This window comes from Micromys minutus (assembly GCF_963924665.1).
Source record: "Micromys minutus genome assembly, chromosome: 19".
Classification (NCBI taxonomy): domain Eukaryota; kingdom Metazoa; phylum Chordata; class Mammalia; order Rodentia; family Muridae; genus Micromys; species Micromys minutus.
Genome location: NC_137954.1, coordinates 9,883,506 through 10,171,863, shown reverse-complemented (window position 1 = coordinate 10,171,863; position 288,358 = coordinate 9,883,506). Strand labels below are relative to the sequence as shown.

The 288,358-nt window shown below is 43.2% G+C and overlaps 3 protein-coding genes across 8 annotated transcripts; 1 reads left to right on the top strand and 2 right to left on the bottom strand.

The window, feature by feature from the left end:
- Nucleotides 1-300: 300 nt before the first annotated feature.
- Nucleotides 301-19,130, bottom strand: SGO2 (shugoshin 2). Its single transcript, XM_080932706.1, has 8 exons — nucleotides 19,001-19,130; nucleotides 16,975-17,150; nucleotides 16,063-16,140; nucleotides 14,402-14,487; nucleotides 8,056-8,288; nucleotides 4,294-6,846; nucleotides 2,456-2,613; nucleotides 301-426 (listed from the first exon to the last, which is right to left on the bottom strand). Exons 1-8 carry the CDS (start codon nucleotides 19,122-19,124, stop codon nucleotides 415-417), a joined length of 3,420 nt encoding a protein of 1,139 aa, XP_080788832.1. The 5' UTR covers nucleotides 19,125-19,130; the 3' UTR covers nucleotides 301-414.
- Nucleotides 19,131-43,643: 24,513 nt separating this feature from the next.
- On the top strand, nucleotides 43,644-58,049 carry KCTD18 (potassium channel tetramerization domain containing 18). Its single transcript, XM_080932806.1, has 7 exons — nucleotides 43,644-43,780; nucleotides 46,217-46,443; nucleotides 48,974-49,185; nucleotides 50,998-51,191; nucleotides 52,352-52,446; nucleotides 54,499-54,601; nucleotides 56,594-58,049. Exons 2-7 carry the CDS (start codon nucleotides 46,287-46,289, stop codon nucleotides 57,084-57,086), a joined length of 1,254 nt encoding a protein of 417 aa, XP_080788932.1. The 5' UTR covers nucleotides 43,644-43,780; nucleotides 46,217-46,286; the 3' UTR covers nucleotides 57,087-58,049.
- A 7,883-nt stretch (nucleotides 58,050-65,932) lies between these two features.
- Nucleotides 65,933-232,807, bottom strand: SPATS2L (spermatogenesis associated serine rich 2 like). 6 transcript variants are annotated; one of them, XM_080932681.1, is made up of 14 exons: nucleotides 232,777-232,807; nucleotides 204,523-204,573; nucleotides 172,794-172,878; nucleotides 151,612-151,672; nucleotides 128,225-128,333; nucleotides 125,096-125,145; nucleotides 121,766-122,012; nucleotides 107,902-108,108; nucleotides 106,534-106,669; nucleotides 85,207-85,265; nucleotides 74,475-74,584; nucleotides 72,130-72,232; nucleotides 69,405-69,625; nucleotides 65,933-66,750 (listed from the first exon to the last, which is right to left on the bottom strand). In XM_080932681.1, the coding sequence occupies exons 3-14, from the start codon at nucleotides 172,829-172,831 to the stop codon at nucleotides 66,355-66,357; spliced, it is 1,737 nt and encodes a 578-aa protein (XP_080788807.1). In that variant the 5' UTR covers nucleotides 172,832-172,878; nucleotides 204,523-204,573; nucleotides 232,777-232,807; the 3' UTR covers nucleotides 65,933-66,354. The 6 variants fall into 6 exon arrangements, with proteins under 6 accessions (XP_080788807.1, XP_080788806.1, XP_080788808.1 ...); XM_080932680.1 differs by lacking the exon at nucleotides 232,777-232,807 and adding an exon at nucleotides 232,222-232,386; XM_080932682.1 differs by lacking the exon at nucleotides 232,777-232,807 and adding an exon at nucleotides 232,222-232,386 and having other exon boundaries at nucleotides 65,933-66,747.
- Between the last annotated feature and the right edge of the window lie 55,551 nt (nucleotides 232,808-288,358).

Sequence of the window (288,358 nt, the reverse complement as noted above, 5' to 3'; positions counted from 1 at the left end):
TTCAAGTCCTCCATGAGCTTCATGTAACCAAACGACTCAGAAGCAAAGACAAGATAGCCTGACATACAAGCTAAACACTGCAAAACCCTCCATTGCTACATTTTACTTGGTTATAAGAATTCAATAGAGTAAGCTACATGACAACCAATGTTTCTTTTAAAAAGTTTATTATTTAAGATATAGCAATTTTATGCACATACTCCTCAGTGTAAGGATAGAGAAAGCAATAATACATGAAAGGCCAAAAAAAAAAAAAAAAAAAAAAAAAGTAACAGAACAGAACAGAAACACTTCTTCATGTACAAACTCAAACAAGCAGATGCTGCTTTGTTTCATGTTCTACTTATGCTTCTGTGCTGACTTGTGCTTTGAGAACGCAGAACAACTAGAATCTGGATCTACTTCACCTCGACCTCATCTTCTCATCTTGCTGCAAAGAAAAGAAAAAGCAAGATTAGAAACAATAATTCCAAGCTAATATTTTCCCATGAAAGAGAATTTCTAGTAATCAGTTCCCGAACACAGCTTTGTCAAGTGGGTGAGGCATGAGAATCCAAGCCTGCTCTACTGTTCTCAGCACCCGTGACTATTTCTAGTGCTTGGCTTATTTATCTACAGTAGGCCTCTTTATCTCAGTGAAATCACACTGTGGGTGCTTTACTGGGAGTCACTGTTTTCAGTCACATCTTAGGCAGCTTCAAGCCTCTCCTTGGCTGAGCCATAGGCACTCACTTCATACTCTGGCTGCTGCAGCAGCAGTTTCTGCTGGAACCTCAGCACTTGCACGTGGGCAGAGGGATGGTGTGTCCTGTGAGCTATTTACTCCTTTCCCTCAGGACTGCACCTGTGGGATGTGCATGAGCCGGAGATACAGGCATTCTCCAGAAAATATTTACTTTGCTTCTTACAAGAAAAGGAAAACTACAATTTGAGAGTTCCTCTCAGACTGAAGGAAGCTGAGCTTCAGACTCTTAGACAAGCCAAACTTCAAAGACTCTGAGATCAGACCAGCTGCCTGGAAGGAGCAAAAACCAGCTGAGTTATCTGGAAGAGCTTTAAACCAACTGAGGATCTGGAAAGGACACTCTCCAGCCTGTTAGGAAAAGATAAAATTTCACACTGCAGAAACCCAACAGATTTCAACAGTACCTAAGAGACCAAGGTTAGCCCTATCATGGTAAAGAAACAGACTAAGATAGTAAGTCCTTGATATGATGCTAGGACATCTTTTATGTGGAATTCATTAAAAATGCATAATTACAATATGACTTTGGAAAGAAAGTGGGGGAAAAAAAAAATCCCCAAATCTCAATTTGTGGATATTCTACAAAATAAGTGACCAGTAATCTTCAGGATGCCGTGAGAGAAAAAGGAATAGGAAATGACCCAGATGTGATGAGGTTAAAGAGAAGCAAAAGCTGAACATAGCATAGGCTCCAATTAGTGCTCCAAAGCAGACAACGCCCAGGAGTGGATACAGCTGGCCAGTTAGAAGAAACCCATGTAAACAGTCATTGGAGTGATTTTATGACAATTAAGAAAATTTGAATATATTATTCATTAAAGGACAATAAGAATTTACTGATAGCTTTGTGAACTAGAGCCTCATGCATGCAGGGCAAACTACACCTTGAGCTATAATCCCAGTCCTGCCTAATCCTAATGTGGCAAACTGTTAAGAAATGTGTGTGTGAGTAGAGGCCAAATGTCAATGTCAAAATGTCTTCCTCAACTGATTCTCTTTGAGATAGGCTCTCTCACTGAATGGAACTTTCCGATCTGGCTAGACTGGCTGACCATCAAGCTCCAGGGATCCAGCTGTCTCTCCCTTCCCAGTGGTGGGTTTACAGGAACTTGCTGCTGTGCCTGACGTTTACATGATTTTTGGGTCTGCACTCAGGGCCTCATGCTTGTTCAAGTGCTTTACTGATGAAGCTATCTCTCCAACACCAGAAAGATGCTGTTCTTTAAAGGTCCATATAGGAGTATTTTATGAATGAAATCCCTCAGAAGTACAACAGCTGATATAGCACAAGGCAGATAACTACAGAACCCGAGGAACGGGTAAACTGGAAGAGCCTACAAGTCTTTCTTCACTACTCTATCTGCAGTTAAAAAAAAACATGTTGTTACTCTCTGGGACCAAAGGAAATAGCAGCACAGCGTTAAATGTGATAGTTATAAAAACAGTGGTTGGTAAACTATAGTCAACAATTAAAAAATTATAGCTACCAATTAAAGTTTTTAAAATGGCAGTAGTATGACAGAAATTAAATAAAACTAAATTAATTTAAAAATAGAGGAAAAAGGCAGAAGAAAAAAGGCTCATGTTGACCTCATCTCTACCAAGTTCATACTGTGTGACGGATTCATATGAGTCAGTGATATTCAGGAGTGTTCAAATACTAACCCAGGCAAAACGTTCCTCAAAAGCACATTACCAATACCGCAACACTTGCCTTCGAAGGCTTGGCTCTGTCAGGTTGAGAGGGGTGCACTGTCTCTTCCTTCTCACTGGATGTGAAGACTGACCTTCTGACTCATTCTCAGGGTTAGTAGTGTTACTCGAAACAGAACTGGTATCCATCAAGACCAGGGACGTTCTGCTGCTACCTAAAAAGAATATTTTCACAAATATTTGTATAAGCATATATAAAGATATAAAATTAAGTATGAGGTCAATACAGTTTGCCATTCAAAGAGATAAAATTTTAAAACTTAAAAAATTAATTTTGAGAGAAAAAGGAGCTGAATGTAAAATAAACCAACTGTGACATCACTTAGGGCTTCCCTGCTGTGATAAATAAAGACCGTGATCATAAGCAACTTGAAGAGGAAAGGTTTTCCACAGAACAGTTCATTGCTGAAGGAAACCAAGGCAGAAACTTAGAGGCAGGAGCTGATGCAAAGGCTATGCAGGGTGCTGCTTACTGACTTGCTTCCCATGGCCTGCTCCATCTGCTTTCTTATAGAACCCAGGACCAGAGCCAAAGGATGGCTCCACTCAAAACGTGCTGGGTCCTCCTACATCAGTCTCTAATCTGGGAAATGCATTAGAGTTGCCTACAAGAGGCATTTTCTGAACTGAAAGTCCTTCACTGCAATTGATTCTAACTACAATGTTTTGTCTCTGAAATTACAAAAGCTCTTCATAAACCTACACCAATCTCTGCACACTCATTCAAAACATACAGATCTGGTTACTCAGTGTGTGAAAGTCACCAGGAGACAAAGATGAGTTATTCCTCTAACATATCTAGTACCCAGGCTCTTGGAATTCTTCTGCTTTGGGGTCTAGTCTATATATATTTAGACTAGTCTTAGCCTCAAAATTCTTGTTCTACAGACACACTGAAATGTTAGTTCAAGTAGAAAAATTTCTACATAAGAATGTCTAATGTTATAAAATCTCTGATGACAAAGGCAATCCTTATGACTGAACACTGAGGAATAAATGGGAGAATTATTATTATAAAAATATGATTTCAAGAATGTGTTTTTTAAAGGTTCATAGATTCACGTCTAGGTACATATGGTAAATGGTAAATGCCAAATGCCATTTTAGTAGGTTTTCTCCTCTGAGTTTATTTGATTAGTTTTAACTATTATTTTAATAATTAAACACAAGTAAACACTAATGCTAAAAATCTTGCTTATCCATTAGTCTAAAATGCTACCTATTTGCTATCTTTGCAATTTCCTCTAATCAAAATTTCTCACTGTACACCCTTAGCTTAGTGTCTGCTTTTAAAACCATTTACCAGGCTGGAGAGATGTTCAGCAGTTAAGAGCACTGACTGCTCTTCTAGAGGTCTTGAATTCAATTCCCAGCAACCACATGGTGACTCACAACCATCTGTCATGGGATCCAATGCCCTCTACTGAATATAAATAAAATAAATAAATCATTAAAAAAAATGTACCACATATTATATCTGTTAACCTCTACATTTATCTGATCCCATTAAATGTAATCTGTTGGACTGAGCCCCATTCTTATAAAATGTGTCTTCAGTAAAATAAATTCAATACAATTCCCTATACATGCATTTAAAACACTTAATTTCCTCCAAACACATGAGGAGAGAAATCTGCCTAAAGCCATTATTAGATAACTTTTAGTAAAGGCTAACTCAAGTATTTCAAATGCCCAAGATAATCTGTTACCTTCTCAATGTACAAACTTTCACGTGTTTCTATATCTTAAAATTTTCACACAAAAAAATGCCTGTTTCAACAGAAAATACACATCTGGTTAAGTGAACAGAATACAATTCTAAAACTGTGGCCTACCTGCTCTCGACTTTTGTGCTCTGTGGAAGGGTTTCCGAGTGTCTTCCTTTATCTCTTCATCATCACCTTCTTGAAAGATGCATGTACTCTCCAGGGAAGAGCTCTCTTCTAGCATCAGATTTTTAATAGAAGAAATATGCAAAGGTACAGAACTGTCACCCATACTGTTCAAGGAAGATTTTATGTTAGATGAATGTATCTGAGATAAAGGTTTCAACACTTCTGTGCAAAAGGCCAGCTTACTCTTGGCAATTTTCTCATTCTCCAAACAGTTCTCCTTCTCATTCTGTTGGGAGTCAACAGCCTTAGTGAGGTCAGTGTTTGGTGTTCCATGGGTATCAGAACAACCTAGAGGGGGCTTTCTTTTCTTTGATTTGGATGTCATTTTACTAACTGTTTTGGCTGGGTGGCTTCCTTCGTTTAGCACACTCAGAGCGCTCTGACTACTCACAGTGCTTCGTCTCTGCTTCTTCGGCAGCATAGTCTGCTCCCCAGGACCAGGGTCTGCTCCATTTGGACCGTGTTTTATGACAGAGTCTAAGGTGACAGACTCCTCTGAAGAATCTGTTAACTGCAAACCACACCTGTTCTTACCTCCTGTCAAACTATTCCCTGCTTTACAGGAACCCTTTTTCCTTGGATTTTTAACTAGTAAACAAGGATCTGGAATCAGATGATTTTCCTTTGTATTACTGTTGATTTCCTCAAAGTCACAACTCATAAAATCTTGGCAGTCTTTGACAGAGCTTTTAAAGGCATTCCCATCTTCATATATCTGGTTCATTTGAGAAATGATTTCTGACATATTAACCTTCTTACCTAGCTTATTTAATGGGTCATGTGCACTTCCTCCATCATTTCCATGTATTTGGTTGATTTTAGAAATTATTTCTGTCTTTCGATTCACCTTTTGTCTAAACTTCTTATTTACTCCTGAATCATCTTGACAAGCAGGTTGCATATTAGAGTCATGTTTTTCAAACCCCAAGGACATTTCAGTCTTATAATCACACAACTTTGCACTATCTTTGTTACAAAAAGCAGGCATATTAAACTCACGTAAGTCTTTTAAGGTTCCAGCGGTGTCTTTATCCTTTTGTAGTAAGAAAGACTCATCCATTTCTGAACAATGAACACCTCTGTCATCACTAAAACAATTCACTCTAGAAATTACTTCTGTCTTGCGATTTACCTTCTGCCTAGGGATTTTGCTAATGTGGGACTTATTCTGAGCAGGGTATATGCTAGTGATTTGCTTGTGCAGATCCAGAACATCCTGGGTGTTACAGTCATGTATGCTTCCATTGTCTCCTGTGAAAAGAGGTGCTTCAAATTCTTTTGAAGCTTCTAGGTTTCTACTGGTGGTTTCCTTATTTGCTTGGCTTTGGAAGGGAAAGTTGCCTTTTTCTAAGACGCGAGTATCTTTATCATTATCCTCATATATTTGGTTCGTGAAAGAAACTATTTTTGTCCTTCGATTTATTTTCTTAGTCTTACTTATTTTTGTTTGATTTTGTTGAGCATTGACATACTTTTTCAAGTCCAAGATTGTCTGAGTCTCATGGTCACATACATTTTCATTATCTTTGATAGAAAGACCAGCTATATGAAATTCACTTGCATCTTCTGGGTTTTCAGAAATGCTGTCCTTATTTTCTTGGTTTGGAAATAAGTTATCTTTTTCTGATTTATGAATCACAAACGTCTGCCTCGAAGGCTTACTTAAATTACAATGTGGGGTGTTCTGACACACCTTACCATCCTGAAGGACTTCGACTGACTGTCTGGAGGAAGGGCGTGTCTCCTCTTGCTTGTCTATTGCATATGTTTGCCTCTTCTTTTTATTTTGAATGTTCTTCTGATCCAAGCTGTTCTGCAGGGTTATTTTCTTCTGCATGTTCACCTGAGATGGCTGCTCAGTACTGGAAATCCAGTTTGGGCCTTCTGAACCCCCTCTGCCATCTAGGACAGCAGAGCCTCTTTCTGGTCTGCTCTCAGTCCTTTCCTCAGCACCAGCCTCTGAGCTGTCTTTACATTTTCTCTTTGATCTCTCTTTCTTTTTATCAGAGCTTGTACCTTTCACTTTTCTGAAAGTCTCTTTTCCGCAATCTGCTTTTTTCTTATTTTGATTTTTTTTGCTTTTTGAAATGATTACAATCCTCCCTACGTCGGTGGCAGTTAGCTCCATGTCAGCATCTTCATACACAGTTTTCTGCAAGTGAAAGCTGTCAGTGTTCTTTACTTGCTCCACACACTTTGCATTAGAATCACTGGAAAACTCAGAAGGTAAGTCAGGAAAACACTCTGTATTTCTTTGCGTGTTATTACTGGTTTCATTAGTACAACCATTTATTTCATTATTTGACCCTGGACTTGAAATTGGTTGGTGATCTAAATCTGTCACATACAGTGTCTCTGCAGCTGAAGACACACACTTCTTCCTCTTAGTCACATTATCAAGCGATATTTTTTCTCTTCTGAGGCTGGGAGACAGAGCAGCTTTCATCTCAGTCAGAGAACTCTTGGGACTTTGATCTGAGTGGTAATGGCGCTCTACAATAAAGAGAAACAGAAATAAGTGGTGATCTACAGTAAACAAAGCAGACACTCAGCTGTTTCAGCGAGGGCGTCTGACAGTCTGTTCTTTCCAGACCCTTACGTTATTCACGTTGACGCTGATAAAAATTCGTTAGACTAAGTGGAGTACTCACAGGTCACATTTACCTCAGAATCCATGGGAAATGCGTACAACTAAGCATTCCTTCAGCCTTGGCCCCAAGAATTAGAATAGGTATGCACAACAATCGAGCCAGTAAGCGGTAACTCTGGTAGGGAGGATACCTAAGACTATGGGCAAACTACCATGCTCCTAGTTTAACAGTTGGAGTTCTGTATTCTAGTCCATTAAGATTTAACAAATGTGTGAGCACCACAGACTGCAGTACACGGTTATCAATTAGGAAGACCATGGAACGAAATAGTGTCATCATGTTTTCTTACGAAGTCTTTATCAAGTCCACTAGCACTATGACAGTTTCCTTTCTGTTGCTCTGATAAAATACAGACAATAACACCTTAAAGGATAATTTATTTGGTCACAGTTCTGGGTTACAGTCCATCATTGTAAGGAAGTCAAAGTGGCAGAAGCTTGAAGCAGATAACCACATCCAGAGCCATGAGAAAAGAGCAAGAAATGATGCAAGCTTGAACTCATCTTGCCTTCTCCACTCTTACACAGTTAAGGATCTCCTCCAAGGAAATGATACCACCCACAGTGGACAACTCTTCCCAACGCAATAAAATCAAGATAATCCTTCACAGACATGTCCACAGGCAAACCTGATCTAGACCATCTCTCATTGAGATTCTCTTTCCAGAGGATTCTAGACTATGTCAGCTTGATAATCAAAACTAGCCATCATAATCACTAATTAGTTATGAACTTGAAAAAGTCACTATATTCATCTAGATGAACATTTTTCATATCCATGAAAAGGAGAAGATGGGACTAAATAAATGGAATGATAGTTTCAAATTAAGCTAGTCAAAATGGAAAGCTTAGTCTGCTCAGCTTTGAAGACTGCGTCTAGACTAACAGGATTAGGTGCCCGTGGACCTGACACTTGTCAGGATATTTACTTCAAGTTCAAATTTCCACCAATAGTTTTAAATGGTAGAAGTTAGCAAGTACAAGTTATCGATACAAGAGATCAACCTAACTGATAAGCTGTTTAGACACTGTGCCCTTATAAACAATCCTACCATTAGGAAGTCCATCAACACTTGAGGTATGTTCTGAATGATCTGAACCACATGTTTTCTGATTATCTTCTCTAGGAAGAAAATCTTCCAAATTACACTGATGTAAGGATAAAGGTTGTCTTGATGCCGAAGAGGTACTATCAGGTGATGTCTTTGATATAGTTCTGCTGTTACATTTTGTTTTCCATTTATCATCATCATCATCATCATCATCATCTGAAGTTAATGGAACCCTAAAGGCAAGAAATAAGAGACTCTGTGTTTTATAAAAATTACATAGAAAGAAAAAGATATCACTATACTTGTGCCAATAATCTGACCATTTAGAAAATATGGGAAAATTTTGAAAAGAAAGTAAAAACTTGATATGCAGAACATAAGGATTCTTGAAGAACATGGGGGCTGGAGAGATGGCCTAGCAGCTAAGAGCATGTACTACTCTTCCCGAGGACCTGAGTCTGGTTCTACCACCAGACTGGGAAGCTCACAACTGCTTTTAACTTCAGCTCTGGGAGGATCAGCCTCTAGTCTTCACAAGCATCTGCACTCACACACATGTACATGCTTAGAAACACACACACACACACAAACACACTCACAATTAAAAATAATAAAAAAATTTTTTTAAAGAAAGGACATACTCATACTCAAAACCTCTCTGCAATGAAAGCGATTGGCTGAGGTAACTTTTCTTACACTTTGTATATGCTTCCAGAATTAGAAAAGAATGCTTGTCGGTCAGCATAACTGAAATACCTAAACCTGAAAAATAACTGAAAAAAGAAAATCAATAATTTTCACTGTAACACATTGCAAATCACCTTTAAAGCAGCAATAATGATTCTGTGATGCAGAGAAAGAATTGGAAAAATAGATCATAGATAAGGCAATAGATCATAGATAAGGAATTTGCCTTGGAAAGCCTGATGACCTGAGTTCATTCTCTGGAGCCTATGTAAAGGTGGAAACAGATTCCACCAAGTTTTCCTCTGATCTGCCATGTATTTGCACCCCATATACACATCATGTTTACACACCCCATATACACATCATGTTTACACACCCCATATATACATGTTTACACACCCCATATACACATCATGTTTACACACCCCATTAACACATCATGTTTACACACCCCACTGACACATCATGTTTACATACCCCATTGACACATCATGTTTACACATCCCACTGACACATCATGTTTACACACCCCATTGACACATCATGTTTACACATACACTCACTAGTAGTAACTAACCAATTCATTGTATTTTATATGAGTAGGAAAAATTAAAAATTCATTATGCTAATAAAGGAGTATCTTTTCAACAGCAACAACAACAAAACAAAAACACATGATTAATTCAATAGCTATTCACAAAGAAACTCTCAGCACCGAGTTTTGAGTTTTCTTTTTTCTCAGTCTTATTGTGCAGAGCAGCTGCTTTTAACTCACTATAATATAACACTTTAGATGACTGAAGAATGAAAAATAGAAGAATTTGTTAAAGAAAAGTTAAAAACTGGATCAAGAAATAGGAAATCTGAATGTCCTAATTTTTAGTAAGAGAAATGGGATGTTATCAAAAAGGTTTTGGCAAAAAACCTATAGGCTTAGGACCAGTGAGATGGTCCATTGGGTAAAAGTGGTTGCCATTCAAGTTTGAGGACCTGAATTTGACCCCTAGGTCCAGAGCGGAAGGAAAGAAATGAGCAGGAAAGTTGTCCACTGACCTCTGTAAAAGTTCTGTGGCACTCACGCACATATGTGTACACACACCGCTCACCATACACATGCACACCTACACAAGAAAAAAGAAGGAATGCAAACAACATACAAGCTGTGGGCTTAGATAATTTCTCCCAAGCTTTTAGCTTGTCTTGAACTTGTGATATTTTGTCTCAGCCTGGAACTTTATTAATCTGACAAGATCTGGAAAAATCCAAGTGTTCACATGATACCTAACAATGGAAGCACGGTAAGAAGGCCTGTTATGATGACTTTCCAACTGTGAACAAGTAGCTTTTGCAATAAAGTAAGAAAAAGGAAAAGATAAATGGCTTGTGAAGGGGAAAGAAAATGGTTCTTATTTACAAATAACAAAATATATTCATAGAAAATTCAAAGATAGTCCCAACAAACTGTTAGAATTGACAAGTGCACTGGAAACAAGGCCAATATCTGAAAATTAGCTTCTTTTTGCAAGCTCATTAAGAGGAAAACGTGATTTAGGAAACAACTGGACCAAGTGTCCTGGAACACGCCTGTAACCCGGCAGTCCAGCACCGGAGGCAGAGGGACAGGGATTAAAGGGCAGCCTCAGCTACATAAGATCTTGGCTCAAAACAAAGGAGTGCATTCAGCACAGCACTAAAATATGGAGCAAGTGAGAAATAACCCAGAATACGGAATAACTTTGTATAAAAAATAGCCAAGTAGACCAAGCGATACAGTGTGCTTATAGATGAGATTATTTTATAAACTTTGCATTTTCCTAAAACTGAACACATGCTCAGTTGTTGTTTATTAACATAATCTCAGATGTTTGATTTTACCAATAAAGACTTGGGAGCCAGACGCTGGAGTGAAAGCTTGACAGCTCAGAGGCAGTGAGAGCACCCAACTAACCTTCCTCCTCAGCCGAGGTCTCATTTATCTAAAAATCCCTTCAAACAAAACGTCCCTCCCTTGTAATTCCTGTCCTTCTCTCTGCCTGCCTGACTTCCTCTTACTCTCTCTGGTTTTTTCCTAAGTTCACTCCCTGTCAACTGGTTGCTTGCTCCACCACTTGACCTATGGTTGACTTTATATAAACCTGTTAACAATAAACAGAAAGTTCTTAAATATGTGTGAGCCACACCACAACTAGAAACAGGTTTTTCCAGTAAATAAAACAATCTCAGGGTTCATACTATGATCAAATTATCCTGTGATGCCTAATACCTTTTCCAACTATCCTTTTGTGTATGTGTGTTGGGGTAGTTGGGTGTTGAAAATTGCTAAACTACTTTTGAAATGCAAAGGACAAAAATAATACTGATATTGAGAAATGAAATAAATGAATAAAGTAAGAGACAGACTGAAACAACAAGCCTTATGTGAAAACTAGTGACAAGACCCACATACACGAACAGTGAGTTCAGAAACAGCCTCTTACATATCCATCCAGTCAGTTCATTATGACGCAGATGAAACGGTCATTAGGTAAGGGAAGGATAGGCTTTTCAATAAATGGTGCAAAACCAATGAAATTTCCACACTAAAAAAACAAAACAATAACAACTCTGACCCTTTGTAATGGTTTCTATAAGCTTGGCCCAGGGAGTGGCACTATTAACAGGTGTGGCCTTGTTGGAGTAGGTATGTCACTGGGGTGTGGCCTTTAAGACCCTTGTCCTACCTTCCTGGAAGCCAGTCTTCTAGCAGCCTTCAGATGAAGATGTAAAACTCTCAGCTCCTCCTGCACCATGCCTGCCTGGATGCTGCTGTGTTCCTACCTTAATGATAATGGACAGAACCTCTGAACTTGTAAGCCAGCCTCAATTAAATGTTATCCTTATAAGAGTTGTCTTGATCATGGTGTCTGTTCACTGCAGTAAAACCCTACCTAGGACACCCTTCCCTTACATCATACCCAAAAATCTAAGTAGACTGAAGATCTAAATGGGACAGGGAAACTGATGTGATGGATGAGTTGGTAAAGCACCTACTGTACAAGGCTGGAGACCTGACTCAGTCCCTAAGGACCCATAGGAGATCAAAGATAAGGATCAAAGGAGAGAACTAACTTCATAAAGTTATCCTCTGGCCATCACACATATGCTATGGCACATGCAAGTGCCTTTCCATCCCCATTGTGCATATAATAGTAGCAATAATAATAATGATAATAATTTTAAAAATAACAATGTGAAAGGGAAATGTTAAAGTCTGCTACTTTTAGCATAAATGTAGCCATTTTGTATTCAGTATTCTCCATTTTGCTCATAAGTTGAAATTAAGTTCAGGTTTTAGACTTTACTTTCCAGGAGTAATTATTCATAGCTGACACTGAAAAATTCTCCTAAAAGGCCATAATATTATGGTGTATTACTTATGCTCTGTTAGCTCAATGCTCTGAAACTCCCCTGTTCACCACCTGTTCACCACCCCTTACCTCACTTAGGGCCAATCAGCTTAAGTCAGCTGATAATACTTTGTCAAGTTAGTCAAAATGTAGTACTGTCTCTACCCTTCTGAATTTGGCTTTTCCTATAAAAAGCCTGCTCTAACACACACACACACACACACACACACACACACACACACACACACACACACACACACACACACACTGGGCTTTATAAAGAACTGATCATCTAAATATCCCAAGGAGTCAAAAAAGAAAAGATGCAAGCCACAGAGAAAATACTTGTTATACACAAAGTAAAAATTAATACTACTCAAAAGAACACATATGAAACTTCATTTGTCATCAGGGCAGTAAAGATAAAAACTTGAATTAACACCACTACACACTGAGAATATAGGACAGGGATGTTCACACACTGCTGCTAGGACTGTACTCCAGAAACAATCTGGTAGTCTATACAGATAGAGTGTGGAGTCATTCATCAGGCCGGAGAGATCTACATATGTGTGTGTGGCAGCCTCATTTGTACCAGATCAACGCTGGACACAGCAGAATGAGATGCGGCGGAGCACTACACAGCAATGAGGATGACTTACAGCTGCAATACCGAGAACTCCTACAGACATAAGGCTGAGCAAAGGTCAGCGTTTTAAGAGCGCTTTGTGATCATTAGAGGAATCCCACAAAATTGCTGTGTGATGTTTTAAGGTCAATCCTGGGGGTAGGCAGGCATTGAGTGATGATCAGAGAGGAAGCCACAGGGACATCTGAGATCATTGGTAACTTTTCCTTTTTTTCCTTTAGGGTCTTCAGGATAAGGTCATAGAGTGCTGCTCACTTGTAAAAGCCCACCTCATATAAGTATAAAATGTGTCAAACAAAAATCTCATTAAAGAACAAAATTAAATTTTTTGTATGGCAAACATACTTGATTGTGGTTTTCTGGTTTGTTTATTGATAGCTAACTATGTAGGCCAACCTGACCTGGAAATCATTATGTAGCCCAGGCTGGTCTCAAACTTGTAGAGATTTTACTGCATCAGCCTCCCAAGCAACGGGATTACAGGCCTGCGCCATCATACCTATCTCCAAGTAGATAGTCGATAAATGCACGACAGCCAATGTGTTCTTGAAAATATAAAGGTATAATACAACTTACTACTTGAAAAATACACCAACAAAATGTACTGCAAAATGTATTATGTATAAATGTGTAAATGTATTGCAAAATGTTAGCAAAACAGATTCTAGATAAGTCAAAAGAACCAACTGGAATCACAGAAGATGACACAAATGACATGGCCCGAGGTCCCCTCCCATGGTAAAGACAGTCCTTCATATATGAATGCCTCTACTTATGTCATGTTTTCACTGAAGTGCAAAGCTCCCCCTAACCAAAGTACCCAATAGATAATTACTACTGATGCTTCTTGAAGTAACTTTCTCATTTTCTGCTATACACTGGAATAGTACACAGGCACATACCCACACATAGACAAGATCTTTACACTTAGGCAATTCATGTCTACATATCCATTATGTAAAACACTTAAAACGAAAACATTAAACTTATTAGGTAGATGGAAAGATCCCAGTCACTGCTTGGGTCATTTCACATCTCTCAGCCTCAGTGTCCACTGTTTAATATGTTAGCTTTGAAACCAGGAATGCTTTGAGGGCTTGTAACCAAGTCAATCAAAAAAGCAAAGAGACTTTAGACAAGAGAATAGCGAAAATGAAAGTTAATCCCAGATTAGGACAGTACATATACATGATATTAAAGATGGAAACAGTTCATCAGATTTGCTCAGCAAGAAAAGAGGCCAGAAGAAATATAATTAAAAGTAGCAACTGCAGCCTACTTAGCTTATGTGCACATGAGGACAGCTTCCTCAGAGTCCTGAAGAGCCAGCCTCAACAAGACACCACATGATTCCCATTTCCACCCCAGTAGCACAGCCATAGGCTGACAGAGAACACTGACAATATTATGAAGTCTGTGCTCTGAGCCCGTGTCAGTCTAGCCCAGGTAACTAAACTGAAGTATAAAATGGAAGTCTATAAAATGTGTAATTCATAAAGCAACAATGCAACATCATACATTATTTATATGTCATTATCTATAACTGTCTTTTCGGGTTTTAGAATGTGAGTAAATAAAACCACTCAAACATAAGTCAATACGTAAGCAGGTTTTAGACACTTACCTTGCATATGGAAGGTGCCCAGGCTTGCATTGCTTACTGATCCTTTTTTTCTTGTTAGTTGACAGGAGAAAAGAACTTTGATGAAACTATTTTTGAGTAAAACAAAGAAAATGGTAAGAAATAATCTACTGTATCAGACTTGTCATTAAAATAGCAAATTATACCAGGATACCAACAGAAAGAGAACAAAATTCTTGTACTGTGTAAGTGCATGCTGGAGAGAAACTCAGGACTCCATTTATGCCAGCTCACTATTCTACCACTCAACCACCCAGCCTCTACTTTAGGCTTTAATAGTTAATTACAGTATAAAGATAAGATTAAACAGCTCATCCTTCACCATACTTTCCAGTGGTAATCAATCACTTCTGGTAGTTTTGTTAAGTAACCCTTCAAAACTTTCTATAAATAGAAATACAAAGACATACACTAATATATATACAACATAGTTATAGCTATACATAATTTGTTCATGTCTAATACATATGTGTTATGTAGCACGGAAATACACATTTGGAAGTTATCAGTACAAGTTAGTAATTGAAACAAAGACTGGTAAAATTACCTAACAAGAATGAGTATAGACAAACAGAGAAATCTAATAACTAAGTATTGGGCACTCTGAAACTTAGCAGTTAGGGAAGGACACTAAAAAAAAAGAAAAAAAAAAAAAACCCAAAAAACAAAACAACCCCCAAAACAAACAAACAAAAAAACAGGCTGAAAGATCAGGCAGAAAGGCGGGGAAAGATCTTGGAGAGTACAATGTCCTCAAAGTCCTAAGATCTAAGGACCAATAGCTGCCCTGGGATCTGTCACCCTAGTACCACTGGTGACTCACGGGAACACCATAGTGATGTACAAGCCTAGAGTGTGAATCAAAGAAAGGAGAATGTGTGAGTAAGTCTCTGAAAATGTACAAACATCACAGAAGTTGAGGAAAATTTTTTTTGTTGGTGTTTTCAAGATGAATTATAATAAGCTTTTTTGCATACTAATGCATAATAATCCAGAAAAGAAAAAAAATACATAATGATATAGGAGAGAGAAGTACTCTACACTAACATCAGGGTAACAGCAAAAGACAACCCACGTGGCTAACACTGGAAATGGCTCAGTGGACCCAGCCCTGAGAGAATGTGTATCACTGACAGGAGGGACAAGACCTCAGCCCACAGGAATGCAGAGGCCTTCCTTAAGTCAGGCTCAGAAGAACTGCAAAAGTGTCCCTGACTCAGGTACTGTTGATACTGACTCTTACATACATCTATGGTTTATTTTGTGTCAATATTTTAAATGATCTAGAATTTATCTTACAGAGTGGTATGCAATAGGATCTGCCTATTTTTCACCCCAATAATTTTTCAGCTCTTTTTATTTTAAAATAAATTCTTTTCTACCTTGAAATGTTTCGTTCTACTAAGATTTTGTTTCTAAATCTTTCTGGTGGGTCATTAGGTTCCAAAGAGCAGTTTAATCTATTACTTTAAATCAAAATTAGAGTTTGGTGAAATAATTTCAATAACCAATTGTAAAGATGATGCATTATACATCATTACTGTTATTTCTTTGCACATTTGAATATCTTACCTTGGTGTTATTTAATCTCAGCTATCTTTAGTAATGCTAAAAAATGGTGCTACTCACATGAGTCCACTTACCTCAGAAAGACTGCTCATTTCAATCGCAGTTAGCAAACTATTGCTCACATGTGACTCTATTTCTATAAGCTTCTTATTCTGTGCATGGAAAGCAAATAATTCTTTTAATTAAGGTTTGATGTTGTTACAATGATACATTTATAGATAGCATCAGTGTATGAAGACTCAAATTTCAACATTTTTTGATTCTATTCTTTTTGAGGCAAGAACTAACTACTTAGTGGAGACTGGCTTTGAGTTAGTGGCAAGCCTCCTGCCTCAGCTTCTAAACTACTAGAATTACAGATATGAAATCACATTAAACTCAAAGGCTTCATCAATGTCCATGTGCATGGAGACACACGGGACATCTGACACTGGTTATCAATTTCCTGACATTTTGTTTTCACACACCATTCATCACATGCACAATAAACATAGTCGGTCAATATGAACCAAGTCATCAACATATTTCACACCATTTTTTCCATTTTAAACCAATTTCTAGTCATTTTAGACTTAAAACTACAAAGAAAGGACAACCTCCTCAATTCTATTTCACTTGTAGCCAAAGAAATGCAAGATTAAAGGAGAACAGAAATACGGTGGGGACCCCTTCCACTACCTGGAGAAATTAGACTCACCATTTACACTGTATGGATGGGCCAAGTTTTGCTTTTGGTGAGCAACCAAATTCTGATCATGGTGTTACAATGGCTGACAGTGCACACAGCATGCACGTAGAACAAGGTTTTAGATGTCTAGTCTAGCATCAAGAGGGGTCTGTCTTTTAGCACAGATTTACACGGCATACTGACTTTCAATAATTCTCTACAACGACGAAACTTAAAAAACGTTTTTAGAGTTTCTATAGTAATGTAGTTAAAAGATTCCATTTTAATGGAGAGTTCCAAAACAATACAATTTCCATACCAAATTATTTATCTTTAAGCGAAGAAAGGTATTCTCAAAGTTCAGCTTCTCTACTTCTTTCTGTAGTTGCGTCCTTTCGGTAGCAATACTCCGAGAATTCTCCTTCTCTTTACTGAGGGCCTGAGCCAGTGCTCTGTTGTTGTGCTTTAGAGAGATCTTGAAAATGGAAGAATTGTCTGCAAAGATAGTTTTATAACTTAACACTCTACTTATATCTTATGTCTTTAATAAAATATCCCATTCCTTAGCAAAATTATTTCAGAAAAAAAATTGCAGCTTACTTTATAGATATCAAATGACAGTTGAAAAAGAATGGCAGTACAAATACAGTTTTAGAGAAAAAACGTGTTTCCAGATTTTGAAGGAAAGAAATGCTGAGAGGCATGCAGCTGGGAACCAGAGTGGCAGCACTGCAGATGGGGCAGCTGCAGGTGACCTGTGATGCTGTCATCTGCTCCCCTCCCCACCCTGACTAGAGACAAGGTGGGAAGATGACCCCTTGGCTATCACTGGAGACCCACAGGAGGTAGGACAGCCAATCTGAAATGTTTGTACAAGTTTCTGTGGCTCCAGAACTCAATTAAAATTGCCTATGCTCCCAAATACCATTTCTTAAACTTCAAATGAAAAACTAATTGTCTAGGACCTGTGGAATCTTCATCTCTGCCCAATGATTATACTTGTTTTAGTAACTGACTGCAATCTATGTTACTATGACTTAAGTTGTTACTGTAACGGTAGCAAAGACATTTTGGTGAAGATTTAATGTTTAAACATACCTTAAAAGTATTATGTTCCTTCAGTATGATTAAATCATAATTATATTTTCAAAATATATTTTCATAATTTGAATTTAGATTCTACTATGCCAATAACATACTTACTCCACACACACACACACACACACACACACACACACACAGGATCTGGCTAATGGAGTCCTCTTGTCTTGGTCTCTTGAGTGTTGAAATTATAGGCATGTGCTAACATATCTCACTAAAATAAGCTTTGTTAAATATAACCTTTTTAGATATTCAAAGAGACATTTTGGAAACTAAAAAGAAAGAAAGAAAGAAAGAAAGAAAGAAAGAAAGAAAGAAAGAAAGAAAGAAAGAAGGAAAGAAAGAATGGGGGGCAATGGCGGACTGTAAATTAAAAAAAAGTAACAATAAAAAAATGGAAGGAGAGAAAGGATCCACAACAGGACCTCATCTTTGCACACAGTTGTCTCACTTGGCTCGCCTTGGCACACTCAATAGAACAGACCACAACCAGTTAGGACTCCCAGAAGCTAAAATAACATTTTCCTGTTGTTTTCTAAAGGGTCCTGACAAATGAAGCAGGAAATAACATTGTAGAACGCTGGCAAACTCAGATTTACCTACAGATCCTGGTAGAAGAAACTGATTTGAAAACATCTTGGCTCTGTCATGGATGAACCATCAGCAGGCAGAGAGTACATCCATTCCCCAGTGTAGCCAACATGGGCATCGATCATTGAGATAATTTGGAGGAGCAATAAAAGTCTATCCTGAGGAGTTTCCCATCTTCATGGGTTTTTTATTTTGCTTTGTTTTTGTTGTTCGAGGTTTTATTTGTTGTCTGTTTGCCTTCCTAACACCTTACTGCCAGGATTCATTAAAATCTCATTTCCAAAGTGTGCAGTGCTTTCTTGGTGAACTGTGGCCTATATAAAGTCATGTACTACCACACCTGATTTCGGCCAAGCACTTCTACATGACTTGTCACCAGACTGTCACAGAAGGCAGAGCAGATCTCTTCCTCTAGTTAGTTCTTTTCTAGAGAAGCCATACTGGTATCATTTTTTTGCATGCTAACAGGTAGCTGCTGGGGGGCAGGCCCACCACACCATTATACTTCAGCTATCACCAAGGGCGAGTTAGCAAAACCATTCAGCAGAAGAGCTGAAAGCCACAGACAGAAAGATCAATAAGAAAAAGTACCAGCTAACAAAGTAGTCATTTTAGTAGTTTTCTATATTTGCCAAAATAAGGTAGGTACTTACTTAATATTTTTGTTTTGATCTTTGAAGCAAGGGAAACATTCAACTTTGTCTTTGCAATTCTGTCCTTCACGCGTCTCTTAATTCCAGAGGTAACAGAGGCGACTTCTAGCCCTGGGTACTCCATCACTAAAGTGAAAGGAAAAGAGGATGGGGTGGGGGGTGGGAGACTATAGTACTGCTTAAGAGTAAAAACTGGTAATGATCCATTCTGAAGCACAATCACATGACTTTACTGTCTATATAAGTATTTGCAAAGCCCTTTGCATAAAAATCTCAAAATACAAATTTATATAATCAGGAGAATTAGTGAATTCCAAAATGGCAAATCATTTTGTTTTTCCATTCAACCCTGTATTAAATCTACATACAGACACAATGGGCTACCAGCAGATGACAGGATAGGTCCCTGCTGTCATGAAGGAAAAGACACAGTTCTGTTACTATGCAGAAGTATAACCTTAGATAGGCAAGTGGGCCTTCATGGAAGCACAAAAGAAATGACTCATTCAAGGGGCAGAGGAAGAGGGCTGGAAAGATAGAAAATTATAAGCTTACTTCTAGATTTATGGTCAACACTGGTTAACAATAGGAACGGGGAGATAACTAACTAGACAATATGACAAGAACGATGACTTTAACACACACGATATTAAAGAAGTGGTTAATGCTATCTAGGCAGAGAAAACAGATCAGAAAAATCTTCACTGAGGTGCAGGTGATGATGCTGGGCTATGTGCTTGAATGGGGTCAGCTCCCCAAACCTATATTCCCTCCACAAGCGGCTCTACTACTTGCTTTGAGTCCACAGAACAATCTCAGCATTCTTGTCATGACCATCTCAAAAACCCCTGGACTCCCATCATCTTTATCCCCCTCACCCTAACTGCCCCCAAATTCTTCACACCTGTAAATGGTCCTATAGTAGGTTAAAAAGTGACCTAGTCAGGTACCTGCAATTCTCAGTCTACACACAGTCTGCAGATGTAAAGTAAGGATCCAAAGCTGAGAGTCTCATTTATCTAGGCATCCCTAGTGCCATTACAAGCATCTCCACGAGAAGGGCAGCGATTCAGGCAATGCTGACAGACACAAGTTTCTGTCAAATTTGCTTTCCACTGAAGTCTTATTTACTTTCAGCGCCTGACACATAGCCCCTTGGATAAACATTTCTGATAGAAATGAATATGGTCACATGAAGAACTTTTCAGTAGAAAAAAAAAATCTGCCCAATGTTGAAAGCACAAAGTAGACGTGTAAAACTGTCAAGTAAATGGCTGAGAAGATGACTTGGGGTGTGTGTGTGTGTGTGAATTTCTGCAACAGGGAGAAGCTCACTAGGGACGTTTTAACATTAAAGTTCAATTGTTCTGAAGTTTTGCTCAAAAAAAAAAAAAATATATATATATATATACATATACACCTAGGGAAGCAGGTAGGTTAACTGCAGATTTTCACCTCACCAGGACAGCTGCAGCAGACTCATTCTACAAGTTTCCCTTGACTAACCTCTCTCTCCCAATTTGTTGCATTACCCCAAGCCCCAAATCCAGCAGGCACTCCCTGGGAATCCACAGGCCAGTCTGAGCAGGGAAGCAAGGAGGCGAACTGCAGGTCTTCAAGTTTCCCACCAGTCCAATCCCCAATCTCAACCACAGCTCTGTAGCAGACCTTCTGCTGTGTGTGACCTCTCCTCACTCAGCCTTTGACCCCATTTCCCAAGAGGGGAAATAAACAGATCCTGATGAAACATTCAGCTTTCCTCCCTCCCGTGGACCCCCCCTATGCCATGTCCCAGCACATAGCACATCTCTATCCCTAAGCGTCGGCGACCGACATCTAGATCCGAGCCAAGCTCTTGGTTCTCTGTTCTAAACAAGCTAGGCAGAGGCCCCATCCCTGAAGATAGCATTCCCTAATCTACACGCAAGCAGCCGTTTCAGAGCTGGTCACAAGGACCTAGATCCTTTTCCCTCTAGGCACTGACCTGAAAGCTTGTGGCGACCCCTGGCCCAGCTGGAAGCTCAAAAGGCACAACAGAGGTTACCGCCCTGATCCGAAGCCAGCTTCGCGTCCGGGCTCCGCGCCCGGGCTCCGCGTCCCGGCCCGGCGAGCAGCCGCACGGCAGGAGAAACTGCTGAGAAGAGTTCGGGCTCCGCAGGCCTCGCCGGCCGCGTAGGTCTCTCCCGTGCCGACAGGCGACGCCTTCAGCTGCGGGTCCCCACACTTGCTCGAAGAGCTCGACAATCCGCGGAGCGCAGGATTTAGGTTTAAACTCCGCGGCAGTTAGCGGTTGACGCCCCAGCCAATCAGATCCCGAGAAGGCGACGCAAAGGCGCGCCGCTACCCGGAAGTGAAAGATGAAAGAGGCGGGACTCGCTGAGAAAGTTGAGTGGGCGTGGCTCGGTGAACCTGGTGCCTACCCGCCGCCCTCTTGAACCGAGAGCTCCTTGAGTCTCTGAACCCCAGGTAGTCATTTCCACGAACTCTGGTGGAAAAGGCGATTCACCAGGAATAGGTCAGACATCCTAAAGGTTGACAGGCACCTCAAGTCCTTCGCAGGGTTTTGTGCTTTTCACTGTGAGATCACTTGTCTGCATCCAATTTCTGCGTTATTTTAAAAGCCTTTCTCGGTGTTGCACTTGGAAGAATGGCAATTCTACTCCCATTTTAGCAGAGTACACAGGGTGCCATTTCTAACTATCACAACTATATTTTATTAACTAACACTAGATAAATGTGTTAATCTCCTTGTTTTTCAAGTCAGTTAGGTTCCTTATCGCGAATGGTTAATAATATACAAGTAGAATTTTGAGAAATGATAAAAAAAACACTGCTCTAGTCCATCATATTAAAAGTATAAATAGGGAGCTAGAGAGATAGCTTCGCGCTCATGAGCATTTGTTGTTCTTGCAAAGGATTCAGGTTTAGTTCTCAGCACTCACATGGTGGCTCACAACCATCTGTAACTCCAGGTCCAGGGGATCCGATGCCCTCTTGTGGCCTCTGCAGGCCCCAGAGATGCATATGGTGTGCATACATACATACATGCAGGCAAAACATTTATACATATAAAATAAATTATTTTTAAAAAGAACCTTGTCTTAAGTGAACGTAATGTAATGACTTTATGTTTTGACCTGGTTTTTGATGACATTTAACCATTATGACTTTGCATCATAAAGACTCTAAAGTGATGGAAAGGCGCTTGCTTTATACTTTTGGTTTTGGGGGCAAGGGAGGTATGTATACATATATAAATAAGTTTACAAGATAAATGCAAAGAAAAGTTCTAAAACCATGAAAAACACTTGACCAAATTTGAGTGTAACAGCAGACAAAGAAAGCCTAGATAAAAAGGAGACTTTAAATCTTTACATAAATAATATTTTAATTAAAAAAAAATTGGTGTATATTCCTTGCATAGTGCCAAGCTTCATAATGACATATCATGCGTTTTGGCTGGATTCAGTTCCCATCCCATTAGCATTAGTTTTTCTTTCTCCTCTTCCTCTCCCATTTTCGTCCCCTAGTCTTCCATATACTTTAATGTCATGTATGTGTTTTATGCATCCATTAAGAATTCTAGTACCTACACATGAGGAAGAGAGATATTTGCCTTTCTGTGCCTGACTCCATATATATATATATATATGTATATATATATATATACACACATATATATAATATATATATGTATATATATACACACACATATATATATAATATATATATGGATAATTTTTTAGGTAGGCCTATGTACCATTTGCTTGCCCAGTGCCCACAGAGACCAGAAGAGACTATCAGATCCCTTTAAAACTGAAGGTACAGACAGCTGACATGTAAAATGCTGGGGACCAAATCTAGGTCTTCTAGAAGAGCAGTCATTGCTTTTAATCACCGAGACATTTTTCTAGTCTCCAGTGAGTACATTCTTTTCTTTTATTGGATATTTTTAAATTTTGCATTTCAAATGTTAGCTCCTTTCCCGGTTTCCCTTCCAGAAACTCCCTATCCCATCCCCCCCTGCCCCTGCTTCTACTGAGGGTGCTTCCCCACCCACCAATCCACTCCCTCCCACCACCCTGTCCTGGCAGGGAGTTTTTGATTTTAGCCGTTCTGACTGGTGTGAGGTAGAATCTCAGTGTTGTTCTGATTTGCATCTGACTCCTTTTATTTATATTGAGTACACTGTAGCTGTCTTCAGATTACAGATGCTTGTGAACCACCATGCAGTTGCTGGGAATTGAACTCGGGATATCTGGAAGTGCAAATTGGTGCTCTTAACCACTGAGCCATCTCTCCAGCCCCCAGAGGCAAGAACTTTTTAAAAAGGATTCCAGTGGCTCAGGAAGAACATTGAGGATGGACTCAGGGAATTGCATGACGTTAAAAGCTGCTGCACAGCACAGGAAGCAGCTGACGAAAGAGACAGCCATCCGCATGGATGGAAGTCTCTGCTAGCTATATGTTTGACAAAAGGTTAGTGCCTATGAGATGTGAAAAATTAAAAAAAAAAAAAAAGAACAGTAATAAAAGCCAAAGGGCCCGACCAATAACTAGCAAAATGGATAGTTCTCAAAAGATGATGTCAGCGAGGCTGCTTGATCCCCATGTTCAATTCCTGAGCCCCATGTGGCAAAAGGAGAGAATCAACTTTACAAGCAAGTATGTTCATATACTTTCTATTAAGACCCAGACAAAATATTAAGGCCTAGGTAACTGTTACCTGGCTAGCCTGCCATTTTGTGCTGTTATTGATATTAGAAGAAAACTTTCTCATATTTTGTTGATGGATCTTAACATAAGAGAGACACCTGTACCAATATATGAAACTATTTGGAAACAATTTCCATTTTGAGTAGAAGTTTAGGAAAGTTTAAGTTCCAAGACCTCCCTGAGAACTAACATCCTAATTGACATGAATGTTAGACAAGTCCCATCATGGTTGACAAATTAAGACATGAATATTAAATACGGCAAGTCCCCTGCCACAGCTGTATACCCCAACCAATGGGAGCAAGCTAAGTGTACAACAGAGACATGTTACTAAGGAAACCCCCTATCCCTAGATTCTGATTGGCAGAATAACTTGACCCAGATGTTTTAGATCTCAGGCTTTAAAAGACCTATAGGATCTTGACTCAAAGTCACAGTCATTTGCCAAGTCTTTCCCACAGCCCTGATAGATCAGTCTTGGAGTATGGCATTCAATAAACCATCCCTGATTGACTGTGGTTGGTGTTTGAATGGTGTGTGAATGGCGTTTGTGCGGCAATTCCCAGACCCCAACACACTATAAGTGTTTCACATGTCCTCCAGGCTGTCATGAATCTCCTCTTTCCTTTGTAAAACAATAAAGCATAAATAGTTATCAGTGTGAAAACAGATCATAAGACTGACCGCTAGTTCTGCTTTCATAATTAAGCTTGCTTATTCTGCTCAAAAGATGACCAGGATAACAGTAAGTCATATGTTATGTTATGGGTCTCAGGTTGTGCAGAGATTCACCAGTTTGACCATAAATGAATTTTAACAGAGAAGAAGCTTTTATTCATGAACTGGTGCCAGATCTACACGAGGGACCTGAAATTCCCTGATGCATGGCCTGTCACCTCAATCAGGGGTTTTAAAGGCAAACCCCACAACATTGTATTCTGTCTAGTGCAATGATTCTCAACCGGTGAGCCATGACTCCTTTGAAGGTCAAACTATTCTTCCACAGGTGTCTCATATCAGACATCCTGCATATCAGATAATTACATTATTATTTATAATGGTAGCAAAATTACAGTTATTGAGGTAGCAATGAAAAGTGTATGGTGGGGGGGGGGTCACAGGAACATGAGAACCATAATAAAGAGTCACAAGCATTAGGAAGGCTGAGTTGCTACTGTAGCGCAAGCAGAAGGCCATCTGCTGCAGAGCAAGGTTTTATTTACAGAAGCAGAGACAGTGACTTTGTTAAAATCACTGAAGACCAGATTACAAAAATTAGCCTTTAAGCATCCTTAATGTTTGGATGTCCAATTTTGCATTATAGTTCTCTTAAGCATAAAAAAAATGTAAACTTTTAAACATAAAGTTAGCCATTAACATAACATAAGCCTTCATAGTTAAAATTAAGACCCAGCTTACACATAGCCAACATACATGTACTCTTGTGGGGTTTGCTTATAATAAACTCCAGGCTGGCATGCCTAGGTGCTGCATCTTGGAAGCACTCCTGGCCCAAAATTAGACACCAGTAGCTAAAATAAAAGGCCTCTTCTTAGTAAACATTATGATCTTGGTGAATCTCTGAGTGATTTCACACCCATAACACTTCTTGTAACAGTTATTTTTGATTTTCAACTTTCCCAGGTTTAAAATCACTTAGGAGACACACCTATGTAATTATCTGTGAGGGTGTTTCTGGAGAGATTTAGTTGAGGTGGGAACAGCCATTCTGAATGGAGTTAGCCCCCGTGTCCCAGACTGGAATCCTAGAATGCATGGATAGGGGAAAAAGAGCAAGTTTCTTGGAGTGCCAGCTTTTCTCTCTATTTTTCAATTTCAGTGGCAATGTGATCATTTAACTGATGCACTACCAAGCCTTCCTTGACAGAACAGCCTCATGTAACAGTTTCTTCCCAGGTTGAAACATTCCCTCCTGCAGGAAAATCTTTAAGCAGGAAGGTAAGCAACTCAAAATAGTCTCCAGAAGTCCCTGACACTGACCAGATTCTCTAGGACCTCCCTGCCAGACTAACCACAACAACAACAAAAGCCTCTCTTATAGACGGAAGGAAGTTGAGCCGCCATGAAGGTGAAGTGACAATAAAGCAAAGCTGAATGCAAAGAGGACCCACGTGGAGACCCACGTGGAGCAAAGCTGCAGACCCGGAGACCAGACCAGCTGCCTGGAAGAGATTTACCACAAGAGTCACTTAGAAAGGACACTCTTTGAGAGACCCTAAGGGCCTTTACAGCTCCACACCCTTCTTACAGCTTCCCCCTCCCACTGAGGGCCTTACAGCTTCCCTTTTCCACAAAGAGCTGTTTTAGTCCCTCATCCTCCAAGAAGGAGTGCTTTCAACTTTATCTGGGCAGCCTCTGGAATGTGGGGGAAGAAATATATATGACCCAGACAGGCACCAAAACAGCACTTCCCAGGGAAGTGTCTTATCTGGTCAGCCCTGGAATGGAGGGCATAGGTCCTTAGATGCAACCCATGTTGGCAGCAGCCAATCGACCCACCAATGCTTGCATGCCTGGTCACCATCGCTGTAGCCCACCCGTTACTAAGCATATAAAAACTATACTGACAGAGGGCTCGGGGTCACCTCTCCTCTGGATGTAGGTCACCCCAGTGCACTGGACTAATAAACTTCTTGCTTTTGCATCGATCCCCGATCTCTCGTCTCATCCATGGGAGCCCCAAATAGATATGACTCAATTTGGGTCTTATTATATCTTCAGTCTGTTGAGCTGCCTGCATGCTGTGCAGTGTGCTCTGGGTTCCCAGTGTCCTGAGCTGTCACCCAAGATGGGTGATTACAGCTGTCTTGAGTCATATCTGCTCCTGTAAGTAACCCCTCACCCATATCCCTGTAAGTAACCCCAATAAAACTAATTGTTTCATCAAGCAGGAATTTGGTGGTCTCCCTGTTTGACATTAGTAGACATGCACTATGTCTTCCCTAGGAAAAGATTGATCCCACAGCAAGACTGTGTTGGAGAGGTGGAGACTCGCAGAGAAAGACCCCATGAGGCAAAACTTCAGTTTAAGAGATTAAAAAACAAGTTTAGTCTATTTACGCCAATGTTGCAACAACAGCTGCTATTGCCAATCTGAGACCTGATGCTAGAGGGGAAGATGGGCTGGAGATTTTAAAGGCCTAAACCACTAGTGGCTCAGCTCTGGGAATTTTCTGCTTCCCGAGGCATTATCTCCTGTTTGTTTGTGAGCAAGCAGAGGTTAAGCACCATTACCGAAGCAGAGTGAGTGTCGGTAAACACTGTAGGAAAACAATTGCACAGTAAGGGTGGAAGGGCAATTTTGGGAGATGGGTCAGGTATCTCTGAGATCAGTTTTTTCTTTAGGTTGAAGTCAAGACTCAACTGCTAATGGGGCTGACCTTAGGGTCATAGTCTAGACATCTGATGGTAAACAATCCTTAAGAATTAGGTCCTTCTGGAAAATAAAAACAAAAACAAAACAAATACCTCCCAGTGATTCCTTTTAAACCCGGTTTGAAATGGAGCTGGTTTTTAGTCACTTTATTGTATCTCCTGAGTCCAAATAAGCCACTTGCCATAGTTGCTTCTGCCTGGTCTTTTGTCACAGGAATGAGACAATTAATTAATGCACCGAGAATTTTAGTTCTTTTTTATCGGTTGTATTTTATTTACATTTCAAATGCCATCTACTTTCCTGGTTTCCCCTCCATAACCCACCTGTCTCATTCACCCTCTCCCTGCTTCTATGAGGGTGCCCCACCTACCCACCCACCCACCTTCTGCCTTCCAGCCCTGACATTCCCCTACACTGGGGCATTGAACCTTGGCAGGACCAAGGTCTTCTCCTCCCATTGATGTACAACAAGACCATCCTCTGCTACATATGCAGCTGGAGCCGAGCCATGGGTCTGTCCATGTGTACTATTGGATAGTGGTTTTGTCCCTGGGAACTCTGGTTGATTGATATTGTTGTTCTTATAGAGCTCCAAACCCCTTCAGCTCCTTCAATCCTTCCTCTAACTCCTTTGTTGGTGACCCTGTTCTCAGTTCAATGGTTGGCTGTGAGTATCTGACTCTGTATTTGTCATGATCTGGCAGAGCCTCTCAGGAGACAGCTAATCAAGCTCCTGTCAGCAAGCACTTCTTGGCATCAGCAATATTGTCTGGGTTTGGTGGCTAGATCTCCAGGTGGGGCAGTCTCTGGATGGCCTTTGCTTCAATCTCTGCTTCAAACTTTCTCTTTGTATTTCCTCCTGTGAATATTTTTGTTTCTCCTTCTAAGAAGGACTGAAGTATCTACATTCTGGGTGATCAAGCTTTTGGGCTAATATTCACTTCAGTGAGTTCATACCATGTGTGTCATTTTGTGACTGGGTTACCTCATTCAGGATGATATTTTCTAGTTCCATCCATTTGCCTAAGAACTTCATGAAGTCAGTGTTTCTAATAGCTGAGTAGTACTCCATTGTATAAATGTACCACATTTTCTGTATCCATTCCTCTGTTGAAGGACATCTGGGTTCTTTCCAGCTTCTGGTGATTATATATAAGGCTGCTATGAACACAGGGGAGCACATGTCATTGTTATATGTTGAATCATGTTATATGTTATATTTTGGTATATGCCCAGGAGTGGTATAGCTGGGTTCTCAGGAAGTACTATGTACAATTTTCTGAGGAACCTCCAGACTGATTCCCAGAGTGGTTGTACCAGCTTTTAATTCCACCAAGAACGGAGGAGTGTTCCTCATTCTCCACATCTTTGTCAGCATCTGCTGTTACCTGAGTTTTTTATTTTAGCCACTCTGATGGGTCTGAGGTGGAATCTCAAGGATGTTTTGATCTGCATTTTCCTGATGACTAAGGACGTTGAAGATTTCTATAGGTGCTTTTCAGCCATTCAACATTTCTCAGTTGAGAATTCTTTGTTTATCTCTGTATCCCATTTTTAAAATAGGGTCATTTCATTCTTTGGAGTCTAACTTTTTGAGTTCTTTGTATAGATTGGATATTAGCCCTCTATCAGATGTAGGATTGGTAAAGATCCTTTCCCAATCTGTTGGTTGCCATTTTGTCCTAATGACAGTGTCCTTTATCTTACAGACACTTTGCAATTTTATGAGGTTCTATTTGTCAATTCTTATTCTTAGAGCATAAGCCATTGGTGTTCTGTTCAGGAAATTTTCCCCAGTGCCCTTGTATTCATGGCTCTTCACCACTTTCTCTTCTGTTAGTTTGAGTGTATCTGGTTCTATGTGAAGGTCCTTGATCCACTTGGACTTGAGCTTTGTACAGGGCAAAAAGGATGGACTGATTTGCATTCTTCTACATGCTGACCACCAGTTGAACCAGCACCATTTTTTTTTTTTTTTTTTTGAAAATGCTATTTTTTTTCCACTGAATAGCTTTAGTTCCATTGTAAAAGAACAAGTGACCATAGCTGTGTGGGTTCATTTTTGGGTCTGCAGTTCTATTCCATTGATCTACCTTCCTGTTGATACCAATACCATACAGTTTTTATCACTATTGCTCTGTAATACAGTTTGAAGTCAGGCATGGTGATTTCTCCTGGAAGTTCTTTTATTGTTGAGAATAGTTTTCACTATCTTGGGTTGTTTGTTATTCCAAATAAATTTGCAAATCGCTCTTTCCCACTCTATGAAGAATTGAGTTGAAATTTTGATGAGGATTGCATTGAATCTGTAGATTGCTTTTGGCAAGTTGGCCATTTTTACTATATTAATCCTTCCGATCCATGAGCATGGGAGATCTTTCCATCTTCTGAGATCTTCAATTTCTTTCTTCAGAGACTTGAAGTTCTTGTCATACAGATCTTTCATTTGCTTCATTGGAGTCACACCAAGGTATTTTTATATCATTTGGGACTATTGTTAAGGGTGTCATTTCCCTAATTTCTTTCTCAGCTTGTTTATCCTTTGAATAGAGGAAGGCTACTGATTTGTTTGAGTTAATTTTATATCCAGTCACTTTGCTGAAGTTGTTTATTAGGATTAGGAGTTCTCTGGTGGAATTTTTAGGGTCACTTAAGTATAACGTCATATTGTCTACAAATAGTGGTGTTTTGACTTCTTTCTTTCCAATTTGTATCCCTTTGACCTCCTTTTGATGTCTAATTGATCTGGCTAGGACTTCCAGTACTATATTAAATAGGTAAGGAGAGAGTGGATATCCTTGTCTAGTCCCTGATTTTCGTGGGATGGCTTCAAGTTTTTCTCCATTTAGTTTGATGTTTAGCTACTGGTTTGCTGTATATTGCTTTTATTGTGTTTAGGTATGGGCTTTGAATTCTTGGTATTTCCAAGACTTTTAATATGAAGGGGTGTTACATTTTTTAAAATGTTTTCTCAGCATCTAATGAGAAGATCATGTGGGAGTTTTTTTTTTTTTTTTTTTTTTTTTTAGAGTTTTTTAGTATAGCTTATATATGTTGATGGGTTTCCATATATTAAACCATCCCTGCATTCCTGGGATGAAGCCTACTTGATCATGATGGATGAATTTTTTTTATGTGTTCTTGGATTCAGTTTTAGAAAATTTTATTGAGTATTTTTGCATTGATATTCATAAGGGAAATTGGTCTGAAGTTTTCTTTCTTTGTTGGGTCTTTGTGTGGGGTTTAGGTCTAAGCGTAATTGTGGCTTCATAAAAGAAATTGGGTAGTGTTCCTTCTGTTTCTATTTTGTGGAAGAATTTTGAAAATGTTGTTATTAGGTCTTCTATGAAGATTTGATAGAATAATGCACTAAACCCATCTGGTGATGGGCTGGTTTTGGTTGAATGAAAGACTTTTGATGACTGCTTCTATTTCTTTAGGAGTTATCAGACTGTATAGATGGTTTATCTGATCCTGATTTAACTTTGGTACCTGGTATCTGTCTAGAAATTTGTCCATTTCTTCCAGATTTTCTAGTTTTATTGAGTATAGGCTTTTGTAGTAGGATCTGATGATTTTTTGAATTTCTTCAGTTTCTGTTGTTATGTCTCCCTTTTCATTTCTGATTTTGTTAATTTGGATACTATCTCTGTATCCTTTATTTATTCTGGCTAAGGGTTTACCTATCTTCTTGATTTTCTCAAAGAACCAGCTCCTGGTTTTATTTATTCTTTGTAAAGTTCTTTTTGCTTTTACTTGGTTGAGTTCAGCCCCAAGTTTTATGATTGCCTGCCCTCTACTCCTCTTGGATGTATTTGCTTCTTTTTGGTGTAGAGCTTTTAGGTGAGCTGTAAAGATGCTAGTGTATGCTCTCTCCAGTGTCGCCCCCCCCCCCTTGGAGGCACTCAGAGCTATGAGTTTTCCTCTTTGCACTGCTTTCCTTGTGTCCCATAAGTTTGGGTATGTTGTGCCTTAGTTTTCATTAAATTCTAGAAAGTCTTTAATTTCTTTCTTTCTTCTTTGACAAAGTTATTATTGAATAGAACGTTGTTGTTCTGTTTCCATGTATATGTTGACTTTCTGTCATTTTTTGTTGTTATTGAAGACTAGCCTTAGTCCATGGTGATCTGATAAGATGCATGGGATTATTTCAATCTCCTTATATCTGTTGAGGCCTGTTTTGTGACTGATTATATGGTCAGTTTTTGAGAAGGTGCTGAGAAGAGGGTGCATTCTTTTGTTTTAGGATGATATGTTCTGTAGATGTCTATTAATTCCAATTGGTTCATAACCTCTGCTAGTTTTACTGTGTCCTTGTTCAGTTTCTGTTTCCATGATCTGTCCATTGGTGAGAGTGGGGTGTTGAGGTCTCCAACTATTATTTTGTGAGATGCAATGCATATTTTGAGCTTTAGTAAGGTTTCTTTTATAAATGTAGGTGTCCTTGCATTTGGAGCATAGATATTTATAATTGAGAGTTTATCTTGGTGGATTTTTCCTTTGACGAGTACAAATTGTCCTTCCTTATCTTTTTTTGATAACTTTTGGTTGAAAGTCAATTTTATTCAATATTAGAATGGCCATTCCAGCTTGATTTTGGGACCATTTGCTTGGAAAAGTTTTTTCCAGCCTTTTGCTCTGAGGTAGTGCCTGTCTTTGTCACTGACATGTGTTTCCTGTATGCAGCAAAATGCTGGGTCCTCTTTATGTGTCCAGCCTATTAGTCTATGTCTTTTTATTGGGGAATTGAGTCCATTGATGTTGAGAGATATTAGGGACCAGTGGTTGATGTTTCCTGGTATTTTTGTTGTTAGAGATGAAATTATGTTTGTGTGGCTGTCTTCTTTTGGGTTAGTTGAAAGATTACTTTCTTGCTTTTTTAGGGCGTAGTTTCCCTCCTTGTGTTGAAGTTTTCCATCTATTATCCTTGGTAGGGCTAGGCTAGATTTGTAGAAAGATATTGTGTAAATTTGGTTTCGTCATAGAATATCTTGGTTTTTCCAACTATTTTGTTTGAGAGTATTGCTGAATACAGTAGCCTGGGCTGGCGTTTGTGTTCTCTTAGGGTCTGCCTGACATCTGCCCAAGTCTCCTAGCTTTCATAGTCACTGTTGAGAATTCTGGTATCATTCTTATAGGCCTGCCTTTATGTGTTACTTGACCTTTTTTCCTTACTACTTTTAATATTCTTTCTTTGTTTTGTGTATTTAGTATTTTGACTATTATGTGATGTGAGGAATTTCTTTTCTGGTCCAATTTGGAGTTCTGTAGGCTTCTTGTATGTTTATGGTCATCTCTTTCTTTAGGTTAGGAACACTTTCTTCTGTAATTTTGTTGAAGATATTTACTGGGCCTTTAAGTTGAGAATCTTTGTTTTCTTCTATACCTGTTATCCTTTGGTTTGATCTTCTCATTGTGTCCTGGATCTCCTGGATAATTTGGGTCAGAAGCTTTTTGTGCTTTGCATTTTCTTAGACTGTTGTGTCAGTGGGTTTTTTGTTTTGTTTTGTTTTTTGTTTTGTTTTTTTTTTTTGTTTGTTTTTTTTTAATGGTATCTTCTGCTGCTGAGATTCTCTCTTCTATCTCTTGTATTCTGTTGGTGATGCTTGTGTCTATGACTCCTGATCCCTTTCCTAGGTTTTCTATCTTCAGGGCTGTGATTTTTTTTTTATTGTTTCTATTTCCATTTTTTGATCCTGGACGATTTTTGTTTAATTCCTTCACCTGTTTGATTTTTGTGTTTCCTCTTTAAGGGCTTCTACCTGTTTACCTGTGTTGTCCTGTATTTCTGTAAGGAAGTTATTTATGAACATCTTAATGTCCTCTAACATCATTATGAGTTGTAATTTTAAATAAGAACCTTGTTTTTCTGGTGTGCTGGGGGTAACCAAGGTTTGCTGTGGTGGGGGAACTGGGTTCTGATAATGCCAATTGGCCTTGGTTTTTTTTGCTTAGGTTCTTGCATTTGCTTCTCCCCATCTGCTTATCTCTGGCATCTTGCTGATCTGACAGTGACTTGACCATCCTTTCAGCCTGTGTGTTAGCACTACTGACAGACCAACTCTCTCCCACAGAGAGCTGTGGTACAAGGTCAGCTCTGGGCACAGGCAGAAACTGGAAGATACTAGATAGGTTCCTCTTGGTCCTGGAATGTGACTAGAAATGGTGGTCTCACCTGTGCTCTTGGATGTGTCAGTATATTTGGGAGAGCCTCACTCTCCCTGTGGTCTCTGGGTACAGAGAGCTCTGGCACAGGGTCAGCTCCGAGCTGCAGGCAGAAAATGGAAGGATCTAGTCTTGTTACAACAACTTTAACATTAAAAAAAAAAAAAAAAAAAAAAAAAAAAAAAAAAAAAAAAAAAAAAAAAGGAGATGGAGTAAGGAAGTTACAAATGTCCACAACAAGATAGTGATGCAAGTACCTCTTCTTCATAAAGTTTCTGGGTTTGGGTTTGGTTTTTGTTTGTTTGTTTGTTTGTTTTGTTTTTGTTTTTGTTTTTGAGCAACTGAAAGAGTATAAGAACTTTGAAATTTATTTTTTAAAAAGCTTTTGAAAATGTACATTTCTATCAGATCTCCTCTATAAACTGAAAAACTGTGTCAGATTGGGCTGAATTGAACCCATCCTCGATGAGGGTTGGAACCACAGACAGGTGCAGGAGTCCTGGATTAAGAGTTTGGAGATGTGGTTAGTTACAGCGTGGTCTTCAGCTGTCAGTTCCTTGTTGTGAATGCCTCATCTTTAAACGGGTTACAGGTAGCTTGGTGGAATGACAGTATTGAAGCCTGTGATGTTTTTATCTGAGGCACAGTTAATTAAATTAATGAAGTTCACAATTTAATTGTGATAGTCCCCTGAAATAGACACCAGTTTAGGTCTTCTCTCTGTTTTCCTTTATTCCTTCACTAATTAATTGCCTGGTTTTCTGCACCTAAGGCTGGATTCCAGGCAATTAAATTTTGATTGTTTTGCGACACATACCCACACACCCAAAGAAGCTGGGGGAGATGAAAGAAGAGAAAGTTTCCTACATCTAGAGAAACTCTCTTTAACAAACCAGCATTACTAAAATAAAAAGTCAGCTAAGAAAGATGGTCTCCTAGCAGGATCCAAGCAAAGCAGCCTGCAAATCAATAAATGCAAATCAATAAATGCAAATCGATAAAGCAAGAGAACAAGGCAGAAGCAGTGCACTTATTTCATTCAGCCACCTGCTCTAATTTGTACAAGTCTGGGAGGATGAACTGCACCATTAAAAACCACCTTTGGCTGATGGAAGCCAGAGAATACTGTGTTGTGTAAACCCTTTGTGGGGAGGACAGAGAGGGTGCCTTGGCTCAGAGGCAAGGCTTGAGAAGTCAGGCTACCAGACCACCTGTGTTTGTAAGTTTTCCCCATTGCTGTGGTAAATACTGCTGAAGCAGCTTAAGAATGGGGGGCTCACAGTTTGGGATGGGGAGAAATTGTGATGGAAGAGGCTTAAGGCAAGTGATGTCATTGCCTCCAAACCCAGGAAGCCCAGAGACGTAAACTCAGCTCACTTAGTCTAGGACTCCAACCCATGAATGGTGCCGCCCACATTTGGGGCAGTTCTTCCTGCTTCACTGAACTCAGTTGTCACAGCATAGTTACAAATGCCTTTTAGACATGTCAAAATAGCCGAGGATCCCCACTACACCCAAGGCTGCACCTGACACCCAAAACTCAAGTGATATCACTCAAGATAACCAGAAACAGCCCTACCTACAGCCCCATGATGCAAACTGGAGAGCATATAAGCAGAGACCAGTGCTCTGCTCTGCACACCTGGAAAGACACAGCCTTGCAGCTAGGGAGCATCCTGCAGGGTCCTGACTCTTGAATCAGAGACTTCTATTAGAGACTGGACATGGCCTTCACCTAAGATAAGGTGCACAGGAGAGCAGCCTTGGGGAGATAGGCTTAGGACAGACCGTGGTTAGGAATTTAGAGTGAACCTTATATGATGTTCCTCAGCATAATAAAGCATAACTTCTGTTGCACTAATGTAAGACTCAAAGTGAGTCTTAACTACTGAGAGACACGCTCCCTTCCAGTGAGACACAGAATGGAGTTCGATGCAAACACAAGAGATTTATATTCCAGCGCATCGGGGTCTGCCCTCAATCAGCCCCTCATGGCGAGTGACTGGAAGGTGACTCCGAATGGCTATGATAAGCAGTTTTTATACTTTTTAAGGGTACAGGTTACATCAGCAAGGTTACAGTTTAAACTTATTGGCTAAGCATATTGACTTTTAAATCTATTGGCTAGCAAGCATATGACAAGTATTCGAACTCTATCTGAGATCAGAAGGTCAGGTGACTACCAGTCAGTACATTTTGTGTTTTTTTAAGGAATGTTCCTGCTCCTCCTGAGAACTGTAGGTAGAAACTGGAACTTGGACTAGTCTTGACCCGAGGTAGTGAGTGTAAGGCTTGTGCAAGGCCCTAGGGTCCTTCACTAACTTGTCTACCTTCTTGCTTGAGACACTAGTCTATGAACTCTCTCACAGGTACAGCCACAGATGGGCTAAGTGATTCTACATCATTTCAAATTGACAATATTAACCATCACATGTTTAACCCTTGTCAACGTGACACCCAAAAGCACTGTAAGGAAGAAATGGTTTGTTTTGGCTCACACGGAACACTGCACTGCACCATGCCACAGGGATACAGTAGCAGCAGCTTGAAGCATCTGGTCATATTGTATTTACAGTCAAGATGCAGAGAACAATGCATGCTGGTCCTCAGCTCACTTTCTCCTTTGTATTCAGCCCAGGACCTACTCCGTGGACCCATTACTTTTAGGGCAAGTCTGCCTACCTCAACTAACCTAATCTAGAAACTCTCTCATAGACATTCCCAGAGGTTTGTCTCCTTGCTGATTCTGGATTGTGTCAAGTTGACAATTTATATTAACTGTCCCACTAGCCCCAAACCCTGTGAGGATGATAGTGAGCTCATATAGGTAACGTTTATACTATACACTACTTTTCAGACCCCCAGTGCTGCCTGTGAGAAAAGTGGGCGTTACTTTGTATTACAGTTCCTGTTGCTAACATGGGTTGTATATGTGTGACTAGGCAACACTGAATCATATGAGTCTAGCTGTAAAAGAGTCTTGAAAGATCTGTCCACTTATTTTGGTCTTTTTAATGAGAGGAAATTACCCACGCTTGGAAAGGACATTTTGATCTGGCCATTCCCACAAGATGTTATTTTAATGTTTTATGCCACTTTACTACGGTAATTATTTTTATTTCTCTAATAGGAAATGAGCTTGGTTAATGTTTTTTAAACTCTCACAGTGCTCCTGTATGACAACTGCTATTGTTTCCCTTTTTAAATTTCCCCTTTTATTGAAAATAGATTATTTTCTCGTGTAATTTATTCTGATTACAGTTTCCTCTTTCTCTACTCCTCCTATTTCCTCCCCACACCTCTTCCTGTCCAGATTCACGCTTTCTGTTTCTTACTAGAAAAGAACAGTCTTCTAAGGGATAATAATTAACTATAACAAAATAAAATTAAGAAAAAACTATCACCTGGGGTTGGACAATACAATCAAACAGAAGAAAAAGAGTCTAAGAGAAGGCATAACAATCAGAGAGCCATTCATCTGTCTACTCTGGAATCCCATCAAAACTCTAAACTGGCAGCCATGGTATATATGTAGAGGACCGGGTACAGCCCTGTGTAGGACCCGTGCGTGCTGCTTCAGTCTGTGAGTTCAGATGAGCTTTGATCACACTGATTTGGGGGGGCCTTTTTTCTTGGTGTCTTCCATCTCCTCTACTAAACTCTTTGTGTCTTATCTTCCACAGGGTTCCCTGAGCTCTGAAGGAGGAGTTTGATGAAGACATCACATTTAGGGCCAAGTGTTCCAAGGTCTCCCACTCTCTGCATGATGTCTGGCTGTGGGTATTTATTCTGATCTGTTGCATGAGGAATGGGGGATGATGGCTGAGCAAGGGTCATCTATGAGTGTAGCATAGTGGTTTTCTGTCTTCTTAATGCTGTGACCCTCTAATACACTTCCTCATGTTTGGTTAGGTACCCCCCACCACCACCATAAAGTTATTTTGTTACTACTTCATGACTGTAATTTCGCTACTGTTATGAATTATAATGTAAATATCTGATATGAAAAATATCTGAAATGTGACCCCCCAGGGGTTGTGACCTACAGTTGGCAGTCACTGCCTATAGCAGAATACCATTGAAAGTAATTTTATTATTCATTTTTTAGACCAGAAGTATTTGGTTTTAACCTAGATCCTTGGATTGTCTTGTCTTAGTTCATCTAAACAGTGTGAAGTGATAGGGTCAGTCTCATGGAGTTGGCCATTGGTATTGACTGGTTGTTCTTACAAGCTTTGTGCTACCATTGCCCTAGCATATCTTGTAGACAGGACACCATTGGAGATTAAAGGGTTCGTGGCTGGTTTGATGCTCTCATTTCCTCTTCTGGTAGCGTACAAAGAACTTTCGTGTACCAAAGATGATAGGACATAGGGATGAAGGCTCTATATAAATACCAGCTTGATTTCTTCATGTCCAGTGAATTTTATAGGTATTGTCTTCAACATTGAGACCTTTCTGTCAGCTTGTGAAGAGCAACCTATTGTCTTGGCAACAGCCTGGGTTGTTTGGAGATTCCCATGGGACTCCTTTGGCCAACAATTCAATTAGATGTAACCCAATTCCAGTACTTCAAGCTTCATTTGGTGATAAGAGATAGAATTTCATTTAAATCACCTTCATTTATGCATATATTTTAGGAAGCTTCTACTATATTAGGTATTAATATTACCCATTGACCAAGCCAGCTCAGTCAGTCAACAAGTTCTCCAGGGTAGGAGTGAAGATTGAAAAGAAAAAGACAATTAGACACTATTCTAGCATGACCCCAGCCAGTTCTGAGGCTGAGGTGAATTTATAATTTTCCAATCAGCTTTTATACCACTTTAATTACATGCAGAATAATAAGATCAGTTCTGGGTCAAGGAACAAGTTCTGAGTCTAGGGGCTAATCAGGATGACCAAGAAAAAAGGACTGCCACACATGCTTCAGCTGAGCCTGCTCTGAACTTTGCATTAACTCAAACGTAAATGTTCTTAACCTGGGCCTATTTCCTGAGTCCTGGCACAAAGTCAGATTCCCACCTTGAGCTTACTTCTTCATCCTGTTCTATCAGATTCCCACCTTGTGTCTAGATGCACGTGGCTCCCAAAGGCTCTCCACAACCCATCAAATGTCAGTTAATTTTAGTTATCTCTCCCCATATTGCCTCCCTCAACCTGCTTCCCTTTAGTCTTCCTGCCCTCGCCAACCCATCCATCCATAATTATCTCTTCTATTTGCCTTGCCAAATGAGATCTGTTCCTTCAGGTCCCTCACTTTCTACCTACCCTCTCTGGTTCTGTGGATTCTATGGTTCTTGATTATTATCAACTTAAGAACTAATATTCACATATAAGTGAATACATGTCATATTTGTCTCTTGGGATGATTTTTTTCTGGTTCTACCTATCTGCCTGCAAAGTTCATGATGTCATTTTTTAACAGCTGAGTACTACTCCATTATGTAAATGTACCACATTCTCTTTGTCCATTCTTCTGTTAGGGACATCTAGGTTGTTTCCAGTTTCTGGCTATTATGAATAGAACAGCAGTGAACATGGTTGAGCAAGTCTCTCTGTGGTTGTTTGAAGTATCCTTTGGGTATATGCCCAAGAGTGGTGTAGGTGGATCCTAAGGTAGATCAATTCCCATCTTCCTGAGGAACTGTCATATTCATTTCCATAATGACTGTACAAGTTTGGACTCTTAGCAACAATGAATGAGTCTTCGCCTTACTCCACAACTTCACCAGCATGAGCTACCACTTGTTTTATTGATCTTAGCCATTTTGACAGGTATAAGATGAACTCTCAAAGTAATTTTAATTTGCATTTCCCCGGTGGCTAAGGATGTTGAACATTTCTTTAGTATTTCTCAGCCATTGAAGTTTTCTGTATTGAGAATTTTCTGATTAGATCTGTACTCCATTTGTAATTGAATTTTTTCTTATATCTAGTTTTTTAATTTTAATTCCTTGTATGTTTTGGGTTTTGGCCTCTATTGGATATATAGTTGGTAAAAAATCTTTCCCATTCTTGGTGGTTTCGTCTGAATGTCAGTGTACTTTGCTTTGCAGAAGCATTTCAGTTTCATGAAGTCCCATTTATTAATGTTTGATCTTACTGTCCCCACTAATGGTGTTATGCTCAGGAAGTAGTCTCCTGGGTCAATATGCTCAAAGCTATTCATCACTTTCTCTTCTCTCAGGTTCTGCTTCATGGAAGCTATAATGTGTCGTGGTGTGTCTCCCACGGTGTATCCTTTTGTTTATACATCCTACTGCAAGTGTTCTTGCAATGAGTCATTGGTCTGTTTTGAGACTTTTGGCTTCTGCTACACTATCAATACTGGATCCTTACCAGGACTTCTTTTAGATATCTTGCTGTTGCTTTGTGTCATGGAGATCCTATAGTCTTGGGTCTGCAAGAACAGCCCCTTCGTGCACTCTAGCAATTCAGAGATGGGATAGATGTTGGGATGGGCCAACTTAAAGTCATGGATCTGGGTCTGGCTGGTAACTGAGTTGGCCAGCCATCCAACTCTCCTGTTCCCAAACCACCAAGGCAAGCTCTCCAGCACTTCCCCAGCAGCTCATCTAATGCCACATCAGGCTAGGGGCAGGGCCAACTCTTCTTTTCTCAGCCCTTGGGGCCAGTTTAGCCACACCCATGACACCGGGGTCAGCTCTACTGTTCTGCTCAGATGAGGTGCAGGACTCACTTTGAATGCTGAGGCTGGTGAAGAATAGGGATAGCTCTCTCTCCCACTCTCATGACTCCAGGGCCAGCTCTTCCATCTGCCATCTCTCTCCTGCCCATGTCCCAGTTGAATTTTTGGGGTCACTTATGTATACTATCATACCATCTGCAATAAAAAATACTTTGACTTATTCCTTTCCAATTTATATCTCCTTGATTTCCTTCAGTTATCTTATTGCTTCATCTAAGACTTCAAGTACCATGTTGAATAGGTATGGGGAGAGTGGACAACCTTGTCTTGCTCCTGATTTTAGTGGCATTTTTTTTAGGTTTCTCTCCATTTAAGTTGATGTTGACTATAGGTTTAATGTGAACTGCCTTTATTATGTTGAGGTATTCCCCTTGTATCCCCAATCTCTCAGGATTTTTATCATGAAATGCTATTGGATCTTGTCAACAACCTTTTCTACATGAGATGATCAAGAGTTTTTTTGTCTTTCAATTTGTTTGTATGGTGGATAATGTTGATCAACTTATATGTTGGTCCATCCCTCCATCTCTGGGATGAAGCCTACTTGATTGTAGTGGATGATCTTTTTTGATGTGTTCTTGATTCCATTTAAAGATATTTTATTGAGAAATTTGCATCTATGTTTGTAAGGGAAACTGGTCTGTAATTCTCTTTGTTGGGTCTTTATATGGTTTGGGTATCAGGGTAACTGTGGCTTCATAAAATAAAATGTACAATGTTCTTTCTAATGGAAAAGTTGTTCAGTTTTCATGGTGATCATAATGAAATATGGAAATTGTGAGCCAATATAATTCATCCTTGTAGGTTGCTTAGCCCAGTCATTTTGTTACGGAAATGGAATGCTGACTAATGCAGACTTAAAGATGCAGATTTGTCAAGTTACCCCAAACACCAACATTACCAAATTAATAAACCTTTATTTCCCAGTGTCATTTGATAACTATGGCTGATTTTGTTGGTCTTGTGACTCTGTATTCTTTTGGTTTCCCTCCTCCTCTCTTTCTTGTGAATCTGGCCTCTAAATGATGAAGTCCGTGCTTTATTCTTTACCTTCTGCAGGTGAATTCTTCCAGTTTCATTGCTTTAATGTATGCCTTCCAAATGGACACCTTCATCCCAGAACCTCACTCCTAAGTCTAGATAGATTCATTTCTATTTATCTCTCTACTTTGGTGTCTGACACCTGGACCTCACCCACAGAATGCTCTGTACAGCCCTTAGCCCTGGGTGTCCTGGAACTTACTCTGTTGGCCAGACTGGCCTTGAACTCAGGGATTTACCAGCCTCTGCGTCCAGAATGCTGGGATTAAAGGCATGTGTCACTGCCACCACTGCCACAGTTCAGCTTCTTATCTCTTCCTCTCCCATAATGCAACACCCTAGGAAATTTGCCATTGTTCAGTTTAAGCTAACACTCCAAAGGTAATCTCCTATTTTCTCATTTCCTCTACGTCCTCCTCCTTGCGGCTGTCATGAATATGCAGCATACCAGTCTCCAGCTGCCTGGAGCACGGCTGAGTGCCCCAGCCCAGCCGCTGTGCTCTGAAACCCTTCCCTGTGCTCAATGCTATATAGTGCTTCCTCCAGGCTCGCCCTCACCCCCCAGCGATTGAATGGAGCAGGGACACTCAGACACTCTCCTTCTTTGGAGACTTCCACTGCTCTGTTGACACCTTGTTTGCTCTCATAGCATAGCTCGTTTTGGCCCGTAACTTAGCGTAGCTCAGGCTGACTTATCGAATTTATGATTATCATCTTTCCTCATTCCCCACATCTGTGTTTCCATGTGTGAGTCATCACGTCCAGTTTCTAAGAAGCTCACCACAAGCATGGCCTTTCCAAGCCCTCCTTTCCTGGCCTCCTTCGGGTTAAACTTGTATCCAGTTTAATCTCTCTCAGTTCCCCACATACACCTCCCCACCATTCCCTCACAGGTGCCTCCTCAGTAAGTCTCTTGCTTACCTAATTTCATAGGTCTGATGCTGCTCAAGGGCCTGGACTGAAACATCCTGGTTGATTCACTAGTAGATTTCATGTGCAGCCCCCTGCTCTGGGTTTAGCACCAGCACGCCCCACCAGCACAGCTGCCCTTGAAGTGATAAGGCCCCCACCCTTAAGCTATGGGCAAGAGACAGCCAGGCATTCCCAGCAGTCAAAAAGAGGCATAACAGCTGTGGCCAGCATGCAATGACAGGAAAGAATGCACTGGTCACCGATAACAGGATGAGTAATTCCTCCCCAGGTCAAAGATGCCTCTTTCCAGATGTATGGTCTCTCCTTGCTGTCTGAACAAACATTATCAGTTTGAAGGTCAACATTCCTTTACCCACTTAGCCAATGATGTGATGCCAAGGCTCGAAAGCCCCAGCGTGTGCATTTTCACTATATAAGACCTCAGCCCCTAGACCTGAGCATCACATTCCTAACTTGCTGCACAGGGAGGGTTGTTTCCCCGAGTCCAACTTGAATAAAATAACCCTCATGCGCATGCATCAGAGTCGTGGTCCCTGAAGGTCTCTTGGGGTGGGCTCTTGCAAACTGTGCATAATACTATTTTTCTAAGTGTATTAAATGCATTGATCCATCTACTTTTCTCTGTAGCCATAGAGGATCAGACAGAAGCCACTACTTTTCTCTAGATTATTACAACAGTTGTTTCACTATTATGCAGATTTTTTTTTTTTTCAGACAAGAATGGTGAGGCAAACCTACATGTATCTTTGTGGGTATTTGGAGAGAGGACTACTGTTAGGGAAAGACTCACTTTGAATTGGCTGGCATCATCCCATGGTTCCTGCCCTGATGAACTAACACCTTTGAAACTCTGAGCCAAAATAAACCCTCACTCCCTTAAGTTGTTTTGGTCAGGTGTTTTTGCTTACAATGATTCAAAATACTGAAATATAAACTATTGTCACTGTCTTGACCAATGCTCCACCCTCAGGGCCTTATCTCTACCTTGAGAAAAATCACAGCAGCCTGAACAAACCTTCCCTGTCTTCCAAGACTTCATAGCCAAAGGGCAGGCAGCCTTGCTTCTGGCTGGCTTCTTTCCTGAGACCCACAAAGAGGCCTCCAGAATCTAGTAGGGAGCGGAATGCCTGAAAAACAGAACTGTTTCGTTCATCTTGAAATTCCTAGCCCTGTCCCTTACACAGGGTATCGTGCAGTTGGAAGATGTGTTTTGGGGGGTTTATTAAGAAGAAATTAAATAGTTCTACAAGAGACTTACAGTGCCACGTGTTAGCAAGAATGTTGAATAAAGGTTTGTCCTCCCTCTTTGGTTTTCCTTCCTCTAACAAGAATAAAACTACCCTCTTAATTCTGATGTATGAAATTTCCAAAGATCTAATAAAAAAGATTTTTAGAAACCAACCACCGCCTTTTACAACTATAGACCAAGTTAAAGTGTGCTGCGTGAAAACCCTTTGACAGCCACAACCTATGCAAATGGATGTATCCAAGATCTAAAACCTTAATGGTGTCTTTTCGAAACCCTGGGGCTAGAAAACAGCCTCTCCCAGTGGAGATCGTCCAAGGCGGGGTCTAAACTCGCGGGACAGTTCGGGAACGCTCTTGGGGCGTGGCCACCGCCGTCCCGTGGGCGGGGCGTATCCGCATCCACGGCTAGGCCTCCCTCCTTCTTGGCGCACTGCACGTCGGGACCGCACGGGGGCGCCGCAGGTTCCTCCGCTCTACCAGTCGTGGAGAATCCGAGTAGGCGACGGCTTACTTCCGCGTCCGGGCCCGGTGGCGACGGGCGGCTGCGCCCAGGGCCCGGCGGCCGCAGGTCAGTAGGCGGTCGCCGCTCCGCCCACCGGTGTGGAGCAACCGGGCTCCGGGTGGGTGGCGGGCCCCGAAGCCTTGGGGGGCGTCCCGAAGGAGTCCCCAGCCGGCCTTCCTGATGACACGGGCGCCTTGGGCACCAGGCTTCGGTGTGGACCGAACCGGGGTCCGCCGGCCCAGGAAGACCCCGGCGGGGCCTGGTGATCTCCACCCTTCCCGGTTTTGTTCTGCAGTGGCGAAGGGGCGTGAGTCCCATGAGCTGTGCTTCTCGAAGTGGAGTCAGCGCTCATCCCCCACCTCTCAGACTTTGTGAATCAGACTCTGCCGTGGCCTGCCTTTTCTGCAGACAACCTTGGCGGTTTGCTACTGATGGTCCTGTGGGAACCCCGCCATCACACAACAGAGGCCTCAGTGGGTGTGCATCTGGGAGTGCCAGCCATTACAGGGCCTGGCCTTGGGCTGTGGTCCTCAGGTGGCAATAGTCAGTGAAAGGCCCAAATCAGGAGGTGGAAATAAAGGGATGGTCTGTTGGGAGCATCCATGAGAATCTGAAGCTGGCCCCTCAGCTTCACCTGGCTGCCCTGGGTTTGTGACTGTCCACTGCTTATCAACAGGCAAGTCTGTATGGACACCGCACAGATTAGTGAATTTTCCCCCCCAGTGTTCTCCTGTGTCAGCAGGGACAGTAATTCTTGTGTGATGAAGTTTTTCTGTCAATTAGGTAATGTCTGCCTCGTGTTTCTTCAGTGTCTGGCACACAGCAAGCATTCAGTAAATGGGAATTACCAAGAACGACACTGCCTTTGCTCTTATTGGGCTTACGGGCAAAATAAAAATAAAAGAAGAAAACAGTAGGGATTAAACACATGGTATAAAGTCTGTAGACGAGTTTGTTGTGCAAGGGATTCTAATTCTGTTCAGAAGGATCTTGCAAGAGATGAAGCTTATCTAGGAACGTGTGAAATAGAATTCCAGAGAGCAGGTAACTGAACGGCACGAGCCCCTTAGGTCCCTTGCCTTGTGGAGTGCTACTAGAGCTGGAAGGCAGCGAGAGGCCACACAGTGCTTCTGGAGGCCTGGGCCTTGTTGGGTTCCTAATGAATTTTGCCTATTGTCCTTCCTCAGATTCTAATGGTCTCCTGTTTTATTGGCATATGGTGTCTGCGGGAAAGGATTTTAGCTCCTCAGTTAGCAACCCTAAATCGCTATGGGTTGAGTTTGGCAGCCATTTTAAGACGTATTAAGAAAGTATAGGTACTGCAGATTTTCGAGGTTGGGGAACTTCAACTAGCTTTTCAGCCTGTCTCAGATCTTAGAGAATTCCGAAAAACCTTTGAAGCTTTCCCCACAGCTTTGGCCGTTTTAGAGGGACGGAGCTGGACGACTGCCAGGTGTCACCTGTAGATCCGAGCAATCTGGACAAATAGGATTCAGCTTGGGACATTTCATCTATTTTTGCGTATATGGGTGTTTTGCCTGCTTTTGTTTCTGTGTGCCATGTACATGGAGTGACCACAGAGGCTAGAAGAGGGTATGGGGTCACTGGAGTCACAGACTATATTGTAAGTCATACAGTACTGGGAATTGAACCTGGGTCTTTTGCAAAAAATGCCCATGTGTTTTTAACCATCTCTCTGGCCCTTGGCATAAATAGAATTCTGATCTCAGTTGATGATATATTACTTAATTTGTTTCTTTAATCTCCAAGTTCCTCGGTGTCTACCGTAAGGGAAATTTTGTATCATAACTACTTTGTCATTTACTGTACACTTGGTCTGTGCCACGTGCTTTGTGTGCGCTGCCTTAATTACTTTCTGGAGCTCTTTGGACCATTGTTGCCTCCATTTCAAAGATAAGGAAACCAGAAAATGTATATAAATGATTTAACCAAGAACTCGGAGATTGTAAGTGGTAATGTATTTTGGCTCCTGTGTTACACAGTTTCTGTAGTCTGGATGGTTCCTTAAGACTTGTTAAAAATACCTGAGTGCCAAAAATTATAAGCATGTCTTGCCTTTGCTTTACTTGTGCCTGGCTGGGCGTTATCTTGTATCATTTTTTAAGCAGTCGTTTTATCAGCAGTGATTTGTATTACTGTATATTTAGAAAACCCCAGGCACAGATTTTCCCAACTCGGCATCTTTCAGATCACATGAGAAAGAGTCTGTATCATTGTATTAAAATATATTTAGGGACTGGAGAGATGGCTCAGTGGTTAGGAGCACTGACTATTCTTCCAGAGGTCCTGAGTTCAAATCCCAGCAACCACATGCTGATTCATAACCATCTGTAACAGGATCAGATGCCCCCTTCTGGTGTGTCTGAAAACAGCTACAGTGTATTCACATAAAATAAATATATCTTTAATATATATATATATATATATATTTAGCTTGTCCACTTGTTTTCAGCAAGGTATTTTTGTTCTTTGTTTTTACAGAGGTCTGGGACTGCGATTGTTTTGAAGTTTCTGAACACTTAAGGCAAAACTTGAGGTGTCCTCGGGAGCGATGGCAGGCCACGGAGCAGGGGAAATGCTGGATATCCTTCGGCTGAATGTGGGCGGCTGCATTTACACAGCCCGGCGAGAGTCTCTGTGCCGCTTTAAGGACTCCATGCTGGCAGCCATGTTTAGTGGTCGCTTCCCTCTCAAAACAGATGAATCTGGTAAATGTCTAAAGCCGGAGTATGAATGCTCATTCCAGTGGGAGTCTATTTTAAAGTCCTTTTGATTTTCTTAATTGTGATAGGATCTATTATATTAGCCTACTAATTACTTAGCTCATTATGACTGAATGGTGATTCATTAAGTACATAGAGAAATTAAATACCAGTTTTCAAATTTGTGGTGCTCCTAAGCGTTGGCAAAGAAGTGAGAAGATAGGAAGGCCGGCCACGGCCTAATGGGCATTGGCTGTATTTTGAAAGTTGTTGCTTTCATGTGACATTATGGCTGATGGTGTAGAGCTGATTCTATATTCGCTTTTCTCTGTGCTCTTCAAGGAAGAACACATACTTCCCTGGAGAGGCAGCTGTCCTCATAGCTGGGACAGCAGCCACTGTACAGCTGTACCCAGTGCTTGGTGTAGTCATGGAGTTTCCTGTGAGCTGATGTGTGTAGTTGAAAATGGCAAGTTGATGTTTTGGGTTATTTAGAGAACTCCATCCTAAAGGATAAGGCTGTAGATGCTCTCCTTCCTTTGACTACTGTGCTGAGTCATAGAACCTGCTGTGAATCTTCATCAGCACGAGAGGGTGTCAGACAGCCCTCTGTTGTCTGCCCCCTGTGTGAGCCCCAGAACAATGTACTGTGTGTTACAGGAGGGATGGCGATGCCCTGGGCATGAGTAGGGTCTTAGAAAACTGCACAGAGAGCGGAGGCTCAGTTCTAGTCTCTGCTCCAGATTTTATCTCCTTAGCACTACTTTTCTAAATACTGAGGTGGGGGAGGGGTGAGGGACAGAGGTGGGGGGGGATAGATATCTGCAAGAAAAACAAAAAGGGGTGATTGAACTCCTTAATTACCATTATGCTAAGGCTTGTTCTTTTTAATCCTGCTAAGTCGTCTTAAGAAGTCTTTTTAAAAAGTCTTTAATCATATGTGATGCTAGCAAAGCATTTCTTGTTTTTAAAAATAATTTTAAACTCTTTGTTTTGGAGATAGGACCTCACAGAGCTGCTGAGGCTCCCACCCACACTCACAGACTCACAGCAGCCCTCCTGCCTTCACCTCCTAAGTCTGGGACCTGTGGCTGTGTCACCCCTTCTCACAGCATGCCTTCCTCCTTTAAAATGTAGGTTCTCACACTCCAAAGGGGCTAGCCGGACACTTTGAAATATACTACACACCAACAGTGGAAATCCTAGGCATGTGTTGTCGCTGACACTCAAACAGTCGACACAGGGACAAGCACTGTTTACTGTGGAGCCACACGTCTTGGTCCAGCTGTGCTGAGGGTATGGGTGCATTCCCTCTACCAGAAGCTGAGCTTCTGCAGTTGGTGTATCAGGAAGATTGTGGGCCCCTGAAAGCCAAGTGGGTCTTGAGAAAAACTTGTCTCTGCAGGATTAGGGATGCAGAGGAGCCCCACTAACTCACAGTTTCTCTGTAACTTAAATAAGGGAACCTGTTTATTCAGAAAGGGATGGTTCTGTGATAGAGTACATGGTGAAGGAGCAAAGTGTGGGTTTGGTTTCAGCCTCACGTGCCCCTTTAGCCTGGCTCCTGCAAGGCTATATATAGTATGTTGCAGTAAATATTAAAAAGTAATAAATGGCTTATCTCTCTATCAGGCCTGAGTTCTCACTCCTCAAGCCCGATTTTAGTTTGGAGCCGTGGGCTCCTCTGGTGCCTGGTCTGAGCTGTCACCAGGGCCCAACTTGTCCGCACAACTCCCTTCCCTGGGTGGTTTTCTACTGCCTGCTCTCCGCCTCTGTCCTGGAGTATTTCTGTACCCCAAAATCCCACACAAACAAAATCCCTCTGTAGCCCAATAGCTTTTCATACAGGTTTATATATCCAACTCTCAATCCACAAACCCTCTACACAACAAGATTGCATCAAATAGACAAAGATACAAACTGCCCTCCTATATGAGATACTAGACCTGTAAAACCCTTAATGTTCATAGCTGTTTAATACCAACAAATCCCACCTGGGTCCAGCTGGTCCTTGGGAAGCACCATGTTGCCTCTAATCTCCCTTCTCTGACCTCTTCAGATCTCTCAGCCCCTTTCTACTTCCCTCACCCCGCCCAGTCACTGGCTTTCTTTTATTTTACTAGTTAAAATGGGAAGGTTCGGTTGGAGTCAAATGACTAGGCGTCCCTTCTTGGGTAGGTGGAATTAACATTAAAATACAAACAGCTTCAGGACAATCTACAATAGTATACCTGCACAATGAGACATGGTGACAGGTCCTGTACATTTGTGTTTAGGATTCTTTACAGTGGTCTATAATACAGGTATATAATTCAAGTTTTAGAACATTATCTACTTCTAAGTTGAGGGAGGGCCGTATGTCATATTTGCTGAGGCAGTGAAGCCGAAGTTTAGTTTGCTTTTTTTGACTGACTTGGACCTGGTTCCACACTAAATGTTAATTTTCTTGTGAGGAACAAAAAGTGACTGTAAAGGGTATTGGGCCTACTTTAACTTCTTATTGATCATCATATGAATCTGCACAACTGTCTTCTAGGGGCGTGTATTATTGACCGTGATGGACATCTATTCAAATACATTTTGGACTACCTCCATGGGGAGGTTCAGACCCCCTCGGACGAGCAGACTCGAGCTGCCCTGCAGGAAGAGGCTGACTACTTTGGCATTCCTTACCCATACAGCCTGTCTGACCACTTGGCCAATGAGATGGAGACATATTCTTTAAGGTCAAATATAGAACTTAAAAAGGTCTTGGCATTTTCTCAAGTTTTAAAATACATATTTGTTATGCACAGGCAATATGTTATTTTGCATAGTTTGTGATGTCATATATACAAATTGCAAGGCAGTCTGCAATCAGTTTGAACATGTTTCTTAATGACGCCTAGTCATTCTTAAAGGCCAAAGTTAATTCTAGGCAAAAAGCTTTATAAAGTTTGTTTCTCACTGAAAATGTAACACTTTATGATTCTTTTTAATAGAACTATTCTTATGAAGTTCCTTCTGTTTTGAGAAAAGGTCTTATTGTATATAGCCCTGGGTGGCCTGGAACTGGCTATGTAGACCAGATTGACCTCTTTTTAAATTAGAGAAATACTGTCATTGAGAGTATGATGGTACTGTTTTCTAAGATAATTTGTTTTCACGTTTTATGCTAAGTAATAAACTCTTACCTGACTTAGTGAGTATTGCAGTTTATCATGTTAAGATGCTGAGTTCACTTGAAGATCAGCAGATGCTTCTGTTTTCTGTCACACCTTAAAGACCTTCATATGACTTGAAAAGCTTTGTTATTTATGTCTTACTAATGGGTATTGTATTTGTTGCTATTAAGCACATGGGAAAACTTGCTAATGTTACTTACCAAACAGCAGAATAGGGCTGGGAGATTAGAGAAGTAGGCATCAGCTTCTGATCCTGACTCTTAGCCTTGTCTCCTAGTATATATTTTAAAACTATGCCTGCATTTATTCCAACAGCCACGATTTGTTATTTCATAACTAATGTTTATTTCATAAAAGCACATGCTGTGGCATGTATGGTCTTGTAAGGGACTGTGTGGAGCACCAAGAAATGGAATCTAGTTGTTGCCCTAGCACAGTGTATAGTGTAATTTGTAATTGTTATAGATGTACACAAAATGCTAAAGATCAGTAGAGGAGTTATTTAGTGCCAGACATGTGAGGACCCTGGTTCCATTTCTGAGCAGCAGGGTGTCTTCATGTCACGTGGTCTCCCAGACACTGAAGCTCTGTCAGTGGACAAAGCAGACAAAGATGCTTGTCCTGAAGGCACTTGGAGCAGCAGTGCCATTTCTCCCAGGGAAGGTCTGCGTCACAGTCCTGGGAGGAGCCCCTTGTTCTGTGCCCCTTGTGTGGCACAGCTGAGCTTACTACATGGTGTACTGATAGCTCAGTGTCTGTCTTCCGCATTAGGGAAGACCATAAGAGTATTCGACCGTCTCTTATGTTCACTGTCACATCTGCAGGACCTGAGGTGCTCCAAGGTAGTTAGTATTTAGTGTTCGAGTGAGTGGAGGACTTAAGTGTGCAAATGCCAGATGAGTTCAGACACTGCGGACCTCACCGGAGCAGCCTTGCAGTACAGAACAGGTTCATTTGATTGATTCATTGTTGGAGTGTGGAGCTAAGAATAAGGACTAGCTGTGGGGCCACCTAATAAAAAGAGAAAAATAGAGATTAAGTGAGAAGTTGGGGAAAATATTGTGAGGACAGAGAAACTCTATTAGTTATTGTATGAAGAGTGTAAACTTAGCAGTGCTGAAGGGACGCTAAGAGAACCGTTAGGAAAAGTCGACTCTCTAAATAATGAATTGTAGAACTTTTTGTTGTTGCTTTGATTTTTTGGGGGGGGGGGCGGTAAAGGAAAAAAAACTTCCATTTAATTTATTACATTTATGTTTATAGACTAAGTTTAAATTCATGACATTTTTATTTTTCTTTTTGACCAGCTCACATTTTAGCTTTACATGAAAGTAATCTAGCTCATTTATCTTTTATTTCATAATTAAATCTAAGTTTCTATATGTGTTTGCTTTAGGCTTTAACGGACTTCTGTGATTCCTACGGCTTAGTTTGTAATAAACCAACAGTTTGGGTTCTCCACTATCTAAACACATCTGGTGCAAGCTGTGAGAGTAGAATTATTGGTGTCTACGCTACAAAAACGGACGGGACAGATGCCGTTGATAAGCAGCTGGGAGGAAGAATTCATAGTAAAAGCATTTTCAAAAGGTATGTTCAAAATTAAATGTGGAAAAAATACAAAAGAGAGGCTTGGTATCTTTTCTCAGTTTTAAAAACTGTTACCGAATGAGATCCTGTGCGGAACTACTAGAGGCTGTGGGCATGGCTGAGCGGACAGAGTCCTCAGAGCTGCGGGGTGGTGGCTTCAGGCCGGTGGAGATGTGAGACCTCTCACAGAGACGTCAGTCTCTGCCTCTTGCAGAGTCAAGAACAATGGTTCTCAGTGCACTGAGCCTCAGGTCCCATAATAGGCCTTTATAGAGCTGAGAGAAAGAAGAGCCACTTGCCTAACATCTCCCCTGGACTACGATGTGGGGCAAGTGCACTTGCCTAGAGTCACCATGTCCACTGAGTGGCCTGGGAGGCCTGTCTGTGATCTAGGCTTCTATGATGTGGATTTGTTAAATTTTGAAAGCTTGCCCTCTTATTAGATCCATGTAAACTTATTTGTACTGGTCAAGTCACTTAACACAGTTTCTGTCTTCTGTGGAGATTGAGGTGGGTCACATACTAATGAGTAACCCATACCCATAACCCTGCTTTTCACGTGACTGGGATAGTGTCTGAGGTCTTCCTGGCCAGTAATCTGTATAAGATGTCCAAGCACCTGGCATGGTGCTAGGGAAATGTCATCAAAGTTGGATCTTTTTTAACTAGAATTTGCTGGACTTATTTTGTTAGGGTTTCTTTTTTGTTGTTGTTTGTTTTTTGAGACAAATTCTCACTATATAGCCTTGGGTGGCCTGGTGCTCAGATCTGCCAATCTCTGCCTCTCAAGTGCTGGAACTAAAGGCATGTGTCATTATGCCCAGTTATATATAAATGCTTTCTAAAATGTTTTAAAAACATATTGATATATTTCCATATTATAGAATTGACAAATACCACCATAATGAGGAGATGAAATTCATATTAGAGTCTTCGGTGATTTGTGAGTACACACCTGTGCTTAGATGTAATTTGTGAGTACACACCTGTGCTTAGATGTAATTTGTGAGTGCACACCTATGCTTAGGTCCTAGAAGAACAACTGGTATAAGATACTTTTCCTTTGATTATCCAGTATTTGAGTGTGTGTTACCTGGATATACACAGACACATTGATCCCTACGTAGTAGATTTTCATTGCATTTCTGCACTGTTTCTAGAGAGGCAGGGAACAACGTTCAGTACATCTGGAGCTATTACTCAGTGGCCGAGCTGAGGAAGACGATGGATGCCTTTGATGCATGGGAAGGAAAAGGTACTGTGCACACGTTTCATGGACGCAGGTGGACTTTCCTCTTTCTCTCTTTTAGTTTTGAGACAAGGTTTTCCACTGTAGCTCAGGCTTGCCTGGGGCTTCTTGTGTAGTAGTGTGTAGCTGGCATGGGACTTGGGGCAGTCCCCCTGCTTCTGCCTCTCAAGTACAGGGATTTCCTCACCTTGCAGTCAACCCCACCCCCATTTCCATAAAACACAAAGTGTAAAGGCAGTGTCTCTTTCTCTGCATCTCTTGTTTGTCCTGGTCTCCCTTTCATCTGTTCCCCTCTTCCTAGAAGTACACTTTTCAATGTGTCAGTTGTCTGTCATCATAAGGTGACATTGAAGCTTTCACGTTTTTACACCCATGCATGGATTTCTATGTACTGTTATTTATTTATAATTCAATGACTTCAAGTACGGTTCTTAGCAATGTATGCTTAATAAATCAGAGTTTATTTAGATCTCCTGTGTAGCTGGCAATGTTTTAAGAAATGTGCTTATACACTGAGAAGGTCTAAGAGAAGGCTTAGCTGGTAAAGGTGCTTTCCCAAGTCAGATGACCCAAGGCTAATCCCTGAATCCACAGGGTGGAAGGAGAGAACCGCCTTCTGCAACTTGTCCTCTGACCTCCAGCATAGACTGAACCATGTCTTTGCCCACAAACATACACACAGAATAAAATAAGTGTTTATAAAAAGACTAGAATTGGTTTGACATGGTGACTTTCTCCTGTACTCTCAGCACTTAGGATGTTCAGGCAGGAGGCTCACTGAGTTGAAGGCTAGCCTGGGCTATATAGTGAGTTTTAGAGCCACCTGGTTTAGATAGCTAGACTCTGAAAACAAAACATACTGGAATGAAAATGTCCTGAATTATCATTTCTAGGTTTTGGATTAGGAATGATTTTGATTTTCTTTCTGTTGTGAGGGTTGGTTCTGAGGATCAAAATCAAGGGCTTCATGTTTGCAAAGCAACACTCTACCAACTGAATTATGTCTCTAGCCCTTGGGTTTTATCTGTCTACAGTGAATGCAACTTATTTATAGGTTGGAAAGAAGAGGCTAGAGTTTAGTAGGCTAACTGCAGCCTGTGACCCCAGCACTGGGAGGCAAGGGCAGGGGGAGTGCCAGCTCCCAGCCAGCTGACCATACTGTGGAGCAATGAGCTGTTTCAGAACCCAGAGATCAGACATGCTGTCTAAACAAGTTGCAGTGGCATAACCACTAGGCATAAGGATACATTCTTAAATTTTGAATCAAAGTGTATCAGATTTAAAATATAGAATGAAGTTAGCTAAAAACCTGGCTTGATTATTAGATCAGATTATTTTTGTTTTAAAGATGTTTTTAAAAACATTTTTGTCTGTGTGTGCCCATATGTATGCATGTACTTGTAGAGGCCAAAACGTGTTGTCAGATTCCCCTGGAGCTGCCTGACATGGGTGCTGGAAGCGTGCTGTAATTCCCATAAAATTAGCAAGTGCTTTTAACTACTGAACCATATCCGGTGACAGTGGTTTGCAGGGTGGTTCACAGGGACAACCCAATTTGATGGTCACAGTAGCCCAAAGCAACAGAGAGAGCACTGGTGAACCCACTGTAGCGTCCTTTACACTTGTACCAGTGCTGCAGCTGTCTGTCAGGCTCCGAAGGCTTCCAGAGCACCTAGCCTGTTGTGAACATTTCATGTTTATTAATGTGTCTAATGATCACAGCACTCACGTAGCATTTCACTGAGGAAATGAAACTTTGGGATGAGAGGATAGCTTTCCGAAGGTCACATCAGAGTGGCAGAGTGAGGTTCAGGTGCAGGGTCAGAACCTGTGCCTTTGACCAGCATACATTTCGTCACTTGAGCATGCCCTGGTTAGCCAGCCCTTCTTGAACCCAGCTCATGAGCTGTCAGGCTACTGTCCTGGAGCCACAAGAAGCACTTACTGTTTCTGTTGTGCAGGCCTCTGTTCGTCCCAGAGGAACAAGCTACAGAAACTGGCCAGTCTTAGATGACGGTGCTTACCTCTGGCTCTCTCAAGTCTCTCTTTATCTTCAAGGTGTAAGCTACTGGCGTGTGCCTCATGAGCTGATAGAGTGTTGGACTTTGGAAGAACGGCCCTTACATGGAAGCCTGCGTCATATGGCCCCCATTCGAAAGAGGTTAGCTCTGATTATGTTTATTTTAAAATCTGTAGTTATTTCTGTCACCATCATAAAGGAGAAGTGAATACTCTTGGCTTTACTAAGCTTATTTAATCACCCACATCAAGATTCTATATTAACATAAAAACTGATCTCATTAAATTAAAAGATACCAAAACTATGAGAAAGTAGGGTCTTCTACTGTAATTGGCCGTGAAGCATGTTTGCATGAGGAGCAGGGCTGTGAGAGTCGTGGTGGTGCTGTGGGAGTGCTGTGGTGTGCAGGCTTCCTCCACAGACGTCACATTCCAGGCTTTGTTGGCAGTGCTTAACAGTCATACTTAGGCTTACTGCTGGACATTTTCTGTGGCTTACAAAAGAAAAAGGAATTTTTCTTTTCTATTATCACAAGTAGCATCTTTATTTGGTAATGTTTTCTTGAGGTCCATGAAATAATTAGCATTACAGCCGCTCTTTGGCTGTGCCTGTAGCTGTGTTTTATGAGCTGTAAGATTGTATTTCTTTTTTCATGTCTCAGTTTTACCCACAGGGTCAGGTGCTTCGTTTCTCAGTCACTTGCTCACATTAATTGTGTTACTAATTTATTATTGTATATTATTGTTAATTTATCTAGAACAATGGTCTCAACTGGAAAGGGTTTGTTTGTTTGTTTTGTTTTTAAGTAACCACCCTTTCCTGAGGTATTTAGCAATGTCTGGAGCTTTGGGGCTGTGCTCTACGGGGCATCTTGTAGGTAGAGGCCAGGGTATGGCACTCATCCTGCTGACAGCTTTCACCAAAGACTTACTTCACTGCAGCGGTGATTGTACAAGGTGGATGTACAACCAAACGTTGGTGTAGAGTCCAGGGAAGACGCAGACAGGAAGCAGCAGAAGGAATGGCTCACGGCGACTCCTTTGTCAGATCTTTTCTCTGGAATTTTGGGAAGCAGCATTTTGATGCATAGACAAGATAAGGAAAGTGCTGTGTGATTATGATCAGTGCCACTTTAAAGCTGTGTGTTATATTGACATTCTTTGCTGTGTGGAAGATTTCATGAAGCTGGACTATGGTTCTGTTCCCAAGGACAAGTGTTCACCATGCAGCAGTGCTTCCAGCAGCTAGTACTGTGGAGAGGAAGTGCTCCACAGGGGAGGCTTGGTGCTCCAGGAGGGAGGCTTGGTGCTCCACAGGGGAGGCTCGGTGCTCCACAGGGGAGGCTTGGTGCTCCATGGGGGAGGCTTGGTGCTCCACAGGGGAGGCTCGGTGCTCTCTGATTGCTCAGGAGAGTCCTAGGACAGGAACCAGGTAGAAAACTGTGTGGAGCAGGAAGGACTTTCCCTGTTTTAATGTCAATTTTGGCAGTTTTTTTTTCCTTAAGGCTGTTTATAATGAATGGTCAACTCAGTTCAGGAGTCTGAGTAATTGTTCAGTACTTTTCAGATTTAAAACCACCTATCTTTAGCCAGGTGACTGTTAGTAGCTGTTTCTCCTAAATGTGTCTCTCAGCATGCAGACCTACTGGCTGTCAGGACTACCGTGACTGGCAAATACAGCTGCAGCGGTTAAGTAGGCACATTGACTTTCCAGAGGCTTGCAGCCTTTCTCTCTGTCAGCATGGGCTTAAAGCTCAAGCTGGAGAGTAGCATTTGGCTGGGAACCCCTTCTGCGGTTCTTGGGAAGAGCACTGAATATTCTTGATTAGCCTGTGCATCACGCAGAGCTCTTAGGAGCAGAGTGATGTGTAGTCTACTTCTTCCTCAGCACTTCAGACTCTTACTTGTTGAATTATATGTGGTTTTAAGATACAGTTTGTAAAGCAGCAGAAACAGTCTTTAGTGAATGTGCGTCTTTGCAGTTGACTGGTGGGGAATGCGGTGATCGAGCTGCTATCTATAATGCTATCTGAGAACAGTGCCCCTTTCTCTTAAGCCTGAGTGTGAACTTCCAGACTGTTTTTATTGGCTTCCAGAAGTGTACATGCTGAAAAGAATGCTTGTGTGTTTCCAGGCGGCTGACAGCCCTTGGGGAAGAGGATGAAGGTGTGAACTGTAAGACTGGCCCTAAGCCAGTCAGATTTTTGGGCCCTTCTACAAGTACCCAAATTAAAGTCAAGAACTCTGCTTCAGTGAGAGTGTCACCTGCCAATGCTGCTCACATCTCCTCTCAGGCTACAGCAAATCGCTCTCACAGAGGTAGCTGTGGAAAGGCAGCCCAGTGCTCTGTGGCCACAGGGGCATCCGGACATGCTCCTGCCTCCCCTGATGCCCAGAGTGCTGAGAACCAAGCCACACGGCCACCTCCCACCAAGGTACTCCTCTCTGACAAGAAGTCTCCACCCTATCGAGTGATCAAGCTGAGGAGGACTCCACTGTGTGGGGTGTCATCCCTGCCCACCCCCTCAGCAGGGAGGCAGGCCACCTTCCCCCAGCAGCCCTCTCCAGAAGCTTCCAGCACTTTGGGTGTGCAGACTGAGAACAGAAAAGACCAACCTGATGGATAAGTGGGCTTGAAACAGCCTGTTTGTCCCACAGCTGCCAGCATGCTGACTCCAACAGTATTCTTGAAGGGACCCACGTGATGTATAGGTTGTTACAGGGAAGGGGATGCGTGGCATGGGAGCAGAGGAGGGAGGCTTCATGGTTATGGGTATAATTTACTTTGCATTCTTTGAGGTTGTCTGTGTGCAGTTTGGCTTCTGGTTTTGATTTTAAGCTTTATTTAGGTGGTTAACTGATACCAAGGCAACCGAGCAGTTAGAAGTGTCCCCTTTTTGCAGTAGTATTGGAGTCTCCAGTGTTACTCCTACAGTCCAAGGGTAGAAGTGAAGTCTGGGTCTAGGTTTCTGTCAGATGGAGAGGGTCCCTGTGCTGGCCACACTGACTCCAGAGGGAGTGTGAGTCCACCAGCTGCCAGTGGTTGCTTATTTTCCAAAGACAACATGAAAAGAATTGATGGGGAAAGGGAAAGAACATAGTTAAAGCTCAGATGGGATCTCTCTTGATTGGGCCATTTTCTTCTCTAGATTGGCTCTTTGCTTTGTTCTGTTAGTTAGCAGCTGTGTCTTTGTGTACCACAGGGGAGTGCATGTGGTCGGCTGGAGAACGGGCTTTCGGAATGGTTAAAATATGGTGGTTTACTTTGGTGATGTTTTGAAGTACTTTGAAAAGGAAAAGTTAAACAAACTTTTTAACTCGTTAGTTTGTTCTAAAAGTGACTGTTGAAGAGTCCTGGTTTCATGTATACAACGTCTGTATAACTTGAATTTAATATTTTTAAATGAAATCTTTTGATCTATTTTTTTTTTCATGACCATTGAGTTCTGTGTGCTTTCTCTTACATCTTCTGTTTGGTAATTACATTGTAATTCTCCTTCCCATGAGCCCTGTGCTTCAGTGTTTCTAGAAGCAGGTTCATGGAGAAAGTGTTTCTTACTCAAATGCTGGGTGTTGCATTGCTTTGGAAAAGCGAGGGAGGTATATTTATGATGTTTCTTTTTAAGTAAATAAAACATTTCCATAAAAATGTGACTTTTCTGTGACTACTTATTTAAACTCTGAGCCCTGAAATAGTTTGAGAGCTTACTAATAGTTTATGTAGGTTTCTATTTCTGTTTCCAAAATTAATTTCTTGTCTTGCTAATTAATGAAATGATAAAAACAACTTTGGATAAATATCCACTGGTATCTTTCTAAGAAGGAAGTTTAACTGAGCAAAAGGTTTTTAACTGAAGATTCATAATGACATCCCAGAATACATAACCCATTTAGTCACCTTCAGGAAGGTGCTACTGTAGAGAACTCAAGCAACATGAATATCAAAGACAAGTGAATTCTCGGGCCTACCAAATTGGACATTACATGTATTATTACTTGGTCTAGGATATTTTAAATTGCTAAGTCATATAAGGAAAATTTACTGATGCACATAAAATGTGTGTTTTGTACATGATGACCAGAAAAGGAAACTTTAGAACGCTCATGTGTAATCCTGTCACTAGCCTCCTTCTTCCATCAGGTCACTTAGAGCCACATCACACTGAACCTTTGTAAGCACACATTTGGACTGAGTGCTGAAGGATGCGCATTCAAGAGGCAGGAGGGGCAGCACAGCAGGTATAGATGCTTGCCACCGCCAAGCCCAAGTCATCGGGCTTGGATGACTGTCCTTAAACTCGTATGGTGGAAGGAGAAAGCCAGCATCTATAAGTTGTACTTTGATCTCCTCAGAGGCCCGACATGGGTGCCCTTACATGCGGTTTGAAAAGTAAATGTAAGAGTGCTCCTGGAGCTAGTCCTGGCCGGCAGGACTGGAACAGGTGGAGGACGTGTGTTTACAGACAGGAGCAGATCAGAATGCTCAGGTGTGAGTGTGACTTGAGTTTAGTTCCCCGACTGTTGTTTTTGCCTTTTGTGTGGAAAAAAAATATTTAAAACTTCGCTTTTTTCCTTTTTAAACACTTATCCGAGACTATGAGAGTGGGTAATTCACGAAAAGTCATGTGTTTTCCCGAATAGAAAGCAAAAAGGGAAGCTGTTTGAAAAGTAGGTTCTCTCTGGGTCAGGAGATTGTCATTTTACATTGAGTAGGGTATGTGGGAATTGTTCACCAGAAGAAAAATAATGACTGTCCCCTCAAGGCGTGCAAGGACCTTCAACTGCCAGGCTCTGGACCCAGCCCCTCCAGACACAGGCAGCCACCACACTCCACCCTACAGTGTATAAAAAGACCAGGCTCAGGACTTGAAAACCTACCAGTCCCCATCCTGGAAATCTCTACCTTGGGAAGCTCTGACCCACGGAGAACTATTTAAGTCCTGTCTTCTCAATTTCCTGCTGCAGAGGCAGCCTTCTCAAGAAAGTTGTTGTGTGAGGTTTGTTGTGCAGTGTGACTTTGGGGTATTTCTTGGCTCCTGGTTGCCGGGACAGCTCCCCCTCAGTGCTGTAGCACACGGGTAGTCTGCGTCGCAAACTGATTTGTCATAGTCAAATCATGTTGGGAAACAGTGGGGGGCTGGTAGAGGGCACCTACTAATAGATTCATTTTGGTCGTATCGCTATATATTCTAGTATCTCCACATGTTTTAAGTACTGCTTTTTAGTTTTAGAACATCATAAGGAGGCCTTTTCTAGTTCTTAAGAGATGAAGAAAATGAGGTTGAAAACAGTTAATAATGTACAGTTCTGAGCCCCACAGTCTGATTGCTGCATAGTGACATGTCAGCCAGAGCAAGCTGGAGGGGGAGCTCTGGGACTCACCCAAGAGTGGATGTCAGTAAGACCGCACCGAAAGCATTGCATTGTGGTTTTGTTTCCTGCGACCACAGGAGGCCTGCAGTACATCTCCACACCGCTGGAGGCAGCCCTCAGCCACGGGTAGAGCATGTATGATCTTCAGGGGTAAAGGAACCGAGGGCTTCAGACCCTGCAGGGTTTCTGCCATCTGGAGGATGAAGGATCAGCTGCCATTGGCAGTCACTGTGATTCAGAGATGCGTATCTCCACGTGCTGGGGTGGGCCTTTGGGAGGAAGTGAGCAGTGGAGCCAGGTCTCCTATGTAAACCGCATCATCTTTGCCTGCGTCCTCTCCACCAGACATCCTATTGCCTCATTAGCAAGTGCAAACATTGACGTTTATCCTCTGGACCTGTGTTTGTGGTTAAGTATGGTGCAAGTATCCATTTACTTCTAAAGAAGGGATTGGCCTGTAAGCATATTTGCCATCATGTGGTAAACTGTTCATAGGAAGCTTTGATGGAGCATTTTGACTATGTGGGAAGGCCTGTGGTAGTCAGGTTCCATAAAAGGAAGGATGCTAACATTGGGGATGGGAGGTTATCTTTAAAAAGTTGTGCTGCACCTTCAGCTTATTTGCATGGCTGATCCGTACTTGGTCTGATGTTTAAATGCTACACTGGAAGTGTGCCTGGGATGAGGGGGGGAAGCTTCTAGCAAGTGATGTACACGTGCGCCCTGTAAGTTCACTGAGACCTTTTTAATTATGCGGAATTCCCTACCCTTCTGTGGGAACTATCCCTTGAAGACTGTCAACAGTTGCCATTGCCCTAGTCTGAGGTTGAGTGATGCTTTGTTGAGGCTGCCTCAGTGCCCGGAACTTCAAGTCTGTAGTAGAGCCAAGAAAAGAAACATCATGAATAGCTAATGGGGAAAATTGGTTTCCTGCTGTTTCCAGAATTACACATTCACAGACGTTGGTTGGTGGTGCAGCCTTGAAGGAGCCATTTTCACGTACACTCCTGTCAGCCTCAAGAAATACTCATGGTTTACATTGTTGCAGGGAAGCTAATTTTTCTTTTTTCCTATGTGTGTTGCCATAGACGGCCCATATGCATTCCATATTTGCCAGCTAGATGGTTTCTGATGTTGGCTGTAGAAAAGACAAATAGAAGTTTTACAGGAACTGCCAGTCAAGGTGCTGTACTAATTTATTTAACAGATTTTCACTTTATAAGGTTCATTTTTAGATTTTATGCTGGCTTCTTCCACCCTGAAGCCTTCATTACTGTAGTAAAATTCTGCTGAGCTCCAGGTATGCATTTAGGATGGGGGCTAGAGCTTAGAAAAGAAACTTGTTTCAAAAGCAAAGGGCTTAGGTGGTGGTGGTGGTGGTGGTGGTGGTTGGGAGATACAATATTTGCTCAAATTGGAAAAAGGCAAAAATTGCTTCTTTCTGTCAAGGTTTCTTAAAACTTTTGATGTTTCTAGCTCAATTCCAGATCTTTCAGGAACTCACCATCCAATTCCTTCATTTGGAAGACATGGGAACTCAGTCTGAGCTCACAACACAGCTTAAGGACATCACAAACCACACGTTTAGGCCAAGGGTGCTGGTCAGCAGACAAGTAAGTTGGAGCCAGAAGAGAATGTAGTCAACTGGAGTCAAGGCACCCTGCGGTGTCCCGTTGAAGTCTAAGATTAAGCAGGTGCAGCGTAGGCCTTCCCTTTTCTGCTCCGTCACAGGTCGGAAGCAGAGGGACAGGCGAAAACAAGACTGAATTGAAGGCCTCGGGGCCTTCTGTATTGGCATTAGTGAACTCATGCATGGAGCCCCTGCAAACTAAATGTTTCCCGTAGTCCTTGCCACCCAACATGGTTACATCCGGGGACTTGTGGTTTGGGGGCTCTCGCAGCACTGATAAATTAGCACATGGCATTGCTGGCACTTTAATCAGATAGAGCTTGGTCATTGAGATTGCACCGGAGCGTGGCACCTGGTCAGCCATCAGAAATGTCCTCAGACTTTCCCCGATGCCTTCTGCAGATGGCAGGGGCCACTTGCTGCCCGCCCAGAACCATCGCTCTCGCTGGGTGTCTCAACCTTAGCACATAACTGCCTCTCCTCATTGCGGGGTATGGACAAGTAAGAGAACACGGGAGTTGGCAATTGCAGGCAGGAGTGGAACTCAGAGGGAGGAAACACTTCTGATCTTAGTACAAACTTAGAAATAACATCGTTTTTTGAAAAGGGTCTTGTAGCCCAAGCTGGCCTCAAACTTGATAGGTAGCTAAGGATGACTTGCCTCTCAAATGCTCGGATGATTGCAGGTATATATATGCACTGTGCCATGCTAGCTCTGAGGAACACTTTACTTTCTGACCCAGCATGTGCTTAATAAAGACTGAAGTGCAGCGTCTGCACCAACACTGATCGATGCTTCCTAACATGGCGGCCTTGTGCTGCCCTCGGCATGATGGGCTGCGCTCTCAAATCACGAGCTGGAATAAATCCTCCTCCTAAAGAGAAGCAACTAACACAGAGAATAAAGACCAAGGCATGGCACAGTTGCTGCAAGAGACCTGACTCTGATTTTTAGGCCTTTGGGGCTTGTGTGGAGGAGAAACAGACAGTTTAAGGCTGCAGGTTAATGGGGCTTGAGTACGTCAAATCTCATTTGAAGTTGAGTATCTCAGGTTTAATAGGATGGTTTATTTTATTTTTGACAAGAAATTTTTTAACAGGTTTTTGTTTTTAGTTCTTTGGTTCTGAATTGTGTGTGTTTCAAAATGTACTACGCACGGTTCCTCACAGAAATAAATTTTCCTTAGAATGTTGTATGGGATCCGTGTGTGGCAGTTTCTCCTGTAAAATCTGAACCTAAAGGGGTTTCTGGAAATGACTCCAGAAGAACATGGAGGAAGCTCTCGTGGTGAGAGCATTGAGGAGCAATGCTGTGCTTTTTCAGAATAACCAGATTCACACCCCATCCACTACTCTGCCCCTGGGGCTGCAGCAAGGAGCCTCAGAAACTACCAACACGCAGTCGTATTTTTTAGGACTTATAAAGTCTTGTTACAAAAATCAAGAGGCTAAGGGAAAAAACTCTATAATGTCTTGTAAGTGATTAAAGTTGTGCTTTAATTCTGTGCTGTTAATTTGTGCTTCAGATTCTTAGCTAAATGACCCTAGGACTTAATAATCCTTCATACTTGTTTTTTTCCTCAAACATTAGAACAACTAAGATGCTCAGTACCTTCAGGAAAAAAAATCAAATATATTTGTCAGTGACAATCATTGCTTCTTTTGTTATTTTATAGGCCGAGAGATGTTGGTCCATCCAACTAGCTCATTTTGTACCAGTACCTTTGCATCCTAGGGCCATTTGGAATCATGGCCTTCCTATGTATGAATTTTGGGTTTTACTCTGAATGGGGGAGGGGCGAAAACATTACATTTTATGAGCCCTCACTAGAATGTTTGTTGAAAAGCCAAAACATTTCTCTTGCTAGACACACGAGGGCACCATAAGCAGCCAGCAAAACAGGCAACATGTAAAAGGTGGTGGGGGTGGGGCAATGCTGTGTCTGTCAGTAGCAGTGAGGAATCTGTATTTTCAGTACAGTTGGGGACCAGCCCAGTCTCCTATTCCTTGCTGAAAACTGGTCCAGGAAAGGAAATAGAGTTTTTGGTGTCTGTTTCTCACGATTAAGTCAAGAATGAGGTTCAAATTTAAGCTTACAGAAAAAAAATAATCGAATTCTCAAGTCTGTTTCTTAAACAATAACTTGTAATTGGTGACTTTCCCCATTAACCTGACTATGTTTAATTAGGACTCCTGTTTCTGAGGGGAATAGAATCTCTGTCTGTAAACTGAGCTTTCAATTGGTACTTGTTTCTTCCCTTAAACTGAGCCTTTACTGAGGGTCACTTTCTCAGTGGTTAGACACCGAGCACAGGGGGTCCTCATGGCCACAGTGACGCGTATATGTGGAGTGCAATTCGGAACTCAACAGGGTTTGTAATTCAGAATCTTAACTGCCAGTCTCTGTGGTGTAATGTAGGTGAGTTCCGAAGTTATGCACACATTATGCGTATTATATAGTTCTGACCTCTGTCAAAGAAAGTCTCAAAGAGAATTGTCTATTCTTTTGACTTCTGCATCTTAAGTAGAGACAGGAGTTGTGTTCATAACTCTTGTGTTTTTAAAAGGGGTTTACTAAACCACTCTGTATTGAGAATGGTAGAATTGGGCTGGAGAACCACTCGGTAGGTAAAGTGTTTGCCATCCAGGCATAAAGAAGACCTGACTTTGATGCCAATGACTCGCCTCCGAAGATCCCAGTGCTAGGGAGGCAGCCACAGTGGATCCCTGGGATGCACTAGCTAGCCAGACGAGCAACCTTTGGAGCCTCAGTGAGAGATCCTATCTTAAAGAAGAAAAACAGATCAAAACTAAGGTGGACATGCCCTGAGTATAAACAACACCAGAGCTTGTTCATGGATCCACACACATATGTGTCCAAACACGCGTGCACACACACGTATACCTATGCACAGTGAAAGACATCAGAGTATGACTCAGATCCTTAGGACTAAACAAATGGCTCTACAGAGGTGAGGAAATGTGACAGAGGAGTTGTTTTATAGACCTGGCTTTGGCCTAAAATATCGAATTACCATTGTAAAATGAAAATTCGAAAATGCTCACATGCCAGAGTCTAAGGCAAAAATCTAGGAAAAAATGTGAACAGGCCTGAACCATTTTTATTATTCTTTTGTTTCTTTCCAGTGACCTGGGAGTGTTTGCTATGTTCTTGGGAATGTGTTTGAGCTTTCTTAACTCCAGGGTATCTTGAAAGTGTGGGAGAAGATGGTGGCTGGACCGAACTCTGACAAGCACATTCTTCACCTAGCGTAACCATTTTCTTTCCTTTGTAAGAATTATCTGCCTTCATCTTTACAGCTGCTACATTTCAACTGACAGTTTTTCAGGAGTTGAGCAGAATCTTGCTACACAAAACTTGTGTTTAAAAAAAAAATCCTTCTAGTTTGTAAGATATAAATTCAGGGTTTCAGACAGGGTAAACAGAGACCGTGGGCCCCTGTTTTCTTATTTGAACGTGTTTCTCTTCCTTCCTTCCTGGAGTGTGACTTGACATTTTGAAGTCCTATTAGATCTCTGGGTACACTCAGAGACCTCAGAAAGCTCTGGAGAGAGCAAACATTCTCCTGCACTTGGCAAAAGAAGAAACAGATGCGTGTGTTTCTAGCAGGCTCAGCTGTTTGGAGGACAAGCACCAGTGAACCTGGTTGTCAGAAAAACAAACAAACAAACAGACAGACAAACACCTCTGCATGGAGTTGAAAAGGGTACGTTTGCACAAGAAAGCAGCCAGCAAAGGAAGCCTGGCAATCAAAAGGCAGGGCACTGGGGCCCTGTGGTTTTGGGGTACTCTATACCCACTCTGCTTTCCTGAGGCAACTGTACCTGTTCTCTACATAACCAGTGCTTCTGGGGAGGCCCTGCTTCAGTATCAGGTAGACTGTGGTTAGTTTATGCTAGCTAACCTATCTGTTAACTAGTTTGTGCTACTAACTAGTTTACCCCACAGATGGCCTACAGTCTGTAACAAGTAACAGCATATGGGAGATTTGCTGTGATTTGGGTAAGAACCGTGTCCCACACAGAAGCCAGAGCTCAGGAGCTTAGTCAGAATCTGGAGGACAGAATTCAGGATTAAGAGAAAGGAGCAGGAATCATGACCAAACTCTGGCTAATGAACCAATAATCTCTATTGTTTAAGCTATGCTGAGGGACATTTTGTTATGTCTAAGGTATCCAACTACCATGTGGCACCCAAATGACTGGGATGGAAGCACCTGTCCAAATGGTGACTGAGGGAATATCATTATTTCCTGAGTTCTTACTTCAAAGAACCAAACTTCCGATCTCAAGCCTTTTTCTCAAAAGTGCTACAGAGAACATTGAAGAAGGTAGGCATCAATAAAAGGAACAAGCCAGGTGTCAAATGCAGCATATTTAATTTGTTTCAAATAAAGCAATATATGTTTATATATATATATTTATATAATATTTCAGAAAAACACCAGATGTTAGATTCTACAAAAGCACATGTGTCTAAAGCAGATCACGTTTGTCTGATCAAGAATTTCTTGTTTCAACATTAACTCTCTAAAGACAACCAACAGATTGACATCACAGCTATAACATGGGTTCTAACCAAGCCTCTGATCTTCAGCCACATCTCGATTTTCCTAAGGATGAGTAAACACTGGCTGGCTAACATGATGCAAAGTCTTGATGAGGAGAAGCAACAACAGATCAAGCAAAGCCATGGGAGTTATGAAGCAAGCTAGAGCAGAGCATTAGCATTAGTAAAAATGATTGTGAAGGAATGGCCCAGATGTACAGAGCTCTTGTGTTCCGATTGACTCTCTTTTGGCAGCGAATTGGGTCAGCACCTTGGGCAGGGAACCAAAACCAGGCAAAACCTGCTCTCTTCTTTCTCACTTCAGGCCACCAATGTCACAGCTGGGACAGAGAGAACCGTGGCCTCTGTGGAAACTTCTATTCTAGTGGGACAAAGATTGCACTGTGAAACCCTACCAACATTACCCCGGAAAGGCCTGGCCTCTAAGTTATCTGCAGCATGCTGCCTTCGACGGGCCTTTTCAGAATGTGGTGGGGCCTCTGGGGCCTTTGTCCCCAAGGGGGCCTCTTGGTTTTTGGCACCACCTTTGTTTTTGGGACGGAAACCATTATGTGGCTGTCTTCTGTGTTCATGTCGGTTGTTGCTCTTCACCATGGGATCGGCTTCATTACCACCGCCCTGTGACTTGGCTGGACCATTTAGCCTGTTGTGATACTGTGGGTTAAATCTTCGTCTTTGGCTGGAAGGTCCATTCTGCTAAAAAGAGAAATGAGGTAAATGTCTTAAGTCAACAAACCCCAGAAGACACCAGAAGAATCTACCCCCTAAATCACAGATAAAGTTTTTCAAATCACAGTAGAGATAGACAACTCGCAAATAGGTCAAGTTGACATAATTCTTGATCTAGAACCACAGCCTTATAAATGGAGCTGAGAGAAAAGTATTTATCTTCAGAGAGAAGAGGAGGAGGGGGAGGAGGAGGAAATAGAAGAGAAAAAGGAGGACAAGACAAGAGGTGGAGGAAGGGAAAGAAGAAAAAGGAAGAGGAGGAAGAAGAAAGAAAGAAAGAGAAGCAAGAAGAAGGAAGAAAGAAGGAGGAAGAAGTAGGAGAAAGGAGAAGAGGAAGAAGAAGAAGAAGAGGAAGAAAGGAAGAGGAGGAGGAGAAGAAGACAGCAGTGACAGATGGGAAAATAGGCCAAAAACTCCAAACCAAAAAGCCCTGCATGCTTCAAATGTAATAAAATGAAATGTATTTGATTTCATAGATGTGCAGGACATAAATGGGTCTCTACCATGAAACGTTTTAGGCTGAAAACTCTGTACAGTCTGTTTAAATTCTAATCACATTTATGAAGAAAGAAGTGACATTCTGCCCATGATTTTTCTTCTCCAAAACATGTTTCCTAATTTATTTCAAAATAACCATTCTTATAGTTCAGAAATATTGCTTCAGGCAAAAGCGGAGATGAAGTGTACCTGGAAGACCTCTGAGAAAGCAGAGTTAATGTGCTATGGTCACAGAGGTCATTTTTCTAAAACATTTTGTAATTTAAAGCCAATCAGCTCAAAGCCTCAGACTGAAGAGCAATTCCTTTGACAAACCATCAGCCATCAGCAGGCAGAGACAAAAAGAAACAGGTAGAAAGGTAGCAACAGGCCACCGCTGACTGTCCACGTAAGCTACAGACTCCAAGAGTCCTTGATCACAACAGCCAACAGTGAGAGGTGACAGAGGGGCGGTACTCAGAAAGTATGCCACCACATCTCATAAATCACAGTCATCCTTGAAGGTGGTGGCTCTAAGTTGCTTCACTGTGTAGATGTGGATAGTTAGTTTATAGAGCTAGCCTGGGTCTACATGTAGAAGATGGTAGAACTCTCCCACTTTCTGCAGTCTTTCCTGACAAGATCCAAACCTCTTCATCCTAAAAAAAAAACCTGTAATGCAGTGAGTTATAAAGCTATAAGGCTTTTGATTTGTACAATGTGACTGTGATACAGGTTTAGGATGTAGTAGCACTCAATAATTCAGGGCCTAGGTCAAAGCTATCAGTGCAGGACCACATCCCATTGTCTGAATGTTTCTCTTTCTCTGCAGCATCCCACACTGAGAGCGGGCCTTGCACACAGGAAGGTGGACACTCTCGCCTGTACCTAAGCTTACCCTCATCTCATACTTTTTTGGATATAGGGATGTGCAGATTAGCAGCACGTTCTTCCCTCAAGGCAGTGGAACAAAGAAAATGGTTTAAACGGTCCTCGAGAGTGGACGGAACTCGCAGGAGCAGAACTCCAGGATCTCAAATGCTGGAGTGTGTTTCTAAAGGGAGAGTGCCGATTCTGGGTGGGTGTGTCTCATCGGCCTCACTTACTCACCAATCTGTAGCAAAGATAATGAGATGGGACTTAGAATAGTCACTCTGAAGCACAGAGCCCTTCTTGCTGGTCTTCCCTCCTTTGTTTAGATACACATGGGCACCGCTTACAGTAGCCATCACCTGAATGCTGGAAATCACTGAGCTGAAAAGGGTTCTCTTCAACCATTTTTGCCTTTGTTTTTAAAGACACCAAGTAAGGGAGACTCTTGGGTTAAAATTTACACTTGTGTTCATCATGGTGTTTGGTAACAAGCCTGGAGCAATGCAGCGAAGCCATGCTTAGCCATGGTGCATTTCTATAGTGCCCCGTACCAAACTGCTACTTTCAAGCTCACGTCACCCTCCAGGACCACAGCAATGCCTGGCAGTGTCAGTAGTGGGAACTCCTAAAAGGCCAAGACAGCGAGACCCAACCGGGCATCTTCTTGACAGCCACTAGTCTGAAACACTGAAGAAGGAAGTTGCAGAGACCATGGGAGCTATCACTGCCCAGCACCCCACGTCACCAAATCCATTTCTTGTTCATCTCTAACCGCAAGCTACTGTTTCTCTCTTAGAGATATAGAGGAAAAAAGAGATAGAGGGGGAGCTGAAAAGTTGTCTTGTTAGAGGCCATGGAAGACAGGAGCGAATCAAGTCATTTTGACACGTGTGTACTTTACTGAAACTCCAGGCAAATGGAGGATGCACTGACTTTGATCTGCTCCCGATTCACCAGTGTCCTCTTGCTAACAGTGGTTAACCTCTGCTTCTGCATCTCTTTCCCACATCTGTTCGGGCCCTGGAGATGCTGGCAAGAAGGGCATGAGAGGACCGTGTTTATTAGGTGAATGAGCTAACACAGCTGGGCACACAGATGCAAGAGCCTGTGTGATCATCAGATCCTGGAGCTGGAGGGACCACTAGCTCAGTGGCCAGTAATTTCACTTTCTTCCTCTGGAAATGGATAGCGGTTTCCTTTCCAGAACCATGCACCAGCATTTGCAGAGGGCCCTGCAGGCAGCGCTTTGAGGCCCTCCCAGAATGGCTTACCTGCTTGTTGGTTGGCATGGTCTGCTGACACGCATCAGCAGTGCTGGGAAGACCGCTCGCCATTTTGGGGTTTGCTGCTTTCCCCTCAGAGGGCTTGTTGTGACCGGATGACTTCCGGGCAAAATTCCCCTGTTTCCCGGAAGCTACCGCATGAGTGTTCAGCAGAGGCAGCAGGGAGCTGCAGGGGGTTCTTGAGGAATAGTTGTTCTTTGGATGTGTGACTGCAACAAGGAATGGTTGGTGTTAAAAAGCTAAGTCAAGAGCTCTGCTGAGCCATTAGAAAGTGCTAGAATTCACAGAAACTGGTGGAAGCTTCACACAAACATTAAGGTTTGCTCTTTAAGACTTAGTTTGAAAGGGCACTGAGGTGCTTAGAGACCACTGTATCCCTCCTTTGAGAGTCCCTAAACAGTGATCACAGTGGTAGCACCCTTGATGAGAGGCATTTGTAGGAATGAAGACCTGTCTGAGCGACTTAGATAGGGGGACAATGACATTGTGACACCCCCCTCTCAGCTCCCCCATCACCCAGCCCCCCCATCACCCAGCCCCCCCATCACCCAGCCCCCCCATCACCCAGCCCCCTTACACTGCCCTAAGCAAGCTTTATACTACTTGGGGCAGCCAATGCCTAAGGATGGAGAGGCTGACAGGGCTCTATATTCTGTGAGCATGAACACAGGTATTGTTGGATGTTATGGGCTAGAAATTTCGTTGCTCTGGGTCATGGGTATCTCTGCTCACCGGGAAGGCCTGCCAGCCCCGAGCACCTCCCATTCTCCACTAGAGCCTCCCTAGCCAGTCTTCCCCTGCAGCACCGCACCGTTCCTAGTGCTCCATACACAGACAGCCAGCTCTCTGTCACGCACACATTCAGGTCAGGCAGGTCTGCTCAATGCTTATTACTGCCAGTCCTGTTGGTTTTGAAAGTGGCGGTTTCAGGCAGGATGATTTCTATGTGATTATGCTGAATCGAGGCCAGAGGGAATCAATTCCAGGATAAAGCCGTGACTTTCCTCTCACAGCTCACTGGGATTCAAGTGCCAGGCTGGACAGGAAGGCCTCCTCCTGAATTTTAAAATTGTCACCAATTTTTAAAAGCAATTTTCTCTGTTCCCTTTGTTGGATCAGACTTAATCCCAGGGTTTGGCAAGAGGATTAGGAATGGCTAGTAGAGGCTCACAAAATATTAGAAGGAGAAAGGACAGGGCTCTATGTCCAGTCCCTTCATTTTGTAGGTTAAGGGGTGACAAATGAGTGTAGGCTGTCCAAACACAGCCAGGGGATTTCTGCAGCTCCCAAGCTCAGGAGACTCTGTTGCGTGTGGCCAATACTTCCCACTCCCCCTTCTGATTGAGGAGCTGAGCGGCAGGCAGGCCCACCACGAAGGAGCTTTGTGACAACTGTCACCAGCCCTTGAGGCTGTCTTCACATGGACACTTGTAATTTGGCAAGGGGCGATTTCTCTCACTAGATGGCACCTGGAGGAAAGCAAGTGCAGTGCCCCTCCCCCTCCTCCACCTGAGCGGGTGACTCAACTCCGGATTGGACTTTCACCCATTGGGTTAAAGTAGAACCTAGGGTGGGTGGGTACTTTTCCAAATGTCAACCAAACTGCTTGTTTGGAGATGGGATAAAAGCTGAGGATGGAGAAGGGCCATTAGGGAGCTTTTGCCATAGGGGAGGCAGCCTATAAAGAAAAAAAAACTAAGAGGTATAGCGAAAAAATCAGACAGCTGACCCAGATTCAGGAGTAGGAAGCCCCAGCACCATTTTCTGTTGCACAACTGGAAGCAATTTAAAGGCTACACTTGGAGCTGGGGTCACATCAGTTATATCTAAATAAATTAGCTAGACATACCAACACGGAAAAATGTCTACCACCTTCTGTGACAAAAGTATGCACGCATGCAGTGTACAACAGGTAGACAGGACACGCATGAACGTACACAGGTGACTTGGAAGTAAAGGCAAGTGCTCGTCAGTACAATTCGGTAATCTGAGCTCAAGTTTATGTAATATTTTATTTAGAGGGGAGAAAAAGAAATCTCAATGTAAAACAAACAAACAAAAAAGCAAGCACAGTCAAGTCTTGGTTTTCTGCTGACTGTGAGGTTGCAGACAGTTGGGCCTTCTCCGTGACTGTCCCCAGAGCCACATTAGCACCTGTAACTCATCTCCACCTGCCCTGTGAACACGGGAGGAAGCAGCAGCCAATCTTGCTGCACATCAGCCACTCCAATTAAGGCTTAATAGGGAACAAGACTAAGCTAATGGCTGACTTTCATTATCTTTGGCTTCACTCAGCAGAGGACCCAGGATAAGCAGGGTGGCAGGGACAGGGCTCAGGGAACCCAGAGCACTCAGGTAAGCTGGGCCCTGCGCAGCAAAGTGCCAGGACAGCTCCCACGGAACAGCATCTTTAGAACAAGAGCAGCAGTTGCCTGGAGGAGCACAGGGTATTCTGTGAGAGGTATTCGGCAGCTGGCCTGCTCTGCTCCGGGCAATAAATCCTCGGGATTTACTGGTGGGCAGTGGCATTTGAAGAGTCTAAGTTCAAATCTTGACATTTCTAGTGACTTGTGTCATGACCTTAGATCATTAAATCTCCTCGGGTGTCAGTTTAACCACGCCAGGGGATCGTATACCTGACATTTCTGCCGTCAACCCCAAACAGCACCCAGCTTACTCACGCAGAATTATTTAGCGAGCATGCAAAACTCACTTTCTCCACAGATCAGGATTTGGGCTTTCAGCTGTTCAATGTCACAGGAGAAGCGGGCAGCCTTCCCCAGCTCCTCATCATATTTGCGTTCGCTGACAAAGTGCTAGAGGAAAGAGAAGTGGGGGGAGTCAGCCCCACGGCATGCAGCACCGCCCACAGCCTCTCCCTCTGCTCTTCCTGTGCCCACTGAGGGGCTTGAGGGGATCACTGGTGCTCATTCCCTCTGAGGCGCCACCCAAGTGGGCCTTGGTTCTGCCCTCCACAACCACGGTTGCCTTCTTCTGGGAACCAGGAGTCCCGCCTTTCCCCCATGCGGCTTAGAGAGAAGAGGAACAACCTCTACCTCCAGGCTTATCTGGCCTACCTTCTCAGCACCCCTCACTAGAGCACTTTCCTGAGTTGCATTCCAGCAGGGGCTGCCTAGTTTGGCCATGGGCCTGAAACGGGATTAACTGTCACAAGAAAACGCGCCACCTTCCACAGACACCCTTCTCTAGTTTAATAAGAAATCAAGAAGACCGAAATGTCCTCTGTGCCCAGAAAACATTATCTTCATGATGGAATTTCAAGGGCTGCTATAGGGAGTGGAGATTAGTTTTCAATTCATTTAAAGTCAACTTGAAATTAAGATCTACGTGTGGATGGCACAGGGAGAAATATAAGAAGTAACAGAGTCAAACCCTCCTATAGAATCAGAGTATACCACAGGGCAAGAAAAAGAGACATTAAATTCAAGGGTGAATGTGGTTGATGCTCTGGAAACAGAGGTGGAAGAAATTTTCCCTCAGCGAGTGGCATGTGAACAGTTGTATGGGAGAGAAGATGGGAGCGGAGACAGTTAAAAACCCCTTTCACCCCGTCACATTGTCACGAAGCCAGTATTTTTATTACCTCTGCTTTACAGATGATGGGGCTGCGTTCTGAGAACCTAAGACAATATGTAATTTATCCAAGCCACAGAAGTAGAAAATGCTGAAGCTATATACTGTTTTACTAAAGCTTGTGCTACCAACCATGTAATGAAAAGTGGGATTTTGATAAGCAGGAATGAAACTTGGGAGAAAGATGATTTCAATTGGCCGGGAAAGCTGCGCCCCCACATCCTCACTTGATGTTCTAACAAGCTGGACTCTTCAGAGGGAATGGGCGTTGCAGTGGATGCCGAGTCCTGTTGTGTATTGTACCCAAGGGGAGGGGTGGGTCCTCCTGACAAAGGCCAGGTCTGTTTGGGGAGTTTAACTCTGGCCCTGGGGTGGAGAGGAGACTGCAGACTGCAGTAGACTTCCTGAGCACACCTTACAATTGGCTGAGTAAGAAGAAATGAAGCCCAGAGGGAGGTGAGAAGAATGTACCTCCAGGGCTCTGGACACACACCCCTTTCTCCCTAGGTCCCCTTCCAGGCAGGCCTAGCAGGGACGGAGGGGATCAATGTGATAAGACACTTCTGGTGCCAACCAGCCTTACACTGTTATGGGCAGACACTGTTCCAAAGCTAGTGGCCGCTGTGTCTTGAAATATCCCAGGTTTCTAGAGGCCAAGGAGAAGCTGGGGGCATGTGTGTACATGCACATGCTTTCCTCACTTCCCCTTCCAGCAACTTTACCCAGGGCTCTTTAGAGGATCCAGTTGAGTGTATAAATGGAGGTGCCACATTCCTTCTCTTGGCCAAATAATGGGTGTCGGTCAAGCAGAGAGCAGCCAGAACCCCTTGACTCAGTGTATGGCACAGAGCTGATGGCTCTTGGGGGGCACTCGTGCCATTGTGCCGCCAATTTGTGAGTGGAGAGTTTGGGAATTATTTTTGGTTCATGCCTAGTTATAGATCCAGGTCTTCAGACACACTCAGCTTCAGTGACTCCCACTCAGTATTATTTCAAATCCTGCTTCCAAATAGCCAGGATTTAGCTTATATTCCTCGCAGTGGAAGAAATCCAACAAACATATATTTGTGGGTAGTAATCTTATCAGAAAAAGGGAATTAAAGTGGAAAAATATAAAAGGACTCTTTATAACTTTCTGTTAAGATGTACTCACATGAGTGTATGCTTATAAACACAGGCGAAAATTATAGGGTAAAAATCATATTCAGGTATCTTATGTTTACACACACTTTAATAGGTTCATCTTGACTGTTGTATCCCCCTCCACTGTAATAATGTATCCCTTCAAACCTACTCTCTTTAAGGGAAGTGACTGTTTCTTCAGCTCTTCTGTATTCTATGATTCAAGCCGGTGGAAGGGAGCTGGGCATGTGTATCAGAGTCAGAGCAGCAGTCTATTGCTACAAAGCAAACGCACGGGGTCTGCTCAACGGCTCGGTGTTCAGCTGGGTTCATAGAACTGACCTTAATTTCGGCTCTGAGTTCCGCCAGCTGCATCTCTGCCATTTGACTGGCCAGGTCAGTCAGTCTCTTCAGCTCCTCTGCTTTCTTCTGACGGGCAGTCAGGATGTCCACTGACAAGTGAGAAGGCACACGTTAGGGACAGAGATGTAAACACAGTAAACAGTCCGGGTTCCTGGAGTCAGTTCTCTCTCAACAGGCAGGTCACTTTGCAAGACCATGAGGTCATCCCAAGGACAGCTGGCTCTTCAGGTTTGTTACCAACCACGAGACCCCAATAAAACTCAGTTCCCCGGGCACTGTGCAGCTACACTGTTTCCCTTCCTTCTTTACACTGGCATTGTAGCCTACTTTCCTAATTTGGCATCTTCAGAATGTTCTATGGAACTAGCTCTGAAAAAAAAAAAAAAAAAAAAAAAAAAAAAAAAAAAAAGACATTACGATAGCACAAGGCCACGCAGCAAGAGCCACCCTCCTGTATGTGCTATACCATCAAATTCTTATAGCATCAGACTCTAAACTTTACCACATACAGCCTCGGTGGTTGGTCAGTGGTAGAGCACTTACAGAGCATGTAAAAGGCCCCGCCTCAAACTGGAATCTTTTAAAACATAGTCTCTTGGAATAACCAGCTGTGATATCGTAATATGACATAGAGGATTTATTCTATCCACTTTTTATGAGCTGAAAAATGCTTTTGCATTTGATGCTCTGCAGTTATATTTCCGTTTTTGCAAACAGAGAAAAGTTCCAGACTAGAGTATCTTGCGTCTTTGTCCTAAGTATCCCCAGTAGAAACATTTCAAGGGCAAGTCAGGCCAGTTTGAACTGGATTTGTGTGCATTTTTTTAGCATCGGCTCCTTAGAGAGGTCAGTGGGGAGTTCCCTGGTACCTCACTTCCTCATCTCTGTCAGAAGAACTCAAGTGTCTGATATACACAGAAGCCAACACTAACTTATGTGTGTTTCCCAAGAGCACGGAGCATAAAAGCAAGAAGATGAAGCTGCCTGCACAGAGGCCAGCGGCTCTCTAATTCATCATATATGCATTTCCTTTGTTCCTCTTGGCCAAACATGTTGAGCCCTAAGGAAAATTAGCCCATGTAGGATAACGCACATGTTGAATTGTTTTCCATCCTGACTACACAGGCATAAGTTGCTCTAATAGGGTCACACTCACAGCACCCAGAGCCAAGCAGTGTATCTTTGTGATTTTGATATTTTTGAAATATCATTTCATTGGGTAGGTCAGCTGGCTTCGAAAGTTCCTCCTGCCTTAGCCTCCCAGTGCTGGGATTTCGAGCCCGTGCCACCACACAGAACCAAGCAATGTGATTTCTGATTCCAAGAGGTCTTAATAGCCACAACATAAATCAAGTCACTTCAAACATCAAAGCAAGTGAGGGAACACAAGACGACAACAGAATGAAGAGATGCACACAGCAGGCAAGGGGTTAAGGGCCTTGCACAGTGAGAGATGCCCACAAGCGGCTATTCTTCAGACAGACAGGTGCTTTCTGTTTATGTCAATATCAATGTTGAGTTGCCAATAAAATCACCTGCAGAATAAGGCCTGATCATCTGCCCCATTACACCAATCATCCTCTGGTTACTCGCCTGGCTCCCCTGCCTAGCCGATGGCTGGGCAGACCGATCTATACCTCTGGGTCCTTCCGAATTCAGAAATCTACCCAGAAAAGCATGTTTGGATACTGGGGGTGAGGAATTCTCACCCGAATGCCAGAAAGGGTCACACCAAATGATGTCTTCGGACATCTGGTTACCCCGCAGATCACAGAATAGCAGCCTGCTGTTATTTTTGACTTACGTTGGTCCACCTGCACAGCACTTTTACAAATTGAGCGTCCACATTTAGAAAGTAAGAAATTCCATTTGACAGAGATTTCTAGGGGGCTCTTAAGACGGCGGGCTAGGGACGTGGCCCACTCGGTGGACTCCTCGCTCATCTGGCATGCGGCCCCTGCTCATTTCTTACTGTGAGGTGAGGGATGATGGCAGATGCTTTTCATCCCCGCCTGGGAGGGAGAGGCAGAAGAACCAGAAGTTCAGGGTCATCTCTAGCCACACAGTGAGTTGAGATCAGCCTGGGACACGTGGAGTCCTTGTTTTAAAAACAAATGTGTGTGTGTGTGTGTGTGTGTGTGTGTATGTGCATGTGTGTGCTCATGTATACTCACACATGCATCACACACATGAACCAGCACCCTACCCGATACTCACAAAAAGGTTTTGGGACCTTTGGCTTTTTATTAGTTATGTATTTGTCATTAAAATTCAACATATGGATGGGACTGAGGTCTGCAATGCAAGAAAATGATTATTGAGTCAAAACAGGAAATGCTTTCTTCTAGAAAAGTAATATTTTAAAAAAAATACAAATTCTAAAGACCCAGACTTGAAAAGCATAGAGTGAAGGGGTCAGCAGACTGCCAGTGACGGCGTGGCTGCACATCCAGCTCTTCCTGCTGGATCATGGTGACAATTAGGGGTCATTGTTCTTCCTGATTACGTAGAACTTGGGCATTCACTTGATACAGAAGATTTTGTAAAAATAGATATAAATGGGTCCTAAAATGGGGATGCAGGTGCAAAACCACCAGTAAGTTCTGAGTTTAAACTCATGCAAATCCTGAAAATGAAGACTGCATCAGCAAGCGAGGGTGCGTTTTTACATATAGTCTCATTAGCATTTCAAAGCCTTTCATTAGGAAAGAGTCTTAAAAGTTAAGATCTAAAGCCAATATTCTTTAGGGGCACACATTTTCACCTTCGGTATGTCAATCACAAAACCAGAATGCATCGACTAAACCAGATGAGATCTCACGACCACCAGTGCTGGAATTTAAAGTAGAGTAGCAAGCATGATTTGAAAGCATCACGCTTTCAGAAATCTGTAGAGGGAGACAGGTCCATGCAGCTCGGGTCCCCTCTGCATGCAAAACTTAGCATTAGCTATGCAACTTTATAAACAGTATCTGGCAGGCTGAAATCCATTTTCTCAATAGGATTTGTAAATCCCTTCAGGATCTTAGAACACACTGGAAGCTTGGTTCATATCTCTTGACCCATGGAAATCTTAAAAGGCTTCTCAAATAATACCCATCAGGAGAAAGTGCATTCAGAATCTTGGGGCCAGGTGTTGGGGTGCAAGTGTTTCTTCAAGCACAGAGACTCTTTGAAATCCTTATTCTGGAACAGTTCTTGAGAATTTGCTATTTTACTTCATAATATGCTCTTGTTAATACAAAGTCATATTTTCTTCCCATATCTTTAGTAAACCTGTCAAGAACATTTCTATGTGACCTTCTGTTCCCTGGGGAGGCAGGCAAAGTCTGAATGCCTAGTACTATACATGCTTATTTCTTAAAATATAATAATCTGGCAACCCCTGCAGGATCCTCATGCAAGTAAACAGCAACATTTGCAAACTGTATACACAGAGCTAATGTATTAGTAACAAGGTGAGATATACTCATCCAGAATATACCTTTCAAATAATTACGTCAGTGTTCACCATGACTGGATGTTGCAGCCGATAGACACTACACTGATTGGAATTGTGACAGCTAGTCTCAGTTGTCAACTTGAATACACTTAGAATCAACTAAAACCTAATCTGCTGGGCATACCTGTGAAGAATTGTCTTGACTGGATCTTTGAAGTAGAAAAACCCATTTTAACTCCGGGCCACACCTTCTGATGGTAGTCCACACAAAAAGGACATGGGAGAAGGATGTGTTTGCTTTTTGTTTTCCTGCTTGTCTTTCTTCCAATGGCAAGTTCATTTATTATGTTGCCAAAGCATCCTTCACTGGCGTCACAATCTACTTCTTCGGGACTCTAGTGTAAACCACAGGAGACTACCTAGGGTATTCAGCCTTGGAGATTGAACAACTATTGGACTCTTGGTCCAGGTTTGTGAAGATGGCAAGTCCTCTATACGCCAGCACTGAGCCTCTAATCTGGACTGAGACTAAACAAAGGCACTTGGGACTCTAAAAACAGCTCTGACTTTGGCCCCAGCCATAGCACTTCCAGATGTCTCAAAACCTTTTCATCTCTTTGTCCATGAGACAAAAGCCATAGAGGGTTTTTAACTCAAACTTTGGGGCCATGGAAACGCCCTGAGACATACCTGTCTAAAGAATTGAACCCTGTGCTCACAGGATGGCCCACCTAAGAGCTATAATGAAAAGAAGAAGCAAGCAGACAGGCAGGCAGGCAGGCAGCAGGCAGCAGGCAGGCAGGCTGGCTAACTAACTAGGTAACTAAGTTAGCTCTTACACTCTCAACACCCCATGCCATTGAGTCCTCCTTTGAGTAAGATCAAAATTCTGACTGTCTAATGTCCTGTGTGACCCAGTACCAGCCTCTACTACTGGAATACCCTCAAGTACAGTTTGAGAACCCCACTACTGTCGACTCTGCCACCCTCTTGCCAGATGACCACCCTCAGGGACTCATTCATGACTGTCCAGAGATGAAAGATAAAACCAGGCACATGGGAACTGCATTAGTTATTCTCACCAAAATGATCTGGGCCCAAGCTAGGTACAGCCCAGAAAGCAGAACTGATGGGCCAAAGAAAGTCAGAACTCTCTAACCATTCCTTTCTCAAGTCACTACTGGCCCTGCAGTCCTCCATCAAGGTAGTTAATAGACTATTTGAGAGACCCAGCAAAACCTGAGTCCACCACCAGCTTGCACTTGCTTAACTCCAATGATGTTGTCTGGGTCAAGCAGGTAGCCAAACCAGCTGGCTGAAACTGACTTGGAAAGGACCCTGTATGGTCACTGTCCCGACTCCTATGGTGGTGCAGGTAGCTGGCAGTGCAGCATGGACCCACCACACCCAAGTCAAGAAAGAAGCCACAGACACTGGTACCAAATGCACTATCTCCTGGATTATGGATCCACTGAAATTAAGGCTTCACTGGGCCCTAGTCCATTCCACTCCTTGCCCTTCTTTGTCCTCCCGAGTCTTATGTTTGGTGTGAATACAGAGTCACAGTTCAGCCCCCATGGGCCTCAGGCCTGGACCTGGGAACTGGAAAAGGCAGACACGGGGAGGTATTAACTAGTGTCACTACAGTCCAGGGACACACATTCATCTTGACCTTTGCTCACTGGCACCTCCTCTAAGCATGTGGTTGTATTGGAGAGAGGAAAGGCATGGGGTTTATGTTTTCAGATAGGAGCACAGAGTTTACAGCTCTATTCATGCCCTGCAGCTGGGGCCCTAGTTGTCAGAACAAGGGAGTTTCCACTCCAAAAAGTGGGACTGTAAAATAGAGGCTTCTTGAAAACATGAATGAATATTTAGAAAATAGTCCCCTCCCAAGAAGTGCACAATAGGACAATGTAATTTTGTTTTTTTAATCTGAAAATTCCGTAAGAAAGATTCTGGCCTTTGGAAAACAGGAAAAGCTGGGAAATCGGACTGAGGAAGGGCTCCTGGGAATAAAATTAATCGTTCCCAGACAGAAATGAGCCAGGGCTGCTGGTTAAGCTTAGACACCTGGCCCCTGTACTATATAAGATAGAAAGTATCCAGACCATCATCACCCATTGACTGACAAAACTCACTGGAACAGCCCTAATGAAGGTTAGAGGAATTCGAAGAGGCCGAAACCTGTCTAATATCCAACACTTTAACTTAAGCAAGTTCCCTTATTTGCCCCTCTGCCTTGTGGGTAACTCAGCAGGACAACAGAAATATCACTGGGCTCCTGAGACTACCTGGTCGGCGTATACTAATGGTTTAACTCAGTGTTCCTCTTCTGACGCTTTCCAAACTAAGCAGATTGGTTTGTCAGGACCTAGAGCTACTGAAAGTTTCTACAACACTGGAGATACTTAGACTGACTTCTCATGAGATAAAGGAAACTAGGTACGGCTCTGTGAGAAACCTGTTCTTTCTAGGCTAACTGATCAGGAATAACTTGCCATGGTTAGGAAAAACCTCAAAAAGAGAAAGACATAAATCAGATAATGATGTCAACCACTGTTCTCTTGGTTCCCTGGCTAATGACTCTGCTATCAGCACCAACTGGGCCTTTAATTCTCACCTAAGAAGATTAATGGTGGAGCCCCATATTTTAAACCATATGGCCAAGTATGTATCAATTTAGTAAATTTAGTCGTCCTTAGGATCAACTACACCTCTTTCAGCACAATTTGACTTATTAACTAAGGCCAGTGCCAGTGGGGAAAGTAACAGGGCCCAGACCTTAGTAGGCCCCCAGACCTTAGCACAACTAATTCACGAAGGAGGTACATTCAGGCCATAAAACTAAGCTAAGCATGTAGGCAGTAACACCTAGCAAATGAAGACAAAGATCTAGTCCATCAAAGGCCACGGTTCTGGGAAAGTCTCTTAAATGGACTAACCTTATGTTTTGGCTTCTGTAGTTCTGCTTCTAGCTGACTGTTCCTGTTAACTGAAGAATGTCACCTGAGCACATCATGGGTTTTGTGACTGAAAGCTCTTCCCGAGAAATGCTCAGTGCTACACTGGGATCACAAACACCATGTGACCTAACAAAGACTTTCTATTGGCTGGAACACATGTCCTAGCAACACCGGCCTTCTTACTCTTGCATTGGCTGCCACCTAGCATAGCTTGTGTAATAATGGGGAAGTATAATCTATGTTGAAGGGACTGTAGCCAGTCTAAACATGGCAACCATGCTTCTGGCAGGCCTTGCTCTTCTCCCTAATCTCCCCTGCCTTGCTAAAAAACCATTAGATTACAGTCCTAAAGCTCGCCACCAAAGCCTATTCCCTTATTTGGCTACTTCCTCCTCCTGAGGCTGACTACCAAGGTCCAGCGACCAGAGTATTCTAGTCCAGCAACCAAAAGCCCCCAGTGGCTCACCCATTTACCATGCCCAATTAAAAGTAAACCCCTTCTACTAATACAGGGTTTTCCCCTTTTGCTCTTATAAACCGTGATTTGCAAATTGGCTACTTCTGTCTCCTCTCTATCCAGAGGAAGTCCTTTGTCCACCTCTGGGACAAGTACCCCTCCCCCCTTTCCCCTCCCCCATTCCCCCTCCCTCTCTCCTTTGTTCTTTGTTTTTGTCTCTTATTCCCTGCCCTCTGTCCCTCTGAGGTAAATCTATCTTCTTCCTGCTGAGAACTTGGTCTTGGGGTCCTGAGCCAACAGCAATTGCTCTATATGCCACACAAAAGGACTGAGAATGTGAGACGTTCTTGAGGCCACAGAGGAGCAAGTTCCAGGTAGTAGGTGTAGAGATGGTTCTCTACTTGACTGGGGCTTAGTTTGCTGGTTCCTTCTGTCTGTGAAGATGTGCGGTTGACAGTCATGACGCCCGAGAGACTCAGCACAACCCTCACGGCTCCATTTTCTGCCTGTTGTATGAGGCCCTGGACTGATATGAGCTTTTCCCCTCTGCACACATATGTGATGACATATAATGTTGCTAAGTGCTTGGCTCATATTTTCTCATTTTGCCTTTCACTATTTGAGCCATAATATTCTTGTTCTGATAAGGAACCTGACACAGCAAGTGGCAAGCCAGTTAGGGCTACATAGTAAGACCCCAGCTCAAAACTAACAACAGTTCGAGGTCCCACAACCAGTAAGTGGGTAGAGACTAGAGTGTGTCACCTCCAGTGCAGACCCTGGCTTGCCCAGGTGATGGACAATTCTGAAGGCAGGACCAGCATCACCAGATACTGAAGTTAGATGAAGTCTGCTTGTCAGTCCAGCAGTTTTAGCCACAGGAGGAAGTAATCAGTATCATGTTTACTCGTGGAGTGAACTAAAAAAGAGGGTTCCCTGGAGATGCTTCAGGCTCCATGGATGTTGGAACTTACCACTAACGTATCGAAAAGAAAGGAGGACATGAAATTTGAGGTCTCCGTGAACCTTGAGAGATTTGGCAGTGACTTGTACAGCTATTGTCTGGGGAACTATCTGTGTCTGCAGCTGTTCTCTCCTTCTATGTGAGGTCTTGGGGATCAAACTAAGGTCAATAGGCTTGGTGACAAGTGCCTTTCCCTTTCGCCCCCTATTCCCCTTTTAATTCAGAATGTTGATAGCTAGTTTTCAAAAATGAAAACTGAATTATGGCCAAAACACACAGGAGAAAATGAAGAATTTGGCTTAATCTTTCCAGTCCTGTACAAATAAAGGCATTGGTAGTCAAATGAACAGGGATTTAGTTGAAAGGTTACTGGGTTCAGATCACCATTTAACTAATTCATAAGATCTGACTAGGTGAGGATCCAGAACTTAGAAGATTTAAGAAAAGCATTGCAAAGAATGCCAGGTGAGAAATGTCTGGTTTCAGGAACATACTAGACTGAATTCAAAAGTAAGAGAGGGTCAGCCATCTGAGGGTTCTTATCTCTGCTGAAAGTTCCAACCAATGAAACGCATCCTATGGAAGACCACCTCTACCCACAGACCGCCATCTTACCCAGAATGCCACAGTGAAGGTTTCTGTCATGTACACACACTGACATTTTACAGACTTTTATCTTACACCGAGTACCACGGTGTACACGTGCACAGACTGCATCGTACATGGACTACATCGTACATAAACAGTGTCATACCAGGACTGTGTCGTACGTGGACGGCACCGACAGCACCGTGCACGGATCACCACCACACGGTTACCATTTGCTCTGATATTTTAGTCACTTATCAGTGGGGAGATTTAGACATGAACACAAACAAACAAACAAACAAAAATACCCGCCCGGAAATACTAACATTCTGTGTTAAATGTAGGAAGTTTTGCAGTGATCATGATATCATGAATGTGTTATTTATCTAGTCACTTAATTTCGCTGTTAATGGAGACAGGGTCTCTTGCTATGTAGACCAGGCTGGCTTCCTCAAGTTCACAGAAGTCCACCCACCTCTGCCTCCCAACGCTGAGATTAAAGGTGTGGGCTGCCACACCCGGCTTGTGTTCATTTTTTTTTTTTTTTAAATAATGTATTTGCTTTATCAGGCAATCTATAATTTCAAGTTAAAACATGAATTGATTTTTATTTCTTACAGTCTGAAGTTGGCAGGTGTTGGCATATTTGACAGAGTTTGCAAACAGAACTGGAGGATTTTAGGAAACTTCCTTTAGTACAACTCTATATTTGAATTATACAAGTTGCTTAAAAGCTTGGGAGCTATTTTACCTGTAGAGTTATTAGTGCATTAAGTTCCTAAAATGCTTGAAAAGAAACAGCTTACACACACGCACACGTACTTACACACGCAAACACATGCCCATGACAAATATTTAGGCAGCTTTAAGTATCGACTTTTAAGTAGCACAAATGCTGTTATCGTTTTGCTTTTTATTTTGTGAAAGTGTCTCGTTTACTCTAGGTTGGTTTCCAATGTACTATTTTGACCTTTTTGCTTCCCCTTCCTGACCACTGAGATTACAGGCATGTGTTACCATGTCTGGTTTAGGACATGCTGGGAACCAAGCCTAGGGCTTCAGGCATGCTAGGTAAGCACTCTGAGATGGAGCTGCATCCCTAAGTCAGACTGGAGCAACTGAAGAGGAGTTCAGAGCTGGGAATGCCACAGTGCAACCGTAAGTGATACGGTCTTTAAATGACTATCGTTAGCTTCAATATCTGCTTCCCTTAAATTAATACCAGGGCTGAAGAGTAGACTCAGACAGTGCTCACTATACAGTCTTATTTGAATCAAAATTAATTTTTAAAACTTACCCACTTTATATTTTGCTCATGGTCCCCTCTGGGTTACCTCCATTCCACAATCATTCCCCCAGCTCTCAGCCCTTCTCCTCTGAGCAGATGGAGACCCCACTACCCTATCATTTCAAGTCTCTGTAAGGCCCATCCTCTCTCACTGAGGACAGACAAGGCAGCCCAGCTAGAAGAACACATCCCGCAGACAGGCAACACCTTTTGGGACAGCCCCCCTACTCACAGTTGTTCCGGACCCACATGAAGGGACCCAACCTGCATATCACATCTGCTACATATGTGTGAGGAGCCTTAGGTTCACCATGTGTGTTTTCTTTGGTTGGTGGTTCCAACTCTGAGAGCCCCAAGGGAAGACCGACAGAGTCAGCTAACAATCGTGAGGACCCAAGCTCAGTCTCCAGCATAGGTGAACGAAGCGGGCGCACTGGCGCACGCCGTCATCTCAGCGCCGGGGGAGCAGAGGCAAGTGGGTTTCTATGGAGCTTATTGGTTATCTAGCCAAAGTGACGAACGTTGGGTTCACAAGGCCCTCTTTTTCAGAAACTAAGATCATGTGTGACAGAAGACATCTGAGGTTGGCATCTGGCCTTTACACACATGAGCACACATTGGGACACCTGCACCTACATGAACAGTTCATATACCCACCCCAAAACACACTATACATATATACACAAATTTACTACTAAACTCATTGTCCTATTAAATATGATTAAGTTCAAGTCCTATGTGTACATGGAAGACCGTTGCATTTAATGAACTCAGCGGACACCTCTTAGTGAGCCTTCTCTGCATGAGGACCGCTCTGTAGCTTTGTCACTGGCCAGACGATGTAACGGAAACACAGAGGTGAGTGACATACCTGGGGTTACAGAGCCCACCCACCAGTATTCCAGTGTGGATTTTAGGGTTCTGCCCCAAACTGCTGCTACCCCTCGATGGATTGGTTTTGGCTGTTTGGGAGATGCTCTCATCACACAGCCACATGGCTACTCACTGGCTTCTTCTTTAACTTTATCCATCTCTGCCATCAGTGAGACCTCTTTGTCAATGATGCTAGGGAACGACAGAAACAAAAAGAACAAGAAGTTAAAGTTAAACTTTCAACAAGTGATGGAAATGCTTGCATTCGTGCATGTGTGAACACGTGCATGCACGTGCGCGCGCGCGCGCACACACACACACAATGATTTTCATTAACCCATTTTTTAAAATTTATTTTATCTTATTTTATTTTGTGCAACAATGCCAGGAGAACACACTTTCTCTAAAACTGAAGCAACATGAAAGGGATGTTCCCAAGGATAACACCAGGACATCTGCTGATTAAGTCACTGTCAACACATCTGAAAGGAAAAGTTCCAACTTCTGGAACTGTACGGTGTTGCATTTAAATCAGGGTGTATTTTTCCTCTCCACATTCCAAAGTTCCAAAACGATGGTAAGTATTTGATAAGCCGGCACTTAAGCCATAATGGACCGTCCCCAAATGTCTGTGGTTTTGTTTCTGCAATTCTAGCTGGGGAGAGAGAGGTGGGCCCAGCTCAGTGCAAGGACTATATATACTAGGGCAGGCCTGCTCAAGGATGCTGCCCCTGCCAGCTCTGCAATACAAGCATATGTTCCCATCCCCTCAGAATGGCAAGATGATGGTGAACTTCTTCCAATATCATTCATTAATTAAAACAATTATTCAAGTTTATTTCTCTCATCCCAGCCTCAAATCTTCTAGTTCTGCTCTCCAAAGACAACAGCACAGAGAACGTCGATATCCCTCTTCTGATGTGTCTATAAAATCAGAGAGGAGCTGTTCCTTTAACTTTCAGTTGGTAACAAATTATCATCTATCTTCCTTCCATCCATCCATCCATCCATCCACCCATCCATCCATCCATCCATCCATCCATCTCTCATCTATGTATCGCTCATCTATGTATGTGTCCATCCATCCATCCACCCATCCATCCATCCATCTATCCATCCATCCATCCATCCATCCATCCACCCACCCACCCACCCACCCATCCATCCATCCATCCATCCACCCACCCACCCACCCACCCATCCATCCATCCATCCATCCATCCATCCACCCATCCATCCATCCATCCATCCATCCATCCATCTATCTCTCATCTATGTATGTATGTGTCCATCCATCCATCCACCCATCCATCCATCCATCTATCCATCCATCCATCCATCCATCCATCCATCCATCCATCCATCTATCCATCCATCCATCTATCCATCTCTCATCTATGTATCGCTCATCTATGTATGTATGCATCCATCCATCCATCCATCCATCCATCCATCCATCCATCCATCTATCCATCTCTCATCTATGTATCGCTCATCTATGTATGTATGCATCCATCCATCCATCCATCCACCCATATCTATCTATCTATCTATCTATCTATCTATCTATCTATCTATCTATCATTTCTCTATCTTATTATCATCTATCACATTTATTATCTATCTATACCTATTATCTATCTATCTTTCTATCTCTATCATCTACCATCATCATCATTATCTAGGGATGTACAAGTGTATTTACTCTATTATCAATCTATCTATGTACCTATCTTACTATCATCTATCCAATTTACCATCTCTTACTATTATCTATGTATCTTTCATCTATCACTATCTATCAATCTGCAAATATACATACATACATCTGAAGTTTAAAGACTTGCTGACAGCCTCACCATATTACTGCATCACCTAAAACACTAGTTTAAAGTTCCAGATATCTACTCAGGTTTTTACATATGGAAGTTTCTACAAGTGAACCCTAAATCTTTCTAAGATCTAAAACAGACTTGCTCTTGTGACTGAATCTCTCTTAAATGTCTTTAATCAACCATTTACCTCTCATATGCTTTCTCATTTCTTTTGCCATTTATTTGAAGATGTCAAATTGGCCTCAAGAGTTGTTCAAAGCCTGAATTTTACTAATTACATCTCTATGGTTTTATTAAACCTACTCTTTATGCTTCCTATTAAATTTTTGGATGGAGAAATTTGTTATGATTCAGGACTGGCTTTTTCAGACACAGGATACACTTATAATATTCCCCCATAATACATCTCAAATCTGTGCTTCATCACCCAATAAAGACGTGGAAACACGACATTCTTCACTTTGTTATTAATAATCATCAATGTCATTTCCTATATCAACAAGGTTTGTAGGAAATATTTGATTGTATGAGTTTTTCATTTATTTGCTGAGCTCGTTCTTTAAAGAGAAACTTCATTGACTTAGACTTAGCTCAGTGTTAGGGCACATGGCTAGCATGATCACAGCTCTGGGTTTAATCCCCATGGTGTCTGTCTCTCTGTCTCTGTCTTCCCCTGCCCCGTGTGTGTGTGTGTGTGTGTGTGTGTGTGTGTGTGTGTGTGTGAGAGAGAGAGAGAGAGAGAGAGAGAGAGAGATACAGAGAGACAGAGAGATAGACAGAGATACACAGAGAAAGACAGAGACAGATAGAGATATACAGAGAAAGACAGAGAGACAAAGACAGAGAGAGACAGAGGCACACAGAGAGACAAAGGGGAGTTGAGATTACCAATTGTTTGGTTATCATTATGTATAGTTTATATAGATAAGGCAGATAAAATGTCTGGTTTTGTTAAGTCTGTTTTTAAGCTAGTTTTTTTTAAGCATCCTACAAAGGTGTCAATGAAATTTTATTCTTCTTTATATATTTTAATTATGAATTTATGTAGTATGCATTTCAGTACATTGCAGTTTATCATTAGTTCATCATTAGATTTATAATCACCTATATTTTCAAAATTTATAGTGTTGAACATTTCATTTTTGGTTATTCTGCAAAATTGGTCAAGGTAAGAAGTGGTTTGTGAATGCATTTCTAACTATGTAGGATTCTGAGCAAGATGGCATGACCTACTTGTCCAGTGATGAATGTCTGCTGTGGAGTTCAGCTCTTCGAAACCAGGAAGTCTCAGTGGAAAGTTCTGTGCTTGGTGTGACAGGCACAGTCTCCAAGACTGGGCTCCGAGCCCAGTCCCTCCACTACAGACAGCATCAGGAGTCCCCATGACGCACATGGCTAAAGGTCACTGGGTCTGAGCACTTCTGTGAGCCAGTCGTCTGCATGTTCTTTATTTATGGTACATAGGCAGTGATGACAGTGTGTCTTAATACGGGAAGTGCACAGCACCAAAAGGTTAAGTAGTGAGAAGGAGTCTTTACTCCATCCCTGTCCCCAGCGACCCAGTTCCTTTCTCTGCCAGTCTTTTCTACTGCAAGTTCCTCATATTTCTTCTTAAGGTCCATCTCTGTACAATCAGCATATACTGAGCAACTGTACGAGGTGTCAGCCAGAGTCTATAGTACAAGGTGTCAGCAGGTATCTACAGTACGAGGTGTCAGCCAGAGTCTACAGTACAAGGTGTCAGCTGGAGTCTACAGTATGAGGTGTCAGCCACTATCTACAGTATGAGGTGTCAGCCGGAGTCTACAGTACAAGGTGTCAGCTGGTATCTACAGTATGAGGTGTCAGCCGGAGTCTACAGTACAAGGTATCAGCTGGAGTCTACAGTAGGAGGTGTCAGCCGGAGTCTACAGTACAAGGTGTCAGCAGGTATCTACAGTTTGAGGTGTCAGCCGGCATCTACAGTCCCTCATTCCAAGCAGACAAAGTGTCTCTTGTCAAGACTACAGATGTCACCCTGACAGAGACAAGTGTGGTTTTGTTTGTGGTGCCTGTTGTATTTTATACTTTTACAATGTTCTTAGTTCCACCTTAGTTTAGGGAGACAAAGGCCAATGGATAAGCTATTGGGGAGATAAGGTGAAATTACGGTCAAGAGCTCAAACTACACATAATTAAGCTACCCTGCCTGGGAGCATGTATTTTTGAAACTTTATTCCACACAGAAAGGGATGAAAGAAGAGAGAAGATTCAGCAAGAATGCTGAGACCCAGGAGCCACCTCAGGAGTGGGACAGTGAAAGGAACTCCCAGGAGCCGAGGCATTTCCTGTGCCATCTTAAGGTGTTGCTGTGGTCTTATACACAGCTGTGGGGATGCCTGTACCTTCCTATGCATGGTGTGAATGGGTGCAGTCACACGGACCGGAGTGTCTGGGTTTCACTGTGATGAGCAGACGGAAAGAGGAAGTCTGAAGGCACTGCGAGTGAGAGAATGTAGAGTCCGGGGGTGGGGGAGAGGAGTAGGTACTTGTCAAGTGGCAGTTAAGGGTTCTGGAGCTGAGAGGGCAGCTATGGAAACAAAGGGAAGAGGCTGGGGAGAGAAAGTGGATTTCTCTTTGTCACTGTGAAGTCTACACTCCCTTTTGCAGAGATGTGAGAGTCCTGCAAGACTGGCCAAGAGGGCAAGACAGAGAGAAGACAAGTGTGATGGTCCAAAGAAAGAAGATCTAGCTGACTTTTCAAGAGGCATACGGAGCACACATGAGGGAAATCCATCCGTGTGACAAGGCTGGCCTCAGAGAGTCAGTCACTGAAAAAAAGTGCAGACTCCACAGGAAGCCCAGAAGGCTCTACACAGTTACCAGCCTTACCACCCCAGTTCTTACGCAGAGAACAGTTTCCGGAAGTTGGGAGGCATGTAGGCTGCAAGTGTTGGTCAGCGACGGCACTGAGGAGAAAGAGGCCTTGGCTGAGTTCTTCGCCAGCTACACGATCATGCTAAGGTTTTGTTGGTAGAGTTTGTTAACATAATGTGATGCTCAGAGAGTTTACAAGATGGCCATCTGTGGTATAATACATATCCTCAGGTGGAACACATATTAAACAAAACCTGATAGTCACACAATGTTAGTTCAGACCTTTCTGGGCTTGCAACAGGAGGGATGAAGGCTTATTCAAGAAACTCTTAATCTGCTTAATGTACAACACTTGGGGATGCAAAAAAGCCTGTGAGGTTGGCATCAAACCATGCTTCTGTGGCTATTTTAACAAGGGAATGTCCTCAGGTGTCTCAGAAATTCAGCACTGCCGTTGCTGTATGACTGCATTTAAACTTACTCCCAGGGTTTTTGTTCTGACCTGACAGAAACACACCAAACTCAGGACTCAGCGCAAGGAGGGCCCACTTGATTGTCTTGAGAATCTTATCACAGTGGACCGGTGGTGCCTGGGGTTTGGTTCCAAGGCATTATTAGGCTTGTGGAAGGGGAATGGATATGGCAGACAAATTAGTGCAGGCCAGTCTGTCCCTTGGTAGGCTGTCAGACAGTAAGGAGCCAGCATCACATCATACTGAGCCCCAGACTAAGAACAGGTCAAGAAATCAGGAATGGCCATGTCAAAAGCCTTTAGAATGCTCTCATAGCCGAGGTGTCCCAGGCAGCTCTGCAGGTGATTGGATCAGGGATATTTGCATGACTCCATCTTCTCAGAAGGGCAAGGACAGACAGACACACTGATGTGCTGCTGGATGAAAAGAGCAGCAGGCTGGACGGGATGGAGGGCGTCTGGGCCGAAATCTGCTGTGGAGTTCTCAGATGGGGAGGGGGAGGAGGGCCCTCTGAGCGGGCTGGCATCATGCCAGAGTCCTACCAGGGAAGCAGAGGTCACAACTGCTTTCAAGGGTCTCCTCTGTAGGTAGACATGAGCTTGTTGTTGGGTGAGAGCCAGTCCTAACTAGTACTAAGACTCATTGACAGGCTCAGGTCCGTTTGGTGTGCCAGTGCCATGTGGGAATCTCACTGAAGATTCCCAATATCCCCGGGGTCACAAACCCTACTCAGTCTTCACCACAGAGCCTTGGTCCATGCCATTTGCCTCAAATACAATGTCTCCCTTCCTTCCCAAATTCATCTCTTCGTCTAGCAAGTTCTTCAAATCTTTGCTTAACTGTCAACATCTCGAAAACCTCTAATTAAGCTGCTAAACGCCTCACCCTTATGCTTTTATTGTGTTCTAGGTTCAGCAGTGGCCGAACTGCAAAGGAATGGAAGATGCCCATCCTTCGGTGGCATGGCATGGGATGGGTGTACGGGAGTGCTCATGTATGGATCACATCTACGTGAAAATGTGTACATATTTGCACGTGGATCCGCCCTCATCATTTAAGACATAAGCAGTTGGAAAAAATTGTAATGATATTTACCAAACACTGAGGCTTTGACTCGGAATCAAAAGAGCGAGTTTGTGATTGTGTTCTGTTGAAACATGTGCTTTCCCATGAATCCAAGAGGCTAAGCACTGAGTGGCCCTGTTTCCCAGTACTGATTTCAGTACTAGACAGAAACGTGTAACTGTTTAATTGGTACAGACTTAAAGGTGCATCCAGCATGTTTCCCATCAGCAGAGTTGAACATAAAACACATGCTAAGCTCGCATGTTTCAGACATCCCGTTTCTACCCTTCCTTTTATTTAAACTACTTGGTTAATAAAATTTTATCCTGTGGCCATAAAAAAGCTTTTATTACCAAAGCAATAAGGTGTAAGGAGGAGATTACCATGACAAAATCTTTATAGTGTATTATATAGTTAATCACAAAGATAAAGTGTCATTTCATAAAAATGTTTCCACTGTCTTGATTCTTTCAATAGGGACCTAATGATGACAATACAAGGGCTCAGAAAGGCTCTTCTCTCGGAATATATTTGTGATTTATTCTGCTCTGTGGAAGACTTGTCTTTAATTCTAGAGACCAAGGCACGGAGAAACCAAAATGGTTTCTTCTGGAAGCTTGGACGAGTCACACAGGGCTAACGTTCTTAAAAGGTGAAAATGCTATGGCCGGCAGGCACCCAACAGGACGATCACAGCTGAGAGCTTGCTGGTGCACGTTGAGGAATGAGTTAAAACGAGGCCAGTTTCCCATCTGATACTTTGCCTCATGGAGCCTTTAAAACTGCTGGGAACCATCTGATCTCAGGCAAGTGTGGCTCGGAAGTGTCTACGGACCGTGTGCTTCAGCACCTGTAACTCCTGGCTACTCTGCAAACAGACTGGGAACACCAGAGATGGAGGGAGGGCAAGCAGGTTGTGTAAGGAACCTGCATCCTGGCCTCCTGGTGCAGAAAGGAGAGGTGCTGGGGAGAACGGATGAGTGATAAGCCCCAAAGCAGGACTTCCCGCAATAAGACTTTCCTTCCTTCCCATCTTTTTATAATTGAAGGAGAAAAGTAATTTAAGAATATCCACACCCCACTCTGGACTCTGCTCCTTATTACCGTGGAGTCAAAGAGCTATGGGGTTCCCTGGTTTGTCCAGTACAGCTTGGTGACCCCTTCCCGGGCCTGGAGCTGGGAACTTCTCTCTTCTTCAGGAGACCTTGTGCTGATGGGAGGGGGTCTGTGCTGCCCAATAGCTTAGAGGTCTTTGTCGCCTGGATGAGGGGTTTGTACCCACTAGGGAAGAGAGGAGACCTTCTCTTCATGTGAGGCCCATGGACTTGCTCCATTGAGTCCCATGTCTGACCCAACTCAAATATTCAAGTCCTTCTTGAGACCAAAGCAAAACTAGTCAAGGGCTTAGCTCAGCTACTTCTCAACAACTGAGAGCTGTCAACTGAGTCTCGTCCTTGGCTTGGTGACCACAAGTGTAGCAAGAACACGTGTAGTTCTGTGTGCCTATGCCAGGAGGGTCAGCAGCTTTCGCTGCAATCGACACCTCACCCACCCTGATCTTACAGACTGCCAATCCTCAAGTTCCTTTCCTCACCTTAACGATCTTCCCATTTGGTCTCTTCCCTTGTGCCCTGTGTCAGTCACGGTGCCACCGTCACTTCCCACACTGTTCTGTCCCCAACAGTCTATTCCAGGAGAGAAAAGCCTCTTCCACTTCCACTGATTCCTCTGCATTGCCAAGATTCCCAGACTGCCATCCTCTATGATAGATTTTTGCATTTTATAACTACCTGAATTCTATTCATAACTGGAAATACAGGATTTTTTCCCCCTTAAATACAACAATGGTGACAAGTGGATCTTCTAAAGGCTCCACAATGTTACTCACTAAACACACAAAACCCACACAGATCTTCAGTGGAAAGACAAGCCTTTGAAGTCTCCTGTTAACCACAATCATCAAAGAGGTAAGATGGCTGACCTTCCTGGCACAAAGCACACTCAGCTTCAAGGCAAAGCAAATACCCCAGATACGAACAACTGGACTCAATCTATCACTTGGGCTGAGGCCCACTTTATTTTGGTTTCTTTTTACCAGGGATGATATAATGTGCTAAATGTCTCTTAATTTTGCATATTTAATGTTTGAATCACACAATAATTTGAAATCACAATTGACTATTTGACTATACCATTTAAGTTACACTTTGGGAATGAGGCCTGAAGACCGCAGACTAACTTCTAATACTGATAAGACTCTGGAGTTCCTTAAAACAGACATAATTAATTTCAATGCAACCCCACTGGGACTCATTTATATTCTTGGAACCTTTTAAAGGCCAAGAGAAACAAAATCCTCTGTGTCTAAAATCTACAGCACCAACTGTTTAGCTAGGGGTATACAACTGTAGTAAGTGTTTTTTTGTCTTTCCTAATTATGTCTTAGGTTGGTTTGGCTCTATCAAAAGCACTCATCAAGCAAATAGTCACATTTCAGTTTTACTGTCAAAAGAGAAGACATTGGTACTCTCCAGATACTTAAGGCTACAGTACAGAAGAGCAAAGGGGGCCAGCTGTCTTTGGACATCTTTGCTTCATCTTACACACTCATTAAAGAAAGCAAGGCAAAATTAAACATTCCAAAATAAAACAAAACAAGACAAAAACCACTCTTTGTCTCTCACACAAGATAGAGAGCCAACCACTTTTACACTCTGCTACTTTTTGTTTTGTGTGTGTGGTTTTTTTTTTTTTTTTTTTTTTTTTTTGGAAAACAAATTGAGATGGGGGAAGTTATCTGTGAAGATGCCATCACTGATGCTGAGCATGAGTTCTAAAAGTGTGGTACCCAAAGGATCAGGAGAGTGCCAACACATCTAACGTGAGGCAGCCAGGCCTGGTAAGGGAGAGAAAATGCATCCCAGCATCCCCTGTCAAGCAAGCACCACTATCTCAGTTAACACCCTGTTCTAAGTAGACCCACACGGGGAAGGCAACCAAACACTAAAGTCTGAAAGGGACTTTCCTACTCTCTTGACTAGAGATGAATGACAGCTCATGTGTCTAATTTATAAGTGGGTTTTCTGATTTAAGAGGCATGTGTTCACACTCATCAGTTGGTGGAGTGAGGCTCGGGGGACTTTTGTCCTCTCAGATACTGTGATCTGGCATGCTTCTGTTCCCTTCTTTAAGTGGCAAATTTCTAGTCTTCCTTCAGGCATCACCTCCTTGATGAACCTTTCCTCAACCTCAACAGCCTCCAGGGTCCTTTTACTTCACTTCTCTCTTCCCCCAAGGAATACTGAAGCAGTGTCGAGATTCACACGCTTCATACTCAAGATCCAGCGCATACTAAGTGCTTACAGAGCTAGAGGGTACCAAGGAGCAACAACTTCCAGACACGTCAGGACTAACACACACACACACACACACACACACACACACACACACACAAACACACTGACAATACACACAAGACCTGCCCAAGTTCAAACCAGACAAAATCTCAGCACTGAGACAAGGAAGTGGATAAAGTCCTGCCCCTAACCAAGATGCTATGTGCAACTGGTACCTGCTGGGAGAGGGAGAACCAGTTCTCTCCAGCAGAGTCCTGGGGCAGCCCCACGCCAAGGAATAACCGGCCAGTACAAAGTAGACTCCACTCCACGTTTTTTTTTTTTTTGTACACTTTTTGTTTCTTTTTGTCTTAGTGGGTTTTTATTTGTTTTGATTTTCTTTTTTTGAGAAAAAGTGAGTGGGAGAGCAAGAGAGAGGGAAAACGCTATGAATTGAGGTGGGGGAAGGGGAAGAGGATCTTGGAGAGTTGGGGGAGGGGAACGAATATGATTATAATATAGTGTATAAAAAAACTTTTAAATTAGGAAGTGTTGAAGAATAATGCCCTCCCAGTGTCTTGGGGTAGAGGAAAAGAACGTTCCTAAATGCTATACCTGAAAGAGAAACTTAAGCGAGCATCCACTGTGGAGCACGCCAGTAGTTTTCTAGAATGACGTGACAAGCTCACTGACTTAGGAATATTCATACAACCCATAGAAAGGGGTAACTGTGTCTTGTTCCACAGCCGAGTAAGAAAATCGATTTTGAGCTAGAATACATAAAATGAAATTCAAACCCCATTCTGTCTAATGCCACACCACATGCTTCCTAATTAAGTGGTTAATAAACCTTTGAAAGTGTGACTTTTATTAGAATTTGGCTTAGTAAGAATCAAGAGTTTACAGGTACTGAGATATTAATGCTGCACATAGGTAAGGAATTCTATTACGCTGACTTCATGCTCAGATTGTTGTGTGACTTGCTATTGTGTACCTGACTAGCTGTCCAAAATCACTCCAGAGCCCTACTCCCTACTAGTCTAATAGCCCTCTTTAAATCTAATACATCTGCTATCTGTGAAGATGCTTAAGAAATTGATCTTAATTCTCTGAGTGAAAATGCACTGTATTATAATTTCTTAAATATATCATACCCCGTGGGGATATGCACACGGAACACTTGCTTAATTTTGCCTTCTATTTCCATTCTAAGATGGAAAGACAACCGCTTCTGTTCAGAAGCATGTGACTAGCTGGTTGACTGGCAGCCTTCAGTTGCCTAAAAGACTCAGACATCTTCTCAGATTCTGAAACAAAATCAGAAGCTCCTTTGAAGGAAGCCTGCAGCTACAGCTCAGCAGGCGTCAGGGCCAAGCGTGTGATGGATGGAGTGTACTGTAGTAACCCACACGTGTGAGTGGCCCGGGAAGGCTGTTAATGTGAGGTGCTGGTTACGCTGGTTTCTCAAAACCGAAAAGGCCAGTTCGGTACTTTCTGTATTTATCAGCCTGCTCTTCCTTCATGTTAACTGACGCATTCAGTCCCTGCAGAGGCCCTGGGGAAACATCTAAAGTGAAGAAAAGCCTTAGGGAGGAAAGAAACCAGGGAAGAGGCAGCTTTCGCCTCCAGAGAGTGAGCTGTACCTATTTAGAGGGACATATATTCACAAATGAGGCAAGGCCCGGAAATGGACTGGGCCGCAGGGACTCGCCACAGATGCAAAGTCACGGGAACCTTGAGGTTTTCCACTTTATGTGGTATTTGCCCTTTTTTCACGGCTTCAGAATGGATCCTGGAGCTCACTCCTGTTTATTACGCTGGTGCAATGTGAGGGAAAAGAGTCATTTTGGGCAATTTGTCAGCTAGACAGCAACAAAATCCATCCATATGGCTCTCTTGAGGCATAAATATATTCATCAGCCTCTTCTATTATTGTCTCTGTGTATCCTTTGCACGTATGTGCTCATCCCCACACTGTTCTTTTGGTATTCCAGATAATATGGACTAATGTGTGGGGGAAGGAGCACGTTTATTTAATTGTCTTGGTATAGTGTTTTGTACAAGGCAGAAACAGGTGGGCACTTAGGGAAAAAAACATTTGATGAGAAAGAAAGGGATTTGTGGGAAAGTCTGGTTTGCACAGGTCTTGATCAGTCAGAGAGAGGACTGTATTCACTTCTAGAGAAGGAGACAGACAAACCTTATTACATTTTAAAAATAAAATCCCAATTTAAATTTATGATTTTATTTAAACAAAACAGAAGAACTGAAAACCACACATCCCGACCTCTTGATGTTGATCCTCATTATGTGTTTAGGCTAGAAGTTGGCAAAATCTAACAATTGTTTAACCCAATTTTTATAATTAGATAGGGAATTGAAAGCATCACACATTCATACTGCAGCAACGCCAAATAGCGGGAAAGCCTTCTTAGGTCATGCGCACACTAGCAACCCCCCTTACAAGCACCTCCTATTGCAAGGGGCATGGAGAAGCATCATTTTTTGTAACTGTACAATTACACTGTTCCAGTATCCAACAGCCAGCATACACACTAGCAAAGCTCACTATTTTTGCCACGTTGGCTTTCCAAATGAGAGTCCTACCCATTCCCCAAGCTTTTATGACCGAACTTGAAAGCCAAATCTGTCTTTTGCCATCTGTTTAGTGATACAGACCTCATTCTAGGGTCTTGTTTCCCTTTAACCAAATATGTGTCATTCCTATCAAAGTATATGTAGCGCGCCATGACGCTAATGCTTCCCTAAAGAAAGAGAAGGACAATTCAGTGACCAAGTATTGATTTGTTCAACCACGGCTGAACCATGAGCTATGGTTCCTCTAGTTTACACCGAACGAGCACTTGCTCACCTGAGCATGCCACTAGCACTCGAATGGCTGGACATTTGCCACGGGTGCCTGGGAATAGCAAGTAATAGTGCTGCCTAGATGAAGCCAAAGAAGACTATCCCCCAAACAGGCGCCTAATGGAACAATTCCCCACTGTCCCCTCTTTACACGCTTCAGCTCTCCGTCCTAATCTCAGTCTCTACTGTGATATTTGGCTTTATTGTAAAATGAGAAAAGAGACTCTGGCAGAGACAGAATAGCTAATGAAATAGCCTGTCATTAGCTACAACCTTCAGTTCTTAATTTCTTCCATTTTCTTCTAAGGACTGAGTTGAATTCTATAATGAAAAAAGAGACAAGAAAAGCAAAGCCTTCAATTTTCTACACTCCAATATAATTGTTTTTTTTTTTTTTTTTTTTTTTTTTTCAGATCTCAAGGAGACAAAAATGTAATTTGACCTTTAAAACGTGTAGCTGGAAGGGTTATGTTTCAGGAGGTATGGAAAAAAAAAAAAACTTTCCTACCACTGATTGAAAAGGGAAGGCACAGGAGTGATGGGAAATCCCCCTTCCTGTATCTCCGACTCGCTTTGGAGGGTGGGGTACTGCAAGCTAGACTCTCATAGTATTATAGAGCCCGCCTTTCCCTCAAGGGGTTACTGCAGAACATGCTGCATTCTCTTCCATTAGGGAATCCTCTGAATTATCCACATCATAGACCAAAGATCTGAACTATAGCATCCTTTGTTATAGGAGCATGGGATGGAAGGGATACCCCAGGGAAAGGCCATCCTTGGCTATCAGCAGCATCCCTGGTCTCACCCTTTGCTACCAGAAGCTGGGAGCTCTCCCTCCCTGTGAGAGGTGACAGCCAACAGTATTGTGGGACCAACTGTCTGCTAGAGGGAAGAGATTCCCCCATGAGAGATGAGACACTGACTACTCTGGCTTTAGACATACAACCTCTTCTACAAGATTTGTAATTTGTGACTTTTTAAGGTTTTAGCAGATGTGAAAGAGAACCACCTGAATTTAAAACTTAACCAACAGTGTTCAGTATCCACTCATCTCTTGAGGGGCAATTAGGCTGGTACCAGTTTCTTGCTATAATGAACAAAGCAGCAATACAGATGGAAATTTTGATGCAATAACAACAATAAAAATTATGTATATAATATATTATATTTTATATATTTTATATACATGTGTGTATCCACACATATGAATATTATTTATCCTTGAGAATAATAAAATCTCAAAAGTTGCAGGAAAATGGATGGACTTGCACAGGAGACAGAAAAACCCCGCTGAGAGATGTCCTGAGTAACTTTATGCTGCCAGGGGCTGAGCTGGCCCATGTTACACACTGCAGAGCTAAGACCTGTGGAGTAATGGCAAAGCCTTCTCCCCAGGAGGCAAGGATCACCAGAAAGGGTAAAGCAAAGCCTTTCCTTCTGGTCCATGCGTGAATGTCCACAGTGTAGACAGAATTTGCCCACCACAGCTTTCTCCACCTGGATGTTTACCTCATGAAGACTATTTGCCTACAGAGTCACTCCTACTACCTAGATCCTAAACTTGTCTCCTTGCTCCGTCTGTATTCAGTAAATTCTGCCTCCTTGTTTATCTGTCCGGAACAGCCCTACCTCTCTGTTCAACTCTATAATAAACACACTGAGCTTCCAGATTCAGTGGGTTTTTCTGATCTAGTCCACCTGATCCCAGTTTTCTGTCTGTGTATCTGTCTGTCTTTCTTCACGTCCTTATTGTTCCACTCAGGTTCATTCCCAGAAACATGTTGGATATATTAGATTTAGAATATATAATATTAATCAAGAGTACAGGATCTCAGAAAAACACTGTGTGTTCCCCCTTACATGCAGACACTAGCCATAATACATTTGTATATATGTAAGCAAGCATGTAACACGTGGTTACTGTATAACACATGGATTCAGAATAACATGTGTCTTCAGTATACCATGTGGGTACAGTATAACGTGTCTTCAGTATAGCATGTGGGTACAGTATAACAGGTAGACTCAGTAAAACGTGTGTACAGTATAACATGTGTACAGTATAACATGTGGACTCAGTATAACATATGTGTACAGTATAACATGTGTGTACAGTATAATATGTATACAGTATAACATGTGTACAGTATAACATGTGTGTACAGTATAACATATGTGTATAGTATAACATGTGCATACAGTATAACATGTGTGTGCAGTATAACATGTAGATTCAGTATAATAGGTGGATTCAGTATAATGTGTGGCTACAGTATAATATGTATGTACAGTATAACATGTAGGTACAGTATAACATGTGTGTGCAGTATAACATGTATGTACAGTATAACATGTGGGTACAGTATAACATGTGTGTACAGTATAACATGTAGATATAGTATAATAGGTGGATTCAGTATAACGTGTGGGTACAGTATAACATGCATGTACAGTATAGCATGTTGGTACAATATAACATGTAGATTCAGTAAAACATGTGGATTCAATGTAACAGAAGAAAGGGAACATGAAAGGGTGCAAATGACCTTAAGAGGAAGGGCTGTGGAGAGATAATCGACACCTGAGTCATGAAAGAGGAAAGCTAAGTATTTTTCTACTTATAACCCAATCGGATTTTCTCCAGAGCTGAGGACCGAACCCAGGACCTTGCCCTTCAAGGCAAGCATGCTCCCACTGAGCCGAACCTCCAACCTCAGTGAAGAAGAGGGATTTTCTCACGGTGAATAAATGTACATAAATACAATCAATACTCGGATGTGAAGCTCCAGTCCTCCAGGATAGCTGGCCTAACCGCAGAGGTTCACTGAGGAGGATAGGCTTCGGGTCTGCTAATCTCAGTGTGTGATGGATTTATATCATTGTAATTAAAATACCACCTCGAACCAACCAACCAAGACAAGAAGCCCTAAGGGCGTTTAAACTATAGTTTCCATGCACAAGAGTTTGGTATAAAAGCAAATATTAATTTGTAGACACTGTTTCTCAGTAGATGCTAAATCATTTGCAAAAAGAACAATGGGAGACCGAATGAGCACAGGAAAACCATAATCACAGCATTGTGTGCAATTCTAGGCACTACACAAGAACAGCGCAAAGGTGTCAAGAAAGCATGAGTGTGTGCACATGGTGACAGGGAGGGTTTGTCACCAACCGAAACAGGAGAACTGTTCTGCATGGTGAACCCCTTGAAGCAGGAAAATAATTCTGCTTGGCTTCAGCTTCTAGTGCTCAGAGGTTGATACTTTCATGCTACCTGGGCATCCAAAGATCAACACTGGGAATTCAGTGGTTCCCAGACACGAACCTCTCCAGTTACTTCCTGTTAGGAGACCTCCTCATGCTCACATCCCATGGAAGAAGGTAGCATTTAAAATGCCAAAGAGATGCTATCTGGCTCGCGTGCGGCCACCCTGCCGACCAGTGTGATGAGTGCAGAAAGGCTTTGCTTAGCTCCCAGCAAAGACTCAGCAGCAGGTAAGGGGGATTTCAGGTGTGCAGGCAAAAGATAAATTTATCTTAAAATAGCCAGTTCTTCAACTTGGGGTTCTCACACTAGAAGTCATCTTTTGATTAGGGGACAGAATCTCTAGAGAGCATCTGTCATATGTCAGTCAGGGTGGGGAGGACATCTTCACAATGAGGATGAGGTCATGAACTGTGAGAGACCAGGAAGCATCAATGAGTTTGAATAAAAGGAAGATGAGGGTACCATGGTAACCTCTTAGGTAGAGTGTCAGAGTGAGGATGGACCTCTGTGATGGACCTGAAGGAAGCCGCAGGAGGGACCTGCTGTGAGGAAGAAAAAGATACACGGAGGAGGAAGAAATGAACTATAAGTGTCTGAGAAGGGGAAAGTATGCCAGGGCTGAGCCTGGGCTCCACCCAGCCCCTGCTGTGGTTTGAACATGAAAGATCTTCATAAGATCGCAGGTCTGAACACTTGGTGCTCCCTTGGTGACACCATCTTGAGAGGCTGTGAGACTTTCTGAGAAGGAACTTGTGAGAGGATGTTGGCCATCAGGGGTGGGTCTCGAGGCTTTGTAGCCTAAGCTACCTAAGTCAACTCTCTGCTGCCTGACTGCACATGTAACGTGACCAGCTGCTCTGAGGTCTGGCCACTGTGCCTTTCCCACCATGATGGAGTGAACCAAAACAAACCATTCATTCCTTAAAGGGCGTCCTATGCTATGGGCCGCAGCAATGAGAAAGGTAATGATTACAGACCTACTTCAGAAAACAAGACCAGACCAAACCAAACCAAACCAAACCAAACCAAACCAAACCAAACCAAACCAAAAGATAATGCCTAGGACCACTGGGTCCCCTTGCTACAAAATGTGCTCTGACTGCCCCCCCTTTAGGTTAGAATAAAACAGCTCAAAATGAGCTCCTTCCACGCCTCAATCTCTACAACCTCATTAGCACCCCACACACCCTGACTGGGATGCACACTACGTTGTTGGCTCCCGACCAGTTTCCGTCTTCCTTAAGAGTGCTCTTAATTAGATGTTAAATTGACAATAGCACCTAACATGATTTTTATGGCTCTATTTTGGGATGCTTTCTCTCCCAGCATATGGCAAAAATATTGAGTATTATTATACTTCCTCAATGCTTTTTTTTTCAATTTCATGTTTTATTGCTCATTTTAAGCCTCCATAATAAACTTGGACACACATACACTGGGTTTGTGATGAGAAGCTAGACTAGTCTGCACACAAAGCAATTAAATCTGGCAGCTATGATCACAAAGAACGAATATTTTCCAGCTGTGGTAGGAGGCCAATTGTACAGAAGAGAAGCCAGCTGCTTCACGTTAATTCCTGATGTGACTTTTTATGATCCTGTTGCCAAGTTTATCTTCTGTTCAGATGTAGAGGAAGAGGATTGTGTCATCTTGGTTACTTGCTTAGACCCCTAGTTCTTTCTATGACCAGTTAGCCACATGTCCTGGTGAAACACCAGGGTTACATTTTAGATACTTAGTGGTTTTCTTCAGTAACTGTTTTGGGCAAGTGTTCTTCACAGCCTGCTTGGGAAGGATAAGTGCCCAGCTTATTTGGCCCTGGTGTGCTCTTGGTAAGTTTGGAGGATGTACAGTAACTACTTGCTCCTAGCTTCTTAAAGTCACATTTCCCACGAACCTCATCAGGATGTTTTGGTAGAATGTAGTCAAGCAGAACTCATGTCCTTATGTTGGCACTGCGGTGGAAGGTAGAAAAGTGAACGTTTTCTAATGTTTTACGTGAGAGGTTCTATTTATTCCTAAAGAACCACACAACCTCCCCACCCCCACCCCGAGTACTTGGGAGCTAGAACTGGGTGATCCACAGTAAGGATTAGAGAGGACTTAGAAGTGGGACTCACAGATTCACGCCATGGAGGCTCACATTAGTTAATCACTGTTTGAGAATGAGAACAGAGGACGTGGTCCATGTGTTCCAAACCTACAACACCCCCTCCCATCCCCATGGTTGAGCCAAAGGCTTGCCATTGGTGGTGCTAGGCATACATCTCTCTCTGTTGCTTATAGTATGTGATTTCACTGTCCGCAGGCAAACGTCTTTTAAACATGTCTTCTGTGGCCTGATATTTTTCATGAGTAATGCAATTCCTAAGGTCTATCCTTTAGGAAACGAGTGTGTTCATCGCCGTGCTGGCTGGGCTGAGGGTTTATTTGGAGTAGAGGCCAAGTTTTCCTCTTGGTGGAAATACACATAAGCAGTTCTGTTTAAAATGGCAATTTGGTTTTATTTTTAAATCAGCACACACTTGTTGTGGGATTATTCTTACTAAGGGTTTGGTCAGAGAAGAAGCCCTGGAGTTTACTTGGTAGCCGCCACATAGGGTAAAGGGTTGAGCCACACACTTTCTTCCTTGGTTTGGAAGGAAAGTGCCCTTTTTATCGTGTGGGTGACTTTTGAGTTTGGCAGGTCATGCAGAACTCATCTTCCCCAACCAGGTTCAAATGCAAGGCAGCTGTGGAGCAGAGGAACCCCGCACAACTTCTGTGGAGCAGAGGAACCCCGCACAACTTCTGTGGGCACTGGCTTTCCTCGTCTCCACTTGCACCGTTTATGAGAGCAAAAGGCTCAAAGAATCTGTTGTAAATTTCCAGGTGGCTTGAGACCTGTTTACTAATACTCAAAGTTAAGTAAAGAAGAGGCCGGTTTAGCATCTGGAAGAGGGGTGGTGTGAGGTCACTGCTACACTGGGTCAGCTAGTGCTTGACTCCCTGGATGGAAACTATCACACGTCCCTGAGAGAAAGTGCTTACTCAACAAGGTCATCCAGACAGATCGAGACCCCATCCACTGAGAGCAGGGCCTGCAGACAACCAGGAGCCACTGTTGCCCTGGTGTCCTTATGCATTGTCTGAGTCTGTTTTCAGCCACACAGACAGAGCTGAGGGACTGCATGTCTGGGATGCTGAACAGATTTATAGCTAGGCCTTTCCAGGTAAACCCTGCAGCCCCTGGCTCTAGACCTAACAGGACAACCGACTTAAGGAGAGACTAGAAACGTCACAACTGGACATTACTAAGAGTTCTCATCTTCAATAGTACAGCGTCTTTGCCTTCTTTAAGTTCTCACATGTGTCCTAGGAGTTTGTTATGAATGATTTGTCTACAGTCTGGTCCAGAGGAAAATCCCATGGATACCATGTCTGGGTGAAGATAAAGGGGTCAGGCATTTATCTCAGAGGGCCTATAAGGGGCTGAGCTGTGACTGAAGGAGACAGTTTCTGTCAAGTACTTGGTGTCTTCTGCACCCTTGGGATCTTGTATGTAGCAGATGGCTTAACATTCATGAATTTTAGATTAAGTCAGTGTAAAGCTTAATCCTTAGTTTTTACAACGCCACAGTTTCTGTTAAAAAGCACATCGGTATCAAAGCAAGGACTTGGAATGGAGGAATAAGCAGAAAATGCGGCCACATTCTGGGGTCAGGAGAAGTCAAGAGGACATCAGGGACAATTTCCACAAACCTGGGTATCATGGTTGGTTTGCTTCCTTTGGTGTGAGCACCTAGATTTTAACTGGCTCTTCAGTCTCAGCTTATGAGGATGAGTTGGGACTCACCCCACTGTCCACTGTGGGGGAAACATTTGACTTTGAACAGAGGGTGGGAAGACCAGTCCTCTTGCCATAGGAATCGTTTTATGAAGACTTACATGTGGCTGAACCCAGCCAGGGAAAATTAGCCCTTGCGATTTTTCTTTTCTTTCTGGAACTACTGCCTAGCCCTCAGGGGGCTAAGGCTTATGGAGAAGCCAAGAGGATGGTATCTGCTGTCACAGAAGGGTCTGCCTAAGAACGAAGTTTAACACAAGCAAAACTGAGGAGCTACTGAAAAAGAAAGAGAGGGAGGGAGGGAGAAAGTAAGAAGGAGGAGAGAGACTGGATCCTCATAATATGATAATACGATTTGACTTAGGAGATTTGCCTGCGTGGATCTTCTGGAATATTTATATATTTCAGCTATGAAAATCTCTTTTGTCTTTAGTATGGCTTTTCTCACTTGGAACTGAGTCTTAGGTGATGCACAACAAATTTTCTATAATATATATACTATAATAACCATATAATAATAAACATTTCACCTTAATTCTGTACATAAGAAAATGTCCAGGGCCCAGAGAAATGTTTTGCATTAAAACCAATAGGGAGGGAAGAGCCACACCTAAGCCATGCCAGGGCACTATTTCTTTGTTTGAAGAAGGAAAACAGGTGTACTTAGTGCGCCGTGAAGGGCAGTGAGCTAGGCAGTAATGAGGTCTCAAGGACCTCAGCACTAATCACTGTCAGGCTGAGAGGTCGGGACCCAGAATGGCTGAGGAGACAAGCTTCCACTCATGCCTGTGAGAGATAAACCTGGATGAACGGAGGTGGGAAGACCCACTGTATCTCATGAGGTCAGCACTGTCCCATGGGCCGGGGACCTGGACCCACTGTGAGTAAAATGGAGAAGACAAGCCGGGCAAGCATCCCCTCATCGACTCTGCTCCCCAAATATGAACTCAAGGTGGCCAGGTGTTTTGAGCTCCTGCGGCCATAGTCTCAAGCCCCTGCTGGGGCAGACTGTACCCTCTGTGAGCCCAAACAGGTCCTTCTTTCCTTAGACCACGCCTGCCATAACCACCACAGCCACCCTGCTTCCTTCAAGAACAGAGTTACATCACTTAAATCACTGTGTAGAGGCTATTCCTGGTTGTCAACTTGACTGTATCTGGAATGAACCACAATCCAGAATTGGGAGGCTCACCTTTGATCCTGATCTTGAGGCATAGAGGCTATGAATCTTAGGACACTAAGGCAAGGAGATCTCTAAGATCAAGGTCATCTGGGACAAAGCAAGTCCCGGATCCAGGTATGGTGGTGCACACCTTTAATCTGGGCCTACATAAGGACATTGAAAGAAGGAAGGCTCTCTCTCTCTCTCTCTCTCTCTCTCTCTCTCTCTCTCTCTCCTTGTGGGACTGAGCATCTCCTAGATCTTTGGACTTCCACTTACAGCTGCTGCCGACCATTGTTGGGGAGTAGGACCACAGACTGTAAGCCACCAACAAATACCTTCCAATATAAGGACTACTATAAGTTCTGTGAACCCTAATGAACACTGGATGTTTCTCTTTGCTAGGGAAATCGAATGATAATGACGGTGATGTTACTAGCTCTCATGCTACTGGCTTTTCACGAATGCTGGTTCCACTTAAGGTTTCTCTTCTCCTGCTCTGTTCAGGCTTTATTCTGTATTCTTGCTGTGCTACTAGGCCAACTTCAACGTTCAGTGAGTTATGAGTACTATCAGAGTTCTCCAAATACTTTTTCTTCTTGGTTCCTAAGATATATGTTTCCATTTGCAGAACTTTACAAGAGTCAGCAAGAGAGCTGCTCTGTGATGCTCATGTATTAAGCAAGCAACTTTTTCTATCCAATGTTTTCCTTACAGACTCCAGGGAGAGCCCCGACGCTGCAGTTCTATAGTTATGGGTCAAAGCACTCACCAGTTGTGTAGCTCAGCAAAGGCTGCCTTGATCTTCTTCACGGAACTGTCCACTTCCTCCTTGATCATGACGCGGTATCTCGTTAGAGAGACAGTGCAGCGCTGCAGATCCTTCACCGATTTCTCAATATTTGGGCCTAAAACCAACGTCAGGAGGAAAAAAAAATGTTAGCATGCCCACTCTTTCTTTTATTTATGAGCTGAATAAAACAAGCCAAGCAACTCACCCCAAACACACCCGGCTTTTGTTTTCTAGTGGAGAAACATTGTTAAGAGGGGATGGGTTGTTTAGCCCCTCCCCCCAGAATGGTGCATCTTCATGGGGGGGGACGGGGGGGGGAACTCTGGCTGTGTCCCATACAGCACACCTGTTGTTTTGCTCTTTGGAAAGAGCCTCTGCTCATTATGGTCTGTAATAAACTGAAGTCTCTTCCAATATAAAGGCCACGAGTGCTGCTAACTCCCTCTGTTAACACCACGGCACATGGTTCAGAGCCAGCAGAGATTTTGGAGGAGGAAAATGACAGAGAGAGGAACCAATGGGCTAGAGAGGATGGGCTGTGGGTGCCAGGTATACTGGCTCCCGACCAGTGTCCTGAGCCAGGCCTGAAATTACAGCCACAGCATTAGAATAGCTCTTTGGATAGCCATCTCTCCTGGCTTCGCAACTGTCGCCAAGGCAGACAGACGGTCCTCAACAAGAACATGTTTCTTAGAAGAAGGAAATCTCCCTCCAGAAAATGCAATGAGCGTGTCGAACCAAGCCAAGGAAATCAAAGACAACTGGGGCTCAGTCGGAAGGGCATTATTTCATCTGGGAATCAGAAGTGATTTAGCCTTCTCGTTTGTAAGGCTGGTTCCCATTCAGCGACACCGAGGTTTGTAAAAACAAAAATCTAGTGTGTCAAATGGAAGAACTGTTCAGTGTTAGATTGCCTGAAAGTTCTAATACAGATGTGTGTTCAGAGGGAAGACCATCTCTCAAGGAAGGTCTCTCAGGCTACAGATTCATCTCTACCAGAACAGGCCTGGATTTCACAGGCCTGGGAGGCGCTACTCTGTCCTGCACTAACACTCGATTTGTAAGTGATTGAGGTAGGATAACACTCATCCATCCGCAGAGAGGGAGAAGGGGGAGGTGATTCCAACTTTAATACTCCAAGACCTTTGACATGGGAAGGATTGCATCTGCCTTCCATTTCCCATCTAAGTGGATTGCAGGGTGGCGGGGAAGAAGAAATTCAATTGCACGCATGACTCTCTTTGTTAAGTAGTATTTTTTTTTTTCTAGAAAGTTCTGCCATCCTCGCATTTTTTTTATGTGTGTGCAGAATATGCTGAATCATTCTCACAAAAGAAACCACGTTACCTCTTTTCTTTGCTAGCTCATCCGGCTTTATTTCAAGATGAGCTGTGGGGGCATTGGACTTAACAGGAGATGTTTTTGCCTTAGGCTTGCTTGGGGTACAAGGCTGCCCAGCTGACCACTGTAGGCCATCTGACCTCTCTGATGGTCCATGAATAGCTTTGGGGTTCCCGTCTAAGGACATTTTCTGCTGCAGGAGTCTGCTGCCTTCTGTAAGAGAACACCAGATGACGGCTGTGAAGGGGTAAAGTCAAAACATCGATGGCAAATTGATGGAGAATGAATGGCAAGATTACTTCTGCTTTTATTTATATGCTGCCAGGAATGCCTCTCACGGAGAAACACTGGAGGAACTGTTTTAATAGAATTCCCAGAAGAGCTGAGGTGATGTCTGAGAGGGTCTTGAGTTTAGAGTCAGAAGGCCTGGGTGTGTGTGGGGGGCTCTGGCAACTGCATGCAGAGAGATATGGACAAGCCATTTAATATCTCTGAGCCCTATTTCCTCACGTGTAACTGTTTGGCACTGTTATTAACACGCTGGCGAGGATGAGTATGACTGCCCATCTCTTCCTTCTATTCCGGTAAAACCTTGGGCATCTTGAATGTGAGTTCATATTGAAGCCATAGAAATGCAGCCCTCCCCCATCTCCATGTGTGCTTTGTGCTGTTTCATCCTGAATTAATGAAGGCAGAAGAGTGACCAAAGATAGAGCAAGAATGAAGTGACAACAGGTATTATAGTCATTTCATCTAATTTATGGAGAGATTAAATCAGGGGACATCATGGTAATATCTCAAGAATATTTAAAATCCAAGCATTAGATTTTTCCCTGGAGCTTTAATAGATGTGGCAATAAATTAGCAGAGCATTGCTTTTGGCACCGCTTAAAGGTGGATTCCTAAGTAGTTACTGCTGGTATGAATTAAACAGTATCTAAGGGCCTCAAAGGGAAAAATACCTCTCTTTAGATCCCAACACATGGAAGTCTAGTATAGAGAAAAAAAAAGGTGGCCAGTGAGCTTCTGAAGACCAGGTTCACGGAGAGACCTGTGTTTAGTGAAACAGATGCATTTTGGTTTAGAAGAGCCCGCATTCCCTATATGTTGGACAGCCTTGTGGAAATGTCCTCACCGTTCCTGCTGGCTGTGGCTCACACGCATGTGGAGTGTGTGCTTCTCCTTGAAGCCCAGCCTCACCCTCCTTCTCAGCCAGTTATCCACCCACCCACTGCGTCTCTCTGCTTCTGCTTGCCTTCATAGATTACATTTAACACAGGTTTCTGTGCCTGTCTCCCACCACTGGCTGGCTGTGGCTGTGACCTCCTAGAGGGCAGCTGCTCCGTCAGATTCACTCTCTAGGCTCCACTACTTGTGTCTGGTTCAATAGCTTTCTGCAGAACTGTGATTGAGTTAGGGTACACTTAAAATGATTTCACAGGAGAGAAAAGGAAAGAAAGACGGCCTACCTTTCCCGACACTGTCACAAACATCACAGAGACCGAGGGAACGTGTGAGAGAATGCAATCTGGGTCCTAGGTAATTTGATTTTAGGCATTAGCTCATTTATGATAAATATAATTTGACTCTAGTAGAATCCATCATTCATAACCTATTACGTCAAGGAGCTTTTCTGAGCAAAGAAACCTTCCTGAAAGGGAAGTTACAGTATACAAGGAAGTGTACAGAAAAGGCGGTGGGCATGTAAACAAACACCGTAAGCAGCACTTCTTCCCGTAATAACACCGATTGAGATGATAATGTGTGACTTCATCATCAGCCATGCAAATGTGGAACTTTCCTGTATGAATGACTATGGCTGCCAAATTGATGTGTGAAATGCCTCTCCAATGGTACTGTTCACAACTGGGTTCCTAAGGACCATCTCTCGAGATTCTGAGTCAGCAACAGGCCCAATGTCCTGCATCCCAGGTGGTTGTCGGCTGTACAGCTGGGGAGACCCCACCTGATGATGAATTTATAAACACCCGTGTTGCAACAATGTCTCAATCCAAATCGGTTCCAACTTATTTCCTTCCTAAATCACAGGTGAAATCCTGTCTCAGTGAATGATTACAAACTCAGAATTATAAATTCAGCATGGCAGGGTAAATTAGTCTCAGCCTTGAAAACGTAAGGACGGAGAGCCTAAAATGGAAATAATGACCTTAGGTGGGAGAACAAAAATTACTCAGTTAAGATACAAATGAATTTTAAACAGGAGACAAGCATGTACATAAACATGAGCTCATTAACCTGGGAGCTAAAAATATTTTGTCTGCGTGTCAGAGAATAATGTGTGAGCTACTGATTCATTCCTACTCATCTCACAAATAATTATTGACACGTTTGGATACCAATATTTTTTGCCTTCTGAAAAATTCATTATTGGGAGAATCATTGAACACCGGGGGTATTTACAGTTCTTAAAGACCACGTGCATATATTTGTCCACTGGCTGGGTAGATTCATCTCTTACTAGGTTGAAACTCTGGGATTCTCTCAGAGAATTGTACAGCCATAACAGAACGGTGTTCATTTTGACCACAAGTCCTGGACTTCTAGTAATACAGCAGTGGGAGCCGTTTCCCAGACACGATGTCTCCTTTAGCATCAGACATGCCATGGCTCAGCCTTTTTGGTGTTCAGCTTTAAAGTTCAACAGCCTGCAGCTGCCTGGACTCGACTGACACATGGTACACTGTCAGGAAGGTGGCCATTCCCCACATGTGGCTACTCATTAGCTAAAATGTGGCTTATTCAAACAGAGGTGAGACGTGCTATAGGAAACATACACTGATGTTTTGTAGGCTTGGCATAACAGATCTTTACATATTGAGACTGGAAGGTATAGCCTTGTGGTGGAGTACTTGCCTGGAATATGCAAGTCCCCCTAGGTTAGATTAAAATGCTCATATTTTAGATATAATAATTTAGATAGATTACCCAACTGAAACCACCTTATACCTTTCAATGTGGCTATTACATAGTATAAAATGGCACAAGTGCTTGTATGTCTATTGGTTGACACTAATATGAACTGTGAGAGGCATGAGATGGAAGGTCTCCGGGGTTCCGTCACTAGTATGGGAGGGCACTGCCGGCTGCACTTTGTACATGTGAATCTGGTGACAGAGTGGTGCATGTCCTACTTACCATCATATGTTTGCTATGCACGGCTACATGACAAACACCCAACGGGTGGGTGGAACCACATACCAGTGAGCCAACATTACTTCAGTGTGCTGCATGTCTAGGGCCATTCCAATGATAGGGTACCTAGTCTGATATGAGCCTTTGTGCCTTTAATATTCATTGAAGACTTGGCCCATATGTGTGCCATCTTGGAAAGAAATGTTATTTCTGGAAACAGCCAATTTTTCATATTTCAGTAAAAGGTGTATATATTTTTGAATTTACTTCTTTTCTAGGTATTTATCTTAACAATGCCTCCCAGAAACTTCTGTGGTTTGAATTTTGCGCTCACCAGAACTCTTTCTGAGACCAAAAATACTTAGCAGATCTTAATACAGCTAGCACGAGACTTGCCGAGAATCATTTAGTTGTCTGCCTTAAGCAGACTCAACAGACACTTCACATGAAGCCCTGATGTGCACGCTCTGGCGTTTATTTGGAACACAAGTAAGTCACATCTCCCTGCACTCTACTCTAATATACAAGCTGGAAAGCGCTAAAATAAAGACTAAAGAGCTTAGCGGGTCTGAGGTGACCTTCTTCCCTAAGATGCCTCAGCGTCCCTGCTGGAAATTAACTGATTATGTTTGTGCTTTGGTTTCTGGGCTCTGCTGTATCTTCGGATGTATTTGTCTTTCCTTGTTCACTGTCTCTAGATAAGAAGTCTTAGTATTAGACAGTGTATGTCCTCTGCTTTGATCTGTTCTATTTTAAAGATTATTTTGTCTGTCACAGATCTCTGCATTCCAATAAAAATCTGAGAATCAGCTTGTGTATTTCAATAAGATAAATCTGGCAGAATTTTAGTTGAATTTGTACTCATTCTATAAATCAATCTGAGGAAAAGCTGTCCTGTTATTGAACCCGTTGCTTCTTAAACATGATATATCACACCGTTTGTTTGAGCCTTTAAAATTATCTTAATATTGCTTTAGTTTGGGGGTCTTAAGTATCAATATTTTAGGAATATTTATTCCTAGGTAATTTTAGACTTCTTTTGCTTTGATATGTAAAATTTTGAATTTTTTCAGTGCCCAGATATTGGTTATCATAATAGAATACAGGAAACATAGACTAGAATAAGGCCCCAGATCTTAACACAACTCATGCCATAATGTAAGAACCATTCAGGCCTTGGGACCCAGCATATACATAGGCAGGAACAACTGCAAAAATGAGACCAAAGACCTAGTCCATCAAAGTTAGTAGTTCTGGGAAACTCCCTAAATGGACTAACCTTGCTTTCTGGCTTCTGTACTTCTGCTTCTGGCTAACTGTTCTTGTTAACAGAGGCGTGCCAGCCCAAGATTTGTTTTTTGTGCTTAAATGCCCATTCCTTAGAAAGGCTCAGGACTGCACTTAGGCCCTGAACACCCAACCGGCTAGTAAAGACTTTGTATTGGCTCAAACCTGTGTCTGTGTAGTCTTCTCTGGTAATAATGATAGTACTGAAATCATATCTAGAGACTTATTTTATGGCCTGTTAATTAGTCTATTTTGTTGAAAATGCCAGATGTTCTTGAAATGCTTGAGTATATGGTCCTATGAATAAAGATGGTCAATAGTACTGAGTAAACTTACATTCTTACTAATGTTTAATCTGTTTCATCAATTAGTAAGAAAATATTATTAAAATCTCAATTATTATGGATTTGTATTTTTTTAATTCTATCAATTCTGCTTTGTAGATTTTCTGTAATTCGGTTTAGAATTGTGAGCTCTTGTTGATACACTGACTTATACGTTACTATGAAATGGCTCTGTCAGTGTTTCTTGTATTGAAGTCAGCACCAACGCTGCCAAACCAACTGACTGTACATAGTTCTTCACACCATGTGGTTTTCCTACAGTTCTGCTTTTGATCTTGAACTTTCACAAGCATTATAACATATAGTTGGGTTTTCTCATCTACTTTTTAATTGAATTTTTAGTCCACTTATGTTTAATGTAATTATTGGTATTATATTACATCTACCACTTTTAGTTTCTCTAAGCATAAAAATGAATATAAAATGGTAAGGATTACACAATTGTGGTATCAGTTTATCACACTGTCCTTTCAACAGACACTGTGTTCCTTCAAGAGTAAGACTCTTGTACACAAGTACAGCTTTATGTACCCACTGCTGTCGGTACAGACACATACATTACAGGGTTTTTCACAATTTATGAACAACCATGTATGTAATCAAATTTTAAATTTTCATGACCCTCTTTCCTCTAGTTTCTAGGGTTTTGTGTGTGTGTGTATGTATGTAAATTTGATGCTTTCATAGGAAGACTATAAGAAGTAGACAGACAATTAAATCTAACCTCAAAGAATGTAGTAAAGATAGTAGCCCTGAAGTAATTATTTTAACCCATTAAAATGATTTCAGAATCTACCCCAAAGATGATATTCCAATATAGCACACTATCTGATCGTGCTTATTGGCTGGAGTAATTTTATCCGGGAAAGTCAATAAACCAAACATAACATTGTTGTTATAAAATCAGGTTTAAAGTTCCTAATTTCTGTGTCACTCAAAGCATGTTACCACTCTCTTAAGAGCACGTAAATAAACACAACAGCACCATATAATGACCAGCTATATAATTGAGAACTATATACAAATATGGTTCTTTGATATCTGATCTTAGTGTTCTTAAATATTTATGATAAGTGAATTACAAATTATCTTAAATAATCAGATTTTAAAAAACAATGAGATTAAAGTACTCTTTCTGAACAGAAATGTATTAATGTATTAAGAACCTAAGAACTCTATCTCTCTCTCTCTCTCTCTCTCTCTCTCTCTCTCTCACACACACACACACACACACACACACTCACTCATCCTTTTTAAACCCAATAATTAACAGCACCTAGAAAATAATAACAGTTTCCCACAGAGGTTGTGCACTACAGTGTTGTTTCTAAAAGCAGAGACAGACTGAAGGAACCCACATGGAGAACTGTTTAGAAACACTTAATAGATTCATAAAAATAAAACAGCCATTGAAATGCCATAAAAATATGACTTTATATAATTAATATATGCTAATAAAGATGGTCTGCCTCTGGATCAGAGAAGCGGCCTTTTGCCGTGACACTCATCAATGCTTAAAGAAAGAGACTAAGTGGCTATGGAGAGCGTTAATCCTTGAATGGGACAGTCATGTCACTGTGGTCTAGAAGAGAACAGAGAATGTATGCTCTGCATTCATTGTCTTTGGGGATGGAGAAGCCTTGGGGACTTACAGAGGACTAGAGTTCAGTTCCCAGCACCCACACTGGGTGGCTTACAACATCCTGTAATTCCAGCTCCAGGGAATCCAACACCCTCTGCTGGCCAGAGGGTCCCTGCGCTCATGTGCATATACCTGGACAGACTCACATACATACACATGATTACTTTAACAGTCTTCAAATGCATTTTACTCATGTACAAAATCATCAAGAAATAAATACAAAACTAAAGATAAATAGATGAGTAAGAAGCAGAATGTCGAACGTTGGAAAGAGGTTGTATAGAACCCTCTGTGTTACCTGTCTGTTACCTTCCTAAGAAACGAGAGAGCCTGAGTAAAACAGTCTTAACATATAATTAATGATACGATGCAACACCTATACCTCAGCACTTTCAAAGCCAAGTGCAGAAATCCACACGCTTCTTCATGATTTTACCTATCTGTGCCTTAAAATAAATTTTGAAATGAAATTTAACCATGGTTAATTTGAGAAGATAGGATTTACTTAATGGAATTTTACAAGTTTCCTCAATTAGGACAAAGTAATTTAAAATACAGAAACACCAACTCTATAATAATCTGTAAAAAAAAAAAATCAAAAGGTAACAGCTTAAAGTAAGACTACAGCAAGACACAGGGTCCAGAATATGGTGGGTCTTGAGATCTGGGAACAAGAAAGACTTTCTATTCATGGAAGTGGAATTTGTGTTGTGAAAAGAGTACAGTCATTTTCCCAGTGTAGGAGAACACCAAGGCTCTGAGGTGGGAGAGGGTGGTTGGGAGAAGAAGCACCTTCATGGAGGCAATGGGAGGGGGAGGGGGATGGGAGCGGGAGGAAAGGGAACAGATCTGGAGAGGAGGAGATGCAGGTGCTTCGTGAGTTCGTTCTGTAGTACTGGAAGCGAGGTGGTGGTCTGGGTATGCATGGAGAGGTAGAGACTGAGAAACAGACTAATGCTACAAACACCAGGTTTGATGGAGAGAGAAGGAGCTGTCCTGAGTGCTTCCTGGACTTCCGGTTTGCATAGATTCTTTCAGAGAAAAAAAGCCAAGCTTAAAATGGAGAGCAAGAGTTGTTTGGGAGCACGTCACCGAAGAGTTCTGAAATGTCAAGGTGAAAATATGGATTATAAACCTGATGTTCAGAGAGGAGGATGGGCTAGGAGGACTGGAGTGAGCCACGTGACATAGCTAAATAGCCAGGTCAGGGTCCAAATGATCTAAGGAGAGACCATTCCTTTACATAATGAAGACTTGGGGGCAGCCAAGCCTCGATGGGGTCTAGCAATTCAACAACCAGGTAAAGAGTGACTTTCAAAGAAACTGAGACAAAGCAATAAAGACATGGGAAATAAAAAGGCAGAGCCACAGAAGCCAAGAAGAAAAGGTGGAGGTGAACAAAGAGAGCAGTAAACAATGTAACACACCGCTGAAAGGGAAAGAAAATACAGATCGGAAGTCAGCTAGATTCAGTAATGGGTGGCTACTTCGGACAGTGGGGTCGGGGTCTTGAGATGGGCTGTAAGCCACCACAAATAGGTTGATGATTGAGGTGGGCATGGCCAAGTGGAGACAGCGCTCTTTATGATGCCAGAGTAACCAGCTAATGATGAGACCGCAGGGAAGTTCTTCTGGGGCACCTCCAGGACAGTGTCTTGCAAACATCAGCTCCCATAGCCTCCTGGCATCGGCAGGGCAGAAGGAGTAACCCAGAACACATGAGCTATTCAGATGTAGTCTCAGTTCTGCCCTTTCAGAATTTCCTTAGCAAATATTCAGAGGCATTATTACTCCACCCAACACCCATGAACCCTGAGTGCCTCAGAAGCCATCACAGTGGGTGATGTTCTGACTGGAGACAAGCATTAAAAGGAGAATAACAATGAACCAACTGTCAAAGGTGGAGGCAGACACGTGGAATCAAATTCATGCCACACTGTCTTAGTTCCTTGCAAGGTAAGTTCAAGTCTCTTTGCATTTGACAGGGTAAAGCTCCACTTAAAACAAAAACCTTAACGATGTTTCCCCCCCTTGAAAGCCCTCCTTCTCTCTGTGTTCACACTGAGTAGTTTTGTAACCAAAGTCACCCTTCAAGGTGTGAGTGGCAGTTAGGCTACTTAGAGATGAGTAGCGATACTGTGTGTTTTCACTGGATGGAATACAGGCATTGCGTCAGTGAGGAAGGGAGAGATGCCTCTGAGCTTCACCTGCTCAGGAAGAGAAGCAGCCGAGGGCATTAGGTGTCCTGTGGCCTGAGATCAGTACTGCTCTACACCACCGGGAATGAAAGCAGAGGTTTGAGTCAGTGAGAATGAACTTGAAGGTCTCTCCTGACATTCAGCCACAGTGCTGCCTAAGCAGAGGCTAAGGCTGACGCAAACCATACATGGAAATAAACCAAGAACTTAGGTGATAAAGTAATAATCAAAGAGGAGGCCAACAGGTAATTATGCGCTTTAAAATAACAAGAAAATGTGTGTTCATATGTTAGTACATAATCTTGGCTCTGTACAAAGGATTATATCGTTAATATTTTAAAGGTAGTATAAAACCTTATGGTTATAATTAGAAGGCTTCTTTAAGTTGCGTACTAAGTTTAAATTAGAGAAAACAAATTGGCTGCTGAGACCCCCCCACAACCTGGCACGAGATACTGAAGAACCTGGAGCTCAGCCTCAGCATCTGCTCTTCGGATGCTTATCTTACAGCAGGGCCTCGGTTGAAACCACCACACAGCAGGCACGCCTTCAGGTAGGTGGCCTTCATGTGTTCTGGGATCTCTAATTATCCTGGTGTCTTAGTCTTATGCTGTCCTATTATTCATCTATTTTCCCTACCCAACAACGCACATAAACTCCCCAGGAGCAAAAGCATGGTCATCTGGCTCATCTCCCATGTAAAAATACCCAGCGTGCATTAGAGGCTCAAGCATACGTGCTCAGGGATTGGAGCAGTGACTCAGTGTTTGCCTCTCTGCCAGGTCCGTTGTGCTAAGCACACTACTACAGTCTCATCCTTGGCTCGCCCCAACCTTGGAGAGTTAGACTTTTCTGTTGTACAGAGGAAGGGCTTGACTTTCCCAGGGTCACATATTCAGGAACTGAATAAGATTGAGGTTGGCACTCAGTCAGTCCACCCTAGGTCTTTGCTTATGGTATATTATGCTGTTTGACTTCACAGCCTTAGCTTCATTATGAAAGTTCTAGGCTAACAGCTTTCCCGTTGATCTCTACTAATCCTCTGGTTCAACCCAGGGCTTAGAGGAGCAGCTGAGATCACGTTGGAACGCCTGCTGATAGTAACATGAAAAAGAAGTCTGCTTGGAAACACAAAACAGAGCCGGGGTGTTTGCAGTTGCAGCAAGCAAAAAGTGGGGACAAACCACTGGATTATAAAATAATGAGCCCCCCTCCATCTTTCTTGTTTGGTTTATTCCACATTGAGAGTGAGGAGGCAGTTCAGTGCCCCTGAGCCCCTTGCAGAGTTGGTATTGTTTAGGGCAGCAGAGAGTGGACCGACCAGCCCCATCTGGGTTGTGGAGGTTAGCAAACACAGCAGGGGCCCTCCATTTGTGACAAACAGGAAAAGAAGGTTTCCCAGAAAGCTTTAGGAATGAGAGACTAGGGTGTAAGGGAGGCTGCTGGTGGCCCTGCCCCGCCCCCTCCTCCTCAGTTCAGCTGAAGAAAGACAGTCAGCTAGGAACAGATTTCCTGTTCTGGCCCAAACAGAGATAAGGTTCAAAATCTGAGTCTCCTGAAACAGAGGAGGAAGGTTTGGGAAACTGGACACCAAGGTGTTTAGACGTTTAGCTTGGAGGCGTTAGGGGGTAAAAATTACTATCTTTGGCACCGCTTTTAGTGAAAATAAACCTCTGTCTACTCTTTGGCTCACTTAGGACTGAAAACAGGATGGTTTTGATTGGATTACGTAAAAGATCTAATCTGAGCCGTTACTAAAAATTCTGAAATATAGGAAAAAAAAGCCTACTCTCAGGCTTAAAAGCACACTCTCTGAATTCCAAGCTACAGGCGGACGTGCAGCACCGGCCCTACCGACAGCTTTATATTTACAGTGGGAACGACAGGGTGGTGATTTTTTTCATGTAGGAAGTCACACTAACACCCCTCAGCTGCCTGCATACATTTTAACTTAAAGCTAACCTTCCCCCGTGCCAGCATAATGATTCTGTTTAAGACTTTTTTTTTTAAAGTGAGATCCTGAGAGTCAAGGTGTTATGAAAAGATAAAACTCGCCTTGCACAGGTCTGTAGCCTCCTGCCTAGTGGGGCATTCAAGGAGGGCTTTGTCAAGCCAGTTCCATTACTAGAGAACCTGACTAATGTGCCTCCACAAGTAGTCTGGAAATTTCTTTCAGGCTCACGCTGTAAGCCCACTCAAGCATGGGATATCACCATGTGGCTTTGTTAGTATTACGTTTTTCTAATTTTTCAATTATACATTTTTTAAAAATTATTTTTAGGAGAAAGCTTATGGCTTTAGCATTAACTCTGCACTGACATTAGCAGGACCTATGGGAGTCAAGTTTTGCCAACTCCAAAAGGGTAAAGAGACAATTAGTTCCTTGACCTCTCCACCTAAGGAGCCTTGGTTTCCCCATAAAACAGGGTTTAAGGGTCTGTCTCATCCTTCCTTTTCAAAAATGGGGGGGTGTAGAGTACACAAGTTCTGACATTTATCTGTGACTCATCTATTCATGGGCCTGGGTTCTGACGGATTGAACAAGACAGTCAGCCATTTAACAGTTTGCGCACCAACTTCATGATGGACCTTTATTATCTTTGGAAGATTAAAAACTAGTCACAAACATGTTTTAAAATGTATGATCCTAGCGTGTGGGGCACACATGAAGTTAATGGTCAACCCAGTGGGGCTCCCCTCCTTTTACAAACACCCCAATGACTTCCTGCTACTCAATCTTCCCTAGAAAAGTGAACCTAAAACCTAATGATTTGTAAGGAACCAATGGCATTAACAAATAATGCCTTCAGGCTAAACTCGCAGGAACAAAAGGATACGGACCACGCTTGGTACAACCAAGAATTCTTCACAGAAAGCTAGGGTTTATCAAGGTCCCTTGTCCAGAGAAAAGCTTCAGTGGGTTCTTAACTGTGAATGGGGCTACCCTCAGCTGCACACGGTAAGCACGCGGTAAGCACGTGGTAAGCACGCAGTAAGCACGTGGTGAGCTGAAGGGCTTCTCTGTCTTGCATTTACTCCAATTTCTTGATAGACTTACTGGAACCGTGTTCGGATGGAGGCAAAAATTATAAGTGAATAAACATATGTGCTCTGCTTTAAGTTTATGATTGATATCAAAACAGCAACTTGAGTAATTAGATTTTGAAAGTAATTCGTGTGAAAGCAGTAACAAGGAAAGTTGGGAATCTGTCATTTGATTATTTAATTTCTTTCTCCTGCCCTGACTATAAATTAAAAAAAAAAAAAACATTAAAAAAAACTGAATTAAGAATTTTTGGCGAATTTGGAGGCAATATGTATTGGGATTCTGTAAACCCCACCCCTCAATTACCTGGCAGTAGCTAGGTATGCTCCGCCCCAGTGACCTGACACTATAAAGGGGCTGCTTGCCCCCTCCTCTCTCTCTTGGCCTCTCTTGCCTCGCTAAGCCTCTTGGCCTCTTGCAGCCTTGCTCTCCCACCCCTACCCCTCCTTTTCCTCTTCCCTTCCCCTCTTTCCCTCCAGGTGCTCATAGCTGGCCTCTACTCCACCCCCCCCTCCCTCTCTCTGCCTCTACTACCCTCTTAACTCTCTCATGACCTGAATAAACTCTATTCTGTACTATACTGTTGTGTGGCTGGTCCCTCAGGGGAAAGGGATTCCCAACATGGGCCCCCCAGAGGCATCTCCCTTGCCCCCAGGCCTCATTGCACCTCCATGGGCCATATGCCCCCCATTCTCTTCATCCTTCTCTAACTAGTTTATTTTTATCTCGGTCCATGTCTGGTTTGGAAAAAGTGTCCTCCAGCCAATAAGGATCATCTGACTACAGCAGTATAGGTGGAGTTCTTTGGCAATGTTATAGTAAGCACCTGTTAATAGTCTAACCTCTCTCTCATCTCTTCTCCCCAGCTTTGGATTTCCACGCCTCAAGAACCAAAGAAGCTTCTGCTGTTTACAATTTACTGTCTGTGGCAATCTGTATCACAGCATGTAGGAAAAAAAACAAAACAAAACAAAAAAACCAACAACAACAACAACAACAACAAAAAACAAAACAAAACAAAACAGCATTCTTTCTTACAGAAGAAGAGAAGAAAGGACATGCCCAGACGCAGACAGTGCATTCGAAGATCTGGGGCTGGTGAGACAGCCCAGTGTGTAGGAGTTCTTCCTGTGCAAACATGAGGACCCAGGTTAAATCCCTAGGACCTATGGACAAAGCTAAACATGGCTGTGTGCTGTACAGCCCTTGTGCATGGTGGGCAGAGAGAGGCAAGGAAGGTAGAGCTGGGGTTTGTGGGCTGTCAGCCTGCCTTGAGGTACGGTGCGAGGCTCTATCTTGAGTAGTGAGAGGTTCTGTCTCAGATTAGGTGGAGAGTTACAGGGTAGGAGACACCCTTACAACACCCTCTGGTTGTTGTACCTGCATATGTACCTGCACACACACTGTATAATATACACCCGTAGGTCGACTTTTGAAGTTAATCTACAGCTGCAGCATAAAAGATTAACCCACATTCTAATACCCAAAAGGAGATAAAATAATCTAGGAGAAGGGGTGTAACCAGGTAAAAGGATGGTAACTTTCAACAATGACTGGCTCCTTTCTCACCCTCCTAACCTGAGACAAATGCCTGGCAACTTAAAGTTTTTTTCTCCTGCCAGCAGACTCCCTGTTGAGGGACTGGCTCCAAAAGTTCAAGGCTGGATTGGGACATGTTTACACAGCAGTCAACTAATCAGCAGTCCTGCCTTCTTCAAACAGACCTAAAGCTAAATTAGGGAGGGAAGACCCTTTAAAGACTTAAACATCCCTAGCCATCAAGGAGAAGCTGGGCTTCAGTTTCCCAAGCTCCCTCTGCTTCTCTGACTGTGCGCTTCCTCATTGGCTGCTTTTGGCAGATCCAGGGTAGTATCTGAGAAGCTCCTAGCTGTCACCTGTTAATGCTCAAGGTATTTCCCACTTTTCCATTCTTTAACTGGCCTAGAAAACGAACCAGTCGAGAACCCTAGACAGTAACAGAACTACGGCGCTGTTGGGGGTGGATGTAGATGCTCTGAGTCGGTGCAGGACTATGAGCTTTTCTCTGAGCCTGTTGTACTAGACCCTGGCTTCAGGACTCAGTAGTACCTGCATACTAGATGCTCAAGCTTTCCCATTCTGTGCAGCAGCAGCAGACACCGCTTCAAGGAGCTCCCTCTGCTGTGTCCATCACCCCATCAAGTGATACTTAAGAACTGACCTGTGATCCCACGCTGAGCCCTTGGTGGTTCTTCCAGTATTGAGATCTTTTTCTCGCGTGGTGTGAGGGCCAGTTTTTCTCTGGCAGAGTCAGGGGACGAACTGTCCTTTTCACAGCCATTCATGTGACCATTTTGTACCAGTGGTGCCTGGGGCTGCAGGGGCCCCGCCTCTGGCCTCTCCCCCTTGTCCTTAGCATCTTTGTTGCCTTGATGCTGCTTGGATTTGCTTCTTTTCCTTTTATTATTCTACAGAGAGGAACAAATGGGAAAACCTGTACAGTTGTTCAGCAGGGGCTCTGATAAGACAATCATTCTGATGGATGAAGACAAATCATTATTACACATCCAGATTAATCTAAATATTGTGCTTCTAAAAGTTCAAACCTTTTACCTTGCAGTTGTAGTCAATAAAAAGTTTCCTTAATTTGAAAGGAAAAAAAAACCTGTAGGAGCAATAGCTTATAGTAGAGAGGTAATTTAAGCAACTTAAGAAAGACTAACAGCTCTGAGACAACCGGCTATACTAAGAAATAACTCTTGCTTCCTGAAGCAGTTCAGGACCTGGAGGTTAGCTGAACACTTAGGTTCCATTATCTGGGGAGGGAGCCAAAGGGGAAGGACTGACAGGAATAAGGCAGACTATCTACAGCAAATGAGGCGCATAGCTGTTTCCTGAAACATTGCATTCTGCCGGAAGCACCTTAGGACCCAATGTAAACAATGAACAGGAAGTCCCTGAAACTTACCAGATGCACTATGTGGCCTCTTTCCTGAGAATAAACAATACTGTTCTGAGTCTCTCTCAGACCAGCCAAACTGCTAAGACTTGGAGACAAGCCATGCAGCTCGGATGAGGCAGAGAGCAGCTGAGCAGCCTGGCAGAGGCTCAGACCAACTGAGGTTCCTGGAAAGGACACTCTCCAGCCTGTTGAGCTGTCTGCGGGCTGTGCAGTGAGCTGCAGGTTCCCATCTTTTTGAGCTGTCGCCCATGCTGGGTGATGCAGCTGTCTTTGAGTCATTTCTGCTCCTGTAAGTAACCCTTCACCCATATTCCTGTAAGTAAGCCCAATAAAACCATGTTAGATGGTGGTGCTATCCGTACTTTGGTCTGTTGTGGGATCCGTATCTGGGGTGAACAGATGTGTGCTGTGTCTCCCCAGGAGAAGCCTCTTAAGAAAAGGAAGCACAAGGTGGGCCAACATGGATCTCTGACACAGACATCGACCAATCAGGAGACTGCAGGGATTGTTGCCGTTGTCCAGCATGTTTAAGGCAGCCTGAGGCTCCAGAATCATCCTGTGGTTATTTAAGCCGGGGCAACTGCTATTACAAGGTGATATCAGATTTGTGTTCCGCTGGACCTGGACCTGGACCTCTCTTCTGTTCATTACATATACATTGAAATAGCTCTACACTGCATTGGTATCAGAGTGTTCTGGAGTCTCACAGAATTCTACTGTATTTTTCCCCAAATGCTTGGTCACTAAATATATAGCAGTAACCAGGAAATGGACAATATGTTTCTAATTGATAGACCCATTTTTCTTGAATGTGTGCATCCTTTTTCTTTCCCTTTCTCTTCCCCTTAATCAGTTTCCCTTCCCTCTCCCTCCCATCCTCCCTCCTCCCGCCCCCTTTCTCCCTCCACTATTTACTATATTACAAAGCATGTGTGGAGGTCAGAGGACAACTTGCAGGACTGGGTTCTCTCCTTCTACCAAATGGATCCCAGAGAACAAACTCAAATGCCTTTCCCTGATGAGTCATCCCAAGGAGCTGGTTTTTCTCTATTTGACTCTGGTTTTTATCTAGTTGCTATTCAATGCACTTAACCATCGGTGGTACGGATACCAGACCTATTCTGGGCTTGCTGCAGAGCACCAGTATACTCTGAGACCCACCCTTGAAGAAACTGCTTTTCCCTCTTTAGCCGTGCCCACTTCTTTTTTTTTTCCCAAACATCACAATCATGCCCTAGTCCTTCTGGGTGAGAGATCTGATTGATGAGCACAGGTGAAAAGGGACAGTGGACACTACTCCCACCCCTACACACCAACCCCCACCTTTTGGAGTTCAAGCCCAGTGTCCACTGAGTTGGGTCTGGAGACCTTCGCCCTGCTGAGACCATAAGAGGGATTTCACTAAGGAACTGGGTCTGCAGCTGCTGTCTCTGCTTCCCTCCCTATGCCATCACAGAAATTTAGAAACCAAAGCACACATCTGAATTTTTTTCCATGTAAAGATAAATACAGCCTTTCAATCACTTGCAAATCATCTTTATCTCACTGGGAAGCCTGGGAAGCTATGATTAAAAGATAAGCAGAGATTGTCAAAAATGGTGGCAAACAAAACAGGCAAAATCCCCTACTTCCTCCTATTCTACATGAAACCCGAAGGAAGGAAGGATGATTCCAGCGATGTCTGCAATCTTGGGGCTGCATGAAAGCAACCCTGCTGCTTTGGGTTGGTTCAAAACCTGTTTCATGGGCCTGTGATCGTCCCTGAATTCATGGGCAGGGGAGGCTGGCACCTCATATCCCGTGAGAAGCAAACAGCAGGCCCTGTGGTGTCAGTGTGGAAATGGGGTGCTGGTGGCGGCAGACGCACCATCGCTGTGCCCAGGAGCCCCACTTCCTGTGATTAGATGGTCCAGCATTGTCATGTGAATGGGCAGAGGAGAATCTTTCCATTGCCCTTCAGGAGCAGCTCATTTGTGTTCCAGAAGGACCCTGGTTCTCTATGGCTTTACAGCATTTTCTCTTCTATTGAAGACTGAGTTCAGATTCTAGGGGGGAAAGGTATCTTCAAGCATCTTTAAAGCATCCCAAAATCTCTGCCTTTGTGCTATGGGGTATGTTTGGGCATATTAGCATCTTCAGTGCTTTGATTGTGTTACTGGGCTCCTCTTAATACTTACAAAAAAGCACAATTCTGGAGCTCCTGGAGTACACCTGGTTGGTTAAACACACACACTCATGTACTCACACTCACACACATACACACTCACATACACACACACTCTCACACACACTCTCACACACACTCTCACACACACTCACACACTCACTCACACACACACATTCACTCTTTCACACACACAGTCACATACACTCACTCACACACTCACACACACACACACACCGAACAGAAAATAAGGGCCTTAGGAAGGAGAGTGGCTCGTATCTGGAGCTAGGCGCAGACATAGAAGCTGTCTGGTGTGCATATTAATGAGTTCAAATGAAGCACTAAATTGGCAGCTTTGTTGGAACGATAACAACCCCGAAGGTTTGACTGAAGATATTACTAATTCACCGTCACCTTAATCTTACCTTCTTTTTCCCCGGCATGTTCCATTCTTTCAAAACTTGAATTGCACTGCCTAGATAAAGAGAGAGAATCTTCAACAAATATCCGCACAATAAAACGAACAGCAAATTCATAGGTGCTTGGTGGCAATCAGGGGAGGCAGGGCGGACTTCTTCATTTATTTTGATACAGCCTGCCTTAATAAAAACGACAGTTCTGTTTCTTATTTCCAAGAGTTCATTTAATTCACTGCACAGTCTTGGTTTCATAAAAATATTAAGCCCTGCTTTGTGAAGCCTACCATTTTTTTTTATCCTGTTGTCTTAGGGAATATGAAATCTATCTTGAGAATTTTCTGATAGTCCCATTGCCACGGGTAGAATTAAAATTGTTCTGGTTGATATATGAATAAAGTGCTATAAGCTACTGAACTGAACACATGCTTTTCTCTACTACTAACCATGACAGGCAGACCTTTTGGTGTGGCCATCTTTGCTCCATTTTGACTCTTATCAGGTCAAGATTTACAGGGGCCGAGGAAGAGATACTGTTTTCTCCACCCACCATGGAGAGGAAAGGATGTGTCCTTTTACAAAGCTTCCATTTCAAACCAAGCAAGTTTATTAAATGACTAACTGGGTCCCAGGCCCTGCCCGGTCACATACATAACTTTGACCCAATAGAGCTAAGAAATACTTTAACGATTTTAACCATAATCAGTCTCTATGCACTTTAACAAAAATCTATTTATATTAATTGCTGGGTATAAACTCAACTAGTGACTGATAATGAAGAATCACCCGATTCCATATAAGCAGGAACTTCATAAGGGAGAGGGTCCTACATAGTCTAACAATTTTAAGCGTTCTCAGATCACTTTACATTAGTATAGTATATATCATAATAATAACTGTTTGCAAGGTACTGGCTAACCAGAGATTAACTTCAGACTGGTCTCTGCGATAAATTTCAAATCAGTAGCTCCCGTGGTTGCTGTCACTAAGGGACAAGCAGGATGCTACAGTGTTTAACAGGCACATCACTCCTATCTGTCCTGAGTTTCCGGTTCCTCTTGGTCTTGTTTGAGTTTCGTGCACTTGAAATGGCAAGGCTGCACCCACACGTAAATAGAATTTATATGTTTTAGTAACTGACTGGGTTAGCATTTCTCTGATTTGCCCCAGGAGTTAATGTTCACCAGTTGCCTGGGGTTTGTCATTTCTCCTTGGTGACTCACCAGGGTCTTTCTCGTAGCTAGGCTGACACTTTCTACATGGAGGTAAGCTTCAGAAAACTGTGAGCAGCCATTCCGAAGGCAAGCTGCTGTGTCGCAGGTGCATGTCCATTACTTTGCTTCGTATTTTGGCATTGACAACTTTATTTGTGATTTGGACAAGAGCTTACACAGAATAATTGTGAAGAAATACTCTTATTTACAAAAGATTCTGAAAGCGTTCTTAGATTTTAATGGTGCCAGAAGTGCTTGGAGGTGTTTTCAGTAAGCCATTTGAATCGGTGACTTCAGTATGGCCCACCAAAGATTCCCAACAAGTATTTTTTGTTCTGACTCTTCCTGGGTTTTAAGCAACTTTCCCCCATTGGTTTGCAACTCAGCCAATCAGGATCTTCAGCTTTAATGAGACCCTGCCAGGGACAAGATGAAGACTTCAGGAGTGAGGCCTTCTGGATGACGGTTCATCACTGCTGCCTCTGTGCATCTACAACACAAACCCTCAGGGGAGGCGGGGGTGGGAAGGGGTGGAGAAAGCAGCCCCTAACTCACTCTGAACCTCTGTTCATGTAAATGATGTGGCAAGGAAAACCAGACAGGAGACTTGTCTCAGAGTTAGGATGTGCACAATCACGACATTTAAAGAGGGTGTGTGGGGCGCAAACCGCAGCCACCATGTGGTCCTAAGGACTAAAGATTAGACATCAATATAACCTCCACAGTGTCCACAGCGAAGCAGGGCACACGGTGAGAAAGTTTCACGTAGGAGATTTGCCTGCACCTCTGTATGAATGGTCATCATTTGTACTTTAGTTAGGACCCTGAGCTTCTGAGCTGGGACAGACTGGGTGCTTGGGTTCCGGATCTCGCCCTGAGCTGCTTAATTATACTCAAGAGGGCTATTCCAGTCCTCACAGAACAAGGAAACCGCGCCGTCCCTGACACAGTGCGACTGAGGTAAAATGGCGCTGGAGGTCTTCTCCAGCTCTGTCAGGCTGTGTTTAGCTAGTCCATTATTTACAGAATAGAGAGAGAAAAAGTGCCGGGAAACAGGACATTTAATAACTGTGACAAAAAAAATCTTTAGTCAAGACAAAATATTAAGGAGAATTTCTCCACAATTAAAAGATACCCAGACCTGTAAGTCAGTGCAGGATCAACACCTTTTCAGACCTGAGATTCCGCAATGACCACTGGCAAGGTACTTCCTAAAAAATGGATTTTTTTCCCCTCATGTGACCAAAATCAATTAAGAGGCAGATGAACTGGTCGTATGATTAACTGAGCGGTCCAGCTGTCAGGAATTCAGCTCACGTCGACCGGGAGTTCAGAAGCACAGCCATGACACACAGGTCACCAACGAAGTGCACTGGCCTCTACTCACTAGAACACCACTGAATAAAGGACAAGCTTAACAAAACTGAAATACTTGGCAAATAATAATTATTAGAACCAATTATTATTCAGTCTCTTCTTGTAAATGAGTGGGAAAGGCCCGTCTTTATTCTGCCCTTACAACGTGTCTGTGATCTTTGGAAACCGGTTGTGCTTTTTGGTTTCTTTGTTTGTTTTCTTCCTTGAGGTAAGTCTTCACTATATAGCTCTAGCTGGTCTAGAACACAGGGTCTCACCAGGCATCCCTACCTGGTCTGGAACTTACCGTGTAAGCCAGGCTGTCCTTGAACTCACAAGAGTTCAGTCTCCCTCTGCCTCCAGAGGGTGGTGATTAAAGGGGTATCATGTTTTTATGAGAAGTATTAGAAACTATTTAATGTTCAGTTCATTTAGGGGAAGAAACCCCACGCTACTGGATTTGATTAGTCCACCATTTCGCTTTCAGGCGGGCGGTCTACCTACCATCCACAAAGCTACTGGATTTGATTAGTCCACCATTTCGCTTTCAGGCGGGCGGTCTACCTACCATCCACAAAGGCTTGCACGGCTTTGTCCACATTGAAATCAAACTGTTGGAGCACCAGGACGATTTCATTATTGCTTTTGTTTGGAACAACCGATCTAACTGCATAGATCTAGGAGAAAAAGGAAGAGAAAAACAGAAAGGTGACTACCCCCAAGGACTGTTCACCTACAGAGCCCCTGCTAGATAGGACAGAGTTATAACTTAGAAAGGCCAGGAAAGCCAAGCCAGCTAAACCACCTGTCTTCTTGCCAGCAAACATCCTCCAGCCTTTTAGAGAAGTGAGCATTTGTGTCGCTAATCACCTGGGTGCCTGCTTTGTTTGTGTACACACCGCTACAGAGGTCTCCTTGTGAGGCTGAAAGAACAACCTCTCGAAGCCAGCTCTGATTTGGCAACCAACCCTCCTGGAGGCTGAGATTCATACAAGATGTGTTCTCCGTGAGGACACAGAATCTTTTTCTGTCTCAGGCTTCCTTTCCACTCGCTCAGGAGTATCTTTAGAAAACATACAGAAATAGTTTCATGCCTCAGCTTCTCTCTGGGCACAGTGAAAGCAGTTATATGAGGGTCACAGACGTGTGCTGTGAAACTCCATCCCTGTTTATAAAGACGGGAGACTCTGGAGCTCTGCCTTTGTGCAATGGCAATCCCAGCGTGTTACAGAAAATGATCTCCAGCCCCCTTCTGAAAAATAACCGTTAAACAAAGTAAAGGTAAAGGCACGTGTGAGCCAAGGATTCGGACGCTTGTGTTAGCTCCTCAGTGATGTGGAGCCCCCTCCATCCAATGGAGCACAGAGTCTTTCCGGTTGCCTGCTAGAATTCATTGACCTTTATCTCTGAGAACCCGATATTATTACAGACTGTTCTATGTATCTTGGCATAACCTACCTTACCCCTTTCTTATGAGAAGGATCTCTGTACTAACAAACACAAGCACACGGCAGAGGCAGCGGGGCATGCTCATTAGAGAATGGTACAATCTATACACGAGCCACTCGGAGATAAGTCAGGACCAGTGGGTTTTAGAGTTAAATGGAATTTGTTATAATTGGATTCATGGGGTTTGGATTATAGAAACATGGCACACGTAATATGACACCATTGACCAGACATTAACTGAGCAGTACAGACTAGTTTTTGATGATGTAAGAAATAGGCTGCCTGCTCCATGCAGATCTGTAGATAACAGTGTTTAGGTTATAATGAGAAAATTGCATAGGCGACAGGCACAATAGGACTTGTAGAGATGTTGACATTATTGACCAGAAGACTGGTTTCAAATTCTGACATTTAAAAATGCTAAATATTTGGGCTTCATGGAGATTCTACTAGAATATATGTCAGTCAATACCCCTCTGGGCTTTTTACTAGTCTCACATTTTATGGCTCTTGGGTTCTCTAGACTTAATTAGAAAAACATGACTCTTAAAAAAACAAAAACAAAAACAAAACTAAGGTCTTCACTGCTCTGCTGCCCTTCTTTAAAAGTCCAGCTCAGTGATACTATTTATTTTTGGTCTCATTACACAGCCTCAAACTGTCCTGTCTCTGCCTCCCCAGCGGCAGACACGTGCCACTAAGTGGACATGGTAAACACTCTTTAAAACCTCACTGCAGTGGTCCTCAACCTGTGGGTTGCAATGCCTTTGGGGGCTGCCTATCAGATACCCCCCACACCAGATATTTACATTATGATTCATAACAGTAGCAAAATCACAGTTACAAAGTAGCAAGGAGATAATTTTATGGTTGGGGGTCACCACTGGGAACTGTATCAAAGGGCTGTAGCATCAGGAAGGCTGAGAACCACTGACTCGACTCATTGTGTAGAGAGGCACCAAACTTCCTGAAACATAAAGGTCATAGGGGGTGTAGGCAATGCTCAAATGACCACAGAGAGTGAGAAGAGTTAGATGGAAGGGGGGAGGGGACAGAGAAGGGAGGGGCGAGCATCCTGGGCAGGATGAGCAGGACTCCACAGGGAAGATGGAGGACAGCAGAGGGTGAGGAAGTGGAGCACGGCAGAGGCCAGACTTGACAGGGACCAGACTAGGCAGGGTCTCCAAGGCTACGCAAACCACGCTGGCCTTGTGGGTCCTCTCCTCACATCTGTTTCTTTCATCACATTTCAAAGAGAGGTATTTTTTCTCACTGAATATTAAAACGTTTTTAAGAAAAAGCTAACATGGGGTCAAAAATGGATCTCAGTTGGTAGAGCACTTGCCTGCCATGTATACAATTAGTATATTTAAACCAAGATGCAAAGAAACAAAACCAAAGCCAGCGCAGGAAGGCCATCAACGGTCATAATACACAGTATTTGCCTTGTGCCTAGTATTGCTTTGGAGTTACCCATATTTCATTCCCTTTTTAAAAAAAATTTTTAAAGTAAAATGACTTTTATTTGCTCATAAAGTCTGATTTTAGGTTTCTTTGGTGTACTTCCATTTTATTAAAAGCAAAGGCCAATGAGCCCTCAGACTCTGAGCATCTTCATCGTGCCTCATGGAAATAGTGAAGCTCATAAGTCTCCTTGTCAGAGGCGACCACACGAAGCCAATCACGGAGATTATTCACAAGGTATTTCTTGGTAAGATATTTCAAATACCTTTGTGAGAACTGTTTCTCAGAAACAACTGTGACTTTATTCTTCAGGCGTTCAGTGTGAACATTTCAAAGATTTCCAGTTTTCCCACTGACTTTAACCTTCTCCAGTAGAAACTGTTCCCATTTTCAAACAGAAAAAAAAAAAAAAGCAAACTAGGGAAGAAAAACCTAGACAGTCACTAGGGAAGGTACCAAAATTTCCAGAATCAAAAATTCCATCTTCGGCAGGGTGAGTAAGGTCCAAATGAAGCCTCCAGGTTGACTTAGGCTTCCTGTCTTTCTACAGCGCCATGTTAAGCAGTAGCCATGGGAAGAGCTATATTACATTCCTAATACTCTTCAAATAAATACAATTTTAGCAGTTCGAGCCACTACAATTTGTTCATATGTAAAATTTTATAATAACGACCACCATCATTTCCATATCAAGCATGCCTTTCTAAATAATAAAATGATCAGTTATTAATTACCTTTAGTACATCATTGTAAGATTATACCAAAGTTTTCAAGCCACCTACACAGAGCTATGTGACTAGCAAAGACCAAAACCATAAAATCAACATAAAAATAATTACTCCCTTGATTCTAGACTCTCCTCTGCAAAACATGTTTTATGATGTTAAGGCAAAAACAATGTAAACCATTGCTCAGACACTTTCTCTTTAGACTCCTGCATTACTCTTCCCATCCTTGTAAAATCAGAAACAAAGACCACATAATCATGGGCAGCTATGTGCAGACAAACAGCATTATGTTGTCACTGGTGGACATGCATGTGTGTGTGTGAATGTGTACTTGTGGGTAAGTGCTGCCCATAAGTAGGTGAGTATACATGCATGAATGTGAAGGCCAAAGGTCAACACCTGGTGTCTTCGGCAAGGGCTCTCTCCCTTGTATTTTGAGACCAACTCTAACAGAACCTAGAGCCAAAACCCAGTGAGCTCAGGAACTTGCTGTACCTCCTCAATCCTGGGATTACAGTGCATCACAGTGACTAACTTTAATGTGGGCGCTGGGTATCAAATTAAGGTCCTCATGCAAGCGTTTCTCTAACGGAGCTATCTCCCCAGCCCTTCCTTATTATATATATCTTAGTTCTGACTCGCTAGAAAAATCATCACTAATTGAGTTCCATATCAAATCTACGAGAAATAGAACCAACTTGCAGGGTTGGTTCTTAATTAGAAGAGGCACTCCAAGAAATGAGCAGATAAGGTGGGTGGAAGGGGTCTTTTCTGTTTTTGACCATTCCTCAGTCATGCTGAAGTCTGGGCTAACTTCTATTTGCTCTGGTCACTGGTCTCTGTCAATGCCAAGAGAGCGGCACAATTCATAAATCCCCTGCATCATTTCTGTATGGGAATGACTTCACGGAGGATGGAGAGATCACGCGTGTTCCTGTGTGCAAATAAACATGCAGGAACCAGGCAGCCGCTATTCACAGTTCAGCAGACTCTAAGGGTCTGGGCATTCAAGTCTAAGAAAGACCTCATTATGGAGTGATACCGAACACAGGGCATGGACTGCCAGAGAGGGGATGCCCTGGGTGTGCTCAGCAGCTGCGGTTGTGGCTGCCTGTGGAAGTGCAGCTTCTGAGAGCTGTGGAAGGGCTCTATCCAAGCGTGGCTAATGGTAGTTTGCATACGAGGGAATTTGTAAAATTCACACAGGCAGTGGCTGTGCTGTTTCTGGCTTGCTTCTTACACACAGCCCTGGGGCCCTTCTGCCCTTGACAGCAATCCTAAGGGGCTCCCCTGCCAAAACATCAGAGAGGTCCATTGGCGCCCACCAGGCAGCCATTCAACCTGCTGGGTGACAGTCGGGACGGCTAGTTAGCGCTTCATTTAACAACTGCTTCAGCCTTCCAGTATCACCCCCATCTGTTCTGCTTCTGCTAATTTGTGTCTGGTTTGGCAAATTCAATTTGCTATTTAGAAAGGGGTTGGGATGTTACCTTTGGAGTTCTTTTCATCTGGATCCCTCTTTTCTTGGGGGCTTTCCTATCTGGCCCTGCAGGCTCTGACATATTCTGCACCAGGCCCCAACCTATTGGCTTACACATTAACCAAGCAATGGGATGCTGTTCAGTTCAAAGCTGAGCTGTCTCTGGTTGAAGAGCTGTTAACAGGTTTCCTTGTTCACACTGCACATTACTGAGCCTAACTGGGACGGCTCCTTGGGCTTTCTTCTTGGCTTACCAGTGAGTCTTAAACCATGCTGGAGTTTCAAAAGCAATCCAGAGAAGAATTTTCAATCTACTTACATTGCCGTGTGATCAGCCAAGACCTAGCATTATCAACAGGCACAAAATAACCAGTCTTTCCACTTCAGTCTCTCTATTGGAGATTCACTCTGATGCTACTATCCTTACAAAAATATAGTTTTCCTATGGTCTTCTGGGAGATGCGTTCCAGGATCCCAAGGTAACAAAAGCCACAGGAGCCCAAGTTCCTTACAAAAAATGGGTATGCAAGTAACCTATGCAAATTCACTAGGTACTTTAAGTATATATTTTGAAATACCACTCCCTTAAATGTAAACACCATGAAAATAGTTATATTGCACTGTTTGGGAAATAATGACAAGACAAAATTCTATACATGCTCATTTTCTTTCCAAAATATTCTCCATCTGTGGCGACCTGAACTCATGGGTTCAGAACACGTGGGGATGGAGCGATGGTCGGAGAATCGTGACCATCCTTATCGAAGAATTACAGTGAAGTGCAATTTGCACACTCTGGAGCTCGAGGCCACAGGGCAGCAGGGCAGCAGGGCCCCATCCTGATTTTCCAGGTTACTCTGTTCCTCTACCCTGCACACACGTGCCTCACACTCAGTTTTGACTCCTCAGCCCTCACCTGCACCTTCATCAGAGCTCCTCCTCTGACTTCTGATGTATCTTGTCCCCATTCTCATATGATAGCTGAAAGACCGAGAGCATGCATGAAGTCTTTAACCCTTTCTACCTGAAGCATTTTTAAATACTTAAGCACCTCCTTTAGATTCTACGGATTGTGGGCACACTGTTTTGACTAGACTGCAAGCCTTCTGAGGGCAGAAGAATGCCGGCTCTGTATGGTTACCATGGCTACGCGGGAGCGACTGATAGATACTGTGTGTGCAGTAGGTATTTAATGAAAGTCAGCCTGTAGCCACATCCAAATGCTGCTCGGAGCCAAACGAATATTCTACCAGTGTGCTGGTACCACACAGCCGCTTGCATCTGCTCTTGCAACTGCCATCCATAGTAACACAGCGGGTCCCAACTGGCTGACTGACTGCGCCCCGAGCACTACACAGGCAGAGCGAACACACGAATGTTCTTTACAATTCCATCAGAGACCGGAAGAATACTTAAAATTCTTACAATTCTGCTGCTAGGTAGTCAGGAACAGTGGTATTTTTAGAGTTTAGGGGCAATGAAGAAAGCGTACAATATGCCTATCTATCTTTCCAGAGTCAGCTCAGGAGACAGGACATCAGCTGTGTCTGCTCTGAGTGCCGGCTGTAGCCACTGACCTGGGGACTCGCTAATGAGAGCCGGTGCTGTGTTCTTTGTATGAACAAGAAACTGTGGCACGACAGAGGAGCAAGTACGCCTGCCCAAAGTCAGGAGGATGCTCTCTGGATGGAGAGACGTCAAGGAGAGAGCACCGGAGTTAACAGAGCTCTCATCTTGGCGCTGGTATGTGACCTTGGTCAACTTCTCAGAAACTTGGAACTTGGTTCATAAAAGGAGGCTGTTATCTGCTAGATAGGAGGAGAACCGATGTGTGTAACATGTCTGCTAGAGTCTGACACGTATTAGCTGCTCAGTAAGTCTGAAATAGAAATGAGTGGGAGTATTCTCAATAGGCCATGAAGGTATGGCTTTGAATTTTCTTCCTCCACAGACTCAGGGACAGTGGGCCGAATACCTTCCCTTAAGTTCTATCTCATTCTATCCAATTTTAACGTGGCCAACACGTGTTTCCCTCTTGGCCTCATTTAATCACTTTCTAAAAGTCTAGTCCTGACACTGGGTGTCTAGACAGAATAGGAACAGTGCAAGAAGAGCTGGAGAAGAGACGTGCAGACAAACAGGTGAGACGGACAGACGGAAGTGCACTGTGACTCCCAACAGTGTTAAAGCACCAATAATCTCATTGGAAATTACAAACACTGTAAGGCAACAACCTGTTTAGAGGAGCAGGAATGGTTTAGCTGGTGTTTGCTGCGCATGCATAAGGAACATTCTGGATCACCAGGACCTCCACATATAAAAGCTGGGTGGCCGTACATGTCTGAAAGCCATACAGTGGGACAGGAAGATCCCTGGAGATTGCTGGTCATGGAGTGTAGTCAATCAGTGAGCTCCAAGTTCAGTCAGAGACTATCTCAAAAGTAAGGTAAGGAGTGATTGAGGAAGATGCCTGGCATTGACCTCCTACCTCCTCAGGCACATGCACTCTTGTGTATACACACTCACATAACACACATGTTCATACACATGAACTTAAGCACACACAAATGTAGAAGGAACCATAAATTAGTTTGGTACACTTATGCTATGAGACATTATAGCTTAGGCTGGTCTGCTTTGCATGAGTTCAGAACACTTGCAGTAGCCTACAGTTGGATACTGCCACTCGACACAAAGCATGTTCTGAAATAAAGTGCTGAACATCTTAACTTCTCAGTACTGGGCTGGAAGTGCAAACCAAGAACGAAAGGGCGTTGCTTTTGCACCGTTGTGAGGGTGAAAATTTTAAGTCCAACCACGGTTAAGTCGGGACTGATCTTCTATAATTGCACCTCATGGTAAGTGAGTCTTCCCAGGAAGCAATCAGAGTATATTCACAATGAATCACAATGGTCAGGAAGCCGCTGGCTTGAAAGGCCAGAATGTACCAATCAGACACTTAAGTATTACTCAGAATGGGAGAAAAGCAGAGTGGAAATGGATGGGGCCAGCCTCTCTGAAAGTCCCCCCTCGTCTCCTTAATGTCCCCAAGTCACGTGACACCCTTCCAGACCTGTGTGATAACCTCTTTTTATTTGCACTAGCTTGAGAAGCTTTCATTTTCTTGAGCAAGTAGCAAGTACCCAAAGGCAAACTGAGCTGGTAAAAACAACGCGGCCAAATAGCCAGCCCATCTAACTGACAAAGAAGGAAAAAAGCCCAGAAGATGTTTTGAGGACAAATGTACTCAGAATGTAAAGTCAGAGACTGGGAGACGAGATGCCTCGAGTCTTGCAAATACACCGTTGGTTGCTCTCACGAAAGCTCCAGAATTTCTTGTGTGGCACTATCTGATGGGGTATAACTTGCTCAGGGAAAATCGTATTTCCACAGCATCGTAAAAACAGGGCACTCAGGAGATGGAGGCACAGTGTCTGGGGAGCCAATGACGGGGTCACTGAGACATTCTGGGTCTTTGTCAGCACATGCCTACAGTTCAGCAGAAAGTACCTTGCAGTGATATTAAAAACCTTCAATGATTCAAGTCATGGATGTGTGGAGTGCCTTGTCGGTCCCAGGCATAGCAGATGGCTGCTTCCCGCCCTGAGGAACTTAACACACTTAAAGATGAGCATTATCCTATCTACAATAAGGGTAGCAATTCAACACCCAGCGACCTCCTCTCCGCACCAACAAGAACCAGTTATTTATGGGTTTGCCATTCCTGCAACGCTACAAGGGCTTTATAATCAGCTTTGGTCACATTTTTCAAACATTGAGCCTTTCAGAGATGTCTGAAAAACATCTCCTCCGTGTCTTCTGTGTACGCATTGCTTCACTTGCTGGACCAGTAGCACCATCTACACACTAATGAAGGTGGTTTCCTGTGAATCTTCTTGCAGGGAAAGGAAATACTCTTTGCAAGTTGGCACCTTTGCACTGAGGATAAATCCATCATTTAATTGCTTTTTCGAATATCTGCTTCCTGCCAGCAAAACAATATGTATGAAGTGTCGTCATGTTCTACTCGGCTGACTTCTCTGGGAATTAACACCACTAGCACAAATCAAAATGAACTTCAGGGGGCGGGTGGAATGGGATCAGGAAGAAAAATGAGGTTTTGAAGATGGGGGAAAATGCCATGTTGGCAGAGTCAGAGAAAAGCTGAAACAAGATCTTAGTAACACCCTCTGTGCATCTTCTGAAACTTAGCACAGTTAGCTGTGATCTGCTCAGAACCAAGATGCAGCCCCGGAGGCTTGGGACACTCGAGTGAAGGCTGGTTCGACTGCTTTAAGGTTCTGCTTGATCTCGGAATGTGGCGGGCAGGAGTGGTCCCCACAGTCTTGTACCCCAGAACCTGAGGAGATGATGAACTTCATGGAGAACTCAGTTTGCAGATGGAATGGAGGTTGTTAACTCAGAGTCTGGAGAACTGAGATCATCCTGGCTTCTCAGTGGGGCCCAGAACGATAATCTGTAGCTGTGTGCAGAGGAAGAGGGTGGAAAACAGCAACGCTAGTGAGACTCAACTAGCCACCGCAGGGCTTGAAGGGAGGATGAGGTAGGAAAAGGCAGGAGAAGCCATTCTCCCCATCAGTCTTGGAAAGGAAAGTGACCACGGAACACCTTGGGTTGAGGCCCCCAACAGACTCTGACGTCTGGACCTCTAAGGTAGACCAAGTGCAGACCTCATCTGCACTGCCCTGAGATCTGCAGCAGTCGGTGGCGATGATGGTGCCATCAGTGGCTGCAATGCCTTCTTTGAGGAACAAGAGTTCTGACACTGAAGTCTTTCTCCCATCCCAACAGCCACCTCTTAAAACATAACGACAAGCTACGTTCTAGCGGACTCCTTTCTCAGTGCTTGTCTTGGGGAGTCCTAGTTAGTCACGTACTGAGGCTACACTTCACAGGGAAAAGTAGATGGGGTCCCCAAAACAGTGATGAAAATAATGCAAAGGGACAAACAACAGCCACTTTGGGGTACCCCGATAGTCAAACCCCTCTGAATCTTACATTTTCTCCCCTCTCTCTCACTAACCTAGACCAGTTCCTCCTTCTCACCAAGTCTGTAAAACCATCCTGACTGGGTTTCTGGCTTGGATCTCCCTCTCTCCAATCCATCTTAAAACAATCAGCGTAGAATTTACTGCCCAAAGGGCTTGAGCATGTTCACGGATGGAGGAGGAGGTTGGCAGCGAGAGGGGATTTGAAGAAGGGAAAGGAGATAAATTACTATGCAGGATTTCCCAAGGAAATGACAAAGTGGCGTGAAGCTGTGGAGGGCTGGAGACGTCTTAGTCTAAGAACTTCCTAGGCAGACATGAGGACCCACGTTTGATACCCAGCACACACTTAAAAAGGCAGGCAGGGTGACGAATTCTTGTAATCCCACTCCTGGGGAAGCGCACTGCTAGGACTCAGTGGCCAGCAAGCCAACCTAGTTGAGCCACTGAGTCTCAGGACCAAGTGTGTGAGAGGTACCCCGTCTCAAAACACAATGTGGATGTCTTCTGAGGACAAACACCCAAAGTCATACTTACACACTCGCATGGACCCTTTTCACATGTGCACACGTTTGCTGCACATACACTCAGACATAGACATACAATATGTGCATATACATGTATATACACACATATACATACACACATGGGGTGGGGAGGAGACAGATATCCAGGTAGAATCATATTCTTTGGAAACAAAGGAAGTCCCCTTTCTATTCCTCTGAGGAGGAAGGAAAGAGGAGAAACAGAGAATGGATACTCGATAAAAACTGGAGTGGGTGAAGAGGAACGTTTATGGAAGCCATCCATCTGAACCTTGACACTTAAAACCTAGAGAAAGGTTTAGAGCTGCCTGCACGGGAACCTAAGAGGAAGCGTCAGTACTGAATAAAGAATGCTGCCCAGGCCTGGAGGTCCGTGAACGCTGGACAGCACAGATCTGTCACAGAGCCAGCTGGCCTGGCTTTCCCCACAGACTCTTAGTGAGCTAGATGCAGAGGCAGAGGAGAGGAATGACCCACGATTACAAACTGTAAAATTACAGTAGGGGGTCCTGAGGCTCAGGTACGTGGAAGTGGCTGATACGGCACCTCAGAAGATGGATTAGGACACTAGAGAGAGATGAAGGGACCCGATATCCTGCTGGGATTAAGGACAAGTAAAAAAGGCAAGAGAGGCCAGCTAGGGAATGCTAAGCCCTCTTCCCTCACACTTGGCGCTACCTTCTAGTACAGGAGAAGCCGCCCCTTGTCTACAGGTCAGCCCCGCACTTATCTCAGAGGACAGGAGCACCCGTTAGAAATCTATCGCTATGGAGCAAACGTGATCCTCTACTGTCTTTCATACTGCAGTCTCCCAGCTCTTGCCTTCTGGTCAAGCTCTCCTGAGTGCTTCTTCCTGATGTGTTGCGGTAAATTGGCACTCCGCTCCATCAGGGGAGGGATGCAGACAAGAGAACCGCGCACCTACACCTGCCCTGATGGGGCCCTAATTACTCATCCAAGTTGTCAACACGGATGCTTCAGGAGACACGCTCATTTCTGGTCTCTGTGGGGCTTATTTGCTGTTAGCTCTCCTTCCGTTGTTCTCAAGCTGAAGCCCCAGGCTTGTGAAGAGATGGTCACACTCAGCCGGGGACTGTATGTCCATCTTGGTTAAATTTCACTGTGTGAGTTCGGACTCAGTGTTCCAGCCAGCTGTTAACTTTTGGAACCTTGTGGTTTTCTTGTCACTACAACCAAGGGACATGTTAGCCATTCCTTCCAATATGGTATCTAAACCAAACAAACAAGAAAACAAAAACAAAAACCAACCAAACAAACAAAAACCTAGTTGCTGCCTTCTCCTAGAAAAGATTTATTGATTTAAACTTTGTGTAGCCTTGAGCCAAATTGCTGATTTGATTTTTTATGAGCCTGAGTCAAGTACCAAAGCCAAGGTATTACTGCAAGAGCCGAGAGTAATCTTTTAATTCATGTTCCATTGTTTATTTATTCACCGATTCAGTCAGTGAACAGACTCTGAAGCTGGACCATGGGCAGGGACAGACATACGTTCTGACCTGCTGAGGACATTTACAGTCTAGACAGACAGATGTTTGATGGATTTTTTAAAAGGAATGAAGATGTTTCATTGTCCGAGAACCAGAGAAGCACTGGGGGCTGAAACTGTCTTAAGGGAAGAATGAAAGAAGAAGATGAAGAGTTCCCGGAGAAACAAGGCAAGAAGTGTGCTCAAAGAAAGATGGCCTAGGCTCCACAGAGCATCTGGTGTTAAAAGCCATGGAATCTCAGAAGAGAGCCATGGGGCCAAAGTGGTCCAGGTCGTACGTCTGATAACTTCAACCCTGAGTCTAAGGCAAAGCCAATGGAGATTTGCCCAGGGGAGGACTATGAATGATATTTGTTCATTTATGGTCATTCAATCTTCTTCTGTATGAACTTAGGAGATCAAATGGATGGTAGTTAAGATTCCAGTAGCCTGGGAAAGAATATGGACCAATATAAGCAATGAAGAGAATGACTCACAGGTTACTTGTGAAGAAGCAACTGGTCTCTGTTTAGATACAAGAAATGAGAAAGAAGAAGCAATCCTATGATGCTTGGCTTGGCACTGAAGTTTCCACCATGGTTCTAATGAACATCCTGAGTTGAGAAGCAGGAATTTGAGGTATAATGAAAGTTACAGATCAAGTTTTGTCCCATGCTTTTATCTCTGAAATTCCATCCCTTTAAACACTTGATGCTCCAAGGAGTCTGGGCTGTCTATCCTTTGAGCCCGGGTCTTGTGTCTTGTGTCATCTCTCCTGGAACTCTCCCCCTTCCCCTCCCATCTTCCATCAAACTAATTTCAGTCTTCAGTGTTTCTCTGGTTCCCAGACAACAAAACGTTTTCACTTCTCTCAGTGAGGAGGAGCAGGCCTCACATTCACTGTGTAGTAGAGCATGACTCTGAGCTTCTGATCCTCCTGCCTCCACCCCCAAGGGCTCAGATTACAGTTGCATATCACTATGCCTACACTGTGTGGTTCTGGGAATTGGACCCCCAGGTTTTGTACACATTAGACACATTATTCTATCAACTGTGCTGTATGTCCAGCTCTAGTGACAAAGGCATTACAGTTACCTACTGGTATGTGACCCCTGAGGAGAACTTATCTGGAACTTTCACTCTCTCTGTGGAAATGGGCTTGGGAGGACTCTGATCATATGAGTGTGCCCCGGGTCACTTATGCAGAAAGACGGTGGCAAAGAGACCGCAGTCTGGGCAAAGTGTTCTCTTCATATAACATGGGGACCATTCCATGGGGTCTTGAGCATGGTGACTGTTCATAGGGCAACCCAGCGCTCCATGCAGGTGCCCCCAACCATGAAGTAAGAGGCAGAATGACCTCGCTTAGGAAGAAATTTGTTTCTTAACTATACCAGTCAGCCTGCTACAAGAGCCTACCTCCTGTTAAGATTCTAATTCTTAGTATAGGTGATGCTCTCATAGTCATCATTTCTGAATACAGTTTGCCTGAAAGGCATAGACAACAAAAGCAAGAGGTCATATCTAGGATTGTTGCTAATGGCAACAGTCCCTCTAATTTACATTGAGAAATACAATAAAGAAACAAAAACATATATTCAGTGTATGCCTGAGTTATCTCGCTTTTAATCACTATGTTTGACTCTTCCTCCAATATCCTCAGAATTACCAATTAGACATGCAGATAATTTTAGAGTAGGTGAGACCCTAAGTCCACCAGAACTAGTTTCCATCCATCTGGTTACACCTACACAGGTTTAGGGTTTAGGTAATGTTCTATCTGGCTAGTATCTCTGACGAATTCTATAGTTAGACTTATTACTGAAGAAAAAAAGCAATGTTACATCCATAGACTATTTTTGTTTATGCACCTTAATCACAGCAGAAAAGCAAGATTCTTTTACTTTATTTCCTTTCTAAAGAACATTCAGTGCATTCTTTCCTCATTTTCTTTGTAGTTTAAAGTCTCCACTTGGGGAAAAATGGTGATTATTTATATTCATTCTTAATGTAGCTTTTCTATTTTTTCTCATTCACAGAACTACCCAGATAAAGGTACTACAGAAAGGGCACAAGTCACTTATAACCCTTTAATCAATACTAGGAAAAAAAGCTAATTACCCTTTGGTCAATACCAGCATACAAGAGTTAACTTAATCTCTAAAGTATATTAGCTTTGGATATTTCCTCACTGTGATGTGGAGGAAACAGACCATAAAACTCCATGGAAACCAGGAATATACTTTCTCTTTATTTACAAGGGTGGACCGATTTAGAAAAGGCACAATGTTTTAAATATCAGTTAAAGTGATTATTTAACTGACCAGATCTTATTTTTCCCATAATTTTCTGTTTGTTTGGCTTCCCTCTAAAGACTAGTTTAAAAAAAGTGAAAAAAAAAATAAAGAAAAGAAAAGAAATGTACTTTGTACATTCAATCTTCAAGAAGTTACATTTGAGCTGAAAGTATTTACAGAAAACCGGAAAGGTCTCCATGAATGGCTGATGAGAACATACACATAGAGGATTTACTCACGGGGAAACATCATGTAGTTGTAATAGAAGGGCAATGCTGAACTGTGGGACTGCATGACAAAGTGGGTTAGGGTGAAGGACATTATGCTTCCAAGCCAATGCTGCCCACACCACTTACATGGAATGTTAACAAAACTCATACAAATAGAGGATAATCTAGTGGTTTTCAGGGACCATGAAGGCAAGAAACAGGTAGTGACAAAAATAATGTTTATACTTGACAGGTAAATGCCAGAGACACATGAGGAAAACTGTGTGTTAAGTGGTTTACAATAAAACCCCCATTGTTATATAATTGATCATCATATTCTCAATGACTTTTACTGATGATTATCTTCAAAGACAAAAGCAGAGTTCTGAACAGTTCCAAAGACAGAGGTATGAGAAATTTGGATTACAAATGAACCATATATGGTTTTATGAAATCTCTGCTTTTACAAGAAATGGGAGTTTGTACATTCCATCCTGTATAAATAGAGGAACTACTCTGAAGACTGAGGCAAGTGCTCACTCTGTGGTCTGGTGCCCTCCCTCCGTCTTCTACAAAGCTTGAGACCCCACGGTTATATACTGCAGTTAGGGCTCAGGTACCCTACAGGGTAGTAAATTCACTCATGTGGTGAAAGAAGACAGCAAACCAAGATGGCTGACATATGGGGCAAAGAAAGATGGCTGACATATGGGGTTAAGAACTCAAATTTTAGGTGGAAGAAACTGGATCTCCTTTTACTTTAATGTGGTTAGAAATAGAGTTGGGGGGGGGAGTTACTAAATGACTGCTTACTCTAAACATTGAAAAAACCTTCATACTAGAGGTAGCATGTCCCAGCTGGAAAAGACAAGAGCATCCAGGTCTTGAAATGTTTGTGTGTGTGTGTGTGTGTGTGTGTGTGTGTGTGTGTGTGTGTGTGTGTGTGTGTGTCTGTGTGTGTGTGTATTTGTGGACACGTATGTGAGGAGGTCAGAGGACAAATTTAGTCACTGTTCCTCAGATGGTATCTACCTCTTTGAGTCAGACCTTTCATTGGTCTGGAGTTTGACAAGCAGGCTGGGCTGGCTGGCTACTGAATGGAGGGATCTGCCTGCCCTTGCCTCCCCAGCAACTGGGCACAAGCACACACTACTGTGCTTGGCTTTTAAAATGCTTTCTGGGGATTGAGTTCAGGTTCTTCCTCTTCATCAACTGCTCTATCCCACAGCTACCTAGAGCTTGCATTTTAATTCACCGATTATTTAGAGCAGCGGTTTTCAAACTCTTTATTCATTTTTTTCCAGGACAAAGCTCATGCTTTAATCATATTATAAAACTTTAAAATATGTATCTCAATTTCCTTTATATAGTTTTTTTTTTTTTTTTTTTGTAATTGAGGGCTGTTGTAGGAGGCAGTTGATTGACAGCAGAGCCATGCTGGGCTGATCCCATGCACTGTTTCTCCCGATGCTGTTAGTCCACACTGAGGGGACACATACACTCTGAGGGACATAAAGTCCTGCAGTTGGAAGTTCTGGTATGTGCCTCTCCCCCACCGGCCTGATGAAACTTTCTTACTATTGCATTACAAGCTGGAGATTTTTCTGAAATTTTTTTCTCTCTTTTCAAAGATATCATGGCTGTCACTAACTGTACCTGCCTACTCTCACATATACCATTTAAAAACTCTACCCTCCACCTCCAGCCCAGGGAGGCCAGCCACACCTCCTGCCTTCTTAGGACTTGTCTCTACTCATAGTTACCTACAACCTAACTAAATTATTAAACCAAATTTTGATTAATTGATGCCAGGGGTCGGGTAAAATTTTTTATAGTAAAGTATCAAGTACACAAGCAAGATAAAGAGTTAATAATGTGGATAAAGGAGATTGAGACCAAGTTGTGGAGAAATCGCTTACTAAGAAAAAGTGGCTTTAGAAATAATATACACAAGTTTACTGTTAAGTATTAGATCTACCAATTTGTCTACCCATCAAATCTTAACAAATTTTTAGTGTGCAAGGTCAGAAGAGAAGAAATCATTGATGTTGCTTTGCCAAAACTAGATAATCTAAGGGCCAGAGGAGATGGCTCAGCTTTTGAGAGGATCAGCTGCTCTTCCAGAGGACCTGGGTTTGATTCCCAGAATCGACATGGCTGTCTGTAGCTCCAATTCTGGGATATTTGACACCCTCACACAGGTATGCGTACAAGCAAAACACAGATACACATAAGATAAATAAATCTTAAAAACTTGGATAATTTAATATGAAGGATCACTGTAGGTAATAACTAGGGCATGGAAGAAGTCCCTATAAATTCCAAGGGACTGCTAACAGAGGGTACTTTTTCCTGCTGCCAAATGACTTCATTTTGACATGCTCTTATACTCTACAGCATTAAGCATCTGTCTCTTACCCGTCTCTCAGCCACAGTACAAAAGGGGTTATAGTGAAAGGCCAGAAGAAGATGGGGTTGGGGGGGGAGAAACAGAAGAAACAGCATTGTATATTCCGGGCATGTAGCTTGGACAAAGCAGTGTAATGCTAATCCTGCAGTAGTGAATTTCTTCTTATCCCCTGAAACTGATGCTGACAGTTCCATTTATTCATTCAGTTCCTTTAGACTCCTTGTCAAATCTCCTCCAGTTGCCAGGCAACAATAACAGCGGTTCTGTACACAAGCATTAGGCAATAACTATTGTCAGTGTTTCTCCTTTCTTTGGAAGGGAAATTTAATGACCCTTTCCTATGAGAAAATGATGACAAGAACAGGTCCCACAGTGAAGTCTCAAAGCTGTGCAGCTGGTGTTCTTGATATCTGAATCCAAGGGTTGGGCTAAACTGAACTCTTGTGAAAAATCATAAAATGAAGGTTTTCCCCTGAAGCTTTCATACTTGCTTGTTGTAATAAATACATGTCATTAAAACTCATTCCCAATCCTATGAAATAGCTTTTTTTTTTAGGTTAATATTCTAAAGATGAGGCATAGTGCATAGTGTAATTTTCTGATCTGTTAAAATCTCTTTAATCAAAATTTTGGCTTTTTCTGACTACCCTCAACTCCAAAGAAAAACCTGAGTTATATTTTCAGTGCTTTGTAAAACACAGACCAAGAGTTACAGGGAAAAACAAAGCAATATGGGGCAGGCTTATTATGAGACAATAAATTACTCATCCAAGTGTCGTGGGTGGAAACTTGGACACCAGTATGAACGCTTTGTAACCCAGTGACCTGCAGAAACTGTGACGATACTTCCTTGCACCCAGCATGGACAAGAAACTCCTCTCCCCTTTCATTTTAATGACTCTGTATGGTTATTGTTTACAATCCAATTTACCTCGATAACTTGAACAGCTCTAAAAGCTATTCACAATAAATGGCCTCCCGGCGATGATATTACAGGCCGGGCTGTTACCCATTTCCTTGTCACCGAATTGTCTTGTCTCAATTATGTTTTGTGTGGCTCAGCAATAGCTATCGGAGTCTGAAAGTCAAGTCCCCTTTTTATGTTTTCTCTTCTGGACTTCTGTTCCCCCTTCCAGTTTTGGTTCCACAGGATGTTTCATCTCAAACCCTGAGCGAAGTGTTAATTAGGGGCAGTTTTTCCATTTTTATTTGCAAAACAAACCGATGGTCTCCCCTCTACCTAAATCCTTTTTAGTATTAAGAGCTCCTAAGACATTTCCACACTTACTGTTGCATTTGATGACTTTGTACCGGGGATTGAACCTGGGACCTCACACTACCAGGTAAGTCCTCTACCCCTAAGCATGCCTCCAGGATGACTTTAAGTAACCTGATGTCCAGAAGAGTTAAATGGTTCGTTTCCAGTTATTCATCTAGTGACTGTGAGGCTGATACTTACCACTTTCTAGACATGTTTTCTTGCAGCCTCCCTTACAGAGAGGCCATTCCCAAGGGCATTGGGTTTCCTACGGCTCAGGAATTATTCATCACTGGAATGACTTATCCTATCATGACTGGGCACTAGAAATATGCTAACTACATATTAACCAATACATACTAACTACTACATATTAACTAATACATGCTAACTACACTAACTAATACATACTAATACATGCTAACTCTACAAGCAAGGGTTACCGTTCCTTTCATCAACTTGTTTTCTTACTAAATTGAATTTGACTGATTGAAATACATGAAAAAAAAACCAGACAAAATCTAATTTTCTATACTACTTATCATTATCCTTTATTTTAGAACCCTGTAAATTATTTTGATACCTAAGTGTATTAAGTAGAAAGTAACTCAACAGTCATTATTCACTAATTTATCTATGGAGTTTCTAGAGTTGAACTTTGTTTTAAAGAAACATAACTTATGTGCTCATATGCACACACACATCCGCATGTGGACACACACACCTACATGTAATTAAAAATAATAAAAACAAATCTTTAACAAGATAAAAGGATGAGAAAATGCCAGTTAACAGTGAGTTGTTTCCAACCACAAGACTTTTGGTTGCCCAAATATTTTTTTCTGCTGTCCATCTTCAATCAGGTTTGCCTTGGGGCCTATTCCTCGAGCACCTGCTATCTAGCAACCTCATTTGCTATCATGACTTGCCAGGGCCCACGGTGCTTGCTCACCATCTTCTAAAGATGCTTCTTTCCGACAGAAGCTCGTGTAGTCAACCAAAGCAACCCAAGTAAGCTCTCATTTCTAGAAGCAATTTAAAGCATGCTTAATAGCAAAGAGTATGAAAAAACGAGCCGACATTTCCATTAACCTCCATACCATTTTTCAAGAAGCCTGGAGATTTGATAACATTCCATAAATGGGATTTAATAAGTCTCTAGAAATCTTAGTTATTCAACCACTTGTGTTTATCCATCTGTTATCTATCCACTTACCCAACTCTAACTCAGCGTGGGGGCAACTATAGGTCAAATCCAAGAGTGTAATACTCACTTTCTAGGCTTAACAGAGAGACAGACAACTAAGGTCCACTTTACATGCAAGTTAGTTGTGAAGAAAGATGCTTAGAGTTCCATTGAGGAAGCACAGAGGAGGGGTATAACCCAGGCAGTAGAGAGAGAGAGAGAGAGAGAGAGAGAGAGAGAGAGAGAGAGAGAGAGAGAGAGAGTGTGTCTGAAAGGTTCCAAAGTAGAAGTGGAGTGAGGCTCAGGTCCGGAGAAAGCTGTATTATTATAGAGGATCCAGCCTTTGCAATGAATTGGGGGCAAAGCTGCATGTGTGCAGAGACAGGGGTGGATGAAAATAAGGAAGAACACGGAGGACTGGTCATAAAGATGTATGTCCTACTGAGGAAACTGAACTTCTATTTGAGCCACATTAATAACTGAAATCCTTAGAGTTATAATCCAACACTACAAAGTTATTTTGAAGTAAAATTTCACTATCTATTACAAGTTTTCTTTGTCTTGAATATTAAACACTATTAGTTTCTTTTCTGGTCTAGAAAAAAAAAACCCTGCAAGTAGACAAAAGTTATTTCTTCAAAGTACTAGGCTTTTATTCAATCCATCCCTTTGGTTCACAAGAGATGGACAAAGAGCTCATCTCATTATCAAACCTTGTTTTACAACAGAAAAGATAGTGTATTTTCTCCTTTTCATATTTATTTGTTTTTGTGGATGTGCATGTATGTGTGTGTGTGTGTGTGTGTGTGTGTGTGTGTGTGTGTGTGTCTGTGTGTGTGCATTTCTTAAGGCCATGCATCTTGTTTTTTGAGGAATGTCTCTCAGTGGTCCTGGAGCTCAGTGATGTGGTGAGGCTGGCTAGCAAGTTCCAGGGAGTCACTGGTTCCTGGCTTTTCAGTGCTGTGATCACAGGCTCGGTCACCAAGCCTGCCTTTTAATAAGTTCCAGCATAAACCCGCATGCTTGCTCGGCAAGCCCTGTCCTGATGGAGTCATCTCCCTAACCTAAGGCTCTTTTTTACTTTTTAATTTCCCACAGTTGTTGACTAGATATTGTATCAGCGCCACCAGAAATCTGTTCACTTATCCATGTAAGCTGTCACTTAAGATGGAACAGTTGTTATTCTTAATTTTGAAAGCTGAAATGTCATTGCTTTGTGTGACAGATTGAGAAACAAACTAATCATAAAAGGCCACAAAAGCTAATAACTAAAGGAAATAAGTATACCAAAATAAATCAAACTAAAACTAGATATGATCAGAATTTCTACTGTTTGCTGTGGCTTATTTGATGGAGCTGAGAAGTCTATTAACTCTTGACAAGGGAGGTGGAATTCACTAATTGAGTTAGCGGGCTTTGCTTTCACTGTCAATATTTACAACCCAAACAGTACCTTTTTCAAAATTCTGCCAACATTGGGATGCACTACTCAAGCGGATGTATTAAAACAGTCACTGCCCCCATCTCTCCTCTCATGGACACCCAACAGCCGGCAGCCCGGGACAGTCAATGTTCTGATGTCTGAACCAACGGATGGCAACTTCATGGTGTGTATCCACACAGAGCAACTGTTTCCTCTCTGCTGCATAAAACAATCTAATCCTGCTTGCTCGGCCTCCCATGGTGGTCTGTCAACTAGCTGTGCTCTGCAAGAGTCATTGCCTATACATTTAATTCCGCAGAGGGCTTTGCGTTCTATAGCTTGAAGGAACAACACTGGACCCATCTATCAACAGATGGCTGACAAGGGGCCAGTCTGTGACCAGCACTAGGAAGTCCACCGCAGCGTTTCAAGCTGGGGAACACATTTTCATTTAAATAAAGGGAGGCTAGGAAGGCTCATTATCACTGAGATGCAGCTTTCTGCTATCTAATTCAATGATCAATATGCTAAAATAGTTTAATATTAAAATGATATGTGGAATACATGATGGGATGTAATGGATAGAGATTTTACACTGATTAAGAGACCACACAGAACTATAAAGCACCTCTGTGTTGGTGAAAGTTTTATTTTCCACCTCCTTTGGTAGCAGCATGTGTTTTTCTGTTCATTGGTGGGAACCCCAAGAAATGGTGAAAAGGGAGTGGGCTTCAGAATCAGACACAGCAAAGTCTGACTTTGATCTCAAGCCTCGGTGTCCTCATGATAGAGGATGTCACTGTGTAGACATATAAGCATGCCTCACAGTCTCAGAGTCCCAGGTGAGCTCTGAAAACATGGCTCACCCATCCTTGCTCCTGCTTACATCTTCCCATCAGCTGGTCTTTGCCTGGGGAAGAGAACCCTACAAAGCTCTAGCATGGTTGAAACCTGTTGGCATGTGTCTTAGTTAGAGTTTTACAGCTGTGCACAGTCATCATGGCCAAGGCAATTCTGGTAAGGACAACATTTAATTGGAGCTGGCTTACAGGTTCAGAGGTTCAGCCCATTACCATCAAGGCAGGAGCATGGCAGCATCCAGGCAGGCATGGTGCAGGAGGAGCTGAGAGTTCTACATCTTCATCTGAAGGCTGCTAGCAGAATACTGGCTTTCAGGCAGCTAAGGTGAAGGTCTTAAAGACCACACCCACAGTGACACACCTACTTCAACATGGCCACACCTTCTAATAGTGCCACTCCCTAGGCAGAGCATATACAAACCATCACAGCATGCAAAGACCTTCAGCAGTCTATTGAAGCCTGAGGTCCTTCTCAGGACAATGTGTTAAAATTCATGACAGACAATATGTATAACCACAAAGGAAAAAGCTCCTATTAGAATACAGGTCAGTACCAATAACAAAAAAGAGAAGAAAACAAACATACTCTACAGTAACCCACAACTGTCTCTACTAACACCTCAGATAACACAATCTAGCACCGTGGTATAGAATGACAGTTGTTCTGAAATGATGATAGACAAGTTACACCTCAGGATGTTTGGAACACAGATAATTTGATAGGAAAATGCATATGGCTTCCAGTGACGTGAGTAACACAGTTTTGCTACTATGGAGTTTTCCATACTGCATTCGTGAAGGAACTGTTAATTTCTCCTCACTGTGACTGATGATAAGACATACCTTTATATTACAAGACAAAAGCATTTCCATTCCAGGTACATGGAACCCTTGGTTCCACCTGTTTCCCTGAAGGTTCATGGGTGAGGTGCAGTGGTGCCCTCTGGCCTTTGTTTCCATTCCCTCTGCCCATCCCCACCATCACCTATTCTCCAAATATACCCAACTCTGCATTTTAAGCACTTACTTTTGCTTTTTTTTTTTTTTTTTTTTTTTAATAAAAATACAGGATTCTCTGCTCTCAGATCTTTACATGGTTGTTTTTATCCCATCAACATTAATTTCTCACATGACCTCTGGAAGAGCTCTTGGGACATCCATCCTCATGTAAAGCAGTCACCTTTCTAACTCTGTCCCACCAGATATGTTCTTTCTCAAAAGCTGCTGGCAGGGTCTACTACAAATGGTTGTTCTTCTAAAAAAATTGGCTGTTTTTACTTCTATGTTACTGATTTTACCTCAGCTTCTCCACTCTAAGTGAGCAGGGGCTTCATCTGTATGCTTGGTGTCTTTATCACTGGCATCCGGTAAGGAAGAAAATTACAAGGACTTCACAAATATCACTCCTGTCAGCATTCGGTCTATAATTTTAGTATGGTAGGGATACAAAGAGATGAGGACCAAATACCCACACTCAAGTATGTGGCAGTCCAATGAGTTTGGGATGCTTCTAGAGAAGGAGACAAGGGCGGGGGCTGACAGAGGTCTCTGTCCAGGCTCACATGACTGTGTGTGAATCCCTTCATCTCTGTTGCTGTGGAGTAGGTTGGGTAGAGTTATACCAATGGGCTATGATTCAAGGCCATTAGGACCCAGTTCTACAATGTATTTATTAATACATAGATGACAAGAGAATGGTATTGACAGAAAGTCAAGTAAGCTTTGCAGACTGGTAAGGGCGGTCAGTTCATAATAAACGATGAAGATGGGGGGCCGGGCTGGTTCCATGTCATGAACTCTCAGTGTTGAAAGACACCTAGAGGGCCATCTGAAACAGCCACGAGATGGCTGGAGAGGCAGTAATACACTCAAGTTCTCAGATGCTGCCTACCTGCTATGTGAACTGAGCCACATGACTCACCTGTGCTGTTGCTCAGTTTCTGTCTCTGCATCATGGAAATTATTGTAAAAATGAGAAAACAAGTGTATTATGCTTACCACACACTCTGCAGATGAACGTTCTGATAAATAGCAGATCAATGTATCTCTGTAAACCATTTTTCCTTCTTCCATTATGATCAAGTTTTTACCAGCAGAAATTATGTTACCTAGTTTTCAGTTTCTGAGAGTCAACATACTGCAAGACCTTACCTTCTCCTTGACATTCACATGAGTGTTGAGTTCAGCCATCTTCCTTCTAGGGGTATAAGCCCTATAAAGGAAGGATAAAAGAAATGATTAATGCTTCAAAGACGATTTCCCAATATGTCATTTTTATGTCCTGTTGTGATTTGAATGACAATGGCCCCCATAGGCTCATATACTTAAATGATTGGCCCCCAGTTGGTGAAACTGTTAGGATTAGGAGGTGTGGCCTTGCTGAAGTTACATCTCTAGGAGTGGGATTTCACAGTATCATTTCTAGCTTTCTCTCTCTTCCTCTCCTTCTCCCTCTCCCTCTCTCCTCCAGCTTGTGACGTCATGTCTGCCTGTTTGATGCCGTGTCTCACACTATGACGATGATCAGCAAGTCACCCCCCTGAAACCATAAACTCCCAATAAACTCTCCTATTGTTGTCTTGATCATAGTGTCTTAGCACAGCAACAAAGAGTACCCAAGACATTCTCCCTACTGACATGGTAAACCATTCCACTCAGTCCTGACCATACATATGATCTTAGAATGGAGAAATAGTTTCCAGTTCAACATTTGACTCAGATGTAGGAACTCTGGAAGGAAATGCACATCTTTTTATCCATACTGTATTAACACAGAAAATGACACAGTCAGGTGGGAATAAACCCAAACTGTATTGCTTCATATTATAAAAGAGAAGTTTGTGAAATAGTCAAAAACTGAAATTGTACCAATTTCAAATAAGCATGTATATATCATTCCACATTGTCCCAAGGTTACCATCAGCCCCCTTAAGTCACCTCATGTATGTGTTAGGTGTTGAGCACACCTGGGCAGGACTACAGAATGAACCATTATAAAATGGCCGCAACTGTCCACACAAGATACAGAATTCTTTCTTTTCCTTCTATCCAGAGTGTTTTCAGCTTAGCATGGCCATTTCTATTCTATCGACTTCCTCTTCACTCAGATTTCTCCTTTCCTGAGAAAGAGCTTTCCTGACAGCTACAGTTGCCACCCCCCTGGCCTGCTTTCCATTGGCACACTTGGCCACACCCTCCGAACAACTTTTGGGACACATGTGTGCTCTCAACACATCTTCTGAAGATCACGAGTGCCACATCCAAAGTCTCAATGGACCCCATCACTGCTACCATTCTAATTCCCAAAGCAGGTGGGCCCTTTTTCTACCTGTGGAGTAGCTCCACTCTGAGGTTTGTGTCTCTAACAGCAGTCGGTAGTACTTTCTCCTATTTGGCCAAAATCTTTGACTATTGTTGTTGAAAATGCACCTTAAGTTCTTAGTAGTTTTGATCTTTCTGAGATATAGAATATATGGCTTAAACATAGTGACAGATTTGTTCAGAAGTTAGCATCTAGTCAGTCTCTGAATATATATAGCTGGTTTGCATGGTGCCCACCTTTTGTTAATCAAGACTCATGGAAACAGCTTCTTGGTTCTTTCTGACTCTTGACATCGACTATCCCTACCTCCAGAGAAGACACCTGTACAACACTGTTTGTAAAGATGTTTTTGATTTCTTCCACTTTCTTTTAAACCTAGGTATTAAGTAATGGGAATTTTGATTTAATATATTTTGCCAGTTTTCCGATGAAAGCTTGACAATATCCATGGTGGACCCTATTATCATTTCAATTTTTCCTCAGATAAGAATCTGTTTAGACAGATTATCAAGCTCTGGAAACAATCAGGTTTTATTTTTAGAACTTTCCAAAGAATGCTGCCAACTGATATGTGCGTTTGGGCATGCTAGCCAGAAGCCCTACTCCCTCACTCCCGGGAAGTCGCTTCTCTGCAGCATGCTCCGCACAGACAGCCACCCCACTGAAAATACCTCTCACCTCTTTCGGTTGGCAAATGCTGTGTCCCCCAAGTTGGCATAAGGGAGACAGCAAATGTACTGGCTGGCACATCAGACTTCTCTTTGTCTGGCTTACTCCTGCCCTTGAGTGGTTCCAGGAAACGGTTATTGTCTGGTTGTCTCTAACAGCGAACAGGGAAACTGTGCAGGGCTTTTCTGACTATAGCCATGGAAAGTGAAACCTTCATCAATGCTACACCTGCAAGACATCCACGGAGAGAACGCGCAGCAGACACCAGTGGGCTCGTCTTTTCCAGATGGAGGTTCTGGTGTGACGTAAACATCGCCGAGTATCTAGCTTTTTTACGTGTGTGACTGTATATACGGGAGGATGCTAACATGTACACATACAGACCTGCACAGGAAGTGGATGGTGACACCTGCTTTGGTGTCGTTTGATAGGAAAAGCCTGTGAGTTGGATGGAGCTACAGCTGGATTTTTCTGGACACATCTAAGTTTACCATTACAGACATGTGAAACCTGGTGGAATAGGCTTTGTTTCATTTTTGCATTTGGGCTTTAAAGTTTAGATTTGATGTGCAGCATTTTCTAGAGCTGAAGAGTTATAATCCACAGGGGAATCAGGGAGAGATCCCAGTGAACAGATGTTCCTAAGTCCTGATAAAGTGGCAATGCTGATGGTAAGATATGTTCACAAGAGAAAGCTTGTGCATGATACTAACACACACACACACACACACACATTCTCACACACTTCTACTCTCACACATGTATACATACACACTCAGACAGACACACAAACACACACAGACAGACACCCGTGCTTGGCAATTTCTCTGCTCACTGACCTCACCATAAAATTCAACAGAAGCTTTTCCTAAGTACTAATGCCAATAGGACTATGACATTGTTTTTCCATGAAAGGACACACTGGCTACAAATGTGGGTTGGGGTATGTAGGTTTCTCAGATGTGAAGACAGGAATGGTTAGGAGCTGATCTCCCAGGCTCTTGTGAAGGGCTTCACCTGCAGGTTCTTCTTCCTGGGTAGATGCTTGTGTCCCTTCCAATTCACATCTTTCTGTTGGCTGGCATACACTAGAAGGTTGGGAAATTGCCCATATCTCCAATTATAGAAACTAATTGAAGGGCTTCAATCTAAACAGATCTTTTTTTTTTTTTTTTTTACTTTGCCTTTAAAATCTATGAATTAAATCACTAGCTATGGAGTTGGGATCTACTGATCAGGACAGGTGCCAGGAACTCCATGGGCAGGCGAGGGAGAACTTCAGCTTCATGCTCATGAATGTTTGCACCTTCCGGTTGGTGCTGGTCCCACCTGGGTGTTCAGAAGCACGCTTTGCTCTGCCCTGCTTCCTGCATCTATAGAAACAGGATGATTCCTGTCCCGTGTGAGGATGAACTGTGTTGTGGCCCTCAGCTTTTGAGACTGTTTCCTGCTAGGAACTGCATCTGGCCAGCCAGTCCCATTTAATCTCAGCCTTGTTTACTCTAGATAGGAAAGGAATGTGCCCCCCAAAAGGCATATTTTTACCACCCTGCCTATGACAAAGGCCAGCATTCAACCATGAGAAACTGTAGCTCCACAAGCTGTAGGCAGAAACCTCCAGGGTTGGCTTTGCTCAAGTCCTTTGGTGAGTCTTTAGAGACAAAAGGCCTTCCCAGTACCTCCAACCTACGCTTGGCTATCACACCTGGTAGTGAATTGCAGCTCAATAGGGTTCATGATTCATCCCTTAACTTTGTGGATCTCAAGAGCTTCAAGTCTACAAGGCAGAGAGAACTCTGAATTCTTGGGGGAAAAAAAGCCACCTGGTTTCCAATTCTTCTTACACTTAAAGCTATTCTTGGAACAGATGAGTTACTGGGGTCTAATTGTAGGCAGGTACAGCATGCGGCATTTTGGTTAATGGCAGCTGCACACAGGTTGGTATATGACACACATCTGATGTGTGGAGGAGGCTGCACAATCTAGACTTGTGTGCACATACCCCATGATGCTTACGCAACAATGAAGTTGTCTAATGATTCTTCCTTGCCATTGGCATTCTGAGACATAACAACTGTATTCTAGTCAATGGAGCCATGCTCCGGGCCAGTCTGTCACCCAGCACAGAGATGCCCAAAAATATAAATGCTGTTATGCACATCTCATTCAAAAGCTTAGTTAATGTTTTAAGATTTTTTTTTCCTTAAAATGTATAACTTGGAAAGCGGTAATACCATTTCAAATATGTTTTATCATATGCTTTAATATATACCCTAGACAAAAATAAAGATCAAGGAAGTTATAAAAAACTTATTAGGCAAAGACATCAATCACAAAGGAAAGAATTCACCACTTAAACATAACATCTCTGACTCCTCCTGAGTAAAATTAATAAAACACAAATGTGGTTAACACCAGCCGCTTCAGGCATGAAGTTCCATAAATTGGAAGTACCAGCTGATCGATGGTCTTACTTGGAATGCATTAATGCCATTCTGAAACCTGCTAGCTTCCAAACAAAAGTAAACATCTTCATGAGCAATAAACCCGAAGAGTAGGAGTTCTGGAAAATATACTTATCTCCTCATTGGCATAATACAATGACATTTCCTGGGTTTGTCAATATGATCAATTACCGACTCCAAGTTCAAATATTTGTGTTTCTCCCGCAGTCATGGAAACAGGAAAACTTCCAAGAGTGGCCTGGGATGTCTGGCTGCTCAGCATTTCCCCTGGCTCTCTGTGACAAGGTTTCACTTTTGTTTCTCTGAAACCCAGGATGGTTCTCAGCTTCAGTTTTCTGTTCTCAGGCATTACATCACACTGTCTGAATTGGCCTCGGAGAACCAGAGGAAGCAGGGAGAGAAACTTAAGAAAATGATCTTAATGATTCTATTGAGGCATTTTTGAACCGCTTCCTATGGTTTGTACTAAACATAACAATCAGACTTTACCTGGTGTTATTACTAGCATATTATGTTATCACTGCAAGCTGCAGGGAGTAGACAGTAAGCCTCCTAACTTCAGGGCAGGGACCCTTTTGATCTCTTCCCTAGTGACCAAAACTCCTCAACTGAGGTGTTTAGAAAAGAGAAGTTTGTGCAGTCTGGAGAAACTGAGGTTGTGATTAAAAAAAAAAAAAAAAAACCCTGCTCTCCAGCTCAGTGTCCTATACAGCTAGTCTGGAATGTGCTGGAAATATAAAATAGTTCCAGGAATTTACAGACTTAGCACAAAAAGAATGTAAATGGTCTCATTCATATTTTTATATTGCCTGGATATTGAAATGATTGAATAGATAAAGTATAGTGCCCATTTTTTAAAATCCATTCCTTTTATTTATATATTTTCTTTAAGGTATCTACTACAGAATTTAAAATCCATCTGTGAGCATACATTATGTTCTACTGCAAAGTGCTGTACCAGAGCAGTGGTTCTTGAGGTGTGGTTCCCCAGGGAACATCCTCACCACTGGGGACTTGTTAGCAGTGCAAACAGTCTGCCACATGCCAGTCTGCGTGACTCAGCAGCTGGGGTGGGTGAGGGAGAAGGAACGTGGATGTCAATCAGGGTTTCAACCAGGCTCAAGGTCACTAAGACTAGAGTCTGCATCCCACGGAAGTCTAGATGGATAAATATGGTTATTTACTACGAATTCAAGAGCGGTGCTTTTGCTAACATCACCAGTACCAATTAGCACACTTACAGAGGGCTCACAGTGTGTCAGATACTCTGCCACCTCTCCACACAAGTCATTTGTTTCTTACCATTACTTTTCATGTATTCCCCTTAACTGTGGGGTAGTAATGAGAGCTCGTTTCATTCTCTACTTGTGAGCGGTGAGCACAAAGAGACTAATAAGTCAAGAGCCTACGGAAAGTCAGAGGACCCAACTCAAACTCTGGCCTGCTGATTCAGCCCACAGCAAATGTCATGGAGTTCGGAGACTGAATTATAGTACAGTCTTGAAGGTCACACTTTTTGCCAAAACAATGTCCACGGGTCACCCTGAATAGGAACACCTACAGTTTTTCTTAGTTCAGGGCATGCCGTTACCTTTCAAAGACTGACTTATTTCATCCTCCTCCTGACATCCATTATCCCAGAGTGACGTGCAGTATGATTAGATAGGAAACAGGACAGGCTTGGACAGGGAGCTGAGAAAGCAGCACTTGTCTGTAAAGGGTGCCTTTCAGCCTGACAGGACCCCATGTGGGGCTGGCATGTAAGCCCCAGGTCTTCAAGCGTGGAGACAAGGCAGACATATTCAATGACCTTTACAGTCCTTTGTGGCTCCTGGGCACTGAGAGTCAGAAAAGGCAAATGGAGTTGATTGGGACTCTCAGAGTGTCAGGAAGCTGAAACTTCACCTAAAGAAAGGGCATAGGCTTGATGTAGTGGATGACGTCTCTGTGCAGATCACCTTCAGACTAGTTCAGACTCACTGTCCCATTTGCTATGCACAGTGGGATGCTTGCATGCTTAGTGAGGAGGAAAATACTTATTCTTTGGTAATACCCAGAGTTTCTCTACATTCACCACCAGAAAGGGTTCCCTCTAGTGCTGTGGGACCTCTACACCTTTCCGCCCTGATTAATTATTGAGGTCTCAGACATACATTCCATGGGTTCTTTTAAGATCTTGTGTAGTGCCCTGTTCCTAGGAGGAAACTTTCTTTAATTGTGAAGACCAAGGATATACAAACACTGAGACAGCATGGAGACAGAGATATGCATTTTGTAAGGCAGTACTTACTTGATTTAGAGAAAAAAAACCCTCAAGGTTGCATTTTTTATTCAAAGACACTTCAATGTACTCAACCCACTGTTAGCACGGCTTCACTGAATAGCATTTTAAGGGCAAATGTCAGGAAAAAAAACGCTCACATTTAAAAGCTTCTGCTCAGCCTCTTTTGAAAAAGCAGGGTTAGCCTTTCCTTTAGAAATGCCTCTGCCTACTGAATCCTTTGTGGGGGGGAAGAAAGAAAATTGAATGTTTTATTTAAACAGGTCATTAACAGTCAATACTTATTTGAAAAGGCCTGCTTTCAGAGGCAGATAAAAGCTTCCAATCACTTAGAATATCACTTGAGCGGATCTAGGACAGGATGTGCTGATGCGAATTTCAGACCTTTCTGGGAGAATGTCTTCACCAGCAGACAGATGCTTATGCAGGCAGCAGGGGCGTGCGCCTCTGAGCACCCCGTGTACACGGCATAGACAACATACGGCAGGGCAAGCGTACAGCACCCTATATGACAGGCCCGTTTTGTAATAGTGCCCACAACACGCTTATGAATGAAGATTAACCATTTTTGCATAGACTTCCAAAGCCTCTCCCTCCCTGGCTGAGTGCACATGGGAACTATAAAGCAGAGGACAGTGGGAAAAATGGGGGAGATCTCAGCGGGTGCAGGCTCTGAGCCGGGGTGCACACACACATTACAGGTTCTATTAACATTCATCCGTGGCATGGCTTTTCTGTTTCATTTAAAATATTTTGATTTCATGGGTCTTTGATGGCTGGAGAATGCCTATCTCCAAAAGTGACCTGACACTGGCTCCTATAAAGACACACTTTCAATTGCTAGGCTTTAAAACAAACGTGTGTTTCCATAGAGATGTGGTAACCTGGACCCTGTACAAGCAGCCACTTGTTTAAGGATTTCAATTACACTTGGCTCTTTTAAGATGTGATGATGTAAACCCCAGTCTTCAAAATACGCTCGTCCTCAAAGATGCCTCTAGAAAGGCCAGTGTGGGAAGGAGAGAAGGGGTTCAGAAGAACCTCCCCAGTCCACTTCAAATCCACAGGGACTGTGTTCATGTAGAGCACACAGGCTCTCTTCTCCTTCCTTCCCACTGCCCACAGGACAAATACCAAATCCCAGAAGGCTTAAGACAAGAGCTCCACATAACTCTTTACCCTCCAAGAGCCCAAATATCTTACCCCTAACTCTGCTTGAATGCTAAGAAAGAAACACAGCACACTTTCCTTCCCTCAGTCATTAGCTACCTAGAGGGGAGGGCCTCTGAAAGGCCAGGTTTTACCTTAGTCTCTGAACATTCATTTAATACCCACGGTGTACTAGGTCCATAGAGGATGCTGGGAAGGGTCAAAGCTAACCCCGAGTGAATGCCATCTATCCGGCCCTCCCCTGAGAATTCTCTATGCATTTCCAAGTATTCATTTATTTTATCCTCACAGCAGGCCTTATGCTAGACGAAGTTGTGTTCTTATAGAAAATAAGATGGAATTACAGAGGCAAGGCACACACTTAAACCTAGTTAAGATTTGAACTTGGATCTCGGATTCCAAATCTCTTGTTCTCCAGAGAGCTGACAGGTTCAGGTATAAGAAGACAAGCTCAGAAAAGAACCTGGAGTGGGAGTGGGAGGGGGCACAGTCAAGGCTCTGCAAGGGGGGCAGCTGTGGATTTGGTCTGTACTAATGGTACGGTCCTCTTGGTCTGGTCACAGATTTGCTGTTGGAGGTGGCAGGGCTGAGTGCTTTTTAAAGCCTTTTCTGGTATCCACCCCAGAAATATAGCATGGCTGTCCCTAAAGGAAACAGAAGACCCCTAACTAAACTTGGACAAACCTACAGGTACACAGTACTTCAGGTACACAACAACTGTCTCGGTTGTTGGTGAACAAACTCTCAGTACCGTAACTGTTGGCTTTTTCAGTGCATAATTAAGTCCCAAAAATCGCTTGTTCACCCAAGACACAATAATCTCTTTTCACAAATTTTCTTAATATAAATACCAAGTGACCTTCTCAGAGAAGCAGAGAAATTCACATTCTTGGAGTGTCTCAGGAAGTGGCTGAATCAGAGCTTGCCTCTGGGAACCAACCAGTCCCTCTTGGTCCTGTGCCCCTTTCCCCCCACACCCCCATCAGCTCTTCTGTCCCAACCAACCAGCCTGGACTCACTCTCAAGATCTCTTGGTGTTAGGCTTCTGATTGTCAGGCGTAGACTGTTCCAGCTACTTGCTTCCTCATCAGCAGCCAAACAGCCAATTCTGTTCCCACACGGGCCACCTTTATCAACTTTTGTTTACCGTGACCAATAAGTCACTGAAATACTGACGAGGTGGAGTCAGGAACCGGGGTAGTGGAGTAGTTGTAGGATCTTGGGTGTGTCTGGATAATCAGCAATGGACTAGTGGCCTCAGAACCCCAGGCATGAGATGGCCTCCTGTACTGAAAGTCGTTCAAGTGTCTGGGTCTTCACGGCCAGCTCCTCTTCCTCCTCACCCTGGGGAAGCAGATCCATTAAACTGAACCTGCAACCTTTACACTGACTGTGCAGAGGCCAGGAGCTGGTTCAGGCTGGGGTGTCAGTCACACCATTCCAAAGGTCAGTTCTAGGTACGACTGTCTGCTAAGGGCTTCTCATCTTCCTTGTGACACCAGGGAATGGCTCGTTAATCAAGGAGCCAACAGCTCTGGCAAGGTACCCAGAAGTGATCACCTCTAAATCCTGTGTCTGGTTCTAGACCCAAGTGGGAACATCTGTTAAGCTCACCTAGCATTCTGTGATCACATGCAAAAGGGTCAGACTCCTACCAAAAGGGGGAAGCTATCCACTCTTTGACAGGGCAAGGAGAGGGTAAGGAGCATGGGTTGGGGTAACCATCTGGAAACTTCTTGTCAGGTCCAGTTTTACTGGGTCCCTTCTACACATGCTACCTGGCTTGATGGTTTGGTTTTCTTTAGAAAACTAAAATGATCTAAAATTAACGATTTAAACTAAATGATCTAAACTATAAATGATCTGGACTCTGTAGACTTTTTGATCAGGCCTCACTTGACCCTAGCACCATAGCCTACCAAGGGCTCAGAAAGCCACCCAAGCAGAGGAGCTACTGTCACCCTAGAAAGGAGCCACCTCTTTTCTGCTATAAAGATCCTATGATACAGACAGGTAATAACACTTCACCAAGACTGAACCCCTGGCTCTGCCTCTGACTGACCTGGGATGTGAGTTATGATTGTAACAGCAGATAGCTCATTGGGAGGTAAAGCAACGGAAACAAATTCACATTTGTAACGTGATTGCAAGAGTGTCTGGCACGCAGCAAGTTCAATAAAAATACTTCGAAGGAATATAATTAGATTCTGTTGTGTGTTTGTGTGTGTGTGTGTGTGTGTGTGTGTGTGTGTTCACTTTCCTGGGGCCTGCATTTAACAGGTGAGAACCTGAGGTTCTATGGTCATACACTGAGCCAGGGATGGCAATGGCCCTGAACGCCCATGCCTCTGCTCACATATTTCCCTCGTGTGGCTCCACCCTTCACCTCCCACTGAGGCTGCCTCTTGATCCAAGACTAGGGCAACCCCAGATAGGAGGATGTGACAGTCCAAGGTAAGGAGTTACTGCAGCATGCCAGTTGGCGATGGTTGTGCATATCCCCAGTGTTTCAGAGCTTCAGCACCACGTCCCCTGTTGCAATCTTTCTTTCCACAGACCACACCTGCTATGCATACTTGGTCCATGGCTACCGATGTCAACACTGGCTTAGTGACCAAGCTCCTAACTCCTGTGGTATCTCCACCATCTCTATCTTCAGAGAACAATAAACAGATATCAGGCAGAAAGAGCAAAGTCTGAGTAAAGACTGTGGGCTAAGTAGGGAACAATCTGGAAATTACCAAATCTTCCAACTGATTTCAAGTCATTGTATAAAGGTAGACAAAAGAACACAGAAGGTTTGAGTGTCACTGAAGCTAATAAAGCTCGGTCTGATCACTTTTGATATGCTCAAAATCCAAGATGCTGTATTTAAAAATCTTAGGAGAACCTTTTTCAATTTCTAACTGCAATAAAAATAAACCTGCCACATGAGCCATGGTATAATGAGAAAATTAGTGAATACTTATAAAGTGACACATACACAAGACAGAGGTAGGGGCAATCGATTCCTCCGAAGTCTGCTTCTTATCCTGTTTGCCTTTCGTTTGAGTGTGGCGTAAAATGCCTGACATAAACTGGGTAAACAGAAAGACGTGGAGAAGGAAGAAATTTCGCCCCATGTCACTCTTCCTTTCTGCATTGCACTCGGTTTTCTTTTTACAGTTTCCGACACTTAAAACTGGGATCTCTCTTACTTTCAGATTGGGCAGCGGCAGTGCATACCTTTAATCCCAAGACTTAGGAGGCAGGGGCAGATTTACAAGTTCAAGTCCAGCCTGGTCAACAAAGTGAGTCCCAGGACAGCCAAGGCTACACAGAGAAACCCTCTCTCAACAGAACAAAACAACAACAACACCAAAACACTGGGCTCTCCCTTGACATGAACCTTAGAATCAACACTGTCACATGTAGAACTAGCCACACTACAGGGGCTCCTGTGGTATCCCCACCACACTCTCAAGTCATTCTGAGTGTCAAGGTCTAAGCACTAGGACCTCCTGGACTCCACTGTGCCTCCTGGAAACTCCCTCAAATTAAAATGTATCCATTCTTTGGAATGTGAGGGATAAAAGTCACTTCCACCCACTCAGTGCAGACACATTCAGCCAGTAGCATCACCATTACACATACATGTGACATTATACACACATGCTGCTGTTGATGCTTCTGTATCTTTCTGGGATCTTGGAAAGTTTTCTCTCTGCCTTCCTTGGTTACTTCCTCCATTTGGAGGACAAAAGCCTAAAAGCAGACAGGCATGTTCGCTTTGTGCTGAGCTTGGACCTCCCTGTAGCTCAGCTTGCACTGGGAATGCTCCTGGGCTATGAGCCTCAGCAATGGGTGGCTTAATTCCCAACCCCAGTCATATTTCTAAAGATTGAATGCATCAAAACTGGTTTGTGTACTGCACATCAAATATTGAACAGGTCTCTCAACTAAATACAAGACTATATATTACTTTCCATCAGAAGACCTCAGTTCGTCACCCAATCTACCTTAAAGCAATTCTGAGGTGTACATGTATTGGGTTTTTGGTCACGTGTTTGATGAAATAGATCCATCTTTCACCCTTTTTACGATTCCATTCGTACCCATTCTTGGCAGATCTGCAGGGGCGGGCAGGCAGTTAGGGTTTTTTTTTTTTTTTTTTTTTTTTTGTTTGTTTGTTTTTTTTGTTTTTTTTTTTTTTGTTTTTTTACTAATGTTAAGAATTTCATCAACAGTTGTCAAACAAGTCCACCATACACCTCCTGCAAGTCTGACCCTGACGTTGTTGGCTGGGTGTGTGCTCCTATACAATTTGCAACTGCTTTTTAGATAAGGCTGTGTGTTGTGTGGTGTGCAGATGTCACAACCACGATAAACTGGACAACCAACCAACTATTAAACAAATCACTCTGAAAAGATGATTTCTGTGGGGCAGAGGCAGTTTTAATTTAGCTGGTTCTAGCCAGAAGGACTTCATGGAGGAGGTGCCCTTTTGTGCTTCCCCCAGGCAGCATCAGCAAAGACAGAAAGGCACTTCAGGTAAGAGCGTCAAAGCGAAAGCTCTCTGGCAGAAACAAGTTGTGCTGTGGGTTGAGGCAGAAGGAAAACCTACCTGCTAGTGTCCAGATGTCCACTGATAAATAAACATTTGTTGGTGATCTCCTGTGAGTCCCTGTGAGATACAGTTTACTGAACTACAGCGCAGTTTTAAGGTTGAGTCCGGCGGGAGATAAGATTATCAGTCAGCAGGCATTCATGTGACATAGACTGCAGAGTTCATGAGGATGATGTTAGGTGGCCTGGTTTCAACTAACACGGCTACCGAAGTGAAGCCCTTGTTTTGTTTTTTCCTGTATCCGACAGAGATCACTTCTCATTCCCATATTTCTTAAAATGCTGAATTGAAAACTAGACTTTTTTTTTTTTACATCACTGATCTTAATATGATGCCCTTGACTTTTTGCTCTCCTGGTTTACAGTGTTGTGTGTTTTAATCTAATATCATGGATCTCCGAAATGACATCTTTATAGCCATGTTTCACATGTGGGAAAGCAACATGTGATGTATTTAAGAGTTCACGTGTTTCATTTGTACCTGGATTTACAGACCGGGAGCAGTCCTACAGTGAATGTGTAATTTACCACACCCAGGCATGACAAAGAGGTAACCAGACACCCTTCCTGCTTTGCTAAATGCCTCTCTCATGAGCACAAGAGGCATTAGATGTGGGAAATGCCTGAAATCCAATCTAGGTTTCCTTCTATTTGTGGATGACTACCAGCCAATCTTGGTTTCAATTTCATTTCTAGCTTTCAATGATGCATGCTTAGTTAGAATGAGGCCACTTTAAGTTTGCCATTAAAAACAGAGTAGGGACCAAGGAAAGAAGATAAAGATATGCAGTGGTCTCACTATTGCTAGGCATTTGGAAGACCCTGAAGCCATGCCACACAGTGGAAAAACATAAATTTGGCTCTGAAAGACCCCTTCAAACCTCTTGACAGTTATCTGCTCTACAGAAACCTCTCCAGTCTGACAGGTCTGTCAAGCCTTCACAATACTGACCATTATTGGCCATTGTCATTCATTCATTCATTCATTCATTCATTTGTCCATTCACTAAACCTCACCAAGCACATGCTCTACACCTAACATTGGCCTTTGTGCTAGGGATACAACAGTGACAAACCAGAGCACCCCTTCTCCGGTACCACACTGGGTGATCATTTCTATTTCACAAATCCTTACAGTGCGCTACAAGATAATATTATTCAACTCCGCTTTATTAACGGTTTTATTAATGGGAACTAAGGCTTAAATGTGAAAGCCAGGTCCCAGAACCCATCTTCAGAAAAGCTAGCGTTAAACCTGAGGGTCACTCCCTTACCGGTGACCATTCCATTTGGAATGGAGAGGCAACTCTCCAACATTAATCTAGGAGGTTTGTTACAATTAAGATAGCTTAGTATTTGCAAGCATTATGATTATAAATGGAATGCTCTGGTTAAAAAACAAAAGCCAAAGAGGTAAGAAAAATATTCCCAAACTCTCAGGTTTTCTGTGAACATTGACCTCAGATGCTTCCCGCCCCCCCACTTTCTTCCTGTTGTATCTCATATCTTTGAAAGAAAGAAAAGCTGCCTTGTGCTGACACATAAGGTGTTGGGCAGGGGCTGGTTAGCCATTCAAGGGAGATATTGGAAAGGACTTGCTCACTCACAGTTCATAAAGGTGAACTCTTGAGCGTCTGCTGACTCTGGGATCCCAGGAGAGGCAGCAGCAGTCCCTCTGAAACTGCCGCTCAGTCTGCACCTGCAATGTCTTTCTTTACCTTCCCATGAGGCACTGAACTATTCTCATCCTCTGCTGTGTGTGAGCTTCAGATGGAAACTGAAACCAAGTCCCAGCCAGCTTATACACAGGAGGCTCCTCCTATGTATCTGTGCCGTGAGCACTGGGAATGTGGAATAGCCACAGGAAAAAACCGCCCATAGGCGGAGCCAAAAATGTCTCAGAAACTGTGGCTTCTGTAGAACACAATCTGTAACTTAACCCTCTGAAGCAAACATGAGAAAAATGGTCACAAGCAGATACAAAGCTTTCTGTCAGACAGTTTTGCACACATTGACTTGATTTGTGGCCCAACCCAACTTTCAACATCTCTAGGACTCAACTTCCCCCACAAGCTGCTGCAGCTTCCGTCATAACTCAGCATCCATCCTTCACTGGTGTCCCAGAGGGAAGGCTACTGCCCACTCTTAGGGAATCCTGGAGACAGTGGGACCAAACAGTCCCTTTCTGCTTGGCCTGTACGTGAATTCCCCCCTCAGCATCTTCATTAAGTGGCCACCGAGGCCTTATTCAGCAAATACAACCACAGTGGATTCCCAGGGCCTCCTGAGGCAGCATTTTCTGTACAGGGCAGGCACTCCTGGTGACATCTGAGCTAGCCACCTTTGGGCAACTTCCTAGGCAATGCCATGGGCCTGACTTCAGATAGCCTGAGGCCCCAGCACTCTTCCCAAACTCAGACTCACTTTAAGTATGCTTCCATACTCCACTACAGAATCATTCACATAATAAAGGATGTTGGAACTAGAAAACATAAATCTATAAATTATTTTTAATGTAATACATTTCTCATCAGAACTGTAGGTATTTCTTTTTAAGGGTTCACTTATCTCTTGTCTATTTGTCCTATGGCTTTCCTCCTTTTTAAAATGCTGCTTAAGGGCTGGAGAGATGATGTCTCAGAGGTTAAGAGCACTGTCTGCTCTTCCGAGGTCCCGAGTTCAATTCCCAGCATCCACATGGTGGCTCCCAGCCGTCTGTAATCTGGTCGGATGCTCTCAGGTGCACAGGCAGATGAAGCACTCATATACATTAAATAATAAATCTTTAAAAAATGTTGCCTAAATATTCTGAAAGGCACAACGGTGGTACTTACAGCCTGGGGTAGCCAACTCAGGGATTCATGCCCAACACTATAAATTTAGCCAGCTGCCTGCAGCCGGTGAGGCCAGAGAACCTAGATGAGAACTTCACTACTGCAGTTTCCTAAACCAGTTCTGATATCTAAATACTTACCCTTATGCTCAGAGGAAAGTGCCTTATTTCACCCCTCACCACAGATGCCTCTTCATGCAGCAGATGGAGATCATCATAGAAAGCCACATGAATGGTCACAATGGGGCTGCAGGATGCCCAGCCCCACTTAATACATTCAGAGCGCAACCCCTACACTGACGGCTCAGGGACCATGGCAGAAGATGAGGCCGAATCGTCCCAGCTAGAGGACCAGGGTATCTCCTGCAAGGTGAATGTCTTCTCAACAAATCTTTTAAAGAGGAGCCCAAATGGAGATGGGGTGTAGGGAGGAAGATGATCAAGATATGCTGTATGAGATTCTCAAATAATTAATTAAAATATATTATTTTTAAAAAGGGTAGCTGAAGATTGATTTCATTGGTCACCATATCGCTCCGCTCACTGGCCACAATGATCCTACCGCCTGACTCTTAAGACCGGCTCATGTCATAGACTCTTCTTTCCTTTGGCAGCTGATATTTTTGGTAATGTAAGTGCATGAGCTTATTTTTGGCCCGAATTCATTTGGCATATTTTTCAAGTCTATTAGGGTTCTTTTGGGGATCGAATCTATAACTTTCCACTTTCACTATTCACTTCACTCTGGTCACTCACAAGCCGGAGGATGTAATTTAAGTCACTTTCACTATTAAGTAGACAGCCTGGGCTGGAATCAAGTTTGCTACTTAGAAGCGGAGTAACCTTGGGGACACGAGCTGTCAACTGCATGGGACTTGCGTGAGGACCAAAGAAGAGGACTCACAGGACACCAGTGACACAGGTTCAGTGACAGTCTGTTTCTGCCATCGTTTCTAGTTTGTTCACCATCTGCATCACTGATAAAAAGAGAAGTCCACGTCTACGCAGGTCGTCCTTTGCAGCCACGCTGACTCTCGGCCTGGTTATGAGAGTCTAGCTGGGAGCGGGTTTGCTGTTGAGGAAATGACCTATTTGCCATGTTTTCTTTATGTCTCATCTTAGTCCAGTTATTTCACTGAGAACTCCTTAGTCCTCTTTAACTTCCTCTGTGTGTCTAACGACCATCACGCCATTCTTCGAGTGCTCTCCGTCTTCACGATAATTTCTGACATCTGGATGAAATTTTATATTCTCTCTCTTTGACCTGATCCATGCTTTGGATTTCTTTCTGAAATCCTCCCAGCAAACCAGCTGGGGTAGAACCTGTGACAGGCATGCAAGGCCTACATCAGCAATTTAACAGGAGGCCCCACCCATGATGAGGGTTTCGGGTCACGTGTGTTAGCTGCTGAAAGGAGCCTCAGTTCCCTTACATCCTTTATCCCCCTCTGTAGCCGGCAAGAATGACTTGAGCTCTAAGGGGCAGGGTGGCTTCAGCCTTTTGTCTTTCCCACCCAAAGTCTTTGTCCCTTTCTGATTGTTTTCTCAACGACAATAAGACAAAATCCTGTAATAAGAACATAGGACAGAAACCGCATTCCAGTTCCAACCAAAACAGTAACTGTCCCCAGCGAAACCATGTGTGACACACTCGATGCCCTGTGCCTTCCACTTCCTGTATCTGGCTTATTTCGTCAACCTCATTTCCTGCTAGATAGTTTCTGGCCAAATTTTTAAATTTCTATTGCTATTTTAGAATTTCTTACATATCTTGGCGCACCGGATCCCGTAGGCCTCCTAAAGGTATTCTGAAAGAATCCTCTGGCTCTGTGGTTTCTATTTGCCTTGCACACTTTTTAAAACACTTGCTTTGCTTTTGAGTTAACTTTGCCTTTTGTGTCCATCTCTCGTTGTCTTCTTCTTTTTTTAAGGATCATAGTTTGAATTCTGCTCATTCAAAGAATCCCAGAATGCTAGACTTTTAGTGTGCCTTCGGGTGCGAGAGTCTGACTCATCCCTGATGATTGGGAACAGACTTCATGCTTACGGCATCAAAGGCTCATTGTTGTTTCTTGATTGGTTTTCTACCTATCTAACTTAAGCTCACCTGCGCTTTCTGCTGTGTTTGTCTGTCACAGACACAAACCAGCGATGGATACAGGGTTGTGGTTTGAAGCTTAAAGTTCCACAGCCCAGCTGGATGCGAGAGCAACTGCACACTGCGCGCATCGCTGGATTCGCCAGGGCACATTTGAGGAAGTTCCGGGGAGTACAGAAGAGTCTAATCTGAATATTGGGGGATGAGTTTCTATTTCTCTTTCAGTCTCTCAAGGTCTAAGAGCCCATCTTCTGCTTCTCTGAAACACTTGGGCTGCATCCTTCATCCTCTTCACGGCTATCACGAAAGCTAAAAGCTAAACTGACTGCCGGACACCCAATACGCATTTATTGAATAAATGGAGAAAACTTCCTCTACCAGCCAATCTCTTCTTGGTTAAAATTAGATCCAAATAGCAGCTGCCTTCATTCCCTTTCCTCTCCTACAGATGAACATGTCAGAGAGGCAAATTGGTACCTGGGACCCTGTTGTCATTTAAACACGAATGAGACTTGGAGGAGGTGTCCAAGTAGCTTAAGTCTGTCGTTACTCTGACTTATTACCCCTGTGCTACTTCTATATGCTGTACCAAAAAGTAAATTGTCCAGTGCTTGAGAACTCCAGAGTCTGAAGTTCACTTATTCACCTCAAACCCCCCATGAAGCGTTTACTAAGCAGGGAAGGCAGTTCTGGGCGTGGTGATCTCTTCTTAATTTTACTTTCACAAGTCTGTGTCCCTTGGCCTCTGTGTCCTCGCCTCTCTGAGGCAGGTGTGAATCGCCCTTCCTTGTGAACAACCCGCTGCACTTGTCCAGGGCCTTCTCTTTGGTTGGTTACAAACTCTACCATCAACTGACCTTGTGTTTCAACAGAGATGAGTTAAATCCAGGTTTCTCGATGTTTTCACAATGGCAATAGCTTTGCGATGTACTTCAATTCTCAAACTAAGTATAGTAAATTTAAAAATCAGAGCTAATAGAAAAAGAAGCACATTATCCCTTTTTAAAAAATTATTTAATTTAATTTTTTTTAGTATAGAGTTTATTTTGGGCATGGGGAGGAGAGTTGAGAGGGTAGTAGGGATAGAGAAAAAGGTATATATATATATATATATATATATATATATATATATATATATATATATATATAGAGAGAGAGAGAGAGAGAGAGAGAGAGAAGCAGAGGCTGGCCAGGGGCACCCGGAGAGAGGAGGAGCAAGCACATTATTCCTAACTCACACCCATCACCACCCAATCAATTAGAAATCATTTACTTGAATAACTGAAATTAGTAACACTTGGAAAGAATACGGTCAAGTTTGTAATATCATTTTGTCTACCACTAATGCTACTATTACATCTTAGAATTGGAGCTCTGACTCTACCTTTCTATATGAAACATAAAAGCAGGAGTTAGCGGCCAGGCACCCAGTCACCTGTAATCCTAGCACCTAGGTGTAGGACCTTCAGGATTTCCGGGCAGCTTCCATTACACAGAATTCAGTGCAGATCTGAGCTGTGGGAGACCTCGTCTCAAAATAAAATAAAATAAAGGAAAGAAAGGAATTCCTTTTGAGGACTAGGACACATAGACATGAACTTTACTTTCTTAATTTCCCTAACCAACCTTTAGTAATTTTTACCTATAGCCAAAGGCAAAAGCTCCTTCCCAGGATACTACAGTCTGTTTTCAACATGAGATAAAGATAAATCCGAGCTCTCGTTTTCTTGGAAGGTATAGGTCTTCATCAAGGCTTTTCTACCAAGTACCGGAGTCATCAAATCATTTCTTACTGGCTGTGATTTGATTGCAGAAGAACAATAAATCCATTTGCCTTCACTGCCTCCTTGGATGCACTGTAAACAGACCATGCTCTCTGTCCGCTGGAGGTCACAGTCTCTGACCTGGAAGTGTGCTTTGCTGAGTCAGCAGGGTCAGACCGCATTGTGACTATTGCTCAATACGCAGTGTATCACGAAGCAGTGGGGGAGGGGCCTCCCACTCACTTCTTATTAGCACAATGGCTATGCCAACAGAGTTTTGTCCAGAGATAAAAAAAACTATTCTGCACGAGGCAACAGCACATTTAATCAAATATAAACTAAGTTTCATCTGTAGTGAGTTTATTTAGAACCCTGTTGCTTTATCAACATTACCATTTCAAAAATACTGAGATTTTGCCGGAAGATAGCTTATTATGGCAGCATAAGCCTGAGTGCACTTCCAGATACCCAGGAGGCTGAAGCAAACGTAACACCCGAGTCCAGGAGTTCAAGGCCAGCCTACACAACATCGTGACAGCATGTTTCAAAAATGAAAGACTTTGCACTAAGATTAAGAAAATAATTCTAGTTTAGTTTTGAATCTTTAATTTGTCACAATTGACAAAAACTACAGGGCAAATTTTAATTACACCCTTTAAGAATTTTTGGCCAATTACCTCTTTAATTAACTATATGTAAAGTGTTAATGAAACAGCTAAGTGTGTTTAATTTACTAGTGAGAAGTGCCCAGAACACAATAAGCTTTCTTTTTGTTCTAGCTCCCATATGGAAACTCTGTTAGCCCTTATCACTGTTCTGACAGTTCTGAGCTCAGGAGTCCGGGGTATGGAGGACTGGTTAACACCTGCCATTGGACCGAAAGGTCCTGCAACTGTCTACACTGCTCTTCTGTTCTGCTGCTGTTCCAGCCCAGCCTGCAGTGGTACCATCTTCTGTGAGCCCCCATTTCTTGGCTGTTCTAGGGGAAGTCCTATCTCCTGCTGTTCCACATTGCTTCAAAGGTTAGAGGCTGGCATGCAAACTCACACAGTATTAGCAATTAGGGCAGTGGGAAGCCTGTAGCCGCGTTTCCTGATGGTACACAGTTGTATAAATGTGACCCAGTGGGGACAGCACTGTGACCTTCAGCTCATTTGCCTCAGGTCCTGCTCCAAAGACATCACTGGACAAAGGTAAGTCAATGATGTAAGGCTGAGAAATGCTTCCTTTATAGGAGACTTTCCGAGTTACGGACACTCACAAAAACTTAGTTAAGGGGAAAGTTCACAAAGTTTCTTCTTCCTAGCCAGCCAGGTCATGGCTTAGTAACTCCTGTTCAGGAGGAGCAGCCTCCCCTGGGAGCTCCACTCCCTTCCCTGGGTTCTCAGAGACTAATTCTTCACACCTCTGTTACCATCCCACCACAGTTCCCATACACCCCAACAATTTGCCAGAAGCTTCTCCAATAGAAAAGGACATTTTTTGAGAACGGATCTACAAAAACACAGGGGAGGCATCAGAAGGAACTTTCCAGAAAAAAAAAAAAAAAAAAAAAAAAAAAAAGAAGTATCCTGGGAACTGAATTACAACATCAGAGAAGATGGCTCCGAGGAGAGATCTGCGAAGCCCCTTTGCAGTGTTAAGACCAGTGTAAGAGGTAAGTTACCACTGTGACTCAACGAGCAACTCAGAGGTGGGCTCAGTTTGCGCATGTCCAGACTGTGTACACAGAACACCTTACTCTCTGCCAGCACTTCTGTGAGCTAACCTGCCTAGTGTCCACAGCACACTGGTGGCATGGATCTGCACGACTGCACAGAGGACTGGGTATGTGTGTGCAAACACCTCTCAGTTCTAACAGCCAGAAGCACATGGCTCCTTCCTCAGGGAACCGTGGCTGTCCTTCGTTCTAGACACCACCTGGTTACTGCCTTTGCGTTCATCTTCCTTCTCTCTTCCAAACCCATCCCATCCCATCCCCGATCGCCTCTCTCCAACCTTCATCACAACCACGGATTTTTCTACTCCCCACCAGTTTTTATTTCCTTGGGGGCACTATCACTCCTGTTCAGAGCACATAATCTATCTGAATGATGCAGTACAGCAAAGTGAGCAGAGGTTGTTTACTTGCTTGCCGAAGCTCCGGTTTCCTGGGTTCCAGCCATGTACCTGCAGCTCCACTAACCAGGGCTTTCAGCTCTGACCACAGGACCTGCGGAAGAAAAAGTCTGTATTAACCACTCAACTCCTGTGAGCAGCCGTTATTAGACTATTTCTACAGTGCGCAGAATGTACATGAAGTAAATGACCAGCTCAGAATCACACGTGTACGTGTAACCTTTAATACCTCTTGGATTCTGAAATTAACCTGATATGAAGGGGGAGCTATATATTAACTTTTTGTTCCTAGCTAAAATCATTGCCTTGATCCAATTACATCCTGCTTTTATTGCTTTTCATAATAATGAAAGTAAGGGGCAAAATCAGACTTTTTTTTTTTTGCTTCCAGCAGCTTAACCAGATAAAACTCAGCCCGACTGTCAGAATCCAGGTTGGTCTTGTGTGGGTGAGAAGAGAGACAGAAAAGTAACTGAAGACGAGAAATGTGGACTTTAACAAGGAAAAGCGCTTGGCTAATCAAATAAACAACTCGGGTCCCAGATGGAGTCTGGGCAGCACTGGAGGACGCAGAGCATCTTTTTACGGTTATTTTCCTGGAGCACACATTCCTTAAAGAGATGCACATTTTACAGTATGTGAGTGGCAGTTGCACGCTATTCTGCTTGTTTCCCACAAGGTTTTCATTTACTAGCACTAGAAGCTTAACTGTGACCATGACAGGCCTCAAGTCTATTTTACTGTCCCTTTCATGGAAGAGGAGGGTATCGGCCAAGGGGCAGCCAGGTCAGAGTGGCCTGGAATCACACATGAAGGGAGGACCGTAGTTTTAAACAGAACTTAGTAAGCCTAAAAATGTCACCCGGAAAATTTATTTTTATTCAACTGTACAGTATCAATAGGTACCTGTGGGAACCCCCTCCCCCCTCCCCCATGTGTGCACCTGTGCACGCCTATGTGGCAGTGTGGATGTCAGCCTCAGGGATCATTTCTCTGGAGCCATTCTTTAAAAAAAAAAATATTTGTTTCTTGGTTCAAGACAGGGTTGCAGTGGAAACTTACGGGTTCTTTGGAAAACCAGTTGTGTCAGATTTGCTAAAGCAGATACAGGTGAGAAGCGACGCATGATATTAAGAAGAAAATAAAATATAACCCAACAGGTGGCAGATGACACTGGATGGTATTGGGACGCCTTGCCATTCCTTGGTGGTCATGGTTTATCACGGTTTCATAGAAAGAAACACATCAAAAAAACTTCTGGTGGTGTTCTGGCGGCTTCTGGCCACTTCTGCAGACTTGGACCAACTGGCAGATGTCAGCCGACACAGACCCACGTGGAGCTCTGCCGAGACAGACTCGAATTGTGTTTGGGTGAGGAAGGACGTGTGATGTTTGGAGGGAGTACGGACAGTGACGGCGCTTGCAGAGCTAGCTTTGCAACACTTGGTTGGCCTTGCGTTTTCCTCTGCGCCGATCTTCACTTCATTGAGAGAGGCGTGGCGGAGGACTTCTGGCATCCCTCCTTGTCCTGGTCGCTCCTGTGGACTCTTGCTGATTTGGCTGAGGCCTGGCTGTTCCGCTGGGTCTTGGCACTGCGGCCGACATGTTTGCTATCTTGACACTACTGAACTGGACCACTGGTATGTATCCTGACAACAGAGATTGGATTTGCTCCAAAGAACCATTTCCCTACACTTTAATAACCTTTGCTTCCCATTACCTTTTGTGGGTGGTGGGCTAGAAGGGGGGAGAGCTTGCTCCTTTGCTTCTTATTTATTTTCTTAAGTGGGACAAATGTTATCTTGTCACAGTGTGGAGACCTGAGACACACAAATTTGGAATGGCAAGCTCCTACCGCATAGGAAGATTTTTCTCCTTTAGATCCGAAGGCATTTTCTGCTCTATGTGTAAGTCCCACCCCTGAACTTGGGGTCAAAAGATGCTCCACGGCCCAGCCCAGCAGAGCTGGAGGAAGACTGCACTATTGTCCCAGTATCATTCTTGCCTCTATGCAGAGGCCCGGGCTTCTAATGTCTCCCTTCCTCCTCACCCTACTCTCTCCATCCCTCTTCTTTTTCTCCATGGGACAGAATCTTGTTTTGCGTATCAACAACTAGAAGGCATCACCGAGGTCACAACCGTAGTCCCCAGTCCTCATGCAACCTCACAGGGCAGGGGGCCTGTAGTGGCCAAGGGACTATGAGCAGAAGTGATCTGCAGGCTTGTGGGCATCACACTTTCTTTGGGTCCTGCCCTGGCGTGATGTGAGGCAAGGTCTTGAAATGGAAGCCATTAAGTGAGGGCAGCAGCTGACTAGACTAAGTCTGAGCCCCGTTTCCCATCTGACCTATCACACTACAGAGAGACCGGCTCACTTGTTTTTAGACCAAGGCTTCTGTTTCTCTGATCTTCTGTTACAGCAACGAAATCAATATCCTAAGAAATGCTTAACTCTAAAATGTCCCACAGCAGCTTCCTTGGACTTCCAGCATTCATGAGTTTCTGGCTAAAGCTAGATGCCCTCAACGTCTGTGTATACACATCCCGACACTCTGACGAAATTATATAGAAAGGCAAGGGACTGAATTTTGAATTACCATTAGCGTCTTCTGAGAAGCTGAATCACTGGGATAAATATAAAGAGACCCAGGGAAAACATCAAGAATTCCATATATTTAATTTCCACCACGAAAACAGGGTGTGGAGATTAGAGACAATAAAGAGAAATACATGTCCCCAAACAGGTGTGTGACGGCAGAGGGATGGCGGCGAATGTCTCTTCCACAGGGGAAAGAACAGTGTAAAACCGAGTTCGTTGGATAAGACTTCTCTGACCCCATATTCCGCTTCAGCCATTGAGTCTTTCTCTGTAGATATTTTTAACCGGATAGATTTTCATTTTCCACAAGAGTAGAGCTCTTCCCTAAGAGGGCAGGTGACCTCAGGAAAGCTTTTTCATGTAAGGGACCTGGGATTCTTGTTTTAAAACGTGCTTCCAACATCTTTCTTCACCCCATCACCCCTCCTTCTCTCACCACGATTCCTTTTTCCCTAACCGCATCTGCTTTTGATTATCAGCAACTAGAAATGAGGCTTCTGTTTCTCCGAATTTTGTTTTATGTGACCAAGTCAATTCTATGCTGTGCCAGAGTCTGAAGAGGGTAATGGTGGGGCCAATGTGTGTACATATTTGTGACCAGATATGCAGGGATGGGGTAGGGATGGAGCTAGGAAGGGGCTTCAGGATGTGTGTTCAGATATGATTAACAGGTATGTCATGTTAAAGACAGACATACACATAGGCAGAGGTATGCACGGGCATGCATACATGTGCTCATGTGCGTGTGCATGTACACACACACACACACACACACACACACACACACACACAGACATCAAATGGCAGAAGTCTCAGGCTTCAGAATAAATACATCTTCACTGAACACAAGTCGGTTGTTTCTAACACTGGGTTTTGTGCATCTGGTTAGTTTTTTTGAGAAGAGGAACAGAGCCATTTGTTAGGGGGCAGATATATTTGAAACTCCAGACAATGGTATTAGAATGCAATAAAAGCTAAGCGGTGCAGGAGTACTTACTAGGAAACAAAGCACATCACCATCACTGGGACACTGCTGAGCTCCTGATACCCATTCATTGTGCTTCATTGAGAGGTGAGTTTGAAAAGATAAATCAGACGCGCTCCCCTAAGAAACCCTCTTGCTTTGGTAGCAAAGCCCTTGCTTCTCTCCCTTGTTCGTGGCCTTACAGTAGTTTGGGGGCAGAGGCTCTGAACCTGGTTAGGGACAAAAGGAGTAGAAAAGGCTGTGTGATGGCCTTCCTTGTCCATGACTCATCTGCCCAATGTAAGGGTAAGTTATTGGCAAATCTTCCTGGCCCCATGTTGGGCATGACTGTTCTCTAAACCTAGCAACCACCATGTCTTAGACAGTCAGCTGTTGAGAAAGCAGAGATACCTTGTAAGAGAATATCTCACCTGGGCTTGCTAACTGTTCACAGCTGGCTGACCTTAACCCTCAACCACGCAGGGCCAGGGGGAAAGGCTACAGTAGGTAGGTTGCAGAAAATTAGGGTGAAGACTCCATGTGCATGTTCCTACTGGGAAGCCTTCCCCAATGGGTAGGGTGGTGTGGCCTTTTAGAAGAGGCACGCCTACAGTCCTGAAATCTGTCACCTGTGTTTTATAAGGGAGTTCATTCAATAAACTAATCAGTTTCCCAGAAAAAGCGTAAGTAGGTTTATTGTTGGGACTTAGGAGGAGGGATAGAGGTTGCTTAGGTCTCCCTCTGGGAAGGAACTTTAGGAACATTCTGCTCTGAAGCCACATCTTCTAGAAAAGCATCTGTCAGGTACAAAACGGGGACTTCAGTCTCCTCTTGCCTGCTTTCTTCACCTCAACACTGTGTGGAGCACCTTGGAACATTGCTAAATAATTTCTGATTAATAGGTGAGGGTAGGATTCCCTGAAACTCCAATGAAATTGTTCTGACACAGAGGTCTGCACATGGAATACACACACACACACACACACACACACACACACACACAGAGAGAGAGAGAGAGAGAGAGAGAGAGAGAGAGAGAGAGAGAGAGAGCATTCAGTAACAGCGAGTTAGTCATCCCAGGACACCAAAATCCATGAATTCTCAATTTCCTTATATAAAATGGTACAGTATTTGCATATGAGTTATTGAGTTTCTGATATTCATTAAATCATCTAGATTAACTATACTACCTAATAAATATAAATGCTATGTAAAAAATTGTTGAACTGTATTATTTAGTGAATAAGATCAAAAGAAAAAGAAATGTATACAATTTCAGCAGGCATTTTGTTTCTGGGTACTTTTGATCCACAGTTGGTTAACCCCATAGAGCAGAGGACCTGCTACGTACATGTTATTTATAAATGTCAAGTATATATTTCAAAATGAACATGTCTTACCCATTACAGGGCTATTCAAATAGAAATTGAAATGTGTCAAGTGTAAATGCTGGTGTATTCTTGTGGTAGCCCACTGGTTTTCTTACTCTATCCTGGAGGCCACTGGTCCAGACTATAAATGTGTTGCAGAAGCTGAGAGAAGAACTTCTGAAGGATTAGAATAGTCCAGAGAGGCACTGAAGGGGCATCAGGCCATGCCATGCCTTGAGCCCATCCCTGCACACTGTCAAGCAGTGTTTGAACTAGAATGTGGGACCAGAGTCAATAACAGCTGAATGGGTGGGGCTTACAGAGACAGGAGGAAAGGGGGTGGGTGTTCCAGTGGAGACTCATTTCCAAACACCTTGTTCAAGATCAGACTTACGAACAGAGATGGGATAGAGCCTGGCTTCCGTTGCACTGTCAGGGTCACTAACAGGCTGGAGAATAGTAGACAACAGTCAGTGATTGGAGGACAGAAGTTGGTTCCATCATGTAGAGCGAAAATGAAACAGGCATCTTTGGTTTGGTTTGCTCTAGGACAACAGGGGTTCACTGGACATTTAAAGTTCAAAGCAAAATCACATCAATATTTTATAAAGATCAGGTGGAAATCAATATGCATTGTGGAGGGAACGGTTTGGTTTTGATGGGAGTGGCTCAAAAAGTCTACCAGATAGAGCAGCAAGTAAAGAAGGAGGTGTGGACACTGGAATCCACTAACGGAACACAAGGGTTTGGCAGCCAGCCAGGGATGAAGGGAGAGGCTGTTTCAGATGTGAGATGATGCTGCCCTTTGTCAAAATCACAACCCAAGTGATTTCTGTAACTTTCTATTCTGGTTTTCTGTGATAAGTAATCTCAGTATGAGCTGGTGTTTCATGGCTTCTACTTAAAAGCTTGGAGTTTGCCCTACTGTCCTACGACCAAGTCTTTAATACAGGGGATGGGAAACATCGTCAAGGTTTGCTGGAAGAAGCAATTTCAATGCTCTTCTGCCTTGGGGGGGGCATTCCCTTTGGCTGTGTACTGTGAATATGTGCTGGGTTTCTGAGTGTAAGCAGATATTCTAATCCCTACCAGACGATAACCAGGAGGGAATCTGTGAACCAAGTCAGTCAGATTTTTCCTGTGTGTGACCTTCACAGTACTTTGGGGTTTGACGTTTATCTGTGGGGTAATCTGGGTGGAGATCAGCAAGGCTGAGAGGGTTAGGATGAAACAGTACAGCAGCTAAGGAGGCCCAAGCCTTTCCATCGAGAGGCTGATCGTGCACACAGTCACATGATGGGCCTGCGCCTGTACACATCAGTATCCAAACCACGTGTGCTAGATTCTTTAACAGCTTTTTCTGCAAGCGGTCTCCATCTGACTAAAGCTTACTTTCCAAACAGAGTGCTGCAGAAACTGCACCTGCTGTCTGGTCGGCTGGCCGTCACCACCTCTTCACTTTGAGCAGCTACGATTTAACCCGGACCACACCGTTTGCTTGCTTAGCTGTCTCTCAGGGCTCTCGGGACACTGGTATCTAAGGAGGACTTGGCAACCGTGGCAACCACCACATGAGGGCAGGGGTTGCTGCTGTGTCAGCGCTTAAACAACTGCGTCTGCGTGTCTTCAGCTATGAATGGATTAACCTTGTCATCCCTCAGGGTGACATCTCCACTATACCAGGAGATATATACCCATGCTCGAAAATAACCACGGAGACCTCAAACCCCAGTGCTGTTTCGCAGAGAGTATTCTGATGGTCTACTTATATGTAAACGGACCTAAACCTAGTTGCTGTATTCAGTGGATGTGAAATGAGAATAGCTTTTTTTTTTTTTTTTTTTTTATTCTCACCACAGAAAACACAACTGTGCTTGAACTCCTAAGCCAGGAAGAGCTGAGGCATGGAGGGGGCATTTGGTCCTGGGTTATCCTTTCAAATCTTGTTTCAACTAAGAAAATGGACATTTGACAAGAATAACAAAAATCACATGACAAGTATAATTTCTTTCTTTTCACTATGGATTCCCCCTGCCCCCCCCCCCGGGGAGAAATCATTGGTCTTTGTAACTCCTGCTTGTTTCCAAAGACAGATGCAGCTCAGGGCCTGAACCTCTGAGCTCCTGCCAGCGTTCAAGTGACAGCAGCATCTACTGATGGTGGGTATTGCTTTGCTTCTCAGTGGCTCTCTTAGCTAGCCAGGTATGTGATAGACCACAGCGGAGCCCCAAACCCTGGTCCTATTGCTACAGGGAAGAAGCACCATTTGGGCTGCAGCCGTCTCTCCAGAGAGGCGTATCAGATGGACAAATATGCGGCCGAAAAAGCCCAACCCAAAATTAAGACGAAACTCATGAAGTGGGGCATCTGTGAAGATGGGCATGAGGCAAGTTTTTATTCACAACAAAATTCTTCTACATCCTAGACAATGATAACTGCACGATTATTAAGGCTTTTAAAAGTTTTTTTATCAGGCCGTCTTCAAATTTTTATTTCCTATCATCAGTTGGTAACAAACGTATCATTCACTTGTATAATTCTATTTTCGTCACTTGTTTCATTCCGAGCATGACATCATAGTCTCAGAGAACAAAAATGGTTTCTATACTTCGGGAGGGAAAAATGGTAAAGTTAGTGGCCCCTTGTTTATTCCCTCTTTCTAAGCTAAGTTGTGTAATTCTTAGCACCTTTTTTTGTGGGGGGGGCATTTTTACTTCTAGATTTATGGAAAATGTGCGGATTTTTTATCTGAGGATATGGCGATAGTCCATCTGCTCTGATGTTCCCATTGTTCCCTCACTGTCTGCAGGACAGTGTGTAATGCCATCCCTAATCCGTAAAGGACCTATGTAAGACATATGTGCACAGTGGGCTTTGTGGTGTGTTCTCACTTTCAGAACTGTGCTTCCTAGACTTCCATCAGAAAGGCTACCACATGCAGACATTTAAGGAGCTTTGCTTTCTGGTATGGAATTCCAATAAAGTATCATAGATAGAAAGGCTCACTTACCAAGTATATACCGGGTGAGTCATTCAGAATCACAGGCATAAATACACTGGTGGTGTGGGCTTAAGTCAGTCTGTAAATAGGAATATAAAATAGGAGCACTTGTGTGTGTGTGTGTTATGCATGTGTGCAGTGAATATGTGTCCTCATGTGTGGGGGTAGCAGTCCTATGCACACACGTGCAGAGACCAGGAAATGACATTGAGTATCCTCCTCTGCCACTCTCCAGCTCATCTGCCAGAGTCACTGTCCCAACCCCTGAAGCTTACTGGTTTGATTAGGCTTACTGGTCATGGAGCGCCCCCATCCACCGGTGCCAGTCTTCCCACCGCCTGCCTCCCATGCTGGATTCGCAGGCCACGATAGCTAAGTACAGCTTTTAAGTGGGTGCCTGGGACTCAGCTCCAGGTCCCCATGATTGTACAGCAAATGCTTCTAACCACTGAGCCATCTCCACAGCCCTAAGGTGAAAAGTCTTAACAGACAAGTTATAGTGTGTTGTTGGTGCACACAATAATCTCAGTCTAAAATGCTGGAAAGAACTCAGCCATCTAATTTCCAGCCTTTCACATACAAGGATCTTGTAAAATAGCCAAGCATTAAAGCTGGCTTGAGATTCTCTGAGTTTTGTTCCATTTGCCAGTAGCGTGCAAGTACGTTTGCTTCTGTTTAAACAGGCTCCGTGGCTGCACAATGCTTCACAGAAAGGAAGCAGAACACAGTTCAGAGTTTCAAGCTGGAGCTCCCAGACTTGCTTTTAGCAACCCCAATATCTCAAGCTCTCCAAGCACTGGTTTCATCATTTGTAAATTAACTGCAAAGACCAAATGCCTGTGTAGAAAGAAACCTTTTATAAACAATAAACATATAAACTACTGAAACTTTGTACCAATATGTGGTCAGGCATATGTCTGTGTGTGTCGGTGTGTGTGGATCATTAGCATGACCCAATGCATGTGAACACCTCAGTGAATGGGGATTATTTTCCTTTTACTTTTTTATGAACACCTGGTTTTTATAAAAAGCTATTTTTAAGTCTGAAAGAATTACAACACGTTAGGACAAAAGGCCATAGCAGTCCATACCTGGGGACCTATTCCTGGAGTTACCCCTTAACTATGTCTACTTTCCACAGCTGTTCCTAACCTTAGAATCCATTTTTCAAGAATGACCGACTTTCCTCACAAGAGTTCTCCTAGCAGAGCCCAAGGGCTGTCAGTGGAGGGCCGCCACAGGGAGAAGTGTAAAGGTAGACAAGAAAGATGAAAGGGTTACCAGCACAGGAGAGGAGGCAGGGAGGAGGGGCGGCCTTTTATTCAGTCGATGGGAAACTTGTTTGTCAAGTTCTTGTAAGTCTGAGATTGTAGGAATATCCAACCAGACTTTACAACCATTCTTTAAAAAGTCATTCACAGCTGACATTTCCTAAATGTCATGTTTAGCTACGAAACACAACCCCAGCAAGACGTCAAAGGTACGCCTTTGTTCCTGGAAGCTGGTTTGTTCAGTCACAAGCAAAGAATGAACACACTCACGGCTGTTTTCTCTTGAATTGAAAGTGTTTTCCTGTGTGTACCCAGAAAGTACTTTCAAACGCAGTCAGAAGCAAGAGCGCTGTGTATTTCCCACAAACTGTCAATCAAATGGGAGGGGCAGCCAGTAACAAGGAGCCTTGGCAGTAATTGCTCTCAGTTCTGGTGGTGGCTTGAGGTCCAAGAGTGAAGCCTCTCCCAGTTCGTTGGATGAAACCTCTCCCAATTCTTTACCAGAGATTGTAATTATCCATCTATGTAGGCAAAGGTCAAAGTCACCCCATGGTACAAAGCAAGCATCCCCAACATACTTTCCCACTGACAACAGAGCTTGCACAGAAACCCTTGGCTTTAGCCAATGCATCTGTTCGCTCATGGGATAGAGAGCAAGGTCTGAGCTAATGAGTCACACACTGTCAAAATTATGGGCATAGGCAAATAATTGCACACAATTAGTTAAGCTTAGATCAGCTCTAAAATGCCTTTCTGAATCAACTGCTTCCAAAAAAAAAAAAAAAAAAAAAAAAAAAACCAACCAACCAAACAAGCCAAAAAAACCCACCTCCTTAGGTAAATGTTTAATTTCATTTAAGCCTGAATCAAGATGTGAGACTTTGGACTGAGTATCTTTACCATAGGAATGTGCCCCTTACAAAAGCAACCCCCCCAGTAACAGTGACTATTTCTATGTTAGAACCATTATTCTGTACATACAATAGTCACTGTTCAATACAGTTAATTGTGTGCTTAGTTCTCACGGAATATGGGAGCCTGTCTGAATGGCAGACACCTGTAGCCCCTCCCCCTCCCCCATGCTGCTTACTTCCGGGAATAAACTAAGTGGAGACAGATTTCTTCCCTTAAGAGGTGATATGACAAGACAAATGTGGTTATATTTTAAAGTCTAAAAGTTAGGGGGTCATCCCATCTACTGTGGGTTGAAGATTGAAAAGGGCTCATGGCTAACAAAATAGGGAACCCCCCCTTCTATTTTTTCTTGCTTTCTGCAATAGTGGTAGTGACTGCATTTAAGAAGCTGAGAGTTCTTTTTTTCTCCCTTTTTCATAACAAGCAACATGAGAGAGAGATGGACAGATGCGTGTGGGCTGGTTCTGGCCCTTGATTAGCAGACAGCAATGGCATTGCCTTTAAGATTCACCGAAATCATCTACTGGGGCATGGATGGGGGGGCTCCGCTCCTGAGCTGGGAAATCAAGACCCCACATTTCAGTGAACTGATTTTGCTGCTCTAAGCGAGGCTTAAACGGGGCCAAGTTTCCTTTTCCACAGCCGTCCTCTGATGTGGTTTCCAGACTAGACTTTTCCATCCTCATTCCTTTGCTCCCCTAGGTTGAAAAGTCAGGAATGGAGAGATTTCGAAAACATCGTCTGAACTTTGATCAGGAAGGGAGCTGCCACGGGCCAGCTGTAATTGTACAGTATGGTCGAGCAGAGTGGGCAGGCCATCCTGGGAACAAGAATGCTCCAAGCTCTAAAGAACCATACACAGCATGGAGTGCCTCTTGCTAGCAGCTGCAATTAGATGCTGCTTTGAGAACATCCAGGAAAGCTCCTCAGATGGCTATGTTTGTGTATCTGTATGTGTCTACCCCTCCCCTACTTGCCCATCCCCCATCAAATACACAGGGGTTTGTGCTGTGGATACACTTGAAATGTAGCTCTTATCGCTACCTAGAGGAATTCATTATCCTGTAACCTTCTTTGCTGCCCTGGTCCACCAGACGGCAGAATGGGAGCTGTACCATCTGGGGAGAGACGCTCTGAATTCAAGTGTGCCAGTACCAGGTTACCCTGAAGCAGGAGCTGGCTGTTCCTATCATCAACACGGATGGAGAAATTAAGACTGTTTTCCTCTCTGACTGAGTGATGGGAAAGGGCCTTGGTTAAAAATACGCTGACCATTCCATCCAACTATTTAGAGCAAAGACTCTTTAAAGATCAGGGGATCCACAAGAAGATCATGAGATGCCTGTGCACAAGCCCAGAGAGATGGATCAACAGTGTGTGGGTGACTAGTTAAGTCTGGCATCTTAGATAAGGATCATAACAGCGAGAAAAATACTGCCTAGTTCTCCCCGTCTTCATCTCTCAGCCTTTGCTAGGTTTACCCCAAGTGTTTTGTTTTACAGAGGACGTGTGGAACTTATTTTACGTTTCTCTATAGTTTTTAAATCATCAGTTTGTCTCGACAAGAAAGCAAACTCAAGGCACAAATGAAGCGAGCGCTTCTGTCGGTTTTAAAGCAGGAGACATTGTCCCAGAGTAGATGTGCACAAGTGGTAGGGCCCATGAAGCTATTCGTCGTCTCTGGCTCTTGTTCAAGCACGTGCAGGCAAAATCGAGATGTACATTGAGATGAAACACTACTTAGAGTAGAAAGGGGATCAGACTGGCTACGACCTCAGAGGGGCTGGAGAAACGATACAAGACTTGTGAGCATTGGCTGCTCTTGTGGTGGAGGCAGGGCCAGTCCCCTGCACCCACACTGGCACTTTGAACTATGTGTAACTCCAGTTCCAGGGGAATGTGACACCCTTCCGGCCTCTAGGGGCGCCAGGCATGCACACGATGGATGTTTATACTCACAGGAAAAATATTCATATTCATTAAGTAAAAACAAGTATATATATATATATATTAAAAGGATACATAGCATGGCCAGGGCTCATTAGAAGGCAAGCAGTCCTCAGCTGAACACAGACTTAGGTCGATAGGATGCAGCTGAAATGGCAAATGGAGCTTGGCCACTCTTAAGAACTGTGCCAAGAGGCAGGCCATTTATAACCAAACCTGTAAGGAAGCCAGAATCTAATGTCTCCTGAATAAGGGGGTGCACAGAACAGTTTACACTGAAGTCTATGCTACTGCCAAACTCATTATGTTAGTTCAAGGTAGAATTGAAATTGCCTCAAAATGAAGACTCAATCAATAACCCCTCACTAATAGGGGAGAGGCAAATATAACATTTTTACTGCCCCATCCTTCATGAGCTAACGCTATGTAAATCAACTCTGAATATCGTATTAGATGAGTCCCTTTGGTAACAATTGTGCAAGTCAGAACACCAAGACTAATGGAGTGGTGACAAAAATATATCAGGTGTTGGGGATAAGTTACTGACAAGTTAGTGTATTTATATTTTCGTGAAAAAAATAGTTCTTGGTAAAATAAAACATGCAAATTCACTTGATTTTAAATCTTAGGATTTTGAGGAATTTTCTTTTTACTTTGGATGTTTTTATGGCACACATGTGGCTGCAGCCACAACATTCCCCATATGTGAAGTCTTAGCAAACATTTGTTCCTAGTGTGAACAGGCTTGGAGGACAGCTTCCCTTGCTGCCTAGGGAATCTGAGAACACAAACACTCACAGGGGTGCCTGCAGCTCCCACCTGTGAATGCCGGGATCCAAAGGAAAGACGACCTGACCTTCACCCTTGGACTGCCTTGCAGTATGCTTCCTTTTCAAAACGCATTCATAAATATGATTGTGAACCATGCTGTGAGTTTAATTTTGGGTGATAACACAAAGCCTGAGATGGATCTTCTTCTTGTTTTCTTTTCTGGAGGTTCTCGGCAGTGCCTGAGCTTATGGTGTGATCTCCAGGAATGGCAACTCCTTGTGCCTATGAGCTGAGGCTTCCTTCCCTGTCCTGCTGACTGCTAAGGTCCTTAACATCTCATAAAGGAGCAAACAAACAAATAACGACCCTCACTCGGCCTAGGTTATTCCTGCAGCAGGAAGATGGTGTAGGGTGCTCTGCTTCCTTCCAGAGCCCACTAGATAAGGAAGATTAGAAAAATATACACCGAAAATAGCTGAGACCTGAGCCAACATTCTTGGAAAACAGGCACAAGGATCTGCAGACAAGATTACAAAGAGGCAGCATGTGGTCATCCTGCCCCAAACCCTAGGAAGGTATCAGATCTGCCCTACTCTGGGCAGCTAGCCAACCACTCTTTTCCATCTCTGCTGAGACAAGAATGATTTATTTTCCAGAAAAAAACTGAACCCACCAGGCTTGAAGCTCAGCCTTGTGAAGGCTCTGCAGAGTTAAAGGCTGGGAAGTAAGTCTGGGCATGAACAAAGTGCCCTCCCCCGCCCCACTGCCCAACCATTCTCTTGCTCTCAATCTAAGATGAAGGGTACTCTTGGACACCTCCTATGCAGGAGATGAAGACATCACTCTTGACAAACAGAGGGACCACAGTGGAAGAACTAATTAAATACTGATATTTTGTGGAGGGATAGGTGGCTTCTGACAACTTGAATTTGCAGAAAAGAATGAACTATTCTTCCATGGCTGGATAAAAGTGTTGATTAGGAGACCACAAGGGAAGCTTTCTAGAACATGTGATGCTGTTTAGTGGCTGGCATCACCATTTCCATGGCCTGCACACAGGGAACTTTACCTATGAACTGCCTCTTGATGTGGCCTTTAGGTCACGTTTCCTTGCCAGGGTCCTCATCTGTAAACTGAAGGGTCAGGATCCCTGGGTCCTGTTACTCTAAGATGCTGACACTTTCATCCAGAAGGCCTAGGATGTCATCAGGGAGCCAAGTGCCCAAGGCTTTGCTCTTTTCTTAAAGTCCTTCTATAGCAAGTGGGTAATATTGTTGAATGGGATACAGTCACAAGTCTGTACCCAAAGCATAGGACAAAATCCTGAGATTGCTAAATAAATAAATAAATAAATAGAAATAAAAGCTCTTATTATATGCCAACCCATTTCTCCCATAAAGGAAAGCATTTTCAACATTAATGCTGACCCACACATAACTTCTTCAGAGGCACAACATGCTGTTTTTTAACTCTTCCTAAAAATGAACAAAGAGGAAAGGTAAAAATACCCTACATTCTCCCCCTTCCTCCCAAGGGTTAGCCCTGATGGCATGTATTGAAAACTTGGGACAGACCGATTAAAGGATTCAGCTGGATGCATCAAGTACCTTTCCCCACTAGTCTCCCGTGTGCCCAACTCCAAGAGACACAGTGATGTGGTGCACAGGATGTCACAGTGTCTCGCTGAGGCTGTGCACATGGTGGAACGTGCTCTACCTTTCTACTTCACCGCCCATGTTCCTCCCAGTCTCACCTGTCCCCAGCCCAGTTAGATGAGCCCCGGTCACCGAAGAAACTCTTTCTCAAGGTTACTTTTTAATGACATTCCCTGTGGTCTAAAGGATCAACACGACCAGACTTTCTGCCGAAAGGCTAGGAGGCATTCTGAAAATTCAATAATGGTTTCTGCAAGAAGATGCCTTGCCCAAATATCTTCAGAACTGTGACTATAATCATTCCTCCTCCATGTCCCAACATGTCTCTGAGGTCAAGCACTTCAAAATCACCTTTACATGTTCCCTCATGCCAAAGGAATGACAACAACATTTCTGTCATTGCTCCTGTAACTCATCCATCTAAACTCAGAGCGCTAGTAGTGTGTTACATAATAGGCAACCTGCTGACATTCCTATTTTAAAGCATTACATTTTCCGGGTTTATCACACGTCGTTTTAAATTTCATTTAGCTCTAATGTATTATACAACTTTATGTTCAGAAACAACGTTCTCTGCTATATCAGCAAGCTATATTGGAAAATGTAGCTGCTGTGAGTTTGAAACAGTTTGCTTGCTAACTTTTGATTTGATCCTTTTAGGGAGCCACATGGAGAAAGGTAATGAGAAAAGAAATTTTTACTACATGTTGTTAAGACATTGCTTTGGAAAACTAAAAGAAATATATTTTGATATCTAATTTGGATTAATGGTATCGCTTTCAGCTTTCCTCTTAATTTACTGTAAACAAATCAGATGGCCAGATCATTGTTTATGAAGCTTTACAAACCAAGCAATTAGTTTATATTTCCAGTAAAAGAAGAGATTCAAGAAGCGGGCAAACTTGTGAGTGGGTATTTGTGGTTTGTAAAAAGTATCCACCCATCCTACTTCCAGAAGTCACAGAAGTAAGTGTGTTGTTCGGAAGACCCAGTGAGGACATGAGACACTGGGGTCCTGGGGTAGGTAGGTTACAAGACCCACAGTGACCCCATCAACACCTCATTCCACATGTCTCAGATATGGGTTGAATGCAGCCCCAAATGGGCCATTAGGACAACAAGCAAATGTAAGACTCTAAGTAGTGAGGAAAATGAGCTTTCTCCTTCTTGACCACTCTTGAATGAAGCCACACCGTCCCCGTCATCTCATAAAGGGACAGGAACAAACTTGATGTAGCCCAGTCCTGAAAAATTAATCACCTGATGATTTCTGTGCTGGTCATTGTTGACTTCCAGGGAGTGGGGAGCAAGCAGGCCTTCCCGAGAAGCCTTTACTCCACAGACTCTTTGCTCTACCAGGAAAACAGGAAGAAGGGGCCATGGGCAGGCAGTTGGTGGCTTTCTCTGTGCTCCTCTGGGTTGAATTTTCTGTGCTGACTGCAGAGAAGTGTTGAGGTTTGGTCTTTTGAAATGTATTGTAATGCTAAATACTCGTCCCCAAGGTCTGATTACCCCAGGGATGAGAGAATCTGCACCAGACTCAGGTGACCCAATGCAATCTTGCATTCTAAATTATTCCTGATTGGTGAATAAAGATACCTACAGCCTATATCTGGGTAGAAGAGAGATAGGCAGGGGTTCTTGGTTTCTGGGCTCGGTGTTGGAGGCAGGAGATCATGGGGAAGGAGAGAGAGGGAAGATAAAGGACAAGATATCATGGGGGTAGGGATCATGAAAAACATGGACACAAGGCCTGGCCAACTGGAGTTAAGAGCTGCCCAGATGGAATGTGGCAAATTATAACTCAGGGTTATTGATGGGGAAGTGAATTCTAATAGCGTAGAAGGTATCACAGCTATTATATACAGCCCAGCTCTATACACAGCCCAGCTCTACACACAGCCCAGCTCTACACACAGCCCAGCTCTATACACAGCCCAGCTCTACACACAGCCCAGCTCTATACACAGCCCAGCTCTATACACAGCCCAGCTCTACACACAGCCCAGCTCTACACACAGCCCAGCTCTACACACAGCCCAGCTCTACACACAGCCCAGCTCTATACACGGCCCAGCTCTAGTGTTCTAAAAGCTTATTATAAATATAAACGTTGTGTGTCTTTTATCTGGGACATAAATGATCAAAAGTGGGAAACCCCTAATTAAGATTAAATATTTACAATAAGAAGATATTCCATAAATACAAAGAAGGAATGACATATTTCAGGTTCTAAAAATTAGACTAATTAAAATTAAACATATAAGTAGTTGATTTGTAAAGTCTGTCATGAGGTAATAACCTAGCTTATTTCATACCAGATTCAGTTAAAATTATTATTTAATTAAAAAAATATTCTATCTACAATTAAAAATGCAAGATCTGCAAGCACATGCGCCGGCCCGGTCTTGTATAGTCATTCTAGACACTGAATGAGATGCCCCAAAATATGTTAAAAATCCTAATATCTTCCTAAATTGTAGGAATAAATCAAGCTATAAAGTTATGAGTCCACTGTCTCCAGGCAAGAACCACTGTTTCAAATTATGCCTAGATTTCTGTTGGCTACATTAGACATTGTTAGACATGGCAACAGGTGCAGTATTCTCTGAATTGACATTTAGTGCCCGGGGGTGGGGTGGGGTGGGGTGGGGGGAGCTTTTCAAACTGGAGAGTAATGGGAGGAGCTACCTTTAAGATCTCTTCCTCAGGAGCCACAAAGGTAAGCCAAACATGGGAGGACATGGAGATTGTCAAAGTGAGATTTTCTCAGAGATGACATAATGTGACACACCAAAGGAAAAATATACAAGGAAACAATGGTTGGGCCGGCAGGGGTGCTGGCGGAAGAGGAGTCATGGGGAGGGCTAGCCAGTGTCCTTCTGTCCTTCCCTCCCTCCTAGTGACAATGTTAAATGACCCCCAAAGAGCTAGGCCAACCACTCAGTTTCTGAACTGAAAGAAAGCCTAGAGATGGCCATATTCAAAACCCTGGACCCGAAAAACTGGGGTCATTTCTTGTGCTTCACCATGTGGCATGGCATGGGGTTTATTTGTGGGTCAAGACTCTCCCATCAGTGTCCTTTCAGTGGTGACAGGATGGGCCCGTGTGTCTGTCCAAGTTCTGTAATGACTTGCTTCTATGTTCACCGTGAGGTCATCTTGAATTTATATGTTTAAACTTTTAAAACTGGTTCTTAAACCAGTACACAAGATAATAATAGGTTTTAGTATGGAGTTTTATACACACGGATTTTTGAATGTTGCCGATATTCTGAAGTTATATGTTTAGGCATGGGATAAACAAGTTGCCTTACCATGGCATAGGATGGTTAATGAGGAAAAAAAATTCAATGCTCTGCCTTGCTTACTAAACCCAGTCCAGGGGTTGGGACAGTGGCCTTCTTGCTACAAAGGGAAGAGTCCAAGAGGTTGCCAGGAGTCAACAGCTGGTGGGACTTTTACTTTCTGGTGGGAGTAAATTTTCTGTTGAGGTTTGTTTCGACTGCTTCCTGCCTAAAGGCTTATGTTCTTATGAAACACTGAGCAGTTCTCTGAATAAAAATGTGAACTGGCCAGAGTAAGCAATGGGGGAGGGAAAGCTGCACCTTTGAAGCAGAAGACTGCGGCTGAAATTTCAGGGCTGGCTAGTCTGAGTGTCTCCAAACAATTCCAGCCCTTCTTACTAACAAATGCTTTCGTCACTTGGCAGCCTATGAATATCTGGGATTCAGGGAGCTGGTTTCCCCAGAGTTGTAGCTTCGTGGGGCAGAAATGGGACCAGGTGGGGTTGGATGGGAACAGGAAGAGAGTCCACAAATGTCTTAATAAATTGAAGGTCTTCATTTTGTTCAGAGAAGATTTGCAAGAAAACTGCACTCTCTGCTAAATCAAAGTGGCTTTTCTTAAAGCCACGGTCCACACGTCAGCCAAAATAGGTTTTCAAGCTGGGTATGGTGGTACACGCTTCAGAAGCTCCATATTGGGAGGCAAACACAGACAATTCTGTGAGTCTGGGTTCAGCCTGGTCTACATGGTGAGTTCCAAGTTGGCAAGGGTAACACAGTGAGATGGTATCACACACAAATAAAATTTACAAAGAAATCCAGCTCAGAAGCATCCTGTGACTGTTCTCAGCTGCATTGGAGCTGGGTGCTTTCACATAATTTGGTTAATTGATTTTTCTGTTTAGTCAAAAAGAAACTTATTTCTCAGTAAGAAATCAATATAATGCCTGGTGGAAGTGCACACACATTAATCCCAGCCTTATGTCTTGAACCCTTGCCCCCACTGAAAAGAAAAAGAAGAGGGGAGAAAGAGAGAAAAGAAAAACAAAACAAAACATTGCACTGGCGGTTTTGTGTCAACTTGACACAAGCTGGAGTTATCACAGAGAAAGGAGCCTCAGTTGGGGAAATGCCTCCATGAGATCCAGCTGTAAGGCATTTTCTCAACTAGTGATCAAGGGGGGAGGGCCAGCCCATTGTGGGTGGAGCCATCCCTGGCCCAGCCCATTGTGGGTGGAGCCATCCCTGGCCCAGCCCATTGTGGGTGGAGCCATCCCTGGCCCAGCCCATTGTGGGTGGTGCCATCCCTGGCCCAGCCCATTGTGGGTGGTGCCATCCCTGAGCTCCGTAGACCTGGGTTCTATAAGAAAGCAGGCTGAGCAAGCCAGGGGAAGCAAGCCAGTAAGCAACATCCCTCCATGGCCTCTGCATCAGCTCCTGCTTCCTGACCTGCTTGAGTTCCAGTCCTTAGGTGATGAAGAGTGATATGGAAGTGTAAGCAGAATAAACCCTTTCCTCCCCAACTTGCTTCTTGGTCATGATGTTTTGTGCAGGAATAGAAACCCTGACTAAGACACATATGTACCAATTTTGTTAAAAAAAAATCAGATAAAAGAACATTTTTTTACAGATAAAAGAACATTTAGATTCCAGTAATCTCACCAACCAGTGAATCACTTTAAAAGCTCTTATTATTCCTAAAAACATATTCACATATTAAAACGTGTTTACACCGTGCATCTTTGGTTTTGTAACATTTTTTTCCTCAACAGCACACTAACAAACATTTCATTATTTACCCACTATGCCTATGGTGCCTGATTAGCATCTCTACAAATGACAGCAACATGATATGTGGATATATAACTATATATATATAATTATTTAATCTATTACTATTGTTTAAGCAATTTCCTTTTTAGCATTTTGTAAACAGCACCGTAGTCAATCCATTGCTAATAATCTCTCATAATTTATAAATTAAAATTTATTCAATGTCTGTACACACAGGAGGAAACTACATACATTTGGTTTGGCTTTATTCCACGGTTTAAAGCATCTATGGAAGTATATTTTCCATAGATAAAGGGAGACTTCTAGTGCATTCTATTGAGCACTTTCTTTGGGATGAGATGTCTTCTTCCACCCTCTGGGCTAGGCGCTTTTCTTCTACACACTCATATTTTCCTTCATTCATCTTTCTCCCTCCCCTCTGCCCATGTGTATGTGTGTATGTATGTGTGTGTGCTTACACACATGTGCTTGTGTGCATAGTGGCCAGATACTTCCTCCAGTCACTTCTCTACCTTGTTTCTTGAGATAAACTATCTCACTGAACATGGCACAGATTCATCTAGCCAGGCTAAGTAGCACGCCCCAGGGATTCCTCTGTCTTTGCCTCTCCAGAGCGAGGGTTAGGAGCATGTGCCTCCATATGCAACTTCTGTGTGTGTGCTGGGTGCTGGGAATCAAACTCGGGTCATCATACCTGTGTAAAACCACTTTTCCTGGTGAACCCTCTCCTCGGGACCATTTGAAAAGACATTTTAAGCAAGACGTCTCTAGCTTCATTTCTGACAGGTCCTGATTACACATTATCAACTACACAATCTCCATCCAAGTTGTGCTCCCAATGAGAGGCGGGAATGAATTTGCAACTTGACATATTAATAGTAATAGAAATGACATTGAAATTTAAGCAAAAAAAAAAAAAAATCAACAAATGCTTGTAGAACTAGAGAAGGTAGAATGTTTGATCAGGTGACACGTTTGCTTTGAATTTTCTGTTTATTCATTTCTTTTCTACCTAATTCCCAAACTGACTCCCAGCAGCCTTTCCTTCTAAGCCTGTTTTCTAAATTGGACATTTCGCATCACCGAGGATGCCAACTCATTTTCCTAACATAAGGACATTCTTCTATCATAACCGCTTTCTATATTTGGAGACCGAGTAGCAAGGATATTGTTCTTAATCAGAAAAGCAGGGGAGGAAAATAACTCATTAGGATCACAAAACCTGCCAAACGGGCGGTGATTTTAGGTATGCAATACAAGTTCTATTTAAAAAACAAAAAGACAAGAAGCAGAACTCAGATCCCGGGATACACAAAAGCAGAGAAGAATCACACAGGCAGGTCTCTGGGCTATTCACTCCCTTCAGGAAGACAGGGTGGCAAGTGGGGAGATGTGGGGAGGGGCCCCAAATGGAAGGCAGAAGGATGCTTGCTGACCTGTACGTCCAGGCAAGGAAGTGGCCAGTCTCCCATGGGGCTCTGCTTCCTCAATGCGATTTTTTCCTCTCAGACACCTGACTTTCCTGTGGTGCTGAATCTGGTCTCTACTTCCACATTTAGAGAGATAATGATACTGGTGCTGCTGCTGGTGATGGTGATGATTGGTTTGTGGCTTCTGTGAATCCCCATCTTTGGAATTCATACCCAGTTCTCTCCCATTGACCCGACCATGGTCTAGGACCTCTTCTCTTTCATAGCTGCAGTCAGAAATGTGGTCCCCAATCCTGTATGGATGCTGAAGGACAGCTAAAGGCAAGCTATGTGCTAAATGATACTTAGAAGAAATTTCGCATGATTTAAGAATGAGAAAGAAGGGTCAAGTGCTCACTAATGGGGCTGAGACAGAAGGAAAGCAACAGCACTGAACTTGGTTGTTACACTACAAATATTACAGTTAGCTTTGCTCTGTCTAAATGCTTCCAAATGCCATTGTTTTGGGAGAAAGGGTCAGTCTCATTATGAAACCTCATTCATTTTGCAATTTTAAGGCAACCTTAAGGTAAATATGTCTTTGTTTTTATTTTGTCTGACTTAGCAGTATATTGAAGTAGCCAGGGTCAACTACAATCAACTAGAGCCCTCTAACACAAAACAACGTGTTGACATTGAGCCTACACTTAAAGTCTGAGGCATTTCAAACTATCTTTTGAATCTTACAGTTCAGTAGGTATTATTATCCTCTCTTCAGAGAATCATTTAGGAAGTTTAGTGTGATGGTCAAGAATGTGGCTACATGCTTGTAATCTCAGCACTTAGGAGGTACAAGCTAGAGATTTGGAGTTCAAGGTTATCCTCAGCTAGTTAGAGGGCAACCTGGGCTATAAGGCTTTATTTTCTGGCAAGACAAAACATAACAACAAAGCCCCTGAAGCTAGGTTGTCTGGTTTTGTGTTCAGGCTCTGCACATAAGTGATCCTACATAAACCACTTAAACCTACTATGCTTGAGCAAATACCAACGTGTGTAAAACAGGACACTTTTCATAGTATCACCCACAGGGCTGCTTCCCGGGAACTAACTTCGTTCATGCATTAAGGCAGCTGTAGTGGAGTCAAATCAGCCACAGGCACAAAGGCCTACATGCAAACACCCGAGAGATGTCAGCACGACTCATCCCCAGCGCTGAGTCTTGTACAGCCACAGGAGGAATCCTTATCTCAACAATAGCGCTGCTCCTCCCATTCATAGTTTTACCAGTGGATAGATAATCTGCTTTTTTTTTTCTCACAAAAGCAAAACTCATGATGAAAAGAAACCTCTAGTTGGAAAAAATGACTCAAGCAGAAGAGCCGGGGCAAGAGTTCAAGTGTGGCTTCTCGAGAGAACCCCATTTATTTTTGTTCCCACAAAATTCCATATGCAATTTAAGTACTTGTAGGCATTTCTGGGCGCTCTGAAAGGCCACGCTAAATGTGTATCCGGTGGTGGCTGTCAGAGTCGGCTTCCCAAGGCTGTCCCCTCGATCCCACAATGCAGTGCTTCCCTGGAGGAGTCTGTAGAGGAAAGGCTGTACCACTCCCTGTGAGCACTCTGAGCGGGCACAGAATGCAGATGCAGCTGGCACTCCTGAGTGCCGTGGGAACCTCAGCCAGGGAAGGGGTGGGCTGAGGAGCCAGCAGCACCCTAGGGAGCAGGCTTTCTTGTTTCTGGTGTCTTGGAGCAGTGGGGATATAAAAGATAAAGTGAGAAGGGTGTGACACTGGGGACAGGAAGCAACAGAGAGACTCCGGAAGACACAATGGGTAGAAAATCTGCAGGAAACTGAGTAATCACAAAATGAGAACCAACCTGTCTTAGTCAGGGTTTCTATTTCTACATCAGGACCAAGAAGCAAGTTAGGGAAGAAAGGGTTTATTCAGCTTCCACATTGCTGTTCATCACCAAAGGAAGTCAGGACTGGAACTCAAGCAGGTCAGGAAGCAGGAGCTGATGCAGAGGCCATGGAGGGATGTTACTGGCTTGCTTCCCGTGGCTTGCTCAGCCTGCTTTCTTATAGAACCCAGGTCTACCAGCCCAGGGATGGCACCACCCACAATGGGCTGCCCCTCCCCCACCTTGATCACTAGTTGAGAAAATGCCTTACAGCTGGATCTCATGAAGGCATTTCCTCAACTGAGGCCCTTTTCTCTGTGACAACTCCAGCTGTGTCAAGTTGACATAAAACCAGCCAGTATACAACCTACAGATTATACCAAAACAGGAGAGCCAGGGCAGAATACAGGAAAGGAGAGGAAAGGAAAGAGGAGGGGTGGGGGGAGCAAAAGTGGAGGGAGGGAACAGGACAGAGGGAGAGAGGGAGGGAGGGAGAGAACCATAAGAAAGAAAATTCCACAACTGGATGAGAGAAGAGAGAGAAGAGGGAGAGAGAGGGAGAGAGAGAACCATAAAAGACCACTCTTGTGATGTCTTTATGCCATGCTAAGGCAGGCCTCTACAAATTGGTAATATATCCTCTAGGTTCTTATCTAAGAAACCATACTTCCTGCTAAAGCATCATGGGAAAAAATAAGTGTGGCGTGAAAGACTCAAAAGGTGAGTGAAATGTGAAAGGACCCAGCTGGAGCATTCTGGCCCCTCTGCCACAGGGTCACATGTAAAAAAAGGAGATCTTACTTTAAGCAAGAACAGAGCAAAATGCTATGTCATTAGTTGATCAGCTTTGCAAGCCATGGGTGAGAAAGAACAATTCGCCTGCTGCTCCTGTATATTTTGCAAGATCATCTGGACAGGACACAGCTCTTCCTGTTGCTACCTCTTGCTCCTTTCTGGCTTATTTGCAGGTGGTACTGGAGACTGAGCTGGGGCCTTACACATTCCAGGGCCACATCTACAGTCTATTACCTAAGTCCTCAAGAATGGTTGTTGTTACTATACACAAGTTCTGTGTATTTGGAGGGGGGTATATGTACAAGAGGAGGGGACGTTTGTGCATGTGCCCATGTGTGTCTAAGCAATAGGACAACCTTGAGTGTCACTCCCCAGGTACCAGGCCACCAGCCCCTACGCCCCCTCCTTTTTAAGATGGAGTCTCTAATTGGCCTGGAGATCAGCAAATAGGCTAGGCTGACCAATGAACAATGAGACAGGGTTTGCCTGTCTGCTAGGATGCCAAGCATGAACCACACATCTGGCTGTTTTATGTGGGTTTTCTGGATTAAATTCAACTCTTCACGATTATAAGGCAAACACCTTACTGCTCCCAACCAAGCCCTTCAACTCCCTAAATATTACTCATAGAAACTTACACATGGGACTGGAGAGATGGCTTCCTGGTTAAGAGCACTGGTCACCAACTGTAACTCTAGTCTCAGGGGATCAGACACTGTTTTGACCTCTGCAGGTCCTGCACGCATGTGGTATGCAGACACACACAGGCAAAATGCCCATATACATAAAGATACATAATAAAAAGTTTAAAAGAAACTTATTTATGACTACTATACGTCAAAAGCAAACTGTGTTTTAGGTACTCAGTCTATTCTAAGGTATCTACTTCTGTCGAATGACTAATTAAATATGATTTATATAGCTAAGCCAGATGATACCTTGCCCAGATCATTAACCGTATCTCATTAAGAAGTTTCTATATCTCTGAATCCTCAGATATTCTAAGGGCTATGATACAGATGAATAATTATGTTAAAGGAAGAGTATTAAAGGATGTCCCCGAAGGGTCTTTAAAACCAGCTCTTAGAAGCATCAACAGGAAGCAGACTACAACGTTATGAAGAATGGCAGAGAAAGGCATGGTGGCCTATTTCTATAATGAAGCACAGGAAAAAATCACTTCCATTAAGTTAAAATGAACTGTTATTTCATTAAGCCAGTGTCTTTATTTACTCTTTGCTCTCTCTATGATAATAACATGTATTGTTGGGAGTCAACAGTTCATTTTTTTTTTAATTTAGGAAAAGGAGGAAATCGTACACCCTAAGGAATAGTTTTCAGGCTGACACAGTTCGGTGCACTCAAAGGAGGAAGTATTCTTCATACCCGAGTCCTTATTAAACCTTCTGTCCCTGAGATACAGAACGAATGCTCTGACCCCACAGTCAGCAGGGACCCTGACAGTCTCCTTCTGTGGCTTTGATGATAAATTTATGCTGATCTACCTTCATTTGGTCACTGGTTTTGTGTCATTAGTGGTACAGATCCTGAAGATGCCTGGCTCTGGGGGAGAAGAAATGAAGCAAAAAAGTCCCCATTGGTCCTCATTCCAGCAGTTACTGAGTCTGGACCTCCTATGGGTCTGTTACAGCCCACTAGCTAGGGCAACCATGTTACCCACTTGGTTACTCTTTTCTTCATCTTTGTGCTCCACATGTTGGACGATCTCAAACTACCTAAGTTGGCTCCTAATTCCAGAGTTAATCAGGTCCAGAGTCACCTATCCCTATAAATGGATCCCTAACCCACAGATCATGGATGGGCTGACATGAATGTATTCATTCACACTGATGAACATATTGGTGAAGTATCCTTATGTTCCAGACAGTGGGCACAGCGCTGGGAGAACGCAGGATAAAACAGAAGCAACACCAGTCGCTAGACTGTCTCGGGAGAGCTGGACCTGCCCTGTCTACCATTGGGCTTTATCTTTGACCAGAGCCCATGGAAGGAAGGAGACCACCAGCTGGTAGTCAGGGCAGGGCTACACATCTCCTTGTAGGACTGTTCTGAGGAAGCCACAAATGCCCAGAGCGCTCTTCAAGTTTTTATTCTCAGAAAATTTTGCAAGCTTCATAAACTATTTTTTATGCCCCAAAATGTTAATTTGTAGATACTTCTTTGAAAGAAAAAGAACATTCCTTAGAGATTTCTTTCTCCCTCAGCAACAAGGAATGCAAGTAGGCCTTTTATTGGCACTCTGTCAACTTCTACAGCCAAGAAAGCTCAGGGTTAGAACAAAACCACCAAGGTGCCTTTGCTACTGACCATGGCTGGCCCAGAGTTCAAAGGTTAACCTCTGAGAATGCTCTGCCCTCCCCCTTTCATTTCCCTCATAAGTAACCTCCGAATACCAAGAATTAGAGACCGAGGGTGCAGAATCTTTCCATCACAGTCCTGAAAACAGCAAGTTATTGCTAGTGCCGGTCTCTCCAAGCGTGAGTTGGAACACCTGCAAACCTCAGGCAGCTAGATTCCCACAGGAGCTCAGCCTTTCAAGGCTTGGTCCTTAAATCTGCCAAGTAAACCACTCTTGTAAGCAGTGTGAGGCTCTGTGCTGACAGAGAGAGAGCTGGCTGTAAAGTATGGACTAGGGAAGACTGTAGCTCTACTCTGTGCAAACCGAGGGAGTAATTAACTTCACCTGCTTCTTTGGTGGTATGCCTTTCTCGGGAAGAACACTTCTCTTTAGAGAAAGATGAACAATATAGAATTTGGCTAATATATATATATATATTATATATATATATATATACTTTTTTATATAAAAATTTATTGATTGATTATATATAAGTACACTGTAGCTGTCTTCAGACACACCAGAAGAGAGCATCAGATCTTATTACAAATGGTTGTGAGCCACCATGTGGTTGCTGGGATTTGAACTCAGGACCTCTGAAAGAGCAGTCAATGTTCTTTAACCACTGAGCCATCTCTCCAGTTCCCAGTATACTTACTTGATGAACAACAAATCTTGGTGCTCTTAAATGTTTATTCTGAATGCTCCCACACCCCAAACCACTTTAAGATACTGTCTATGAGAATATTTGAAAACCCTTGACTTGTTTTGGAAAATATCCATAGTTTTCTGACGTGTGCGTGTTTTTTCAGTACTTCCATTCTTGATTATAGTGCAAGTTATCGCTTGAGCCCAAGCATTACAGGTGCTATGTACTACATACTCAGGTGATGGGAGGAATGGTTGCACACTATAGACCTCTGCTTAGGAGTGATAAGGAGTTATTTATAGTTTACAAGAGAAAACAGTCAAGGTCATGGAGCAATGACCCTTGTGATTTAAGACTGTATGTGTCTATCTTCTTTGCCCCTGGCAAAAGTTTTAGGCTAAGCTGAGCTCTTGGTGAGGAAAGCCTTTAGGAATGTTAAATTTGGGCCAATTCCTCCTTCACAAGAGGTAAATGAGAATTTTGATGTGCAAGTAAAGGCAAACTTTAGAGATGGCAACCCATCTCCAGGACTTGTCCCAGGACCATTCTAGAAACTAGTGAGAATGGTTCGAAGCCCAGTGTCCATGTCAGACAGAGAACAAGAAGCCCAGACTCAGTTATAAGATGCTGTAACATATTTAGAAGCAACACTACCAAAGTATCTGTGTGTATTATTTTAGTATGCATCACTAGCATTCCCTGAGGAAAGCTGAGCCATTAGCAACCAGGCAGCATTAGTGCATGAAGGACGAAGATCATGGACATCCAGACATCTTGTAAGATGGCTAAGATGTTCTAGGTGAGAATTTCAAGCACTATATTCACCCCATGTAACAATTTCCCTCAGCTGAGGTCAGCAGGTTAAACAGAGGCCAATCAATACAAGTTGAATCAATTAAATTCCCTGGAGAAGCTTCAAACTAGGGAACCCCGTACCCCAGCATCTGAAAGCCATTACCGCTTAATCACATCAACACTGATGCCTTATTAGAGAAGACACCTTCCACCTTTTTGCTTTGTTTCTGAGGTAGGGTCTCTAACTGGCCTGGAGCTTACCAAATTGACTAGGCCCTGACCAATGAGCCCTGGAGTTTGTCTGGCCCTGCTAGGACGACAAGTATGTAGTATACCTCTGACTGGTTTTATTTGGGTTCGTCTTTAGAGCTTGAGCACTGATATATGCATACTTGAGTAACAGCTTAGTTCTCTTTTCTAATTAACACTTCACATAAATGTAGGTCTATTTCTATGTGATAACCTTATTTTGTATATTCTTTCAACATCATGTCTATAGGTAGTTCATTTTATATCTGTTGTTAATTCTTCCATTGTGATACAATATTTCAATATATGGCCACACTGTTAACACATGAACTTGACTATATACTTTACTAGGACACACACACACAGATATACACAGATACATACACACAAACAAACACACACACAAACATACACACATAGACACAGAAACACACACAGACACACAAACATATACACACAGACAAACACATACATACACACAGAGACACACACACAAACATACACACAAACACACACAGACACAAACACACAGACACACACAGATAGACACGTATATACACAAACACAGACACACACACAGATAGACACAGACACATACACACAAATAGACACAGACATATACAGACACATATAGACACACACACACTTTGAGTACTGGGGCAGAGGCAGAGGTGGTGGTAGAGAGGGTGGGAGTCTAAAAGATCTTAAGTGAAATTCTAAAGGAAATTAATTTCAGTGTGTCTCTTGCCAATCAATTTTAATATTTACTAGTTCTTATATAGCTTTGAAGAAAGGTCATTCAACTTCTAGATTTATCTTTCTGCAGACTTTAATTCCTGCACATTGACCAAATATAAGCTATGACACTAGCTATTTTATTCTTTGAAGTCTGATTCTCCATAGATTTATTGAGGTTGCTTCCCGCTAAATCAGTGCCCTCCCCACATACTAATTTTACATATGTAATTTTTACATAAAAGTATTTTTCTTTTTGATAGAGACAATGTTGCATATACTGAAAGAATAAAAGGTTCTTTCAAAATTTAAAGCAATTCTTTATCAAAAGAGTTTCATGAATCAAGGCTTTAAAATATATAAAAAATAGTTCATTCTGTAGCCAAATTAAGGAATGCAATCACAAGTAATAAAAGATTAATATTAAAAGGATTTTGAAGTCCAACTTCCAAGTCTTGAGTATTTTGATTATTATCAGTGTGTGAGTATAGAAATGGCACCTACCTGGCAACAGTGAAGGATCGATAAAATGTGCTTACAGTGTGTCACTGCCTTCTTGGTGACAGGCAGCAACTCGCATCCTTACTTTACCTGAAACTTTCCACATACTATTCACAAACCTACACTTCACCTACGCTAGTCTGTCAAAGCAGTTGGATGAAGAAGAAACAGGAGCATCGTAAGAGAGAGTAAGTTCCCACATCTGGGGCTTGAGGCTTCCTCAGGCTGGTGAGATCTCAGGGTTCAGTTCCTAGCACCCACCCACATGGCAGCTCATATATGTCTGTAACTCCAGGGAACCCAACACCTTCTCTTGACTTTCCTGGGCAATGTACACTCGGTACATACACATGGATGCAGGCAAAGCGTCCATATGCATAGAAGTAAACATTTTAAAAAGCCACACCTTCGTGAACCCTACGCTTGCCTGCTTTGCATTATTGTCTTACAAAATGTTAGTTTCATTGCTGCTGACACTGTTAGAGTTATTTTGATAACAACAGATCTTCAAGATCAGGGACTAGTATGTGAATCTTGGGAGGGAAATCTACATACATTTATTCTTATTTATGAGAAAATCGTGACGATGATCGTAACTACCTGACCCTCCAATTCTGGGAGAATGAATTAAGAAATGAATTAAGGGATTCAGTGGGTACCCAAATTAGTCATTAGGGCTCAAAGAACTGGAGCTCTGGTCTAAAGCCAGCTTTGGCACGTGTCTTCCAAAATAAATATGACCAGATAAGTACCCCAGCTCACAATTAAAATGGATTTAGATGGCTCATGTGTCCACATGGGGAAGACCTCTTCCTAATTGAATTCGGACATCTCTTCAGTTATGGTGGGTTCCATTTACTGGCAACAGGATTGTGCTAAGGGAGAAATCACTTCAATCAGCCATGCCTGCTGTACCAGCATAAAAAAAGACAGAAAGCTGAGCCTTTGAGAGGTAATTAGAAAATTTCTTAAGTGTGCTCGTGTGACATATGTTTTAAGACAAACTACCAACTGGCAAGGCCTTCTACAGACGGGATGTCTAATGTCACCGTTCTGGGGCAAACAGTCAGAAGTCATGTTCCAACACATGACTGGAGCAGCCTGTTCTGGCCAAGGCACCTGGCTTCCCACCGCTAACATGATTAGTGGCAGACAGCTGGAGGCAGCTCATCCTCCCGACAAAAATATGATCAGAATTGTTTTCCTCCGTGGGTCCATCTTTCCATCAAACTGCTGCCTTCCAGCAGGATAATCAGAGTTTCTGATTATCCGGTGTCCATTCCAAGGAAGCAGGAATTGACGGTGTCCTCGCTTGTCTGGTGAGAAGGCTAATGCAATTTACATTCTAACTCTTTAGTTGGGGAAGCCGAAGACAGCTAAACAGTGTGTGTGTGTGTGTGTGTGTGTGTGTGTGTGTGTGTGTGTGTGGTGAGTTCATGGACTTCTGCTCACACACAGTGTACATATGTGTGGACATAGAAATAGTTCATCCTGTTTTTATAATAATTCTCTTTTAGCAAATATAAAGTATTGCCAAGGTGACTCAAACACAAGGAAGTCAAACATCCCAACCCATGCATGGATTATGACCAACTTCCCGAGAGTCAATGACTCTTTTCATGGTTACAGTCATCGAACTGAAGTTCCTGGTGTATGGAAAAAGAATCAAGCTTAAACACTAATGGGAAACCTAGGAGGCACCTAGGCTTGCTTCACTGGACTGTGTCAATTTGGAAGTTGTGATTTCCTTTGTACATGGAATACAGTCTGTTGGGGAAATCTCCGAGAATGTATGGAACCTGCAGCAACCTGCTTTTCTGCCTACAAAGACTTCTGACATAAACATTCACACACGACTAGCTACTGAAACCATTAACCCTTTGATTGTTTTTGTTTGTTCGTTTGTTTGAGGTGGGGGCCTCACACTGTGGCATGTCTGGTGTTGAACTCACAGGAGATCCTTCAGCCTGCCTCTGCCTCCTCTGAAGGACTGAGGATAAGGACTTGGACCGCCACACCTGGCAACAATTAGCATTTTATTGGAGGCATGCTTCCTTTACAGTGATGACCCTGAGGTAGCCACCTCTGAAGATGACAGGATTATCATATCTCAGATGAGATCAGGAATATTTAGAGGGTGTGGTTATATACCAGAGAGGAGAAAACTGATGCTCAGAAGAATGAGAAATAAGACCATGCAATTATTAAGCAACTGGAGGCAAGGCCAGGCTGGCTGACTCGGTCTTCCTGTTCCCGTTCCATGCTGATGAAGAACTCCAATGAGAGTCAGACTTCCAGACTCACTGGGGGTGTCTTCAACAACATTGGCAAGGGCAGTCACTGCCACAATGGAAAGCCAGGCAGTACGGTTCTAGAACCCTCTGCTCTTAACTCTTAATTCCCTTTCAGCTCACAAGGATGCCTATAATAGACCTTGGTTTCTTTTTCTTTCTGTGGTACTCCAAAGTATCTTACAATAACCATGGAAACACTGATGTAGTTTGGAAGGGGGATGTGGGTGGGAAGGGGAATGTGGGTGGGACAGAAGTAGCTCAGATCCCTCGGCCACATGGCCTCAACTGGATAGTCTCAGTCCTCACATTTTAGTGATAACTCTAGCCTGAAACCTTAAGAGGCAGCTGAGACGCCCCCACTAAACCCCACAGTCAAAGCTGACTGAACTCTACAGGAGTCTGCTGCAAGTGAAGGGATAGGTCATCCACAAAGACAGGAAGAAGTCATAGAGAAAGAGGGGACCATCTCTACTTACCTGGGAATCCACAGAGATGTTCCTGAAAAACAGCCTGGGTTCTGGAGTCTCCTAGGAAGAAAATTAATTGAGAGGGTCAGACTGGCTGGTCTCCGCTGGCAACATCCTCACCCATTCCCCATTATACCTGCTTCATATCCCAGAATCTTGAGTCTGGCAGATAATGAGTTGGTCCTCACACAGGATTTAATTCAACCTTGGGTAGGCAGAGCAATTCGAGCCTGTTTACTCAGCAGTGAACTGGGGATAATAATAGCTTTCTCACCAAGTGTTTCACTGCGTGATAAGCAAAGCATGCAATACATTCAACATACCTGGCACGTAATGGTGATATTTAACAATAACTGCATTTATTATGGACTTAGAAGGTGCCTGGCATCATTCCAGAGTTGGCCCCCCATACTAACTATGTTAGTACTCCAAGGAAGGCACTGGTGTCATTGGCATTTGATAGAGACTAATAAACAAAGCTCAGAAGGGTCAAGCAGTCTGACTACTAAAACCATACCAGAATATGGTAGACTGGGAGTCTAACGGTGACGAAACGTGGTCACGCAGCCTTTGCCTAGCTAATTCAAAATGAATGCTTGCTGTGGTTTTTGTTGTGTAATATCATCTTCTACCAGACTTAGCCTCTAATGTTTCATGAGAGAACTCACCACTCAGCCATCACACACACACCACCCCATTTCCACGTTCATTAGTAAGCCCTTGTCCTCAGCAATCCTCAGAACGCTCTGTGGGGGTTCAAATGCTTAGTTCACAAATTCCACTGCCATGAGGTCAACTCTCACAAGACCTTTATAAACTCTATAAACCGCCATTTTCCTTTGGGCCACATCTGCCTTCCCTCTACCCACACGGAGTCCTTTGTCCCACCCCCTGGGGAAGAAGGCGGGACAAGAAAGAGGGAGGTGCTTGAAAGAATAAAATGTGGCTGGGGCTGGAGGGGGTAGAGGAGAGACTATGGGGGGTCACCGAAGACTAAGGAGGGATTGTATGAGAGCTGAATGCAGTAGAAGACTCTCAAAATGTACACATAAATGAAGGAAATCTAAAACGGAATCACCGAGTAACAGGGGAGACAAAGCTCAAACTAGACATCTCTTGCCACCACATGAACCTCTAATGCTGGGAATGGATTATATCTTAGTTGAGTTGTGGCCACAGAGGCCCTATGGAACCCCCAAACAACCCAGGCTACTGACCAGGTTATTGGTTGCTCCCCACAAGTTAATGGTAAGGCCTTATTGCTGAAGATGCCACCTACATAACTCATTAAACATGGAAAAGACAAGCTGGTGCTTACATAGAGCCTTCACCCCCTACTGACTCTCGTTCACCATATTGGAAGGTTCTCTTCCAGTGGGGAAAGATACACATCAATCTCTAATGATGGCCTGCCTGTAAAATACGCTGCTACAACCTTGACACAGAATCCGTGCGAGTCACCAACCACTATCTGAGCGGAATTTAAGGCCCACTCCATGAGATGGAACCCATCCATGTGTGATGCTTACTGCTCAGGTGTCCGAGAACCTGAGAGTAGATAGGCCATAGACCTAGGGGAAAACAAACACTACTGTTCTGCTCAAGGAATGGAGCAATGAGTCCTAATGGCATCCTGCTACACTCCTAGATCAGTTAAGTAGCCTACTCAGCCAACATCAGAAACGCTTCTTCCTGATGTGGATGGGAACATGTACAGAGACCCACACTGGGTAGTGTGCAGTGTGCAAAGAATAAACCGGTGCGTCCTAAACGGGACGAGCTGATGACGGATGAGCTCCACACACTGGCAGCACGCCCAGGTCTAAATCCGATGGAGTCTCTGAAAGAACACACCGAGTCTCTGCCCGGACACACCGAGACCAAGTTCTTAGCCCAAAGGAAGATTTATCTGCACCAAAGGGGCAAAGGGCAGGGAATAAAAGATAAAGACAGGAGATAAAAGATGAGGGAGAAGAGGAAAGGAACAAGGGAGAGGGGGAAGGGGTATTTGCCCTGGAGTGGAACAAAGGACTCCATGTGGGTAGAAGGGAGACAGATGTGGCCCAGAGGAAAATGGCGGTTTATAATGGTACAAGAAGAAACTTTATGTTAGGATGAGGCGTTTAGTTTTAATTGGAGATATTAGGGTAGCTGTGCTGGCTGGTTTTGTGTCAACTTGACACAGCTGGAGTTATCACAGAGAAAGGAGCCTCAGTTGAAGAAATGCCTCCATGAGATCCAGCTGTAAGGCATTTCCTCAACTAGTGATCAAGGCAGAAGGGCCCAGCCCATTGTGGGTGGAGCCACCCCTGGGTTGGTAGACCTGGGTTCTATAACAAAGCAGGCTAAGCAGGCCAGGGGAAGCAAGCCAGTAAGTGACATCCCTCCATGGCCTCTGCATCAGCTCCTGCTTCCTGACCTGCTTGAGTTCCAGTCCTGACTTCTGGTGATGAACAGCAATGTGGAAGTGTAAGCTGAATAAACCCTTTCCTCCCCAACTTGCTTCTTGGTCATGATGTTTTGTGCAGGAATAGAAACCCTGACTATGACAGTAGCCAAAAGGGGTTTTTGAATGCTGGGATTCGATCCTTTTTTACCTGGACCCTGACGTCAGCCTCAGGAAAAGGAATGGCTAAATAAGGGAATAGACAGACCTTGGTGGTTCGCTTTGGGACTGTGACCTAACGGTTTTATAGCAAGCAGGGAAAGGCTGAAAGACAAAACTCATTCCTCCATGTGTGCCATGCTCAGGCCTCCTAGAGCCCTTTGGTTCCGGTGCTTTGAGAAGAGGTAGACACACAGCCCGTCAGACGCTATCTCCAACCGATAATCATTCTCAAATGAAAAATTAGTTTTCTCAATAGGTTTGCAAAGCATTGAAAGCTTTTTTGTCTTGGCAACTCTTTTCCCTTACATATTTGCTTATGTATTATAGCTTTGCAATTTTGTTTTAAGAGGGGTGTGTGTGTGTGTGTGTGTGTGTGTGTGTGTGTGTGTGTGAGCATTAGCTATATGTGTATTGTGTTTTTTTCTTTGGCTCCCCTTTTCCCAATTGTTTGTTTTGACCATTTTAATTCCACTTATTGTTGCTGCTGCTGCTGCTGTTGTAGATTCCTAGCTGCATTTTGATGAGAAAGAGAAAGACAGGCGGTGGCTTTGGGTGGGGTGGAAGTGGGGAGGATCTGGAAAGAGTTGGAGAACGTGAACCGTAATCAGAATTGCATGAAAATATTTTAATAAGTCTAAAAAAAAAACCGAAATGATATCAGAATGGCTATTCCAGCTTGTCTCTTGGGACCATTTGCTTGGAAAATTGTTTTCCAGCTTTTTACTCTGAGGTAGTGTTCTGTCACTGAAGTACATTTCCTGTATGCAGTAAAATTCTGGGTTCTGTTTACATATCCAGTCTGTTAGCCTATGTCTTTTTATTGAGGAATCGAATCTATTGATGTTGAGAGAAAATAAGGAATAGTAATTGTTGTTTCTTGTTATTTTTGTTGTTGGAGATAGAATTATGTTTGTGTGGTTTTCTTATTTTGGGTTTGTTGAAAGATTACTTTATTGCTTTTTCTAGGGGGTAGTTTCCCTCCTTGTGTTAGAGTGTTCTATCTATGATCCTTTGTAGGGCTGGATTTCTGGAAAAATATTGTGTAAATTTGCTTTTTTCCTGGTATATCTTGGTTTCTCCATCTATGGTAATTGACAGTTTTGCCAGATATAGTAACCTGGGCTGGCATTTGTGTTCTCTTAGGGTCTGTATGATGTCTGTCCAGGATCTTCTAGCTTTCATAGTCTCTGGTCAGAAGACTGGTGTAATTCTGATAGGTCTGCCTTTGTATGTTACTTGACCTTTTCCCCTTACTGCTTTTAATATTCTTTGTTGTTGTTGTTGTTGTTTTGTGCACTATGTGGCAGGAGGTATTTCTTTTCTGGTCCAATCTATTTGGAGTTCTGTAGGCTTCTTGTATGTTCATGGGCATCTCTTTTTTAGGTTAGGAAACTTTTTTTCGATAATTTTGTTGAAGATACTTACTGGTTCTTTAACTTGGGAAACTTTGCTCTCTATAGGTTTGATCTTCTCATTGTGTCCTGGATTTTCTGGATGTTTTGGGTTAGGGGCTTTTTGCATTTTTTTTGACTGTTGTGTCAATGTTTCCTGTGGTATCTTCTGTCCCTGAGGTTGTTAGTCATCAGGGAAATGCAAATCAAAGCAACCCTGAGATTCCACCTCACATCAGTCAGAATTGTTAAGATCAAAAACTCAGGTGACAGCTGATGCTGGCAAGGATGTGGAAAAAGTGGAACACTCTTCCATTGTTGGTGGGATTGCTAGATGGTACAACCACTCTGAAAATCAGTCTGGCGGTTCCTCAGAATATTGGACATAGTACTACCTGAGGACCCAGTTATACCATGCCTGGGCATATACCCAAAAGATGCTCCAACATATAACAAGGACACATGCTCCATTATGTTCATAGCAGCCTTATTTATAATAGCCAGAAACTAGAATGAACCCAGCAGTCCCTCAACAGAAGAATGGATACAGAAAATGTGGTACCTTTACACAATGGAGTACTACTCAGCTATTGGAAACAATGACTCCATTAAATTCTTAAGCAAATGGTTATAATTAATACGCTGAGTGAGGTAACCCAGCCACAAAAGAACATTCATAGTAAGTGCTCACTGATAAGTGGATAATAGTCCAAATGCTTGGAATACCCACAAAACAACTCACAGACCATATGAAGCTCAAGAAGAAGGAAGGCCAAAATGTGGATGCTTCAGTCCTTTTTAGAAGGGGAAGCAAAATACTCATGGGAGGAAATACAGGGATAACGAGTAGAGCAGGGACCAAGGAAAGGCCATCCAGAGACTGCCCTACCTGGGGATCCATTCCATATGCAGCCACTGTTTAACCCAGTTACTATTGCTGACAGGAGCCTGATATGGATGTTTCCTGAGAAGCTATACCAGATACAGATGAGGATGCTTGCACCTAACCATCAGACTGAACACAGGGACCCCAAAGGAGGAGTTAGAGAAAGGACTGAAGGAGCTCAAGGGTCTGCAACCCCATAGGAAGAACAACATTATCAGCCAACCAGACCCCCCAGAACTCCTAGGAACTAAACCATCAACCAATGAGTACACATGGAGGGAGCCATGGCTCTAGCCACATATGTAGCAGAAGATGGCAGTGTCTGGCATCAATAAGAGGAGAAGCCTTGGTCCTGTGAAGGCTCGTCTTCCCAGTTTAGGGGAATGCCAGGGTGTTGAGGTGGGAGTAGGTGGGTGGGAGTGGGAGCAACTTCATAGAAAAATGGGGAGAGGGCATGGGAGAGAGGAGACCAGCGATGACATTTGAAATGTAAATATATAAGATACCCAATAAAAAAGAAGGAAAGAAAGAGAAAACTGATGTGGCATACCTGACTATGATAGCACTTCTTCCGGTATTTTTCCTCTACCCTAACATCTCTGGATTTCGTCTTTACATGACAAGATGAACCTGGACATGTTGAGGCCCTAATCTACAAGTATTTCTTCTAATCTTTCTCCTAACAATCCAACCTCCAGGAGAGAACATTATGCTTCTGTGGCTTGAGCAATATCAGGATAGTGCCAAGGTCATTAACATAAAACAGAAGCCACATTTCATAATCAGCCCCGTGGCAGGATCAATTCTTACCATAAAAAATATAGGAAGCCAGACGGCAAGGAAGGAAGCAGCCTGAGGACAGGCATGCATGTCTACCCTGCTCTATCCTGAACCCTGGTGGCCCAGAGAATCAAAACCATTTTGAAGAAACCTAGGGTCCCAGGGTCCTAGCAATGGGTAGAGATGGTGAGTAGGCTGATGGTGTAGATTAGAATGCCTGTTAAAAACGAAAGCAGAAAACAGCCACTTAATGAGATGCCTGGGCCATAAGTCAGGGGAAGACCCCATGGTATAGAGGTCCTGGGACTTCCTGACTTGAAGTATATGAGTGGCCATTTTGAAAGGTGCGTGTATGCGTGTGTGTGTGTGTGTGTGTGTGTGTGTGTGTGTGTGTGTGTGTGTGTGTGTGTGAGAGAGAGAGAGAGAGAGAGAGAGAGAGAGAGAGAGAGAGAGAGATGACTGTCATTGGGAAACATTTATTTCAACATAGGATACTACTGACTTTATTTACAGATCAGCTCGTCACAGTTAGACCCATTTGCTTTCACAAGAACCCCTTGGAGGGGAATAATTCAGTGAGTGTGATACCTCCATTAAACAGGAATTGATTTCAAAATATGCTTTTCAAAGTTTTGACAAAAGCAATTTTCTGATTTTCTTTATGTACCACCAAAGGCAAACACTGTTGTGTTGACAATGTAATAAATGAGTTGTCAAATAAGATATTAAACATTTATAGATTTAATTTTTAATAAAGGCTTTTAAACATACCCAAAAAATCCATCAATATTTGACAGGAAGAGCTGAATTTTGGTAAATCCAATCCCCCACTACAACTGAACTTGGCACAAGATATTTATGGCTCTTTGACACTACAAGGTGTGTCATACTGCCTTATGGGATGGTAAATAGCTACAATCCAGGCACTTAGAAGGTAGAAAATGGCCGCGCATGTCAAGTATTTTTTTTGGTAGGATATGAGGAATGGATGGACTGCCTTTGTAGTTTCTATTCCCATGCTTAGGAATTATAGAGGCTTTAACTCCTACCAGACTCTGAAAGACGCTTTATCTGATGCAAAAACAATATGGCTGCCTTCATGTGTCAGCCTCAAAGATACTGTTGTACCTCAGGACTCATTTAGACATATAAATTACAGCTTTCTTAAGCCTGGAAGAAAAAAAAAGATGAAATTTGGTAGCGGTTATCCCTAGGGTGCAGGATTATAGGCAATTGTTTTCTTCTCTATAATTTGCTTTCTAAACTTTCTATAATGAGTGTGTATTATTTTAACAATTTGGAAAAAAACTTTTTTTTCCCATCTCATATATTATTACCAAGAATCTCGTGCAGTAAAAAGGTGAAAAGGCTTTAGAATCAAACAAACCGGGGTTCAAATCCAAGATTGTCCCGTTCTGACTCTGATGCCTTTTGAAAAGTTACTGAATAGCTCATCTTGCACACACCAGTACGGTGAGAACAATATGCATGCCGTGGTGGGTGCATGGATAATAGACTTCCCAGGTAACAAACACTAAAGCAGTTGGTCTCCATAGACTGATGCCTTGGGCCAACTGTTCATAGAAAGGCTGTGAGTCAGACATTCTCCAGCAGTTAAAAAAAAATCCAGAAGAGAAAGCAAGGCTTCAACTCCTCACTACCCCCTTTTCCTTCCCATCACAACCACTATATGCCTACAGGCCAAGGCTCTGTAGTCCACTGAACCAGCCACGAGGCCTGTGTTTTGGAGAAGCTTCTGTCCGCCCCGGTGGGAGCCCTGGCTGAAGGATTGGGAACAGCCAACAACTGCATCGCCCCCTCTGAGGTTCAGAGAACATGGTAGAAGAGAAAGAGAAAAGAATGTTAGGTGCCTGAAGAGGGGAAGGACTACTGTGAAATGTGGCAGTGAATTCTATTTGGTGGTTTCTTCCCCACTTCAGATCCTTTAGTCCACAAATAAAAGACACAATGCCTTTATGTTTATAATAAGCCTAAAAGCTCTAGAGCTGGGCAGATATCAGCCCTCTGAGCTATTTTGTCTATTTTCCTGTTAATAGCTCTGAGATCAGTTATCGTGTTCCTCCTAGGCCAGTCCTACTCCAACCTGCTGGCCCTCATGACCTACCTACCCCATGGTGGTGTCCTCCTTCCTCTCCTTGTCTCGGGGTCCCTCATCATCTCTCCAAAGACCCCCCCACCCAACCCCAGGACCTCTAGCCTCCCTACACTCTTCTTTCTGCCCAGCTACAGGCTGTAGGTATCTTGATTAACCATTCAGGGGTGACTTGGGGGGCAAAGTTCACACCAAAAAGCTGGTATAGGTGAGGATCTGCTTGTCCCAGAGCAACCAGATCTTGGGGTACAGAATTTAGCATTTGAATGTAAGTAGCACCAGAGCAACCCACTGCAGTGAAACCCCATCTTCTGGACATGACATGGTTCTTACACCCAAGAACACTCAGTAGCAGTGGCTGCCTACATAAGGCCTCACGAGCCTGGCATACCAACATCCATTATGATCTAAAGGGAATTTATGAACCCCCACATTTCTTAAGGAAACTGAGGCAGTTAATGGTTGCCGGAATGCAGGGGGATTCTATCCCTTGGTTGTACCACACTTAGTAAGTCACCCTTGCTCAAGTGAAAAACACCCACAAGCAACTCTAAATTAAATTTGGTGGGGCACACACAATTAGACGTAAAAGCAGGAAGGGGATTTTTCTGCTTGGAGTGGTTTGTGGGGGGAGGGGAAGAAAATATTAGTGGGGGGAATATATCAAAGTACATCTTATGCACGTAAGAAATCGTGAAGGAATCCAAGATTAGAAGTTAAAATCACAAGGAAGAAGTGCTCAGGTTGGGACAGAAGTTGAGGAAGGTTAGAGAAAGAAATCACAGCAACTGAACCCGAGGCTGCATTGCATTTCCTTGCAATCAGTGTGGGCAAAGTGAAGTAGGAGACTGCTTAAGTGAGAGGTAAGAAACAAAATCATTATTCTGACATTCTTTTCAAATATATGTTGATATTATTTTCCTATCTACCCAAAGACAGGTTGGTCAGATAGGCTTATGGTATAATATACCACACACATATATACACGTATATCCAAATAAATACTGTGGTTGGATATGTTGCCTTTGGATGTGTGCTGCTCTTGATTACAGCAAGAAATATTGATTTAACTGGCTTTAATATCTGGATATTTGTTGATGTGTAGAAATGAAATATATCAAAACCATGACGAGCTTGATACACAAGTCAAATCCCATTTGGGCTCACACCAAGGGCTGTCCAAAGGCTTCTGCTACACTGGGATTGTGTTCTGTAGATGCTTCCTCAGTCATAGTCAAAGAAAAAGGCTTTTTTCATCCTAATGGGATCAGCTACATTAGTGAATACTATTACAGAGTTTTTCGTAGTATAATTTATTGTAGAAAGTACCGAAAGGGAAAAACGTTGCAAATGTCACCTCTCCCCTTTCTCAACTCTGAGTTACGTCTTGCATCCTACGGAAGTATGCTTGCTTCTTTTCCAACATCTGCTTTCTCCCTGGCTTCAGCCAGACCCAGTACAGTGCTAACACTCAGGAAATAGCTGCTGCAGAAATGGATGAGATGAAGCTTTGGCAACAAAGCAAAGGAGGGAATTTTATGATAGTTTCCTGTGTGGAAGAAAAAGCAAAACCCAGACACACTTCCAAAATGAGAACAGCAAGCAGGTTTGGGTGCCACAAAGCATGCTCAGCAAGTCCTGAGCCCTGTGGGCCCTGGGTCAGCTCACCCAGGGCAAAGATATTTGTTTAAAATATCTAGTACTCGACTCCCAACCCTGAGGGACCCCAAAGATGCATTTCAACCATTGTTTATCTGTAGATTTCTTCATAAACATCCTACCACATACCAATCGAGAGTGGTCAGAGAACAAAGCCCATCCTAGCCATTCGGTAAGAAGGAAACTAAAGGCAGAGGGAGAAGGGAAGTGAGGGTTTTGGTCCTGACATAAGGAGGATGAAGTGGGGATCGGAAGGGAGAGAGAGAGGGAGAGGGAGAGAAAGGGAGAGAGGGAGGGAGAGGGAGGGAGAGGGAGAGGGAGGGAGAGAGAGAGGGAGAGGGAGAAGGGAGGGAGAGAGGGAGGGAGAGAGGGAAGAAGGGAGAGAAGGAGGGAGAGAGGGAAGGAGGGAGACCCCATAGGCCTGCTTTTCTTGTTTTTGAGATCCCCAAATTCTTCATCTCTTTCCTGCTCTCCCGTAGCTCAGTTATTTAAAGAATCACAGTCTCTTGCAATTTTCTACATCTTCTTATCAGAATATTTCCCACTTTCTCCATTTTCTTTGAGCCTTTATATTGAAAACTAAAATGCATATCAAATATGCCGGCTTTGCTTCTCTTTCAGGACAGAAGAGTAAATCCAAATATCTATGTTTTAGATTTGAGCTGGAGTCCTGCAATATAGGCCTGGCTGTCCCAGGACTTCCTATTCAGGCCTGGCTGGCCTCTAACTCATGGCATCTTACTGACTCTGCTTCCTGAGTTCTGGGATTGCAGATGTGTGTCAGTACACTGAGCTTACACGTCTACTTTTACAAAGGACTTTACTGTGTTCCCAAGACTGCTTTTTTAAGACTTAATCATGAATTTAAGTCCCCATTCTCAGAGGGCTGTGCTTTAGGAATGAGCATTCAAGTTTTGAGAGATCCTAAGCTGGGCAATTGGGGGTTTCAGAGCAGAGAAAAGGACTGTGTCGGTATCATCTAATAAGATAGCAAAGAGTCAGAAATGCCTGTGGAGTTAGACATAGGGGAAGTACTTGTTGCATACATCTTTATGAATATAGCCACTGTTCACCTGAAAGTACTTTAAATTGGCTCCTCTTCAAGGGGGATGATCTATGACCATTAACTAGTAACTAAGAAAACAAAGCATGAAAAAACACCTGAGTTCCCCAAATGGCTCCTTCAATATATTTGATCTTTCCAATGATCTGTGACTCTGTAATCCCCATTATCCCTACTGGAGAGTCCAGGACCCAGGGCATGTGGAAGGATAGCTCTTTGTCTGCTAGAGGTTGGCTGGTTGGGCACATCCCACCTACAAACACCTCCATGCAGATGCAGGCAACATTATCAACAGTCCAAGTTGGTGAAGAAGGTCTGTGGAGATCTGAAACATTCCTGGCTGCTGGGACTCTAGAGCCAATGCTTCTCCTTTTTGAACATAAGAGTCACTGGAAGATGCAGAGCAACCACAAGACCAAAGTGTGTGAGCTCAAGAGATGTCAGACTTCAAGAATTAAAAAGCCAAAGCTAGCTGTACTGACTAGACAGTAACTGGCCGTAAGCGCAAAGCATCTCTTATATGTGTGAGATTACAACCAGCGTTTCTTTCTTGATCACTTTTACTAGGAATTGGAATCTACAGAATGACAAACCATGATCACTCTACTAAAAGGTAACTTCAATTGCCCCTTTGTTAGGGAACGAGGTAAGGTATTGACTGGCAATACCTGTGCCTTCTTCTTCATATTAATTATATGCTTTTCCTACAAGGTTGGCTGCCACACTGCATGCTGTGAGTCAGATTGGAGAGCTGCCAAGATAAATGTTCCCAAAGCTGACTTTTTCAAGACAACTTGGCAGCTCACAAATAGTTCCTTGGCGGCGGTATACCCCAATATACTTCAAATGTCCCCTGTACTCTTTACTGATACTCCATTATCAACCCTCCTTCAGGGTGTACCATCTTATGGCTAAGGCTAATCAATACCAAACAAGTAAGGAGAGAAACGTGCAATTTCTTTTGACAGCATCAATTTATTTTGAGTGTTCTTACTGCTAAATTCCTAAGCCGATTTATATGAAGCACTCTGACTCCCAGGCAGATAAGTGATCCTGACCTAGTCCATACAACAAAAACAAAGAAGTGTTCTGTTGTATTGGCTGAATGGAGGTCTTCTACATGCATGCTGCTTTCAACGAGTAATCATATCAATGCTGCTCACTTGGCTCAACGCCTTATTTTAATGAGGCTCCATCCCAAGACACAGAAGAACATCTGCACACAAGAGGAACTATATTGAGCAAGCCAAGAGTTCCAGCCAAGGGTTCGCTCTTTTACGTGGCACCCAGTGACATTTTGAAGAGAGAACAATAGTGACCATTCATGCTGCTGATCTCCAAGAGGCAGGCATGAGCACAAGGCAGAACGGGAAAGACCTGAGCTTCCAAACTGGTCAGCAGACTGTATCTGTACCTCCACTGCCCATCTATGACCTGGGGCAAGCAACTCGTCTGCCCTCAGACCTTCTTCCTCAGAAAATTAGGGCTGGCAGAGCTCCCTCAGAGAGGCTGTGCGACGGAGAAAGGGAACTCTGCTGTAAAGAACACATAGTCTCTCATCTGACACATTGGTAAACACTTAAAAAATTCTTAAATCTTTTCTCTTTCCATTAAAAAATGCCATTAGTAGTAGATTCATCTTTGAATTTGCTGTCTATGCCTAAAAAGTAAGATATGGGCTATTAACTGTGGTGTTCTTAGGGTGGCAAAGAATTAGAAACGAGCAAACTATGGGGGAATGATACTATTCCAGTGTATTCATATATTGAAATTCATGCAGTCATTTTAGGTGTTTTCAAATATTTTCTGACTAGGAAATTTTGACCCCAGAATTTAAGTGAATAAAGCAAGAAAAAAAAAAAAAACAAAAAAAAAAAAAAAAAAAAACAGAACTCATCTAATAACTATAGCTCACACATCTGCCCAAGGCTATAGGCCAAATGTCACACTCTTATTAATTCTAATAATAAATATGCACTATGACAAGCCCATTCCATAGAAGTGGAAAAGGAGATGTGGATAGTTCTGGAATTGCAGTCATTACATAATAATTAGTATAACAAGGCCCAGAGTCCCTAAGTGTCAGAACCGAGTTGGGGGGCTCAGCACAGGAACCCTGGGGTTATAGCCTTTACAAGTCTATGCTGGTTCTCCAGCACTAACATGCACATACACACAATCACGTACTCTTACAACCACCCCAAAATCTGTATCAGAAAAGCAAACACACCAAGCTTTAACAGTGACCATCTCCGGGTGGTAAAATATTATCTGTGTTTTAACCTGTTTGTCCATTTCTGTAACTCCTAAAGGGAACAAATATGTATGTTTCCACATTTTTTAACATGAGAAAATTAAAAACCATTAATATAAATATTACATTTTTAATGAGGCAAGATTCTTGCCTTGACCATATGGATTTGAGTTTCTTATGACTACCAATCATATACTCTTTTCTACATCTAGTTCAAGGCAAAGGGGAAAACACATAAAAAGCATTTTGTGCAGTAATGAAAGCACTGTGTGTTATTGGAGAGGTATTTGACATTAATCTAAAAAGCCCAAGGTTTGTTGGTTGGTTTTTTCTTTTTTTTTTCCCCAAAAGGAAGGAACAAAAAAAATACTTTGCAAATAACAGACTATTCTGCATGGAGAAACACATCCATAGTTGACACTATACCGTCAACACCGTCTCTGTCACAGTCATACCACTGACACCGTCACGGAGCATGTCTGTAGGTGCCAGCTTACTGTCTGGACAAGTCAGCCCGGTACTATCTCTCCTCGGAGGTGTGAACATGACAACATGCTGGAGAGACATGTAAGGAGTAATTTCCTGTCACTTCAACGATTTGTTTTAAGAACATGCTTCTATAAAAATGAGATGAATAATGTGCTAAGAAGCAATTTTCAGTCTTTTTTTTTTTCTTTCAAAAAAAAGTAATGTAACCTAAAACTAATTCTAAATCAAGTCTTGCCTCTGCTCCTAAAATGGATTCTGGAATGTGTAACAGACAAAGGGTGAGTGCCACCAACGTGCTGGGCTAAGACATCCCCTTGTCGCACCCTGTGACAAAAAAGTATACATGAGATGTTACACTAGGTATTTTATTTTTAAAAAAGTAACAAAATTCTCATGCTGAAGTCTCTAGGAGAAAGACAGACTCCAGGTGTTTAGAGCCAGGGTGGGGGTGGGGGCGAAACGCAGTGACTGAGTCCTTGCCCAGTATTTGGGAAAACCTGGTTCCACTACCCAAACCAAACCACAAATCAAACACCCCTAAGTTAATGAAAGTATCACTAACAAACAAATAAAAACTGGATATCAAAATTGTTTGATAATGAGGAAAAAGCAATTTGAAAACAATAACAGGAAGGGCAGACCTAGAACCCTCTGAATGAATCCTCTGATTCAGAATCGATTGCTTGGGCTCTCCAGCATCGTAGCAGGTCTTAAGAAAAAGACCTGGAATGTTGATTTGCCTTCACGTATGAACTAGAGATGTGCTGGCCTTGGCTTACAAAGGAGGCCATCATGGAATCTGGCCAATGAGGATCACCCATGGTCAAGGGAGCTGAGTAGTTTCTGTGTTCTCTGCCCCTCAGAGCCCACGTCTACAAGGAACGGATAGCAAGACAGAAGAGAACTAGCAGGTTGAGAAGCCTTGGTTGACAACTGGACCACCTCACCCTGGAAAGTAAAGAGTTTGAGCATCACATTGAATACAAGAGCTGTCCAAAGACACCAGCCTATTCTGTGGTGTGGCAAAGGGCCTTCGAGGCCAACGACAGGAAGAAGATTTCAATGCATGGGGAAGAAACGCTCCTAAGAGATAAGTTTTGTCCACTTGTCCTTACAGTGAACAGCTGTGTCCTAGGCACACTACCAGCTGCTGTCATTAATGTCACCTGGCATGACTTGTGTGTGAAGTCCCCATTCCTAGATGGGTTCAAATGGGCTACTGTAGAAATTTCTGCGTTTGGTGGGACACAGGGCCATGGTATTGACAATCTCTTTCTAATTCTTCTTAGAAACTTTCATGTGAGTGCTACAAGTACATTTTATCTGAGGATTACGTAAATATGCCCCGCTTTAATCAATGGGGGAGGGGCTGCCAGAATGTGAAACTATCAAAGGTTTAGAAATTATCAATTAGTATAGCCATAGAAAATTGAATTGGCATCGCCCAGCACAACTGAAACAGTTCTTGCTCATGGACCATAGGACGATAAATGAGCTGATTTATTCAATGCTGCAGGACAGCTATAAATACTATTTTTTAAAGACCCTAGCCAGGCATGATGATGCATGACTTTAATCCCATCAGGGAGGTAGAGGCAGGCTCTGTGAGTTCGAGGCCACCCTGGTCTACACTGGAAGTTTCAAGTCTGCCATACATACACAGTGAGACCCTATCTATACAAGGTTCTGGTGAGCCAATCAAATGCATCAGGAGTGTGAAGGCCAGACACACGCACTGAATCCAGCCCACCACTCGGATCTTACCGGGAAGACCGTGGTCCGTGTAACACCACCCCGTTTCCCTTCTAATGGGACACCACATCTGGACCCTCACTCTTGTGTCCAGAATATCAGTCAGAAGGGTCCTGTGGTCAGGTACTAGCAATCAGCGCACTGTGCAAAAGTCAGCCTGCACTGGAACAGCCTTGCCTCTAATCAGAATGGCTCTTCTTTGATGTTCTAAAGCTTTTCTCTCCCTGTAAGCAACAAAGCTCCCAACAAAAGAACTTCCACAACACCCACAGTTAAGCAAAGAATGGTTCCAACCAAATGAGTATAAAGAACTCTCCCTGGTCTTTAATTTTTTCATGAAGCTGCCTTTTCAGGGTATTTCAGTGACTTCCTTTGTTTGTACTTTATCAGTGAAGAAAAACCTCCCGTTTATTTTGATGGCAGTGCACCTGACTATTTCAGAATTCAAAAGCCTGCTTTGCTTTCTGTCAGACTACCCTGGCAGAGGGTGGAAACAGGCTTCCCCCTCCCCATGGCTTCATGCTGCACCCACAATTCCAGATGAGAAGTCTCACAAATTCTAACTATTCTACAGGATTGAACTTAACTAAGATGTGACAGCAGCTTCCTTCTGGTCCCTTCTTCACCAATGAATGGGCAGAATTTGGGCTCCTTGGTCTGGATTTTTATTCTCTTTTGCCAGCCTCTGGGAAGGGCTATAAAACTGCTCATGTCAAAGAGCATATGTAGCAAGCTTATGTCACCACTTGATAGAATGCAGGTTGGAGGCCCTGGGACTTCATATTGTCTCATTTAGTCATTATGAAACCATAACATAATAGTAGATATTGCTAATTTTGCTTAGTCAACATTCGGGAAGGCTAAATGCCTTGATCCGGCCCAAACACCCAGGCATCAAACGGAGACTTCCAAATGTCCAGCTGGGGCTTTTTTTGCCTTTAAAACACGCTGGCTTTAGGAAAAAGGATAGAGTTTTTGTAATGTAGATTTTCTACACATTAATGAGTCTATTGATATCTGAAGTGCCCTTTCAGGAGCATGGATTCTGAAACCACACAAGGATGGCAGCCACATTTCTTCTCCACCCTGCCCCCATCCCCACCCCCACACTGATGTTGTGAAAATGCATGCTATAGTTGCTTTCCAGTTGCACATTCAGTATGAATGGGACCTAGAAACCAGCAGAGCGATCACCTACAAAGTCATCTCTTGTCAGGCATCTGGAACTAGGGAAGAGTCAATGGTACATGGTATCAACACAGTTTTATCTCCCAAAGGCTCATGTGTTGAGAACCTGTTCCAGAGTGTGGCAATGTTGGGAAGTGAGGCCTCCTGGGGTCCTGAGGCCTTGGAAGGGATTACAGAGCGTTTTGGCTCCTGGCTTCCTGTTTTAAGACATATTCCCTTCCTCATACTCACATGCACTTTAGCCACTCTTTCTTGGCGAAAGCCAGAGCTGTGTTGTTTGAACTTTCAAACTCCTGAGCTGTGAGCTGAATAAGCCTTCAGTGTGCCTCCTTAGGTATTTTTGTTATAACCACAACCAGAAAAAGAATAAATGGACTAAGGCAGCCAGCATACAAGGAAGAGATCCCATTCCACAAATAATCCACTAAATGTTTTGACCATTACTGGTGGATAGAAATATCAAAATGATCCATGGAAAAGCAAGGGACTCTGCTCCAGTGTCTGCAGCTCACAGACAGCACTGCTCCCAAGAGATACACCAGGACCTTCAGTCAGGTTGGCTGCACAGGTGAGAGGGGGTGGAGGTTGGCACACAGATGGAAAACTTGACCACTCAGTCACCAAGATACAGGTGCTAGGGAGTGAAATTCCCTCTGCAGAAGTTCCAGAGGCTGTAAACATAGAACAAATGGCCACACCAGGATGCTCGCTACTCTACTTGGCCCATGGAAGTAGATATGTGACTTTCAAGTTTTTATTTTTAGCATAGGAACATTTTCTATTGACAGCATCTTATACAAATGCTCACCAGGTACAAAGCAAATCAAAACAGTTGCTCACAGAGAAATCCAGGACAGAAAGAGTTCTTTTTTAGAACTGTAGGGCTCCATGCAACAGCACCACCCCCCCCATTGCCTATCCGTGCCTTTTCTGGGAATCTAGTCCTCTGATTTTTTTCTCTTAAAAAGTTTGTTTATCCTACCATGTTCTCCTGGAGGGTTCTTTTCTCTTGCTCCAACCTGACAACAAGTGCCACCATTTCCCCACTGTGAATACACAAAGCTCTGTACATCTCTTAAGACACAGTACACTATCTGCCGGGTCTTCCTGATAGCCCACACACCCTTCTCCCTGAAGGTTTTCTTCAGTGTATGGCACACGTTCTGTGGAGTACTTACCAGCTTCTGGCACACGTTTGTTTGGTGCACAGAGACTGTGTGATATGCACACTGTTGACTCTAAATTCCTTGATTCATAAACTGGCCCAGGGTCTTAAGAGCCAACAAGTTGGAAGACCTTAACCCCTCAGGGAAGACTGAGATCTCATAGATCTAACCCTCAGCATCTCTCCTGGTTCCTCACAAGTAGGGGGCTTCCAGGAGAGTGCTTTTGCTTTCTCCTCTTGCCTACCTCAAGCCCTCCTTTCTCACACCACAGGACTCCTACTCTTCTCCCAAAGTAACTGGGGAGGCCTAGGAAAGAGATGCATCTGTGCTTTCTACACTGTGTATGCTGTACATAAGACTCTAGGCTACGGTGTTCAGAATCTGTCTCTCTGATTCTGAATCTTATCTAAAGCACTTTATAGCTCTGGGTTTAAGAATCTGAACAACCGATGCTTCCCTGTTCTATGGAGCTGACGTAATCATTCCAAAGGCTCATGGGTTGAGCTTGTTCCACTTACATTTCCTAGGAAAGCAGAATATCACAGAAATATTCTGTGATGTTGTCTAATAAAATTACAACACAACCCACACAGGCAATCTCAAAATTTCTAGTAGCTAGGCTAAAGCAATGAGAAGTTAATTTAAATTATTTCTTTTATTTAACTGATTATATACAAAATATTAATATCCCAATATCTAGCCAAAGGAGTACTAACGAGAAGCTTACTCACCAAAGTTCTTGTTTCACAGGCCTGAGAGACTGAAATCAGTCTCCAGGACTCATGTGAGAAAGCCAGGCACAAAAATGTACATAGAAATGTAATACCAGAGCCAAGGAGGCAGAGACAGAAGAATGAGCCACTGGACACAGCTCAATCAGCTCAATCAGCAGCTGGAGGCTTAGTGAGAGATCCTGTTTCAAAAACAAGGTGGAGAATGATTGAGGAAGATATCCAAGGTCAACTTCTAGACTCCACATTTACAGAGGTATGAATGCACAGATGTGCACACACGTGCACACACACACACACACACACACACACACACACACACACACACACATACACACACACACTTATAATAATGAAACATTTTTAAACCACCTCTCCATCCTGTAAAATCTTCTGTTACATTTCCAGTGCATCAGACTTGGAAACAACCATATTTCAAGCGCTCACTAGGCACACGCAATAGGGGTGTTATGGTCCTGAACACACATCCCTCCCATCTTTTCTTTCCTATAGTAAAGCATTTCCTTTAGTAAGGATGCTGTGGATGGAAGCAGACAGCGGGGTCCAGGATTACTAGAAGTGATGGATACACACTTGAAAGGAAGGGCCTGAACCATAAAGGAGCTTTTGTGCCCTGCTAGGGAGCATACACTTTTCCCTTCAGCTTTAGTCACCATGCTGAAGAGTTTTAAGTGAGAGTCATGGTTAGACTGCCCTTATAGAAACGCAGTACTGTGAGGAACGGACTGGAAGTAAGGCAGAGAGAAGGCAGAGAGACTAGAATAAACCTCAAGAGAAAGACTTGCCCCAACGCAGCAATGGGAGTCACTGTGGACAAAGGGGAGGGTGGATGCTGAGGAGTTTGAAAAGATGGTCACTAGCTTCTACCAGGGCTCAGTGGTGAAGAAAAAGCAGATGAGGAAGAGTGGCTTTCAGGCGACTCCTACTTACTGAAGTGGCTTCACTAAGCGAGGCAGAGAACACAGAAGCCTAAGCTGGCTTGCAGTCAGATCTAATTATGGGCTTGCTTAGATGATAGTTACCCGAGGCAATACTGGAAAGGGCTCTGGGCTGGACACACAGATTTAAGAATCACTAATACACAGGTGTCAGGCAGAAGCAAAACACATGAGTTGCCACAGGATAGATGCAAAGAGTAAGACAAGGCGGGACTCCAAAGGATGCTGAGGTTGGAAAAGAGAGGAGGGGCCCCCGCATAATTGCACAGAAAGGAAGTTTTCTTCTTCCTCTTTCTGCATATCATTCATAAATCAGACCGAAGACAGAAAGAATTTACTATTTCGCTGTTGCTGCTGCTGCTGTTGCTGCTGCTGTTTTGGGAGCACCGAGGGTGTGGGTTTAATACACTGCAGGTCTTACACACACTTGTGGCATTCACCTGACCATCCACTGACAAGAACCTGTCACTCACTGGCAGAAGCACAGTCACAGGGAATTTACTGTAGCAGTCATCCATTCAGTGGTTTGTGTTTGTAAACCTGTTGGATGTTTTTGGTGCCATTATTTGCCATGGCCAGGGTATTGTGCAGGGAAAAGCAGGAGCCCAGGGTCACGCACCAAGCAGAGTGCAACCTTTCCATCAACCAAGTTCTGTAACTTCCCTGAGCTCTAGTGTTCCCATCTCAAATCTCCAGCTTGCAAGTTCACTGTCAAGTTGAAATGAGTAGATCTGTAAGTGATGGAACTGTGGTAAGTATGGTCCGTTGGTTCTGGATCTCTGGGAAGTGGATGCCACTAAGGCCGAGTTAGGATTCTGCCACAGTTAGTACCTGTTCACTGCAGAGAATCTGACAAGCCTTTTCAATGGTGATGTATATTTTTTGTATCCTTTCTTTAGCACAGAACATATTTGGTTCCTGCACTCAAACTGCCTGGTTGAATGCATCCTTTATAAATTGCTATCAACTTTTCTAGACTTTGGGTTTGCCTTTTTTGGTAAAATGGGGCTCATATGAACTCCCAGCACTATGTGAAGACAAAGGGACATAGTATATGTAACTAAGTATGACGTAACTCATACAGTCTGCTTGCACACATGTTGGATGACAGGTGTCCCACTTCATAAAATGGAACAATCTGTAATGTGCAACTTTCCTTGAATCCTGGTTGGAGGTAGGTAAGCAGTTCCTCCTTTTATAGTTCATGAGGGCAGTTGTACAGAACCAGCCCAGGGCTCCACATTAACTGCTTATGCAGTCTAGCAGAGGCTCTCGGGAGTGTCCCACCTTGGCTGAGTGGGACACAATCTGAGGGACCTCATTACTTACTCATTCCTGGGCAACCGTCAGCTTTCCTGACATTCAGCCCGCAGGAGGTTCTTTTGGGCATTCTGAGTGGGCTGTGCACAAGCCAGAGGCGCACTGGGTTACACGGTGCATAGGTTTTATTCTGTGCTCTGTCTCCTGGTCAGTTCAGAACTTGGCATCACACAAGATTACAGGAGGCATCTCTCTACGTTTTAGCTTCTGTTATCAAACACTTCACACTACCAGTACCCAGAACTGTTGGTGACTTTCACCATAGGACCAGCAGTAATGAGACTGAGGGCTGCTATCAGAAGAAAATTTTTAAAATACAGGACATCAAGTTCCATTCCATGTAGGCACTTTCTCTCTCCACTTATTCTCAATAACAGCCACTGGAATCTTATCTAATTCCTTTAAAAATCAGCCCAAACAACTTTTGTTCAACAATCTTGCCCTCTGGACTGACTCCCTTAGGCTTCTATCTCTGTGATGCACGTTATGCGACATGCTAGAGCAAGCCCTTCATAGAAAGGAAACTGTCTACAAAATAAGTGGTTTAAAAAAAATAAGTTTAAAGACTTGGACATTGGTGTGAATACAGGCTAATGTGATGGTTCTCAACCTGTGGGTCTAGACCCCCTTCAGGGAGGGTCAAATGACCTATTCACAGGGTTGTCTAAGACCATTGGAAAACATAGCTAAGGACATTATGATTCCTGACAGTAGCAAAATTACAGTTATGAGGTAGCAAAAAAAATAATTTCATGGTTGTGGTATCACCACAACATGGAGAGCTGTGTCAAAGGGTCACAGCACTAGGAAGATTGAGAACCACGGCTCTAATGGATGTGGTGACCTCTTCTTTGCCTCACCTTTCACTCTCAGACAATTCCAGATAATGTTTCTCCACTTTAAAGGGATGCTTTTAAATGAAAAGGCTGGGCAGCCCTGCCTTATACAGTCTGGAGTTTTAAGGTCAATTAACAGGATCTTTATGTAACGGATGACTTTAGCCTGATTATTTTACATATAAAATACTGGCAGTAAGCCTGATGCTTTTCATTTTTTGCTCACTCTTGGGACCCATCATCCCACCCTAAAATAACTGCAGCCTCCTTAATTCCAAGTCACAACTGCCACACTCCATCATCTTCTCAACCCTGAAATGCCAAGTCCTCAGAACCTCACAGATGAATGAAGGGACCGATTAGAACCACCCAAGAAAGCTGAGGAAAACTCCTTGGCAGATGCCACCTTCAAATGCCTGACCCTTCCATCCAATGTCAACATGAAGTTCTGTTAATGAACATTTACTGAGGTCGTGACTAAAACTCAGGCTGTAGCTAGGCCCTTGACATGCACCCACGAGCAAGGCAGAGATGGTATTAAAGCCAAAAGTTAAGGACAAACCCCTTCTAGCTTATTGTGTCTACAGGTGCATTTAGTAAACACCAATGGCTTGTAACTGTTGCAGGTACAGTGTATCCGTGCCTTCAAGGAGCTTGCCTTCTACCTGTGAACACAAGAAGCAGCAGTGTAGGAGAAGTCTAAGCAAGGGTCTAGACTTAGGAAGGATGCAGACAGAAGGGAAGACAAAGAGCCAATGAAGGCAACAACCAGGATCTGACTTTGAGGACTGGTTAGGTCAGAGGGAAACAGGCCTGATCAAAGGGGAGAAAGGAAAATGATCAGGGCAGGAGGGCAGGGGGCAGGAGGGCAGGGGGCATGAGGGCAGAGGGCAGGAGGGCAGAGGGCAGAGGGCAGAAGGGCAGAGGGCAGGAGGGCAGAGGGCAGAGGGCAGAGGGCAGAGGGCAGGAGGGCAGAGGGCAGAGGGTAGGAGGGCAGAGGGCAGGAGGGCAGAGGGCAGGAGGGTAGGAGGGCAGAGGGTAGGAGGGCAGAGGGCAGAGGGCAGAGGGCAGGAGGGCAGAGGGCAGGAGGGCAGAGGGCAGGAGGGCAGAGGGCAGGAGGGCAGAGGGCAGGAGGGCAGAGGGCAGGAGGGCAGAGGGCAGAAGGAGACAAGCAAAGGAACAGAGGCTCATGTTTGAAAGAGGTAGAAAATTTTACAAACTGGGGCAAGAGTATAAAATACATAAAAAACAGATTAGCAGGTTGTGTTTTATGCCAACCAAGGGCAGGAAGACAACATATTTTAACTGTAGTGTCCCTTGTAACCTCAGAATGCATTAGAAAGACACCCTTAACCTGCCAAACACCAGTGCTCTGTCTAGTTTACTCTGAACATACTCAGGAGACACATGTTAGCCTATTGCTGGACAAAACCACCTGACACAGGAACTACTTTATAAACAAGCATTTAATTTACACAATGTATTGTGCACTTACATCTAAAGCTACTAGCAACATAGAAGAGGTGCCTGGACTTTGAACATTGCAAGAGAGTCTTGTCACCCACAATGTTTATGCTAGAGAATTGCACACCAATGCCAACAAATACATATTTTAAGTTAGTGACAATTGTGTGTTGGCCCCCATTCAAAGCTATTATGTAGCACATGGGACCTACTGGCCACAGGTTGGACTATTGTTTCCTCTCCTGACTCCTGAAGTCAGGGCTCACTAGAAGCTGTAGCCCCCTGGGGAGAGAATGAATATTCAGAGTATGGTTTTTGCTGAACACACATCCCACTTTCACCACATAAAGCTGAAAAACTTAAGCCAGACCATCCTCATGAGGGAGCATCTTGCATGGAGAAGAGAAGTAGTTTGAGTCAACTGAGCCCAAGCTCACCTCAGACCAATTTCCTGTAGAGGCATTCTTGAGGAAGCCTTCTCAAGAGATGGGAGTCTAGGAGGTTGTGGTGGTGGGAAAGCATGGGTTGGGGAACTCAATGGCAAAGAGAGGAAGGTGGAAAGGGCTGTAATAGTTGGCAAAAGACAGCAGAGGCTGAGGGTATAGGCCCTAAGGAGGAATGCGGGACAAAAAGGAAATGTAGGGCTGTCTTCTGGAAGAAATTGTCACAGGAAAAGGTTAACAAGATCTGATACAGTTGCCTATTGTGATACAGTTGCCTATTGGGAAAGGAAAAAAAAAAAAAAAAGGATTCCTGGGTCAGGTAATCCAGAGAAACCATGAAGTATTAAGAAACAGAAGGACCTTTCATCATCGAAGGCACACGTTTAGTAGAAGCTGTGAAGAAATGTGGTATGCCTGAGACTAGACAACCACCACAAGAAGTCTGTTATGCAAGCAGATAAACAGGAATGGAGAGTTACCAGTACATCTAAAGATCTGTTCCGATCAAAGGGTAGGTAATGTTTAAGAAAGTTCTTTAAGAAAATAAGGGTAGAGGCTATGATAGGTATAATAGAAATGTTACACACTGTAGGTACACACTGCTACACACTGTAGGTACACACTGCTACACACTGTAGGTACACACTGCTACACACTGTAGGTACACACTGCTACACACTGTAAGTACACACTGCTACACACTGTAGGTACACACTGCTACACACTGTAGATGATACACACTCTACACACTGTAGGTACACACTGCTACACAGTGTAGGTACACACTGCTATATCCTGTAGATGATACACACTGCTACACACTGTAGATGATACACACTGCCACACACTGTAGATGATACACACTCTACACACTGTAGATGATGCACACTGCTACATACTGTAGATGATACACACTGCTACACACTGTAGATGATACACACTGCTACACACTGTAGATGATACACACTGCTACATACTGTAGATACACACTGCTACATACTGTACATGATACACACTGCTACACACTGTAGATGATGCACACTGCAACATACTGTAGATACACACTGTTACACACTGTAGATGATACACACTGCTATATACTGTAGATGATACACACTGCTACATACTGTAGATGATATACACTGCTACATACTGTAGATACACTGCTACACACTGTAGATGATACACAGTTACATACTGTAGATGATACACACTGCTACACACTGTAGATGATACACACTGTTACATACTGTAGATGATACACACTGTTACATACTGTAGATGATACACACTGCTATATACTGTAGATGATATACACTGCTACATACTGTAGATACACTGCTACATACTGCAGGTATACACTTCTACATACTGTAGATGATACACAGTCACATACTGTAGATGATACACACTGCTACATACTGTAGATGATACACACTGTTACATACTGTAGATGATACACACTGTTACATACTGTAGATGATACACACTGCTATATACTGTAGATGATATACACTGCTACATACTGTAGATACACTGCTACATACTGCAGGTATACACTTCTACATACTGTAGGTATACACTGCTACATACTGTAGATGATACACACTGCTACATACTGCAGGTATACACTTCTACATACTGTAGGTACACACTGCTACATACTGTAGATGATACACACTGCTACATACTGTAGATGATACACACTGTTACACACTGTAGATGATACACACTGCTACACACTGTAGATGATACACACTGTTACACACTGTAGATGATACACACTGCTACATACTGCAGGTATACACTTCTACATACTGTAGGTATACACTGCTGCATGCTGTAGGTACACACCTCCACAAATCACTTTTCTCTGCTAAGGTACTGAGAGGGTCCAAACCATTCAAATACACTGAATGGATACATCTTGTTGGAATTCAAGTATAGCCCTATTTATATAGCAAGCGTCACAACTCTAAATTAGCCATTTTGATCTGTTAAGGAAATAACACCTTCATCACAGTTGTCTTCAAAAGAGAAAAGGGATTATAAAAAGGCTTGTTTTTCTCCTGTTTGCTGTTTCCTTTAACTGTTGGTAAAATGAAAATTCCACTTTAATTGTGCAGTTCCCCTTGTTGGTGGAGTAGTGATAGAAGAAACTGATTAGGTGAATTACATTCAGCCATTCAGAGACTGATGCACAAACCATTTGGTATATGCCTTTACAGCCTATGTCTTGCTTATAGAAGCTACTGTTCCATTTTTGCACATAGATTAGATTAGCATAGTTAAGTAACAGTGAAAGCACCAGCGATGGTCACCAGGGAAGAAAGACCACAGAATAGTGACTAGGCAGCACCTATCAGATACATACAAAATGTACTCTCTTGACATATGGGGAGACCAGTGGCAGCAGCTTAAAATTTACCATAAGCAACTTCTACTTTTTTTCATCTTATCGAAACTGGAACGGACACTTCCTAGCCTGACTTATCCTCTAAGGTGTTGATTGTAGTTCTGTAAAGATCCTCAAGGGAAGACCCCCCCAAAAAAATTTTTTTATCAATGAACACCCACTGTTAACAATGGTGCTAGCTTCCAACTGTAGACTAAGAAACTGATTTTTTTAAATGAGGTCTTTCAGAGGCGTCACTACCATGTCCACGTAGAGGTGACCTACCTGGCAGTGTTTCTCTGGCTGCCGCACTGTGCCTTAACTACTTGTTCCTCTAATCACCTCTCTCCACAATGGCCACTAGAAATTAGTATGAGCAGAGAAACCAGCAATTTAAGATTTGGGTGGTGACACCCCAACAACAAAACGGACACAAAGGAAGTCCCGGCTGCTTTGCTTGACTAAATTAGCACATTACCTTAATTGATTTCCAGGCAATCATTTAATATTTCAGAAATTAAAGAACAAAAACTGCCAATTAACACACCCCTTTCCCAGATGTTCAGTGTTTCTCTCCCTCACCTCTTAAAAATTCTCTGCATTCAAGTTAATTGTATTTTTATGCAAATTCTCTTTGGGAGCTACTCAAGTGTGCCTGTGTGTGTGTGTTTATGTGTGTTTGTCTTGTGCCTGTGTGTGTGTGTGTGTGTTTCAAACCATACGGAATCTGACATGTTTTCTGTTCTGTTGCTCTACAGAAAAAGGTTTTTAACCCAGCTTGAGTTTATTTCAAAACTCTAATTAGAGACTAAAGTAGTATTTGCCTTGTCCAAATAGAAAATCTTTCCCAAAGTTGATTTTTTTTCCTGGTTAAAAAAACACAACAAACACCAGATACAGTATTTTTTTTAAGCATTACAGTTCCTTGATAAGACTGCCTCCCATCTTCACAAAACACTGCTTTCTGGTTAAGTAACACAATTTCATAAGGCTCATAAAATATTTTATCCAGAAGGCAACTTTTAAAAAGAGTTCTTTCAAAATAATTGGTTTAACTACTTGAATGGTCTTTTTCTATCTCTGACTTCCTGTCCTTTCTTTTCTCTGCCATATTGCACATCTGCTTACTCTCTGGAAAACAGTCTGAGTAGCAATGAAAGCTCCTCGAAAACAAAACTGAATGACTGTATAAAGACCACACGACCTTACCCTTTCTCTGCACATATTCTGAAATTTCCGTGCCCCCTCCCCCACTTATAATCTTCAAGGGCTGCAAAGGGGGCAGATACTTTAGTATTTTAAATAAGCAAGTGGAGTATTACATATGTTTTAAGAAAGAAAAGGACGGCGCTGTGGTTGAAGTTCAAGGCTTTTCGCTAGTCTCACACTATTGAGATTGTACTGCACTCAAAGCAAAACGCTGTCCAGAAGAATCTTTAATGATAGAATGTCTGGTCTCCACAACCTTGGCACCTGCTTAAAATCAGGGCTGCCGAGAGCCGAAATCTCATCAAGTTCACAAATGCCAACCCCACTGCACACTGGAAGGCTCCACTCGCAAGGAGGGGAAGGAAAGGATGGGAGGTTTCAGTCGCATCCCAGTCCAGGTGAAGGATGGAGCCTTCACCAGGGTGTCCGCAGTAAACGCAGAACTCCCAGCAGAGCGCCAGAAGCTCTGCCACCTCCCCACACACGCAAAACTCAAGTTGTCTCCGTGCCTCGGAAGCGACCCTCGCTCTGGGCTGCAGTCCGCAGCGCCCGCGGGCTCTTGGGGGTTTTTCCGCCCAGACCCGGCGATGACACCGCTTGGTCCCGGTCCCGGTCCGGGTCCTGGTTCCGTGGCCCGGGTGCCCGCTCCCGCCTGCCCTGCGCGCCCTCGCCGCGCGCACGCGAACGCTGGGACCCGATCCCGCGGGCGCCTAGGGGTGCGGGGTGCTCGGGACCTGCGGCCGCGCTCCGGCCAAGGCAGCTCGGCGGTGCGGAGCTGGAGCGCAGGGGGGCGCCCGCACGGAGCAGGGCGGGCCCGGTCCACGTTCCGCTCCGCCGCTGTCCCCACCACCCGCCGTGGGAAGGCAAGGACGGCGACCTCCGCGTCCGGTCGACCGAGCGCAGGCCACACCCAGAGCCCCGGGAGGCGGCCTCCGGGAGCTCGCCCCCCACCCTGGCCGCGCAGGCCCCGGTGAGCTGCCCGTCCCGGGGACCCCGGCTTACCTCTGTGCGAGCGCGGCCGCTCTGTCCCGGGCCGGGGCGCGGCGCTGGCGGCCGCTGCGGCGCGGAGGGCGAGCGGAGGGCGAGCGGAGGGCGAGCGGAGGGAGAGCCGCGGCAGGGCCGCTGGGCCGGCGGGCGCGCTGGATTCCTTCACTGCCTCAACTCCGCTCCGCCAGCCCCACGCAGGGACACTCCCGCCCGCGCAGCCGCCCCCGCCCGGCAGCCGCCCGCCCCTCGGTGTCACTCACCAGGAGCACACACCCCGCCGGCGCCCCTCGCTCGGGCTTGCACACACGCCGCCGATCACGCCTCCCTGGGTTTTGTATCGGTTCACACGCACGTTCTGACACGGATCCCGTCCCTCCACACGTCCCCCCTAGCTCATTTCCCACCCTACTTTCTAGAAGAATCCCCCATAAAGCTTCCGCACTTCGCTGGCTTGCCCCACACCAACCTCCTCCCCTTCCCCTCCAAACCTCCGCCTACCCTAAACTGCCCACTACCATCCAAACACGGGCTACTGCCAGCTCTAGGAGCGAGAGAATCTTTCTTCCCTACCGAGGAAAACGAACTTTGCTGCCCCAGCTCGGTCTGCAAAGGCGAGATGCCTCTCCCGACAGAAGGTAGTAATGCTTTCTGGGAGTGAGCCAAGCTCAAATGTAAACAAAGATAGCTTATTCGGAAATGCCGCGGAAAATCAGGGCCCCGGGATGAGCGCTGCGGGCTCAGCCCGACCTTTGAAATCAGACTGAGCTGAAGTGTTCTGGCCCCTCGCCTTCACTCCGGTCTAATTGTGCGTGATCACCCACCGAGCTGTCCCGGCAGTCCGTGGCATTGGCCAGTGGTGTTTCTGCCTGGGAGTGCAGTAGTCGGGAGAGGGAAGGCAAGCATTATTCATGATGGACCCACTTTAGATCGCACACCTCTTCCAGAGGCAGCAGGGGGAAATGCAGGCTGCTCTCAGGTTTATTTTTGAAGGGTAACTTCCTAGCCGCCTTGTCTCTGGGCAGTAACTGTTCCTCAGGGGGCTTCGTGGCTCTCAGAGCCCTCTACAAATATCAAACCAGTCGGTTTCTGCTCCTCAAGCCCAGAACAGCAGAACTGTATTCCATTTAAGGGAGTCGTTATTTAAAATGAATTACACTTTCAGGTAACATCCGGATCTACAATACATCATAGCCCAGTTGACAAAGGTCACTCTGGGTAAAAGAATTGCTGAAAGGAAAGAACTCATTTTGTTACCTGACTGGGAGTTTTTCTCTTACCCCATAGGTTGGCTTGGTGAATGAGTGTGCTTGGGTATCTGATCCAACCCTTCAGATAATCTCAGTAGGTAGGTACTGGTTTTGTCCGCTGTTTTTGCAAATTAGGAGACAAGCAAGCTTGCCTAAGTTTTCAACTAGCAGATAGAGGAAGAATTTGAATCCAGTCTGGCCCCACCTTTGCTGCAGACAGAAAAGCCAGCTTCTGTACAAAGTCAAGGACAAATGCCATCCCACTGCTTATAGAACTTAGAAGAATTAATTAGTAACTCGGAATGATTTCACTTAGAGTGTTGGCGTACATTTCAGGGCTTCTTGCAAAGTAAGTCATTTAAGTTTTGAGTGAAGTTCCCTGTGACTAGAATTCGAAAACAAGCAATAAATTATCGCTTCCCTCAGGATGGGCTTTGGAAATAACATTGAACTCGGGCTTCCTTCCATTCGTCTACCACTTCATAACCTTCCCGGGACTCCAGATCCAACTTGCTTACTGAAGTCTGACAGAAAAAAGACCAGAAGGATGAAAGGGTTTTCAGAAGCCAGACCTGGCCTTTTCATATTTGAGGGTGGCTTACCACTAAGTCATACCTATAATAATAACCGCTTTGTGGGCCAAGAGCAGAGAAGTCAAAACACAGGACTGAAGTAAAAACAGAGCAACAGTTACAGTAGGACAAATCAGAATCCAGCTCATCTGGGGGGGGGGGTACCCGGGAAAGGGCAAAGGCTTGATATCCAAAGGGAAACAATAGTATCTTTTAAGAGTTAGCGCCCAGCAAAAGAAGGAAGACAGATGAATGTTTTATAGATACTTTCAAATCAAACTTAGACCTTTGGTTGCTCAAACTAATTTGGTCTGAAAGAAAGCACACTTTTCAGATTTAAAATGGTTGCTGAGTAAAAGTTCATCAAACAACTGACAAGGCTGTTTTGATGAGTCAAGCATAAACAATTTTTAGAATCATATAAAATAGATCTGTACTAATATTACCTGGAGAGCTGAAAATCCAAAGAAATGGAATGTGGGGGGGGGGGAGACAAATTTGTGTTGTTAAGTAGATGTTGGAGAGTTGTTTGAAAAAAGTACATTTGTTTGAAATAATAACCGGGAGGCTAAGTTAATTTGACTCTCTTCAAAATTATTTCATAAGATTATAATCCACGAGTCTCATTTTACTGTTTTATTAACTAATTTTAAAAACTAAAGACCCTTCTAAAGCAAATGAATAGCACAGCAGAAACTGTCTAAATATATAAAAGCAGAATCCGTTGGTTTCTATTTCCTAACCTTTAGGATTTTAAAATGGTGTTGCAAATCTACAGCTGCTGCTTTCTTCCCTGTGTCCCCTTCAGCCCCACCCCGTGAGCTCCCCTCAAGCATGGGGGTCAGTAAAGCTGACTGAACAGTATTGATCTCCACAAAATGTCACGTTCCCCATTGAAATTCGCATTGTGCTGGATTCCCGAGGCTGTAGGTGTGGGTCATTCAGACCAAGGTTCACCTTCAGGAAAGCCCGAGAAAGGCTTTCAATTGCATGATATCCTTTTGAATGTCAGTATCTGAGTGAGTTGGCACAGACAGGGAGTGAAGTCGTTGCTAGGGCACCAGACAGCATTTGGCCGGATAGGGCTGGCTACCACAGAGACATCCCGGATGTTGACTGGGTACAGTCACTGGGTGGGATCCAGGTTATCTTCCTCAGGGAGGTGACGGACAAACCATATTTGTTTGCAGATAGTTCGGCTTTTCAGTTGATTGGATTTTACCCCTTTCTTTCTTTGACCGATCATGGCCTTGCAACTTGCTCCAGGCAATGGTGCGGCTGAGAGAGCCTGGAGGCAGAACTGTGGAGAGAATGCACAGTTCTCCATGTTTTCTCCTTCCTGTACTGCGGACGGTGCGGTGCGTAGGGTGGCAGCTCCATCAGACAGGAGCCGGTGACGTCACTGAGCAGCACCATGTCTGTGGTCTTTAATGGCCACATAGTACAAGTAAGGAAGAGAATTTGTTCTGAGCCACTGGGCCTGAGCCCTTTGCTTCTTCATTACAATCTGGGCCACTTTGGTTACAAATCGTCCGAGGTAGTGTAACCACCCTGGCAATAATGAAGATGCTCTAAAGGGAAGGAGTGTTCTTCCCACCAGGGATCAGACTATGGAAACAATAGTCCCCAAGGAATTAGGATTTCCCTTGAAGTCTGGAGCGCTGAGGAAGGAACTGTACTGGGAAACAGAAGGGAATTTGCCTCACAGAAGAAGACTGCATGAAGTTCTGACCACCTGTCCATCCACTTTGCAGGAGATAAGGATGGGTCAGTGCTAGACAAAGCCACACCTGACCGGGAATGTTTAGTCTCAAATACCTCCCATGCTCTTGCTCTGAACTGAGACTTCAGTCCCCTGTTGGGGTCTGGGGAGGGTGACACTGGACTTCATTTGTTACTCTTCCCAATGTGACCCATTAAATCCTTCTTCTGATTAACACATATACTCTCTCTCTCTCCGTCCCTCTTTCCCTTCCTCCCTTCCCATTCCCTCATAGACAAGAGTGGCCTAGAGCTTCTGACTTGTCAAGAATGACCTTGAATTCATGAGCCTGCCTCTAGTTGAGGTTTCTGTTGCTATTACAAAACAAGCTGGGAAGAAAAGGGTTTATTCAGATTACATGTCCACATCATTGTTCACCATTGAAGGAAAGTCATGACAGGAACTCAAGCAGGGCAGGAACCTGGAGGCAGGAGCTGATGCAAAGGCTCATTACTGGCTTGCTCCTCATGGCTTGCTCATCCTGCTTTCTTATAGAACTCAGGCCCACCAGCCCAGGGATGGCACCACTCACAATGGGCTGGGCCCTTCCTTATCGGTCATTAATTTAAAAAATGCCCAATAAGTTTGTCTATCTCATAGAGGCATTTTCTCAATTGGGGTTTCCTCATCTTAGATGACCTCAGTTTGTGTCAAGTTGACATAAAACTATCCTGCACAGACCCTAGCAACTCTAGGAACAGAGAAAAATCATACTTGTAGACAGTTCTGTGGGCAAGTGTCCAATCACTCCACTTCTCCCGGGCACACACTAGCTCATGTTTCTCAGCTGCCCAGGTCATGAGCATCAGCAAGAATGTGGAAATGCCTCACTATACCTCTGGTTTGCACTCAGAAAGAGTCTCCCACATCAGTGTTTCTCAACTTTCCCAATGCTGCAACCCTTTCACACAGCTCCTCATATTGTGGTGACCCCCCAACCATAAAGTGATTCGATATCTCATAACTGTAATGTTGCTACCCTTAGGAATAATGTAAATATCTGGGTTTTCCAGTATTATTAGGTGAGCCCTGTGAAAGTGCTACTTAACCCCCACAGGTGGAAAGCCTCTGCCCTACGTGGTTTTTCTCCCCCAGGTGGGAACTAAGGACCCTGAGACAACATGCAGGAGCCAGTGAACCTTCTCTGTGAAGGGGTAAATAGCAAACGTCATTCCCATGGTTGGTATCGTAAGCACTCAGTTCTTCTGCAGAGTATGCTATAAACCCAGCTATGGACAGTGTAGATAACTGGGCTGTATCCTAGAAACATGTAACTCAAGAGAAGCAAGCAAGCCTACAGACAAAGGCAGGCTGTTCTCTCTAGTGATATCTGCTGACCTCTGATCTGAAGTCTGGAAGGACTGGTCTCTTAGTGATGCTACAATGTCTGCTTGCTATAGACTCAAAGTCAATGGTTATATGAGTAAAAAGTCCTCCTTGGGAGTTACACATAAGCGTCACACTCCATGTTTCAGAAGGGATTCCAGAGTGATTAACAATGCACACATTTTAAAGCTGTAAAAGTCCTAAAAATAGCAAAAGACTACCTGCACATGGTTAGTTACCTTTACAATATTAGTTTGAGAGATGATTTTTAAACTTACGAGAAGCTGTAACAGAAAAAAATAAGCATGATAAAAAGTTCTGTGCACAGGAGAAGTAAAGGTGCAGAAACTTGTATGAAAAGGAGAGGCAGTGAACGTATCTCAAGATGATGGAGGATATGCAGAGGCAGCCCTGGGAAAGAGGAATGTGTTCCAATGCTAATGCAAACATATTCAAACTCACCAGTGGTCAGAATGTAAATCAGCACCTGACAACATGGGCTTCACTTGTTATGGCAAAAATATGTCTTCCTCCTAAGAGTAAGTGTATATAAAAAGTAAGAGCAGTTTGTGTATCTAGCTGGCGGGGATATGACCTGGTAGACATGGTCAGAAAGCAATTTACAGTACTCACAAACACTAAAGCTTCACACAGCCTCTGACTGCCCTTTGCCAGCACAAACCACCTATTGGATGGAAATACTGTGTACAGAAACACATTTACACAGCTGTCTGTTGTAGTGTTATTGTAAGAGACAGAAAATGTGAAGCAAACCTCAACGTCTATGTCCAGAAGGATGGGAAATGAGTTGGGTGTGTCTACAGTGTAGAATACTAGGCACTTTAAAACAAGGGAGGGAGACCGGAGGGGTGGCTCAGTGGTTAGGAGCGCTTGCTGCTTGCAGAAGTAAAGTGTTTAGCTCTTGCCTGCCTATAACCCCAGTTCTAGGGGATCTGACAGCTCTGGCCTCCATGAGCATCCATATGCATGTGTGCATACACACATATATAGATTGACACACATGTAAGTAAAAAATCTATTTCTAAAAGAGAGAGATGAACATGTTGGCCAGGAAGAATGTGGTATGTTTTTAAGCAGTACGTCAAGTATTCAAGCGTTCAGTCCAAGGTGAGCTCTAGGAAGAAGGAAAGTAGTCACTGAAGGGCATTTCCACTGTGACACCCTCAGAGCAAGGCTGAAGTGCGGGGAACTTCCACTGCAATTCTTGTGCACTCCTGGTTTTCTTATTCCTTACTTGTGTGTCTTCATATTATTTACATGTGGAAGGAGAAGACCAGGTGACACTGAGAGAGAAACGCGTTGTGGACATTGGCCAAGCGGGGGGTTGAGGGAAAAGCAGGCAGCAGGGATGGCCCACTCAGGTGGCTCTGGAGCCCTGAGTCATGTTCTTGACATACAGCTACAGCTGGCTGGGCTGTCACCTGGAACCAGGGCTCTGCTTGGAAGTGTGCCCAAAGAGAATGAGACTTGGGTGAAAAGAAAAGGCTTGAGCTTTTGAACTTGGAAACAAAAAGGTGACAAAACCAAGAGAAACCAGCAGTGTGAGTCAGCTAAACCTGTCAAAGTCTCTTCACTGCTTCTCATTTTCTTAGACTAACCTCTCCCCCCCCAACCTCCAAAACTGCTCCTTAAGGAACCTACACCCATTACAAGGTTGGGTTTGATTTTAAAAGAAACATCAGTATGCATTTTAAGTTGACAATTCTAGGTTCAATCTACCTCTGTTGTGTTAGTAGGAAGACAGATGGCAAGAGTTGTGCAAGTTACACACGAATGGGCTGCCATCCGCACAGGATAGAGCTTCTATCCACCAAGAGCAACTCTGTCACAAGCCTATGAGTAGGGATTTGTGTCGGTTACACCACTTAAGCAATGGTATCTTGGCTGTTACTTAACACAAAGCCTTATCTATTTAAGTCAGCAGTACTCTAAAACTCTCCTCACTATTGTGTAGTATTTATCTTATTAATAGTCCTGCCTAATGTTGCTCTTGGAGGCCAGGGAAGTGCAGGTGTCCTTGTAAAAGCAAGTGGCTGTGTAGACTATACACAGAGTCTGTACTTAAAGAGGAGAACTCTTGTAATTTCTCACCATCTCCGGACAAGAACCAGTCGGAGGCAATGGAGTCTATCTGGTTGGTTGTTTTCTGCATGCTAGTACCCAAATTTTCTCTATTATGGTACTTGCCTTTCCTAGAGCAGATTCTGGAATGTAAAATGTGTCCTGGAATATTGTGTGTATAGTGTGTTTATTTATTTATTTTTTTCAGAGCTGAGGACCAAACCCAGGGCCTCGAGCTTGCTAGGCAAACGCTCTACCACTGAGCTAAATCCCCAACCCCAGTATGGTGTGTTTATAGTGCATTCACTTCCTGTGGACTTAGGACTATGTGTAGGTAGGCTAAACAGTACACATGTGTTGTCTCTTTGTGCTGGGGATTGTGTGTCCCAGGCCCATGAACCACAAGTTGATTCCTGCCAAGGGCTGGGAAGGAAGGCTCTGTTCTAGGTCTTTCTCCATGGTTGGAGATGGCCAACTTCTCCTTGTCTCCCTTCTCATTGTCTTCCCACTGTCTCTATCTATCTCTGTGTTCATATTTCTCTTTGCATAGGATGATAGTCATATTGGACCAGAGACCACTCTGGAGACTTCCCTTTGAAGACTTCATCTCCAAATAGAGTCATAATCTAAAATGCTCAGGGTTAGGATGGAAGCTGATCTTTCCTTGGAGGAGTCAGTCCAACCCACAACAGATAGCACTCCAATGAGTAGTTGAAAATGATATTAGGGCCACAGCCTGGTTACCTAGGAATCTTGATCAGATCCTTCTCCATGCATCTTTAGCACCCATCCCTCATAGCCCTGTGGATTCCTGTACTCACATAACTCCATACTTTCTTCGAGCAATTGTCCTTGGAGCCAACACCGTGCTAAACCCAGACCAGATAAATGGATGAATGAATGATTAACTTTGCTCCATGCACATCTATAAATCTACACTTCCATTTGTCCTCCTGATCATACAGCTTGATCAAAAGGAATCTAGTCTCAGGCTTATAAAAAAAAAATGTCACACAAAACTGAAAATTTCAAGACCCCTTTTTAAAACGTGTTGTGGTATACCGTAGCCATAGCTTTTCGATAGGAGCAGGAGGAATAAGGAGGTCCAAAACCAGGAGAAGGATCCTGCATTCATTTCTTCCACGGATGGAGCAAGTTCAGCCAAAGGATGCTGTGCCCTACTTCCCTAATAAGGAACTTTAGATTTAAAGTCTAATTGAAAAGTTACTGGGAGAGAAAAAGTGCAAGCGCTTCTGTTGAGATTATTCTTTGGTTAATAAATAGGATTCCTGGGTAAAGCTTACTGTGTTTTTAAAACCTAGGGAAGATAAGTCAGAAGGGCAACTTCTCAGAGTCTTCGAGTGCAAACACACAGGCGCTGATGAGCTTTTCGGTCTCTGCCAGAGACGGAACAAGAATAGTTTATGCTCTGGCATGCGAGGGTTCAGTTGACCATGAAGGAAGATTTCCCAGCGGAATACTAAATATTGGGACGGCCTGGATTTTAATACCAGCCATGGGTTTACATCTTTCTGTCGTCGTTTAAACGAAACCTCCTAAAATACAGTGAACCAAGCCTTTTCTCACTACTCACAAGAACTTAGAAGAGTTATGTGATTTGCTGAAGATTAGTGTCCTTACTGATAAAGTAGCTTAAATGCCGCTGCCTACCTGAGATTCTTGGGGAAGATGGAGTGTGAGACATGAGGTACAATTTCTGGCATTGTGTAAAGGCAAACCGAATGTGGTTGCATTATGGTTGTGTAGCTCAGTTTTCATATGGGAGCCCTAGCAGTGGGAGCAGGGACTGTCCCTAAGAACGTTGCTTGCCTTTGGGATCCTTTCTTCCTACTGGGTTGGCCCGGTTAGTCTTAATAGGATAGGTGGTGGCTGTCTTTTTGCAACTTGCTATTCCCTGGCTGGTTGATATTTAGGGAGGCCTGCCCTTACCTGAGAGACACAAAGGAGTGGATGGCGCTGAGGAGAAGGAGGAGGAGATAGTGAGGGGTTGGGAGGAGAGCAGGGGAGGGAAACTTTGGTCAGGATGTAAAATACATACATACAAGCATGCATGCATGCATACGTACATACATACATACATACATACATACACACACACACATGGTGATGGGTAGGCTGCAGAGCCGGCTCAGTAGCTGACTTACTTGTGCAAGCACGAGAACCTGAGTTCAGATCTCTGGCACTCACATAAAAACTGGGCATGGCCGTATGCATCTGTAAACCCAGCACTATCCTCAGAGAGTGCAGAGACAAGCGGTCTGGTCGCTCCTGGGCCAGCCAGTCTAGCCATCTGGTGAGCTCCAGCTTCAGGGAGAGACCATGTCTCAAACCAAACCAAAACAAACCCAAGGGGGATAGCCCTGAGAAATGACACTTAAGGTTGTGCTCTGTGCATGAGCCTGCACACACATACACAAAATCGAACATGAATGGACGCCTGACAGGCTGAAGACTTATTTTTAAACTACGCAGAAGCCACCATTCTAAAGCTAAAGGGTGTCTCATCCCATTTAGTCTCCCAGTTTTCTTATGAAGTGGGTGCTTTCATTCCCATTTTACAGATGAAAAAATAAATAAGTGTCAGAGGGATTAGGCAACTTGCTCCTGAGGCACAGAGCCACTGAGTGGCAAAGCTCTAATGTGAACCAAGAATCTCCACAGAGCGTGACACACAGACTCCCTGGACTCACAACCACGACATGCGTCTGCTCTAAACCTGACTAACTTTAAAATTCTAGCACCACCTTTCAAAAGTCTGTTGTTCCTGCACCTCCATTCTCTTTCAGACGGCGATTTCTTCCACATCTGAACAAACACTATGTACTGATGATTCAGTGACAAGAAATAATTAATTTATTTTCATGGTTATTAATCAGAGACATAGGTCACCCGGCTCTAAATGACCCGAATTGCTGTAACCACTGTCGGGAACAAAGCAACTCAGCATTGTGGCTGGTTTGCACAGATTCATCACTGAGCAGTTTGCACTAGTCTGTTTGAAATACCTGTAATAATTAATTGGCTCTTTGCCTCCTGATAGTGACATTTCAGAAGCTAATACTCTACAATGAGTCATTTCTTGTGCTGATTGATGAATTCTCTGTACGGCAGCATCTCCGTCTCTCTCGCTGATTTTTATGTGTTCTAAAGACAGACAGACGGACTGCAGTCACAGTTTGAAACAGTATTGTCAGCAGTTTTGGAAAAGACCTTTTAGGAACCAGAATGCATTTCCAAAATACATATTCCATTGTCAAATGTTACAAGTGGATGCTTGACTATAGACGCCACAGTGATGAGCCACTGGAGAGAGTCCGGTAGGGATGGGTTAACGAGGCAAAATGGACTGAAAAACTGAACTCTGGGGTAAGAAATGGCCCCTGTGTGTGAGCCTTCAGATGGGCAATTAGAAAGAAGAGCAGGAAATGGTGTGCTGGTGGGCCACCTTTCTGGGAATCAGAAATCCCTGATTAGTAATGCTTGCCAATTTCCAGGTTGTCAATAATCTTCCCGTAGCCAATTTTAAACTACCAAAAGCTTGACAAATTATATTTTTGCGTTTTAAAAAATTTTTATTTTTAGTCATTGTCTCTCTCTCTCCAGCCAGCATCCTTGGGAACAAACTAGCTGATCAATAGTCTCAGGATGTGCTCAGGAGGTGCTCTTAAAGACAATGGATGCCTGCCTGGCCAGGTGAGGGAGAAAGTCACAAAATATAATTTCCAGGACAAAATTGAAACAGAGGATGTGTGGCTAGAAATGACATGGCTCCAGGAGGCCATGAAGATGAGACGTTTTGAAGGCGGCACCATCTCTGCCAGACAGGGCGGGGAGGAAGTCTTGGACATAGAGAGGGATTCTGCAGCTGTTGATTGATTAGAGAGTGAATGAGAAGGGAAGGGGCCAGTGGCAGCCATGCCAGGTAAGCGGGATAAAAACCAGCCTGCTGCAGAGCAGCTGCTCTTCTTCCCGATACCTGCCACTGCCTTCCTCCTAAGCTTGCTTCTTTGGCAATGCTGGAAGGTCCTCCTTACCGGGATGTCATAAGCAAGTAGATCTAGCCTGGTGCCAATGGATTGAGAGGCCAATAAGGAGTAAGCAGACAACTTAAACACACGGAGAAAACATAGCTGCAGATTCTAGAAGGAGACAGTTTGGGACCCAGATGGGTAGGCAGCGGAAAGACAGACGAACGGAAGTCCATGAGCAAACATAAGGACAGAGAGGTAAGGTGGTGCTCTGGGACAGGAAGGAGAGAGCTCAGGACAAGAACCATGTGTTTCTAAACTGAGCAGTGATGTTAGAGGTACCCCTGCCCACCTTGAAAGTACTCTTTCTCTCTTGCAGAGAGCCCTGCTTTTATTTTGCCAGTGTAGCAAGGTTTGTCATTTGGCAAATATATAAACAATGAAATAAGAAAGGAACTTACAGGAAAAGCTCTCTAGAAAGTTCTCTTGAGAAAAGGATAACAAGGTGCTTTTCCATATTTGTCCCTCTCTGTCCTCACCCTTTTTCTTGGAAGACAGCATTGATGGCTAGGGCTTGAACAGACCGTGAGGCAAAGGTGAAGAGAGAAAATCATTAAGGATGCTGTTCTAGAAAACAAAAGACATTGGACCCTGCCTTAGTCAGTGTTCTATTGCTTTGAGAAGACACCATGGCCAAGTCTTACAAAGGAAAGCGTTTAATTGGAACTTGACATTCTCAGGGGTTTAGTTCATTGGCGGCACACAGGCAGACATGATGCTGGAGAAAAAGCTGAGAGTTCTACATCTGAATCCACAGGCAGCAGGAAGAGAGCAACTCTGGGACACCAGGAATGACACACTTCCTCCAACAAAGTCACACCTCCTAGTCCTTTCACATAGTTCCACGCCTTGATAAACAAGCGTTCAAATCTATGAGCTTGTGGGGCCACCCTCATCCAAACCACCATAGTCCCAGGCCACTGAGAAGCTGCATAGCATTTCTACACTGTACACACACACACACACACACACACTTACATAAGAGGAAACTTTTTGTTTACATTACTGATTATTTTCTAATTTGGTTACTGTCTGCTAATTGAAATTGCTACATAGACATAATCAGCTAGACAAAGTCAGGCACTGAAAAGCAGAAATCAGAGATTAGTGATTGTTTTAAGAATTCTGGGTCAAAATCGGAAAGAAGGACACAGTATAGTTACCAGGACTAGAACATAAGATGAAGGTCACGCTAGCAATCTTGCTTGAAGCCAAGTTCTCTAGAAGAGAGAACTGCTCAAATCCAACCCCAGGACTCTCCATTAAAGATTCTCCTTTGCCAGTAAGCCCCAGGCAGGGCAGCAGATGACCCCAGGCAGGGTGGCAGATGACTTGCAGATAGTCAGCCAATGCCTTCAGCTCTGAATAGAAAAGGACTCAAATCAGGGAAGGGGCCAGGTAGGTTGCTGTGCTGAAATGAACTTCAGCAGTAGACATGGAGAAGTTAAGAGTTTGAAAACAGCTCATTACACTACCCATATGGGAAACTAATACATGGTTGCCTGCCTACCAGCCAGCCTGGTGAGCAGACCCTAGGCTACCACTGATGTACAAGGCTAAACTCTCCTCTCTAACCAGGACTTAGATTTGCAGGATGCCTCAGACACAAGAAGAATGAGATAGGAGTGGAGATGGCAGATACAGATCATACTTTCCCATGTGTGCAGGAGACCAGAGGGAGCTAGGATGGAGCAAGAGCCTGGGGGACATAAGTGAAGGTGACAAAGAATAAAAAGGCAATGGCCATGAATTCTGGTCAAAATATGAACACTTATTGCATGCATCCAAAAGAAAGAAAAAGGAGGCATGAGAGACAAGGCCTAGACACAGACATAACCTCAGTGTTCATATGTGCTGTGGCATCCTGCCTGCTTCCTTTCCAGCAACCAACATGCAGGGTAAGAATAGCACTGGTGTCTGGCTTCTCTTCCATGATGTACAAAGTGCTGGTTTTAGTTAGGGTTTTACTGTTGTGAACAGACACCGTGACCAAGGCAACTCTTATAAAAACAATATTTAATTGGGACTGGCTTACAGGTTCAGAGGTTCAATCTATTATCAAGGCTGGGGCATGACAGCATCCAGGCAGGCATGTTACAAGAGCTGAGAGTTCTATATCTTGTTCTGAAGGCAAATAGAAGACTGGCTTCCAGGGAGCTAGGAGGAGGGTCTGATTACTCACGCCCACACTGCACACTTTCTCCAACAAGACCATGCCTACTCCAACAAGGTCACACCTCTTCACTCCCTGAGCCAGGCATGTTCAAACCATCAGAGGGCTCTACCCAAGGATACAGCAAATGTTTATAGCAGCTTATTTTGTAAGAAATAGAAAGGGAAGATGACACAAATCTCCCACAGAAGATGAATGAAGGCAGCACAATAGTACCTTAGGACACCACTCAGTAATGAGCAGGAACAGACTAGCCATGGACAAGGCAGTACAGGAAGACATGAGAGTAACAGCAAAGAGCAGAAGATGCCAAGTCCAAAACAAAATAGAAGCCCATTTGGGTAAAGTCATGCAGACAGAAGCTACGCTGTTAGGGAAATTAGCTCAGTGACTATCTAGCAGTGGGTTGAGGGAAAGAGGCGTGCTGAGGAAACTTGAAGAGGCAATGTCTGGAGACTGTGACTAAGTTCTCCATCCCGACACAGTGAAAGCTGAACACATACACGCAGATACCACAATTTAACAAACCGTGCGTCTTGAGATGTATGCCATGTGTTGTATGCCAGTTACATCAAAATGCTAAATGAATGAAACTTAATCATATTTTAAAAATAACCATTTTGTCCCTTGACAATGTTTGCTGCATGCTCTCAATAACCTAACCAGAGGTATATTTTTTTAAGGCCTGATAAAGTTCTCCAACATTCCCTAGGCTTTGGGAGTTGCTGGAGCATTTGGGGTAGGTGGGTTTGGAGGAGTGTGAAGAGGACAGAAGGATGGAGAGAGGATACAGAAATCGAAAGCTAGTGACTGCAGCTTCAGATAGCAGAGTTAGAAGGATGTATAGAGTTAATGACGTAATGCACATGGAAAGGTGGCTCAGAAGTTGAATGTAGTCCAGAGTGTGTGGAGCAGGAAAGGTCACTAGATGCACACTATGTGAAGCGGGAAACAGAAGCTGAGTCAGAGTGAGGCTGGAAGAAGATCAAGAGCTCCAACTAGAACTCAGTCATGGCAGAGAGTCTTCAGGAGAAGGATGATGCAAAGACTCCAGAAGCCCCAGAGGGTGAGGGGTGAAGGCACTCTTGAGGGGTACATGTCTCCAACCCCAGCACCTGGCACGCTCAGGCAGGAGGACTGTGCATTTAAAGCTGGTCTGGGCTACGCAGAAAGACGGTCTCAAAAGGAGATAAAATATAAAGAGGGCAGAGGAGAAGAGAGAGCAAGGGCAGAGGAGACATAGAGGGGAGAAGAAGAAGTGCAAACAACCGTGGGAGCTAAGCTCTACAGAGTTGGCAACGAGGCCTCAGCATAGCCTCCGTTTGCTTGACTTTATCTAAATGGGCTTCTATTTTGTCTTGGACTTGGTCTCTTCTGCTCCTTCGCTGTTACCCTCAGGTCTCCCTGCATTGCTTCGTCCATGGCTAGTCTGTTTCTTGTCATCGCTGAGTGGTGTCCTAGGGTACCGATGTGCTTCTTTCCTTATTCATTCCGTGGGAGATTTGTACTGTCTTCCCTTTGTATTTATTATGAATGAAGCTGCTGTAAACATGTGCAGAATAGTCCTTATGTAGACTTACTGCCCTGATGGGTAAATAAATAATAATTGAATTAATGATCAAGCTTCCCCCAAAGTTTATGCTCTCTTATGGTTCTGGGCTTTCTCTTGTCCACCCCTTCACCAACACTTAATATAGGCTTCTCTCTCTCTCTCTCTCTCTCTCTCTCTCTCTCTCTCTCTCTCTCTCTCTCTCTCTCTCTCTCTGCCTCTCTAATAGATACACTGTCATATTTTAAAAGATTTCTTTCTTTCCTTTTTGGTGTGTAGTTGTGGGTATGTGTGTGTGTGTGTGTGTGTGTGTGTGTGAGAGAGAGAGAGAGAGAGAGAGAGAGAGAGAGAGAGAGAGTATATGTACATATGTGTGTGTAGGCACACATGCCTGTGTGTGCACGGAAGCCAGAACCGAGTGTTCACTCCATCAGAACTGGGCTTACAGGTGTTTGTAGAATGCTCAGCTCATAATGTGGGTGCTGGGATCTGAACTTTGGTCTTCATAATTATGCTGCAAGCCCTCTTACCTGTTGAGCTCTCTTGACAGCCCCTTGTTGAGATTTTGATTTTGTTTTTCGATGGCTGATGCCAAACACGCAGATGTCACCTACAATCCTCTGCTGCCTGTTTTAAAGTCGGTCTGTTTTCTAGTTTTGAATGCTGACAGCCCTTTGCACACATTGGATACAAAACATAAAAACGTAATTTTCCTTTATCATATATGTGATTTGGAAATGTTTTCCTCAGACTGTGGCTTGTCTGCTCGCCCCTTTGTCTGTTTCTCTTGACAAGTGGAAGCTGTTAGTTTTGCTCATGTCCCATTTATTCTTCTGTAGAATTGTGCTCAAGGGCTCATATACAAGAGTCCTGCCCAACAGCAGGTCATAGCTCTTTCTACTTAAGCTCTCTTCCAGATACCTGACAATTTTGGAATTTACATTTTGTCTATGAGCCAATTTTAGTTTGTGCTTAGTTCATGTGGGGGGTCTGAAGTTTATTGCTTTACGTATGGATGTATAATTTGCTGAAACAATGCCATTTGTAACAATATAAGAAAAACTGCTTCTATGAATCAACAGAGGTCTTCAGAAGTTTGTACTCAGGATTAATACAGCAATAATGCAATCTAATTGCTTGTCTGTTTTAAAGAATATAACCTTTATTATTGTATTTCTCAAGTTTCTCATTAGCTTTCTTGTTTTTATAGTAGGGGATAAATGAACGTTGTTTTGTTTTCTGAGCCATTGTGTTATTGGCTTATCAAATTTGAATTCTCTCAGTTTGTTTGGATCTACATACCTCCTGGGCCTTGCCAGGTGGGAAAGCAGTAAGAAGAAACAGGGTCGGGGTGGATGAGGGGTAAATGTGCTTAGATACCTCATTAAGCTACAACTCTGTGTTGGTATATTAAGGAAGCTCCAAAGGCATCATGCAAAGTGTCTTTTTTTTTGTGTAGATTTTTCACTCCGTGTAGTTCAAAATACCTTTATCAGAGCCTGTCTGTGTGCTTACTAGAAGGGAGAAGGATGGACCGTAGAGATTGTTTCAATTTAGAGACAGCACTGCTAGAGGAAACCCATCTTGCTTCATCTGAAGGGCCCATCACAACTTAATAGAAAATGTCTCAAATATCTTGGAGTGGCTCAAAAAGTTATCAAGTCATCGGGAGGCCAGAGATGGCAAATGGACTAGTGCTGAGACATCTTGTCATTGTCTTCGTGTTCACTTATTTGTTTCATGACAGGGTCTCACTATGTTGCCTGGGCTGGTCTCAAACTCCTAAGCAATCCTCCTACTTTGGTCTCCTGGCATTAGGACTATAGGTGTACACTACCTACTGTACCACCCGGCCGATTTCTGCTTTCAGCTGTCTCTTCTCATCCTTAAATCTCAGTTTCTCTGTGAATGATGATTATCACTGTCTGTATATAATCAGGATTATATTGATTATATACAGGGTTGACAGAGGAAGATCAAAGTTTTAACCAAAGAACTCTCTAGTGCTTGAACGTCAGAACTGGACAAACCAGTGCTTGACCAATACTTGGAGTGCTTAGGTCTGTTAGGCTTTATCGGGAATCTTAGTAAGGTTCTAAGAAAAGGAAAGGAAGGAAAGAACAAGAGACATGAAGGAAAGAAAGAGAATGCTAAACAGTTGATGTTTAATAAAGCTAATTTTCTGAACCTGCTGTCTAACTCCGTGGCTGTGCTCTACTGTGTAGGTGATTTAGGTCTTTCCTATTACAAGTGCTTTCAATTATCCAACTGTCACCTACTCTCTCTCTCTCTCTATCTCTCACATATGCATAGTCTGATTCAGCTTTAATTCCAAGATAAACGTTTGTGCCTTGTGGTCCATCTCAAGTATTAACAACACATAAACTCCTGCCTGGTCCACTCCTCCCTCACTGCATGAGAAGATCAGTTGTTGAAAAGCAGTGTGGTGTCAGCAGCTGGCAGTTAGTCTTCTCAGGAGCCTAGGCTGGCTAGGTTTGTCATGCATAGAAGAGTGTGTGCTGAGACAGGTTGGATTCTGGAATCCTTAGGCTTACAGTGGGCAGGATGAGGGAGAAGAAGCCACAAACCTCAGCACTGGCAAAGATCTGAGCATGCGTCTACAGGGTAGCATGGCCCTCTAGAATGCAATCACATGGTAAAAATGATAAAAGATAGGTTTTGACAAACATATCAAGGGACTATAAATGCCAAGTGATGTATAGGTCCACACAGTGGTTCTTGTTGCTATAACAACTGAGACTTGCCTTTGGCTTCATGTTGGATTCAGTCAAGAAGGAATGTTAGTCTGTTGGCTGTCCTGGCTCCTTCCAATAGGATGGCCTCAGGATGGCTTGTCTCCTACCTAAGGTCATTTTATTATTGCTATTTTATTTATTTATTTGTTTGTTTGTCTGTTTGTTTATTTATTTATTTATTTATTTATTGCATCCTGTTGACCACAGCACCTCTTGATGGTTCTCCTTCTGGGTTCTGATAACTTCTCCCTACCTTCCAATGTCACCAGCTTGTCTGCATCTCTTTCGGCACTGTCTGCATATTACACCTTTACCAACAGACTGGCCCTTCCACGTGGAGTCTTGTTATTCATTATCTCCTCCAAACTATTGCTTTTTATGTCTGACTGAAAACAAAGAGGTTGTTCTTCTATAGTCATGAAGCTATTTTTCTAGGTTCTCATTTAAAAAACCTGCTCTCAGCCCATATATGTAGGTCTGCCCTTGGCAAATTAATTGCCATGAACTACAAGGGTATAGGTTGGCTATGTGTTAGTCAGATGTCCTTTCTTCAAAAGACTCTTCTCACATTCAAATTGCTTTTATTCTCTTAAGGGCTGAATTTGTTCTTTGATAATTTTATACCTGTAGATACCACATACTGATTACTGTCATCACCCACCCTCTCGTAACTTCCTCTCTTCCCTTCAGAATTCTTTCTCACAGTATGGTCTGATTTGTTTTAGGGTGTGTTAACAAGGGCTGTCTATGTGGCTACCAGAGCTGTCTGCTAGGGCCCTGGGCCCAGCCCTGGTTGTGTAGCTGTAGACACTAACATTTCCCTTATGAAATAATCTATCAACAGCCGACAGTCAGGAGTGAAGGCTAAGGTCCCAGGAGCTCCTCCCTGAGCCATAACTGATGGTTGACATGTTCAGTCTCATGTAGGCCCAGATGCAAACCATGGCTACTCCAGACTCATGGTTACAATGGCCATGCTGTGCCCAGAGGATGGCATTTTGCAGCCTTTCTCTCTGTATATTCTACTTCTTATTCTTTTCTTGCCTTTGCTTCTGCTGTGTGTTCCCTGGGGCTTAGCAGAAGATCTATGACGCCTTAGGTAGGAGTGGGCCCTTGACTGTCACTTACTCTCTGCCTCATTATTGAGGTAGTTGGATGTAGGTATAGGATTTCAATGTTGCCTTGCTTTCTTATGCTTTCTTTTAGACACGCCCCCCCCCATATTTATCTTTTGCATACATTTTTTCCCTAATTGCTCTAAGAAGAATATTACGTCCTTTATCTTTCTAATGGCCCGCTGGGTTATATGTGCAGAAATGTTGAGATCATCTCTACCCATGTCCCTTTACACTGAGCTTGCCACGCTCACTGAAGCCACACTGAAGTCTAACTTGCGTTTCTAAAAGCTAAAGAAAATGTGTTTAAAGTTACTTCCTCATTATGTCTTCGGTGTTTTTATTCTTTTTTTTTTTTTTTTCCAGCATCACAGTTTCTATCAAGTTTTCATTTCTCTCCGGCCTAAAGAATAGTCTTTGTATTTTTTGCAGTGTAAGGCTTCTGAGAAAAAATCCCTTTTACTAGGCTTGTTTACTTCCAATCTGAAACACCTTTATTTCATCTTCAAACTTGAAGGATAGCTTGTCTGGATATACAGGTACATTTCTTTTGCACCTTAGATAAATATGTCTTTCTATTGTCTTCTGTTGTTTCAGATGAGAAATTAACAAAGAACCAGAGGAGATGTGTTTTCTTCTGGATGCTTTTAAGGCTTTTGGGAGGAGGCTGTATTTTTTTTTTCAGTCTGAGTATCACGGCTTCGGCACACTTTCCTTCCTCCCAGTTCTGCCCAAGCTTTGACGGGCTTCAATCCACAAACGTGAGACTTTTACCATATATTTTAAAATTTGATCTAAAAATATTTTTTTATTTCCCCTCCCTTTTGACAGAGTATCAAGAATCTGCTCTCAAACTTGCCATGTAGAAGGAGAGGACCTTAAGCTCCCAATACTCCTGCCTTCATCTCCCAAGTGCTAGGATGGCAAGCATGTGCCACTGCTGGGCTTATACAATGCTTGGGATGGAACCCAGAGCTTTACGCACCCTATACCCTGAGCTACAGCTACATCCCCATATCTTCGCATTCTCTCCAGTTCTTTTCTGGAGCCACAAGTGTAAATATCAGATATCTTGATAATGTTGTCTCACTGGTCCCCTAATATCCATACCTCTCTCCCTCTCCCTCTTCCCCTCCCTCTCCCTCCTCTCTCCTTCTCCCTCCTCCCCTTCCTCTCCCTCTTACTCCTCGGCCCCCAAGCCATAATTTCTATTGGCCTGTCTTCACCTTCTCCCGTTTGCTCTATCATTTTCATTATGATCTATATAGTGGTTTTTCTTTTAATTTTAAGCACTGTCTTTTCAATTCTAGAAACTCTGTTAGATTCTTTCAAACTTCCCCTCTACCAGTTATTCATCTTTTCATTAATTTTGACCATACTTTCCTCCATGCCACTGACCAGAGTTTAATAGCTGCTGTAAATGCAAGCCTGTTGATTCTGAAATTGGATTTTTTTGTTTTTGTTTTTGTTTTTTCAGATTGGTCTATATCAGTTGCTGTTCTTTTCATAATTGGTAGCTGTGCTCTGGCTTTTATGTGTTGAGTATGTTGAGTTGTATGATAGATGCAAGTTTATTATATTGTCAAGACTGAATGTAATTTTCCCCGCAGTGTGTTGACTGTCCTTACCCACCCCAACCTCTGTTGGCTTGGCCAGTCAATTAAGTTTCTCAGGCTTTAAACTCGTTTCACGGACATTTGGACTTCAGTTCAGTTCCCCAGCTTTACTTGCTGTTACCGCTGTTGGGGCTCTCAGGCTCCGCCATGCTTTCTGGGATCTCTCTCCTGTACTCTTATATCCCAGTTTGAATTTCCCAAGCTGTGCCTCCTAGTTTTTTGGGGGAGGCTAGGATTTCCTGTTGTGGGTGCAGCAGCTGCTGGGCATGGTGCCAACTTCAGCTACAGGCTGACACCATTTAAAGGTGAGAAGCTCACCCTATGCCACGTTATCTTCTCAGGTCCGTTTACTTTTCCTCTCTGAACATGCTTGCCTTCGAATTGTTGAGTTATTATATTTCTCCCAGAGTTGATAGTTCTTATCTGTGGTCTGACAGGAACTTATTCAATCAGCCCTAGGAGCAGAGCTGATGGGGCTACAAATTTTTTAGTCTGTGTTCTTTGACAGGACCCGGACTCCTACCATAACACCACAAAATTCACCTGCCTATAAATGTTTGCATTTCCTGTGTCCATCATTTGAATTTTTTTTTCTCTCAGCCTAAATTTTCATTTAGTTGGGCCATTTGGTTGCCTGGGGTGTACACCCCAGGTCATGGTTTTATGAGCATCCTATTTGGCTTTAAGATAAATTATTCGGTACCTCTTATTTTTGAATTATCTTGAGCAATGTTACTTCAATTTGTCTCCTGAGATCTTATATCTTCATGTCTTTAGGTCTGTCTTTCTGCATCATATTCTCATACTTATAATCAGTTAGACTTAGTGTCTCTTTTCATATTGATAGACTGCAATTTCCAATCTCTCCGCATTGTCGTAGTTTGACCTCAAAGATTACATTTCTCCCAAGAAAATGTCTTCCTCCGGCTTAATCATCCTGCATTTCATCTTCCTCTAGCTTCCTTGCTGCTCCAGTTTTGCAAGTCTAAACATATTTTAATATCACCTTTTATTTTCATAAATGAAACATGCCCGTTTAAAATAATCAAACAGCTTTACAAAGTTGTAATAAATAGCCATTGTTCCCTGCCCACCTGTTTTTCCGGGTCTATTCCAAATCTCTTCCTCGAATCCTTTTGTTTGAGTTATTTCTTTTGATATTGTCTTCATTTTGTTAAGCGATGGACAAAAACTGTTATGGGTTATTTTCTATTGATTATTATACTCCATAGGTGCTAGTGGCACAAGTTGGGTACTCCCAGAGCAGAACTCGAGTCAAGGAAATCAGTGAAATTGTTTATTTAGGAGGTGACCCTTAGCTGCACAGATAGAGCAATGGGGACGTGGGAGAGAGGAGGGAGAACACTTGATAAAGCATGTGGCATTGCCATGGTAGACTGCCAGGGCTTGACTCTACAGCTGTGCATGGGAGTTGTATACAGTCTACTGGCTTGAACAACCTATGAGGCAGGACTTGTGTGAAGCCCTCCTCACTATTCTGTGTCCCTAATTTCACTCAGGTGGTAGGGGGAGATGGCAGGAGAGGGGAGCAGAAAAGAATGGTTCTGAGGAGGGAGTCCTTACCTTCTTAGCTTTCTTATTATGGGGTTATCTCAAGCTAGCTGCATCTCTTGACCCTTGTACTGGCTGGTTTTGTGTGTCAACTTGACACAAGCTGGAGTTATCACGGAGAAAGGAGGCTACCTTGAGGAAATGCCTCCATGAGATCCAGCTGTAAGACATTTTCTCAACTAGTGATCAAGGCTGGGAGGGTCCAGCCCACTGTGGGTGGTGCCATTCGTGGGCTGGTGGTCTTGGGTTCTATAAGAAAACAAGCTGAGCAAGCCAGGGGCAGCAAGCCAGTAAGTAACATCCCTCCATGGCCTCTTCATCAGCTCCTGCTTCCTGACCTGCTTGAGTTCCAGTCCTGTGATGAACAGCAATGTGGAAGTGTAAGCAGAATATAAACCCTTTCCTCCACAACTTGCTTCTTGATTATGATGTTTGTGCAGAAATACAAACCCTGACTAAGACAACCCTGCTCTGCATTCTGAGGATCATAGACCTTACCCATGATCCTCTCTTGTCGTTTCTGATACCACCCCACAAGATCATCAGCTCAGTTCTGGTGTTGCCCTTCAGGGTTTGCTGTAGTGTGATCCCTGCTTTGTAAACAGGCACCCTTGTAAATATAACTTCTCTAAGATGTCCCAATTTAATGCTGTCTGTTTCTTATTGAAACTTGAAGGAAGAACATGGGTTGAAATAGCAGCCAAGTGGTACTGAGGTAAATTGGTCATGTAGCTGTCATTATACAAGGACAAGATTCTTAATGGTGGGAGACAGAGCCCTACAAGGCAAAGAAGAAGGATGCTTTCCATCCTGGACTACATCAGCAACAAAGAGCCGAGTGGAAAACAGTTCAGCTCTCTTTCCTGAATAAATCAGCTGGGTATCTCACTCTTCCTTGGAAGAACTTCAGTGCGAATGAACATCCTCTTCCTAGAGCTTGCAGTTGAGGTGGGTTTGTCCTACTTTGTCAGCTATGGCTGGGATGCTAGGAAGAGGCGGGCATGCTCTCTCCTCCATGGCCCGAATTAGTAAAACGGCTCATTTGATGCAGACATACACCTGGAGCTCTGGGCTGTGTCAGATGTCAAGGCCCGAGGACAGGCTGAAGAGAGACAGTGTCAGTCAGCGCACCTCAATCATGTTTCTCACAGCGTGTAAAACAATAAACTCCTTCTCACCACACAAAGGAATACCTGGGTTCTGGATTCTTACCTTGGCTGGCAGCTTTCCTAGCCCGGGAACTCAGGAAAGGTTAATGGTCTTCATCTGCATTATCACAGACTGTACTGGAGTCTCTGAGACTGGGGGTCTACAGGTGGCATCCCACCGTGGCTGGGTTCTGACCTTGCCCGTGAGGGAGGCTGATCTCCACTTGCTTAGAGGCCATGCTTTCTTTCCGTCTCTGCTGTTCCTGACCCCATCTATGGCATCTGACGCTGCGCTGCCCTGGGGCTCTGCCACCAAAGTCAGTGAGAGTTTCCTGTACAGAAGACAACCTGGATCACCTTCCCAACTTCAGGATGCCCTTTGTTCCCTAGAAACCCCCGTCCTAAAGAGGCAGGCTCGACTAACTGAATACCAAGTCTCCCAAATCTCTGGCTTCTAAAGGCGATCTCTGATTTTTCTCTTTAAACACATCTTTCGACACCCCCCCCCCCAACATCTGCCTTATTAGGCAAGCTGTGACGATATTCCAGGATCTGGGAAAGTGAAAACTTTCCAGGTCACAGCTTCAGTTGAAGAAGTCTATATGAGTGTGTAAACAATGAAAGCACCAAGCAGCCATGTGAGCACTAAGGTGGAACCTGCTGATATGCTTGCAGTTCCCCGATGATGCTAGCAGCCCACGCCTTTACCAGACACTGTATTAAATAAAACCAGAAACCCACAACCATAACTCAAAGAGGACTGTAGAAACTTGTAGAAAATCTCCTGAAATGCTGTTAAAATGTGAATTCTAGGGTGCCCGGAGATGTAGAGTCAGGCTCCCTGGAGTTCTGCTTGAGAATCTACAGCTTAATAAAGTCTCTGTGTGATGCTTTAGACAGGTTCAAGCTTTAGAAACCTAAGCCTGTGATCTACACAACCTCTTCAATTTGGTTAGACCACCAGCAGCTGAATGTAGGTAAGCTGTATCAAGGGCAAAACACTGTGGACCGCTGCACTCAAACAGGGCTCACAACCACTCACTAAGGGACACTCTTAGCTTGGCCCGCCTTCAGCAGCAGTATCACCTGTAAGATGGGTCAGTAGGACGTGAGAGCTCACTGGGCTGTCGTTGTGGACACCAGGTGAGAGTCCCATGTGATGCTTCTTTGCAATCAAATGTTAATAATAATTGTTTGTTGAGAATTAGTTCAAATGCTTTGTCTTAAATCGGCTCACAAAAGCTCTGCTTCCAAAGGCTGGGGGTCCCTGCCCCCAGCTGGCTTTGACTGGTAATAAAGAATTGCCCTACAGCCAATGACTGGGCAAGGAGATGGAGATTCGACTTTTAGATTGCCCAGGCTGGGGGGTGGGAGTGGGGCAGACAGAATTGCTGTAATGGAGGAGCAAGGAGAACAGACCTAAAGGCCCACCAACATGGAAGATTCCAGAAAATTGGCCTTAGAGGCCATTTCCCCAAATTGTGTCTGGGGCAGCAGAGACAAAGTATAGATTTTTTAAAAATGTTAACTCAGGAATACCAGAGGGGAGTGTGTGCTAGTCATGGGAAGGTTTGGAGCTAGTTAAGGCCTAGCGAAATTAGCTGGTGTGTGCATGTGTGTGTGTGTGTGTGTGTGTGTGTGTGTGTGTGTGTGTGTGTGTGCATGTGCGTGTATTTCATTTGTGAATCTAGAACTCCTGGGCATGAGCCACCGGGAGCCAAAGCAGATTAACTATTCGCTGCTACAGTTATTAAGGTGTCTCCCTTAAGTGTTAAGAGTCCCATTGTTAATATTTCACTTTGGTAAACTAAAAGAACACGTACAACTTCTCAAAATGCTTCTATCCGTACTTTCAAAAATTTATACATAACTGGAAAATGTCTTTTATTCTGTAACTTCTACACATGGCTCCAAGACGGGCAAATCTCTATTTCTTTTTCCTTTCTATCCTTCTTCCCTTCTTTTCACATAGATTAAAAAAAATCTTTTATCTTAGGGACAACACATTGTCAAGAAGGATAAAAGATCTTTTGCCTCTTCAGTGATTTCTGTTTTAACATGGTTGGACAATTTCAGTACATTTCAGAGGAATAAATGGGTCTTTTAAAAGTGCTATTATTTTTTTTAAATTGCTATTTTTCCTACAGATTCATTAACAATTCAAAAGTTAAATTAGAAGTAACCTAAAAATGTCCTACTTTATACCAGCAAAGTCTATTCCATCCCAATGCAAACCACTTTCACAACAGTCAGTGAAAAAAAAAAAATCATGCCTCATGCAAATCTCTTAGATTTTCTAGAAAATCAGCCGAACAAAGAAAGACTAAGTACAGTGTGATTTTAGTATTTATACTAGTGTGACGGGATAGGAGGCAATGGAAGGGTTAAGAGGCTGAAAGTCTTTTTAACTTTTAAGGTGAGCTCTGGAGGTTTCATCTTAATTACGAAGTAGAGTTGGTATCTTCAGGGTGTTCCAATAAGAACTAATTATCAACCTGGACTTAAAGTAAGCATTGGTGGAGCTCACCATGGATCAGGTCACTAGTCACCACGCTTTCATTAAGTCCCTAATTTTCTTACCACTCACCTTTGTTTTATAATTAGGCTCTGTTTATAATGAAGTGCAAGTGTGTGGAAGCATTCAGCACGGGAATTAGCATATATATGTACATATGTGTGTGTGTATGTGTTAGCATATATATGTACATGTGTATGTATATGTTAGCATATATGTGTACATATGTGTGTTTGTATGTGTTAGCATATATATGTACATATGTGTGTATGTATATATTAGCATATATATGTACATATGTGTGTGTATGTATATGTTAGCATATATATGTAGAACAAGTGCTAATTCCTTCTTTGTCCCTACCTGGTAGTAAACTCATGGGGACTTATTAAAATTTCTAGTCATATTTTTTCTGAGCTTTCTATGACTGCTTTAAAAAATAAGAAGTAAATATTCTTGGGAAATGAAGTGAAAGCGCTAAAGAAAATTAGAGCCGTAGGAAGATAAAAGTCTTTTATGTGCTGGTTAAGTTATTAAAATATTAACTAGTCACGATAATAGCAAGTGTGTTACTTGTGTGTAGTTGTGTGCCCATTGTCTGTGCTTACATATTAAGTTGCTATTTTCAGGCATTGCAAACTCAGTCAGACGGAAGCTAGAAGCCTCATATGACAGATGACCAAGTCAAATGGAATTCCTATTTAAAACAAAAGCAAACACACCTCTTTAACTATTTTTAGGTCACTGGCAGAAATTCAAAACCCAAAGTACATTTCAAAGTGACTAATCCCACAGTCCTAGAGCTCTGAATATGTTGCTTCCCACAATTAAAATTATAGATCCAAGTAGAAATGATGTAATGATTCTATTGTGTATACTTAAAAGTTAAGCCTCGAAGTCGTCCATATGCACAGCAGCTGTTACATGTTAGTGGCACTGGATTCTGTGCATTACGGACATGTTTCTAACACAAAGGGATTCTAGAATGTTCGTCTTTTCTAAGGTCAGAAATGCAAGGCCGGTTTTTATCTCCTTTCAACTTGAAATGAGGGGCCTCAAAGATTTCCGACTCAACAGGAAATGAAATTCCCTGGCATGCCCACAGAATGGGTACCAGATGAAAAGCAGGGTTACCCGTACTTGAGGCAAGGCAACCTAGAAGATTATATCCTAGTAAAGGACAACATGAAAGTCACTGAGCCATTAAGAACATGCTGTAGATTGCTGTGCAGTGAAAAGTTAGTACTGACCAGCCCTCTCTTCAAGAAGACCGTGCAAGACTTCAGATTAGTCCAGTTTGATCCTTTCATTGTACAAACTAGTCTCCGAGAGGATGAGTGACTCGCTCAAACCACAGAGGGAGTGAAAGAGTGAGGTCTCCTCTGTGGAACAACTCTGTTCTGGAAGTCTCTCCCAACCCCTTTCCTTTTCCGGGCTGTCTCGAGACCTCCTCCTAGAAGCCCCACATCACAAGAACTGTATCAGGGCTGGAGTCATGGTGTCACCGTGACTTTGAAGGCATGCAGCCCTTGTCCAAATGATCCTTGAGATTTGGAGTGACACAGGACACACGGGAAGGCCAAAGGGGTCACTAGGGTGGAGGAATATTTGTCTTCTAAGGTGAACATGGGGCACTGGAGGAAGTACCTAAAATGGAGGAACCGCATCATGGAATCCTCGAATGCCAGTCTACTAAAGGGGACTTGCCCTCAGTACCTGCATAATGTAGGGATTAAGACACCATATTTTTCAGGTACTCGTGAGTGATTTTATTTCAGGGTTGGCTGTGGGCCACATTCTTATGAGAGATGCACTTCAGTCTGTGTTAGAGCTTTAGGGAGGATTTGACCTAAGGCTGAAGTTTATTGGCAGCTGAGAAAGTAGAATCAATCACAAAGATGAAAAAGAGACTATAGCCGGTTAGAGCATTTTAATGTGTGTACTGGGAGACTTGAAATAGCCTTATTAGTGTATAATTAGGCTTTTTATTTCTATTTTTGTCACATAGATGTGTCTTTTTGTTTATACATGGAAGCTCCCAGCATGTCTTCCAACAGTATACTATTGTTGAAGGAGGACTAGAGAATTGTTCTTTTTCTTCACACTCATCTTTTTTTATTGGTGTGCATTCATTATACATAGCAATGGGCTTTAGAAAGACATTTTCATGATGAATGCCAAGCGCTCTGACTATATCTCCTTCTCACACCCTCCTCTTGATACTCCAACTTTCCTCCAACAGTTTTGTTTCTATTTTCATGCTATATATGTGTGTGTTTATGTATATATGATTTTATGTATCTATATAAAGCAGGATACATAAATGAGAAGAAATGTGATATTTTTTTCTGAGCATGGCTTACTTCACATATCCATTTTCCTGAATAAAAGGGAGGCTCTCCCTCCTTTTTTACATTTATAGCTGTTTATATAAAGCCTCATGTGGCCCACAGTAGCTTCATACTCACCAGGTATCTGACAAAGACCTTGAAGTCCTGATCCACCTGCCTTACCTCCTAAGTGAAGTGCTGGGATCACAGGTGTGGGACACCATCTCTAACTAAAGTCCTGCATGTAGGTGTGCGCACATATGTACGTGTGATGCTGAGTTTAGAATTTAACTTATGCATGCTGGGTAAGACCTCTGAGCCATGTGCCAAGCCTGAAAGGACAGATTTTCACTCTCCTTTCTGACTGAACAACATTCTATTTTGTATATAAACTAGATTATTTATCCACCCACCTATTGATGACATAGTTAGCTTTTTAATGGGGGCTTACTCATAAGTAAATCTCACATATATAAAGTTAAGTGAAGAAATCCAGATGCATGTGTGACATACACACACATACACACACACATACTCACATATACACACAATCACATAAACGCACTCATATACACACATACACATATGCTCATATACACATATACACACTCAAAAACACACACAAACACACTCACACACACACACTCACATACACACATACTCACACACACATACTCACACACATACTCAATATACACACATACACACACACTCATATACACATACAGTCACACACACACACACATACATACACAATCACACATACATACACACACATACACACAGTCACATACACACATACTCACACACTCACATACACACATACTCACACATACTCACACACACTCACATACACACATACACACAAACACACACTCATATACACATACAGTCACGTACACACACTCACATACATACACACACATACATACACACATTTGAGGCAAGGAAAGCCCTCTCTAAAGCAGGCACCACAACAGAAGTGAAGTGTCGAGATTCTGAAAAATAAGATAAAGTACAGATCTGGATTGATACGGGTGGAAGAGGCGATCATCAGACAATATGGGTTTATGCCTGTGAAAGGAACGGGGAAGGAAGGATGGAGTGAAAGTCTCTAAGAAAATCTTGCCTGAGCTCACAGATGGTTAATTGGGCAGTGTGACCGTGTGACTTTCATTGGGCGATATGCTGATGTGACTCTGCCTCTAGAAAGTTCAGAGCAGGAAGCAGAGACAGTGACTGCTGTTAGGGAGAAGTGACTGGAAGAGCTTCTGGGGCCTAGTTAGTCTGCCCTTCAGTCAGGGTGCTGACTGCCCAGAAGGGGGTTTACTTTGTGGAAATTCACTGAGTTGAGCACACGGATGATGATATATTTTTATGTATTCTATAATATTAACAGCAAAAGACATAAAGAGACTGTTCACCAAGCTCAGGAGGATAATAACATAGGAGAGGGTCACAAACAAGTTTGCTGAGAATTTAAATAATTTACTTTATGTGTAATAAAACTAAAACAGCTGGCTTAGCTTCTTGTCAGGGCTTGAAATTAGACAAAATGACAGACTGTATTATTCTTAGAGGCAGGGCTGTGCTGGAATCAGGACACCAGCCAGGTGACACATGACTCCCATAGAACAGAACTGTATCAGCAAGCAGAGGCAGCTGGGGCAAGAGAAAGAAGGAGTCTTCTGCACTCAGGTCTTGGCATCCAAGCATCTAGCACAAATCTCAGAGAAGAGAACAAAGCCAGCCTATAGACTAGGAGGCCCAGCAGGGTGATTCAAACAGCAGGGTTCAATGTTAGGTCCAAGTGTGTGGCTTTGGTCCAAGGTTTGGTTCCGGGTGAATGGACAAGCCCACTGAACCATCGGTTCTTCTGGGCCTCTGTTCACCACTGATAATGCTGTATCTCTGGCTAAAAGAACAGATGTAGCCATTTTTTAAATATGGATCAGGGGAAAAGGTGGATGACTTTTGTGTATAAGAAATTGTACTTGAGCAAAGTTAAAGTGGTGTGAAAATATTCATAGGTCACATGTGACGGAGCAAAAAAATATGGTCCAGGGAAAAAAGTCAGGAGGCTGAAAAAATAATTCAGTGTTCTTTACGTTAGGGGTTTGAGAATATCTTATGTCATCTTCCTTAGAGGGCTTGAGTTCATGGTGTATATTTTCAGATATGGGTGCAGTGCCTTCTTCATCTTTGGCCCCTCAGTGTCTGGCACATAATAAATTTTCTGCAAAGCGTCAGTGGGAGAATCTGTAAATTATAAGACATGGTATGTACGGGAATGTTCCCATGTTGTCAGTCTGGTCCTGATGGGAAGGATGCACTGGAGCATTGCAGCTCATCTGGAGATAAACCTGAGCATCGTGGTGACGAGAAGAGGGATGGGTGGTGGAGACTGGAGCTCTCCTCCCTTGGAAATGTGGGTAAGAAACAGGGGAGCTCCACACAGAGAAATGTGGGAGAAGAGGGAAGACAGGGAGACACTGGGAGTCAGGAGGGAGGAGAGAACTTGAATCTGTGAGTTGGACCACCAGGCTGGACACAGAGATGAGCTAATGTGTGTATCATAATATGCTGCTGTCTGATTAGAATACACTGATGCTGTTTTGCTTTGTTTGAGGACAGTTGCATGTAGCGCAGGTTAGCCTTAAACTACCTATGCTATACATCCAAGAATGACCTTGAATTCTTGATCCTCTGCCTCTCTTTCAAGTGCTAAGTTCACAGATGTGGACACCACACTCAGCTTGTGCACTCTTACAGGAGTTAAGTCGGTCTTGGTCTTTATTGATATTTTTCAATACTTTGACAGACTGAATGAGATCTATCCCCATGATGGAGAGAAATCTGTTTTACTTAAATCCTACTGGTATAAGGTTGCTCTTAGAACCATCTTGAGTTAATGTTTGACCACATATCTGGATACCAGGGCCCAGTGGAGTGAATACACAAATCTAACCGTCTGGGGATCCAGGAGCCCTAGACTTGCTGGAGCTTGTGAAGTGAAGCATTCACAGAGTTGGTCTTAACATTCCAGGCCTCTAACATTTTGGACCCAGAGGGGCCCGCTGAGGCGCCAGAATGATGCTCTTCACAACGTCTGATTTGGAAAGGAAGAATGGAAAGGGATTATTAGCCAGTGACCAGAAATGCTAGCTCTCAACTCAGTAAATCCAGAAAGCAAGAATCAGACTCCAGATAATTAGAAGCCATGAAAAACCTGACTGCTCTTCCAATAATGTTATGTATAATTATATAAAATCACAAAACCGTAAACAAACTCAAAACAAGAGGAAAGAAACTAAACCATCTGCCTAAATGTAGAAAAGATGCCTGTGGAGATACTTGAATTTCAGGCTGGAGAGTTATTTTACTACATCTAATAGAGATGTGGAATAGGCAGGCAGCATAGGGGTTGGGGGTTGGACAGGAGCTAGGCTCACTCAGGAAGCTGGTCAAGTTGATCTATTTTGGAGCAGCGGCTTGGTCTTTCTGCCTTCCAAGAAGTCAGGAGTGATCAAGTAGCATCCGTTTCTTCCCTTCCATGTCCCATCCCCCATCCCTCCAAATCTTGGCAGAGGCTTGCGTCTTACATAGCTCAGCCAAAGCAGCTCACCATCATGATGAGTGTGTGATCCATGGCAGACATTTCACATTCAAAACTCATAAATCTAGGAATGGATGATTCTGCAGGCTTCCTGCTGTAACGATTGGCAGTAAATTTACACACTCTGCCCAGCCTCTCCTATTTACCCATGATAATGAAGAACACAATTTGTATGAATAGTCGAGGACCTTGGATAATCTCCAAACCTAATTTTTAAGTTAAATAGTTTCAACTGCCTGCTTCGCTAAACAGCAATTCTTTTAGCCCTTGCTTTGCACATTTCTGTTGGGAGCAAAATGGCCTACGCAAACATGAGCTCCGTTTTCTATACATGAAAAGTCTCAAGGAGAACTTGCATACAGACTGTTACATCTTTAAGCTCATTCTAAGTGGGGGGACTTCCCACTTAGAGCCATGTCAAGGGAAGATAAAAAATGATTTTTTACAGGGCATGTGTCCTAATGCATCTGCAAGGTTATTCTGATTTTCACAAATCGATTGATGAATGTAGGGGTAAAACAGAATGGGTATAAAGATTCATGGTAAGTGCTATTATTAAGTACCCGCTGAGTGCCAGGGGGTCTACTGGACATAGGTTGAACACTGAGGCACATTGAACGTTGGGCTTCTCAATTTGTATTTTGCAACCCAATCTTGGCGCTAAGGATGGGCATTGAGTTTCTGATGAAAGCAGGCCCTGCTAGTTAGATACTTAAAGAACAGCAAACATGCAACTACTTAAGACAGATCAATGAATCATGTTTCATTTCTTGGCCTGAACCAGAGAAGTGCCTCTTTGTCCTGCCTTTCGTTCATATTCAGCAGATGCTGGCTCCCCCAAAGATAAAGCTTTCTTTGTGCGCTGTGCCCTCAGCTTCCCTGGGTAGAAGATGGCAGCTTCTGTATGCAGATGCGGAGAAGTCTTTCTAAATGTGTTTACATAGTACTTGTCTCTTGAGTACATGTTTGTTTTTAGTGGTAAATTATCAGAGCGTGTGAAGCTGAACCTCACCTACTTTTTGGATATGTTTTAAGTAGCCAAATTTCCAAGCCAGAAACCATAAAAACCATGATGTTGGTTCCCAGACCTCTCATTCAAACGGTGCCAGGTAACTGAAACTGATTAATGAGCTACTCGTTTAACTGTGATTGTATTGGGAGGAAAATGCTTGTTTTCAGATTATTCGTAGTTGGAAGTCTGTTAGCTCCAAAGAGAATGCTGTTCCAAAGAATTAGTGGGATAAACTTTCCATCGGTGCTTTTCCATTCAAGGCTCAGCATCTGCAGAGCCAAAGAGAAAAAAAGGGTCAGGTCCCCAGATGTGATGGCAAACTGCTTAAATTGCTAATGGGGAGGTGAGGCTGGCCTCGAGTGTTTAGGATTGCATGGATGCTGCTCTGAACGAAGAGCTGGATTCCTATTGGGAGTGGTAGAGATGGCTCCAAATCCTCCCGGAAGAGAGCACAAGGAACTGAAAGCCAAGGATGCTGTTTTTACGGGGCACGGCAAATGAGGAGCAGGCCATCTGCGCCAGGCCCTGTGTTTGCCTCTGTTACCCTCAGAGATTTAACAGTGCAGTTCCACCAGCCGCGCCCGAGAATGATTTAAAGCTAACGAGATTTCCCCCCTTCTCTGTTTTCAAGTCCAGACTCACAATTCCAAGTAACAAAATCTCAACCTAACTTGTACTTTCAACCAAACTTCCATGTTGCTTCTCCCAGTCTCGGTTACATCAAACACGCAAACTGGGCTTTCAAGGGTTTATTTCACATAACTGAAAGTCTCAGAAATAGTTCCAAGGGTCCAAACGTCCCGCGATGTGGTTGATACTCCTTTTCTGCGTTCTGCTGCTGTCTCCACTTCCCATGGTGGGTTATCGTCAATAAGTACTGGACACACACAAAGACCTATCAATCCCCACACATCAGTGCCAGAATTGGGAAGCTTCTACACCTCTGGACCAGTCACTATGCTTTAGGGGACATGATCAGATAACCTGGCTTCCGTCTTCCTCCTATACCACAGGAGCAAGGCTGTGTGATTTCACAGATCTCTCTTACTGTTTGTAGAAGAATTGGATCTCCAAGGAAGAGTGACAGTGACAAGAAGAATGCCGACTGTGACATGGTCCATGGTACTTTGATAGTTCTGATGTAGGAGATGATCAGCTGTTCCTTCTCTCCACTCCCACTTAATTCTATCATTCAAGACATCCTTGATGATCTGGGGAGGGTATGGACTTCGGATGTTCTCACAGTTGATATGCCGGAGGATGTGGTGCTGAGGCTGCATCTCAGTTAGAAGAGTGTTTACTGATCATTGGCAAGAGGCCCTGGGTTTGTTCCTCAGCCCCACATAAATCAGGCATGTTACTGTGCACCTGTAAACCCAGCACTCAGAATAGAAAGGCAAGAGGATCAGACGCTCAAGCACATGCTCTGAAATGTAATGTGCTCAACACCAGCTTCAAGGATACCTGGGACTTCACAAATGTACACATGTATGTACACATTTGTACAGTAGTGGTCTTGCTACTCTAGTTTTCTGACTAACACAATCAGGCAAAATATTTAAGCTCTTAAAGCCCCAGTTCCTCCGGGCAGTATCAGCCTCTGTGAAAGTTGATAAGAATGCTGACCTTACAGACTGTTCCAGAAGCCTCTGAAATAATATTCAGGAAACTTGGGGAAGGTACCATGAGTGGTATTGAAGGTAGAGCAGGAAAGATTGGGGACAAGATGGCAAAACTCACCACAGATGTGCCTACTACACTACATCTACACTGCTGTGACTCCAACCATTGAAACTGATTGCTAAGGAAGTTATGGCCAGTCACCAAGTATAGCATCTTCCAAATTCACAGCCCCTCCACATTTGTTTTTAAATCACCAGATAGTAGCTTCATGACATAACTGTAGGGAAGACAACCAAAATGAAACCCACTCACCTAAAACAGATGAAAAGAAAAACCCCAGCCATGAGAACAGCTTTGAGGAGCTGTACGATTGAATGGTATTTTTGTCCAGCTGGGACTCATTCTTAAACGTCACTAGAAAGTGAAAATTTCAGGACGATAATAATATTCGACCCTGCTTTCACATATACTAGTATACAGAAAGTCTCTCCAGAGATGTCCCATAGTTCTTGCTGAATTAAGTCCTACTCGATTTGGGGAAGTTTAACATTTCTCCCAATGCAAATCTATTTTAAGGTCAGCTAAACTCAACTAAAAATAGAAGCTCAAGGCAGGCCCGCTGTTAATGCTTTATACATCCCTTTATAAAAGAATCAGTTGGCTTATTGCTGTATATTGATATTCAGTAGGCCTGCTGTCCCACATTGATTATCTCTGTGTGGGCCAAGTGGGAGTTATGGACTATGGCTGTTGGTGTATAATCCTTTGTTTACAGCACGAGGTATAGCATATCACAAACTTATAAAAACTAGACTTCTTAGAGTTTAAAAATATTTGCATGGTAATTTTCTTCAGTGTATGTATACTCCTGTGTGTGTACCGTGGGGGGCATGTATGTATGTTCGAATGCGTGTAGCTGTATGTCAGACCCAAGGCAGACACTGAGTGTCTTCCTTAGCGTTCTCTACGTTCGATATTGAGGCTGGGTCTTTACCTGAACCAAGAAAGCACCATGTTGGTGCGTCTGGCTTCGCAGTTTCTGCCTTGCCTCCTGTTCTAGGAGTACAAGTGGCCGCCGTCCTCTTTCAGCTCTCACATACTTTTTGTTGACATGGTTCTGGGGATCTTAACTTCAGTCTACATGCTTGGGTGGCAAGGGCTTTACATTCTGAACCATCCCTACAGCTCTTTACTATAATTTTTATAGAGACCTGAATGTAAAATAATAGGAAAAAAAATTTATTTCAGGCCTCTGGATTTACCTGTGGTTCTAAGATTGAACCATGGCTGCTTCTAGCCCAGGCTTTCTCTTTTCTTCCCTCCCATAGACCTGAGGAACAGGAATGACACCGCTGAGATGGCAGCAGATGAGGAGACCTACAGACAGCTTAAGAATAATGAAACATGTCCCTTTGGTAATCTCCCCGAATGATATCTCTATGAGCATCTCATGGCCGAGGTGTATAAAACAAGTCAACCATTTCTCTGCCAAACCTATTAAATTATCACTGAATCTGACCCTGTGCTGGTGGCACGATTTCTATCTGATTAGAAACTAGAGGCACATTTAACTTTTGCCTTTCAATGGTGGACGTCATCGATTTTCCTGGAGTCTCTTTAAAGCTTCTAAGTTTTTTTTTTTTTTTTTTTTTTTTTTTTTTTTTTTTTTTGTCGCAAGGTCAGCTGTGGCTTCCTCTGTTTCTCTGAACTTTGGCAAAGATGCCAGGGGCTTCTCTGTCTTTCTCCCCCCCTCCATTCTTTACCTGCTAAATATATACTGGCACAACATGGGCACAATCATCTTTTTCTCTTGCTTAAAAACAAAACAACCTTCCAAACATCTAAGATCTTATTTAATATCCATGGTCCATACAAACTCTTATCAATATTTAAGGAGTCTATTGCGCAAAAAAATGGAGAATCATTGCATTAATATTGCATCGAAGTTTATAGAAAGATGAAAGTTAATGAAGCCAGGTCCGTGTGCTTTAATGGAGCTGGATGGAGGAGATTCTCCTTTAATCCACTGAGAAGGGTATCTCGGGCCCCTGTGCGATCAGGGCTTCTAGAGATGTAACCATGCCTATTTGTAATTCAGAAGTGAAACTCAGAAATGCCAATTGGTTAAAAACTAAACCTCATTGCAGTTACTAAAAGATTACTTGAGCATTTTCACTCAGAATGAAAGATCAAGACACAAGAGCACAATAAAAAGCGACAAGGAGACCCACACATCTCAGTGAACTCCACATCCCATTGATATTCTCAACAATATCAGAGAGCATTTAATATGCTTGCAAGCATTTGGAAGTCTAAGAAAAAATTAACTGTAGTGATGCTGTGTGTGTGTGTGTGTGTGTGTGTGTGTGTGCGTGTGTCTGTGTCTGTGTCTGTGTGTATGATTTTTCTAATTATGGTAGAATGAGATGTTATGCAATATAAAGAATTTGTAAATGAAAATTTGCCTTCTTAATCAGTAAAAAATAATTAACTATATCCAAAAAGATTATACAGATGTATGTAAATTACCAGGTAATAGAAAAAGCAACAGTGAACTTGCTACCCAATCAAAGAGTTGGGAAATTAATTGTCTACAATTTCCATAAGCCTAACTGTTGCTCTCCCATACGGACTAATCTACACTCCATCTCATACTGAGAGTATGCTTACAAAGGAGGAGGTGTTGAAGTTTGGGAGTGATGAAGATAAAACACCCTTCCCTATTAGTAATGAAGTCTCCATCACCACCTAAAGGGCATGGATTGTGGTGGCTCATCCTCACCACAGGGAGATTCCAACAGTGAATTGAATGAGTGCAGTAATGTAGCTGGTGGACCCTGAAGGCAATTAAGAAGTGCATGTGAACTCTGTGGGCCATGGATAGCTGATGTTCTAGAAGGTGATAAAAAGCTGGGAGGGATGTCTAAGCATTTGAAAAGCCATGTGTGAAAAGCAGACAGCTTCCCTGAAAGGAACTCTGAAAATCAGAAGACTAAACTTAATCAGGTGGGCAAACACCAGAGAATGTTAAACAGCCAACCCAAGATTTGTCTGTTATGCCAAGGTCAGGGGTCCTATCTGATGAATATATAGGGCTTTGCTTGTGATATGCAGACATCCAGCTGGATCAACCCCAAAATTCCAAATGTCCATCACTTTCTTGAACTGTCTGTGTTTTTGTACAAGTATTCTGTAATTTCCTATTGTGAATTAGGATGCTCTCCTTACTAAGGACAGTTAGAGTCCTGCTCCACACTCATGGAGATGTGCTTCCTCAAGAACCAGCCTGTCTCCCTCCTGACCACTTGGTCTATATTCAGGGTGAAGTCACAGCATTAGCCATCTGGGTACCCCTAGGGAACTCCTAGGGGTCACAGGTCCCTATGTGCTTCCAGGCCTAGCCAGAAGTATGAGCATGACATTTGTTTACATGGGATAAAGTTCTGAGGGAGCTTGATCCCAGCAACAACAATACAGGTAAGCAGGAGAGAATTTATAGATTTTAGATAGCTCGAGACAGGATTTAACACAATGGTAAAGTCTTGTAAGAGAGCATGGATTTGGCATTAGAATAGAACCTAGAAATGTGGAAACAGCTATTGTCCCCATGAAACTGAAGTGCCCAGATTAGCATGGGAGACACAAAGGAAACAATTCAAAGTTTAGTTAAGTATGTTCCACGGTCTCCGTTCCATGGCAATGCCGGAGGAGTCTGCTATTATCCAGGCTATAGTAATTGGCGGTGAGAGGACCACATCATACTAGCCTGTCATCGGAGTCTATTCTGTTGCTGACAACAGGACCAATAGACCTGAGACGACAGAGGCCAGGAGGATGTGATTATTGTAAGGAGTGCCAGCTAAGACAGCCTGCCTTAGAGACACTTACAGAGACAGTTAATAGAATATGGCATTCCTAGATGGGAGACTGATGGGTTCCCATAAAGAGTTACCTGTCTGCATGCACCGACAGAAATAATCAGACATAATGGTCAGGGGACTAGGCGTAGTTGTCTTAAAATTTTGTCTTCCTTTTTGTGTTGTTTTTCAAATCTGTAACCCAGAACTGAAGAACCGGCTAAGTTTCCAGGAGGAACAACACACAGGCACCCCACACAGATGACTCCTCTTGGGCTGGGTTACAGTTCAGCAGCAGCTGTTTTCATGCTGGAGAGGCAGAGAACCTACTGGTAGCTCAGTTTGTCCTTTGCTGAAGACTGGACAGATTTCTAGAAAGGAACTGGTACTGAGTACGAATTGAAAGGCCAGAGAAGCAGGAGTGGAGTGTGCACAGCTGACAGGAACATCAGTGAGCACCCCTTTGGGGACAGAATGAAGCCTGAAAGCCTGTACTGGCTTCCTGGTGACAAGTGAAGTCATCACCAAATAAACTCACAGGGCGAGAGTTCAGTGGTATAGTACTTGCCTAGTAAGTTTGAAGCTAATAGCATAAGTTTCCAACACTAGAAAACACAAGAGAACAAAGCCCTGAAGTCAATTTATATGTATGCTATTGGCACATGGATTCCTTGGTTGTCTATGGTCATTTCCTTAGTCCCAGAAATCACACTTAAAATTTCTCAGCAACTAGGATCTGATCACTTTAGGGTTTTGGCTGAGGGATAAGTCAATGGAGGTAACTCCAGTTGTTGAGAACAGGCATAAACAATACTTATCTCAGGGGGATGGCTCTGGTGTCTCAGGTGCTGAGTACATTGCAGCTATGAGCTAAGGCAAATGTACACCTGACACCAAGAGGCAAACAGTTGAGGCTTTGTGTACTCTGTGGTTCTTGTTAAAATTATTCTTTACTTGTAGCAACAGAACACAACTCTGTAACACAGCATACCACCATAACATAGCACAACATCACAACTCAACACACACTACAACACAATAAAACACAACAGCTCACAACATAACACAACACAGCACAATATACAACACAACATAGCATAATACCCAACACACAACATAAGAACACCATAACACAAAAAAGCAATATAACACAGAACATGACATAATACACTATAACAACACACAATATATCACAATACCACAAACCCACACAGCACAACACATGACACACAACACACAACACAACAAACAAAAACATACCACACCACAACACAACAACAAACAGCATATAACACAATAACATACAAAATAACAATACCACACAGCACAACAATAAAACACAACAGAAACATACAGAATACAACCCTACAATATGTAACAACACACAATACAGGGCACAACAAAACACAGGAGAACAACACAGAGCACAGCAAAACAACACAATATAATACACCACAACAAAACACAACACAATAAAATACAACACATAATACAACAAATATCATAGTAGCCACCACACCACAACAAAATATAACACACAAAAACACAAGCCAACACAACATAGCAAAATAAAATAAACAGAAGACAACATAACACACAACGCAATAAAACAAAGACAGCACAACATAAAACAGAACAACATAATAGAACACAGTAACAAAACACACACAACAAAAGATGACATAACACAGCAAAATACAATAAAAGAAAAGTACACAACAGAACAAAACAAACCACAACACAACAACACCATAAGATACAAAGCAAAATGCATATCTACTAACCCAGGGAGAAATGCCGTGCCTGACTAAAACAACAGTACCACCAAAGTCCAGCTCGGCGAACTAATGACTTTTACTGGATTACTTACAGGAATGTAGGTGAGGGATTCCTTACAGGAGCAGAAATGAGTCCCTATCAGCATGCACGACAGTTTATTATTCTCAGAATGTGGAGCGCACTGCACAGCCTGCAGGCAGCTCAGCTGTTTTAAGCTTCGTCCAGGCAGATGGTCTGGTTTCCAAACTCTTTGAAGCTTGGCTCTGCTCTTCTGATTGAGGCCTAGTGGATTTGGTCAATTTCAGGGATTTCCTGAAACTACCTAGAGCTACTTACCTTCTTGCTAAGGAGGCTTCCCTGCAAGATAAAATGTTTCCATTGAGAAGAAAACTGTTAAGCAACCCTCTACCCCTTTCTCTGCCTGTTTCATTCTTTTCAAACCCTTCCGTCACATCCTCCCAAAGATCCCTGAGCCTTGGAAGGTGACTACTGATGTCTGCCTGTGGCCAAGAAAGAAACAGGATACCACACCTCTGTAACAGTCACATTTTCAGGAGCCTAACCAGTGGTTATTAGTGGAGGTCAACAACAAGGGTGATCTAAGATCAAGGGTAGTCATTTGGAAGCACAAATGCTAGAGGGCGGTTGTACAACTACATCATACCCATCTTCTAAAACAAAAGAAGTTGTTGTTGGTACCTATGACCTTCCAGCCACAGGTTTTTGTTCTGAGTGGAGTAGGCCTTAAGTTTAATTGGAAGACTATTGGTCATCATAAGAAGAATTACTATTGCATGAACAGGCACACCCTGCCTAAGATGTCAGTGTTTCAGCCTGTAGGGTACATAGACAAGCAGAAATACTGGTGAAAGTTTTCCACCAGCAGTTTGTGTTGTCTCTTCTGGCACTGTTGAAGCAGCCAGCAGGATGGGAGTTTCTAGCTCAGTTCCAGCTTCATTTCTCCATGCCCTGCAGTCAAAGCATAAGGTATCTGAAGCAACACAGCCTTGTTCCAACATAAAATCAACAGCACTAGCTAGAGCAACATAGTTTGTGGGGCTTTAGAGGCTTCCCTGGCCAACAACTCATAGGAAGTTAGCCCACCCCTGGCACTGGGATTTTCATTCAACTTATGGATTCTGGGAGTGTCTTTTTCACCCATGTAGAGTATGATTTGGATTTAAATTTTGTTGTTGACTTTGTTTGTTTTGCTTTTCAAGACAGGGTGTCTGTGTGTAGCTTTTTGTCTTGAAATTCTCTCTGTAGACCAGGCTGGCCTACCTACCCCTGCCTCGTGAGTGCTGGAATTAAAGGTGTGCACCACCACTGCCCAGGTGGAGCTATTTTTTAAGCTATGGTTTTAATGACCCATTTTTCCTTTCAATAAATTCAGTTGCTTGTGAGGTGAAAGTACCCTTGTACCTGTTTGTCTTCAGCCCAGTTCTGTATATCAATATTTGAGAAATGTCACTGTTGAGTCTTTGTGAATAGCCAGCCATCATACTTAGTTGGGTGAGACCCTAAATAATGGCTTCCACTCTTGGTTCCTCATGTGGAAATACTTGTAAGATGTCTGTGGTTATGTTCATATGGGTGAGGGCATATATGCATTCCTCACTGTCAGGCATAGGCTCTATAAAGTCAACCTATCAATGTCTCATGGGACAAGTTGATGTATGTACCTGTCTGACCACAGTATCCATTTGTCAAGGCTGGAAATAAACTTCACATGTTCAGACAGTGTCGTTGCTGTGAAGAGATACCATGACCAAGGCAACTCTTATAACTGGGGCTGGCTTACAGTTTCAGAGGTTCAGTTCATTATCATCATGGTGGGAAGCAAGGCTATGTCCAGGCAGACATGGCACTGGAACAGCAGAGAGTTGGTATCCAGGAGGAGACTGTCTTCTGCATTGGGTGGAGCCTGAGCATAGGCGCCCTCAAAGCTGGCCTAAACAGTGACATACTTCCTCCAAAAAAGCCACACCTCCTATTAGTATTAGTACCACTTCCCATGGGTCAAGCATATTCAAACCACCACAGACAGTATGCAAGATACCAGAATATTTCACAGGAATGACAGCAGCCTTAGGTACTTTTTAACCTATGTTGGATCCTCTGCCGCCAGACTTTATTTGGACCCAGTGTATCTGAGTAAATGAGTATCCAAGAGTGTCTGAGGGGAAATGGCCTGTACCTTGGTAATGATATCTGCTTCCTGAGTTCCAGTGAGACTTAGTGAGATGTGGGCTACCACGTGGAAAATTACCAGGGATTCTGATTCCTGTTGAACTCTGTTATGTATTTATTTCCACATTTGTTGCCACCATAGTGGCCCAGCGCCAGCCGGTCCTCCTTTTTCCACAGGAACATTCATAAAGCAAGGCCTTTATATACAGCCCAATGTTGGAACAGGCTGTCATGAACCATGTCTCATGAGGTACTATATTCTTACTGACTTAGCTCTGCCCTTATTCTCCACAGCTACCCATTCTTGTGTGGTGTGTGTACCTGTACCATCCTGCTTTTCAGACTTCTATCCTGTATTCCAGGATACTCAAAGGGTATCCTGTCCAGTACTTTATCTGGCTTAGCTGTTGATTCAGTCACTGGGGTATTCTCAGTGGCTTTAAAGATAGCTGGTCTTAGGACAGCCAGCATGGCAGTGATGATGACTCTTGTAGACACTAATCCTTATTGTAAGTTTGCCACCTTTGTAGAGTTTGATTCTTTCAAAGCCTAGAGAGGGCTTTGACCAGAAACCTTCAGTCCAGTTCCTTATTTGGTAAACTGTTTTTTTACAGTTACTGGGGCAGACCCAGTTATAGATTCTGCCTGCCATGATGCTTTAGATACTAACACGTGCTATTCTAGTTCTGTGCCCTGATCTTTGTTCCTTCCATGACTGAGGCCAAAACCCAACCATGTCCATTTGCTCAGGTTTCTTTTGCCATTGCCTTCACCTACAACCTTCTGAAATCCCGGTGAAGTCCAATAGGAAGGACACTGGGGTGGAGGGCACATTGTTGTTTAGCTTGACCTATATGGATCATAGCTGGTGTAAAGCTTCTTGCACCTTCATGTCCCATTCCCACACAATACCTTCCTTTATCAAGTTACACTTATCAAGTTACAGGCAAGATGGGTCATGTATGTCTGCCAATATCCTAGAGTCCCTCAAAGCCCATCACACCTTTACATGGACAGGCACAATGTGTTGTGGGGTTTTATCCAAAACATTGTCAGGTATCATGTGCATCTTACCAGACCATAATACCCCCAAGAATTTTACAGCTGTGCCTGGCCCTTGTACCTTCTGTGGATTGATCTCCTGTTCTTAGTCCTTAGATGAACCTACTAGAGCCATGCCTAGAAAACACTCGGCATTATGATATCCATATAATCAGAGCATTATGGCATCCATACAATGAAACCTTCTTATAGAGGGTGGACAGGATAACAAAGCAAGTTCCCCGGTCACCATCACATGACAAATAGTAGGACTGTGAATGTAACCTTGTAGACGTATGTTCACTGTTGACTGTTCCATATGAATACAAAATGGTCTTGGGACCTAGAAGCTAAAGGAGTATTTTAAATATGCATTAGCAAGGTCTAATATAGCATGAAAGACTCCATTGCTAGCATTAGTTGCTCAGTTAAAAGAGGAATATCTGTTTCAGAAGTGTGGGTGGGGAAACTACCTTATCTAGGTCCCCATAATTCGCAGACATTCTCTGGAGCTACAGGGTCGTGGGTCCTGCATCCACTCCATCACAGGGCATGTGCCAGGCCGTAGGGAAGCTGCAGAACATCGAGACCCGGTACCAATCTCAGCTTCTCTCTTTCTTCAGCCCCTCGAAGATCCCTGCCCCTTCTTCCTTGTTTTTTATCAATGGATACTGATGGGGTCTCAGATGGAGATAACCAAGTGTTTCTAGTGGCTTCAATAAGCCAGTCCACCAGGGGCTGCTCTCTCTTGCACTGTCTCAGGTTTTGCAGCCTTTGCCTTAAGGCAAAAGATGGGAGCTATATTGTTCAGTTTTTTTCTTCCTCCACAGCAGCCAGGCTGGCCCCATCTGCTCCCACGTTCCATAGCCCCAGAAGCCTGACTGTAGCTGGTTGTTTCGCTTCTGTTTAGTAGTCAGACCCAATTCCGGCCACTTGGGCATTGAGTAGTTCCTGATTACCATAGTTTCTTGCACAGACCATTGTTGATGCCTCCATCTGCACACTGGATTACAGATTTCCCTGTTTGGTTTGTATTAAAGGTCAGACCCGAGGGTGTCTTCTATTACCTTTGCCCCATTGCTCTCTTCCTCATGCTCTGAATCTTCCCATGGCCTCCAAGTTCTTAGATGCCAGGAAAGGCTCTTGGGCAGAGAACTGACTTTTCTCTCCTTTTCCTTTCAGTCCCCAAACCTTAAGAAGTGATAACCAGCACCCCCATTTCATCCTCTTGTTTATTGACTTTACTTGACAGATTAGAGGCTAACACGGAGGAAGCTGTAGCATCTCTTTCTTGTCGCTATTGTTCCTTTACACAGACAAGTTCCTGCTTGGCTGATACCTCGGTCTCAGATGCATTTCTAAGTGGTCACAACAGTGGCCAGGCAATAACTGTTTTCAGGGTATCTCTATATTCACACGATGAGCCCCATTCATCAAGTAGGCATGGCACCCCCTACCACGCAGATGACTGCTGTCCTGGGAGTCCTCCCACAGACACTCCTAATCCTGATGGCTTAGCCTCCACTGCTTGTCTCATAGCACTTAGCAAGAACAATGCATGCACAGACCTAGAGCACAGTCACACTAACACACACCACAGAGACAAGAACAGCTCTATAGCAATTCCTATTTCCTTAGTTTCATGCTCTGCTACCCAGAGCTAGGATCATGCATGGGCTCCTCAACTTTTTAGTTCTGTTGTGTCCTTTCTCAGACACCAGTCACACTGTGTGCCAAAACATCTGGGGAGATGCAACACACATATCTACTCACCTGAGATTGGGATCCCACAACAGACGCAAGTATGGATACCACCCAAGTCCAACCAAACAAAACACAATGCAATACAACAAACCACAAATGCACAAAACCCAGCACAGCAAAACACAACAGAGCACAACTCAATTCAACAGAACACAAAATAACTCAAGAAAGCATAGCATACCACACCACAATGACACACAACGAAACAGTGCACAAAGCCCATGCAACACAGCATAGCAAAGCAAGTCACAAGAAAACACACATACAAAAAGGCAGCCGTAGGCAGTAGGTAAACGAATGGAAATGTTTGGAGTCCAACAACATTTTATTTTTAAAAGTAGGCCAGGCTGTTGTTTGCTACTGTTGGGCTGGTGAGAGGGCATGGGTGTGCGTGTGCGTGTGCGTGTGTGTGTGTGTGTGTGTGTGTGTGTGTTCGTGTGCGTGTGTGTGTGTGTGTGTGCGTGTGCGTGCGCGTGCGTGTGCGTGTGCGTGTGTGTGTGTGTGTGTGTGTGTGTGTGTGTGTGTGTATTTTATTCACCATCCTGCAAAGAGACACCAGACTATCATCAGCTGTGTATGCAGCTCTTGGACTGCTTATCCATTTTCCTGTCACGGATGAGCATGACCTCACATCCAGCACAGGAAGTTGCTTGTTTGTCAGTGTGGTTTTTCTAGTCCTATAAAAGAGTCTGGAGCAGCTCACTGACTCCCTATGTGATATGGTGCTACTTGGGATGAATGATTCAGGAGCGGTGAGCAAGATGGCTGAAGGCTTGAGTTAAGACTCAAGTGCTTCACGCTGGGAGATAAACACATTCAAACACAGGGACCAGCCACAGGAGTCAAGCTTCTTAGACTTCTGTGGTCATATTGGACATGTCTTTGAAAACCGTTGCTGTGTCATAATCTTGGAAGGTTTTCTATAGCTTATTTCTAGTGTACCTTGTCATCAGAAGGTTAAGTTGAATGCTGAACACTTTTATGATTTTTTTTTTGGGTGGGGGGAAGCAGAGTCTTCTCTATCTCATAGAATGGCCTTGGCCTCACAGTATAGATGAGGATGGACTTGAACTTTGATCCTCTTGTCTCCATCTACCAAATGCTAGGATTACAGGTATGTACTTCCTTAACAAGTGGCACTGGGCCTCACACCCCAGGCTTTTGTGGTTCTTTTGACATTATGTTCTTGGGACTTTGTTGAATTTTGGTGGTGGCCCATTGTTTGAGCTTATTTCATGAGAGGTCAGTGGAGTCATGGGCCAGATGACTTGCTATAATGGGTTAGGAACACTTTGAGATCACTGCAGCCTCCCTGAGGGTGTGAGCACAGGGAATCTAAGGGCACATGGACGCTTGTAGTAGGCCACACAAGTTTCCAGACCCAGATAACCCCACTGCCCGACCCTAACACATTTAAAAGAATCTGAACATGCTATTCTGTGAAACCAGCCTGCCTCCAATAAGGCATCACAGTAGCCTTAGAGATATTTATTTTCAACACACTACCAATGATTAGTGGTTGCTAAATGAATAATAGTCTAGCCATTACATCGACTAGGTCCTAGTATTTGGCTTTATGCGAAAGCTAAGAGCATTTATTCAACAAGGATGATAGCAACTTTTATTTAGGCAAACCCATAATTAGATAAGGATTTATTAAGGCCTGTGTACCTGTGTTTCTCTTCCATTCTTATTCATACGCATAAGCATGATTCTAGTAAAAGTAACTGACATTCATTGATGACCAATTATATGCTTTATATAAGTATTATTTTAAAAATATTTTGTTTTCTAAAGGTGGGAAAATATCCAGCATATTCAAGAGGATATAATAGCTCTTCCCCCAGCTTCAGCATTTGCCAATTCATGTCACTGTGTTCTTTTATATTCTGTACTTGGTTATTTTGAAGCAAATTTAAGAGAGCATAAAATGTAATTAGTAAATATTTAAATATACACAAAATATTTTTTTCAAAATCATAAGCACAAGAGAAAAGTCACTTGAGAGGCCGGCAATGACTCCGACGTGCTGACACATTAAGGTCATTCTTTATCCGTGACGTCAGTGGTTAGCACCTTTTCAAAGTTTGTGGTTTGTCCTGATATTTTTCTGGGGATATTTTTTCCCTTACAACAACTTGAAAATTTATCTAACATCAAGTACATCAGTCTGGCTCTCTTTATCTGAGTTCTAGTTGGGGGCGTTTCCCCTAGAGCCTTATGTTCAATCCTGTTGTTTTCTTCCAGTTGGAAATTGATCTCACTTCCTTATGTTGAAGTCTTAAACCCATTGGAATTCACCCTGTTGTGTGGGATGAAGGATGCATCCAGTTTCTATTATTCTTTATAGTTCTCCAATTACCCTTTGCCATTCACTGAAATGTGTACCCCACCCTCTCACTGAGCTCAGATGCCACGTCTATCAAATGGCATATTCGCTTATGCAACTGAGCCCACATCTGAGCCTTCCTCTCTCTGGATCTGCTTCTCTTGCCTCAGTTAGTCATGCATGCCTGGTAACCTGCTTTAACAGCTTCTCTCCTGAGCACAACCTCACCCTTGTAAAAAGCTTCTCTTACTGTCTCTGCTGTTCTTGACTTCATGGGTCAGATATAAGGATTTTAAAATGTTTATTTTAATTTTGCGTGGTGTGTGAGTGTTTGTCTGCCTGTATATGTGTGCATCACAGGGACGCCTGGCTCCTGGCTGGGGCAGGGGTGGGGCACGGAGACAAGTATCAGATCCCCTGGAATGAGACAGTTGTGAGTTTCAATGTAGGTATTAGGAACCAAACCTGCTCTTAACCACTGAGCTAACTTTCCAGCCTGTATACAAGACTTTTTAAAACCGATATTTCCCCTCGCTTTTCATGTTTGTTTTTTCAAAAGTGAATTTTAAAAGCAATTATGGACTCTTGTTCTTAATAGATAAATACTTTTTTTTTTTTTTTTTTTTTTTTTTACTAAAATAGAGCTATTTTACTACTTGGGTATTTATTATCTTATTTCCCTAGGAATGAACTGATATTTCCTAATGCAGTGCCAACTTATAGAAATTGTACTCTATGATATTGTGGCACTCACTTTGAATGTTTTCTAGCATTTCTTTTTATGCTAAAATTAAGAAGACACTGAGCAAAGCAGAATGTGAGAGGTAGCAGCCTCTCTCTATGTGCGCAGAGTGGCCACTCCGCACACAAGAAACTATTTACCAACATGGTTTGCTCTCAGTTATCTTAAATGCATCAGAGCAGCATACGGCTGCTAATCTGATGCACATAAAATCGGTGAAATTATTACTGTAGTTAAACACAGTTATATAGCAATCAACTTCCACAGTTCCACTGTGTGTCATCTAAGAGCTCTCAGAAAAGTCTTAGTAGAGATGCAATACCATTAGCTAAAGATCCTGAACTACAGTCTTTCAGTCTCTAGATTAATTCATCCCGCTGAGAGTCAGACTTGTCCCTTTGGCTTGCTCTTCATTTCCTCTCCTATCCTGCCCTTGGTCGAGTTTGTTCTACTCCCTGTTCCTGTCTGCTTGCCTTTAAAAGAGAAAGATTCTGTGAATAAACAAGACTGAGAAATTGTTTTATTTTTTGTTCTGAGTTTGTGTCCTTAGCACAGTGACCTCAGGTGCTCCTATGTGGTTGCTAGGATCCATGTTCTTTTCTAGAGGTGGGACAGTCCTGAGGTATTAGTGGATGCTTAAGAAGTATTCATTGGCTTTTGCATGACAAATGGAAATTTGCAGTATGTTGTTTGTTTTTAGATAGCTTATCAACTGCAAAACATTCCTGAAAAGGCCAAGACCGAGGAAGAAAAGATTCTACAAGGTGTGTGACTCACTAGAGATAAGCAGATGCGTCTTATAGGGAGAAGAGCTGGAGGACAGGGAGGAGGACAGAGAAGAAGGAAGAGAGAGAGGTGGGGGGGTTAAGGGGAAGATGTAGAGAGAAAAGGAGAGAGACAGAGACAGTGAGAGAGAGAGAGAGAGATAGAGACAGACAGACAGACAGACAGACAGACAGACAGACAGAGGAGAAAAGGGGGAAGGGAGAGGGGAACTAGTTTTAGCCAGAGGAACAAATTAGCATGCCCATAGTCTTGTTTTCTACCAGAATTAATCAACTGGGAACACTTACCCACTGAAGAATCAGGTCAGAGTTATCAGGCTGTCAAAATAGTTTTTTGTAAAGAAATGCTCATTTCTATGTAAAATAGTTTCCATTTTCCTTCCATATTCACTGATGGAATTCACCCATGGAGCATCCCAGAAGGGGATGGTTTTGGGTGGGAAACAGTTGAGGAATTCCTTAAAAGCCATTCTTATCCATAGGGTATCTGTATCCACCGTAGAAGTCTGAAGGACTGTTCTTTAGGATGCCAGGTACATGTGTGCTCCCGGACGCCTGAGACGGATGGTGTGGTTTGGGGGAAGATAGAAATTGAAATGTTTTCCTGGAAGCAAAGCAAAAGTGTGTTTCGAGAAAAGGCAGAGTGGGAAAGAATCATCTCCCTGGGACTGAGTCCAGTCAGTCAGGAGGTCCCTTTGTTTTCTCTCTGAACAACTTTGTGGTGTCCTCAGCTGTCCCCAAGGGGCTGTCCTGCTAGGGTAAGAAGTTTGAGGAGTTTTTGGCAGAACACATGGTTCCCCATGGAGTGGTCTTCCATGTAGCATCCCCCAGAACTCACAGGGGCTCCCACCAGGCCCCCTTGTTCTTTTCTGCTTCCATTTATTCTATAGTCATGTTCAGGGGTGGCCAGCAGTGCAGCAGGAGAGGAATGGAGCAGAAGAAGCCACCAAGGAACATCCGTCAACCTCAGGTAAGGTCTTGTTTCAGAGAGTGAATTCGCACTGTCTCTGAGGCTAATGAGCCGCGATATGTCTCCCATGGTGTTCTATAGAATAAAACCACGTATTATTTATGACTTCATAAACACAGCCACAATGCTTATCCTGATGTGTCCGGTTGACCGGGCCATGCAGTATTCAGATGTCTGAGAATCTATCATGGTCTTGGGATGATACTGCTCATACTATTGGCATGTTCAATAGATCACAGGGATTGGGAAAACTATCTGATTTATTCTCCCACTAAATTCTTGGGAAAGTTATCAATGATGATTTAGCTAAATCAAAACTGGTGGTTAGATGTGGAAATAAACAGTAGACTCATAACTTTCCTATTAATTTCTAGGAGACAGTTCTGTGTGCTGTGTCCTGCAGGCTTGCTCTCATGGGGACAAACAAAATATGCTGTCTTCGGTCTTCTTATCACTATGGGGATCTGAAACATTTTCTGGTTGTTACAAAAGTTTTGGGGTCACATTAGGTAGGCCTTATTACTAAGAATCTTGTCAGTAAGATGTTGTAACATCATAGAATGTCATAGAGACACTGACTGGAGACCCACATAAACAGTGACCAAAGGTCAGGTTTGCTTAGGGCAGTGCTTCTCAACCTTCCTAATGCTTTGACCCTGTAGTACAGCTCCTCATGTTGTGGTGACCCCCTAATGATAAAATCAATTTTGTTGGTACTTCATAACTAATTTTGCTATATTAATTATCATATAAATGTCTTTGTTTTCTGATGGTCTTAGGCAAACTCTGTGAAAAATTCATTTGAATCTCAAGGGGGTCTCGAACCACAGGTTGAGAACCAAATGCCGTCTGAGGCTCATCCAAAACAAACTAAAGAGTTGTCTATGTCTTTGTGTATCTCAAAGAATGCTTCTTATCTTCCTGTGGTTGGATAGCTTTCCTCTGCTGTCCAGTTTGCTGTCTATGCAAACCACTTCCACAGCGCCCGCCTCTGCCTCTCCCTGACACCCACGCTTGCTCCTCCCATTCTCACCCGAAGTTTTCTGCAGTCGCCATCCATGGCCTTGGATTTCAGCTCTCCCCATTTCCCTTACTTCTTAGCTGGTCTTGGTTGGCTTTTCCTTTTCTCTGTTCATTTGCTTAATTCTTCCTCACAAAACCTGGGACCAGGGCCAGCAAATAAAGAAGGCTATGTTTATAGTGGAAGGGCAAGAAAGAAGTCAGAGGACAAAAAATGTAAATATTCTTTAAGATAAAGATCTTTTATTAAAACATTTTTTAAACATTACATTTTTGTATGTGTGTGTGTGTGTGTGTGTGTGTGTGTGTGTGTGTGTGTGTGTGTGCATTCGTGCATGAACCCGAGTGTGCATGTGTTCATGGGCGCCCATATACTATGGAGGTCAGAGGACATCTTGCACAATTCAGTTTCCTCCTTCTACATTGAGGGTCCCAAAAATCTCAGGCTTGACAGGAAACACTGTGAGTCCTGAGCCACAGTACTGGCCCAGGATAAAGATCTTAAAATATTGATCCTTCATCTTCTCTTCTTGTCATTTTCAGAAGTAGCACTACAGATGAGCATAGCCTAGGAGTCATGCCATGTGACTTTGGGGTGCGCTTTTCCCACTCATGATCTCTGCATGGTGGTCTTGGCTTGTCCATTGGAAGACAGCTGGCATGGCTTGTGGCTTTGTTCTGCTCCCTCCAAACTCAATTAGTTGAAATCCGAGGCAAATCACTCATCCTTGTCAGAGTCTAGAGAAGCGGGCAGAGACCGAGGGAGCAGAGGTGCATGTTGGAGTAGGAGCCCCCATGTGGGTAGCACTGGTTCACGCAGGCCCAGCTCCTGGGATGCAGAGATCAAGTGTGAATGCCAAAGTTCTCTTCTCAGAGTTCATCCGAATGGCATTTCTGTTCAGTTCTGACTGCTGCAGGACAATGCAGAGGATTGTTTAGATTAATTGTAATAATATTAAATCACATTAAGCATCTTGGGCATTTTTTCCTTTTTTATGTTAAAATAGAGTCCAGTTTAGACTATGAAATGAACATGCTATCTTTTTTTTTTCCATTAGAAATCATGCACTGTATCTTTTGCCCGGAAAAACACTGAATTTATAAGCATACTTAGACTGTAATCATTCCCTGTGATTACTTTTCATTTTTATGCTAATATAACTAGAATTTATGTATTGTATTATTTTTCTTAGTGCATCTATTTTGATAAATAGAGAAAAGGGGGAGGAAACATCTAGAAAAATCTCCCGAGAAGGACCATAAATAACATTTTTATCATCTTTAATAGAAAAATGCTTTATTCTCTCTTCCCCATCTTTGGCCTCATTATAAATATCTATAATATTTATACACATTACACAGATTTGTAAACAGATTTATTTATAGGCGAAGGAAGGAATGAGCTCCAGTTCACCCAGACCAAGTGGCTTGTGAGATCTGCGGCCTCTGCAGGGACACACCTGACCTTGCCCTGAGTGTGATTTTGAGGAGCTGGCATGTGATTACAGACCCGTCTCTCAGCAAAGAGATTACTCCGAATGGCACAAAATGCAGGGTTTATGTACCTTGGGAGGCATTCTAATACATGATCTTGAAACTTGGGGAATAAATCTGAGGTAAATAAAGAAGGCACCTCGCTCTGAGACCCAGATGGCTGGATAACAGTGGGGAGCTGAAGTGTAGAGACCTGAATGTCATTGGTGGCCTATGGAAGTGCACAGAGGGTTTAAATGGGTCCCTGGAAAGCACTCCTGCCAGGGAGTCACAACAGCTGAGAGATAGTGCTCTGGGTCAGACAATTCCTGGTGCTGCCAAATGGAAATTACAGACAAGCCTCAGAGGTCTTTGGACTAAGGAGAACCTTGGAATATCAGTGGAGAGGTAAGGTCTGCTCTGATTAAGCCAATAATCTGATTGCTTAATTAATTCACAAACCCCAGACTCAGAAATTGGGAACACCATGGTTGTCAGTGCCTTAGTTAGGGTTCTCGTTGCTGAAAAGAGACACCACAGCCAATGTGACTTCTTATAACGGACAACATTTCATTGGGGCTAGCTTACAGTTTCAGAGGTCCAGTCTATTGCTGTGGTGGGAAACATGGCAACATCCAGGCAGACAAGGTGGTCTAGAGGGAGCTGAGTGTTTTACATCATAGTCCAAAGGCGCCCAGAAGTCTGTCTTCTGCAGGCAGCCAGCAGGAGGGTCTCTTCTGCAGTGGGCAGAGTTTGAGCTGAATGCAGGGGTCCTCAAAATCCACTCCCATTGTAGTGACACATTTCTTCCAACAAGGTCATGCCTATTCTAACATGGACATACCTCTTAATAGTGTCACTCCCTGTGTGCCAAGTACTCAAACACATAAGTCCATGGGGACCATACCTATTCAAACCACTACAGCCAGGATCCAGGACAGAGGTAGTGCGTGGCTCTTGGGGCTTCTAGTTCCATGACATCAGAGATGATACCCCTCCCTGGTTTTGCATGGTCAGCCTTTCAGAAAGTAGCAGGCATCTCAAAAGCAGTATTGAGCAGAATTTGCTAGTCATTTGTCCAAAGGAATGATTTATATTAGTGGATGAGACTCTGTCCTCAGCACATGCTGAGTAAGAGCTTGAGTTGGGATGAAAGGAAGCAAAGACACCCTGTTTTCTCTTTCTGTGTCTGTAGACTTTCCCCCAGTGGACCCTGGTCCATACCTTTTTGGTTATCCACCATGGTGAGGTTCAGTGACTCCATCAATGTTGGAATCTGGATGGTGGTGAACTGGTTTGGAAGCTGGGCTCTTTACCAACGCTGCATTCTCGACTATCCTGCTAAGGCCATGAATAGGCAGGCAGATATCTGGGAAGACATTTTTATCTGTTTCCATTCTGTTCCCCAGAAACTGACCTGAGACAAAGGCTTATCTGTCAATGAGTTGTCAAGAAATGACTCCAAGGAAGAACCCAGGAAGGACCTCAGGGCACATCCTGGCTTCAGCAGAGCAAATGTCAGCTTCCGGTAGAGGCTGGCCTCTCAGCCCACTGCCATAGACCACACAGGAAGTGGTGCAGAGCAATGGGAATTACACTTCCAGATGCCTCTATTTATTATGCATGAGCCCACCTGAGCCTGGACCAACTTCTGAAGGAGGCTGCTGTGGAAAGCACCAGAAGTGGAGCGTGGAGAAAAAGATGGTGGATGGATATTAATAGAGCTGAGTATTGCCCCTTTCTTCCCCACTGCATGCACGCACATACTGCCCCCCCACGGAGGGAGAGAGACTGAGAGAGAGAGAGAGAGAGAGAGAGAGAGAGAGAGAGAGAGAGAGAGAGAGAGAGAGAGCTCAAATCTGTTGTTATCAACTATCTTTTATAGTCCATAGTTGTTATCAACTATGTTATTGACTTTCTTGGGAAGACCATTCCTTCATTCCACTTTCGGTTTTAAGGCGTTGCTCTTCATGTGAAGACCTGTTGATAACAGATAATAAGACTTTATACTGTTTTATATTTAGCAAAACAAATGTTGGCAAACACCACACACACACACACACACACACACACACACACACACTGGTCCATTAGGTGAGAACACGATATTAGTTCATAGCTCGTCTCCTTTTGAATAGTTTCCAGAATGCTTTGTAGAATTCTGTCAGAGTTAAGGCAGACAACAAAGCACTGAAGAGTTTGGCAGGCATCTGAGTCTTCATTGTGCAAACACTGCTCTTCCTCCCCTAGGGCCTCTATGCTCAGCAATGTGCCGTCTTCCTTGTAACTCAAAGGTAGAAGGCTGACCCCAGAGCAATGTCCCTGGACCCACCCTGCTTCACTTCCTAATCTTGGCTGGGGATCGCCTGTAGTCCCAGGTAGGAGGGATTTCTTTCCTTGTCTTCTACCTCTTTCCCAGTTCTGTCCAGAAATTCCAAATAACCACGGTATAAGCAAGAGTGTGTGTGGGGCGGGGGGAGTGGGGAGGAGGTGGAGGCAGGGTGCTGGTGGAGAGGTGAGTGAGTGTACCTCAGGGAACTGAAAAATGATGACATTTAATATGGTGAGTGGAAAAGTGGGGGAGGGGGAGAATTATTCAATACTCTGTGCCCTGTTTCTATTCAAAGAACTAAGTTGCATCAGGTTTATATTCTCCCCAGTGACAAATTCTGAGAGCCGACAATTTCCCTTCTATGGTACCAAGAGTGACTGGGTTTTCCATTTGGATAAAGCTTCATGCGTTTCTCATCTGCCAGTTGAAAATTGCAAACAGGAAAATTCTGTTCACTGGAGCAGGGGAGTAGGTTCAGCTGATCAAAAATAGTTATAGAGCCTGATGGTTTCTGCTTTGAACTTTAAGAGTCCAAGACGCATTTATGGGAAGAGAGATGGCTTGTCATTCTGCTTGGTTTTGTGCTAGTGACTCTTGATAAACTGATGGTAAGCAGATAGGCATCCCCAGGAGAATGGGCCAGGATTTTTAATGGGCCAGCTTCTGATCTCAGAAGACCTTATAGAAAGTTGCCTTTAGTGATTGTGGATTGTGTGTCTTAGATTAATTTGACCAATTGTAACTATGTTCAGGTGATGTTTATTCAGAATGAAGTGGCTCTTGGGGACACCACAGTGAGAAAGACCTAACAGCTTCAATTGTGTCATAGACAAACAGTTGGACTGTTGTTTCCTATGAAACTGCATTTAAAATTACATATTTTCACAAGGGGAATTTAATGGGGGTATAATGCAGAATTGGAAATTTGCTAACTAACCCCCCCCCCCCCCCAGTAAAAACAGAAGGCTTCCCAAAGGCAGGCTAGATCCTGTTTTGATACAGGTGTGTAACTTATGAAATCTGTTACACAAAGCAAGTAAACCATTTTCATAGAAAATAACTATTGAAGTTTACAAGTCTGGAAATACAACCAGCTTGGTATGTGACTCTGGTCGAACACTTCCTTAGAAGACACAAGTCCCTGGGTTTGACCCAGGGCACTGAAAATCTTCACAACAAACAAATACAAAATAAGTTTCTAAACCTGTAAGATTTAAATGAATAAGGAACAGACTAAAAACCTTGGTTTCATCAGCCAGGCAACAGCAAGAACTATATAGACTGAAAGAATTTCCCCCCCTAGACAGAAAGTGGTCTCCATAATTGTTTAGATTTCCTCACTTTTAACGGTTCCTGGGGGATAAGCTAGAGTAACACCTTGTCCAGAGCTGTTTAGATTTTTTGGATTTCTTGATCATTTACCATCATCTGAAACAAATTAGAAAACCAAAGAGAGAGCCTGTGGCCTGCAGCGGTGCAGTCCGGTGAAGCCCGGTGAAGCCCAGAGAGCTGTCCTCAGAGATTCTGAGTCTACAAGTGACTTACGGTTGCAGGAGGAGTTTGCAAGCTAGAGCTCCTCTCTACGAGGGGCCCATCCACAGGTGACCTATTCCTTAAACCTGTTACAGCGCTGGGTTCTTTTACTTGTTAGCTTGTTTGTTTGCTGTGGGATACTCATGAATGGTCTTCCCATGAAATGTTACAAGAACCAGACTCAGCCGATAAAGTCCCTTCTAAATAAATCTGGAGCTCTGTAAAAATTAATGATGCTTCTATAGCTCAAAGGTATTTTCTTAAGTGTCATTTA

What these genes read in the sequence shown, in the direction of transcription:
- SGO2 (XM_080932706.1), bottom strand. Translation starts at nt 19,124, where the DNA reads ATGGAGTACCCAGGGCTAGAAGTCGCCTCTGTTACCTCTGGAATTAAG. An exon ending in GATCAAAACAAAAATATTAA is followed by an intron (nt 17,151 to 19,000) that starts GTAAGTACCTAC and finishes CTATCTTTGCAG; the next exon opens with ACAATTCTTCCATTTTCAAG. An exon ending in GCTTAAAGATAAATAATTTG is followed by an intron (nt 16,141 to 16,974) that starts GTATGGAAATTG and finishes TTCCATGCACAG; the next exon opens with AATAAGAAGCTTATAGAAAT.
- SPATS2L (XM_080932681.1), bottom strand. Translation starts at nt 172,831, where the DNA reads ATGGCTGGAACCCAGGAAACCGGAGCTTCGGCAAGCAA. An exon ending in ACCGGAGCTTCGGCAAGCAA is followed by an intron (nt 151,673 to 172,793) that starts GTAAACAACCTC and finishes CTTCCTTTATAG; the next exon opens with GGCTTATACCCCTAGAAGGA. An exon ending in ATGTGAATGTCAAGGAGAAG is followed by an intron (nt 128,334 to 151,611) that starts GTAAGGTCTTGC and finishes TTTTTCTCCTAG; the next exon opens with ATCTATGCAGTTAGATCGGT.
- KCTD18 (XM_080932806.1), top strand. Translation starts at nt 46,287, where the DNA reads ATGGCAGGCCACGGAGCAGGGGAAATGCTGGATATCCTTCGGCTGAAT. An exon ending in CAAATATAGAACTTAAAAAG is followed by an intron (nt 49,186 to 50,997) that starts GTCTTGGCATTT and finishes TGTTTGCTTTAG; the next exon opens with GCTTTAACGGACTTCTGTGA. An exon ending in AGTAAAAGCATTTTCAAAAG is followed by an intron (nt 51,192 to 52,351) that starts GTATGTTCAAAA and finishes CACTGTTTCTAG; the next exon opens with AGAGGCAGGGAACAACGTTC.